At 43.2% G+C, this 278249-nt stretch overlaps 1 protein-coding gene across 1 annotated transcript; it reads right to left on the bottom strand.

Moving 5' to 3' along the window:
* Nucleotides 1–44788: 44788 nt before the first annotated feature.
* On the bottom strand, nt 44789–275869 carry Dgkg (diacylglycerol kinase gamma). The gene is made up of 26 exons (XM_048347002.1): nt 275696–275869; nt 234557–234869; nt 201487–201563; nt 186867–187032; nt 186018–186080; nt 183273–183443; nt 177730–177779; nt 174629–174703; nt 173796–173918; nt 168779–168896; nt 167786–167874; nt 164704–164820; nt 163507–163599; nt 162142–162201; nt 159643–159722; nt 158232–158306; nt 156080–156165; nt 151374–151463; nt 149970–150130; nt 141677–141741; nt 101846–101936; nt 76918–77095; nt 56592–56712; nt 53786–53846; nt 45634–45729; nt 44789–45306 (listed from the first exon to the last, which is right to left on the bottom strand). The coding sequence occupies exons 2-26, from the start codon at nt 234621–234623 to the stop codon at nt 45106–45108; spliced, it is 2574 nt and encodes an 857-aa protein (XP_048202959.1). The 5' UTR covers nt 234624–234869; nt 275696–275869; the 3' UTR covers nt 44789–45105.
* Nucleotides 275870–278249: the final 2380 nt, after the last annotated feature.

Here is a 278249-nt window from a genome sequence, read left to right as displayed (position 1 = left end):
CAGCCCTCAACCTTTTATTTCTTTCCTTATTCCCCAGGTAGCACTAAGCAGTGTTTGGTGGCTGGAGATCTACCCTAGTCCACTTGTGCCCCAGCTTCTTGCTGACATCTCATCTAGATCCAGGGCCCAGTTTAGCTGTTGTTTTTGTTGTTGTTGTTGTTATTATTGTTGTTGTTTTGCCAGTCCTGGGGCTTGAACTCTGAGCCTGTTCCTGGCTTCTTTTTGCTCAAGGCTAGCACTCTACCACTTGAGCCACAGCGCCACTTTGGGCTTTGTCTATATATGTGGTATGAAAGAATCAAACCCAGGGCCTCATGTATGCGAGGCAAGCACTATGCCATATCCCAGCCCCTAGTTTAGCTTTTAGATCTTTCTTCCCTAGCTTTGTCTACCACCATTGGCTGTCCTTCCCATATCTCACCCCATAGCCTTCTCTGACCTACCCTCCCCAGAAGACCTTATTCCTCAGTATGTCTCTCAGGTTTGGGCCCTCTAGATGTATGTGATAGCACATGGGCCACTAGTCCTCACCATGTAATCATACTTTAGAACTTTGGCTAGGGGACAACAGTTCAGGATGCTTCACAGAGGGTTGCTCTTCAGGGCTGGGCTTGATGCCTGGAGTGTGGATCTGGTGACCTCTGCATCAAGCCTAGGATCTCCACCTCACCTTGAGAAGCTGGAAATTTCTGGATTGAGTAGCAGCAGTGGCTAAATCAGGGACAGAGGAAGAATTCAGTGATAGGTTTGTTTGTTAAAGGGCCTCTTTATAGCCCAGGCTGACTTCAAACTTAGAATGTAGCCCTGGAACTCACAATCCTCCTACCTCTGCAACTCAAGTACTGATATTGTAGGCATTGTACTACCCCACTCAGCTTAGTAATAGTTTTCAATCAGAAGGTCTTCAGAGGTGGGAAAAGGGCTTGCCTAGCTTGTACATGGACCTACATTTAGTCTCCAGCATCACAAGACAAAAAGAGTCATCACAGATAGAAGATCATGTTTAGAGATTTATACTGGAGTGGTCCTATTCATCAATTAATTGTTTAGTTATCTAGGAAATATTTATTTTGTAGCAAATATTCAGCCAGACATTGTACTAACACCCTCACCACAGTTACTAGGATAAATTGGGGGTGGGGGGCGCTACTATGGTTTCATCTCAGGGCCTTGCCCTCTTCTTGGCTTTTTCATTCAAGGCTGGCACTCTATCACTAGAGCCATACCAGTACTTCCAGCTTTTGGCTGGCTAACTGGAGATAAGAGTGTATGGAATTTTTTTCTGCCCAGGCTAGGAAACTGAACCTCCTGAATAGCTAGGATTACAGGCTGGAGCCACCAGTGTCCAGCTTCCTGTACAAACTTAGTAACTGCAGTTTACTTTTTTAACATAGGACCTGCTCATGCTATATGCAATTCTCCACAGATTATCTTAATTCACTCCTCACAATAATGGTACTGAAGTGGTCAGTACTGTTCATATCTCAATTTTATACTTGAGACACAGAAAGATTCATTTGCTAATGATCACAGAGCTTGCATGTAGATTACTGAGCCTGGGTAAGAGCCAAGATGGTCATTCCCCAGAGCCCATGTGTGGGACACCTGGAATAAGAGAAAACAGCATCTGACTCCAGTGATAGGCAAAACTAGTTTAAGCCAGGTGTTGGCGACTCATGCCTGTAATACTAGTTACTCAGGAGGCTGAGATTTGAGGATCCAAGTTCAAAACCAGTTTAGGCAGAAAATCCAAGAAAGCCTTATCTCCTATTAATCAGCAAAAACCCAGAAGAGGAAGTGTGGCCCAAGTGGTAGACTGTCAGCCTTGAGCGGAAAAAGCTAAGGGACAGTGGCCAGATTCTGAGTTCAAGGCCCACTATAAATATAAAACATACCAAAAAAAAAAAAATCTAAGACACAGGAAACAGACTTTAAATCAGAATAGTATTAGGATATTGTTCCAACAAAAAACAATGCTATAGTTGATAATGGGTCTCCCATTCCAGGAGGCATTTATGTAGGGTTTTTGTTGTTTACTCGTTTTGTTCCAACTTTCAATGTCTGTGATTCTGGAAAGTTGAGCTATGTGTTGGGCCAGGTGGACCCTAGTCACTTTGTCTCTTGAAGAACACTTCTATATTTTTTGGATCCTAACTTAAAGTCCCTCCTTTGGTGCAACCACCTTGGTTTTACTGTAGGAAGAAAGGGATGGCCAAATGGACCCAGGATTGGGTCCTTCTTATGAAATGTTTACTAATGCCTTTTTTCCACAACTCTTCCTTCCTCTCTTCTGAAGACTTACGTCTCCCACTCCCATCCCCATCCCCAACTCCTCTAGTTATCTTTGCCTTTATAAAAGTTAAGAGCCAGTGTTTAAAAGTTCTTTGTGTAGTACACCAGAGTCTTTCCTCCTGAGAGCTGTATTTACATAGGAGGTTCTGTATAGCACGTGTTCTCATTATCATTCCTTCTCCTCCTGGAGAGAAACAGAATCGGAAAAGAAAACAAAAAGTGGGAGCTGCCTCTCTGGAACATTCATCTAGTGTCAAAGTAGCCTTTGTCCTCAGGCAGGAGCAAAACTCAATCATAATAAGAAAAGTAGACCCTTGTTCTTTACTCTTGGTTTACAAAGAAGGAGGATATGAAAGGAAAAAATGTCCTGCCCCTAAGCTGGATCTTATTGTCCTTTAGGGGACTAGTCTTAGAGTGTCCCCTAAAATGCCAAAGCAAGCAAAGGTTTAAAGCAGACCACATGCCTGGAGCTCAGCCTAGTGGTGGGAAACAGGGCTAATACCCTCATACTGGGGATGCACCCTTCTTAGAAATGCTAAGGTGTGTGGTCTTGTCTAGAAACTGAAGTTTGGGTACAAAGCCCCCAAGTTTCTTTTCCATTTTTTAAGAGGGTGGAAACTGAACCCAGCTTTGAGCACGCTATACATAGGCCCTACTAGAACCATGCTCCAGCCGTTTGAAACAATCTTCTGTGAACTTTACCCAAGTCTAGCTTCCAACTCAAGATCTCCTTCCTCTGTCTCCCACGTGGTTGGGATTATAGGAGTAAGCTATGGAACCTGGCTCCCATTCTGATATAATGTGGAGGAAGGGACTTTAGACACCGTCCCAAAGGTTCATGTGTTTTTCTTGTCTTCAGAGGAGAAAGAATTCAACCCTCCTTACTAGAACTCAGAAATAAATGTCCTAAAAACAGAGAGGAGTGAAGAATATCTTACACAAGTTTTGCACCAATTAATGTTTCTTTAAACAAATGGGGGCCATGTTGCCTCTTGGGAATAGTCATAGCTGACAGTTCCAGGGAACTTAATAGGAGCTAGACTGGGCCAAATGTTTCACATGTATGAACACACTGAATCCCAGCAGCTCTCTGAGGTCTGGGGGTGGGGGTGGGTGGCCATTATGATCACCTCCATTTTGCCCAAAGAAATATAGGCCAGAGAGGGCCACTAAATAGCTTAAGGTCACAAAGCTAGGACAAAGAAAAGAGAAAATGTACAGAGCAGGCTTCTCTTCAAGCCGGCAGTGGAGTCTCTGGCTGTGCCCACTGCTTCTCTTTTCCTGAAAATGGTGTGCACTTCATGACACACAGCAACACCCAAGGAGCCAGGCTTTGCAGCTATTAGCTCACTTAACTCTCCTAACAATCTGGTGGTGTCTGAATGGATGAGGACCAGTTTAGAAATTTGCCACAGGTTATACAGCCAGAAAGAACTGGAGCCAGATCTGAATGCAAATCCTAAACAGAGCCTTAGCTGTACTGTACTGTGACATTTCCCATTGTGGCAATCTCTCACTCTATCATCTTATCTTGTCTCATCTTGCCTTTGGGGCTCACTCTGGTTGTTTACCTGCTACTCCCAACACTAGTGTTTCCTTGGGAACTTGCTCTAGCAACTCCAGGCAAACTTCTGAATTTCTTTTTGTTGTTGTTGTTTTTTATTTTAGTTTTGTGCCTGTACTCAAGGCTTGGGCACTGTCCTTTCACTTTTTTGCTCAAAGTTGGTGTTCTACCACTTGAGCCACACCTCCACTTCTGGCTTTTTGCTGGTTAATTGGAGATAAGGGTCTCTTGGAGGTTTCTACCCAAGCTGGCTTCGGACCTCAAATCTTCCTGAGTAACTAGGATTACAGGCTTGGCAACAGGATCTTCACAGTATCTCAGTGATCCTGAAGTCTCCCAAACTCCCTGGAGCACAGTCTGGTAATAGATACAGTTGTCTGCTACAGGAGCCAATCATATCCCAGCATCCTACTGTACCTCTGAGGCCCAAAAAGAAGTAGGTGCCCCACATGAGGGACTCTCAGGCTACTGGGTACGGTGGGGGATGGGGACATACCTGATCTTTTGAGTTTTCTTACTTCCCAATGTTAGATTGTCAATCAGAACTGCTCTTTGCTTTAAGACCTCAACTTCTTCAGGCCCTCATATCTACCTTCAGTTTTGGCCTCTGATAGACTAGCACACCAGACAAGCTTAAATAAGCTTAGAGAGGCCTTGGGTGGGACTGAGAGCTGAAGAGCTGTCTCCAATGAGGAAGTAGAGAAATTTGAATATGTAGACTTGGCAAAATCTATTTTGACCCATGACAGTCCCTTTTTGTGCTTCCTTTTATGCAGTTGGTGGTGAGTTTCATATGATCTGGCAAGGGTTAACCCATGCTACAACCTCTTCTGACTTTACTCTCAATGCAGAAATACACTAACTCACAACTTGTATGCCTTGAAAAGCCTTATTTGGGGTATCTCCCCACAACCCCACTCAAAGAGCAGCTAAGGGGATTGGTGGAGCTGGGATGCAGCTTCTCTCCTGGGCCTGCTTCAGGAGAGCAGCTGGAGAGAGGGTAGAGGAAAGGCAGGTGGTTCTTTCAGCTCTTGGCTTGGTCTGTAAGTGCCCACCTCCGCTGAGGTTCTGCTGGGCCTGCCTGTGGAGGGGCTAAATTTATTTTAAGTTGGTCAACGGAAAGATTAATCATGGTCTACAGGTTCTTGAGCCCCTAGATAAAATGCTTCATGAATGGATTTGCTCACTTTACTTCACACAAGACATTCAGCCTGCCTGTTCCATCTAAGGAGCCACCACAGTTAGTTTTTTGTTTTTTTTTTTGTTTTTTGTTTTTTGTTTTTTTTGCCAGTCCTGGGCCTTGGACTCAGGGCCTGAGCACTGTCCCTGGATTCTTTTTTGCTCAAGGCTAGCATTCTGCCACTTGAGCCACAGCGCCACTTCTGGCCATTTTCTGTATATGTGGTGCTGGGGAATCGAACCGAGGACTTCATGTATATGAGGCAAGCACTCTTGCCACTAGGCCATATCCCCAGCCCCCACCACAGTTAGTTTTTAAAGGCAAGTAGACATTACCTTCCCTGCCTCCATCCTCATCGTTGTTCTTGCAAATAATCTGCCAGCCACTTGGCTCTGGGCATATCTGAAAACATCCACTTTTTCCCCTTCTCAAGAGTTGGATGTGCAGTGCATGCCTGTAATATGAACACTTGAGTAGCTGTGAAAGGAGCTAAGTTTAAGACCAGCCTAGACTATATAGCAAGACCCTGTCTCAAAAAAAAAAAATAAATAAACAAAAGGAGGAGGAGGAGGAGGAAAAAGTGGAAGAAATAGATGAGGAAAAGAAGCAGCAGCAACTGCCAAATAACACCTAAAGATGCAAACAGGAAGGTAGACACACGGGTGGCTCATGTCTACAATCTTAACTATTCAGGAGGCTGAAATCTGAGGATCACCATTCGAAGCCAGCCCAGCCAGAAAGACCTAAAGAGTTTTATCTCCAATTAACTAGCACAAAAGCCCCAAGTGGAGGTGTGGCTCAAGCAACAGAGCACCAGACTTGACCACAAAAGCCAAGCAGAGTGTGAGCCAATTTAAGACTCAAAACTGGCATGTATGCACGCACACACACACACACACACAGAGTAAACAAGATCCAAGATCCAATACTGGAACAGACTCACCTCTTGACACATGGAGATGTGTCTCCTTCCTATTTCATTCTTGCTGCAAGGCAGAGCACAGGTGCTCACAAAACTATTAGGAACCACAGTTTGACTCTATCTCTACACTCTCCCATTGCTGGATCAAGGAGATAAAAGGTCAGTATTGCACCCCTGGAGGGGTTTCAGCTTCATGTAAGGAGATGCTTAGGCGTCTCAATGTTGGCTATGAGTAGCTAGGATTGCAGGTATGAGCCACCAGTGCCTAGCAACACAAACTGGATTTTATTTATGCTATCTTTCAGTCCCCTTGTCCTTTCCATTCCCACTATAACACTATACCAGAAACACTATAGAATCCTGGAAGTCAAGCCAGTGAGAGCCTCTGGCTATGGCAGGTGAATGACCCTTCCCTTATTTCATCAGAGGAGGCTAGGCCATCACTTTCATAGGCCCTTCTTAAGGTAAGATGCATGGGAGTTTATAGAGCAGTAAATTTCATTTCCACTCGCATACACATTTGTTGAGTGGTTGGTGTCCTCAGTTTGGGGCTTGTCCCAGAAGAACAAAAGTCTCACAGGCAGCAGGAAAAGGACACAGGAACAAGTAGTTATTGTTCAGTGTCCACAGGTGTTGTAATAGACATGAGTAAATGGGTTCTGGGAGTACAAATGAAGGAAGGAGCAGTATTTCCTGTGAGGGTCAAGGAGGGTTCCAAAGAGAATTGACATTTGGGCCAGCCCTTGAGTGATTACTGAAGTTTTCTGTCTAGAGCAAAGTGGGAAGGACTTTTTCCTGAAAGGATAACAATGGGCACATGCACACACGCGCGCTCGCACACAGACACACACACAATTATATTATTCACACATCCATTTGGCCCATCGCACATATCCCTCCAATAGGAAGACTCTCAGATGACCATCTGAATCATCTAGCCCCAAACATATTACTTGGTACTTTGCAAGTGGTCACCAAATTTGATTTCTACTGAGCCTGATAAAGACAGCCACAAGCAGCCCTTTGTGGGCTTAGTTTCATACATGTCCTGCCCACAGAATGGGACAGGAAGGAGGCAATCTGTCATCTTGAGAACTCAGGAGATACATCCAGAGAAGCAGCAAGACACTGGCCCTGAGACACTGAATTAGGTTTGGGCCACATTTGTGATGTCATAGAACTAGGTGGGACCTCATCTCAGCCCTTGCCAATATGGAGGAATTTGTACTGCACCCAATTGTTCCCTTTCCCATGCCTGGAAGCCCAGCCTTGTTTGGGAAGAGAAGATCTGCTCTCCACTGACACATTCAACCCAAATCCATTGTCCCTGCCCCACACTGAGGCTAGGCCCAGTTGTAGAGCTTGAAAAAATTTTCCATTTCTTCCCTTGCTTGGAGTGATGCTGTGTGTGTGTGTGTGTGTGTGTGTGTGTGTGTGTGTGTGTGTGTGTGTGTGTGTGTTTTCCAGAGACTAAAAGTAGAATGTCTTCCTTTCTCCATGCTGGCTTGTTCCCCTAGGATGCTCCTAGGTCCCCTGGGATAGAATCCAGCATCTGGACATCAACTTCAGGCAGCCAGGAGAGATCAACCTTCTGCTTATCCATCGAGGAATTTCCTTCAAGTAGCATCGGACCAGGATAATTTCACATACCCTCTGACTTGAGCCACCTTTGACATCTTTCCACACTCCTGTTGTTTCTTGTTTCTTCATCTAATTGCTTTGTCTACTTATCTAGGTTTCAAGTGAACCTTCTCACTTAGGAATGTTTGTCTGGAACCTGGCGGAGGCTGACTTTGCTAGCTACAGGCCTGCTCTAACAGGGTCTGTCTGTATCTCAATAGACTATAAACCCTAAATATGGTCTTCCTCTTCCTCCCTATATATTAAACCACCTCCAATGACAAAGTGTGATTTTTTTTTCACCACAGGATCCATGTTTTAGCCATTCCAGCCCCCTGCCCCAGCATTCCTGATTAGAATGTGGGTAGCATTCATTTACAACCATGTGTACACCCTGTAAATGATAATTAGGTGATCCACATGGAAATGTGGTAATAGCTCACAGACTCAAATCTAGAAGCCCTTTCTGTATTCAAAGAACTTCAGTAGCTGAACTGCTTTCCTGCTTCATAGATTGACCACCCTCTCATCAAGCTACTAAATTATAACTGTGGATCTTTGTGGCAACTGGGGTGTGGTGAACACAGGATGAACTTGGAGCCAGAGCCCCACTTCATGTTATAATAAGTTAAATTATCAGAGAAGCCACATTATGAAGGATCAAATCTTGGAGTCTTTATTAGAACATTAGCAGTCTGCAGGCAGCCAATTGTTACAAAGATCTGCAGCCCACAAATACACTTAACATTAGGAAACAGTCCTGAGAGGAAAGAAAGAACAAAAACAATATCAACAAACCATTTCAGCTCCAATGGAGAGCTGACCTGGGATGCCATGATGACGGAGAAGAGCCTGGAGCCAGGACACAGGACATGAACATGGAAACACATAGCATGGTGTCATGGCACCAGTACTCCTCTGACCCTAAGTAGGGTCAGGGCAGGGGACAGGATCACAAGAAGCTCCCAGTCCCAGGCACTGGACTGACAGGTCCAGCAACCTATCAGCCAAGGGCCCACCCTGTCTCCAGGGATCCAGGTACTCCTATCACCTGAGGGAGCAGGGGCTTCACCTTTCCCTATTGATAAGCAAGGGCAGGACTTCCCCCGGGGCTAAACAACACAACGTATCCGAACAGTCCCCAAAGCAGGGCCCTCTGGGTCTATCCCCATTGAGCTATACATCTGCAATTCAAAGGATGGCTCCTCTTGCCTCTAGGCCTTGGAGCTGGGTCACGGCCCCAAATCTCCTGGCTGGGGAAACAAACCACCCCCAACACCTGGCCAGGCACTGGGATGGCTGTAAGAAATTATTTAGAGTCTGCCTTCTTTTTACAACATCTCAGCGCTATCACTAACTTCTTTTCTTGTGCCAGTCCTGGAGCTTGAACTCAGGGCCTGGGCACTGTCTCTGAGCCTTTTTTGCTCAAGGAGAGCAATCTACCACATGAGCCACAGCACCCTCTTCCTCTATCATTAACTTATTAGGGAAGTAGTAGTGGAGGACATTTTAATTTCTCCTCACATCAATTGCCTGTCTATAAAATCAGAAACAAGCGGGGCGCTGGTGACTCAGGTCTGTAATACTAGCTACTCAGGAGCCTGAGATCTGAGGATCCCAGTTTGAAGCCAATCCAATTAACCAGCCCCAAACCGGAGGTGGAGATGTGGCTCAAAATAGTAGAGCTAGTCTTGAGCAAAAAAGGCTTACCGGAGCTGGACATTGGTACCTGTAATCCTAGCTACTAAGGAGGCTGAGATTTGAGGATCGTGGTTCAAAGCTAGTCCAGGATGGGGCTTGGAATGTGTCTTAGTGGTACAGTGCTTGCCTAGTGCATCCATGAAGCCTTGAGTTCAATTCCTCAGTACCACATAAACAGAACCAGAAGTGTGGTTCAAGTGGTAGAGTGCTAGCCTTGAGCAAAAGAAGCTCAGGGACAGCACCTAGACCCTGTATTCAAGCCACAAGACTGGCAAAAAAAAAACTAACCCTGGCAGAAAAGTCCATAAGACTCCTACCTTCAATTAACCACCGAAAAACTGAAAGTGGAGCTGTGCCTCAAAGTAGTAGAGTGCTAGCCTTGAGCAAAAAAGCCCAGGAGCAGTGCCTAGGCTCTGAGTTCAAGCCCCATGATTGACCAAAAAAGCTTAAAGGACAGTCAGTGCTCTGGCCGCTTTAATTGAAGCCCCAATACTGGCAAGAATAAAGAAAGAAAGGCATATATAAACATAGGCATAAATATGCGCCAGTGTGTGACATGTTGGGGGAGGAGGGGAAGTTAGGTGTTTGATGCAAATATTTCTCAATTTCCTCAGGTATGTTGGCTTACAGCCAGCATCATTTTCTTATTTATTTATTTATTTATTTATTTATTTTGGCCAGTCCTGGGGCTTAGACTCAGGGCCTGAGCACTGTCCCTGGCTTCTTTTTTTTGCTCAAGGCTAGCACTCTGCCACTTGAGCCACAGCGCCACTTCTGGCCGTTTTCTATATATGTGGTGCTGGGGAATTGAACCCAGGGCCTCATGTATATGGGGCAAGCACTCTTGCCACTAGGCCATATCCCTAGCCCCTTTTCTTAGTAGAAGCCTATGATTTTTTAAAAAAAGATTATCATGAAGACATGTATTCCTGTTACATGAACCTAGGACAACTGAATTAACACAAAGCAGGAATTGGCTTATATGTGTGCCTATAAAACCTCAACAGTGAACATGTGTCTGTGAAATAAACAAGCTGTGCATTAGTCATAGTGGGCTGTCTCTGAGTGGGTTCATGAATATCCCCCAGGGAATTCTTCCTTCCCTTTGCTAGCTGTGGATTCCCACAAGAGATAGGACAAAAACAAATACTTAACATTAAGAAAATTGTATCTGTGAGCACCATTTGGACAAGGTTCCATTATTTTCGTTTAGTGAAAGAACAGTTCTGACCTGTGGACATTGTGAAGGCTGCCTTTGGGCCTTGTGCAGAGGGCTTGGGGAGGAGCTTGGGGAAGATCAGGAGGAGGAGCTAGGGAGGATCAGGCTGGGTGGATGTTGGGGGTTGGGGAGAATAGATGGGCTGGGGTGGGTGCAGTGGTGAGTAGGCAAGGAAAGGTGAGTATGGAGGGAGTTTGGTTGGTTGGTGTTCTGAAGAATATGGATCTGATTCTGCCACCAAGTGGGAGCTTTATTAAGTTCTAGATTGGGCGAGTGACAAGAGGCAAGGAGAAATCTGGGAAAGACAAAACCGAAAAGTGGGTTGGTGTACAACAAAGCAAAGCATAGAATACTGCGCATCCACAGGAGGGTGGGATCTGAGGATCAAAATTTGAAGGCAGCCTGAGCAAAGAAGACTTTTATCTCCAATTAACCAGCAAAAACCTGAAGCAGAGCTGTGGTTCAACTGGTAGAGCCACAGCCTTGAGTGAAAAATCTAAAGGACAGCACTGTGCTGGGCCTCAAGTTCAAGTCCCAGTGCGGAGCGCACCTGTGCGCTTGCATGCACGCACACACTCACGCACAGCAAAGTGAGACACAGAGAGGCCAGAAAGAGTGTTCTCTAATGCCTCCTTTATCCTGGCCCAAAACACCCAAAGGGAACGGGACAGGGTGTGCAAGATGGGAGAGGTCATCTGCAGGCTTCCAGCACTGGTGAATGAATCAGGCTAGCATATTCTCTTGCTGAAACTTTCTGCCCCAGCTAGCTGGCTCGGGGAGAGGAAGGAGAACAGAGTTGGAGATTCCTTCCATGAGTAATTCACTGAGCTCCACACAAAAGGTGGGGGGGCGGGGGGGGGGAGGAAGGAGGCTTCTATTTTCTTTCTCTGTCTCTGACTCCTGGCCCTACCTCCCATCAAGGACTTCTCCCAACAGTCCTTCTTCATCAGGACCAATCTGGAGTGGGAAGGATTGATTCAAGCCATCTTGAGCCAAAGCCCAAGTCGAAGTCTAATCCTGCAGAATGTTACATTTGTTATTTTAAAATACTTTTGGTACAGTACTTGTAAGGGAGTGGGATTAAAGTAAAAATTGTTCTTTGAACTGGCAGGCATGCCTAGTTAGAATGCTTGAAAAAATTTCTAGTTTATGGCCTCATCCCAGGCAGAGGTATTAGACATTTAATAATTTCACTTTTTAACCATTTCTCCAATATTACTTACAATCATTAAAAAAACAAAACTAGGGGGCTGGGGATATAGCCTAGTGGCAAGAGTGCCTGCCTCGGATACACGAGGCCCTGGGTTCGATTCCCCAGCACCACATATACAGAAAACGGCCAGAAGCAGCGCTGTGGCTCAAGTGGCAGAGTGCTAGCCTTGAGCGGGAAGAAGCCAGGGACAGTGCTCAGGCCCTGAGTTCAAGGCCCAGGACTGGCCAAAAAAAAAAAAAACTAGGGCTGGGGATATGGCCTAGTGGCAAGAAAGCTTGCCTCCTCGTATAAATGAGGCCCTGGGTTCAATTCCCCAGCACCACATATACAGAAAACGGCCAGAAGTGGCACTGTGGCTCAAGTGGCAGAGTGCTAGCCTTGAGCAAAAGGAAGCCAGGGACAGGACTGGCCAAAAAACAAAAAACAACAACAACAACAAAAAAAACTAAAGCAAAAGCACACACCACACACACATACATACACACACATTTCAAATCACAAAATCGTAATATACCCACTGTGTACAATTAGGAAAATAAACAAAAAGAAAAGATTAAAAACTAGCAAGCATCTATCATCCTCAGAATGAATGCCGTTAACATTTAAACATATTTCCTCCTTGTCTTTTTTTTGTGCTGTTTTACATAACGGATATATATATATATATATATATATATATATTACTTTGCATTCTGCCTTGCATTATATCACAGGCAGGCCTCCAAGGATTTAAACATTCTTTATAAGCTTCACTTTTAAGATTTGCCTAATATGCCTTCTATTGAATGTAGTATATTTTCTTAATTGTTCGTCTAGTGCTGTTTTTCCCAGTTGACTACGGTGGTGCACATCTTTGTGTTCATGTACACCCATAGGTTGATAAAGGCATAACTGCAGGAGGTCAGGCCAGACCCCAGTTACCTATTTAAGGTGTGGGTAAGTTTGTCCTGCCAGGCTAGCCAGGGCTGCCTCCAGATATTATCACTCTGGCTAGAGAAGGGATAGGACTTGACTAAGAATGTTGTAAAGTCATTAGAGAGGTATTGTAATTCCACTTTGTTACAGAGGAACTTAAGAGACAATCTACTTTGAAAGGAAACAGAACCTTTCAAAAAGGCTTTTGAATTTAGGAGGCTAGGGCAGTGTGGTTTACAAGTTAAATTACAGGACAGTTTAAAAAAAATAGGGCTGCTAGGAGGTTAGCAGTTAGTTTGAATAACAAAACTAGTGGGAATGTCAGTCTAAAATTCTATACAGGCAAGCTTCCTTAGGTGGAGCAGTTCCCAGAATAACAGAAGGAACTCGGAACTCAGCAAAAAAGAATTCCGAACCTAGCTGAACCATCTTGAGCAAATTGCTTGGCCTCTCTGACTTTCCTCTGCGTTTGCCTTATAAAATAAGGCAAATGGAAGCTGGGTATGGATGGGATACATGCCTGTAATCTCACACTGAGACAAAAGAATAATGATTTTTGAGGGCAGCCTGGGTTATTCATTTCAACACTTTTTTTTTTTTTTTTTTTTTTTTTGCCAGTTCTGGGGCTTGGACTCAGGGCTTGGGCACTGTGCCTTAGCTTCTTTTTGCTCAAGGCTACTAGCACTCTACTACTGGCTTTTTCTATATATGTGGTGCTGAGTAATCGTACCCAGGGCTTCATGTATGTGAGGCAAGAACTCTACCACTAGGTCATATTCCCAGCCCTCAATGCAAACATTTAAAACAAAAACTTAATAAAATGGGCCAAGTGTGGTGGTCCATGCCTGTGAACTCATTACTTATGAGATAGATTGGGAAGATTGTCTTTCAAGGCCAGCCTATGCCAAAAGAAAATAAAAAGGAAAAAGAAAGTTAGCAAGATCCGCATCTCAACCAACATTTGAGGCATGGTGGTTCACATCTATAAGCCTAGTTATGAGTAAGGCATAATTAGGTGGATCCTCGTCTGAGACTGGCTCCAGGCAAAAAGATGAGACTGTATCTCAGAAATAACTGAAGCAAAAAGAAGAGCTGCAATATGGTATCAGTGGTAAAATGTCGGCCAAGCAAGGATAAGGACCTGAGTTCAAACTCCAGGAGAGCCAAAACCCAAATACAATTTTTTTTAAAGGCAGATAGATGATGCCACGAAAATTTCCCACACAAATGGCACCTACAGTTGTGCCTAGAGGATAGTGGAGACTCATTCTTAACTGGAATAGGAGAGAGGCACATACCCCAATCTAGATAGAATCTCAGGTCTACAAGGATGAGTTCTGCATTCAATTTTCAAAATCCACTGCCAGGGTCTTTCCCTATCCCTCTTCAGACATGTAAGAGAAGCTTTAGTTTGCACTCACAGGCTTTCCATAAGTAGATGAACCCTGTGAATCCCCACCCCCACTCCCTACCCCCCCCCCCCCAAGAAGGGCCAAGCCTGGTTGAGAGAACCCAGGGACAATGTTTCCTCCTTCAGAAGCCTTAAAACCTGCAATCAACCCCAGGCTGCATTCCGAAACAAGTGTATCCAATGACAGCTTATTATAGAAGGTTCTGAACTTCTAAGAATTCCTTAGTAGGAAACAAACAAAGCAAAACAAACAAAAAACAAAAACAAAAAAACAAATCTCTTCCTAATTTTCTGAGCCAAGGAGTGTTTTTTTTTTTTCTCTTTCTTCCTGACTGGTGCAACCAGGATGAATGTTTAGACAGAGAGGCAGTGTGTGGTAAGGATGGACGGAATAGGGAGGAGACCTGGCTCCACCCACCCACAGCTCTGGGCACTGGCCTCCTCCCTTATTAGTTAAGCATGGACATTGAGTCCAGGCCTCTGGTGTGAGTGTGTATCTATCTGTGTGTCCTCAAATTGCAGCTTTGGTACTTTTGAGCTCCCAGAGCATAAGTGAAAAGAGGAGCCTGTGGTGTGTGGGGTTCTAACTTGAATCACTTACAAAGGTTCAAGGGAAAACTTGTCATGTAGCCTTCATTTGCCCTTCTCTCTGGACAGGAAAAAGCTCCATTTGTCGGGCCCCACTGCAGACAGACATTGTATTTTTGAAGTTCTTTGAAGTGCCGGGGAGATCTAGGAGATCTAAGCCTGAGGCTGAAGGCAGCTCTGTGTATCTTTGCAGCAGATTAGAGCATATTCACATTTTATTTGCTCACAGAACAAATATTTTCCTTGGAACTGACACTGAGGACACTGAGGGGTGGAGCAGGACCAGGCAGGACCTGCCACTGAATAGGAGCCCCCTGTCCCCCAAGACCACACAGGAGGTTTTTCCCCAGTCTTTCTCTCACTTGGTCCCCCTGTGGACACATGGATTAATGAATTGAGTTCATTTTTTTCACTTGGTAGTATTTATTGAAAGCTGGGCTCCAGTGGCTCATGCCTGTCATCCTAGCTACTTAGGAGGCTGAGTAAGGATCTCAGTTTGAAGCCAGACTGGGAAAAAAAGAAAACTAGAATCTTATCTCTAATTAATCAACCAAAAGCTGGAAGTGGCATAGTGGCTCAAGTAGTGTAGTGACAGTCTTGAGCAGAAAAAGCCAAAGGAGAGCTGAGTTCAAGTCCCAGTACCCCAATCCAAGAAAACCCCACAAAACACCCTCAACATTTATCAAGCCCTAAGCATAAATGAAGCACTGTGCAAGACCAAAATGAAAAAAAGAAAGTGCGCTGAGGGGCAGGCTCAGAATCAAATGACATAAGAGATGTTTGGTATTACTAAGTCTAATCAAAGTGACAGAGACGAGAGTCTCCAGAACTCAAGGAAAAAAAAAGTATTCTGTATGGATAATTATTGTTTAAATTAGCTGGGAGTGTGCCCAGGGGTAGCAAGTGTAGGGTGTGCTGTGTGTTCATTCCTCTGCATTCCTCTGTGAGTGTGTGAAATGTGCATGTAGAGACTACATGTTGTATGGAACGTGTGTTGTATGGTAGTTTCAGGGCTGTGTGGTATGTATGTTTGTGTGTGTGAATGCATGCATATGCTCACCTGTGTGTATGCTGGTTGTGATAGGAATAAGGTAGAGAGCTATTATTTTTTTGTGTGTGTACAGTACCGGGGTTTAAACTCAGGTCATGGGTGCTGTCCTTTAGCTTTTTTTTTTTTTTTAACTAAAGGCTGGCACTCTATCATTTGAGTCACACCTCCATTTCTGGCTTTTTAGTAGAGACAGAATCTCACAGACTTTACTGTCCAGACTGGTTTTGAACTATGATCTTCAGATCTTAACCACTTGTGGAGGAAGGATTCTAGGCATGATTCTCTGTCCCTCAGCTTAGTGGAGCTTTGTGTGTGTGTGCCAGTATTGGGACTTGAACTCAGAGCCTGGGAAGTGTCCTTGAACCTTTGGACTAAAGGCTAACACAATCACTTGAGCCACTGCTCTACTTCTGTTTTTTGGTAGTTAATTGGAGGTAAGAATTTCATGATCTTTCCTGCCAACGCTGTTTTTGAACCATCATCCTCAGACCTTAGCCCCTTGAGTAGCTAGGATTATAGGTGTGAGCTACTGGTGCCCAGACTTAGTGGAGCTTTTTAAAAGACACATCAAGGAAGGCTGAAGGTATAGTTCCAGTGGTAGAGGGCCTGTCTAGCAAGCACAAAGCCCTGAGTTCAGACCCTAGTACTGCTAACAAAAGGGAAAAAAATAAGTGAAATAATGCAGATGGTGGGAAGTAGCTTCCTTCCTCAATTTTGCTTTGTATTACTTTTCCCTTTCTAGAGAAAGCCAAAGCTGCCTCATGATTAAATCTTGGCCAGATAGGTATTATTTATTCCCATTTTACTAAGCAGGAAAAGGGAAACAATGTTTCTAGAAAGTTTCACAGGATACTGTACCTTGTCATATGAGCTCATGTCATCTTCAAAGCTTCCAGGAAGGAAAACATTATCATCTGCATTTTACAAATGCAGAAATGAAGGCTCAGGGAGGGGAAGGGGAAGTCAGCAATCCATTGGAATAACCTTGGCAGGGAGTTCCCCATTAGTTGTCATCCACTGAAACTCAACAAAGTCTGTTTGGCACAGAAGACCACTCTACCTTCATAATGCAGCCTCAAGATTAGGAGGCAGCACAGAGCATCTGACTTCCTTGTCAACTGTTCTTTCAAGACCGGTGTCTGTGTTAAGCACTGAGCTGGGGCTTGAGAACACACCAGATAACTTCATAGCTCCTGCTCTCCCAAGACTCCCAGTCACAAGCTCAACACAAAGCCCCAAGCAGGCCAATTACAGAGTAGCTTTACAAGTATTGTGATCACTTCTAGATGATCTCTGTCTTGTCTAATCATGGCCTCGGGCTGCAAGTGTGATGTGCATATGACACTGTGTGTGTAGGAGTGTGCGCACTTGCACACATGTGCGCACGCAAGCACATGTGCCCATCCTGTGGCTTGAACTCAGGTCCTAGACACTGTCCCTCAGCTTTTGTGTTCAAGGCTAGTGCTCTATCACTTTGAACCTTAGCTTCATTTCTGCGCCCCCCTCCCCCCAACTCCTACCTCCCGCCACCCCCTCAACCCCATTCCTGGGGCTTGAACTCCAGGCCTGTGCACTGTCCCTGAGCTTCCTTTGCTTAAGGCTAGTATTCTACCACTTGCTGGCTTTTTCTGTTGGTGTGGTACTGAGGAATCAAATCCAGGGCTTCATGCATGCTAGTCAAGCATTCTACCACTAAGCCACATTCCTAGCCCTATTTCTGACATTTTGATAGCTAACTAGAGATAAGAGTCTCATGGACTTTCCTGCCCAGGCTGGCTTTGAACTGTGATCCTCAGATCTCAGCCTCCTGAGTAGCTAGGATTACAGGAGTGAGCCACCAGCACCTGGCTCCTTGCTGCATTTTGAAGGTCTAGTACAAAACAATAATGTAAACTAACTCACAGATCATGTATTTTATTGACAACATACGGAAATGATATTTAGGATAGGTTGAGTTGTAAAGTATTTATTACAATTAATCTTGCTTGTCTATTTTTACTTTATGTATGATTAGAAGAAAATTGATACATATGGCACATGTTATATGTCTATTGCACAATACTGCTCCAGAAGAACCAAAATATGGGATGATATTTCCTGTGTTAGTACAATGATCAAAGAACATTTCTCCTGGAAGACACCCAGAGATGCTCAATAAGGAGGCATTTCTCTCCCTCTACATATCATTTAAGTGGCCTCTGTTAGTATAGGTATTTATTGAGGGACCCCCATCCTGACCTCTCATACTGTGGGGAAGGCATTAGGTGACAGGGCAGCAGAACGCTTGTCTAGTCACCTCAAAGACAACTTACTCTTCGGGTCCAATATCTTCACAGTTTGCTGTTATTCCCCCTGGCCCCAACCCCACCCCCCCTAAAAAAAAGAGAAAACAAGGGCTGACAATCCAATTTAATAAATATTGCTTATTGCCATTACCCTGAGGCACCTCAGCTTTTCCTTATTTTAGAAAAAAAAAGAAGTAATATTATATGTTTATATAATTATATGTGAAGTTTAACTTTCAGTGTTTTCATTGGGTTCAAAGGGTCGAGAGATCATTAGATTAATGACAAGGCCATTTGAGTCACGGAACTGGGGAAGGACTTGGGAATTGGCAGGATCCACTCGGATGCCCCCCTCCTTAGAAAATGAGGTTCCAGGGGCTGGGAATATGGCCTAGTGGCAAGAGTGCTTGCCTCGTATACATGAGGCCTTGGGTTCGATTCCTCAGCACCACATATACAGAAAATGGCCAGAAGTGGCGCTGTGGCTCAAGTGGCAGAGTGCTAGCCTTGAGCAAAAAAAGAAGCCAGGGACGGTGCTCAGGCCCTGAGTTCACGGCCTAGGACTGGCAAAAAAAAAAAAAAAAAAAAAAAAAAAAGAAAGAAAATGAGGTTCCAAGAGGCTAAAGACCTTGCCTAGTGTAGCAGATCCTGCAGAAGTGGACAATCCTAGAGCCTCATCCCCCCAACTCCCTATTCCACATGCATTTTACCATTGCACCCCACAGGCATACCATCACACCACACTGGCATTTCTTTTCTGAGCATCTTTCCTCCCTGCTACTCCCTCCCAATTGCTCTTCCTGTTTGGTGTTCATGTTCTTCTGCTGCCAGCTCTCTCTGATAGGAGTGTCTCTTTTGCCAATTAGAGATTAGAGTCTCATGGACTTTTCCTGCTTGAGCTGGCTTTGAACTGTAATCCTCAGATCTCAGCCTCCTGAGTAGCTAGGATTTGTAATCCTGGCATGAGCGACCAGCTCCTGGCTCCCTGATTGGTTGGAGAGTAGTTCCATTGAAAAGGCAACATGAGTGTTTGGAGAAATATTTGGAATCACAGATTCATCTTTAATCAACTCCACTAGGCTGTTGTGAGGAGCAAAAGGGAATATGGTCCTGAAAACAAAAACAAACAACAAAAAGTCCAAACTTTTGTGTTTGGAACATAGTTTGCTCCCAAACCTTTATCACTGGAGCATAGTTTGCTCTCAAAGTTTCTGGTTTTGGAAGCTTGGTCTGCAGTCTGGTGGTGAGTTGAGATTGTTGAACTTTAAGAGGTAGAGTCTAGTGGGAGGTGGCCAGTCATTGGGGCTGCTGACGTCAGAAGAGATTAAGGTGGTTCTTCCACAACCCTGGTTAGTTCCTGCAAGCATGAGTTGTTATGAAAGAGCCAATTTGACCTTTGAATCTCTCTTTGACACCTTGTCTTACCCCATGATCTCTTCATACATACTCCCACTAGTATAATGTTATCTGCCATGAGACTCTCACAGAAGCAATACCATTCTCTTGATCTTCCAAAACTGTGAGATAAATAAATCCCAGCCTCAGGAATTTTATCACAGCAATGCACAGTAGTTAGCTAAGAGATTTTTGTTAACTGTTGAGCTCAAGATGAACTAGCTCTAGAGGAGTATAATGGTTGCCAAAAAAAATTAAAAATAAAAAAGCTAGAGCAAGGGATATAGCTCCTGTATTGTCTGTCACTTCTTTCTTTTTTTTTTTTTTTTTTTTTGCCAGTCCTGGGCCTTGGACTCAGGGCCTGAGCACTATCCCTGGCTTCATTTTGCTCAAGGCTAACACTCTGCAACTTGAGCCACAGCACCATTTCTGGCTGTTTTCTATATATGTGGTGCTGGGGAATCGAACCCAGGGCTTCATGTATCCAAGGCAAGCACTCTTGCCACTAGGCCATATTTCCAGCCTCTTGTCTGTTATTTCTGAGGCACTGCCTCAGTGTGTTGAGTGTGTTCAGGCACTGTGTTCAGTTCTGGAAATTGCATTTTAAGAAGGACAAGTGAAAACTCTTGCTGTTTCAGAAAAGGTTGCAAGAAAAGCTTAGGGTTTGAGAGTCAAGACATAGAAGGGATGATTTAAAGATCTGGAGGATGTTTAGTTTGGAGGAAAGAAAATAAAGATTTATCTAGGATGAGGTCTGAAAGCTGTCCTGCTGAAGAAGAGGGGATTGATTCTCTGCTGCCAGTGACTAAGCCAGGGCACCATAGTGGGAGTTACAGGGAGGGAGGTTTGGGCATTTACTCTAAGGCTCAGACAACTGCTCTCCAGTGGACTTCGTGGGTAGGTGGGGAGCTGACCATCAGAGGCAGGCTTCAGGTGGAAGTGACCACCTATTGAACAAGGAGCTTTTTAGGGGATTCCTGCTGTCCATGAGAGGTTGGATCAAGTTTTCTCCCGGCTCCACTCCCTATAATTCAGGGACCACAATCATCTCTTCTGATCTCTCTGATCTTTCTGATTTGCTTCCCTCACCATTACTGGTACCTTTGTTGAATTTTTCTGCTTCCTCAATGAATGGCTTTAGGGTTGTAGATGCAGGAATATTTCCGTAATAATTGATAGTCTGCTTTAATGGAAAGTAGGAGGGAGGAACATTTAAAAACAAAGGTAGTTTTGTTACTTGGAAGGGCACTCAGTAACCTGTTAAGTGGGGGTGGGGGAGAGGCAGGAACATGGTCCTGAGTGTGAGAGAATCTTGTAAACACTATAGCAAATGAACAGGCATCATTTGTTCTTAGTTATAGTTTACAATGCAAACATAACTGCTAAAGGTCTTTTGTTCTTCAGTGAATCAACATTTTCCTTGTTTGTACAATTCTTTCATTAGCTATAGAGATTCAAGAAAATTCTTGTTGTAAGAATTCTCTCTCATGAACTATGTTCCAGAGTCCTAACTTAAGTCCTGTACTGATTTGGTTATATCACATTTTGTATAGGAGGTGTTGTCTTGATTTCTTGCCTTCAGAAAAAACATTTCTCTCTCTCTTTCCTTCTTTTTCCTTCCTTTCTTCCCTCCCTCCCTCCCTTCCTTTCTTCCTTCCTCTGCTTGAGTCACAGCCTCACTTCTGGCATTTTGCTGGTTAATTGGAGATAAGACTCTCATTGACTTTTCTGCCCAGTCTGACTTCAAACTTCTGATCCTCAGGTCTCAGCCTCCTTAAAGTCTAGGATTACAGGTATGAGCCTCTGGTGCCCTGCTTCAGAAAAGCCACTTTCTGGAGACTGTTTTTCAGACATTGTTAGTGTTACAGCTGGGAGAGTGAGGCTGCTTGAATCTCTGCAGCTGGAGTGGGAAGCTGAACTATTTCTAGTGTTCTCTTCTGTCCCGGAGTAGTAATTATGTATCTGGCTTGCAGTGCCCCACCTCAATCATCCCAACCATCATTTCAGAAACCTCCACCTAGGCACTGGAGCACAAAATAGAACTGGTCAGATGCAGGTGGAAGGAGGAGGGATGGAGAGGAATGAGTAACCTTTCAGTCAGTTTTCTTGAGGTCAAAGTCTTTGCCCAGTCTAAGAATGACAGCAGGGACATGGAGATGACTAAGGAGGATTTTAGGCCTGAGTTCCTAGCTTTGGGGGCTGGGTTGGTCAATTGTAGCAGCAAGAATCTGACAAGTGACTGAATGGCTCTGCAGAAGACTGGCCAATCAGGCCAAGTGGGGGAAGAGGAATGGATTGAAGGTGGGGGACAAAGGTAGCAGAAGCCCCCCAGGCAGCTACAGAGCATCCTTAGTCCTTCTCAGAGGCCCATGGGTTGAGCCCATATCTCCTTGTCTAGCTTTACCCTTGGGCCCTAGGCTCAGGACAGCCTCAGCCTGGAGATGAGTGGGTAGATTTGTTCTGAGATCAGCCAATTCAGAAAGAAATCCACAGCCTTGCTTCTTTTCTCTGTTTTGTTCTGTTTCAGCCTCTTGCCAGGTCTCTTCTGCCTCAGGGTGCCCTCTGTGGGCTTCTGGGGTCTGTGGTGGAATGCCTTGATTTGTGGTCTTGTCACAAATGGTGCCATGAGCCTCCAACTTCCTGGGTACAGGGTTCATCTGTAGCTCCAGTTTCCAAAGTATCAGATTTCGGAGTCCCACTCTTAATCAGTAGGCCCCACTTGAAGGAATCCTTCTTCCAATGGAAGAACAGGAATTTGAGAGTATGAGAGAACCAGAACTGGATCAATCTTATGTGATTTGTTAAACCAATGAGTCTTACTTATACACAATGGAATACTACATAGCGATTAGGAATGGTGAAATATTGTTGTTCACAGGGAGATGGTCAGAACTCGAACAAATAATGTTGAGCGAGACAAGCCTAGAACACAGAAAACAAAGGGGCATGATCTCCCTGATATATGACTGTTAACAAAGGGAGACGGAGAGACAGTAGAGACCAAGTCTGTGAATACTGTATATGTTCTTGATACATTGTATATTGTATATGTGTCTACCTGACCTAGACAAGGGATAGAAAAACAGGACGTAAGATATCACAAGAAATGTACACACTGCCCTACTATGTAACTGTACCCTTTTTGCACAACACCTTGTAAAAAAAAATCTATGTTCAATTAATAAACAAATAAAAAAAAAAAGAAAAAGCTGGGAAAAAAAAACAATGAGTCTTCTGTTTTATCATCTATCAAACACTCAACCCTGCACAGAGGAATTTTCAGATGTGAAGGCAAGGATATAAACAATATTTAGCTTCGGCTTATTTTCTAGGGCTTGAAGCTTCCTCTCCCTCTCTTCCAATACCAGGCAAGTGGCAACAGAGAATTTCAATTCCTCTTCCTGAAGATGTTACAGAAGACTATAGAGATGCACGTATATCCCCAGTGCTCTATGGCTGATCAGACAATCTCAACTGCTTAAGTAATGACCTGTAAAGAAACCACAAAGACATCAGGGGTTAGCTACCTATTGTCACTTTTACTTGTAGTTAACCACAAAGTCTGGACACACACTTATACAGTGCATTACAGAACAAGTCCACAGCCCTCTATGCAGCAGACAGGCAGGCTGGAGCAGGCAGCCACCCTTAGAGAACAGCATGAGTATGTAGGAGAGGGAGGGAAACAGGAGAGCTGAGGGAGAAGGACATGGACATTGGCATTGTGCTCATTAGTTGCCCACACAGTCTTGGTTGGTAGTGTGCATTTCTGGGCCCCGTTGAAATGTGTGTAGATTGGCAGCTTTTAATCTGTGCCCCGGTTTACTCTCAATCATGGAGATTTAGCCGACTTTTTTTTTTTTTTGCCAGTCCTGGGCCTTGGACTCAGGGCCTGAGCACTGTCCCTGGCTTCTTTTGGCTCAAGGCTAGCACTCAGCCACTTGAGACACAGCGCCACTTCTGGCCATTTTCTATATATGTGGTGCTTGGGAATCGAACCCAGGGGCTTCGTGTATACGAGGAAAGCACTCTTGCCACTAGGCCATATTCCCAGCCCCTTTAGCCGACTTTCTTAAGGGCAGCAGTATTTTTCCGTTGTGAGGATGGATTCTCTCCCATGTCAACTAGAAAGGGTAGGAGAGCTTTGTGACCCAGAGAGGAAATGTTTACATTTCAAGGTGTGTGTGTGTGTGTGTGTGTGTGTGTGTGTGTGTGTGTGTGTGTGTGTGTGATGTGCTCACAAAGCAGATGAGCAGAGGTTGAGGTGAAGAGCTTACTAAAGAGTCTAATCACCCTGAGGGAAAGAAAGTAGATTATTCTTGGTTGAGAGGGTAGAAGAGGCTGACCCTCCGGGTCAGTAGAGCTGGAAAAGCCTTTGGCTTCATGGCAGAACCTTGAGTACAAACAAGGACCCTGCTTTCTCTCCTATGGACATTTATTCCAGGTGAAGTTTTCTGGAACAAGACAGTCCCTTTGTTTGACAGGTGACAAAAAGAGAGGTCCAAGAGATCAAAGGACATGTCTTAAACTAGATGGACTAGGCCTGTAACTGACTTCCAGTTCCTCTCTTGCTCTTCAAAGCAGAGTGCAACTTTCATCCTCTCCTGCGATGTGGATTAGCTCCTTTCCTCAGCAGCCTCTGTGGCACTTGCCAGACTTCTCAAGACAAAAGTATCTTGCTTGTTTTCTGCAGGGAGAGAAAAGCATCCATCAGAGCCCTCATAGCAGGCTGAGAAGGTTACTTGCTAACAAAAAATGCTTCTTCTGAGATACCCACTGAGCATTGAGATTCAGCGGCACAGAGAAGCTAGAAACGGACTACGGACTCCTTCCCATTCCGTGGGAGAAAACAGCTGTGTTGTAAGCCGGGTCAGCAGCTTGCTGCGATGCCTCTTCTCTTCAGCTGAGTCACCTGCTTCTTGCCATCTGGAGAAGAAAGCAGCAAAATGCTACAAGTTTTCAAATCTGCCTTCTTGGGGGATGATCTACATGTTAGACCACACAGATTCTGTTAACACTGTACATTACCTTGCTAGGCTGTAATAAATCAGAAAGGGCAACATCTGGAGCATCAGGTGGGTGCACATCTGGCTTGTCCCTGATCCACAGGCCTAGGCTTTTAAGAGGAATTCTGTATGAACCAATGGGAGAGCCAAGCTTGGCTGACTACCATTTGTCATTCAACTGTAATGAACAAAACATCACATTACGCTGGCTACAAACGGTGTGAAGACTTGGACTGATGACAACTAAGGAAGGGCCTTTGACTGGGGAGAGTTAGAGAAATCTGTATCAGTGGGCTTTTCATCTTGAGCTACTGTGTTAGAAACTATGACTATAGTAGGGCTCTACTTGTGGGTTTTTATTTTATTATTGATTCCAAACCCACAGAATCTGTTTGCTTGTTTGTTTTTTTCTGGGCATAGGGATTGAACTCTGGGCTTGGGCTCTGTCCTTGAGCTTCTTTTGCTCAAGACTAGTGCTCTGCCACTTGAGCCACAGTGCCACTTCCAGCTTTTGAGTAGGTTATTGGAGATAAGTTTCACAGCCTTTCCTACTCAGACTTTGAATGGCTATCCTCAGATCTCAGCCTCCTGAGTAGCTAGGATTATAGGCCATGACTCATCAGCACCCAGCTGATTCTGTTGTTTTTACACTGAAACTAATATCCTTATGTCCTGAGATGTTCAGCTAATATGATATTATGGATTAGGCAGTTCTATATCCACAAAGGTGCTCTATGCCTCTGATGTGAGTCAGAGAAAGGGAAGAAAAGAATATTAGAACCGAACTGAGGGGTTTAGGTTAAACACTGAGGGTAAGTGTCTTTGGAAGTGAAAGCATAGGTATTGGCCATCCCAGAGGACCATGCGGAGATAAGCACAGACAGGAGAAGAAGGTTCATAAGGAGGTTTATTAGTGGGGCCATAGTTACCACGGGCCTTATCCAGTGGGCAGCTTCTTTCTCTGGGGGTAAAGGGGAAGTAGGTAGTGAGTAGGAGTGGCTCATTAGGTATGGGTGGATCTGGGGGCTAGTGGGAGGAGCTGAGGACCTGAGGCTAGGGAAATGCTAACATTGTCCCATTTGTTGTTTATTAATAACAGAAGAGGGGTACCAGGCTGGGAGTATGGACAGAGGTTGTTTCTTCTGGAGCTACTTCCTGCTGAAAAGGAGCGAAGTAGTTAGGGGTCCCTGATTCGTCATTTGGCCTGGTACCGTCCAGTTTGGTTGGTAAAAATCCTCATCGTTTCCACGATGGTTATCAGGGCCAATGGGTGTCATGGTCTCCTCTGGCTGCCTCCTGCAGCTTGGGCGCATCAAGGAGTCCCTGGGCCTGGGGTCTTCAGGGTCCAGATCTGCACTGGGCAGAACAGTGTAGTAAGAGGATGGCCTTGAACTGCAAGTTCCCAGGTGGCATCCTGGGTGAGGGATGTTATCCTTTTAAAAGAGACTTTTGAAAAGGTCAGGCAAAAGGCTGACAAGTTCACAGGACCAGTTAACACACCCTGGGCACAAGCCAGAAAAGTTCCATTTGGAACATAAACCCAATTGTGGCCCATTACCAGGAAGGAGGAATAACTGGACTGGGGGCAGGAAGGAAATGTTTAGGGATAGTGACCTGGTTGGGAGTAACCAGTCAGAGGCTGATATATATATATATATATATATATATATATATATACATATATATATACATACACATATGTATATATATAGCAAATATATATAATATAATAAATATATATATATATATATCTCAAGTAACAAAGGCAAGAATGCAAGTTTCCAGATGGAAAATGGACAGGTATGGCCATTAGGTGGGTAAACAACTATTCCTTTTGATCTCCTGGCTCTGATTAATTTTGAAAGGGCAAGTTTAAATTGACTCCATTTAAGATGAGACTTCCTCTCCTCTTACTCCTCTCCATGGTTCCTCGTTGTGAGGATTGACCTTGTCCTGGAGGTCTAGGTGCTCATTGCTTGGATAGCTGGTCCCAGTTGGCATTCACAGGGTTTGAACTCAAGGCCTGGGCACTGTCTCTGAGCATTTCTGCTCAAGGGTAGTGCTCTACCACTTGAGCCACGGTACGGCTTTCAGCATTTGGCTGGTTCTCTTGAGCCAGGCTTCCAGTCTGGCTCTTTGCTGATTAGTTGGGAGATGGAGTTTTAGAGGGATATTTTTTTCTGCCAGGGCTGGCTTTGAACAGCAATCCAAGGAGTCTTAGCCATAAAAGCCCTTTTTATTTCCAATTAAAGCAACAGGAGAACAATAGTAGAGCTTACCTGTAACTTGTTGAGAATTGACCAACAAGTGCTTGCCAGAGTTCTGATGTAACACTTAGAGAAAAGCAGACTGAATGAGATCCATGTGCCATCAAATCAAATCATATCATTTCACCTTACTGGCAGATGGAAGAGAACACAAATGAATTAACAATCAAGAGAGCAAAGGGTCAGGACAGTGTAAAAGTGCCAGCTTCAGCAGATCCGAAGTGGCTGTTTCTTCCATTCCGAATCAGCAGGCTTCATTAGTCAGGTGTGATGGAGGCAGGCAAGAGAGATGAGTTGGATCTGGGTGAAGCTGTCCTGCTGGGTTGCCTGCAAATTTCTACACAAGACTGGTTAAAGACATTTGAAATCTCCCAGTATTCCCTGGTTGCTTACTCTAAGTACTCTGGCTTTTATAGGCTGGTGCTCTATTGGTTTAAGCAGGGTGACAACTTTAAACAGATTTTAGAAGGCTTGGGCCTTTAACCATCTTCCTAGTCACAAAATCCACATGGAGCAAAGGCCAACCAAGTCTGCTCTCTGCAGCAGCCATCACAGTTTCTGAGACATGGAAAGGGAAGACACCAATGCTACCCCAATGCAACCCTGTGGCCACCAAACACAAATCTGATATTTTTAACCTTGGAGTAAGTCTTGGTTGCAACTCTTGTCATGATAGGCCTCCTATAAGCCCAACTCTAATCTGGGGGGGGGGGTTGGGGGGCGGTAGAGCCAGGGCATGAGCACTCTGGGCTTCACAGGACTCCTAGATTTTTTTTTTTTTTTGGGGCTAGTCCTGGGGCTTGGACTCAGGGCCTGAGCACTGTCCCTGGCTTCTTTTTGCTCAAGGCTAGCACTCTGCCTCTTGAGCTACAGCGCCACTTCTGGTCATTTTCTGTATATGTGGTGCTGGGGAATTGAACCCAGGGCCTATGTATATGAGGCAGGCACTCTTGCCACTAGGCCATATCCCCAGCCCCAGGACTCCTAGATTTTCTGAGCAGTTTTCCATGCAAGAGAGAGAGAATAAGGAATCACTAGTAGTGAAACCAGGCAGTTTGGGAGCAGACTGTGGAGGAAGCATCCTGTAGCCACGGTCTGCCACAGTCCACGCAGTTAACACACATGTCGACCTGCATCCTGTAAAGCAAAATATCAATCCTGAGTCAGGAAAATCGAGGTTAGCAGCCACTTAGTCTATACCAAAGAATTGTCATGAACAGATGTACACTTGACTTTTAGCACAGAGAATAACATAAAGAATAACACACTGGTTTTACATCATTGTATACCACATGCTGCATAGAACTTTTTGGAGTTTTTCTTAGACACATTTGCTTGCACCCAAACATGATCAGTTTGGGTTTAAAACCTGGGTTTTTTTCTTTTGGCTTGGAGTCTGGTCCACTGTGACTCCACCCACAGGCTGCAAAGGAAAGTTTAACAGAAGACCTAAAGTAAGTTAAAATAGTAGTCAAAAGCAAGTAATTTTGAAACCATGATGCCAGTTTTTACATGTTTTACCAACAGACAGACAGACAGGCAGACATACAGACAGTTGTGCACAAGCTTTGGGGTGCGCTTAGAATTTTTTTCTGTTAAATTGGCCATGTAAGTTTTCTGGAATTCCAGTGGCAAAATGATATTATTTTGCCCATATTTTAGAACCACATGGTCGGTTAGAAAACAAAAAACTTTTCCTAGGAAACAAAAATTTTCACAGATTATCTGGTGAGGAAATGAAGAAGCCACATTTTGAGAAACCAGTTTAGCATTTGAATTGCAAGGCACTTTTGAATTGCAAGGCCACAGTTACAGTTACACAGTTAACCTGAACTAGAGTGAGCCCCACCAGGGGAAATGCCCAATGACAGCAGCAAGAGAAGGGCACATTTCCCCATCTGCTGCTGTTTGGGCAGGAACAGGACCCATCTGTGAGCAGTTCAGGAAGGAGAAAAGGCACTTTACTTGCCAGGCCTCAGAGCTACCAGAATCAGAATAACTGAAAAGTAAGGGTATTGAAGGGAGAGAGCACAGGGCTTCTCTCTCTGAGTACTGAGAACTCAAGTCAGAGCCTTGTGCTCTTCCTTGGCTTTTCTGTTCAAGTCTAGCACTCTACCACTTGAGCCACACCTCCACGCCCAGCTTTTTGCAGACTCATTGAAGATAAGAGGCTCACAGATTTGTATGCCCAGGCTAGCTTTAGACTGAGATCCTTACATCTCATTCTCCTAAGTAGGTAGACTACAGACATGAGCTACACTGGGTTTCAGTTCACTAACCTCTTTTCTTTCCCCAGTTGCAGATGAACCAAATCTGGGCATAAAACCACACTTCTATCTTTGGAGTCATGTGAAATATCCACTGAATTAAGAGGTTGGCTTAGGGCTTTCCTTGTTTTTGTTAGCATTTCCCTAGCCTCAACTCCTCCCACTAGCCCCCAGATCCACCTATACCTAATGAGCCACTCCTACTCACTACCTAACTACTTTCCCCTTTACCCCCAGAGAGAAGCCACGACCTTGATAAGACGCAGACACCATGTAGCTCCCTCTCCTGTGGGAACTATGGCCCCACTAATAAACTTTCTTCTCCTGTCTGCGATTATCTCCGCATGGTCCTCTGGGATGGCTGGGACATATGCTTTCAGTTTTCTCTGTCTTTTCACTTTTGCTGAGGTTCCTGAGTATAGTTTCCAGATTATTTTTCTCCCTCAAGAAAATAGTCTGAAAGTGGACAGAACTGTGTGTGTGTGTGTGTGTGTGTGTGTGTGTGTGTGTGTGTGTGCACGCACACCAGTCCTGATGTTTGAACTCAGGACCTGCCTGGGCTCTGTCCCTGAGCTGTTTCACTCAAGGATAGCTCGCTACCATTTGAGCTAGCCTGGGCAAACTAGTCTGTAAGACTCTTACCTTTAACCACCAAAAAGCCAGAAATAGAGCTATGGCTTAAGTGGTAAAGTTAGTACTTTGAGAGAAAAAAAAGCTAAGGGACACAGCCCAGATCCTGAGTTCAAGCCTGAATACCAGCATTAAATAAATAGCCAGTATCTCACGGTGCCTTTGAACTCTATTTATCTCCCTATCTTCAAGTAGTTTCACAAAGAAGATTCAATTTGTAAGGTCCTCTCCCTGAGGGCTCCATGTAGATGCCCCCACCTCATTAAGTCTCCACACAGTTACCTGGGTAACCAGCAGACCTGGAGGCAGTTACCTCCCCTTTCCCTGATGTCACATCCTAATCTACCTGCCCACACCCCTTGCCCTTGCCCTAAATAAAGCAGGGCTGCGTGGGGGCCTCCCTCCTCTCTCTCTCTCTCCCTTCTCTCCGGCCATGGATCATCTCTGCCACAGGCCAGCAGTTCGGTAATAAATTTTCTCTTCTGCCTGAATACCGCGTGGCGTTCTCCTTTACCGGCTCCCTACTTTAAAAACCTAACATATATGGTGCCGTGACTCGGATAGGGCTTAAGCGTCAGGACAGGCGGAATTCCCCTCTATTTTTCTCCTTTTTCTGGGAGTATCCCCAGTCCTGACGGCCCTTTTTCCACGAACCGAACTGCTGCGAGACACCACGAGGCACTTTTCACTAATACCATTGCTGACCTCCAAATCCACATCCATACCACTTGTCTACCCTGGTGAGTGAAACTGCTGCTGCTCCGGTTCTCTGCTGCTCCGTCTGCCGCTTCTGCCGCTTCTGCCCGGTAAGCCCTCATCCACTCACCAGGCACCTCCCTCCCGTGCTTTTTGGGTTTTGCATCACAGTCACACCCAAGCTGGAAACTGCTAGCACACCTCTTGACTGTGCAATGGGGCCTGCTCGAAATACTCACACAGATAACAGTTTTTACCACTGCAATGGTAAATGGTTAGAAGTCACTTATATTCAGGCTCTCTCTTTCTCTTCCTTTTTCTCCCCCTCTCTCTCATCTTCCTGCTTACTTGCTTACTGTATAAAATTCCCAAGTCGTACCATCCTTGTGTGTCTTGCTCACAAAGCTGCCTCTTTTCACAGACCTCTGAAACTGAGGCTTGAGCACCAATGTGCTTTGTCAGCAAAGATATCTAAAAGTTCTTTTCTCTAGCATTGACCATGTGGTGGATATTGGGCTTCACAGGCATCACCTCAGGCGCCATTATGCCATGCCACGTGTTCTCTATTAGAGTGTTTGTGTCCTCCTGCCACCCCCCTCAACATGGCATCCCACTGGGGTTTATCAAAATATGGTTTCTCCATTTTATAATCTGAAAATTGTTGTTTGCTAGCAAAATTGTTTTTCTAACCGGCCACCTGGTTCTAAAATATTGGACAAAAAAAATGTCAATTATTATTGGAATTCCAAAAGAGTCTACTGCTGAAATTCATTTTTGCATGCTGTAAAGCCTATGTGGCACAGTGTGTATGTGTGTTCCATGTGTGTATGTATGTGTAAATGTCATTTGTTAGTATGTCCATATAGCTATATATATGTGGTAAACTCATCACATCTACTGAGTTTTGTCATTGCAGAATTCTGGCAAGTATTTGGTCAGTTCTTTTTTTTGCCAGTCCTGGGGCTTGGACTCAGGGCCTGAGCACTGTCCCTGGCTTCTTCTTGCTCAAGGCTAGCACTCTGCCACTTGAGCCACAGCGCCACTTCTGGCCATTTTCTATATATGTGGTGCTGGGGAATTGAACCCAGGGCCTCATGTATATGAGACAAGCACTCTTGCCACTAGGCCATATCCCCAGCCCCTTTGGTCAGTTCTTGACAAGGTACAGGTGAGCTCTAGTCCCCTTGGTCTCCTTGTTGTTTTAATTGGAAATAAAAAAGGGCTTTTGTGGCAAAGACTCCTGGGATTGCAGTTCGAAGCCAGCCAGGGCAGAAAATCTCTCTCAAACTCCATCTCCCAACTAACCAACGAAGAGCCAGGCTAGAAGCATTGTTGAAGAGACCAATCTCTAACCAGCCAAATGCTGGAAGTGGAGCTGTGGCTCAAGTGGTAGAGTACTAGCCTCGAGCAGAAGTGCTCAGGGACAGTGCCCAGGCCCTGAGTTCAAATCCTGTGAATGCCAATGGGGGCAAGCCATCCCAGCCAACAAGCACCTAGACCACTGGGACTCAGCAAGTTCCGGGAACAAGTATCATGGAGTGGAGTAAGAGGAAAATGATCGCATCCAAAATGGAGTCACTTTGTCTCCCCCTTTCAAAATTAATCAGAGCCAGGGGATCAAGAGATAGTAGCTTGTCCATCTAATGTCCATATCTGAATATAAGAACTAGCCAAGTCACCCAATTTTTAATTTTGTGCCCTAAGCCCTTCCTTTTGCCTTAATATGTGTTTGTCCATCCCCTGCCTCATGAGACTTCTTCCAGGCTTCATTCAAGAACTGGCATCTACCACCAAGGGACCCTGCTGCTCGCCTTCTCCAGGAGGGGCGTCACATCCTAATACACCTGGCCACCCCCCTTGCCCTAAATAAAGCAGGGCTGGGTGGGGGTTGCCCTCCTCTCTCTCTCTCTCTCTCTCTCTCTCTCTCTCTCTCTCTCTCTCTCCCTTCTCTCTCTCTCACTCCCTTCTCTCCCTTCTCTCCAGCCATGGATCATCTCGGCCACAGGCCAGCAGTTTGGTAATAAACTTTCTCTTCTGCCTGAATACCGCGTGGCGTTCTCCTTTACCGGCTACCTACTTTAAAAACCTAACACAATTCATGATCCCCTGCCTCAGCCTCCTAAGTGTTGGGATTACAGGCATGTACCACCATTCCTGGCTTAAACTTTGTATTTTGAATTTTTACTTTCCCCCCTTAGGAAGTTGTGGCTATTTAAATCACTAGGACATTGTATATTTTTCTGCCTGCCACAAAAGTTGGAATGTCCAGTTGTACAAATAGGCTCTTTTGTTCTGAGGAGGTAGAGAAAAGAAAATCACACCACCTAGTCAAGGCAAATATAAGTATGCAGAGACCCAGGCTGCCATCCATCTCTGGGAAGAGCTGCCAAGAGCTCTTATACAAGCTCCAGTGAGCTCATGTGTTTTCACACTCATCAGCAGATTCTGGGCTTCAGGGCCAGGGGTTAAGTAGAGGAGGGAAGAGGTTAGAAGAGTTGTGTTGTTCCAAAGAGAGAGTGCTTGGGGAAGAAAATATGTTCCTGGATTCAGGATGCTGAAAGTAACTTTCATCTCTGTGCCAGCCAGCATTGAATTAACATTCCTCGTAGTGTCAATGTCAGGAAAAGACAAGATGACAGTCTTACAAATGAAACGATGTAGGGGAGAGGACTAGAGGTGGGTGTGTTTAATGAGTCAAAGGTATGCAGATGTGCACTTGGAGCTTGGATAAGAACAATTTTTTTGCCTTGTGGAAAATCATTTGAGTGGGTGTCCAGTTAGGACCATTGTCCACAGGCTGGAAAACAGGCCATGGTAGGGGTATACTGAGTTTTCCAGAACTTTCTGTCACTCACTTTACCGTTTCCTTCCTTCCTTCCTTCCTTCCTTCCTTCCTTCCTTCCTTCCTTCCTTCCTTCCTTCCTTCCCTCCCTCCCTCCCTCCCTCCCTCCCTCCCTCCCTTCCTCCCTTCCTCCCTCCCTCCTCTCTCTCTCTCTTTCTCTCGTTGGTCATGGGGCTTGAACTCAGGGCCTGAATGCTGGCCCTGAGCTCTTTTGCTCAAGGCTAGAGCTCTACACTTTGAGCCACAGCTCCACTTCTAGTTTTCTGGGGGATCATTCGAGATGGGAGTCTCATGGACTTTCCTGCCCAGGCTGGCTTTGAATTGGGATCCTCAGATCTCAGCCTGCTGCATAGGTAGGATTACAGGCGTGAGCTACCAGCACCTGGCCTTTCTTTTCTTTTTTCCCCTTTGTCAGTACTGAGTTTTGGACTCAGAGTTTTGCTCGTGCTTGCTGGGCTTATTTATTTGGCTGGCCTCTACTATGCTGGGCCACACCTCCTGCCCTGCTTTCTGCTGGCAGTCTTGAAGATCAAGTCTAGTGGACTGTTCTGCCCTGCTTGATCTTGATCTTCCATCTCCAGACCTCAGAATCCCAACTAGCTAGGATTTTATAAGCATGGGCCATCTGGGGTACGAGGGCAGAGTGGGTCTTTCATATTTATATTTACCTTAACTGGACAATGGGATGGAGTCTAGTGGGCTTTTTTTTCTTTTTTTGGCCTAGACTGGTTTCAAACCACAGTCCTCCAGATCTTAGCCTCCTAAGTAGCTGGGATTACAGGCGTAAACCACTGATGTCCAGCCAACTGCTTTCCTTTCAGGTAACAGAATCACTGAGCCAATAGACCTCTGTAAACCAACTAACCAAATCACCTTGCCTACCATCCTGTCCAGGATACCTGCCGTGGGTCCTTCAGGATCCCAGTTGGATGATGTCTGCTTTCCTTTCACTTTTGCTATTAAGGATTTTCTCTTGTGTAAATGAGCTAGTGCTTTTCAACCAGGCTCCCCAGACAATCTCTTGGGAGTTGACACACTTCCAGTTCAGTTTTGGTCCCCAATGGAGGGGGAGGGGCTGTCTGTGCATCTCACAGCCCTTCTTCCCCTTCCGCCCACACCCATAGCTTCATAACTTCACATGTGGAGGAAATAACTGATACTGTTTTTATGGTGTGAATAAATAAGTCTGTAGAGATGATGTTCTGTTGTTTGACCGGTAAGTGATAATGTACCAATTTTCTCCATAACTAATACTTTAAACAGTTTTTCTTTCAGAAATAAGAACGTTTTCTTTTTCAGGTGGATTCCTAATTCCTTCAAGTGTTTTGTATTCTTTCTTTTTTTCTTTCTTTCTCTTTCTTTCTCTCTCTCTCTGCCTGTCTCTCCCTCCTTCCCTCCCCTCTTTCTCTCTCTCTTTCCTTTCTTTCTTTCTTTCTTTCTTTCTTTCTTCTTTCTTCTTTCTTCTTTCCCTTCCTTCCTTCCTTCCTTCCTTCCTTCCTTCCTTCCTTCCTTCCTTCCTTCTTTTCCTTCTTTCTTTCTTTCTTTCTTTCTTTCTTTCTTTCTTTCTTTCTTTCTTTCTTTCTTTCTTTCTTTCTTTCTTTCTTTCTTTCTTTCTTTCTTTCTTTCTTTCTGTGTGTGTGTTGGTACTGGGGTTTGAGGCTGAGGCCTGGGCACTGTCTCTTAGCTTTTCCATTCATGGCTGTCACTCTACCACTTGAACTTCACTTCCAGCTTTTTGCTGGTTCACTGGAGATAAAAGTGTCATGGGGGCTGGGATTATGGCCTACTGGCAAAGTGTTCGTCTCGTATACATGAAGCCCTGGGTTCGATTCCTCTGCACCACATATATAGAAAAAGCTAGAAATGGTGCTATGGCTCAAGTGGCAGAGTGCTATCCTTGAACAAAAAGAAGCCAGGGACAGTGCTCAGGCCCTGAGTTCAAGCCCTAGGACTGGCAAAACAACAACAACAACAACAACAACAAAAGTGTCATGGGCTTTCCTGTCCAGGCTGGCTTTGAACCTTGATCCTTAGATCTCAGCCTCCTGAATAGCTAGGATTACAGGCATGAGCCAATGGTACTTGGCTTACTTTAATGTCTTTTGAGAATGTAGTTAATATGCCATTTGTGTTTCCTTTTTCTAAATCAACCAAGAATGTTTTGAATACAGCTACGACTTTTGTTAGTTCTACTCAAAAACTTTCCTTAACAAGCCACTTGTGGCTTACATCTTTAAACCTAGCTACCACAGGAGGCTGCGACTTGGGTGACTGAGCTTCAAGTCAGCTAGAGCAGAAAAGTCCTGGATACTTCATCTGTAATTAACCAGCAAAAAGCCTGGCTGGAGGCATGGTTCAAGAGCTAAAGCACCAACCACAAGCAAGCAAGTTGAGTGAGGCCCCTGAGCTCAAATCTCCATACCTAGACAAATAACCAGCTCCTCATCCCCATACCCAGACAAACAAACAGCCCCCCTCCAATAAACACAACAAACTTTCTATTCATGAATGATACAGTGATGTCTTGATCGTTTTCCATGTGGGCAATAATTGGATTCTGTTAGTTGACCAAAAAAATGAAGCTCATGTGAGCCATGTCTTGAATCGTCCTCTGAAATGTAGGTGCTTCATGTAGCCTGTAATGCTTGAGAAAATATCCCTCTTGGTGATGTATGTTAACCATTTTGGTATTAGATATGGTAATACATAGAACTTACTTTAAAACATTTCAGTCACTTCTCAAAACAGGGAACAGATACAGCAAAATGTTAACAGTGGAAATCTAAGTGATGGGCACATGGCCCTTCTCTCTAGCAATTTTTAACATTTTCATAGAAAATGAAGTCATTCCCAGAGGCTCTAATTGCAGGAAGTATGGTTAAGTATGGGTCCTTTAGGAGGCAGACAGGGAGCTGGAGGAGGTGAGCATTACTGAATCCTCTTGGGTTTATTATCATTACCTTCAGGCGTGCCAGCAGCAGGGTATAGCAATAACAAACCCAGACAGCAGGTCAGTGATATCTTCTATTATCCACACCCTCATGCACCCCGGGCTCTATGAGTTAAAAAAAAAATTCTAGTGCTCTAGCCAAGTGTAGTGCCTCAATCTTGTAATCCTAGCTACTTGGGGGTAGAGATCGGGGACCAGAGTTTTGAGGCCAGCCAGAGGTTTATGCTCAGGGCTTGATACTCTTTCTTGGCTTTTTTGAGCTGGAGTTGACTTGAGATCCTTAGATCTTAGCCTCCTGAGTTGCTTAGGATTAGGAAAGAGAGCTAGGAGCACCTGGAAGCATAAAAGTTCTTGAGGCTCCATCTCACTCAATGGTTGGGCTCATTGGCATGCACTTGATATCTCTGCTATGGGAAAGTACTAGGGAAATACTTACCAGGCAAATATTCTCTTTCTTAAGTACCATTCCATTTTTGGTTAGTTATTGATACTAATTTTCCTTTATATATGATTAGGCTTATTAATTATTTCAAAACTCCTGTGCTGTTTCCTTATCAGGAAATGCAGACTTTCCAGAATCTGGTGGACAGATACATAATACTGAAAAATCTTAAAATTATTTTTCTTTTATACGATCAAAGGTAAAAAGAAATGAACGTTTTTATTCTTCCTAAGATTCTACTTTAAAAAGAATTCCATTATTTTTTGGAAAGCAAAGAAGGTATTTTTTGCATAATTTTAGAGTTAATCTTTATCCCAAATTATGATTCACCTAACATATTTTGCAAAGGACACTTTGATCTCCATTCTTCCACTTAGATACCAGTTACTAAATTCTGATGTTTGAAAGTGTGGCCTCATTTCTCCTGCCCTTGATCTTTACTATGCTTTCTGTGTTAATACTGTCTGAGTACATTTGTTGGTTGCTTTCTTCCTCATGTGTTCATTCTTGGCCTTCTCTTCTCTGAGTGGAATCTTAGGGTACAGGCCAACTGGTTTTGGGGGCCTGAGAACCTATGAGGATGGAAGAGAGGAAAAGGTACATGTGGGCTTCTGCTTCTGGATTTGTTCCTCTCCTGAGTGTCCTGCACCAAAACATGTGATCGACCCTTTCTTTTTTCTTTTTCTTCAGATCTATGAAAGGGAGGAGGAGAGTGTTCACTTTTTTATTTCATTTTATTATTATTATTATTTTTTGCCAGTTCTGGGGGCTTGGACTCAGGGCCGGTGCAGTTTCTTTTTGCTCAAGGCTAGCACTCTACCTCTTGAGCCGCAGCGCCACTTCTAGCTTTTTCTGTTTATGTGGTGTTGAGGAATTGAACCCAGGGCTTCATGCATGCTAGGCAAGCACTCTACCACCAAGCCACATTCCTGGCCCCGAGAGTGTTCACTTTGAAAAGGAAGTAAGTCATACACAAGGATTGGACTACAGGTAGTAAGTCCTTGTCATTATGATTGAAGCTCAAAGGTATCATTAGTGGTCCTACAGGAAGGGGCATGGCTTTGATAGGAGATGATAACAGATTAGAATCCTGGATCTGCCACTATGATACCTGCTGGTTCTCAATTTCCTCACCTGTCAAATGGGGAAGCAAGGATCTTCATAAAATTCTTGTGAAGTTGAAAAGTAGTAATAAGCCAGATCCTAGTGGCTCATCCCTAGCTACACTGGAGACTGAGGTCTGAGGATCATGGTTCAAAGCCAGACTGGGCAGGCAAATCTCCAGTTAACCAGCAAAAAGTGAGAAGTAGAGATGTGGTTCAGATGATAAAGCGCCAGCCTTGAGTAAAAAAGGTGAGGGAGATTGCAAGGCATTGAGTATAAGCCCAGTACTGGCACAAACAAATAATTTAACTACTTAATTGTAATTGGTATTTAGAAACAATTCCATTAATACCTGATATTTCTGTTTTACTACCGATTGGACTGTAAGCTTTCTTTATTTTACTTTTCTTCTGTCCTATTTTCTTTCTCATTTTTTTCTTTTAATTCTGGACTATATTGTTCATTTTCACCTTCCTGGACCAAATGAATCTTCTAAAAAGTCTAGTTCTCTATCTCTTTCTTTTTATCTCATGAATCTGTTATTATGCTGATCTTATTATGCTGATCTCTTGCTGTGTTATAGCTCTACTTCTAGGCTGCCTTTTTCCTCACTTTTTGTCAATTCAAGCCTGATCTTTAAGAAGTAGATTGCAAATATTTCTGCCATTCTGTACAAGTTGAATTTCATACTTTCTGAATCATGAAGCTGCCCTCCATATGACCTAGAAAGCCCTTTGATGATCCATATTTAGCTCTGTCCATCACCCAACAGATGTCTGGGTAAAGGCCCCCACGAGCTCCCTGTACATCCTGTGGTTTCAAGTTCCTGAGCTGTTGAAAAGCTTTTATCCCTCTGCCCCCTACCCATTCCAGGGTAGAAGGACAGACACTTTTTTCATTCATTTGTTCTTTTAACAAATATTTACACATTGCCTACTATATGCTTAATATTGAGGTAGATGTTGTTCACTTTGCTTAAAAAATCACATTTCCCAACCTGACTCCATTATTTCCTGATTCGTTCTCTGGAATCACAATTCACAATTAAATGGTCTTTTCTATCTTCAGTGTCTCCTGACCCCCTGGGAGACCTGGAATGGCAAATGCTTTGTTATAATGCACCTGCTGCTGTGTAGGCAAATTTTCAAGTTCATCATGGATCTAAGGGAATTTAGTTAGCAGGGCTATGCACCATCTTGCATCACAGATGTGATAGCAAGGGTAGACGGCCCAGCAAGTAGGTGATTTCCCAAACCCCTTGGTTTTTTGTATCTCTGGTTTCATTCAGAGGTACCCACAAGGAAAGATGATTCTCTGCTTTTTCGGCATTCTAGATCTTCCCATTAGAGAGCATCTCTTGGCATCTGCGAGGAAGTTTGCCATTCTGTTCTCCCATGGAACACAGATGGCCCAACCCACGCCTATCACTAATGAGGATCACATGCAGAGCCTCCTTGCTGGAGCTCTCATCCACAACACCAGCATGCCTTCCCCAGGCCTGGCTGGCCAGCGTTGGCCATGGCATGTAAGCCTGAGAAGACTGGTTGTTGTCCTTCCATTCCCAGAGTGGGACAAAACAAAATGTATTAGGTGCTAGGAATGGGTCCCACTCTGGTGAAACTCAAAGGCACTGAGGATTAAGGGATGGCTGCCAATTAGATAGCAGGAGAGAGATTTGGGGATCTATCCAATTGTCCATGGGCTATTGAGCTTAGATGTGTACAAGCACATATTCTTCAGTATGACATGATTAGATGGCCAGACAGAGATTAAACAAATAGGACATTGATGTGCCCATACCCTGTAAATTTACTTAGGATGCTAACAGCGTTGGTAACAATTAGATAAGAATGTTAAGGGCACTGAAATCTAGAAAAAGCATTGGTCTTATATGTGTCCAGTCCTGATTATACTACTTGCTATCCATGGGCAAGATACTTCATCTTTCTATGCACGAATTCTTTTATCTGTGAACTAAATACAATGCCCATGTCATAGGCTGCAATGAGTATTGAAATGGATATCACACAAAAATGCTTAGTAGCTAGTTATCCAGTAAGTAACCAGTTGAAATTTCCTTTTTTTGTCTCCTATTTTTTCTCTCCTTCTATTACAACACATTGAAACACACACTCAAATATGATAGAACATCAAGTTAAGCTAAAAGCAATGGCATCAAACTGGGCGTTAGAAGCTCACACTTGTAATTCTATCTTCTCAGGAGGCTGAGATCTGAGGCTAGCAGTTTGAAGCCAGTCTGGGCAGGAAAGTCTGTGAGACTCTTACCTCCAATTAATCATCAAAAAAACCAACAACACGGGGCTGGGGATATAGCCTAGTGGCAAGAGTGCCTGCCTCGGATATGCGAGGCCCTAGGTTCGATTCCCCAGCACCACATATACAGAAAAAACGGCCAGAAGCGGCGCTGTGGCTCACGTGGCAGAGTGCTAGCCTTGAGCGGAAAGAAGCCAGGGACAGTGCTCAGGCCCTGAGTCCAAGGCCCAGGACTGGCCAAAAAAAAAAAAAACAAAAAAAAAACACAAAAAAAACCCCCAACAACAACAACAAAAAAAGCAAAACAGAAGTGGAGCTGTGACTCAATCAGTAGAGAGCAAGCTTCGAGAGCAAAGAAAGGCTCAAGGACAGCACCTAGACCCTGATTTCAAGACCTAGTACTGGCACGCCCCTCCAAATAAATAAATAAATACCAATCCATTCTTCTCTCCTAATTTATTTAAAACTTTACTGATATTTAATGTGTTGAATAGTTTATTTTTCCTTGCTATTTCTTTTTCCCTGCTAATGAAAGCCTGATCCATGTATTGTTGGTGAGAACTTGTTTTTATCAGTTGTGGGGCTTGAACTTGAGTTCTCTGAGCACTTTTGCTCTAGGCTAGTGCTCTACCACTTGAAGCCATAGTGCCGCTTCTGGTTTTCTGGAGGCTAATTGGAGATACGAGTCTCACAGACTTTCCTTCCCCTGGCTGGCTTTGAACCATGATCCTCACAATCTCAGCCTCCTGAGTAGGATTACAGGCATGAGCCACCAGCACCTGGCTTGGTAAAAACTTTTGTGACAGGGGAAGACTTTTAAATGGCTGATATGGGTGCCAATAGAAATGCAGCATCTATTTTGGTCTTAACACTATGTGTTCCTTTAACCCTAAGAGATGCCAAAGAGAGATCACAGCCACCAGTAGCTTCCCTGGAGGGGCCAATAAGCCAGGTGGGTCCTGGTGTGTACTCATCTATTGTCAGTACCTATTGTTCCAGAAACCTCTGTTGCAGGCAGTTTTCATTATTTCAGAAAACGGGATCCTAAGAAGTGCTTTTGAAAAGAAACTACTATATCTATTAATTTAACAGTGATGTCTACAAAAAGAGTTTCAGTGGCCTTTGGGACAAGGCAGATCAATGCCTGCCCAACCAGATTCAGGCCTTTCCTTTAAAAGAAGGAGGATATTCATCCCTCCATAAGGTAGCCCTTCCCATATTATGTTTTACCTCTTGCTAACTGAAATCTATAGATGTGGTTCTGTTCTCTGGAGCAGTACAGATGAAGTCTTCTCCCTAGCAGCTGTCACGTTCCTTTAGCTTATTCATCCTCCTTATGATCATTCCTATTCTTTGCAAGGAATAAAGTCTAGATTTTCAGTTTGTGCTTGAAGATATGTAGCAAGGAACAATAAAAACATAGAGATTCTTAGAAGAGCATTGTAGTGCATACCTGTAGTATCAGTTAGTTGAGAGATTGAGGTAGGATGATCAATAGAGCCCTGGAGTTCAAGGTGAGCCTAGCAACAAAGCCAGTGCTTACCTCAAAAACAAATGGCTTAAAGATGGAGACTTTAGGGGATTAAAAACATATTTTTAGAGGATCATTGCTTACATGTCTTCATCTTCAATAAGAATAGTAACCAAAAATGGTGGTCTTAGGGTTTTCCCTGTGTGTGTGTGTGTGTATGCGTGTGCATGCATGCGCACACACATGTATGTTGGTACTAGGATTTAAATTCAGGGCTTCATGTTCTTGCTTATCTTTTCTGTTCATTTTCTGGCATTTTACCACTTGAGTCACACTTCTACTTCTGACTTTTTTGAGGTTTACTGGACATAAGAGTTTCTTAGACTTGTCTGCCTGGGCTGGCTTTGAACCTTGATCTTTATATCTCAGCCTCCTGAGTAGTTAGGATTACAGGCTTGATGCACTGACATCCAGCTCAAGGATAGTGAAATCTATAGATGTTCATAAAGGACTCTGTGATCCATTCCCATGAGTTCCCCAAGCATCTGTACACATTTCCTAGATAGGATCTAGCACTTGATCGCAGAATTCTTTTTCATGAAGCTTTTATGGCTACTAGTCTGTAGTGTCATGTTCTGGGAAGTTTTGGCTTCAGTCATAACTTGACATAATTTTGATAGTTTCTTGATTCTTATTGGATTCTAGAACTGGTGGCTGGGCAACACCGCCCTATTTCCTACCCTCCTTCCCTATCTGGCTCCCTTTAATGTTAGCAGGAAACCAATTCCCACCTCTTAGGAAGTATTGAGTTATAGGCCTGTGATTTAGGGAGCCTGGGAGTCTAGATCCTTCCCATTCCCAGGATTCTATTTTTATGGATCCTGATTGTGGCACAGTTGCATGGAAGGTATGGCCTAGCTGGGACAGGAGGTACCTGAGAATTGACGCCAAGAAGAGAAGGGGTTAGCTGATGCAATTATTTTTGGCAGGAGTTGGAACCAAAGCAGCAGGAGAGAGTAAGTTTTAAGACTCTCTAGAAAAGTAACTTCCTAGTTTGTCACTGAGGATGTGTAAAAAAGTGATTCGTGGGTCTCTATATTTATCATGATTACTCACAAATATGTAATTTACATAATATATACAGCACATTAATTACTATGTCACCTTATATAATGTGCATATGTACAATGTATATGCATGTTATGTAATGTTAGTCTGGAGGCTCTTCCAGGATCTGCCAAGTATTTCCTCATTTATTTGGCAATTTTAACCTATCTTTTTTTTTCTGACTGTGGGAAGAGCTATCTTGAGAAGAGTTGATCTCTAACCTGATCATAATCATTCTACAAAGCCTATCTCCACTGTCAACCCACTTGGGAGACCTCCCAAAGATCTAGCCACAATGAGATGCAACTCCTAGCCCATCACTCCAGGGAGAAGACAGAAGCACTGAAGATTTCCTGTTTTACTGTTTTTATTGGGGGGTGGGGTGGGGTGGTAGTAGGGTGGAAGTATGAAGGCAGGTAAGAACATGTCTGTAGCATGGTAAGAATCAGAATAAGACAGGAAATAAGGGGCTGGACTCTCTCCTGACTACCTAACTGTGAGGCTTCAAGAAGCCACAAAAACTTCATTATGCCTCATTCTCCTTGTTACAATTGAGATAATAATATCTTCCCTGCTAACCTCAGAGACTGCTTTGGGGGGAGGAAGGAGAGGTCACTATGATGAGGTACTCCACAATAAGAAACCACAGTCACGGTGTTTAGAAGATGATCTGCAAGGTAAAATTCAACAACACAAGACTTACTAAGGTTACCAAATGAGGAATGCAAGTCCACTGAAGTGTGTTACAGTTGGTGCCTCTGAGGATGATTGGCATGTCTCTCAAGCAACATTCATGTCTTGCTCCTTAGGGGAGAGCAGAGTGGAGCCAATCTCTGCACAGCCCCTCCTTTGGTAAGACTTTGAGTTTCTGCTCATCAGTTTCACTTGTTGATTAGGTTGTGTCCCAGTAGGCTTCATCTTGAGGGATCAGAACTGAAACACACTCAGAAAATGTCTGGAAATGTCTGAGAATCAGTGAGCCAAACTCAAAGCTACCTTAGTTTCAGAATCAAGTGGCTTCCAAGATGGTATCTGTCTTCATTCTGAAGCCTGTGTCTCATCACCAAGCTTATCATCTGGAAGGATATTCTTCAAATGGCCTGGGGCTCTCCTTACTCAGCAATTTGTACATTATATTGAGGCAAGATGGTCTTAAATCTCAGTACTAGATGTTATTGGATGATTTCTGTCTTCAGAGGTTGGTTCAATTTGTACATACATTCTTAATAGTCCCTTCCTGTCCAGCTCTTCTGGTCCTGCAAGGAGCTTCAAAGCAGCTTCGTGGAGCTATGTCAAGTGAAGCCGGGTTTCTTTTTGAGGAATCGGAGAGGACATGAACCAAAGAGCAAAGGCAAGTGCTGCTCTCTGCAATGAAACTCCACACAGAGTTGCCCTTGGGAAGAAGGGAAATGCTGGCACCAACTAATGAAGCCACTTGAGCACAGCTGAGGCCCCTCTGTTCTTGCTGGAAGCCCTCTGCAGATGGTACCTCAGTCCTTGTAGTGCTCCACTGAGGTCACCCTTGTCAGGGTGTTTCCAAACTAATAAACTCTGGTGACTATGATAAGGTGATGTAATGGAGTCCAAGCTGATGTTCTGTCTAGTTCTTCCAACCTCACATCAACTTCTCTCCAGTTCAGGCCAGAGAGAACTTCTGGAAGCATCCCAAGGTCCTTGTCTCATTTGTTCTCATCTCATTTGTGTGCATGCTGAATGTTCATTCTTTCTTGGTCATCAGGATATAAGTAGAATCACTATTCAGTAACCAGAAATGACTCGATTCCCAGATGTCTATGGAATATCTTGTTAGTGGCACCTACTGTCAAAGAATTGTCAAGGTATTATGGAGAATTTGCTTAGCTTTTCTGACCCTTTTTCCTTATCTGGAAAATGGGAGAGCGAATCCTATTCAGCGCATCTTTGTTGCTATAAGGACCCAGAATTAGTTCTCTTCATGATTCAGAACATTGTTCATTTCCCTTTAACTTTATGATAGGCTCAAGGAAATATGTCTTGATGATGAAATGATAGTATGGGGGAATAAGAACCTTTTTTTTTCTTTCCCACTTCCTGTTCCCATATTATACATGTTTACTTCCAATCAGGAAAAATCCAGCAGTAAATAAATACTTATATATTATATAAATATATATGTGACATATATACATATGCATGACCAACAAGAAGGTCCTTCAGGTCATACTCTGAGTGTGGGAGGTCCCACGAATCAGAGGGACTCACCCATATACTGTCTTCTGGTTTCCCCAGGGACTTTGCTGGGGAAGCAGGAAGTCCTCCTACCTTTTCTGACTTCTGGGATAGTCTGCCACTAGGGCTTGGAACTCAAATAGGAAACAAGTTTGGGCTCAGGGAAAAAAAAAGATGGGGGTGTGTATTTTTTAAAATAGTTTTTTTTCCCCTTTTTACACAATATTATAACATCAATTTGAAAAATAAATCTCAGTTTCTTCACTTTCACTCCCAGGTGTTCACAGTACTAAGAAAATAAATACCACACCTACGATGGGCTGCCCAGGCAGCTTTGGGGGTTCTTGGAGCCAGCTCTAAACAAACAGTTACCAGGAGAAGCTTCTGGAAACGAACAAGTGCCCACTGACAGCACGGAGACCAACACATGGAAACACAGCTTTCCACAGACTCTCTGTCTTCTCAGCAAGTTTGGGGAGAAGTTGTCACTTGAAGGACAATGAAGAAACCATCCTGTGTTTCCTGAGTCCTGCCAGGAATTCTGGACAGCCAGAGGTTGTTTTGTCTCTCTGTACAGAAGGACTTTTGTGCAAGCTTTCTGGAATGGAGTTCTGTCCCTTGACCACATCCGATTTCACTGTAGGTAGAAAACTTGCAGCTTGCTTCTCAAAAGGAACCTTGCAGGACTAGTGAAGAGAAAGGGAAATTTCTCCTTTCATCTGAGAGTCCCACAGAATGGCCTGTGGGGATGTGCAGGTTGCAACACAAGCTGACCACCCTGGTAGACTCTACATCCATTTAAAATGTTCCAAGGGCACTGGATCTCTAGGAGTGGTCACATTTTTGAAATAGGTAGACTGTATGGCATGGTGTACTTTTCTTTCAGAAGGGTGGCTTTGCTTCCACTGGTTAGAGAAGTGTGTGTGTGTGTGTGTGTGTGTGTGTGTGTGTGTGTGTACATACAGTTGCAGTCTTTTCTTTTTTTCTCTTGGTTAAGCTGGCATTTGACACACCTCTTTTGAACGGCTTTTCCTTCTCAGTGAAAAGAAGCTGCTTTTCTGGGGAGGTCCCATCATCATAGGTGCTTGGTTCTTGTGAGTAATTTTAATCTGAAAGCAAAGAGGTAGAAATAAATTAGTGGCAATGCAAATTCCAATCATGGAATGGAGAGTGAGTCCCAGGCAAGAAAGAAGGCCAGCTTGGGGTTGGAAGGAGCCCCATGTAGGACAACTGTCCTTGAATGGCTTTGAAATTGGCAACTTGACTCTGACTGGGCCTAGAGTTTGGCACTGCTGGAAGTAAGGGGCGGAAACACTGGGAAGAGACAGGTGTGAGCTTCCCACGTGGTGATCAGCTCGCACCTGTCTTATGTCTTTGCTATTCATAGACTATCAGAATGTTATAGTCAGAGGAGACCTGGGAACCTTCAAGTTCCGCCCCTTCGTCGAAAAGATAAGAAATAGGAGCTCCAGGCTCTGTGGGACTTAGATGAACCTGGGGGGGGGGGGGTTGGGGGTGGGAACAGCTAGAGCCTAGCCTTCAGATTCCCAGCCTCTACTCCTGCCCAAGCAGAGGACCCGTGTCAACCAGCTGACTTGGAGGGATCAGTCTGACTTCTGTCCAAGCAACATCCTGTGGCCAGCTACCAAGTGAGTGACTCCTTTAGGTGTTTCCTCTTTACTTAGCCTCCAGGAAGACCCTACTCTTTTTTTTTTTTTTTGCCTGTGGCTTGAACTCACGGCCTGGGCACTGTCCCTGAGTTTCTTTTGCTCAAGGATAGTGCTTCACCGCTTGAGCCACAGTGCCACTTCTGGCTTTTTCTGTGTATGTGGTACTGAGGAATCAAACCCAGAGCTTCATGCATGTAAGGCAAGCACTCTACCACTAAGCCAGATGCCCAGCCTGACTCTACTGTTTTTTAAAAGCATTAAAAAAAAAATTAGGGTTTTGCTGGGCAACTGTGGTTCATGCCTATAATCCTAGCTATTCAGGAAGCTGAGATTTGTAGATCATAGTTCAAAGCCAGCCCAGGCAGGAAACTCTGAGACTCTTATCAACAATTATCCTCCCCCCCCCCACCCCCGCCCCCAAGCTGGAGGTGGAGCTGTGGCTGAAGTAATAGAGTGTTAGCCTTCTGTGAAAAAGCTAAGAGACAGTTCTTAGGTCCTGAGTTCAAGCCCCAGGACTCAAACAAAAAAAATAAGTTTTAAAAAGTACTTTCTTTTGTAAAGTCAGTAAGTAACAGACACTGATTCTCATTTTTGCCTTTCTTCTGAACCTTAGCCTTATAATATGGCCTCAAAATGCTTAATCCCTATTTGAATGTGTCCTTGTGACATTGCAAGCTTTGTCATCTCCTGTAAGAGTTCATCAACATTTACCATGAATGATTAATCCATGGTCAGAGTGGACAGATGTTGTAGAAATAGGAAGCACTTAGGATACAAAGACCTGGGTGTGGGTCCCCAAAGATTTGAGTGTGGGCCTAGCATTTCCACTCTTTTTCCCCCCCTTTGGTGTCAGTACTAGGGCTTGAATTCAGGGCCCCCAACTCTACTTGGCTTTTTCACTCAAGGCTGGCACTCTATTTGAGCCAACATCCAACTTTTTGCTGTTTAATTGGAGATAGGATTCTCATGGACTTTTCTGGCTTAGAGCCATGATCCTCAGACCTCAGCCTCCTGAGTAGCTAGGGTTACAGGTATGAGCTACCTATACCCAGTAGACTTCTGATCTTTGCTGTGAAACTTTACCAATCATTTAACCTTTAGCGACAGTGCTTGATGAATGGTAAAAGGAGAGTATTAATGTTTGTCCCATTTTTTTCCCCACAAAAATCATATGATAGGCTATCAGTGAAAGCCCATCTTCTCTACTTGAAAAGAGGGAAATGGATGTCAAACAGAATCTAGGAACTCATAGATCTATGAACTCAATCTTACAGATGTTACCATAGTATTGGAAGTCACAGGATGAATACAGAATACTTAAGAGAGATAATCCATCAACAAGTTTCAGTTAATGGGGGATGAATCAAGCGGCACCATAAAGGAGCTTGGTAAAGAAATGAGAAGAGTGTAATGGGAGAAACTGGAAGACTTAATATCTGAATGAGTCAAAGGACAGTGTGATGGTGGACAGAGAGAGGAGAGGGACTATGGAAAGAGAAGCCGTCTGTGTATGGGCAGGCTGAGCAGGGGCCAAAGGATGAGATGGATAGATATGGTGTGGCAGTTTGTTGGTGCAGGGCTTTAAAGGAGAAATGACAAGATGGGTTCATTTGAGGTAATGAGGAACTGTGAAAGATAGTTCAAGGTGGATCCTGGTAGTTCATGCCTGAAATCCAAACTACTCAGGAAGCTGAGATCTGAGGATAAGGGTTCAAAGCCAGCCTGGGCAGGAAAGTCCATGAGATTCTTTTTTTTTTTTTTTTTTTGGCCAGTCCTGGGCTTTGGACTCAGGGCCTGAGCACTGTCCCTGGCTTCTTCCCGCTCAAGGCTAGCACTCCGCCACTTGAGCCACAGCGCCGCTTCTGGCCGTTTTCTGTATATGTGGTGCTGGGGAATTGAACCTAGGGCCTCGTGTATCCGAGGCAGGCACTCTTGCCACTAGGCTATATCCCCAGCCCGAGATTCTTTTTTTTAAGATAAAGAGGAATTTTTTATTGTGCAGAGATTGAATTTATTTTTTATTTATTTATTGTCAAAGTGATGTGTCATGAGATTCTTATCTCCAATAAATCACCAAAAAGCCAGAAATGGAGCTATGGCTCAAGTTGTAAAACACCAATCTTGAGTGAAAAAGGTAAGAGAAAACATCAAAGATTGGGTTCATAGCCCAGTACCAGAAAACACACAAAAAAAGATGAAAGGGGCTGGGAATATGGCCTAGTGGCAAGAGTACTTGCCTAGTATACATGCAGCCCTAGGTTTGATTCCTCAGCACCACATATATAGAAAAGGCCAGAAGTGGTGCTGTGGCTCAAGTTAGCAGAGTGCTAGCCTTGAGTAAAAAGAAGCCAGGGACAGTGCTCAGGCCCTGAGTACAAGCCCCAGGACTGGCAAAAAAAAAAAAAAAAAAAAAGATGAAAAATAATATGAGAAAGGGATAGAGGCTGATTACTCTTACCATCAAACTGAGAATTGATCCCAAATGAATCTGTACCAACAAAAATGATTAACAGTAGCATTTATCTTTCACTAGTTTCCATGAACCTATCACCATTTACTATCTCTAGTAGAAGTCCTTTTGTCTTGTCATTTCTTCCCCAATTTCTCATTTACTTGTCTCAACAGTATGGAAGCTGCTTGTTCTATTTCTTTGCATTTTCATTTTCTTATAAGGAGTCATCCCTATAAAATATCCATAAAATGTTAATTTTTTAAATTAATATGACTTGTGTCAGTTTAACTCTTGGGACCATCCAGAGATCCTAGGAGAATAGAGAAACAAAATTTCCTCCCTTACAGGTTGATATAAACACTAAATATATCACATGAAAAAATGGGCTTGGAAGAAATTATTCAACAGCTGTTGTCAGAGTGAGCTGGTTTGGGAATGTTTGGCTAAGGGGATAAAAGCGTAAGGCAGGTTCACATTTATATGACTTCAGAAAACAGAAAATAATGGAATCAGAAGACATTGTACACAATATGCATAGCCTGGTGATGGATGCTGAAAATGATCCTCATGTTAGCTTCCTCCAGCCTGGAGATCCTGAAAGCAAGTGTGTCTTTATGTTTTATGGTAGTCGCCAGAGGAACAAACCAAGAATTCATCAAATACCATTTTGTGTTGTCTTACTATGGTATTATGTTTGCTCTACAATTCATGGACATGGACTCCAATCATGCTTTCTTGGGATGTAGCATTTAGTATTCACAGATGGTAGTATAACCAAAATCAGTGGCTTATGCCTGTAATCCTAGCTACTCAGGAGGCTGAGATCATCTAGAAGGCTCTTTTCTCCAGTTAGTAAGCAAAAAGCTCCAAGGGGTATAGTACCAGCTTTGAGCAGAAAAGGCCAAGCAAGAATGGGAGGCCCTGAGTTCAAGCCCAGTATACATACACACACACACACACACACACACACACACACACACACGCACGCACAATGATAGAGATGTGTGGCCCATTCTTTTGATATCAGTCTTCACTGAAATCTTATTCTCTGAGCCAGTACCCTGCTGGCAGAACATGCTGGTAAGAATCTACGGATGAACATAGCCGAAGGAAAGAGTGTGGCTGGCATTGTAGAGGGCTATGTTGGGATAGGCGAACACTGCCTATTCCTTGCTCATGGAGCTCCATTACTTTTAGATGATAGAGGACCCTTGTTTCTCTTTTCTCTGCCTCTAGATGAGCATGTGGTTAGTGACTCCAAGGCAAAGAGGAGGAAATGAAACTCAAATCCCTCTGAATTTGGTTTCTCAGCAGTTTTGACAAAGGTCTTTGATAGAGTGAGAACTTGGAACTCCTGGGTGAGATGATATTTTGGGTCATGTTTGTGGACTCTATGACTACAAATAACACAGAGGTATGATATCATATCCTCATTTTAAGGCAAGGAAGTTTTGGTCCCTTGCTCTCAAATTAGAAAAGGCTAATGGGTAGATTACTTAAGATTCCATTTGAGGGGGAGCTCCAGAGGCTCACACCTGTAATCCTAGCTACTCAGGAGGCTGAGGATCAAAGTTCAAAGACTGCCTAGGCTGACACATCTGAAAGACTTATCTTAACTAGCAAGAAGCTAGAAGTTAAACTCCAGTACCTATTCTCTTTTTGTCTCTCTTTTCCTTGCGTGCGCGTTCTCTCACACACACTAAGAGCTGTTAGAATAAAACACGTCAAAATTGTTAGGCTATGGCATCTGTTTCTATTTTATAAAATAGAAACTTATTATCTTTGTCTATTTGATGGCATAGTTTCCCTAAATATTTATTTCCTGATAGTATACAATAACCCAGCAGTAAGGTCATCTGTTTTAAGCTCATTTTGTATGTCATTTCTTTGAAAGCATTTTCCATATCATTAAATGGTAACCAAGATTTTCCTTCATTCTCTTAAGATGTTCAGGCTTATTAAAGATGATTATACACATTATCTTATAATTAAATAAAGACGTTGTCACATCTGTATTTAGATTTTGTTACGTTTATTGTGTTTTTCCATCTTAATATCCTTCATATCTGTTTTTCTCTTCTAAGAATTAGATTTTCATCTGAATGCAGTAGTTCAAGCAATGCAGTAGTTCAAGCCTATAATCCTAGACAGGCATGTGGAGATTGAGAATCATGATTGAGGCCAGCCAGGCCATAAAAGTCCAATGGCCCTTTATCTTAACCAGCGGCTAGTCTGTCTTCCCAAACTTAGGGGGAAGTATGATGGCTGAGCACAGTAGTGCATACCTGACATCTCAGTGATAAAAGTAGGCACATATAGGAGGACTGCAGTCCTGGCCAGCTGAAGTATAAAGCAATATTCTATCTTGAAAATAATACAAAAAGAGACTGGTAAAATGTCTCAAGTGGTAGAGAGCCTGCTTAAAAGTGTGAGGTCCTGAGTTCAAACTCTAGTTTGAGCTAATTAATGTTCCCCCTCAAACAAAATTCTCAAACAAAATTATATTTCATTTGCTTAGCTATTTAATCTTCTAATAATTTCTTGTTTTATTGCTTTTGGAAAAGGAATATGACCTTTAAGATTTCTGCTTCTGGATTTCATAGGGAGTTTTTATTTTTGTAAACTATTTTAGCCAATCCTCAATGAATTGAAAAAAGAAGATACTGTCAGAAAAAAGAAGAAAAAAAAAGAAAAAAGACTGTCAGACAAGAAAGGAAGCTTCACCAGAAAACAACACATGTTGGGACCTTGATCTTGGGTTCCAGCTTCCACAATGGTGAGAAAATACATTTCTATTGTTTAAAGCACCATTCTGTGGTATTATTCTATTATCGTAGTCCAAGTAGACTAATATATCTCTACGCACGGGTTTGTGTACTTCATATCATAAAATCCTTGGATCACATTTTTTTGTATTGCAGGAGAGTGAAGTGGAGATGGAGGAAGTATTTGATTATTTTGAAAGCCAGTGCTTGGTAAATAAATATCTAAAGGCTTTGTGTTTGGATATTGCTGAACCAGGTGGGGAAGAACTGAATTTCTCCCTGTTCTAAGTCTTTTGAATACAGGAAGTTTTCCTCAACTCAGCTCCATCAAGGTGATAAGTACTAGGAATTCTCTCTATCTTCCCTAGTTCTAGCAAAGTGGAATCCTATTACCAGATTTTTGGTGCTGGTACTAGGGTTTAAACTCAGGACCTCAAATTTTAGCTTGGCTTTCCCCCTCAATGCTGACACTCTATTACTAGAGCCACACCTCTAGTTCTGTCTTTTTGATAGTTAACTGGAGACAAGAAGGTCTCAGGTTTATCTGCCTGAACTAGCTTCCAATTGTGATTCTCTGATCTCAGCCTCCAGAGTAACTAGGATCATGAGTGAACCACCCGCGCCCGTCTCTATTACTAGTTTGTGTTATAGTGTTTTTCTTCTTATTTGCATGTGTGCCAGTACTGACATTTGAACTCAGGACCTGGGGGCTGTCTCTTAGCTTTTTTGCTCAAGTCTGGCACTTGACTACTTGAACCATGACCCTACTCAGGGTTTTAAAGAGTCTCATAGACTTTTCCTATCTGGGCTAGCTTCAAACTGAAACCCTCAGATTTTAGCCTCCTGAGCAGCTAGGATTATGAGTGTGAGCCACCAGGGTCAGCGTACTTTTTCCTTAACATTCATAAAACTGAGATCAGAATTTGCAGAGAGGGCTGGGGATATGGCCTAGTGGCAAAGAGTGCTTGCCTCGTATACATGAAGCCCTGAGTTCAATTCCCCAGCACCACATATACAGAAAATGGCCAGAAGTGGCGCTGTGGCTCAAGTGGCAGAGTGCTAGCCTTGAGCAAAAAAAAAAAAAAAAAAAAAAAGAAGCCAGGAACAGTGCTCAGGCCTGAGTCCAAAGCCCTAGGACTGGCAAAAAAAAAAAAAAAAAAAAAAAAAAGAATTTGCAGAGAAAATTTCCAATTGACCATAAGAGTTGACACTATTTCTCCTCAGCAGGCTCATTTGAAAAGCTTCTCTCTATTAAAAGACAACTTGATGTGTTCTGAAAGGCTCAAAAGAACAGATTATTAAGGTGTCTAAACAGGAAAGAAGCTCTGAAACACAACCTTTGACTCTCATGAGTTTTGCATATTTCTGATATCATGTAAGTATATAATATCCTAATAGAGGTCCTGAAAACCAGGAAAGTGTCTCCTCTTGTTCAAAGAGTTCTTAGTTAGGTTTCTTTTCTTTTCTTTTTTTTCTTTCTTCACTTCCCTTCCTCCTTCCCTCTCTCCCTCCCTCCCTCTCTCCCTCCCTACCTCCCTCCTCCCTCCCTCCCACCCTCCTCCCTCCCTCCCTCTCTCCCTTTCTTTCTTTTTTTCTTTCCAGGTTTTACTAGGGAGCCTGGGCTCCCTAGTAATCCAGGCTGGTCTCAAACTTATAATCTCCTGCCTTAGCCTCCCAACCATTGGGACTGCAGGCATAGCCACCATATTCAGCTGTTCCTGGTTGTTTTTTAACTAAGGAAGAAGGAGGCCTGTCTCCTTTATTAGTCCTAAGTGGAACTAACATGGTTATGCCAAGTTATGCCCCCACCCCCCATTTTTTTTCAGTCTCTTATGTTTTAGCCATGAGTTATTCTACAACCATTACACTGAGGGCACCATGCTGGGTGCTGGGTACTGGGTGATAATGCCTTAAACAAAACTGTGGGTGACCATTTCTGTGTCTTCAGGTACATCCTCAAATCTGTGAGCGCCCCTCATAGGGGTGCTTGTTGGGGGAAGCTCTATGGGAGAGTGCAGAGTTAGTTTACATAGAAGAAGTAATCACTGGACTTGCTCACTAACAGAACAATCTACTTTCTGATGGAGTGTGGTCCCTGCCCACTGGAATGGTTTAAGCTGAGGCTGTTAAGCAACCATGGATGAAGTTTCAGAATGAAGTGGAAGAGGAACTGTGCTAGATGATCTTCCAAAATACCCACAATTCAAATCAAGCCAGTGCCTGGAAAGTGTAAAAGGTTAAGTGTGTCCTCCCCATCTCCAAAACTGGCATAACTCACCATGCAACGTGGCTGCATCCAAGGCTCCCCGTCCACTTGCATCGGCAGCAGCTTGTTCGTCCTGGAACCATCCCAAAACAAGAGAACACAGTGAGTTTCTTCCATTATCCTTCTTACCAAAGATACAGAAGTGGGGGAGCCCTTGCTTGCACACCTAAGGAGTGGCTCCCTAGGACTCTCCTGAGAAATTTGCTAAGAACTGAATGCTGGGCCTACCTCAGGGACTGGATTTGGCATATCTGAGGCCACGCCCTGCATTTTAATAAACATGACAAGGTGATTCTGTGGCCTGAGTCCTTAGCCCTCACTCTGAGAAACACTATTGTGGGGAGAGCTTTTGTGGGAAAAAGCCACAGTAATCTGGGAAACAAGCATGACAGCACGGGAGCTGAGCAGACCTCCTCAGTCCGGTGGGCACTAGTCCGTGCCCAGAGCTCTCCTCTGGATGGGAAAGGCCTAGTCTTTGTGTTGAGTGAGCATCACATCATACCAATGAGGTAATGTCTCCAAGCTGTCCACAGTGCAGCTCAGGTCTGAATGAAGCCAACCTTGCCTTGCACTCAGTCCTGAGCAACAGTATACTCAGAATCACACAGAACATGCACCTGGCTTCACTGGGAAAGGGGACCTCTGGGAATAGTATCACCCAAAGTAGGAAGAGAGGGAGGAGAAAGTGTTACTCTCTTGTTTGAGACAAGGCTTCTCTGGTATGTAGCTTCTTGGAAGGAGAGAGAAAAGAACTCCCTTCCATAGCCCTCTGGCCTTGAGAGAAAAGGCAGCCTTTTGGGGCTTAGGTGGATAGAATGGGGAAATGTCACTGTTCACTGGCCAGGAAGCCCTCCCCTCAGTTTGGCATCTACCTTGTTTTTCATATTACAAAATGAGAGGGGAAAGTTGTGTCTTGACATGATGAGTCTTTAACATAGCCTGAGGATAGTTAATAACAGAAACAATAAATCTAATGATGAAAAATATGAAGAATCAGAGGAAAAGAGGCCTTTTAATGTCAAGGGAAATGCCTGGGAGAATGAGACTCCTGGCTCACCCCTCTGTTTCTGTCTGGAAGTAGAGCTACCAAATAGGAAGGAAAAGTTTCCCCCCTTCTACATAGCTTTTTCAGATTCCTTAGGGATCAGGATACTATGTCCTCTATGGCCCCACATAAGTGTGGCCTCAATGTGCTTACACACAGGCCTTACTCAGTGTTGAGGCCTGGAGAGCAGGGGGATTAATCCTGGAAAACAGGTACCTCACCATAACAACAGTTCAGAGAGGAAGGGGAGCTTGGGTTTGGAGAATAGAAAAGACAAAGAAGACAAATCAGGGACCAAAGACAGAGCATAAAGGAACAGACATTCAGCTAAGAGACATGGGGAAGTCATCTCTGGGGGCTTTTCTGAGGGATGAGGGTTAGATCAACAAAGTTCCCTCAAATGTTCTTTTTTCCTTCCTTGTCAGTCCTGGGGCTTGAACTCAGGGACTAGGCACTGCTCCTAAGTTTCTGTGCTCAAGCACTATACTACTTTTATTGTTGGTGGTGGTCATGAGGCTTGAACTCGGGGCCTGGGCACTGTCCCTGAGCAATTTTTTGCTCAAGGCTAACACTCTACCACTTTAAACCACAGCTCCACTTTCGGTTTTCTGGTGGTTAATTAGAAATAAGTGTTTCATAGATTTTCCTGCCTGGGCTGGCTTGGAATTGGGATCCTCAGATCTCAGTCTCCTGAGTCGCTAGGATTACAGACACGAGCCAATAGTACCCAGCTCAAATGTGCTCTTGATGACACTTGCTTAAAGGGTTCTGGAAGAAAAGGATTCTGTGGATAAATACCTTTGGGAAATCCTATACGCTGAGACCCAGAGTCCCAAGTCATAATAATAGAATTGATCTATAATAAGTGAGTTGAAAAGGAAAAAGAACAAAGATTTCTGAATTAAATTAATTAATGAGAATTCAAATAAAAAAACAGAAGCAACTGAAACGAGAGGCACCTTCCTACTAGAGCTTATGTTTTCCAGACCTTCAGTTGCTGGCTAGGTGGTCTACATCTTGAAAAGCTGTCACCTTCTTGGTTCATGCAACAGTCTTACTGATGTTGATGGTTTAACATACAGTGGAATATAGGAAATACTATTTCCAAGGCTACTATCTAAGTCAGCAGAGTAGAGAACCTATTTTTTTTTAATTTTTACCTTTTTTTTGTCGGAGTGTACCCTTTGGCATACATATAACAGTTACAAAGATAAAAAACAAATCACTGGACCTCTTGTTCTCTGGATTTCATAGTCTTATATTCTGTTTTGAGAATGTCACCAGATGATGATGATGGTGATGATGATGATGATGATGATGATGATGATCAGTCATGGAGCTTGAACTCTGGGACAGAACATTGTCCCTAAGCTTTTCAACACAAGGCTAGTGTTCTAGCACTTTGAGCCACAGCACCACTTCCAGTTTTCTGGTGGTTAGCTGGAGATAAGAGTCTCACGGACTTTCCTGCCTGGGTTGGCTTTGAACCACAATCCTCAGATCTCAGTCTCCTGAGTAGCTAGGATTACAGGCATGAGCTACTGGTGCCGGGCTCACCATATTATTTTAAGGACACAATGAACTGGCAGTGCCTTTGGTGCCTTTGGGTGGTTGTATTGTATTCGGTTTGGGAAATGATCTACAAGGATGTTCTTTACAAATGTTACCAAATTTCTATCCCCTGCTTTCCCTACTCTGAACTCTAAAGATTGCTTCCTAGTTGTTTCAGCAGGTGGGGAGACTCAGAGGCTGCTGGGTCATGGGGAAGCATACCTGATGGTGACAGAGGAACACTGGGCCAACCTCCTTCCTGCACTCTTCAGGCCTGTGTAGATCTGCCCCATCTCCATGGCTCCCTCCAGTCCCACCACTTCAAGGAGCTGATCACTGAGGTCTGCAGAGAAGACAGTGGAAGAAGCAGATGTACATCTGTTGCTCAGGCTGCTTCTGGCTAGAAGGTTTGGCCCCTACATGGCCAACCGGGTTCTGTCTCCATCTCACCATCTCCCACTAAATGGCTTTTGCAAACTCACTCTGAATACAGAATTTCCCCAAAGGTCAAGAGATATACCTTTTAATAAGTAGAATTTCAGGGGCTGGGAATATGGCATAGTGGCAAGAGTGCTTGCTCCTATACATGAAGCCTTGGGTTCGATTCCCCAGCACCACATATATAGAAAACAGCCAGAAGTGGTGCTGTGGCTCAAGTGGCAGAGTGCTAGCCTTGAGCATAAAGAAGCCAGGGGCAGTGCTCAGGCCCTGAGTCCAAGGCCCAGGACTGGCAAAAAAAAAAGTAGAATTTCAATTGCAGTGAAAAATTCAGTAGAATCAGATCATTCATATGCATCCAATGAATAGGCTGACCTATCAAGAAACCTCATGAAGGGGCTGGGGATATAGCCTAGTGGCAAGAGTGCCTGCCTCGGATACACGAGGCCCTGGGTTCGATTCCCCAGCACCACATATACAGAAAACGGCCAGAAGCGGCGCTGTGGCTCAAGTGGCAGAGTGCTAGCCTTGAGCGGGAAGAAGCCAGGGACAGTGCTCAGGCCCTGAGTCCAAGGCCCAGGACTGGCCAAAAAAAAAAAAGAAACCTCATGAAGTACAGTGACATTAATCCAAACCACTGGAACTAGAATAGAAAGAAATGTTGAGAAAGGCCATGATATACACTTCTCTCAATGTCTGAACAATATGTTGTTTCTACTGATGATGACTGATGCTTAATTACCCTCAAGTTTGGCCTGTGGTAAACTACTGCTGAGCCACTCTCCTTGGACATCCTTGGAAAGTCAGTGACCTTTGCCAGGGAAAAGACTATTTCACCTACAACAGATTATTGTGGGCTCACATGAGAAAAGAAGAGAAAGAAAGTATGAGTCTCGGCCCCATAGCCCCTCAGGATCAATGGCCACCCATGGTGGCAGTTGCTTTTGATTCAGAACCTGGAAGAGGTCCATTTTGTGAGTTGCTGAGGCTTTGATTTTTGCCTCCCAATTTCCCTTGTGAAGGCAAAGGCAGGGTTAATATTTGATGTTGAGCTGAGACTTACTTTACATTGCAACTTTTATGTATTTCAAATGGAAGCAAAATAAAAAGGCAGGGTTTGAAAAAGCTTCAGTTGCTTAGCCTTACCAGGACAAGAGTACCTTTCTTCACAGGTCATGGCTAGTCACTAGTATCCTATTAATAGCTACCAATTAGAAAACGGTGTCCATATTGTTTGTTTAACAGATGGCTTCTATCCTCTAAAGAGCCTCCCAGTACAGTGTAACATTGTTTGTTAAGATTGGTGAGGAAGTATTTAGATTTCTCTTTGTTCTTCTGTTTAGAAGACTTCCTGTGCTTAAAAAACAGTTTCTCAGTGGATGTTATTTCTTTTCCTTCCTTCCTTTTTTTTTTTTTTTTTTTTTTTTTTTTTTTTGCCAGTCCTGCTAAGGGCTAGCACTCTACCACTTGAGCCACAGCACCACTTCAGGCCTTTTCTGTTTATGTTTATGTGGTACTGAGGAATTGAACCCAAGGATTCATGCATGCTAGGCTGCTTAAGCACTCTACCACTAAGCCACATTCCCAGTCCTCAATGGATGTTATTTCCAATGAAGGGTTGAACAAAGCATTGGACTAGTCACAAGTGTGTCAACATCAAAGGGTCTAAACTCCTGGCAATCACTGATGGACATCAGCGGCCAACAGACAATGGTAGACTTTCTTGGGACAAGCTCAAGTTCCCCCCTTCTACATCCACTGCCACTCTGTTCTCTGTCTTAAGTACTGTTTTTTGCACATTTGTGAAAAGGTACCGTTTCCTTAAACTCTACACTTATTTGGACTCAGGACAAGAAGCCATAAAAGGGTAATGTTTGTTTAGGAGAATGCTCCAGGCTCTCTGAAGGAGTTTGGAGCTAATAAACAAGGAATGTTTAAACCTCTAGTCACTTAATTAGTTCCTTTCTTACCAAAGGGGCTAAATAACTAGTCTTAGCTTATTGTGCTAGTCTAATGGTGTCTATGAAAACAACAGCCGTCTATGGATATGGGTGGGGGTGAAAAGAGCAAAGGAAGGAGGAACAGAAGGATGAAAAGGCAGAGGGGGAGGAGGAGGAGGAGGAAGGAGGGGAAGAAAGGTGAATAGGAGGAAGGGGAGGGATAAGGGAGGAGAGAAAGGAGTGCCTCTAAGGGGTGTGGAGGAGGAGTTTATTTGGGGCAGGAGAGAGGAAGAGAAAAGAAAGGCAGAACTTTTTAGAAGTTTCTTTACAAACATTTTATAAGACAGATGCCTCATAAAATGTTGCTCTTTGTACCAACCTTTGCTATCTGACTGTGCTGCACTAGTTCAATGTTTTCCCTCTTTGAAACATTCCCTGGTAACAAAATGTTCTAAGAAGCAGAGAACTTAATAGACTCAAGTGTTTCAGCTTTACAATGTATTGGTCTCTTAACAAATTTTCTCAGTTGAATGGCTTTAAAGTTGTTATCACTTCCCACACATTACCTTGCTTCCTGGCTCCAGAAGAGAAATAATGAAGGCTGATCTCATCAGTAGAAGTGGGTGGGTGGGGGCAGGAGCTTACATTGTGGGATTGAGAAGATATAAGTAGGGGAAGGGGCAAGGATCTTGCTAGCCTTTTACCATTCTGCCTTTGACTTTGTACTTTCAATCTTCCCTTGTCTAAAGAGGAAAGATAAGTGGAGGCTGTCACTGCTCTTTTTACCATAATCTAGCAGATCTTCCTTTTAACTACTGACAATACCTACTAAGAACTCGTTAAAGAAACTCACTTAATGCTGGTTAGTTTACATCAAGTATGTGTGATACTGCAAAACAGCTTATGGCAGTACTGTGTGTGTATGTGTGTGTGTGTGTGTGCACGCGCATGCATGCGCACGCCCGCCAGTACTGGGATTTGAACACAGGGCCTAGGCACTTAGCTTTTTTTGCTCAAGGCTGACACTTTACCACTTAAGTCACAGCTCATTTCCAGATTTTTGCTGGTTAATTGACAGAATCATAGACTTTCCTGCTTGGGTTGGATTTGAACCGTCATCCTCAAATCTCAGCCTCCTGAGTAGCTAGGATTACAGGTGTGATCTACTATTGCCTGGCTAAAATTAACTATTCTTAAAGGACTTGTAGAAAAAAGAAACAGATTTAGGTATAGAAAATGCTTTAATTGGACCATGGGATCAAGGAAGCCTGAGTGGTGACTCTGATTGGGCAAGTTAGAGAAATAGGCATCACACATATTCAAGCAAGGTAGTAAAGGATGAATATCAAGATAGTTTTCTGGGTTGAGAAGAAGAAAGGTAGGAGAACCAAGGCATAGGGATAGTTTTGTGTGGGGTGGACATGCACAGGATGGAAAACAAAACAGCCAGGTGCCAATGGCTCATGACTATAATCTTAGACACTCAGGAGGGCTGAGATCTAAGCATTGCAGTTCAAAGCCAGCACAGGCAAGAAGGTCCATAAAACTCTTAATCTCCAGTTAATCAGCAAAAAGCCACAGTAAAACTGTAGCTTAGTGGTAGCCTTGAGAAAAAAAGCTCAGGGACAGAGTTCAGGCCCTCAGGACCTGCCTTAGGACCAACACACACACACACACACACACACACACACACACACACACACACACACACACACACCACTACCACAACCACCACCACCAAAAATGAATTTAGCAATAAACCTACCTGGCAATTTCATTGGGAAATACAAAAAATATTTTTCCCTAAGGAGAATTATTGTCCAGGGACACCTTTTGGCTAGAGCTAAAGAAAGAGGGTAGCTGGGGTAGGCACAAGATTATGCATCCACAGAGCTAGGCCATTCAGCATTATTCCATGGTGGCAAGGCTTTGTGTCATACTTTGTAGTTAGGAAACACTTAATAGATGCTCTCCAGGAAAGAAAAGATAAAGCATGAGGAACTAAAAAAGGAGAACATGGAAGGAAAGATGAAATGGCTCGGTCAATGCTATCTATTCCCTTTGACTCAGCTTCCAGGATGCAACTTTATCAATGTAAATATGATCACATCACCCCCAGTCTCTAAATCCTCAGTGGTATCAAGCTCACCACCAAATGATGGCCAAGAAAACCCACAATGTATTTTCTTTTACACTGATGCTATAAAGCAGGAGACAAGTTTCTTTTTCTGGAAAGAATCTGGCCCTTTTGCAGTGAATCTGAAATATTTCTACTATTTGACCCATCACTTTGTGTGTGTGTGTGTGTGTGTGTGTGTGTGTGTGTGTGTGTGTGTGTGTGATGTGCCAGAACTCAGGGCCCATGCACTGTTCTTAGGCTTTTAATTTTTTCCTCAAAGCTAGTGCTCTACCACTTGAACCACACCTCCACTTCTGATTATTATTATTTCACTGGTTAATTAGAGATGAGTCTCAAGGAATTTCCTGCCCAGGACGGCTTTGAACTGCGATTGGCTACCTCTGCATCCTGAGTGGCTAGGATTTCTTAGGATTATTATGAGATAATTGATCAGAAACATGCAGATACATGCATTATGACATTATGTCTAATAATGAACCCCTCGCTTCCATTTGTATGAGAAAGCTTAAATAAATGGTATTGTATACATGTGATGGAGTATTTTTTTTGCTATCATTAAAATATTTGCAGAGTTTCAGTAACACTAAACACATTCATGTCATAATGTTAAGTGTGAAAGCTTTTACTTACATAGCATGCTTTCAGCTAGGTAAGAATATGCCTGGAGGAAAAGAACAAATCCCAGCCAAATCCTAATAGCAGTGAGTTCTGGGTAATTAAGTTAAAGGTAATGGTTATTTTCTTCATTATGCTTTTCTAGGTGGTCCAGCATTCTTTCAATATGCATTAATGTTATAACTTAAAAGTCCTTTAAAAAAACCCAATTGCTCTTCATAGCAATAAAGGTCAACTTTAAGAAGTTACTGTGCCTATAGTTTGATTTAGATACACTATTCCTCCAAGTAGGTTTGATCAGAGAGAGAGCAAGGAGAGTGAAACTATTGATTGTGGATGGGAGACGGTTGCAAGGACTGAATCACAGGGGCTGGGATATAAAGAGGAAGGAGATGAAGGCCTGGGTGATCAAGGAGAAGGCAAGTAAGAGACTTAGGAGCTCCAGAATGGAAGTTCTAAGAGAAGTAAAGAAATGGTGCCAGGAGCAGGGCTCAGCAATGACAGATTCCTGTGGTCTCCATAGTGGTTAGCTGAGGTGGATGGTGCCAAGGATTCTGGTAGAGGAGGTATGAAGCTAAACCAGTGGTCCTAAAACTTTTTCATGTTTTAGATGTAGCTGGCTGGCTCTCTGCCACTTGAGCCACACCTCCACATCTGGATTTTTGGTAGTTAATTGGAGATAAAAGTCTCATGCACATTTTTAAAACATGGTCTGCCTTCAAATAGGAATCTTTAGATCTCAGCCTCTTGAGTAGCTAGGATTCCAGAGGTAAGCCACCAAGTCCAACTTACTTAGGAGCTTTTAAAAGCAGTAATACCCAGGTGGCACACTATGGCAGATGAATTAGCTAGGCATCAGATTTATTTTAAGGATTATTTATGTGATTTCAAATTGCAGCATGGTTAGGAATCATTGGGCTAAATTACTGGCTACCATCTGTTGGTGGTTCTCAGAGCTTGATCTTGGACCACCAGCTTCAACATCACCAGAGAACTTGTTAGAAATGCAAATTACTGGGCCCTACCCCAGACCTGCTGAATCAGTCACTCTAGGGGTTGAGCCCAGAAGATATGTTCTAACAAGCCCTTTGGAAGGTTCTAACACACTTCCAAGTTTGAGAACTTCAGCCTAAGGCAATAAAACTGCGCATGATGTATGCAGGAGTGAAAAGAAAAAAAAAAGCAAGTTACTTCCTGACTGCTTTGATCTGGAGCATCCTCAGCTGAAAATTAGGAATAGTAATAATGAATCTCATAACTACTCCAAGTGTGGTTTTGGGATTTGAATGTCAGAGCTGTATATAAAAGTGCCTGGCAGGGAATGGGCATTTAAGATAGATTTGTTTCAAGCTGGGCATTGGTGGCTCATACCTGTAATCCTAACTACTTAGGGGTGCCGAGATCTGTAGAATCACAGTTATATGCTAGCCTGGACAGAAAAAATTTGCTAACTCCACCTCTAAAATAACCAGCATAAAGCAGGGCTGGTAGTGTGGCTCAAGTGGTAGAATGCCAGCCAAGCAAGCACAGGCTCTAAGTTCAAACCTCAGTATCACAAAAAAAAGATTAAAAATATATGAAGTAAATTTATTTATACATGAACAACATGTGTGTGTGTGTGTTTGTGTGTGTGTGTGTGTGTGTGTGTGTGTGTGTATGCTGACTAGGTATATAACCAGCTCAGGCTATTTTTGAACTATCCTGAGTAGATAGGACCACAGGCATTAGCCAATTGTGCTTGGCTAAAAATATTTACTTAGATCTTCAAGTTCCTCAGTTTCCCAGCTCCATGTAGAAGCTAGAAATTAAGTAGCTCTAGATTAAGTGGGCATCCCACTCTGTCAGAGAATTCTACCTTTAATACCTTCCCTGACTTCCACTTCCCTTCCACTCTTTTTTTTTTTTTTTAATCTCAACAGCCTCATTTTGTTTTTGCTTCTTTGGTTCTCTGCATGGTTGGGAGGAGAGACCAGAACTCAGCACTGACAGGTAAATAACCGGCACAACAGATGCACCCAGGGGATGCATCTGACCTGTTCACTGCTCTCTTCAGGCCATGTGGTAGCTCTGGGAGACAAAAGGACAATGCCAAGTCCAAGATCAAGGTTACAGCAGGGTTGGCTTCCTCCGAGACCCCTGTTTGGGCTGCAGATGACCACTGTCTTCATATGGACACGACCCTGTGTACATCTGCATCTCACTCTTTCTCTCTCCCTTTCTCTCCCTCTTTTTCTCTCTGCCTAAGTTCCATATTCTCTGTGTGTGTGCCAGTCCTGAGTCTTGAACTCAAGGTTTGGGCATTATGACGGAACTTTTGCACTCAAGGCTTTTGTTCTACCACTTGAGCCCCAACTCTACTTCCAGATTTTGTTTGTTTGTTTGTTTGTCAGTCCCAGGGCTTGGACTCAGGGCCTGAGCACTGTCCCTGGCTTCTTTTTGTTCAAGGCTAGCACTCTATCATTTGCGCCATAGTGCCACTTCTGCCTTTTTCTGTTTATGGGTGCTGAGGAATCGAACCCAGGGCTTCACGCATGCAAGGCAAGCACTCTACCACTAAGACATATTCCCAACCCCTACTTCCATTTTTTTTTTTGTAGTTAATTGGAGATAAGAGTCTCATAGGTTTGCCTTTCTGGGCAGGCTTCAAATTGCAATCCACAGATCTCAGCCTCCTGAGCCATCTCAGTAACAGGTGACCCACTGGTACCCAGTACATGTCATATTCTTATTAGGTCACCATTCATATTGCCTTGTGGTCTACCTTCACAGCCTTCTTTTCACTTAGTCATTTCTTTAAAGGCTCTGCCTCCACATACAGTCACAAGTAGATCCTAAGGTTTACAACTTCAACATAAATTTAGAGGGTCTCTCAATTCAGCCCCTACAAGGAATAATAGTAAAAGCTGCCAGACATCAGTGGCTCATGCCTGTAATCCTAACTACTAAGGCCTGAGATCTATGGATTATGGTTCAAAGCCATCCTGGGAAGAAAAGTCTGTGAAACTCATCTCCAATTCATCACCAAAAAGCTGGAAGTGGTGCTATGACTCAAGTGGTAGAGCACCAGCCTTGAGCAAAAAAAGCTAAGGGAAAGTACCCAGGTCTTGAGTTCAAGCCCCAGTACCAGCACAGAATAAATAAATAAAATACAGTAAATGTACTTTACTAGGTATTTTCAGAACAAAAGACATAAAGAATATGAAGTGCTCTGTGAACAGCAATATCCCTTATCAGTGTGCTAGTAAGAAACTATTAGATGCTGGAGGTTCATGATACCTCATTCTGAGGAAAGAAAGGACTCACCACAGCTCTGCTCTGCAGTGGGCCAGGTTAGTCCATACAGTCTAGACAGGTGAGTGGTAGCTGGCAGGCCTCCTTGCAGACTGGGTTGCCAAGGTTGGGGGAGGCATCGCCTCAGGCTGTGCTCCCGCCTCCAAATTCCCATGGAGATGTGCCATGTGCCCTTGATGGCTCAGACGCCCACCCGATGCCCAACAAAGCTGGACACTGATCAGATCATCTCAGCGCCCACTGGGACGGGTTGTGTAGCTAGAAGGCTGCTAAGAGCTTCAAAGCAAGCTTAGAAGCACTGAAGCCTGAAGAAGCCTAGCATGGGGACACGAAAAGAACTAGGACCACTGGGGTTCCTAGGGCACAAAGGGGTGAGGAGTGAAGGGAGGAGGTACAAAAGGAAGAAAAGGATGGAGAGAAGGAGGAAAGGTGAAAGGAAGGGAAGGAGGAAAGAAGGAAGGGAGGGAGAGAGGGAGGGAGGGAGGAAGGGAAGAAGAAAGGAAGGAAGGAAAGAAAGAAGGAAGGAAGAAAGGAAGGAAGGAAAGAAGGAAGGAAGGAAGGACAGAAGGAAGGAAGGAAAGAAGGAAGGAAGGACAGCTCTAACAGGCAAAACTGGATTGCCATCTCCATATTCCTACCTGGCCTTCAAGGCACCTCAACTATAACCCAGGAAAGACAGACAACAAAGACTTTGTTGTTAATCCTAACTCACTAACTCAGTCTCCAGCATTGGCTGAGGCCTCTGTAGGTAACTATCCAGGCATGAAAGCTCCTTCCTCAGTGTTCCTCAAATCAGCACAAATATGCACCCTGCAACAGGTTGTAACCCAGACAGCTTAAGCTTGGACAGACTTAAGTCTGAACCCTATTGCTGGGCAGAGGTACCTAACTTCTCTGCCCTCTCTCTGGAAACAGATAATACCTCACTGGCAGAGGCCTTGTGAGTATAGAAAGGAGGCCAGCGTGCCCTGAACACTGAAGTCCTGAACTGTTACTGGTACTGTGATTTTTGTTGCCTTAGAAAGGGATGCCCCCGGATGTTCTAGCTTTGCTACATGGTTAGCACTTGGCCTTCTGTAGCTGGAGATTAATGTAACTCAGAGAAGGCAAAGGAGGAGAGGATGAAGACAGTGAGGGGAGGGGCTAAGGAGAAAGGGGAGGGTACAAGGAAGAGAAGTAGAGATGCCTTAGAGGAAGCACTGCCGCTGAGATTTTTAGGGTGACTACCTCCTCACTACTTCTCCTGGCAAGTAAATCATCCTAAAGCAGGCAGGCAGGGGATTCAGTTTTATTTGAAAACCATTTTTTTTTTTTTTTTTTTTTACTGTCTGTCTGTTGAGAAGGGGCGTGGGGGGAGAATCCAGGCAACCTTGTCCTGCACCTGGAATCCAGGGATGTTTAGCGCACCTCCAAGGCCTGCTGAGCCCCTGACACACTGGCTTGAAGGTTTCTTGTACTTTCAGGTCTATAGAGTGGCTAGTGGGCACAAGGACTCTGGATAAGACCTTGTAGCCAAGGGCTATTGTGTTCTGGTGGGGTGGCAAGGAGGACGGTACCAGGCCTCCAGGGAAGGAACACATCGGCCCCAAGGGCCAGAGCTGGAATGCTGGTCTGCTCTGGCTCTGTGTAATGTGGCCTTGGGAACTCACTAGACCAGGCCTAGAACTTCTATTTATTTCCAATCTGTGCAGCAACTCTGTTAGAAACTACTATCTCAATAACAAATAAATACCATAGCAAGCCAGATGCTGGTGGCTCACACCTGCAATCTTAGCTACTCGGAAGGCTGAGATTTGAGGATCACAATCTGAAGATCACAATTCGAAGCCAGCTGAGCAGGAAAATCCATAAGACTCTTATTTCCAACCAACCAGCAAAAACCTATAAGTGGAGCTGTGGCTAAAGTAGTAGAGTGTCAGCCTTGAGCAAAAAACCTAAGGAACATCTCCCAGGCCCTGAGTTCAAGCCCTATTAAGGCACATAAGTAAATATATAACTAAGCAAAACAAAAAACACAGAAACTATGATCTGCACATTAAAAAAAAAAAAAAACAACAAGCTAGGTGCTGGTGGTTCACACTTGTAATCCTGTGCAGGAGGCTGGGATCTGAGGATTGTGGTTCAAAGACAGCTTGGGGAGCAATCTTATCTCCAGTTAACTAGCAAGAAAGCTTGCGGAAAAGGTGTTGCTCAAGTGCTCGAGTATCAGCTTTAAATGAAAAAGTATCAATTCTGGCACACACACAAAACAACAACAAACAAGCAAAGAAAGAGCCAAAGCCAAGAGCAAAAACCTGGAGGCTCAGAGAAGTTAGGAAACTTACCTAATATCACATAACTTTCATATGGCAAAGCTAGGTTTCCAGCCAAGGTCTATGTGACTCAAAGAATAAACTGATCTAAAGGACTGGACAAACACCTTGGGGTGATAAGGTGTCTCAAGACAGGGAGGTGAAGTTGGAGCACAGCATAGCTCTTTTGTACTCCTTTTAGGAAAGCCTTCCTGGCTCATGGTGATACTGAGGTGACTTTGTAGTTCAAGCCTGACTTACATAACTCAGGCAGAACTTACATAATGTCTATTGTAGAGATCTCCACTGACCAAACTAATTACAACTCAAAGGAATTCAAAGGGCACCACTGGTCCCCAGGAAGATAAGGGGGTTCATGACACCAAGGGAATTTTCTGGTTGACACAAGAGCAACCGGAAATGGTGAGACTGGGAAAGCTACTTTAGTATATGTAGAAAGAATTCTAGAGTTGAAATACTAGGACAAAGGCTCTAGTTACACACTGATCCACCAATTAACGTGGCCTTGGACAGGTTAATTAACCTCCCTGGGACTCATTATTCTAATCTCTAAACTTGTTTTTCAGAGGTTGCTATGGTTTCAATATTTTCCCCCTCCAAAAATTTAATTGCTATTATTGTAATAGCACTAATAGGTAGAGTCAAATGGGAAGTGTTTAGGCCATGATGACTCCATCCTTATGAATGAACTAATGCTGTTCTGGGGGGCACAGTTATTTCAGAGATGTGTTAATTTCAAAAGAGGGAACTTTAGCCTCTTTCCTGTGTGTTCTGTTTTTACCATAATGCCTTCTGCCAGGTCATGGCACAGCAAGGAGGCCCTTACCAGATGTGGTCCTTTAATGTTGGATTTTTACATTCCCTGAACTGTGGGAAATAAATTCCTTTTCTTTAGAAGATATCAGGTCTGGTATTTTGTTATAGAAGCCAAAATTAAACTAAGATAGGGATGGCATGAGGAATTAAATGAGATAACTATCAAAAAAATATTTTTGGCCAGTCCTGGGGCTTGGACTAGGGGCCTGAGCACTGTCCCTGGCTTCTTTTTGCTCAAGGCTAGCACTCTACCACTTGAGCCATAGTGCCACTTTCAGCTTTTTCTGTTTATGTGGAAACCCAGGGCTTCATACTTGCAAGGCAAGCAATCTACCACTAAGCCACATTCCCAGCCCTCAAATATTTGTTAACATTTAGTATTAACTTCACGTAGATCCTCAGCAAATGTTGGGTGAATTGACCTGAACATGGGAAGAGATCTGAGTTGGCTGTGTGATGGAGGTAGAAAGAGCCACAGGTCTCTGCTTAGAACATCCATTCTGCCAACAGAAGCTTTTGGTAATGGAGAGTGGCCAGGATGTGGAGGTGGGCAGAAAGCTGTTTGTTTATGAAAGAAACAGGGCACTTGCTGCGTAGTTTGTGGGGGAAAATCATCCATGTAGCAGGATATCTTCTTGCTCTTCCTTCCACTTCCTGTTGGCTTCTGTCCATTCTTTCTTTGGGGCCACTGGTTCCCAAATCAACATCTTAGAATTGTAAGCCTGCGTTTTGCATTAGCCTCTTTACAGGCTTCCTTGTGGCTGGATCCTCTCCCTTTCTTCTAAAACAGCCTGTGACTCAGCTCTCATTATTGCAAAGATTATGCACAAACTCCATGACATATTACTCAAGAGTCTCTATCTTCTCCATCTTCCCTGTTGCTACTTCCGTGTACTAGTTCTGCCTCCTTCTCCCGGCCCCCAGCCCTCCTCCGCCTTGGTTCCCTTCTCTCACTCACTGTCTCTTCTAATCCTTTCCAGATCCAAGTACTAGCACGTACACTCTACATCATTCATTCATTCAGGCATTGGTATTTTTTGATCATCTACTCGATACATAGCATAGTGCAGGGAAGCTACAATCAAATTTGGACGGAGGGACACTCTTTTTCTTGCCTTCCAAGCTCTGTGATGCTCATTGACTGCTACTCCTTAGTTCTTGGCTACCTACAAGTGTTATGACTGTTAGGTTCTTCCTGAGACCCATCCCACAGCAAAACACATGCTGGCAACAAGTTTCTGATGCACTACTTGAGTAAGGGACTATATTGTATTGTGCTGTAGTCTCCACAGCCCCTGAAGCTAAGCTTAAGTACTTGAAAGCAGGTAGGAGTATAATGTCATGTGTTAATTGTGTGATACTAAGGTTTAGTGTCTTCCAACATAAAATGGATGTATGTAAATATGTAAGTCTTGTCAGCTAAGTAGGTACTTGATAAATCATAGTTCAGCACATATTTGATGGTTGATTAAGAAGATTAAATGTTGCTATGTATTGATTTTTATTCTGGTACTGAGACTTGAACTCAGACTTCTTGGTGCTGTCCTTCAGCCTTTCCTCTTAAGCCTGGCATTCTAGTACTTGAACCACAGCTTACTTCTGCCATTTTGATGATTAACTGGAGATAAGGGTATCAGAACTTGTTTGTACTGACTTTCAACCTCCACCCTTAGATCTCAGCCTCCTGAGTAGCTAGGATTATGGATTATAAGCCACCAGTGGCCTTTTATTGAATGTGTTTGTCCTCCTAAATTCATATATTAAAATATGGAAATATATAGAGGTATATATAATGAGATAATCATATATATGTATATATATATTTGAAAGATGATAATTGGGACATAAGGATGGAGTGTTTGTGTTTTTTGCCAGCCTTGGGGTTGAACTCAGGGCCTGAGCACTGTCTCTGGCTTCTTTTTTCTCAAGGCTAGCACTCTACCTCTTGAGCCACAGCACCACTTCTGGATTTTTCTTTTTACGTGGTGTTGAGGAATCGAACTAGGGCTTCATGTATGCTAGGCAAGCAAGCACTCTACCACTTTGCCATGTTCCCAGCCCGGAGGGGGTAGACTTTTGTGAAAGAAATTCATGCCCTTCTAAGAAGATAAGTGAAAGAGACTTCTTTCCTTGTAAGGAGGCAGTAACAAGTATTCACCTATAAATCAGGCCCTCATCAGGAATCAAGTCACATGGCACCTAGATCTTGGACTTAGCCTTCAAAACTTCAAGAAATAAACTTCTATTCGGACAGCCAAAACTGGCTAAGACAAATGCTTCTCAAGTGTAACACCCATGTTCACAATATGCAGAGCTGCTGCCAGCATGGCAGTTTGATGTCAGATTTGTTTCAGGAGCTACTCCATTTTAAAAGCCTAAGAGGTGCTGCCAAGGAACCAGAGCCTGGTTTGGGAACCAAGATGGGGCAAAAAGAAGAGGGAAAAACTAAGGTGTCTGTCTAGTCCTTTCAAAGAGCCCAGTCTAGACACTGCTTCTGCCTGCGGGAAGTGAGAGTGTTCTTGTTCTATTTTGAACAGCAGATCTCTGGAGGCAGGAATGAAGCTGGAGTTTTACTCCAGCCTGAACCTGTGTGAGCAAGTTTCCCTCTGCAGATGTTGAACAGCCTCCCAAGGCACATTTCCATTGCCTCTGCCACTCTAGGTCTGGGAGACTGGACTCAGCTGGACTCAGAGTCCTCTCCATTTGGAAGGCAGCTGAGGAAGAAGGACCAATTGCTCCTCTCATGTTTCCAGTGATTTTGAGTTGGAGCAGTACCAGCCAGAGTGGGGAGGCTGAGGTTGGGTTTGGGTGGAATCTCTGACATGTGTAGGAAGAATTCCATGTTTGGAATACTAAAACTTGGGCTCTAGGCCCAGATCTACCGAGTGACCTGGGATAGGTCAACTAACTTCCCTGGACTTCATTCTTTTGATCTATGAAGTTTCTTCCTGGCATTCCTAGGGGTGTAGCCAGGTCACCAGTACTGTGCTGCTTGTAAGTCAAATGACTCTGCAAACACGGAAAGATTTTGTGGAACTGTGGTTCTGCTTTAGTAGGCCTGGGGTGGGCCTGACACCCTGACCATATCTGGGCTCTTGGTATTGTGACCATGTGAGGGTTTTGCACAGGGAGTGGCCAGCCATGGCTCAAGGGGCAAATCCAGCTGGCTGTTTATTCTTTTTTTTTTTTTTTTTGGCTGTTTATTCTTGTCAATAAAATTTTCCTGAGTCGGGTGCTAGTGGCTATAATTCTAACTACTCAGGCAGAGATCTGACGATTATGATTCTAAGCCAGCCAGAGCAAGAAAGTCTGTGACGTTGATCTCCAATTAACCAGTAAAAAGCCAAAAGTACAGCTGTGACTCAAGTGGTAGAGCACCAGCCTTGAGTGAAAAAGCTAAGGAACAGCCCCCAGGCCCTAAATTCAAGTCCCAGTGCTGGTACTCACATAAATAGTTTTATTGAAACACAGATCCATGTATTCATTGATGAACTTTCAAGGGCTGCTATCAAGTTGAGTGAACAGAGCTGAGAAGTTGCATCTGAGATGGTGGCACACCAAGCCTAGTTATTATAGTAGTTAATTATGTAGCTCTTTGCAGGACAAAAAGTTTACTGATCTTGAGAAGATTCTAGAAGACTGAGGACTGGGTTTGGCCAAGGACATGCAGCCTGCCTTGTTGATTCTCTCTTATTATCTAAATTTCCAAGAGGCCAGTGATTCTGAGATTTCAATACTATATAGAAAACATCACAGTTTCTATAGAGACAGGCATCTGGCAACCTCCCTGGGTGGTCTTTATTTGAAAGCTGCAGAAACATCTCTGGCCACACCCTGCTGAGTCCAGGAGGGCAACTCTTACTAGGAACCATGAAAGGACTATGGGAATCGACCACAGCTACTGCCTGGTAGAGCATTTGGAAATGGAGAGAGACATGGAGGTGGAAAGTGAGAGGATTGGAATCAGATCTCCTGAGCTCCAACACAGCCTGATGCTGCCCAAGGTGCCTTGGGATATGACATGCTAGCAACATTCACACAAATTCTATTTTGCTGAGAAACCAAGTCAAAACAATTCCCTAAGGCACCATTCCATGTGCCCTGATTCTGGGGTGCTTTTGGTCCACCAGTATTCAGAAGCTCTTTTGAGATCTCAGAGACTCTGCCAGACACAAGGATACAGGAGACACTATAAGCTGGAAACCTGTGGTTTATGCCTGTAAGCTACTCAGGAGGCTGAGATATGAGAATCAGGTTTGAAGCCAACCCCCAGGTAGACAATTCTGAGAGACTGTTATCTCCAATTAGCCAGTAAAAAAGCCAGAAGTGGAGGTGTGGCTCAAGTGATAGAACACTAGCTTTGAGTGGAAAAAGGTAAGGAAGAGCACAAAGCTACTGAGTTAAAGCCCCAATAGTGGCAGAAAAAAAAGGAGAAGGAGGAGAAAGAGAAGGAGGAAGAGAAAGAGTAAGAAGAGGAGGAGGAGGAGGAGGAGGAGGAGGAGGAGGAGGAGGAGGAGGAGGAGGAGGAGGAGGAGGAGGAGGAGGAGGAGGAGGACGACGACGACGACGACGACAGAGAAGCTTGTAGTCTGCTGAGAGAGACATGTAAATAAATTATTATAGGAGAGTTCTGCCAGGCAGCTGTGGGGAAATGCATGACTTCTGGGTATTTGGCTTGGGTAACAGGTGAGACATTAACAAGACAGAGAACATGTGGCTGTTGGGGAGGCAGTGGGTTTTAGGAGAGGGGGAGAATGTGTATAGAGGGGAAGATAATGACTAGTTTGGAGCATGTTGACTGCAGTGTGGGCTGCTTGATGGACTGACTGACAAAGCTGTGTTGTCCTATAAAAAGCAAAGTCTCTCTGTAGGTTTACAAACACTTAATAGGTATGGCATATATGTGGCCATGGTTACTTCCCAGCATTAAGGGGAGTCTCAGTGTGCACAGCCTAGACTCCTGAAGAGTTTTTAGGGGTCATTTGACTTGTTCTGTCAATAGGAGAGACCTGGGCCAGAGATAACTTTGTTAAATGTACACATTTTGAGGGACATTAAAATTTTTCTCTTACCTCCAAGAACTAGTGGCTGATTATGGCTCACAGTGATGGCTAGATGGCCATTGAATGAGACAATTGGGAATAGCCTTAGACAGCTCCTGAATCCATGAGGCCACATTCTATTATGTTTTTATACAAATGAAAAGAGCCAGGTGCTGGTGGCTCACACCTGCAATCCTAGTTAACAGGCTGTGTTGTGAGGACTGAGGTTTGAAGCCAGCTCAGGCAGAAAAGTCATGAGAGTCTTAACTCCAATTAACCAAATGGCTGAAGTGAAGCTGTGGTAGAGCACTAGCTTTGAGTGAAGAAGTCAGGCAAGAGCTTGAAACACTGAGTTCAAGCTCCAGGACTGGTCCATGCGCATGCATGCATGCACATACTTGTTTGAGTTTATAGGATGGCTCAAGTACGTTGACATCTATCATCCTCAGAATGAGTGAAGTACTGTTATGCTTATTTTATAAATGAGGAAGTGGGACTGAGGGAAGTAGGACAATTTCCCAAGGTTTATAAAACTAGAAAGCTTATGCCGAAATTTAAGCTCAGGTTATCCAATTACAAGTCTGGTGGTTTTCTCTGTGACTCTTATTACTTTCTATCAGCCAATGCTTTTATGGAACTCATTCATGCTAGCAGAACTTTTTCTTCCTTCCTTTTTTCCTTTCTTTCTCTCCATCCCTCCCTCCCTTCCTCCCTCCTTCCTCTCCCTGTCTTCTTCCTCCTTGTCTTCTTTCTCCCTCCCTCCTTCTCTCCCTTCATTTCCCTCCCTCTCTCCCTCCCTTCCTTCCCCTTTCTCCCTCTCTCCCTTCCTCTATCACTCCCCTCTCTTTTGTGCAGTAAGGATTGAACCCCAGGTCCAGAGTGTGCTAGGCTAGCATTCTGCCGCAGGACCATGTTTCTAACCCTTCAGCTTTTTTTCTTGCTTGTTTTCCCAGAACAATTGATCTACCATGAGAAATTTGACATCAAGCAACCCCTTCTATTGCCTTTTCTCCTTTCACTTCCCATGATAAAACTTCTGTCCCACATTCTTTCCTGACTCCTCCCATTCCTTCAGCCCCATTGAAAACCCCAAAAGTAAAAAACAAACAAACAAAAACCCTCAACAAATGATGCACCTGCAAAGAAGGCACCCTGTGGCCTTAGTCACAAGCCTGTAAATCCTGACACAAAACACAGAAAGGAAAAGGATTTGCATACAATGCAACAGGAGTCCACATAGACCAAAAGAAAACTACCTTTCAATATTATGGGGCTGTAAGGAGACTCAGAATATGATTGCCAGCCATTCTACTCTAGGTGGGGAAAACCGAGAGTCAAGATGGTGAAAGGATGCACCCAAGGTCATACACTAGTGAGAGGCACAGAGTGCACTGGAACCCAGTTCTCCTGACTGTCACATCAATGCTTTGCCTCATCCTTTCCCTTTACCAGCTGACTCTCCATGAGATCATCTTTCAAGTAATTCTCCAAGTTGCTGTCCACAAAACCCAGATGCCCCACTCCCTTCCTTGGCCTGTGCTTTGATCAGCTTATGTCCTCATCTGAAGAACAGGAAGTGGCTTCATTTTTAGCTCTGACAGCATGTTCTAGGGATGGTAAAGGGGGATTTGGGGCAGAGAGTTCCTGTACATGATGGTCAAGGGCATCCACAAAGACTTCATACGTGCTCGAAGAAGAGGAAGATAGAGCAGCAGACATTTAAGGGGATGGGGAAGGGTGAACTTGAGTTCTAACCAGAGGCATGACCTCAACAAAAGCTTCCTGAAAGCCTCAGGAAGATTCTAATCTACTCATTCCTTTCTCTGTTCCAAAGGGGCTGGATCCCAGGGTTGGGGCTGAGGTAGGAACACCAGGATGGGATAATTTGCTGGAGCTTTTACACCCTTCCTACTTCCCCTCATCCCCGGCTAGCACCCACATCTTTCCTTGCCAAGGGAGGAAGGAAGAATGCATCATTCGGTTTAATAATTAATACAAATGGAAAAGTTTACTCTGTGAATCAAAGGGGCCTTAAGAGGAAAACAGAGATATAAAAATTCCTGAGTCCTCTCTCAATGGATGGAGGAGTAAAGGATGCTTCTTGTTGACCTTGCCCAAGCATGGAACAACCTGATTGAGTATAAGAAAAGATAGCTACAAAACAAAGTGTGGCACCCTTCTCTGAAGGGTGGGGTCACATCCCACCTCAGGACATTAAGAACACACCCTTGCTGGGAAGAGGCTGTAGGCATTTCTCTGTCTCTATCAGTGGTTCTCACAAGTGACAGGCCCTCTAGTCATCCAGGGAAGCTCATTGGAAATCTAAAATTTCCAAGAAATTTATTTGGTAGATCAGTTGGGGTCCAGGAATCTCCTTTTTCAAAAAGCAGGCCTTGTCTAAGAATCAGTGATCTAGCTGGGCACCAGTGGCCCACTCCTATAATCCTTGGTACTTGAAGGGCAAAGATCTGAGGATTGTGGTTTGAAGCTAGCCTAAGCAGACAAATTCGAGAGATTCTTTTCTCTAGTTCATCAGCAAAACTCTGTAAGTGGGAATATGGTTCAAATGGTAGAGTAACACTCATCAAAAAATAAAAAATAAAAAACAAACAAAACAACCAACCAAAAAAACAAAAACAAACCAACCAAAAACTAAATGAGAGCACGAGGCCCCTGAGTTTGAGTCCTAATTGCACACACACACACACACACACACACACACACACACACGAACCAATGATGTGGTTCAACCCCATTAATGCAGCTAGCAATGCTTTTACATAAAGTGCTGGTTTCATAGCAAAAAAAAAAAAAAAGGTATTAAAAAATAAGTGGAGCTGGGTGCCAGTGGCTCATGCCTATAGTCCTAACTGCTCAGGAGGCTGAGATCTGAAGAAAGGAGTTCACAGCCAGCCTAGGCCAGAAAGTCTATGAGACTCTTATCTCCAGTTAGCCACTAAAAAAAAAAAAAAAAAAAAAAAAAAAAAAGCCAGAGATGGAGCTGTGACTCAAGAGGTAGAGTACTATCCTTGAGCAAAAGAAGCTCAGGGAAAGCACATAGGCCCTGAGTTCAAGCCTCAGGACCAGCAAAGAAAACAGAAACCAAAACCAAACAAAGTTGGAAGCGGGGTCCTGGTGGCTCACACCTGCAATCCTACCTTTTGAAAGGTAGAGCTAACCTACTTCTTATGGGCTGGATGTGAGATGACAAGAGGGGTTGAGGATGGTGCTGATGTTTGATGAGTCCTGGGAAGGTTGGAGTTACCATCAGTTGGGATGGAGAAGCATGAGAGGGACAATAGGAGTTTATCGTGGACAAGAATTTGTGATGTCTGTTACACAAACTAGAGGAAATAAGTCACATGAGCCTGGGGTTCAGGGGATGCTTGAAATAGAATTAGAGGTACCATGGGTACACACGGCATTTAAATATTCTCACTGCTGGAGAAGAACATGGTGTATAGGTAGAAGAAAGAAGAGGGTCAAGTACTGTTCCTGGGACCTTCCAGCATTAAGGGATGTGAGGGCAAAGAGACTGAGGGGTGAGCAGGTAAGCGGGAAACTGGGAGTGAGGAGAGTCATGGAATTTGAGTGGACAATGTTGTCAAGAGGAGGAGTGATGAGTGGGATCCATTGCTGCTGCAGGTGCATCAGGCTAATGGACTCCTGGATGTAGACACTAGAAGACACCTGTAACCCTGACAGAAGCAGCATTTGACACCTCACATTATAAAGCCCTAGTATGATTTCTTATTATCTTTTAGAATTCCTTTGTCAGTCTTGCCATCTCCATTAGACCGGAACCTTTGAAACACCAGAGACTATGAGTCAGCCTATTCCCAGAACACCAGGTGCTTGACAAGCTGGCAGGAGCTTGCTGTAGGCCGTGATGAGGTTCTGCAAGCACACCGTACCACTGGGCACCTAGCACAATGTTCCTCATGCCTAGCTTACCTTGGACGCAGAATTTCAGTTCCTTGGGGTCTGTGATGCTCTTCCTGCTTTCCCGGATCACAGCTCTGTTCTTCTTGGTCTCTCCCCAGAGATTGGTGCCTCCGTACATGCTGGGAATGTTGAGAATGGCAATGCCTTCCAGGAAGATGTTGCTCAGGTCTACCTCAACCCCATCACACTGGGGAAGAGAGGAAAGCCAGCTGTTAGTGTCTTCAGTGGACTGCAACCCAAGATGGTGATGATGATGATGATGATATGTGTGTGTATTTGATAGGTCCTTAGCCACCACCTTGCCACTATCAGGTTTAATGCTTTGACCAGCACAGTAAAATGAAGCCATGTAATGCTGCTGGGGAAGACAGCACATGGCTTGCATAGGTCTAGAAATGCGCTCAGGATGGTCCCCACACCAATTGCTTAACTGTGTCCATTCACTCCAATCTTGTTAGCATCCATTCTGCCCCTTTCTATTCACTCCAAGGATTTATGGAAGCACTGACTCCAGAACCTAAAAACATAGAAATTCTCCACAAGTGGCAGAAAGATTTCAATGTATTCACTCTGACTTTATCCCTCCTGTGCAAAACATATGCTTGTAATTGGTAGCTGGGTTCTGGTGGCTCATACCTATAATCCTAGCTACTCAGGAGGCTGACATCAGAGGATTACAGTCTGAAGCCAAACTGATCAGGAAAGATTGTGAGACTCTAATAACCAGCAAAAAAAAAAAAAAAAAAAAAAAAAAGCTGGAAGTGGAGCTGTCACTCATCTGGTAGAGTGCTTGAGTGAAAAGCTAAGGGACAGTATCCCAGGCACTGAGTACAAGCACCAGTACTCCCCCCACTCCCACTCCCCCCCCCAACCAAATTTTAAGATTTGGAGAGATTTCAGAATTTGATTTTCTCTTATATCTGGATTCTAAGTGCAATTTTGGCATACGTGCTTGCTGATGTAGCAGAGTTTCCTTCCCTAATTTCTATCACCCACAATATCCATCAGGTACTAAGGCCAGAAAACTTGAATTTGTATGTCTTTCCTAGCACTCTAGTCAACCTGCTTTGGCATAAGGTCAAACATATTGATAACAAGACAGCAAGAAATATATTATCTCTGAATCTTATTCCTCAGGATTGTGGGTAATTTAATTAATTTATAGAGGAACAAATTGGACCCAGTGTGATGAGCTACATTATTTAAGACTGCACAGTTGGTAAATAAGATAGTAGGGATACAAACTTGGGGAAACTGATTACAAAATCCACACTCCTTATCTTGCTTATTGTGAGAAAGAAAAAAAATCAAAAGCATGTAATACCCAGATGCTGTTGGCTGACAGCTATGCAGGAGCCTGAAAGCTGAGGATCCTGGTTTGATGCCAGCCAATGCAGAAAGGTCTGTGATATTCTTATCTTCATTCAATTAACCAGGAAAAAGCCAGAAGTGGAACTGTGATTCAAGTGGTAGGAGCACCAGCCTTGAGTAAAAAGCTCTAGGTCCTGAGGGTAAGCCCTAGTGCTTTTTTCTCTCTCTGTCACACACACACACACACACACACACACACACACACACACACACACACACACAGTCTACTTCCCATGAGGCTATCTTTTGCTATGCATTACATGTCTCTACGTAACTCAGAGACTTAATTGTATTAAATCTCTATGTGAGTATTAAGACGTTGGGCTCAATTAGGATTAGATGAGATCACCAGGGTAGGACCAGGATTGCACCCATAGCTTTACAAAAAAGGAGATGAGAAACCCATCAGGTAATAGCCTGTCTTTCTTCAGGCTCCTCAGTGAACTCCTACCAAAGGCCCTCATCAGATAAAGCTCCTCAGCTGTGGGCCTCTGGAATTAGATTCTATTCTAGAATCTTGCCAGGGATTGGAATGAAGCACATCAGTGTGTGGCTTCCACATACATTTTTTGAAAACTGGAGTGTCATTTGTTCATTTGCCTCTCATTGGCTAGTTCATATTGTGTCTTCTAGATTTGTCTAAATGGCCCCTGAATGGCACCTAGAGGTTTGTATAGAACTTGGGCTCAAACTTATATATAGTTTGCAAGATCAGTCAATCCTCTATTGGTCTACTTTAGACACAATATTCACCTTTAGCATTTGTTCTTCCATTTTTAATTTAGGACTACTACTTTGAAAAAGAGCAAATCTCTTCTAGAGTGACAAAGTCCTGCTGAACTATCTTTTCCATGTTTCCTTTCTGTTGCTTTGTTTACTTTGCTATGACTCAAACATCATCTACCTTCTCCTACCCCTTCAGTCCATCTGAAGTCAGGCTCATAGATTGGAGTTGCTTTTGTGTGGTGATACCTAGGCTTTTGCTTTCTTTGCCCATTTGTGGATAGTCCTCTTAAAGCTTAGCTGACTTGTTGCCATCACAGAGACTTAACAAAATGCAAACACTTTTCTCTTTCCTTCTCAGTGTGATTAATGACTTGTTAAAGGTCTCTTTTCTTTCTCCCTTCCCTTCCCTCCCCTCCTCTTCCTTTCCCTTCCCCTCCCCCTCCCCTCTCTTCCTCCCTTCCTCCCCCTCTTCTTTCCTTCCTTCCTTCCTTCCTTCCTTCCTTCCTTCCTTCCTTCCTTCCTTCCTTCCTTCCTTCCTTCCTTCCTTCCTCCCTCCCTCCCTCCCTCCCTTCTCTCTCTTTTTTTCCTTCCTTTCTTCTTTTTTGTGCCCATACCAGGTCTTGTACTCAGTGCCATGACACTTTCCCATAACTTTTTCACTCAAGGCTAGCACTCTACCACTTGAGCCACAGCTTCATTTTCAACTTTTGCTGAGAGTTTCGTGGACTTGTCTGCCTAGGCTGGCTTTGGACCGTGCTCCTTGGATCTCAGACACTTGAGTAGCTAGGATTACAGGTGTGAGTTACCGGAGCCTGGCTTAGAAATTTCTTTTGGAATGTCTGCTACTCTTGCATCTTTCCTAGGCAATTCTTAGAATTCAGGGTAGCATTTACTTCTCTTTTTTCCCCATACTCTGCAATGAGCTTTTGTCTTTTTTTCCCTTCCTTCCTCCTAGACCAGATGGTCATTTCCACTCTTGGTTTTAGTTAAATCCATAACACTTCAGTATTGTTTGGTAAAAAACAGCCTCTCCTGGGGCTGGCAGTTCCCCCCGCCCCCATGCCAGTACTGGGGCTTGAACTTAGGGATCTTATGCTCTTATTTGGCTTTTTCTGCTAAAGGTTGAGCCACTGGAACCATACTGCCACTTCCCACATTTTATTGGTTAATTAAAGTCTTAGATCTAGTCTACCTGGGCTCAGAATCTTCAGATCTCATCCTCTGGAGTGGCTAGGATTACAGGTGTGAGCCAACTGTACTGGGCTCAGCCCTCTCCCTTCTAAGGAGTTATAATATTCACAGTTCCTGCTTAGCAAGGCTTCCTTGGGCAGGGGACTGTCCTTTTATCCACATCATCCTGATGATGAGAGAGCTACCATTGCTGTCCCCATAAATGAGTCTTTTAGGGTATAGATGCTTGCCACTGTACAGGTCACAGAGCTAGGGTGCTAACTCAGGCATCACATGCCAGATCCTTCCCTGGAGATAAGTCAGGAAGGCAAATCAGGGCTTTCATGGATGCTAGATTTACAGTAAAATTTAACTCCCAGCTGTTGTTTGAATAATTGAAATCTCTCATGACTGCCCTATCTTGTGAGTGCTCAGAGCAGGGCCTGGCACATCAGTGTTGAACATTAGTATTATTATACCTGTTCTCTGTGCCAGTTTTGTAAAAACAACAAATGAACAATCATCACTACCAAGGAATGACATGAGCACCCTCCTTGGAAAAGAATATTCCACAAAACCACTTTTCTTCCCTACTTGCAGATTTAAGTGTACCCTGTCCCCTCCATTTCTAGCCCAAACCAGCTGGGATTGTTAGCTATTAACCTGATAAACTGTTAACCCTTCCTTGGAAAAACAACCTTCACTCTGCTTCTGATGAACTGGCCCCTCCCCCTATCTTCTCCTTGGGTCCTATGTAGCTGAGGTAGAGTTGAAGAGGTGGCAGGAACACTGGGGTCCATTTGATACCCTTGGAAAACACCTATTTGAAGAGCCAAAGGCCACATGGTACCTTGGGAAGAACATGTCTAGGGGTGGAGATAGATATAGGAGTTTCAATCTTGACTCACACTGGACAGCTGTGTGATTCTAGGTTGGTTTGTTAACCACTCTGAATTTTAATTTGTCATCAGCAAAATAGGGATGGAGAGGAATCCATGGGTCTCTGGAAGGCAATAGCAATCCCTAACCGCCTGCATTATGAATGGTTTCCCCAACCCCCTTGTCAAGAAGCCTCTTCCGGGAATCACCACCTAGACTCCCAGGCTGTATTTTAATGGGCTAAGCTGTTGACCGTCTTGTGGTGCACACTTGCAGGCCCATCTCTAACTTCTTGATCTAGTGATCATACACTGATTTTCTTTAGAACCCCAGATCTGGGGAAAGGTAGAAGAAGCCAAACAGAGAGTGGAAAACAGTGGCCTAAATGGAACACAGGCCCCATGGGTTCTTGAGCTAAATCTTTCAACTGCTCCATGAACTGCTCCTGGCCCCCTCCCCCAGTTCTCCCCCTTTCCTGTGGCTCCTGGGGATAAAGCAATGAGGACAGGGGTCCCAGGGGGCATCACTAGTCATCCTAATTCAGGACTGGGCTAGCAGACTCCCCAGTGCTCAGCAGAGCCCAGGTATTTATTTATGTCTGGTGTGCATAGTGAAACAGAGAGCAATGTCCCCAGCTGCCAGCATAAACGCCATGCTGTTGGTGTGTGCCCTCGGTCAGGTGCTCGGGAGCATTTGGTACAAGGTGGGAGTGGGGTGCATCAAGGCCAGCCTGGCTCCATCAGGAATGTACCGGAAGGGTACATCAGACAGCACTGGGACCTGACCCAGGAGGTGCCCCAAGCCCCACTGAGCAAGTTCCCAGCCTTCCAAAGTGCCCCTCTCCCTACCCCATGGTGAAGACAATAACTCCAGTTCTGGCTTCTTGCTTGCTGAGCCAAGGCATGGCTATTTTGGTGGTGTGCCAGCCCCTAGGTAACCAGAGTCTAGGTTAGGAGGCCAAAGCCTATTTTTGTGCAAATGAAATTTACTGGGTCTTTATTCATCTCCTTTCTCCATCCTTGGTGTCTTGAATTCCCTACCATCTCCTAATTCTGGGTAGAACTTGGACTCACCCATTTCTCTGTCCTCCTGAAAGGCACAGAGAATCGAGGGGGTGAGGGAAGGAGGGCACCTGCCTGCTGTGGTGACCTGAAAAGATGGGAGGCGGAGGCCTCTACCTTTCAGTGTGTTGTTATTTCTGTAGGTTCTCTGAGGAGATTCCACTATTTATTCCATGACCTATTTCAGTTTTTAGCAACTAGGAAGTCCTTCCCTTTTCTAACTTTAATTCATCCTGTCATGAGTAGGCTGATCACTTCTCCTTAGACGCAGGTTATTTTGCTTTGTAGCTCCACCGCTGGGCTTTGTCTGCCCTCTGCAAGGATGGGGGGGGGGGGACACCTTGGAGATGGAACCCAGGCCTCAAGGGGTCTGAGGACTTCTAGCGCAAATAGTTTGCTTTCTTGGATGCCCTGACACTGTGTTAGCCTCATTAATTTCACCCATCTTGTGTGATTTTTAAAAAAAAAATCTTTCCTTTTTATCCATTTTCCTGCCCACCCTCCAACCCTTCCTCAGCAATCAGCAACTCAGAGCTAATCTTGCTTCATCCTAGCTTTGTTCCACATCCACAATGAACTATTTTATAGGAAATTCTGACTTTATATCATTTTGTCCATAAATACTGTGGATCTTTAAGTGATAATAACTTTATAAACTACCCTAATATTATAAACACTCTTAAAGTATGATAATAATTCCTTAATTTTCTAAACAATATCCTTTTTTTCTAACTGGCTTGTTTGAAAGATTTACACATTGCATGTAATTGATATACATCTCTTGAAGTTTCTTTTTTCTTTAAGTATGTCAAGATGGTTTCTGAAATTCTATTCACAAGCTTTTGAACATTTCAGGTTTGTATTTATTTTGATCTATCTATTGCCTATACTTGTTTTCCTTCCTTCCTTCCTTCCTTCCTTCCTTCCTTCCTTCCTTCCTTCCTTCCTTCCTTCCTTTCTTTCTTTCTTTCTTTCTTTCTTTCTTTCTTTCTTTCTTTCTTTCTTTCTTTCTTTCTTTCTTTCTTTCTTTCTTTCTTTCTTTCTTTCTTTCTTTTTTTGTTGTTGTTTTGGTTTTTGCCAGTCCTGGGCTTGGACTCAGGGCCTGAGCACTGTCCCTGGCTTCTTCTTGCTCAAGGCTAGTACTCTGCCCTTGAGACACAGCGCCACTTCTGGCCGTTTTCTATATATGTGGTGCTGGGGAATCAAACCCAGGGCTTCATGTATACGAGGCAAGCATCCTTGCCACTAGGCCATATTCCCAGCCCCATACTTGTTTTTCTTAAAAGGCAAATTTATCTTGTATTTAAGAAATGAATGAACTCAGGCTGGGCACCAGTGGCTCATGCCTGTAATCCTAGCTACTCAAAGGCTGAGATCTGAGAATTAGGATTCAAAGCCAGCCCAGGCAGGAAAAGTCCATGAGATTCTTCTCTCCAATTAATCAGCAAAAAACTGGAAGTGGAGTTGTGGTTCAAGTGGCAGAGCACTAGCCTTGAGCACAAAAGCTCAGGACAACACCCAGGCCCTGAGTTCAAGCCTTAGGACAGGCATAGAATAAAATAAAATAAATGCTCAAAAGATTTAAAAGTTTGAGAAGGTATATGATGTCAAGGTTCACTATAGAGTTACAGTTAGTTCTGGCCATCACCACAGTCTCTATTTTGTGTGGAATGGCTGGCCCTCTTTCCTGCTTCCAGTCCTTGTCTCTCTGTGTTCTGCCAGTACTCATCAGGCCCACAAAGCTAGCACACATCAGAGAACAACAACAATTACACAAATGCCTGAGCTACCTACCATCCATTTTCCAGCTGTGACAGCCACGTGATCAGAGGAACTCTGTGCATTAAAAACCATTCCTAGAGTCAAATTCAGCAAGCCTTGCCAGGCAACAAGGGTGAATTCAGAGAATTCAGATTCAAAGTAATCATCAGTTGGGCTGGAGACCCTGGATTTCTAACATGCTTCCCCATGATCCAAGTGCTGCTGATTGCTCCATTACACTGTTAAGAGTGAGGCATTTCTCAGATTCTGGATTTTGCAGACTACAGCTCTGAGGTGCTTAAAAAAATTCCTGGTCTTTTTCACTCAATTAAATTTTGGAATTTGGTCAGTTGTGGGGCTTGAACTCAGGGTCGGGCGCTGTCTCTGAGCTTTTCTGCTCAAGGCTAGTGCTCTACCACTTTGAGTCACAGCTTTACTTTGGTTTTCTCATGGCTAATTGGAGGTAAAAGTCTCACATACTTTCCTGGTGGGACTGACTTTGGATCCTCAGATTGCAGCCTTCTGATTAGCTAAAATTACAGGCATGAGCCATCAGCTCCCAGCTTCAGTTAGATCTTTTAGACTAGAGCCTTGATAAGATTCTTGCTTTTGGCAAGAATACTTCCTAAGATAATGAAATTCTTGAGCCATCTCATCAGGAGGTACATATTCTGGTACATATTCCTTCCTTCCTTCCATCTTTCCTTTCTTCCTTCCATCTTTCCTTTCTTCCTCTCTCCATCTTTCCCTTCCCTTCCCTCCTTCCCTTTCCTTCCCCCCTTCCCTTCCCTTCCCTCCTTCCCATCCCTTCCCTTCTTCCCTCCTTCCCTCTTTCCCTCCCTTCCTTCCCTCCCTCCCTTCCTCTCTCTTTCTTGTGTGTCTCTTTTTTCTTCCTTCCTTTCTTTTAGATATTCAGCCTCATCTGTAGGTTCAGATATTGCCAGCTTAAATCTCCCATGATGCTTTTTTTTGTGCCAGTCCTAGGCCTTGAACTCAGGGCCTGGGTGCTGTCTCTAAGCATTTGCTCTCAAGGCTAGCACTCTACCACTTGAACCACAGCTATATTTCTGTCTTTTGGGGTTAGTTAATTGGAGTTAAGAGTTTCATGGACTTTCCTGCCCAGACTGGCTTTGAACCATGATCCTCAGATGTCAGTCTCCTGAGTAGCTAGGATTACAGGTGCCAGTGCCACTGACTCCATGAAACTTATTATCAGCCAGTGATGACCCTTGCCATGACACATTATGACAGTCCCCTAATATAAGTTGCATTGGGGACATTGTAGCACCCTCTCTGTACCTCCCTTCCAATTTTTTCATGCTCCATGAATTCTTTATCTGCTCTCCAAAAAGAATTTTCCCTCTCCCTCACCTACCGCCTTAATCTGTATTCTCATGGGAAGACCTAAAAGATGTTGAAGGCCCCCTCCAAAGGCTTCATATTACAGTTACAAAAGAGAGACTAAAATGGTTGAGGGCATAGCCCAAGGTTACATAGCTAATGAGACTCAGCTGACCTGGAATTAGATCTGTGGTCTTTTGGATTGACAACTAACAAGTCCTAAATTCAGAGAGAGGAATTATAGTCACTGGCTGAGGGCCACAGTCCAGAGTCTCAACATGGTAAAGCCAGATGGAGCCTAGGATCACTCCAATGTCTGAAATGAGAATGATGAAGCCTGAAGTTGAGAAGTTACCTTCTCAGAGGTTACCCCAATCTCAAGGAAGAGCTAGGTCCCTACAAGGACTCCAGAGGGAGCAGAGGTGATGACAGTAGGGAAACAGAGGCAGAAGAACCATATGGTTTGGTGTTCTGTAGAACCGGTGAGGGAAGGTGGTATCTAATGTTCCATTTGTAAGGAAATGGAAGGACTTGGAAAAAGTCATACTAAGTGAAGTGAGCCAGACCCAAAGAAACATGGACTCTATGGTCTCCCTTATTGGGAATAATTAGTACAGGTTTAGGCAAGTCATAGCAGAGCATCACAAGGCCCAATAGCTATACCCTTATGAACACATAAGATGATGTTAAGTGAAATGAACTCCATGTTATGGAAACAATTGTTATATCACATTTGTAACTACTTTCAATGTCCTATGTGTATCTGTAGCTTCTATTATTATTATTATTATTATTTTTTTTTTTTTTTGGTAGTCCTGGGGCTTGGTCTCAGGGCCTGAGCACTGTCCCTGGCTTCTTCTTGCTCAAGGCTAGCACTCTGCCACTTGAGCCACAGCGCCACTTCTGGCCATTTTCTGCATATGTGGTGCTGGGGAATTGAACCCAGGGCCTCATGTATACGAGGCAAGCACTCTTGCCACTAGGCCATATCCCCAGCCCCTGTAGCTTCTATTATTGATGATGTTCTTGCATCACATTCCTGTGGTTGTACCTACACTATCTCTGTATCTTATCTGAGTATATTGGTAACCGTGTTTACTGGTATTGGAAGTAGGAAATTCAAAGGGAATACCAAATTTGAGAGACACAGGGTAAAAAAAGAGAAACAACTACAAAAGCAATACGTGCAAAACTGTTTGGTGTAAGTGAACTGAACACCTCCGGGGGGGGGGGGAAGGAAAAGGGGGGGGGGGAGGAAGGGGGATATGAGGGACAAGGTAACAAACAGTACAAGAAATGTATCCAATGCCTAACGTATGAAACTGTAACCTCTCTGTACATCAGTTTGATAATAAAAATTTGAAAAAAAAATAAAATAAAAGGGTAAAGTGATTTGGAAAGGGTTTCCCCGGTTGTTTGAGGCACTGCAGATACTCCATTCATATTCATGGGATGAACTAAGGCACTGAAAGAATAGGAAGTTGAGGGTGACTACCATGAGAAGTAGAGGAAGTGACACTGAGGGAGACACTGTTCTGAGGGTCCTTTCCTGGGGTCCTTTCCTTTCCTAGTGAGTGAGAGAACTGGGTGAGGCTGTTGCACTCTGGTGGAGAAAAGAGGCAAAATGCTGGTCTTTGTCTAGAGAAAACAAGGAGGGGGTGAAGAAGAGGGGAACCATATGCTGATACATTTGAACAAGGGTTCTGATGACTTGAGAGGGAGGAAGGAGAGACAGGTGGTGAGCTGAGCCTTAATGCCTGAGCCTCATGTCAGAGCTTGTAGAGAGGTGGGTGACAGATACCTGTCCCATGCTCTATTCTTTCATCTGTTTTATAAGAGAGCAGGACATTGACAGGTATGAGGTAAAGAGACATTACCAGTAAACTGCTCTATGCAACCTCGGGGGCCTATAGGGCTGAGGAAAGGATGGGGGTAGTGCCCTGTTCTAATGGGAATATCTCTGCTGGGAGGAAGTACTCTCTAAATTGGTTTGGCGGGCTGTCAGACTGTGGTAAGGCTAGTCTCTGTAGGATCTCTCTGGTTTGGAAAGAGGAGAAAAGCTGAGGAAGATGGCTCTTTCATGCCTAGTAAATCTCAAGCCCTCCTTCTGGAAATCAGCTCTTCAGTGTGGTTGTTCCCAATGCGTAGCTAGAAAGTGATCTTCCTTCCTCTTCTCTGAACTTTCATTGGTTTGTTTTCTCCTTGTATATGAGATAAATATTGACCTAAGTGTCATCCCAGTAGATTTTAGAATTAATAGATGGTGGGGACTATATCTTACCCAGCTCTGTGTTTTCCATAGATTCTGGCATGCTTTACCCATATCACATGTCCAAAGTATGTGCACTGAAAAACGAGTGTGTGGAAAAAAAAATTCCTAAAATGGAAACCAAGATGTTCCATGAAGAAACCTGATAAAATTTCCGTTCTTCCAAATGAATTTCCTTAGACTCTCAAGATTAATATGATGAACCAAAAAAAAAAAAAAAGAACCAAAACAACAACAACAACAACAACAAAAATATGATGAACCAATGAAGTCACTGCATGTCCAGGATAGGGAGAGATATAAAAGATAGCCCAAGTTTGCGTGACGTGGTCTTTTTTTTTTTTTGGCCAGTCCTGTGGCTTGGACTCAGGGCTTGAGCACTGTCCCTGGCTTCTTTTTGCTCAGGGCTAGCACTCTGCCACTTGAGCCACAGCGCCACTTCTGGCCGTTTTCTGTATATGTGGTTCTGGGGAATTGAACCCAGGGCCTCATGTATAGGAGGCAAGCACTCTTGCCACTAGGCCATATTCCCAACCCATGACATGGTCTTTTGATCATAGCTAAAGGATATCCATACCCTGGTAACAAGAACAGGGCATGGAAGACACAGCTCATAAGGGGCAGAAGAGAGAGCATTCATTTCATCCATCAAGAATAACAAGAGCCAAGTGCTGGTGGTTTGCTTCCCCTGTCATCCTTCTATGTAAGAGGTTGAGATCTGAAGATCAAGATAAAAACCTGGCCCTGGCAGAAATATCCATAACACTCTTATCTCCAATTAATCAGCAGAAAGTTGGAGGTGGCAGAGTACCAGTCCTGAGTGAAAAGTCAAGGAGGAATGTGAGGCCATGAGTTCAGTCCCAGTCCCAGCATAAAGAGAGAAAAAGAATAATAAGAGATGACTTATTCCCTGCTGGGCCTGAGGGAGGGCACAGCAGTGGTACAGGATCCCTATCCTTGAAGCACTTACTGTTTTAGGCAACATTGTTCTGCTAAATGCCCAACTCAAGAACAAAACAAAAACCAACTACTAAAAGAAGCAAACCCCCTGATCATTATGTTCTATGCTGTAAGTATTCCCACAACAGCCAATTTCAAGGTACCAAAGGTCATCATGGAAAGGAGAGTTGAGAAGAGACACACCAGTAAGCAGTTTGACTCTAGCTCACCCTTGGCTAAAGATATCAAGACTGAAAAGGAGGTAGGTATCGTCCTGTCTGCAGGTTCCTACAGCCAGAAGAGGGGAATTTACTGAGAGTGGAAAAGAGAAATTTTCTGAGAGTTTCCTAGAGAGGAACTAGAGAGAATGCTTTTGGTGTTAATAAATGGGTATGTAAGCTGGGTCCGTGGCTCATGCCTGTAATCCTAGCCACTCAAGTGGCTAAGATCTGAGGAACACGTTTCAAAGCCAGCCTAGGCAGGAAGGTCCATGAGAGTCTTATCTCCAACAAACCAGTGGAAAAGCTGGAAGTAGGTCTGTGGCTCAAGTGATAAAGCACCAGTATTAAGTGAAAAAGTGAAGGGACAGCACCCAGGTTTTGCATTCGAGTTCTAATGCCAGCACAAAACAAAACAACATGGTATGTGTTGTGAGGGAAGAAAAGATGCTATGCTGACGTGCTAATGAGGGGTGACGCCATTATTGAAAAGACAGTTTAGTAATTCTTACATACAATTAGTGGCCTAGCATGCAGGAAAATCTTTCAGGACAATGGCTTGCTGGGCATTCAGACTGCTTTATATCCATCTAGAAACAAATGTCTAGTGTGGGCAGTTAGATAATAATAGTAATGTCCTCATATGTAATATAATAATACATATCATTTTTTGAGTCGCTGTTATGAACATGCCACTGTATATTTTATTTCTAATCTTTTAACCCTGCAATGTCAGTATTTGGGTGTTTATTTATTTATTTTTTTCAGGAGAGGAAACATTGTCTGAGAGGAAATTGAAGAAGAACCTTCTTTTCCCATTGTATGGTAGTTCATGGTGTCATCGTCCTTCAGGATTCCTAAATGAGCTGCCAGTAGTAAAATCAACTTGCCAGTCCCAATGTAGAGTGCATGCCTAATGCCTGTTAATTGTGTGCTTTGTTATTGGTGCCATCATAATTTGGAACATTCTAGATACAAGGAATGCAGTTGTTAATTCAAAGGAAAACATTAAAAAAAAGTAGATTATCAAGAGCAGAGTAATCAGGCTAGTCCTGGGTCTGTAAATGGAGATACAGCTCAGAGTAGATTAAGAAGAGGTTAATGGGAGACAATGTAGGTCGTACCCCTTTAGTCCTGTGAAGAACCTCCATGTGGAGGAATGAGACAGCATATTTTATGTGATCCTCAAGGATGGAGATATGCCCTATGGGATATTGGGAATTTCTGCACCCCACAAATGCTGTGCACCTATTTTGTTCCAAGTGTTGTGCTGAGTGCCAACCAGAGCAGCAGATGGCGAGGAATGTCACACACGATTCTTGTTCCTCGTCAGGAAGAACTTTCTGCCAGCCACGGCTATCCAGCAATGCACACTTTTCTTGAGAAGTAGTCAGCTTCTCACCCTTGGGGTATTCAGATGATTAGAATGTGCTAGAATGCATCTTTTGTTGAGTGTAAATTGAACTAAATCCTCTTCCAGTTCAGAGGTTCTAAGTTCAGAATTTGCTTTGGCAAGCAAGACAGTGCTGTGTTAAAAAAAAAAAAGAGAGAGAGAGAGGTGCCATCATGACATCCCTCTCCCTGGTCCTGTTGTGCCCAGTTTGTCCTACCCAGCTGAATTCTGGGTAGCACAAATCTGTGACAGCAAGCTGTGGTGGGGAACAGTTTGCCTGAACGGTGGCTGCCATCTGTGACAGGAATGATGGAGTTCTAGCAGGTTTGTGTGGGCTCCAGGAATGTAGTGGGGAAGCCATGTCTACACAACCTGCTGTAGAATATCCCATGGGCTGAAAATGTTTTCTTCCTCTTTAGCCCTCTTCTGTTGCTGTGCCAGGCCAGCACAATGGTGCCTTTGAGAGGGGCAGCTGGAAGGGGGTGTTGGCAGGAAGGCTGGAAGTAGAACTTTGCAGCTGGGAGTGTAAGGGGGCCCAAGTTCATTTCCAGGAGTGAGCCTGCACTGGGTGCCAGTTTCCAAAACAAAACTGCTGTTTCTCAGAGCTCACTGTGGTGGTAGTGGTGGTGGTAGGTTGCCTCAGAGTTGGATAGAGGGCAAAGCTGTTTCCTATCCACCACTCTCTCCCAGCTTAGGAAAATCCTGCTGTGTTAAGGCATTCTTTCTCTGGATATAGATTAATAGGATTTTCTGTCTGTCTGGGGGGGCTGAAGCCAACCTAAGCTGGATGGGGTATTTGGAGAAACCCACGTCTTCTACAGACAGAGCAGGGTTGGTAGTCTAAAGGGATTGGCAGGGCTAAGGGCAAGCAGGTTCTTGGGATAGAGACCCCTTCATGTGCCCTGTAGGTCACTTCCTCACATTCCAGCTGCCTGGTACCCTCATTGACATATGGGCTCTGCCCACACTCTGTCTTAACTCTGTACAGTGGGAAAGAGGTGGGAGAAACTTGGCATTTCCTGTCCTGGTTCACAGTTGTCCCAGACCCTCTGCTACCTTCAAGAGCTCAGAGTGGGGCTGCAGCATAGGAGGCCTTCCTACCCTGCAGGGTAAGAAGGCTGTAGGCTCTGCTACCCTCTCTCTCTCTGTGTGTGACAAATGGAGAGATAGGTCCCCTTTATTCCAGCTGCTTCTAACAAAAAGGTGTGACTTGAGGCCATCAAGTGGTAATTTCTATTAATGTTCCCAGTAAATATGGGCTTTTCACAGATGGGTTCCATTTTATCATCAACAAATCACTACCGAGGAATTATTTCATTTCTGACTCTGTGCTAGGCCTGGGAATATAGTATACATAATAAAGTCCTTGTTCCAGAATGCTGACTGCCTAATACATATGCCAAGTCCTGAAGGGCAGCTCCTCTGTCAATTGAACAGACAGAAGAGTTAAATGGAAAGCAGAGATGTCTTCTACTGGGATGATTGGGCATTGAGAGGGATATGTAGAATGGAGTGATGGTCCTGTCATTGAAAGTCATCTGATCTGGGAGTACTTCCTTCCTTCCTTCATTCCTTCCTTCCTTCCTTCCTTCCTTCCTTCCTTCCTTCCTTCCTTCCTTCCTTCTTTCCTCCTTCCTTCCCTCCTTCCGTCCCTCCCTCCCTTCCTTCCTTCCCTCCCTCTCTCTCTTTGTCTTTCTTTTGTGTATATGGGGGGTGGGGGAGAGAAAGAGTATGTGTGTGTGTATGTACCACTACTGAATCTTTTTTTTTTTTTTTTTTGGCCAGTCCTGGGCCTTGGACTCAGGGCCTAAGCACTGTCCCTGGCTTCTTCCCGCTCAAGGCTAGCACTCTGCCACTTGAGCCACAGCGCCGCTTCTGGCCGTTTTCTGTATATGTGGTGCTGGGGAATCGAACCTAGTGCCTCGTGTATCTGAGGCAGGCACTCTTGCCACTAGGCTATATCCCCAGCCCCCACTACTGAATCTTGAACTCAGGGCCTTGCACTTTTTTTTTTAACCACTCCAGGCTGGTGTTCTACCATTTGAGCCAGATCTCCACTTCTGGCTTTTTTGTTCATTAACTGGAGATAAAGAATCTCAAGAATTTGACTGCTCTGGCTGGCTCCAAACAACAATCCTCAGATTTCAGCCTCCTAAGTAGCTCAGATTACAGGTGTGAGCCTGTCTGTATTTACTGAGTTTTCAGAAACTCAATTTCTTTTAGAAACAATGAAAGTCATTCCTCCCTTTGGTACGCACCATGCGAGCTGTTACAAGGATTGGACTAAACAATATGAAAGTGCCAGAATTTGTTAATCCTTACAGACCTGAGATATAACATGCATATGTAAACAAGGTTATTTATGCAATCCCTTACTGGATTCTGTGACCCTCCTTAAAGAGTCAGGTGGTTTGTTGTTGTTGTTGTTGTTTGTTTTTTCCAGTCCTGAATTCAGAGTCTGGACACTGTCCTGAGCTTCTTTTGCTCAAGGCTAGCACTCTACTACTTGAGCCACAGTACCTCTTCCAGATTTTTCTGTGTATGTGATACTGAGGAATCGAACCCAGGGCTTCATGCATGCTAAGCAAGCAGTCTTTCACTGAGCCACATTCCCGGCCCAAGAGTCAGGTCTTTGTGTTTCTAATTCCTCTCTTAATGGATAGTAGGGGCAACAACTCTACAATCTTACATACTCATTCAAAAAATGGATCTATCCACTACAGCCAGCAAGACAACCTGTTTAACTCATTTGTAGAGGAAACAAAGAATTGGAGTATTTCTCCTCCCTGAGGCTCCCCCAATGGGTGACAAAGATCATGAATTCTTTTCAATATCCTAGGAGAACTAAGAAAACGAAAATCTTTCCTGTTGACAGGGTCTCATAGTTCATTATTACTTAAAAGATGTGTTTGTTTGCTAGACATTATTTGGGGAGGGTTATTCTTTTACCAAGGGACCTTGGTGTCCTAACAGCTATAAGCCCTCTGGGGCAGAGGTTAGCTGAGAGAATCTTCTAGAAACTCATTGGAGGAGAAGGTTGTAACCTAGCATGTGAGTCATATGATAACCATCCTCAGTCCTCTGAGGTTTCCTGGGGCTGATCTATCAAGCATTCTGCATATCACCCAACTACTGTGAGAAAATGCAGGCCTCAGACTTAAGCTTTAAAAGTCATTCCAAAGTCCTTAGAATACACAAAGTATGGATCAACAAGAATCTAAAGACAAAAGAAAATCAAAGCCATTCAAAAAGAACAAAAGAAATAGGAAAGAATAGAAAAATAAATGCATATAGATGAATAGAGTCTTAAAGTGAACTACGGGTGTGCATTTGTAGGAAATAAAAAGAGGGTCATTTAAGAGAGAGAAGTTATGTGTAAGAATTGCAAACAAACAATGGGATTTTATAAGGGAAAATGGACAGAAACAATTTTCTCCTTAGTTAGCAGAACAATTCTCAGTCCATGAGGAAACTTGTAGTCAGTACACACTTGAAAGGAGTAGAGAGACGTGATGTCAATATTGTGTTTTTTTGGCTTGAAATCAGGGTCAAGGTACTCTCTTCGTTCTTTTGCTTAAAGCTGGAGCTCTATCACATTAGATATATCACAATGAGATACAGCTCCACTTCTGGCTTTTTTTTTTTTTTTTTTTTTTGGTTCCTTGGTGATAAAAGTGTCAGAATTAGCTGTGTGGGCTGGCTTGGAACTATGATCCTCAAATCTCAGCTTCCTAAGTAGCTAGGATTACAGCATTAGCCATCATCATCCACTCAGCAACTGTGTTTAAGAATGGATGACAATTTAAAAAAAAAAAAAAAGAATGGATGACAACTTAAGAGTCACGGAGGTCCTCAGGAAGCTTGCGGTTACAGAAATAGGGCCAATATCATTCTGAGACTGAATCAAGGTCCACATGATGGTGGTGGTGCTCGGCCCACCTTGGTGATACTGTGGGATCCTTTCCTTCACTGCTCCTTTCTCTTTGTGAAGCTGTTCTCCGGTGCATTTGGATGACTTGCAAAAGCAGGAGAAGAGGCCAACGAACATTTTAGGAGGGAACATGGAGAAGAAGCCGAGGTAGGCATTTCTGGAGTGATGAGAAGAGGTCGATGGGCAGGAGGAAGAAATTGATGTGGCAAGGGCTGCACTCTACTGTGTCAAGTGAGGACAATGCTGGGACACATGGCCTGTTGGACTTGATCAGAAAACAGTAGAGATTCGAAGAAGGATCTTTCTTCAAAGACTGCCCTAGCCTTTCTTTTGACTCTAGGGTTTGATGTGGAATTATTTTCTTGTCTCCATTTTATCCATGTGGCTGGCTGAGCAGAATGGTCAATTCTTACCGTCCTTATACTGACTCTGAAAGGCTCTACTCACCCAAGCTAAGAAACGCCTTATCATACCAGAATCTGAGGTTTAAGGAGCTCCTCCCCTTCTGTATATGTAGCTCTTCAGGTAGATGCCATGGCAGAACAGGAAATGACCTCTTAGAACTTGAGAACCATGGGCTTCCCCCCCCCCCCCTTTCTATCTCCCATGGCTTGGTGAACTTGGTCAAGCTACTTAACCTGTAAAGTCTTTGGTTTCTCTCTTCTGAAAAATAATAGTAAAGATGTGTGTGGGGTGTGTGTGAATAATATTGAAATACATTATGTCTGTGTAAGAAGATGGCATAATGAGACCCACTAAAATCTGTTGAAAATAGAGAAGAAGGGAACAGGAAGAGTAATAGAGGAAGTTAATCTGATTAAAGTCCAATATATGCATGTATGGATAGTGAAAATCTTTATGCAATTAATATATACCAATTGTAAAGGAAAATAGCACTGAACTAGACTGGAGTAGTTAAAGGTATCTCACAATCTTAAAGTAGTCTGACTTAGCATTTATAAAATTTCTTTATATATACATGGCTATACTAATGTAATTTTCAGAATTCAGGATCCTTACAGGTGAGACCCAGATTCAGCATTAGCATTTTCCCTGGTATATTGTCTTCTTTGTTTTGTTTTGTTTTGCTTTGCTTTTTTGCCAGTCCTGGGGCTTGAACTCAAGGCCTGAGCACTGTCCCTGGCTTCTTTTTGCTCAAGGCTAGCACCCTACCACTTGAGCCACTGTGCCACGCACCCCCACTTGAGCCACCGCGCCACTTCTGGCTTTTTCTAGATATGCGGTGCTGAGGAATCGAACCCAGGGCTTCGTGTATATGAGGTGAGCACTTTACCACTAGGCCATATTCCCAGCTCCTATTGTCTTTTTAAATTAAAAATTGTGGAGTAAAACAATACTAGCCATGTTAAAGTATGTAATACAGAGGCATTTAGTATATTCACTTACAATGTCTTTTTCAGGTGTTAAAATAAGCCATTTGTGTTTGTTGCATTTTGTTGTAACAAAAAAGTCTGTATTGCTGTTCTACCCAAAATGTGGACTCAGTACAGGATGCTCACCTAGTCTAGGTCGGGAGGTACCAGCTGGGTTGGACAGTCCAACATGCATTTTTTCCCTCCCCCTCTTTTTTTTTTTTTTTTAAAACCAGTCCTGGGGCTTGGACTCAGGGCCTGAGCACTGTTCCTGGCTTCTTTTTGCTCAAGAAAGAGTGCACTCTATCACTTGAGTCACAGTACTATTTCCGGCTTTTTTTCCCTGTTTATGTGGTGCTGAGGAATTGAACCCAGAGCTTCATGCATGCTAGGCAAGCACTCTACCACTAAGCCACATTCCCGGCCTCCTCTCTCTCTCTCTTTTTTTTTTTTCTTGTGCCAGTACTGGGGCTTAAATTCAGGGCTTTGAGCTCTCACTTGGCTTTTTCACTGACTTGAGCCATACCTCCAGTTCCCAACATGCATTTCAACTCTTCAGTATGCTTTACCATCAGCAGGTCTGAGAATTCCCACTTTTTCTCTTCCTCATCAACAGTTAGTGGGGCATTCAGAGAATGAGAGAACAGTTATTTAGGTGGAGTATGGTGTGGTATACCTCTAATCCCAGCCCAAAAGGGGCTGACAGAAATATTTCAAGCTTAAATCCAGCTGCATAGTTAGATCTTGTCTCAGTTCTATCCTCTTCTCACCATAATGAACCAGCTTTATCAATATCAGAAGAAAAAGAGCTCAGAACACAACAGTGAGTGGAAAAGGCAGGTTGCAGAACATGAAGGGAGGGAGGGGGCCTCAATGTTATCTGTAATATTTTATTTCCTTGATTGAAATATGCTTGAAGGAAATGTGACACAGTACTGATCCACCGATTCTGAGTGAGGGAAAAATGGGAGTTTGATATACCGTTTTTACTTATTTATTTTTCTGGTGCTAGTATTGGGGCTGGAATTCAGGGCCTGGATACTGTCCCTTTGCTTTTTCACTCAATGCTGATGCTCTACCACTTGAACCACACCTCCACTTCCAGCTTTTTGGTGGTTAACTGAAGATAAGAGTTTCACTGACATTTCTGTCTGGGCTGGATCTCAGCCTCCTGATTAAGTAGCTAGGATTATAAGCTTGGGCCATCAGCAGCCAGTTCATTTTCTGTATTTCTTTTTAAAGTCCTCAATGAAAACGAGTAGACATGTGGAAGTGTAGCTCAGCGGTAGAGCACCTGCATAACAATCGTGAGGCCCTGAGTTAAAATCCCAGTATCTCCCTTTGCCCCCACCCCCAAAAGGGTGTGTGTGTGCTACTGGTATATAGAAACATGTAACAGATACAGAATTTTTTAAACCAGTTTCACCCATACTAATGTTCCTATTAGTAGAGCTGGCTAGCTTTCTCTTGTGATCATTATTTTTTAAATTAAATTAAATATCAAGGCATTAGAGGAGTTTTATTAACTAGTCAGTAAAATGAAATATTTCCACAGAATGAAAAATGAGTGCTCGAGTTGAAGCCTGCCTGGTTTGCTCCGCCTAACTATGGTCACACCTAAAACCCTTTATAAGGCTATTCTGGGCCTGGTATGGGGGAGGTGACTCACTTGTCAGTTCCTCCCTCCCTGTTTATTCAGGTGAAATCAGGTTAGAATAAATATAAAGGGCTATGGGGGAAGCAAACCTTAAGAAGATGCCTCAGACAAGGTGTAGTTGCTTAGGGTAGGGTGTGGTGACAAGCTGTTTCTTTCTTTTTTTTTTTTTTAATTAAAATTTTGTGCCTATACTGGAGCTTGAACTCAAAGCCAGGGTGTTCTTCTTTAGCTTTTACACTCAAGGCTGATGTACTACCATTTGAGCCAAACTTCCACTTCCAGCTTTTTAGTGGTTAACTGGAGATAAGATTCTCACTGATACCTCTGTCATGGCTGTCTTTGAAGCATGATCCTTAGTTCTCAACTTCCTGAGTAGTTAGGATTACAGGTGTGAGCTACCGGTGCTTGGCACAAAGTACTTCTTCACGAGAGGCAAACCAAAGCACTGGATATCCTGGTTCCAGGCATAGACCAAATGTTCACAGGCCTTCTGTATTCTCACAGAGAAAGTACATTTGCAATGTATTTTCTATGCTCAAATCTCAAGCCTGCTTTTTATCTGAAATGACTGAGTAATCAAAGGGCAGAGTGGCACTCTGGGCACTCACCACTGCCTATTAACTCTTGGGTTTTGGGGGACCCTAACCTGGCCCACCTGCTCCAATGTGATGGGTCTCAAGTGAGCTTCTTTCTTTGTTAGCCTATTCCTTGCTCTGGAAAGATGATTAAAACCCCTTCCACTTAGGGTGGCTTTGCAGATTCTGTGGGACACTTAACACAACTTCCAGATAACTAACAATAAACAAAAAGCCCTGGAACACTTCAACAGTGCCCTTGGGACAGAAAGACCACCCCACTTCCTCCATTTCATAGATAAAAAGTACTGAAGCGCAGATGTATATTTCAGCAGTGTAAAACAAGGCTAACTCTACAACTTGTGAGTATCAGTTGGGGCTTCTCACTGTGCAGTGCTGGCCAAGTGTGTGTAAGTGAGCAATAAGTCTGGGGTTACCGCCTCCTCTGTCTGAGTCACTGGGCCTCCCTTAAAGACAGTCCAGAGTGATCTGGCTCTAGCTTCCTTAGCACTCATGAAGGGAAGTGAGTTCTCTATTAACCAGTGCTTATCTGTTCTGTCAATTATATCCTCTTGTCACCTGGGCCAGGAGCTTTATTTTAGAGATGAGGCCAGTCTCCTATTGCTTTCCAATCAGCTACTACCCTTACAGAGAATCTATAAGCCATATGAATAATAACCTTTAATGGAAAAAAAATAGCCTTTAATGGAGAACTCCCTAGCAAAATCACATTTGAACTTTGTCTCACCATCCAACCAACTTTTTTTTTTTTTTTGGCCAGTCCTGGGGCTTGGACTCAGGGCCTGAGCACTGTCCCTGGCTTCTTCTTGCTCAAGGCTAGCACTCTGCCACTTGAGCCACAGCGACACTTCTGGCCATTTTCTGTATATGTGGTGCTGGGGAATCGAACCCAGGGCCTCATGTATACGAGGCAAGCACTCTTGCCACTAGGCCATATCCCCAGGCCCCCAACCAACTTTTTACTAATGACCAAACAAATAGACTTTACTACCTGTTCCCTGAGATCATTATAATTGTGTCCCTTTTCAGCTGTAGTTTCCTCATTCATAACATGAGGCCTTGTATGTTCTATGGGTTGAGGTACAATGTGAGGCTGTGTATTCCTCTCTGATTGTCTTCCTACAGAATCTCTCATTCCTTCCTGGAATGGAAGTAGAACTATGCCTTCTGACCATCTTTGCTCAGCATTTCTCAGCAGAATAGCATGGTTGCCAGAACCCAAAGAAAATCATATGTCCCATTGACCATAAAGGAGGGAGAAGCATTTATTAGGTTTTAACACTTACAGGTAAATCTCTGCTTACTGAGGTTCAATCTAAACTAGGATCTTTTCTTCCCAGTTTCCAGCAATGAGGTCTTGGTCAAGTTACTAAATATACCAGACTCATTTAAAGAAAATGTGATAAATACTTGTTTCTTTGGGTCATTTTAGCAAATGAGAACATGTTGTGGGTACAGTTAAAACATGCCCCTAACTTTCTTTCTTTCTTTTTTTTTTTTGCTGGTCCTGCTAGCTCAAGGCGAGCATCCCACCATTAGAACTATAGCACCACTTTGGGTTTTCTAGTGGTTAACTGAAGATAAAAGTCTTGAGGATTTTACTGCCCAGGCTGGCTTTGAACCCAATCTTCAGATCTCAGCCTCCTGAGTAGCTAATATTACAGGTGTGAGCCACACAGTGCCTGGCTTGCACCTAACTTTTCTTTTCCTTCTATTTATCATTCTAACTCTCTATGCCTTAACTTGCCTTTCCATAAAGAAGGAATAAAGTTCTTGGCCTATTAAGTTTCTAGGGCTGTTGTGTAACTTGGAATGAAGGTTGTGGCAGGTCTTTGAAATCAATGAAATGTAGACAGAAAGCATGGTTGGGGTATTGTCAGGCTAGCTGACCTGGAGCTAGTGAATCCTGTGCTGGTCATTGCAGGCCCAGGCTGTGTGTTCAGCAGCCACATTTAGACAATCACTTAACATGGCATCTCTTACTTGCTCCTCCCAAGGCTACTGGTGTTCTCACATCTACCTGTAATACTTTGCAATGTCCTTAACATCTGCCACTCACCTTCCTTGTCTATCTCCCATAATGCCCCTCTGGCCAGGTCACACAGGGCCATCCACACACATTAGACACAACAATGGTGCCTGCCCCAATCCTACATACAGGCTGTCAGAAGCCACAGTCACATGATACCTTCACCCCCACTTTCTCAGCTTACACTCATGAATAAATACTAAAAGGCTTATTATAGGGAGATAAGGAAAACAGGAAGTGTTTCTGAAAGCTCTCAATAACCCATAGCATGAACAACCCCACCCCCTTCAGAGGCTACCAGTGTTTTTTTGCCACTAGGCCACCAGCCCCCTCAGTGACTGAGGAAGTCCTGCTGTGCTTTGGACCCAGAGGGGCCATGGGGCATGGCCAGCTTAGAGTCAGAAGGGTGGAACATAGAGGCAGGGGAGCCAAGCTGCTGTATTCTGGGCACCATGTCAAAGCCAGCTGCAGGGAGAACAAGCAGTTGCTGTGTGCCTGCAGCTGGCCGTGGTTAGGCCAAGGCTGTCCCTCACTCATGGTATATTTAAAGAGATCCCACCAGATGATGGTGCCAAGGGGAAAATGCTAACAAATCTCTGCTAGCCACAGTTCGTTCCTCTGCCAAGGTGTTCCTCCTTCAGCCACAGCTTCCAGACAGAATATTTATGTGTAAACAGAGGAGGGCTGGCTCCTCAGCCTCACTCAGGTGTAGATGGTCTCAGCCATCTACTGCTAGAGGAGACAGGCTCCCAAGTCTCTGTGCCCTTTAGAGAAGCTGGCCAATGGACTGGGGATTAGCCAAGGATCGGTGTCTCCCACCCTGGTGTCTATAACCCAGCAACCAAAGGGGTGAGCCTAACTGATGAGTCAAACAGAGCTTTGCAGAACCTCTGGCTTTGTGTTTTGTTTGTGAAAAGTTCTTGCTAGGCAAGGGCCAGTGCAAAGCCTCTCTCCTGGGCGTGACAGGGCTTTCTCATCTTGCCTCAGGGCTAACCCTCTTCTCTCAAAGGGGTGTCCAGAACCCACTAGACTGCTTAAGGAAGCTTCCAGACCAGGCTTGGGGTAGGGTGGGTGGGAGGTGCTGGCAGGAGGAACTAATGTTAGCAGGAATTCTCTGTCTCCTTCATGTGTTTTTCTGAAGTGGAAATCAGACTTCAGGCCTGAACCCCATGAGAAGGTGAGGTTAGAAGCTAAGAACTCAGCTTAGCCTGAGGTCCTGCAGAGTGAAGACAGATAGTTCTGCTTGGGAACTTGGGCTATCAGGTGGCCAGAGAGAGAGGGATGCTTACAGCAGTCGGTGAGAGGCTCTCAGGAGAGCCATCCTACCCTGGAAGAAAGCAGGGCAGAGATCTTGAAGCAGACAGACAGCTTATCAACCGGAGAAGGGGCCCTAGGGGCAAAATAGTTGGAGGCAGGCTGCTACAAGTGCTGGAAGCTTTAGGAAAACACAGTACACCAACAGGATCTGTTGGGGCCCAGTTCAAAATGAAAATGCAGGAAGGCTCTTGGTTAAAAAAATGATCAAGGTGAAGATGTGACAATGAAATCTCTATTCTCCATGACTGATAAAAGCCAATGAAAAGATGATCAAGAATTTCAGGATGACAAACTCTTCTGAGCCCACAGAGCTTTGTGATGGTACAGACTGCATATGCAGGCAGCTGTCCCAGAATACCTATAAGCCAGATCCTTGAGGTGGGTGAGTGAGGGATGCCTGGTCAAACTCTCAACCCCCAAATTCTCCATGGCCACTAGTTTCAAGTCTCTTACGTGGCCTCTAACACTGTTGCTACTCCATGATCAGCCTTCTCCCTGGACAGTAATTGTCTTTGCCTCTTTGAGTAAGTAACAGTAATGGTATGTTGGGAGGACAGCTAAAGAGCAGAGTGGACTATGGCTGTATGGGTTCCAGAGTCCCCAAAGATTCTTTGGCCAGGCCAAGAAAGACAGGTCCATCAATTGGAGTCCTAAGAGTGAGGTTATTGAAAGTGTCTGGGGACAAGATGAAGATATGACAAATAGGCTACACTCTAGTAGATTGCTACTTAATGAACCAAGAGATTATATCCTGAGGGCTGTGTGTGTGTGTGTGTGTGTGTGTGTGTGTGAGAGAGAGAGAGAGAGAGAGAGAGAGAGACAGAGAGAGAGACAGAGAGAGAGAGAGAGAGAGAGAGAGAAGTAGAAACAATGTTCAGGAAGCTTTCTCCCCACATGGGAGCTTACCTCTAGTTCTATGTGGTCATGGAGTTTCTTGCAGGTAGCTGCAAAGGTCTCTGAGGTGCCAAATTCAAAGTACCATAGCTTGTTCTTCATCCTGGACCATGAAACAGAGAGATAACTCAATATGCAGTACTTGAAATGGTTACATACAAAAAGCTTTTGGTCTAAGAGGCCCAACCATTTGGCATTCCCTAATCTTACATTTTTAGCATTTGGTAATCAGATGATTGAGAAAGAAAGAGTCCTACCAATTTCATTTTTTTCTAGGAACCTAGAAAATTTGTTCATTTCTTAGACATCATGGGAACTCTGATTGACTGTTAAGTATGCTCTGAACAATTCTAGTCTGAGTAGGAGAAAGACCTGCTTCCCTCTAGAGGTGTTCCAAGGAAAGAGTTCTATGGAATACCAACTAGAGGTCACAAATGACAGCATGCTCTGGTCACTGTCCTTTCTACTATAAATGCAAAAGACTTTAGTCAGAGGAGGCCTCTTTTGGGTAGACTGGTATAGGAAAGGGAGGTCATATAGCTTTTTGAGACATAAGGGGTATGCAGTTTTAAGACTAGAAGGAAACCCACATGAACACAGCCAAAATCTGTGATGCTTTGTCTATTCTTTCACAGGGGAAGAAGAATGAGAGAATTCTGACTTTGCAGGCAAGTCAGAAAGAGAGGGGAAAATGTGAATTGTTTGGAAACAATAAACAATAACCCTCCCCCCATTGTACTTGCTTAGACTATGACAGTCCTTCATTTAAGAATAGATCTTGTCCTGTTTGTTTCATGGTAGAAGCTCACTATTTTGAGTTAAGAAATCTCAGCATTTTCTTTGGGAGAGAACCATCCATGGGGTCCCTATGTAGCTTGGGGCTCAACAAAGTCAGATGGTATGCCTGAAACTTGGTGGTTGTGATCAGATGGTCTCCCCAGGAAGTGTTCCTGAAGGTATTTCATTCCTTCCATCCCAACTGTCACCCCATTACCAGGGGCTGGCTAAGTGAGGGGACACCTGTCCAGTTTACAGGCTGGCAGATTTTTGCTAAGGAAGGATTAAACAAAATCACATTCTTATTGGCACTCAGGAAAGAGGAAGCCACCTTAAATGTTACTAATCCTCTGTCTTCAGTGTTGTGGCCTAGCAGGGAAAGGACATTCTTCAAAGAGAGGACAGCTCTGATTTCTTCCTGGTGTTCCTTCGGCCACAGCAGATGACTCATCAGAATAACAGACATTTTCTCTGTATCATTCTAACACTCTATCTAGAATAGGAAGTGGAGACTGCATTCTTGCATGGTGTAAGATTTCTAATCTCTAGTTGGAAAGTAGCCTTTCTGATTCTTCATTTGTGAAAATAAATGATAAATGATGAAGGAAATTAGAGTAAGCAAGGCGTAGGGAACTATGTTTCATGGACAAAAGTTAAATGAACCGGGGCTACTTGAAGTACACCAAAGCCTCTCACCCAGGGTGTCCCGGCACAGAAGTTCCTGAGACACAGATCTCCTGTCTTCAGGATGGCAGATGGTCTCTATGGCTGAGCCCCAATGCCATAGCACAAGTTCTCACTGTATTCCCAGTATGTCAATCAAATAAGTCTTTCCATTTTCTAGGGATGCTATGGTGAAAAAAAGAAAAGGGGGAAGCATCGTTCTAGATGAGTGGCTCTCTACACTGAAGTGTGCATCTATAAATCACCCGATATTTTGTTACTGTTCAGATTCTGATTTAGTAGTTCAGGGTTGGAGCCCCCATCCCTCATTTCCTAACATACTCTTGCTGCTGCTACTGGCCATAGGGATCTGGAGAGTCCCCATGTAATTGTCAAGTGATTCTAGTAGAGAGAATCACTGGGGAATGTGAATCCGAGGCTGCTTCCAGGGCTTCGATCTGTAAAGGAAACGTTGCTCTAATCCTAGTGCCGTGAAAGCTGTGGAGGGACTGAACTGGTTAAACCTGATGGACAGAGAAAGTTCCTCAGGGGAATAGAGTGATCATCAATCAGTGCCTTTCACTAGGCAAGTATGGCAAGAGACCAAGTAAGGGGGGGGGGGGGAACACACAACACAGGTAGTCACAAACACTAAGGTCAAGCACTCCTTTCCAGCATCAAGAGATCTCTGTAGCCAGGAGAGGCCCAGTGTGGTTCCATTTTCAAGTGTCACTGCTGGTCTGAATCATGATTTTGGAGTTATTGCCAGGAGATTAACAGTTTTAATAAAAAAATTTCCAGAAGCCACAGTTATTTTCTTTCATAAGTGGCTCTTTTGATGATTTAATAAGGTTAAAGGTCATTGAAGAAAGATGGAGAGGATTAAGTGGACTACTTAGGCACTTGCCAAAGGGCAAACTGTTTAATCATTGTGTGTATGTGGGAGGAGGGCCCTTGAATTCAGGCCTTGGGCATTGCCTCTGAGCTTTTTGCTCTAGGCTGGTACTCTACCATTTGAGCCATTGTTAATTCCTGCTTTCTTTGGTGGTTAACTGGAGAGTGGAGTCCCACAGACTTTTCTGCTTAAGCAGGCTTCCAACCCTGATCTTCAGATCTCAGCCTTCTGAGTAACTAGGATTACAGGCATGAGCCTCTGGTGGAGCTGGGAAGTGGTGGGGCCCTGCACTGTTTAAGCCTTTAAAGCCTCAGTTTCCTCATCAGTAAAACAGAGATAAAAGATGTGCCTTAAAGGGTAGTTGAGAAGAATAAATGAGATGATAGCAAAGCATCTGACAGGATGCTTGGTGATCATCAAGACTGCTAGCCATGCAGAATTAGCAATTATTATTTCAGTGTCTTTTGGATTACATAGCAAGGCAAGAATGACAACTTGGTTGTATAGCTGTAGACACTACATATTTATCTTTTTCTGGGCTAAAAAATATGTGGTCATATTTGGTAAATCATGTGTTTTGATGTTTGGCCAAAAATATGTTCCCCACATGTCTAATTTAATAGATTTTTTTCCCCCAGAGTCACGCAACACACCCTATTCCTGGGTTAATTATCTTGATTTGTCACATGATTGATCAAAGATGTGATTGCATATATCCTTTGAGAAACTGCACGTTTGATGTGAAACAAAGTATTAATGCAACAAACATCCATTGTGCTAGGCAGGGACTAGAGGGGGTGTGCTATATACCACAAAGGAGAAAATGCAGCATGCCATGAGTCAGTCACCTGGAAAGGAAGCAGAACATTTAGTGGTGGGCTAAACACTGAAGGACTAGACGAGGAGGAACATCCAGTATTCAGTGGGGTCAAGGGCAGTTAGCGCAAGCATCCTGGGAAGATGGTGACTCTAGTTTTGAGTTCAGAAGGAGATACTGGGAAAACAGACAAGGTGAAGTACATGCATTTCAGGCAGAAGCAGAAATCCAGGTATTTCACCTGTGCGGCGATTTATCTATTTTATGCTTCCCAGTGTAGTGGGGATGGCATGTGTTTGCCACTGTGCTGAACATTTTCTGTTGAATGCAGTCTCATAGTTTTTTCTGCCCAGACTTGCCTGGAATGATGATCCTCCTCATCTCAGATTCTCCTATAGCTGGGATGACAGTCATGCATCACCACTTCTAGGTAGCTATTGATTAAGTAGGGATGTCATGCACATGGTCTGAGCTGGTCTCGAGCCATAATCTTCCTGATCTCAGCCTCCCACACAGCAAGGATTACAGGTGTGAGTCACTGGTGCCCAGCTGTTTCAGCTACTTTACCTTCAGCCTTTGCTGGGGACTCTTCTCTGATCGTAGCACTGGCGTTCTGCATGTTTCATCTTTTGTTCTACAAGACATGGCATTTGGAAGTTGGGAGGCCAGAGTTCAGGCTTGGCTTTGCTACCTACTGACTGGCAGATCATTTAGGTTGTGTGATTCTTCCTTTCTTCTTATACAAAGCAGAAATATTGTTCTGTATCCAACACAGTTGTGAGGCTTATTTGGAACACCAAGCAGGTGTTTAATACATAGCAAGTGCTTAATAACTGTCTTTCCTTGTTGCTAGGAGATAGGATTGCTGGAAAACTCCTTTCCTTTTTCCCCAGTGGCCTCAGAGTTAAGGGCAGGAACAGTGTAAGGATCTATCCTATGTGGCCAATGATTTTGTTTTTGTTGTTGAGAGAATAAAAGCAATAAGGTTTTAATGACTGTTGGAATTCTTTTTCTTCATGGCTCTTCTTGCATTTTCTTTGGCCACTATTTATTTCTTCCCATAATCACCTTTCAGCTGGAGATGACTAATCCTTAACCAGTTGTCCTCAGGCTGGTTTCTAGGCCTATGAAACTGCCAGATGCCTAGTCAGGTTCTAATCTACCCAGGTGAGCCCATTCTTGTGACCAAAGACCCTATTCCTGGCTCCAAAGGAAGCCATGAAGAGGAGTAACAATGAATAGTTGTGGCACCATGGATTGACTCTATTTCTGGGTTGTCTTAATTTTCCCTTGGTTTATAAGAAAATAACATCAATTGCACACTAGTTAGAAGAGTCTTTTCATTTGACAGATGAGGGGAAAAATGAGACTAATTAAAAATGTTCTTTTATGTTTGTCAGCAATTCAGGGCTGGAATCAATCATCCTCCTCAAAGCTATGAATAGACTGTTTTCAAGGATGCCCATAAGTAAAACCCATCTAGCTGCTGGCCATTTATTTACACCACCAGTAGAAGCAATGGCTATTTTGCTCCTTCCACCACCCCAAGCTCCTGGTGGTCCTTTTCTGAGAATCAAGGAAGTTTTAAGGGCAATGTTTTGGTTTTTTTTGAAGTCATCAAAAGTCAGAACATGAAAACATTTCTTTGGGCTTAGAAGTCTATACAGAAAACACTTACAGTTGTATCTAGAAATAGAAGGCCTTGAAGTGAAGGTATTCCTTTTTGTGGTTTGGACTTTGATAGTCAGGTTCCCTGAGTTGCTTATGACGTAAATAGCTAGCTGGGCCTTCTGTGTCCATCAGCAGTAGGGTTTGGAGGCTGAGTGTAAGATGTTAGCCAGAAAATGGTGTGCTGTGTTGATTTGTGAGGGAAGCATGGTGGAGTGGAAGCCCTGCTGGAGCAGCAGTCAGTAGGCCTGCCTTCCAGTTGTCAGTCGGATCAGTAGGTGCTCCCACTGGAGGCACTCAGAACCAGGGCCTCAATTCCCTCAGCTTACCACAGAGGACGTGGACTGATTGCTAAGGTTTCTTCATACTCCCTGAGTGGCTGCGTAATGCCATGCAGGACTCGGTCGGGGAGTAGGGGGACCTGTGTATGCCATAACTAGTGCCGTGTAGGAATATGGGTGCAAGTATCCCCAGAGTGGCTATTTTTGAAAGAGAATCCAGAAATATGTATTTCATGGGAAAAAAAATCTTTTGACTATTTGTGCTGGCAACAAATTCAACTTTTTGAAGATATTATATAGACACAAAGCCTACACATTTAGAAAAACCAAATTTACCTAACAGGTCATCTTGTAATACATATATTACATATGTAATATGTAATATTATATATTACATATATATGTATACATATATTCATTTTATTTATTTATTTATTTGGCCAGTCCTGGGCCTTGGACTCAGGGCCTGAGCACTGTCCCTGGCTTCTTTTTTGCTCAAGGCTAGCACTCTGCCACTGAGCCATAGCGCCACTTCTGGCCGTTTTCTATATATGTGGTGCTAGGGAATCGAACCCAGGGCCTCATGTATACGAGGCATGCACTCTTACCACTAGGCCATATTCCCAGCCCTGTATACATATATTCATAAGGCTTAGTTAATGAAAAGGTAAATGAATTGGAATCTTGCATTTTGGATTTTCTAGGTTATGGGTAGCTTTGGGTTTATCTGCACTAATATTTTACTATTGGAAAAAATAGACTAGAACCAGATAAAATTGTTTCTTGTTGGTCTTGGGGCTTGTACTCAGGGTCTGAGCACTATCCCTGACTTCTTTTTGCTCAAGGCTAGCACTCTACCACTTGAGCCACAGTGCCACTTCCAGCTTTTTCTGTTTATGTGATGCTGAGAAATTGAACCCAGGGCTTCATGCATGCTAGGCAAGCACTCTACCAGCCCTAGAACCAGGTTATTAAGGTAAGATAATGTAATGATAAATGTTAGCAGTGGTACTGAGAATGCCTGTTTACATTCTACATAATTTGAATCCCAAATGTCTTCATAAATTTAGCAATGTTGTGAACTGAAGTTTACATCAAAAGCTTTAAAGAAAAAAAAAAGCAAGTGGGCTTATTTGTAAATCCAGGATATCAAATCCTGGAAGGGGCCATGACTGTCACTTCACAGGTGCTGCAGAGGCCATCTGTGCCATTGCACATGCAGCTGCCCTGGCCCATCACAGGCTTATCACCACATCTAATCCACACTGCATGCTGTCCCCAGGTCTCATTGCTTACAGAATGGATGCCTGGTGACCCTTGGGCACAGAGTTGTGCATGGAATCATCTTTTCCAGGAGGCTAGAGTGGCTCCTTTGCTTCAAGGGAAAGTGAACACCCAGCAATCAGGAAGGAGGTTTTTATAAATAGCTGTTTTTGTATACTTGAATGAGACTCTTGTGCCTGCTGCTCCTGCCAACAGATTTGTGTTGGCTCAGTGTATTTCAGCTTCAAGGAGCAAGGTATTCCCTGGCTTTATTCCATACTTGGGACAAGACTGGTGTTCATGGCACTCAGAAAAGCTAGGGTGATGAATAATGAGAAGACTGGAAGCCAGACACCACTAGGGAGTGGGCCAAAACACGGTATATGGTGGAGGGGGGAGGTGGCTCAAGAAAAGGGTGGAGTTCAAGAGAGATCCTGAAGGAGAAAGGTTGAAAATGAAGTCTTAAATTTGCTTAGGATGCGTCTTATTGTACAATTATGGAATCCTTTCAATAGCTTAGGAAGACACTTCCTAAGTCATTTTCATGTGTGAAAAATTACCTATAAAACCACAGATAACAGATTGCATTTAAGTGGTTTTTGGAATTCAGAGATTCCCAGCCAGGGGATGATACATTTCAAGGAGCCTTCCACAGTAGAAATGCAGTCTGTGGAGATGGCGCTGCCACAGTAAGGAGGTACCCCAACTTGCTCTAACTGAATAGCGAGCTGGGAACTCCAGCACCTAACACCCCATCAAGAACCCAGCAAACCCAACAATGAGAAGCAACAGAGAAACACAGGAAACAAAAAAAAAAAAACAAACAAAAAAAGAAGAGCCTATAACCTACACAGAGCCGGAAAAATCTCTGGGGTACCCCCCCACCTGCCGACCCTGGCCCCAACAGGGCCAGGCTGGGAAAGGGAACCCAGCGCCAGCAAGCGGGGCCACAGACCTTCAGCCACCAGAGAAGCAACAGCCGAAAAGTCACACCAGGAGTTCCACGGAGCACAGACTGACTGAGACAGACGGCGGCGCGGGACCCAGTGGTTGGGAACTGGGCGGCGCAGACAGGGAGTGCTGGGACCGCCACCACCAAACGACCAATCGCCACACCCCGGCACCGAGCCCCGAAAAGCCCACAGCAACGCCGGACAGACACACAATCCAGGACCAGTAAGTTCCCCATTGCCCCCCCCCCCCACAAACGGGAGGGAGACCAACCCTAGCAGAGACCCAAAACCTACAAAGAAGCTAGACCTCCCTCCCTACCCCGAGGGAACAAAGGAGCCACGCCAAGGCATCCCCCCCAAACCCCCAGCAGAGGAGTCAGAACCTGGCCGAACTGGCCACGCCCCCTCCCCAGCAGTGGCCCGGGGACTGGTAGGCATTGGAAGCCCCACCAGAGGTGCCTGGTCCTGGTGGTCTTTTTGAACAACAACCACAGACTCGCGGGTGTACAATACCAGCCCAGCAGGGACATCTGGGTCTGATCACACGCCTCCCTCACAGCGGAGGTGCAGAGTCTGTGGGTACCAACCCGCGCCCGGACACTTGATCCTACCGGGGCCCACCCATACCGCCCCCCACAGCAAACTCACGAACTCTCCAACAACTCGGGTCAACACGCCCCCAAAGGAAGCACTAGAGTACACACGCACGTGACCCTCGGAGGGCCAGCGTGGGCCAGCATGCTAGTCCTCCAGCAGGAGGATCGTCTGCCCAACCCCCTGCGGGAGCACACAAGCAGGCAAGCTGCAACACCCGCCACACAGGCGGGCAGGGCCCCCCAGCGGCAGCACCCGCAGTAGGCGCACTCCACAGAGGGGGGCAAGCCGCCTCTCAGCGGCAATTCTCAATCTGAGAGGTGAGCTCCTCTGACCAAGGTACCCAATGGAAAAAAGAACCGAAGAAGAGAAAAGCCTCCATGCCACACTGAATCAGCGACCAGCAAACCCCCACTAGGGGCACGCTAGGGTCAGCACAACACAGCGGCAGGACACTATCCTGCAAAAAAAGACACAGAACCTACCCACCACCAAGTGCAGTGAGGGTGACCACCTCGGCAACAACCAAGATGGGCACGCTCACCCACTGGGCAGTAAGGTTCAACAGCCAAACTCAAACCCAGAGCCAGGACACAAACAAGTCTCCCACTGATGGACCAGCGGGAACCAGCACAAAGCCAAACCAGGGAAGCCACCCTCAGATCTCCATATGCGCAAATCACAAAGAAATATAACAAATTTCATCAAAGGGCAAGCCAACTCGCCAGCTCCAAAAAGCAGCATGACTGAAGAGGAGATGGAAAATAAAAAAACAACTCAGGCTATGTTACCAGAAATGATGGAAAGCCTCAGAAATGAAATCAGAAAACAATTCCAGGAGATCAGAGTGGAAGTCTCGAAGGACATCCAGGAAGCCAAGAAAGAAATGGAAGCAAAAATGGATACAATGCAAACCTCCATCAAAGAAGACCTTAACATCCTGAGAAGTGAAATGCATGAAAAAATAGATCTAAAATACAACTATTTAAAGGAAGAAATTTCCACGAGCAGAGCTGATCTGGCAACCATAAATAGCTCTCTGACATCCATAAACTCCGCACTTGAATCCACAGCACAAAGAATTGACCATATGGAAGCCAGAATCTCTCTTGGACGATGATGCAGCCGATAAGAACCAGAAAATTACCACATTCCAAGAAAGAGTAAAGCTCCAGGGCAGACTAATCCAGGAGCTAGTGGACAAAGACAAGAGATATAATCTGCACATAATTGGAATAGAAGAAGGAGCCAAATACCAGAGCAGAGGGCTTCAAAATATTTTCAATAAAGTGATTGCAGAAAGCTTCCCCAATCTCACAAGGGACCCCGTCCAGGTAACTGAAGCCTATAAGACACCTGGCAGACCTGATCCTAGAAAAGCCACGCAAAGGCACATAATATTCAAGACTTCAGATCTCAAGAATAAAGAGCAAATTTTGAATGCAGCCAAAATGAAGAAAGAGCTATATTACAATGGGAAGAGGATCCGAATAACAGTAGACCTCTCCACACAAACCTACCATGCGTGAAGAGAATGGAAGAACACCATTCAATCCTACAAGCCAACAATTGTCAAAATATAAATAAAATATCCAGCGAAGCTGGAGTTCATATTCGAGGAGAAAACCAGATCTTTCCATAGCAAAGAGGATCTAAAGGAGTATGTGAATAAAAAACCAGCCCTACAGCAAATTCTAAGAGGGGACTCCCACCCAACAGAAACCGTACAGGACACACAGACAGAAACAGAAAGAAACTACAATAGCCAGAGCCCAACAGAAAGAGCAGCTCACTAAAGACAAGAAAAAAAAAAGAGGAAAAACAGGCCAAGAAGAAAATGGAAGGAGAAAAAACACTCTTATCCTTGATCTCTTTGAATATAAACGGTATAAACTCTCCGATAAAGAGGAGCAGACTAGCAGAATGGATCCCCAAACAAAAAGTTGCCATCTGTTGTCTACAAGAGACCCACCTTACAGCAAGGGACAAAAACATGCTCTGAAGGAGCCTGTTAAAAGGATGGAGCAAGATCTTCCAAGCAAAAGCACCTGCCAAAATGGCAGGAGTAGCCATCCTGATCTCAGACAAGCTGGACTTCTCATGAAAATCAACTCAAAAAGACAAAGAAGGTCACTACATTTTATACAAGGAAAAATCCAGAATCAAGACATCATGGTGATAAATGTATACTCACCAAACAAAAGAGGCCCTACATATGTCAAGCAAATTCTCACAGAACTACAGGACAAGATAGACCCAAACACAATCACAGTGGGTGACTTTAATACCCCACTCTCTCCAAGAGACAGATCCAACACCCAGAGGATTAGCAGGGGAGCTGAGGACCTAAGTAACACCATTTCACAAATGGATCTGACAGATTTATACAGAATCTTCCACCCTACAGAGACCCAATACACCTTCTTCTCAGCAGCCCATGGATCATACTCCAAAATAGACCATGTCATAGCCCACACAAAGAACCTCAGCAAATACAAAAGTATTGACGTCATCCCATGTATTATATCTGACCACAGTGGAATAAAGGTAACCCTCAATAACAACGGGTACCACAGAAGCTATACACATTCTTGGAGGCTAAACCCCACACTGTTATCCAACACTTGGGCCACAGACCAAATTAAAGATGAAATTAACAAATTCATAAGCCACAATGACAATGAAAATACATCACAAAGAAACCTATGGGACACAGCTAAGGCAGTACTGAGGGGCAAGATCATCACCCTCAGCACTCACATTAAAAGAATAGAAACAGAGCAGGTGAATAACCTCACGATGAAACTAAAACAACTGGAGAAACAAGAAATGATCGAATCTAAAATGACTAGGAGGAGAGAGAGATCACAAAGATTAAAGAAGAGATAAATCTGATTGAAAATAGAAAGACCATTCAACAAATAAGACTAAAAGCTGGTTCTTTGAGAAAATAAATAAAATTGACAGACCCCTCACAAGACTTACAAAAAAAAGAAGAGAAGAGACTCATATACGTAAAATCAGCAACTCCACCAGAAAAATAACAAGTACACACGATATTCAAACAATCATAAGGAACTATTTCCAGAACCTCTACTCACTAAAAAACAATAATTTTACAGAAATGGATCAATTCTTAGAGAAGTATAAACTGCCCAAACTGAACCAAGAAGAAATAAATCAACTAAATAAACCAATAACTTACAGCGAGATACAGGGGGTAATCAAGAACCTCCCAACAAAGAAAAGCCCAGGCCCAGATGGATTCACCAACGAATTCTATAAAACCTTTAGTAAGGAGCTAATACCAATACTTCTCAAACTCTTCCATGAAATAGAAACAGAGGGAGAAATCCCAAACTCATTCTATGAAGCTAATATCATACTCATCCCCAAACCAGGCAAAGACCCAACAAAAAAAGAGAACTACAGACCAATATCACTAATGAACACAGACGCAAAACTCCTCAATAAAATATTAGCTAACAGGATCCAGAAACTGATCAAGAAAATTATACATCATGACCAAGTAGGCTTCATCCCACAGTCACAAGGATGGTTCAACATCTGTAAATCAATCAATGTAATTCACCACATCAACAGAACTAAAATCAAGAATCACATTGTTATCTCAGTCGATGCCCAAAAAGCCTTTGACAAAATACAACATCCATACTTATTAAAAGCTCTGGAGAGAACAGGAATAGATGGAACATTCCTCAAAACAATAAAAGCCATATAAAACAGAACAACTGCTAATATCATATTAAATGGAGAGAAACTAAAATCATTCCCCCTAACTCAGGAACAAGACAAGGATGGCCACTCTCCCCACTTCTTTTCAACATAGTGCTGGAATCCCTAGCCATAGCAATAAGGCAAGAGGAGGACATCAAAGGGATCCACATCGGCAAGGAAGAAATCAAGCTATCCCTATTCGCAAACGACATGATGTTATGTCTGAAGGACCCCAAAAAACTCAGTTCCCACACTCCTACGTCTAATAAACCATTTTGGCAAAGTAGCAGGATACAAAATCAATGCACAAAAGTCAGCAGCTTTTCTGTACACCAGCAATGTACAAGCAGAAAAGGAAATTATGGAAACAATTCCATTTACAGTAGCCAAAAAAAAATAAAGTACCTAGGGATCAACCTAACCAAGGACTTGACGGACCTATTTAATGAGAACTATAAAAATCGAATAAGGGAAGTCAAAGAAGACACAAGGAGATGGAAAGACCTCCCATGCTCATGGGTAGGTAGAACCAATATAGTGAAAATGGCCATATTGCCCAAATTGTTATGCAAATTCAATGCAATCCCTATCAAAATCCCAGTCACATTCTTCACTGAAATAGAGAAAGCAATCCATAATTTCGTATGGAACAGTAAAAGACCTAGAATAGCCAAAGCAATTCTAGGCAAAAAAAGCAGTGCAGGAGGTATCACAATACCGGACTTCAAGCTCTACTATAGGGCCATCATAACAAAAACAGCCTGGTATTGGTATAAAAACAGACCGGAAGACCAATGGATTAGAATTGAGGATCCAGAAATAAAACCGCACACTTACAGTCAGCTGATATTCGACAAAGGAGCTAAAGACATACAATGAAATAAACATAGCCTCCTCAACTCTTGGTGCTGGGAGAACTGGGCAGCCATATGCAGAAAACTCAAAGTAGACCCAAGCTATCACCATGCTCCAAGCTCAACTCAAAATGGATCAAGGACCTCAATATCAGACCTGAATCCTTGAAACTACTGAAGGACAGAGTAGGAAAGATGCTAGAACTTATAGGCACAGGAAGGAACTTCCTGAATAGAGTCCCAGGGGCACAACAAATAGAGGAGAGACTTGACAAATGGGACTACTACAAAATAAAAAGTTTCTGCACAGCTAAGGACTTAGCCACCAAAATAGAAAGACAGCCAACGATATGGGAAAGGATCTTTACCAGCACAGCAACAGACAAAGGCCTAATATCTGTCATCTATAGAGAACTAAAAAATCTAAGCCCCTCCAAGCCCAGTAAACCAATTAGGAAATGGGCAAAGGAGCTAAAGAGAGACTTCACAAGAGAAGAGATAAAAATGGCAAAGAAGCATATGAGGAAATGTTCAATATCCCTGGTAGTAAAGGAAATGCAAATAAAAACAACCCTGAGATACCACCTCTCTCCAGTTAGAATGGCCTATACTCTGAACTCAGGCAACAACAAATGCTGGAGGGGTTGCGGGGAAAGAGGAACCCTTCTCCATTGTTGGTGGGAGTGCAAATTAGTACAACTACTTTGGAGAACAGTATGGAGGTTTCTCAAAAAGCTCAATATAGACCTACCCTATGACCCAGACATTCCACTCCTAGGCATCTATCCTGAACAGAAGGTCCCAAGATATCAAAAAAACATTTGCACTTCCATGTTTATCGCGGCACAATTCACAATAGCCAAAATATGGAATCAACCCAGATGCCCCTCCATGTTGGGGATTATTATGGCCTTGGGAAGGCTGCCCTTCTGCCAGCTTTGGGACAATGGAAGTCCCTCCCACCTTCTGGCCTCCACCCCTTGGGAGGTGAACACGTGGGTGCCACCATGATGGGGTTGTCCCACCCACAAAGGGAAGTTTCGTGATGTCACTTGATGAACGTGATCCCTAGCCTATGACTGGCCCTTTGGCCAGCCCCCTTTCTTTCCCGCCATTACTTCTATATAAGTGCCTTTCCATATTAAAGTCTTTGAGATGCTTCCCACCACCGCAGCGTGTCCCTGATGCCTTCCTTTTCGCCTCCGCCCTTGGTAACATGTGAGGGGACTGGGGGGCGGGGAGGCTTCAGCAACCTTTCCTCAACTTAGCGCTTGCCCACGTGAGCACGCCTTTGGCCTTCCGCTGGCGGAGGGCCAGGCTGAGTGCTCTTTCATAGAGTTTGTGGTTACCATTCTCCCCGTGGAGTGAGAAAGGGGTTGTCCAGACCCCAACACCTCCACAGATGAATGGATCAAAAATATATGGTACATATACACAATGGAATACTACATAGTGATTAGGAATGGTGAAATATTGGTATTTGCAGGGAAATGGTCAGAACTTGAACAAATAATGTTGAGTGAGACAAGCCTAGAACACAGAAAACAAAGGGGCATGATCTCCCTGATATATGACTGTTAAGAAGGGGTGACGGAGAGACAGTAGAGACCAAGTCTGTGAAACCAAAAACTGCTTGTCAAATGGTATTTCCCACAGGATTGGGGCAGCGACCAAACATTATGTAACTAAAACCAAACAACTAACATATAAAGGTAAAAAATTGACCTCTCAGTGGAATACAGTAGCTCAAACGCTAAGTATGTACGTTCAAATAAGACTATTGTTGACATACTGTCTATTTTAGACATTACATTTAAAGCCCTAGGCAAATTTTCTTGGGTATAGGCCACACGGCTACTGTATATGTTCTTGGTATATTGTGTATTATGTATATGTCTACCTGACCTAGGGAAGGGAAAGAAAAACAGGGTGTAAGATATGACAAGAAATGTACACACTGCCCTACTATGTAACTGTACCCTTTTTGCACAACTCCTTGTCAAAAAATTTGTGTTTAATTAATAAATAAATCACACAAAAAAAGTTAGGGTGACGGGGAGACAGTAGAGACCAGGTCTGTGAAACCAAAAACCTCTTGTCAAATGGTATTTCCCAGAGGTTTGGGTCAGCGACCCAACATTATGCAACTATAACCAAACAACTACTCAACATATAAAGGTCAAAAATTGACCTCTCAGTGGATCACAATAGCTCAAAAGCTATATATGTACATTCAAATAAGACTATTGTTAAAAAAAAAAAAGACTATTGTTGACATACTGTCTATTTTAGACATTACATTTAAAGACCTAGGCGAATTTTCTTTGGCGTAGACCACGTGTCTACTGTATATGTTCTTGGTACATTGTGTGTTGTATATATGTCTACCTGACCTAGGGAAGGGAAAAAAAAACACGGTGTAAGATAGCACAAGAAATGTACATACTGCCCTACTATGTAACTGTACCCCTTTTGCACAACACCTTGTCAAAATTTTTTTGTTTAATAAATAAATAAATTAAAACAAAAACAAAAACAAACAACAAAAAAAGAGATAGAATAGGGATGAGTTGGGATCGGAAAGGGGAGAATGATGAAAGGGTGATTGGTCAAGATGAATTGTATGTATAAACAAATTTGATGAATGATAACCCCTTTGTATAACTTGAAATAATAAAAACATAATTTTAAAAAAGAGAAAAAAAAAGAAATGCAGTCTGTGAGTTGCTGTCAACATTTCTTAAGCTACAATAGTCTTTAATGAAGACCACATATGCTAAAGAGCAGGTTAAAAAATGTGAAATTGTTCAAATCTAGACTGGACAGAAAAGTCAGGGACACTCTTCTCTCCAATTATGGAGCAAAAATCCAGAAGTGGAGTTGTGGCTCAAGTGATAGAATGCCAGACAAATGAAAATGCTAAGGGACAGTGGAATTAATTACATTGCTACTGATTGATAACTAGAGATACTGAGGGAATGGCAAATAAACACTGAGTAATAAAGAGTGGGAAAATGAATTTCTTTGTAAAACAACATTATGATTGGCAGAAATCTTATTCCATAAGGCCTCCATGGGAGGTGTTGGGGGGTGAACTAATGTAATACTGGTAGTAAAAGGTTACATATAGAATTACTATTTCATATCTCATGACACACACTAGCAAACATAGATCAGCCCTTGATGCTGCCACTGGGAGCTATGAGCTGGAATGTAAATACCAGCTCTGACTTCTAATCCATATTCTTTACTGCTTCACTTCTTCTGGATCCCACTGCTGTGCTACAGAGGCACTGCAAAGAAATGCAGTGGTCAAAGTCATAAGAATTAGTGACTTAGCTCTTCACTGGTGGCTCCTGCCTATAATCCGACCTATTCAGGAAGCCGAGATCTGAGGATCACAGTTCAAAGCCAGCCTGGGCAGGAAAGTCTGTGAGACTCCTATCTCCAATTAACTACAGAAAGCCAAAAGTGGAGCTGTGGCTCAAAGTGGTAGAGCACTAGCCTTGAGCAAAAGAAGCTCAGGGATAGTGCCCAGGCCTTGAGTTTAAGCTCCACAATCAACAACAACAACAACAAAAGAATAAATGACTCAAAACTGGGTCATTCTCATTTATGCTTTGTATCTGGGTTTGTCCATATCTACTATTCAGATCTGGGGCATGGTCTTGAGATCCCAGTTCAAGATTGATTGGCTCTGGCTGCTTGAGACCATCATCAGAGAGTGGTCTAGACCTTTACCAATTGTTCTTTCATCTCTACTCTTGGTGCAAAGTAACAATAAAGAAATCCACAAACTCATAGGATTTTCTCCATACTAAGGTTAAATTGGGGCTCTAGCCATAAAGTAGTGCCTCTTTTCTTCCCTGAAAGACATATTTTGTTCCTTTGGACTATGGACACATTCTCCTTTGATAGGCTTTCCTGAATTCTGTCTGGAATCTCTTGTCAGTATCTCCTCCAAAAGGCAGAATTCCAAGCACGATAAAGCCTGCCAAAGTCTGAAATCAGATCCTCCCGCAGTGCAGTACATAGGGGCCTGTGCTCTTTAGCGGTGCATGTGGGTGTCTCTGGGGCTCATGATCTACAATCACCCAACATGTTACCAGATGCTGCCTGTCTGACAACACACAGTCTCCTCAAAGTCCCCGAAGTACAACCAGAGAGCTGCTCAGTAATGTGAATGCCAGCACTTTCATTTGGTGACGGGCCCTCAGGTGGCACCTGGGAAGTAGGTGAGGCAGAGTGCCATCTTGTCGAGGGTTTCTTGTTAGGAGACCCTGAATTTCCAGCAGAGTTTGTCAGACAATATCTGTCCTTGCCAGCAGAAAACAGTTCCCTTCCCTCATCTAAACAAAACGAAACAACAACAAAGAAACAGCCATCAACAAAACAAAACAAAACTTCACAACGTTTGCCTGATTCTTAGCAATATTTTCTCCCTTTGAAGAATAACACAGTGACTTGTGGAAAGAAGATCACCTTCAGGCTGATTTGGCTACAGCATTCATCACGGAGTGTTGGGCTCTGGCTATACCTTTAAGGGGCAGTCCTGAGAGGCTGCCCCCTCTCCCGCCTTGGGGCTGGGTGACTATTATCCACTCCTACCTTTTCCCCGGGTCAGGAACTGGAAGGGCGGCCCAAACCAGCCCCGCCTCCCCTCTCCGAGCACATGGATATCATAATGGCACCAAGTAGAGCCCAAGGGGGCGGTCCTGTGAGCTGTGATCTCCGCCTCTGGGGGAAGTTCCATGACATCACTGTGATGGATAGACCAGATTAGCCTATCACTAGTGACTCCAGATCCCTCCCCTTCCTGCCGCCATTACTGTCATATAAATCCCTCTCCTGAGTAAACCTGTGGAATTCCGAGAAGTCTTCCCGGAGAAAGCCCGCCTATCCTGCATCCTCATTCTTAGCGTGTGAGGGGGGGAGGGGCGTCTTGCGGCCACACACACCCAAGGCTTGCAGGTAGCCCTCACTCCAGCTTTGTCACCTGCAGGATGGGCGGCTTATTCGAGGGTGAAAGGGGACTACATAGGAGGTAATAAGGCCCTACAACGGAGCAAAGCCAAGCACTGAATAGAAAGAAGTCCCCCCTGTAGGACAAGGGCGACAGGCAGGGTGGGGGTTGTGTTCCTAAGGTTGTATAGTAATTGCTTAGCTGTGTTCTCCAGTGTTCACACATTCATCAGCCCAAGAAGCTTGAATCTGAAGGCAAGAGGGAACAGTTAAGACATAGGTAGGCAAGGGCTATTTATTAGAACATAAGCCTTGACGGCCAAAGAAGGTGGTTGCTTGACTGGTTCCTCCTGCTTAGGAAGGCCGCTTTTTGGCTCCTGACCAACCAGGGCTAAAAACAGAACTGTCTAGTGGGAATGAGGCAAAACCTTGAACACCAATCCACATGTCACACTACTGTTACTGCCAAGGTGAGTCCCCAGGAATGCCAACAGAGCTCTGCCTTCCCTCTCCAGCCCAACCTGCCCCCAGCTCCTGGGAATAATCTCAGTTCCCACTTCTCACGCATTTCCTGTATGCCTGAATCCTACTAGCTGGTTCATGCACCCAAGGGTCCTCTTATTTGATCCTTATAGATGTGAAGACTGTTCTTAGGCAGATGCAAAGCCAGACAGGAATGATTTCATGGAGTCAGGCCATGTGGGATGACTGTGTCTGCTCTCCTCCCTCTCGCCACCAGCCTTTCTGGATGTGATGGTGATAGATCAAGTTACCAGCGTTCTTTGCTTAAGCCACTTGTTTGCCACTCTGAGCACATTTCCCTGTAGAAACAATATTATATTGAAGTTGATGTCTCAACTAACCACAAAGGCCAATTAACCCACTTGGTACCCAAAGTATGTTGTCTAGTGTTGGTGACAGATTGGTGAAGCTGAAGTTTGGGTTAGAAGTCAGAAAGACTTGAGTTCAAGCTGTAGTTCAAACATTTTCTTGCTATCTGGTTTTAGGCAAATCATTGAGTCTCTTAATTACCTCATCTTTGAATTGGGTTAGTATTATCTAGCTTCAGTGGATGATGGTTAATATTACTTGAGAATATGTATGTATCTGTGTCCATGTGTTTTGTATTCAAATATAACCAAACTAGAACTTTATTCCCATGTATAGAACTGGCTTTGAGGCCTCTTGGGTTCCAATTTCAGCTTGAACTATAAGTAGTACATATTTTTCCTGCCGAGTTTGGATTGAGGATCATGGCTTTCTTTAGTTTTTTTCATAAAGAAAGGAGGCTTTTCTACCCTAGGGCTTCTGGTGGTAGCCCCAGGCCAGAATTTTTATTAGGATCAGGCCAGAGATGCGAGAGGCTGGAAGGGTGAGAGGAAGCACACACTTCGCTAAGCATCAAATTTCTTTCTTTCCCTATCACAGGCTTCTCCTCCTAAGTTTCAACAAGTTAGATACCTCCTGGCCAGATTAGGTCCAGAAAAAACTTTCTACTACCTCTCACTCAAGTCTTGACACTGTCAGCAAGATAAGTAAAACATTAATTAGAAGCCAGGTACTGTTAGCTTACACCTGTAACCTTTCTACCCTGGAGGCCAAGATCTGAGAATCTCAGTTCAAAGCAAGCCTGGGCAGAAAAGTTTCTGAGAGGGCTGGGAAGGTGGCTTAACAGTAGAGTGCTTGCTTGCCTTGCATTCATGAAGAGTCCTCAGTACCATATAAACTGAAAAAGCTAGAAGTGGTACCATGGCTCAAGTAGTAGATTGTGACCTTGAGCAAAAAGAAGTCAGGGACAGTGCTCAGGCCCTGAGTTCAAGCCCCAGGACTGGCAAAAACGAACACAACAAAAAACAAAATGAAAAACAGTTCCTGAGACTCTTACTCCAAAAGCCAGAAGTGGAGCTATGGCTTCAAGTGGTGGAGCATTAGCCTTGAGTGAAAAATCAAAGGGAGAGTGCAAGATCTGGAATTCAAGCCCCAGTACCAGCACACACCAAAATAATCATTAGATGGGACAGGTGCCTGGGTAAATGTATACCCCTCTTCCTATTCCATGTCCCTCCGGTGCCATGCAAAAAAGCTTCAAGAGCAAAACGTCACCCAGAGCTTGGGCTGCCTGAGAAGCCTGAAGTATACACTGCCAGCAAAAACCTTTTTATTTCATCCTTCTAAAAAATTTCTGCCATATGTTCTGTGCTTTGCTTCCATTCTGACGTTTGCAACTTCTTATAGTTGAGCATGCATTCTTAACACCTATCTTGGTGGCCATGATTTCTGTGAGCCTGTCATCCCTTGTCAATGCCTAGTACTGTTCTGTGGCTTTGTGCTCTACTCCATTGCTACCTGCTGTCTCTAGGCCAAGCTGATGCCCTAAGGAACAGAACTGGTTCAATTTGCCCCTCTCACTGTGCAGTTGGCAGAAGAGTTAACTGTAGACGTGGCCCCAATGTTCCTCCCTGCCAATTCCTTGGGAGATCTGCTTGGCACTATCCTCTGCCATGCCTCTTATTTCTAGCTCACACCTGCTACCCCTCTGTGGGCTGTGGCTTTAGAGTTTCATTCTATACTTTATCCCCTTTCAATCTCATTTTAAAGCTCTCCTGTGTAGCCTACAAGTCTCTGGCCAAAACAAATCCCCTTTGGCTTATGAGACAAGCTCCTAATTCCTGGCCAGGGCCCTCTCTTTCCAGAATCTAAATGCCTGGTCCAGAAGAGCCGTTTTTCAGATTAGCTGTGTTCTTCCCACATGCCCATTTCTTGTAAAATCCTTTTATTCTGCTTTTGCCTGTTTTCAGTAGGCTAGCATCTATGTTAATGTCTTTTTAATATTGTATAAAAAGAAATATGTAGTTTTTTATATCTTTGTTGGTTGTGGGGCTTGAACTCAGGGCCTGGGTGCTGTCCCTGGACGTTGGGTCTAGCACTCTACCACTTTGAGCCACAGTGCCACTTCTGGTTTTCTGGTGATTCATTGGATATAAGAGTCACATGGGTTCTCCTGCCTGGGCTGTCTTGAACTGCAATCCTCAGATCTCAGTCTCCTGAGTAGCTAGCATTACAAGAGTGAGCCACAGGTGCCCAGCAAGAAATATTTTCAACTGAGTGTTTCCCAAGTGTGTTTCAGACTGGTTCCAACCTCCCCCCCCCCATCTTCTAGTCACTTTCCTGTCACCATCCTGTGGCATATATGCTAACCAACATGATCACTGTGCCACCTGTGGAAAGAAGATGGCTTGGGTCACTTTAGACTCATCTTCAGTTGAATCTCATGATGAACATTTAGGTGTCTTGTTCTCTGCCTCCAGAAGGCCTGTATCGATCCTCATATATACAACTACTAGATACAGCCTCATGCTTTCATTCTCCCAAGCAAGCACTGAGCATTTTCTCTTCATTTCCATGTTATATCGAATGCTTAATCAGACTCTGACTTCATGTTTTCTTTGACTTCCTGAGTTCCATTTCTACTTTTCTTTTTGTATTGGAACTGGGGCTTGAACTCAGGTCCTCACACTCTCACTTGACTTTTCTACTCAAGGCTGGCACTCTACCACTTGAACCATACCTCCACTTCTGGTCTATAGACTTTTCTGTCAGGGCTGGTTTTGAGCCATGATCCTCAGATATCAGTCTCCTGAATAGTTAGAATCACAAGCATGAGCCACAGGTTCTTAAACTGAGTCCCATTACATTTTGAATCACATCTTTCCTTCCTTCCTTCCTTCCTTCCTTCCTTCCTTCCTTCCTTCCTTCCTTCCTTCCTTCCTCCCTCCCTCCCTCCCTCCCTCCCTCCCTCCCTCCCTTCCTTCCTTCCTTCCTTCTCTTCCTCTTCCCTCCCTCTCCTCTCCCTCTCTTTCTTCCATTCCCCTCCTTTCCCCTCCTTCCCTCCCTTCCTCCCTCCCTTCTTCCCTCCCTCCTTCCCTCCCTCCCTCCCTCCCTCCCTCCCTTCCTTCCTTCCCCCCTCTCTCTTTCTTTCTTTCTTTTTTTCTCTTTCTTTCTTTCTCTGGTCCTGGGGCTGGAACTCTAGGCCTGGCCTGGGCACTGTTGCTGAGTTTCTTTGGCTCAAGGCTAGCACTCCACCACTTGAGCCACAGCTCTACTTCTGTGCCATCCCCCACCCCCAACCTGCAATAGCTTATTGGAGATAAGCATCTCACAGACTTTCCTGTCTGGGCTAGCTTCAAACCACAATCCTCAAATCTCAGTCTCCTGAGTAGCTAGGATTATAGGTATGACCACCTGTACCTGGCCTGAATCATGTTTTCTGACATCTGAGAATCTTTGTCAAGGCAAATACATTAATTCCTTGAGTTCTCCTGAGGCCTGTTTATTTTCTTCTTTGGAAGGAGTCAGCTTACATTGATAATACCAATAATTGTGGGCACAGTTAAACAAAATAAAAATTGGCTTTAATCACATCCTTACATTCATAATTCCTGCATATCAATGTAACAACTTGGTGGTCCAATGATCTCATAGGCCTGGGAATGTGTTTGTCCAGTAGCTTTAAAAATTGGGAAATTATTTATAATATACAACTATATGTATATAACTATAGTTATATATATACATATAATTATATCTATCTATTTATAAATCTATCCACCTATAGTGTAGCATATAGTTATATACCACACACTTTGAGCCCATCTTCTCTTGAGAAACTATATCTATTAATACCTGATTTCTAGTCTGACAACAACTGGCTGGAGTTGAACACTGGCTGTTCCCTTCCCACACTCTTTCATGCTCCCCTGAGCTACAGTTTCCACCAGCCCTGAAGCCTCATGGCCATATGCTTCCCTTGTTTATATTAACTACCTGGTCTCTATGGGCCTGGGCATTACAAAGAAACCTTTGTAGTTTCTTCCTGGAAATTGTCTTGGAAACTGCCTCAGAAGTGTCTCTCTGGGCTGGGAATATGGCCTAGTGGCAAGAGTGCTTGCCTTGTATACATGAAGCCCTGGGTTCAATTCCCAAGCACCACATACATAGAAAACAACCAGAAGTGGTGCTGTGGGTCATGTGGTAGAGTGCTAGCCTTGAGCAAAAAGAAGCTAGGGACAGTGCTCAGGCCCTGAGTCCAAGCCCCAGGACTGGCAAAAAAAAAAAAAAAAAAAGAAAAAAGAAAAAAAAAGTGTCTCTCTCACTTCCTTCCCGGTTTGCTTTATCCCATCTGAGGAACTGGCACCTTTGTTGTTGAGTCCTAACACATGTCTGACTTCAAGGGCTGACTCAAGCTCTTGGGTGTTTGCAAGGACCTAACACAGAAATAAAATATACACGTCTACTTCTAGGAAAAATACTTGTTGTTCTGTGTTTATAACAGGGGCAAACACAGTAGGCTATCATTCTATTATCCCAAATACTAAGTAACAAATTTATCTTTTAAGTGCCGGACAAATAATTTAAGTTCACATTTACCTTTCTTTTGAATTTTCCACTTTGCACACACAATGATTACTATGAATTTTAATAACACACTATCAAGTTAATTATTAAGAGACAAATGAGTAGGCTATCAAGTCCTTTAAATCTTTACTTCTCATCCATCAATATGTTGCTAATTATCTCCTTTATTTTTCAGATTTACCAGTTAGATGGGGGTAGGGGAAGAAAAAAGATAAGTAAAATCATGAACTAGGTTATCAGCTCAATTTCAAAAGTCTCCTGTTATATTCTCTATACCCCTAACCTTGTGCATGTTTGCAGAAACCCTGGGTATAAGCCATCTCTATCCCTCTTCCCCACCCAAATTCAGAAACAAGGTAAAAGCAGAAGAGGAAAGGGAAACCAGACAAATTGGCATGCTCTGTGCTGACAGCTCCAATAAAAGCTTCATTAAGATGAATGCTCTGAGATTTTAATTTATCTAGGAGCCTCTCACTGGCTCTTACCCTAGGGTCACCCAAAGCTGGGGATTACCAACACACTTTCAGCTTCTTGAGTTCAAAGGCAATGTAGGGTGCTTGGCTTGATTGGCACTTTGGAATGGCCTCTAAAAAGGTCTACTCTTAAGATTAAAGGGACTCTTCATTCAGTAGAATAGAAGACATCTTGTTGTTAGGCAGTGAGGAATTTCAACCTAAGTGTAGGTTCAATAAATATGAATATCCAGCAAATTACATAAGCCCTTGGCACTTCAGTAACTTGAAGGGATAGAATACATTCTTGGAACCAAGAGAGCCCTTCTTTCATTGAAGAGCATGAAAAGATTGTGAAAATGTTCTCTTAGTAAAATGTGAAGTGGTAGGACCCCTTTCCCTCAACATCAAAATTTAAACACTCATGCAACCTTCAAAGTACAAAAATCTACAGATCTTCAAAGTTGAGGTTCGAGGACCCTCCACAGAAGGGGTTTATGGAGTGGTTTATAGGGAAGATAGTTAAAATCTAAAGTCCTGTTCAAAGCCGAGATTCCCTGACTTATTATTAAAGATAATAACAACAGCATCATGCATCTGAATGACAGATTCTACAGTGTTTGGAGATTATATAGATGTATCTACATAATCATCTATTTATTATCTATCTATCATCTATTGACATCTAGCCTCTATATCAGCATCTTCTACTTGCAAATTCTTACAGCAATCCATTGCATTAGATTAAAACTGGTAAAAATTCAAGTTTATTTTTTTTTCTGTTCCAATTTTCCTACATACTTTGTGGGATAGTTGTAGGTTTCACTTATACACTGGAAAACCAAGAACCAGAGAGGTGATTGCCTTCCCAATGGTATAATGGTAAATGAGAGATGGGGTGAGGGCTGAAACACAGCTTTTAGGATGTGAAATGTAAGGAAAATCAGGCATTTGTATTTACATTTCGCAGCATGGCTACACAGCATGCCATAACAGTTAGCTATAAAGCCCAGGGTTTCTTGAGAAATAATTTAGTTCTTCCACTAAAAGAATTCCTAACTATCCTGATAAGTTTAGTGAAATGCTGCTTTAAAACCCACCTTTGGTGGGCTGGGGATATGGCCTAGTGGCAAGAGTGCTTGCCTCATAGACATGAAATGAAGCCCTGGGCTCAACTCCCCAGCACCACATACAGAGAAAACGGCCAGAAGTGGTGCTGTGGCTAAAGTGGCTAAAGTGGCATAGTGCTATCCATGAGCAAAAAGAAGCCAGGGACAGTGCTCAGGACCTGAGTCCAAGCCCCAGGACTGGCAAAGCAAAAACAAAAACAAAACTTTCCTTTGGTTAAAAATGAATGCATTAGGGCTGGGGATATGGCCTAGTGGCAAGAGTGCCTGCCTCATATACATGAGGCCCTGGGTTCGATTCCCCAGCACCACATATACAGAAAATGGCCAGAAGTGGCGCTGTGGCTCAAGTGGCAGAGTGCTTGCCTTGAGCAAAATGAAGCCAGGGACAGTGCTCAGGCCCTGAGTTCAAGGTGCAGAACTGGCAAAAAAAAAAAAAAAAGAATGCATTAAAAATGTATTTAGAGCTGAGCACCAGTGGCTTAGAGGTCTGTAGTTCCAAGCCAGCCAGAAAGGAAAGTCCTCAAGACTCCATGTCTAAAATAACCAGCAGGGCTGGGGATACGGCCTAGTGGCAAGAGTGCTTGCCTCGTATACATGAAGCCCTGGGTTTGATAGAAAACGGCCAGAAGTGGCGCTGTGGCTCAAGTGGCAGAGTGCTAGCCTTGAGCAAAAAGAGGCCAGGGACAGTGCTCAGGCCCTGAGTCCAAGGCCCAGGACTGGCAAAAAAAACCAAAAAAAAAAAAAACCCAGCAAAAAAGGCTGGGTTGGGGGTGTGGCTCAAGCAACAGGCCACCAGATGAATGAATATAAGGCCCTGAGTTCAATCCTTCATACAAAAAAGAGTTCAAATTAGTCATTTGATTTTTTTTTGAGAATTTCTATAACTCTTTCACCTTATTTTTCAATTTCCTTATAATACAATTTTTAATTACAAACATTTTAAAGAAAATATTAGAGGATGAATACAGTATTTCCATTCATTTTAAATATAAAGATGGACTTTATTCTATCATAAAAAATTCACTTGTGTACATGGGTAATAATTTCCCAAGGTTCTAATGAGTAAAGGACAATAGAATGCTAATGAGTTCTGACATTCTGTTCTTCTTGAGAGCTTAAACCAAAGAAGCACACAAACCACATGTCATGTTAAATTAAGTTTAAAAGCCACCAAAATTGACTTGTTCCTGAGAATATCTGAAATTGTAATGGTAAGTTAGAGAGAATGACATGGATTTTGTTGTTGTTTTCCAATATAAATTTCTACTTCCTTAGCCAAAGAGCATGCTTTAAAGTTCAAGGATGGGAAGAGAGTTTTGTTAGTGCAATTTTCAAAACCCTCACATGAACGAATGCTCCACATTAGCAGAGCTGGGTGACCTCATCTCTCTCCTGACACCCCTCTTCTTTGTTTCCCATGGGGAGTCCCCTCTTTCTCTCTCTCTTCACCTGATCTAATACTCTGCATCATTTGACACTTCAATGAGACCTCAGTGTTTCTGTTTGTCTGAAACCTTCTGCCGTGGAAACTTTGAAAGTCATCTTTCCCCTAACTGTACCCTCACCCACTTTTGGGTTGATGTACAAACTCCTGTCAGATGAGGAAACTCATCTTGCTGTAGCTGCCTCCCCCTGCCTTTCCACTTCCCTTGAAAGCTCTTCTTTTCTGCTCCTGTCCAGTGTCCTCTCATACATGTGTCCTTTGTCCAGGCTGCTTCCCAACTCCTTGCTTGCCTGGGTTCCTTCTCTGGTTGGTGAAGACCCATTTCTCTCTCAAAAGCTACCTTCTTTATGAGGCCTTACTCCACTTTGTAGTAGGTCCTTCTGCAACATTGTCATGGTTTGTATCTGCTGGTTCAAACAAAGTTTGTGGCTCAAGCCTGTAATCCTAGATACTCAAGAAGCTGAGACCTAAGGATTGTGGTTTGAAGCATCTAGGCAGACAAATCTGACACTCATATCTCCAATTAACCAGCAAAAAGCCAGAAGTGGAGAAGTGGATCAAGTGGTAGAGCTCCAGCCTTGAGCAAAAAAGCTAAGAGTGAGAAGGCCTGAATTCAAACCTCAGTACTGGGCCCAAAACAAACAAACACCCAACAAAACTCACTCTATTATGTAATTTTTTCTTTTTGTGTGTGAAGACTTGGGAGAAGGTTGGTGTGGGTTGAATTGTGTTCCTTAGGAGAGGGAAAATGCATTGAAGTCCTAAATCTCCTTATTTGTGAATGAGATCTTATGTAATCAAGAGATATAGTTTAGATACATTTGTGTTATCCTAGAGTAAAGTGTATCTAATCCAACCACAGGTCTTTCATGAAGAGGGAAATTTTGGATGCAATACAGGAAAAACTCCTGTAAAAATGGCAGGTTTGGCTGAAATAGATCCAAGCCAAGGACCATCTGCAACCAGTAGAAGGAGAGAGGCATGAGTACATTTTTAAGCCTACATTTGCTAGCTTTAGACATCTTGACCTCCAAGGCTGTGAGGAAATAAAATCCTGTTATTTGGGGCCACCTTATTGTGGTGATTTGTGACCAGAGCCCTAGGATGTTGATGTGGTTGGCATGACTTCTGTGTGGGGGTACAAACTGAGGAGTTCCTGAAAAGAAAGGGCTGTGGTGATCTCCCTTTTTTCTTAGCCCCAATATAATGTTAGCTAACACAAAGTGGAAGCTGAAAGCATTTTGCCTGACTGACGACACAAACTCAGTTATAACTCCTCTAGTTGAAGTATAGTGAGTTCCAGACAGGCACAGACTGTTCTCTGAGGGAAAGCTTATGAATGAGCTGGAGAGGTAATAAGATAGTACACAAAGAATAATGAATTATAGAAGTAAAAAAGGACAAATTGAATGGAGGAAAAAAATCTGTGAAAAATCTTGTAGATGAATTCTAAGAGGAAGTTAAACATTGATGTGGCGACCAGGGCTGCTGCTGATTAGGGAGTGAATACTCAGAATATCCTGGGCAGCACTTTGAAAAGATAGCGTTGAGGCCCCAGGAAACGATGATACACTTGACAAGCAGTTAAGGGCACAAGGGCATCTGTGTGGGGAAAGAATGAAATGGAGTGCATCACTGAGGATCTTATATAAAAGCAAGGGAACTTAAGTTCTGAAAAAGGGACATGGATGGTGGCATTGGTATAGGGAAGGAAGCCATGATGGGATGGTGAGAGCCAGAAGAAGGTGGTTTGTATACTCTGGAGGCTGAGATCTGGGGATCATACTTCAAAGCCAGACTGGGCAGAAAAAACTGTGAGACGCTTATCTCCAATTAAGTAGCAAAAAGCCTTGATTGAAAAATCTAAAGCAGAGTACCCTGGTCCTGAGTTCAAGCCCCAGTACCAAAACACACACACACACACACACACACACACATACTCACACACACACACGATAGGGTGAGGGTGGCTATGGAAATCCTGAGGATGGAACATTTAGGGACAAATGGAAGCTGAGTTGCATAGTAGGGGGCAAAAGACTCTTGCCCCTGGTGTGGGCCTAGTGTGTGACAGGCATACCATTGGGTTCAGAGAAGATAATATGTTTGGCATTTGAAGCTTTCTGTTTGGGAAACTTTCATAAGTGATTCCACAATTTCTCTCAAGAATTTATTTCAGCCTGTAATGTTCTCTAAGCCTAAAGATTCCTCTTCTCATCCAAAATAGCACTACTCCTCCCCATCCTTTTCTCAGCTGAGATGGAGAGTCAGGGGTATAGTCATTATTTCATCCTCTGAATCTTTCACTGGACACATACATTCAATAGGTTCTTGATTTCTCTACAGAAAAATAAGTTTTATTTATTTATGGTTTTCACATGGTTCCTTTGACTCTGTGCCTTCTTCTCTAGTTTCTTTCTGTCATGGGACACCAAGCTGGGCACATGGAAAGATGGAAGTATGGCAGAGTACATGGAAATTGTAGAGTCACACAGGCCTAGGTTTGAACAGGAGCTTCCTTATGAACTAGTGTGCAAGATGCGTGGTGTGTAAGATGCATTTTTCCCAGTCTTCTCATCTGTAAAATGGATCAACAATATTTACCTTATACTTGAGGTTGTATCAAGTGCTGTATGTAAGAAATGGAAGGTTGTCAATAGATGATGGCCACTATTTTGGTATGGTTGGAGGAGGATATTGGGTATATCACCTTTCCAAACAACCATTCTCCTTGTCACTCATGCCACAGAGCTCAGATAGCAGCCCTTACTGTCTCTGATGATCAAGAAGAACAGAAAATGGCCCTGCTGAGATACAGAAAAATCATGTACAGGTCCTGGAATTGAGCTGATGAGCCCTAATTTATTCTGCACAAAAACAGAGCTGTAAAACATATCATATAACTATTTCAGTTGCAAAGGGAGTTGAATAATGTCTTTGAAATTCTCATATTGACTAAATAAAATCATTGGGATCTTTTTTCCTTTGTTTGTCAGTCCTGGGGCTTGAACACTCAGAGAAGGGGTTAGAAAGCTTGAGCCTTTTTTTTTTTTCTTTTTTTCAAATTTTTATTATCAAACTGAGGTACAGAGAGGTTACAGTTTCATATGTTAGGCATTGGATACATTTCTTGTACTGTTTGTTACTTTGTCCCTCATACCCCCCTCCCTCCTCCCCCCCCTCCCCCGCCCCCCCCCCCAGGTGTTCAGTTCACTTACACCAAACAGTTTTGCAAAGCTTGAGCCTTTTATTTTGGGTGCTTAATTGGAGATAAGAATCTCATGGACTTTCTTGCCTAGGCTGGCTTTAAACCTCAGTCCTCAGATCTCAGCCTTCTGAATAGTTAGGATTATTTATAAGCAAGTGCTGCCAGTTCCCAGCTGTTGGGATTTTTAAGGGGAAAAGGAACTAATCAAACTCCTGCTACAGTGGGAGTTTGCAGCTGCTTTCTATCATTTTTCTTTCATAACTGGTAAAGGTTTTGGTAATAATGTTTAATGCTACTGTAATTGTATAATAAGGTTTTAAGGAGAATATACAATATAGTTTCCCTCACATGGTACAGTGGAAGTGCTGAAAGAAGATATGTTATGATGCAGACAGACATTTTGTTTTATGGGGATCAGGGTACCATATATTTTATTCCTTTTCAGTATTTTTTTTTTCAGTAGTGGGGCTTGAACTCAGGATGTTACTCTTGCTAGGCAAGTCCTTTACCACTGAAGCCATGCTCCTAGTCTGATGATTCTTTTTCTTTCAATAAACTTGAATGACTTGTTAAAAAATAACAATATAACTAATATTCTAAACTATTTATAATGATACTATAATATACTATGTAATAACACTGTTTGATGTATTATTAAAGTATTTACTAAAATACATGGATATTTTGGTTATAAAAACTTCTAATCAAGATAAATAAAAAGAATGCCTGGCAGTGGTGACTCTTGCCTGTAATCTCAGCTACTCAAGAGGCTGAGAGCTGAGGATCATGGTTTAAAGCTAACCTGGGCAGCAAAGTCTATGAGACATTTTATCTTCAATGAACTTCAAAAAAGCTGAAAGTAGAGATGTGGCTCAAGTGGTAGAGTGCCAGCTTTGAGTAAAAAAGCCAAGTGAGAGAGCAAGATACTGAGTTCAAGCCCCAGTACACACACACACACACACACACACACACACACACACACACACACACAAATGGAAAAAGAAAGCATGACTTACTCTACCACTAGTAGATATTTATCTTGTCTATCTTAAAGAATCACCAAATCTTAAGAGTTTTAAAGGCTCCTGAGTCATCTAATATGACTATTATCTACTGTGAGATGTCTTTGTAATAAAAGAATATTAATAACAATAATAATAGCTACCATTGATGTGCCAGTTTCTAATAAGCACTTTAAATGCATAGTTTTGTAGAATCTTCAAAAGAAACCTATGAGCTAACAGACTTTCAGGAGGCTGAATAATGTCCTGAAGATGTCCATGTGCTAATGCTTAGAAACTGAATAGATGAGATTATGTGGCAAAGAGGACTCAGAGTTGGAGATGGGATTTAAATTGTTAGTCTGCTGATTTAAGATGGGAAGAGTATCCAGGGTTATCTGCGTGGGACCAATGTAATCACAGAGTCCTTAGAAATGAAAGGGGAAGGCAAAAGAAAGATCATCAGAGAAATGTAACTAGAAAAAGACTAGTTAAGGCTGATTTTAAAGATGGAAGGAGTCCAGACAAGAACCTGTGGTTCATACCTTTAATTCTAGCTACTAAGGAGGCTGAGATCTGATCATCACAGTTCAGAGCCAGCCAGGCAGAAAAATCTGAGGGATTCCATCTGTAATTAACCAGCAAAATGCTAAACTGAAGGTATGACTCAAGAAGTAGAATACCAGCTGAGCAAATATAAGGCTCTGAATTCAAACCCCAACACAGGGAAAAAAGAACACTTTATTTTTTCAAATTTGAAGTCAATAATCACTACTTCCCATACCTTCTTTTCTTTGGGTAAAAGAGTGCAGCTTCAGCCTTTTGTGTTAGGACATGGTTGAAAGTTCCAGTAGTATCTTGACCTTTCCCTTCTGGAAAGTATCCGGACTGTCAACACCCACTAAAGACCCAGCCAATTCCCACCTTACTTTGAGTTTGTGTACTTTGATTTTTTTTCCCCACAAGGTTATCATTTTAACCTTAACCTTCTGAACTTGGTTACATACTACATCTTGAGTTCTTTGATAGAAATGCTTCTAGAAACAAAGCAATCAAATGCTGATAACTTTTGGATTGTTTGATGAATGTATTGAAAACAGCTAGCTTTCCAGTTCCTTCTGATATTATCACAGGCTCTTTCCACTCTTTGTTGACAGGGATACTATCTTCCTATTTCTAGCTGAAAGGGACTAGAAGAAAAGTCCTGTTAAGCTGCAATAAAGAACTATTCTGACAGGGTGCTAGTAGCTCATACCTGTAATCCTAGGTACTCAGGGGGCTGAGATCTGAGGACTGCAGTTTGAAGCCAGCTAGGGCAGGAAAGTCTGTGAGACTCTTATCTCCAAGTAACCAGCAAAAGCCAGAAGTAAAGCTGTGGCACAAGTGGTAGAGCTCCAAGCTTGAGTGAAAAAGCCAAGGGATACTGCCCAGGTCCTGAGTTCAGGCCCCAGTACTGACACATTAAAAACAGAAAACTAAACAAAAAAAGAACCACATACACAAAAACCCAATTCTGGCGAAGTGGCACGTAACATCTCTGTAGGGCTTCCTGAGGCCATGGACTGCTCCTAAGTATTCTGAGAGGTTGAACTGACTGGAGTTACACAGACTTGCAAGCCAGGAGGAAACTGAAGGCCATGCCAGAAGCCAATGTGATTTCATCAGATTATTTAAACTATTATGAATGTTAGGGCAGAGAGAGCTACACACAAATAGTAACAGTAGCCTCCCCAAATCTTTGATCATCATAGCTTGAAAAGATCCTGTGGCTGCTCTCTTGTTTATGCAAATAATCAAGGGTTGACTGTAAACAAATAATTCAGCCAAAAAAAAACACAACAACAAAAAACCCCAACAACCTTGAACTTTTGCAATTGCATAATGATGAGTGCCTGGTGAAAAGCACATGAGCTCATATTTCATTCACTTCATTCTCTGACTCTCTCAAAGAGAGTGCAAGAGTGGGGAAATTTCACACACACACACACACACACACACACACACACACACACACACACACTACTGGTTCTGAGGCTTGAACTCAAGGCCTGGGCACTGTCCCTTAGTTTTTTGTCCAAGTCTGGCACTTTACCACTGGGGCCAAGCTCCACCTTTAGTTTTTTTGTGTGTGATTAAATGGAGATAAGAGCCTCACAGATTTTCTTTCTTTAAAAATTAAAAAAAAATTACTTATTTCTTGTCAAAGTGATGTAAAGAGGGGTTATAGTTTCATACGTTAGAACATGGGTACATTTCTTGCACTAGTTGTTACTTCCTCCTTCATTCCCCCCTCTCTCTTCCCCTTTTCCCTCTCCCCCCACAAGTTGTTCAGTTGGTTTACACCAAATGGTTTTACAAGGATTGCTTTTCGAGTCGTTTGTCTCTATCCTTTGTCTCTCGATTTTGATATTCCCTTTCACTTCCCTAGTTCTAATATCAGTATATACAGTATCCAGGGTACTCAGATGAGACACAGTGATAGCACAGGGATAACCACAGGAAGGGGATACAAGAGAATCATCAACAAAAGAAGCTACGGTTTTACATGGCATGTTGAAAGTAATTACAACAGTGATATAACACTCGTTTCCATAACATGGAGTTCATTTCACTTAGCATCATCTTATGTGTTCATAAGGGCATAGCTATTGGGCTTTTGTGATCCTCTGCTGTGACTAGCCTAAACCTGTGCTAATTATTCCCTATGAGGGAAACCATAGAGTCCATGTTTCTTTGGGTCTGGCTCACTTCACTTAGTATAATTTTTTCCAAGTCTTTCCATTTCCTTATGAATGGGCAATGTCATTCTTTCTGATAGAGGCACAAAATTCCACTGTGTATATGTACTACATTTTCCTGATCCATTCATCTATTGAGGGGCATCTGGGTTGGTTCCATAGTTTAGCTATGACAAATTGTGCTGCAAGGAACATTCTTGTCCTGGACAGCTACAATACTCAGATCTCAGTCTTCTGAGTAGCTGAGATTACAGACATAAGCCACCAGAGCCTGGCTGACAATCTTTTTTTAAAGCCTAAACATTTAAGCCTCTCTGTCAGAACTCGCTTGAACACAAAGCATAAGGTTTACGTTTCCTTCAGGATACGTTTCCTTAGGATAATAATGAAAACAGAAAATGCCACAATCATCTTCACTTAGTGGTTTTCCAAATCTCAAACATTTGAAAAAAATAGTTTGGCTTATTTGGGGATACACATACACACACACACACACACACACACACACACACACACACACACACACACACTTGCATAGCTGGATAACTAGTATAGTATTTTTTTGTGGGGAGGGGTGCTGAGTACTGAAAGAAGAGAAGTAAAGCCCAACTTAGAGCACAGAAGGAAAACACTCACTATGAAAACTTTTACTCTTGCCATTACTGTTACTGCTATTGAACCTTTGGGCTTTGGGAAAGTCAAACATCTGGGCTGTACTATTGGGCTACTTCCCAGAGCTCCTGGAAAGAATGACTTCCAATGGCTTCATTGTCAGATAACAGTATCTTATGTAAATGGTGATATACTGTAAGCTGGGGCTGCAGAACACACCATTTTGGCACTGAAGACAAGAGGCCCTTTCACTGTTTAGAGTGGTGTGTCTGAAGTTAGCTAGTTTCTGTTGGACCTTTCCCCCGAAATCTTCTGTGTTTAGGTAAGGGTAGGGGTGAGCAGAGGTGGGTGATCAGGCATCAGTCACATCTCCATCATCTCACTGCCCAGGCAACCTGCCCACCCAGCAGCTGTGTCCTGTATGGTTGCAGCTAGCCAGCAGTAAGTACTCACAAAACCCATGGCATCTGTCCTGTCCCCTCTCTACTCACTGCCATTCTGCTCCATGATGCCTGGCCTCCATCCAGCTTTTAGCTTTTGGACTTCAGTCCACTGCTATTCAGGTCCAAACCCCTGTCTCATGCAGCCAGGCGAAAGAATTTCCTCCACAGTTCTAGTCCTAGAAAACCCAGCCCAATTCAACCCTGGCTGACTGGCACCATCATCCCATCCTCCAAGAAAGACTTGACCAGCTTTGCTGAATCACAGCTGGTGACTTCCAAGTTTTGGTTGTCCTCTAACTTTCCAGTTTAATGGCCCAGATGATAGAATCAAGATCTTGTAAGAACTGAATCCCATTTGTCACTCTATTGAAACAGACTGGGTTTCAATGTTTAATCGGTGATCAAAAGCAATGTTTCCCTTATGTTTGCTATTCAATGTTATTTAGCAACCAATGTCTGTTGAGAACCTACTTGGTGCCATGAACTTAATGTTTTACTTCACGACACGAGAATAACAACCTTGTAAAATTTTCAAGGGAGGAAGCAAAGGATTAAAAAGATTAACTCTTCTCCAAGGTCAAACAGCAAGTAAGTGATGGAGCCAAACTTTGATGCCAGCTTGGGATATACCCTGATGCCTTCTGCTATAAATATCTATGAAGCAATTAGTTTTTTGCAAGATGTATCGCCAATCTGCCAAGGACTCAAGCTACATTAGGGTTTCTGGGGAACCCCTCATCAACTACTTTATAAGCCTGGCTCCCAGAAAGTGAACACTCCAGAGCCTGCACATTACTCAAGGGCTCTGGGGAAAAGTGGTCAGTTTTTGGCAGGAATGAAGCACTGTTTCGGTGTCTTTAAAGGGTTGACAGGAAATAACTTGCTTCATTCTCAAGTGCTGAGGGCCATGCTCAAGTGAATGACACTCAACAAGTTTGGAATGACACATTCCCCAAGTGCTCTGAGTTTCTGATGAACATTACAAACCTCCCCAGCCTCACTCCCCTTCCTAGCTGCTCTGTGACATTGGGATTCCATAGCTTGTAGGGATAGATTCCATATACATCAAACTCTTCAGCGATAATCTGGAATGTCACAGAGGGCTGGCTCTGGGAGACTGGTGAGAGCCTTGTCTCCTCTGTTAGTATAAACCACTGCTCCTCCGACAGACATAAACCCTTCCCCTCCCTAGCTGGAACTGCCATTGTTTCATTTCTCTGCTTCTCCACTTTCATGCCTGGGCAGATGTGCCTTAAAAAAACTCAATCCTCTCTGGGCTGGGCAGTGGTGGCTCATGCCTGTAATCCTAGCTAGTCAGGAGGCTGAGATCAGAAGATCATGGTTTGAAGCCAACCCCAGGAGGAAAGTCCTTGAGAGTCTTACCTCCAGTTAACCACCTAGAAGTGGAGCTGTGACTCAAGCTGTGGTAGAATACTAACTTTGAGCAGAACAGCTCAGGGACAGCACCCAGGCCCTGAGTTCAAGTCTCAGGACTGGCATAAAAAATTAAAATATTAATCCTCTCTTTTGCTAGTTTGTAAGTTAGATCTGTATGGTCACTCTGGTCCTTGTTCTTAAGGGCTTTGGACTTAGTTTAATGCTTTGCCATTGACTTCAACATTTTTAATAGTTTTTGAACAAGGGGTTATGCATTTAAATTTTTCTCTGGGCCACACAAATCATATAACCAGTCTTGCTGCTGCAACTGTTTCTTCTTCCTCCTCCTCCTCTTTTTTTTTTTTAAATTTGTTCATTTGTTTTGTTTTGTTTGGGTGGGATTGGGGATTAACTCAGGGCCTCAGCAAGTACTCTACCACTTGAACCACACCCCCAATCCTTGCTTCTTGTGATGGACATTGACATAAGAAGACATGCCATATGAGACATAGATGAGTTTTGTGACTTATGATCCATTTTTTTCTGAACTCAGCAAGCATTTTCCCCACAGAGACCATTCACAAAAGTCATTAAGCCCACGATGGCTCCCTACTCAGATTCCTCATCTGTAAAATGAGGACCACAGCACTTATTCTTGCATGTTATAACCAAGATTGACAGGGATCATGTATCAAGTATGTATTGGAGGGCCTGGCGTATACTAGATGTTTACCCAATGAGCCCTGGGAGAGACAGCAGGTGTTGCAAACATACAAGCTGAGGTAGGTCAGAAACCAAATCAGCCTCACTGCTTAAAAGATAGTCTCTGACCTCAGTGAGGTGACTTATTTTTTCCCAGCCTCAGTTCCTTATCTGTAACACAAGAATACCAATATTTACCTTGTACGTTGATATTGTGATTTAAATAATTTAATAGATTTAAAAAAAACAACCTTGTTTGCTACCTGGTATTTAGTAGGAGCTCAATAATGAATAATAGTTGTTAGCATGGCACCCTTAGCTTTATTTTGGTTTTTATATTCAAAAGCAATTCATTTATGATGTCTGGGACACTAGCTACTTCAGAGGCTGAAAATGGGAGGACTGCAGCAAACTTTTCTTGCAGAAAAAGTTTACCAGACCCCATCTCAACCAGTGGTTGGGAATTGTGGTGTGAGCCCCTCATCCTAGCTTCATAGGAAGTTGAGCTTGGGAAGAGCGTAGCTCTAGGCCAGCCCCAGGCAGAAAAGTCTGTGAGACTCCATCTCAACAGAAGAAGTTGTATATAGTGTCACGTGCCTGTCACCCCATCTACACTAGGAAGGCTAAAGTAGGCAGATACCAGTCTAGACATGTACCTAGAAAGAAAGCAAGACCCTATCTTAAAATAACCTGTGTAAAAAGGGGCTAGAGGCATGTCTCAACAGTAGAGCATCTGTCTAGCAAGTATAAGGCCCCGAGTGCAAGTGCCAGCATCTTCCCAAATGTTCCTATAATACTGTACAACTTCCTACATACTCAATGAATTACTAAATGTAACTTCCTTGCATACTAAGATAATTTTTTAAAAAAAATTTTTAAGGATTATTTTTACTTCTTTGCTAGACTATGAATTTCTCGAAGGCAGGAACCATGTCTCACCCTTCTTTAGAACACTTAAGATCATGTTAGAATCTCAGTTGATACTCTCTCTTCTAATATACTGACAATGAAATGATGACTTTCACAATATTATTAATCCAAGAGTTAGTAATCAGCCTATCTGGGAATTAATAATGAGTCGATCAATGTGTAGGCAGAAGAAGGGTCCCAAAATAGCTCAAGCCACATTGGCTACCTTTGTGGGTCTGGTTCTCACCCTGTTCTCAAAGCTGTTCCACCAGGAAATAACTTATTTTGGGTAACTAAATGCTTTACCAGGCAGCAACCTGTGGCAGAATCTACTGAAGCCCCAAGGGGTGGGGGGGGGGTGGTTGAAATTTTTTTTTTAGGTCTAGTTTTAAGGTGTTCTCAGAACCTCTGAGATGCTTGGACCTTGGGTTAAGAAGTCTTACTAGAATAGCCCAGAAAATGGATTCGGCAGTGTAAGAGATTTATTTTCTAAGTTCTAACCTTGACTAACTATACTCCCTTGCTGAAAACAAAACAAACAGAACAATTACAACTCCCTATATTTAACCTCAAGGTTATATCCCTGAGCATTGTCCCGGGCAGTAAGGCTAAAAACTTCTAGCCAAGCAGTTACTATTCCTCTGTGGGGAACCTAAGTTCAGCTGTGTAAAACCAAACCTTGTTTGATAATATTGTTTACATTTCCAAATCCTGGGTATCAAGCTTTCTTCCTATCCTTTGTGGCCTTTCCTAAGTTTAGCTGTTGGTGTAATGAGGTAACCATGGCAACAGCCACCTGCCTATTTAAAACCATCTCCAATGCTAAATAAGGAAGTCTGGAAAAATGGCTACTTGCCTGCCTCTCAGTGGGCAAATTGAGCACCTCTGAGTATTTTGGACATGGACAAGCAGGCAGGATAGAAGTGGCATAGATAGAAAGTTATTGGTAGGAAGGGCTTGGTAATCTTGTGAAGTATTCCTCTATGTCTTCCCTTCTTAGGTAAGCACATGTATATACATCCAAGTTCAGGTGCCTGACATTCTAGGTGACCTGAACTCCAAAAAGTGAGGCCTGAGTCTGATCTACAAGTGGACTCAGGGGAGTCATACAGACCACAGTGAAGCCATTCATACTTTGCACTGAAATAATCATGTGGATAATTGATGATTGTTCTATGCATGTCATATGTTGACCTGTCTATTGATTTGGGGGATATGGAGAAATTTCTTCCTCCCTCTGATTCCTTGTTCTTTACAAAGTACAAAGATTTGGATTCTTTTCCATGCCAAGAGACTAGAAGACAGACATACTGAGTGGTTCACTTTTCCCCAAGATATTATGGTCTCACTTTATTTTTTTCCATATCTTTCTGTACATTGAGTTTCTTCTCATTGGGTTGTCTTTGTCTTTTTGCCAACCTGGAAATGACATTCTTGTTTTTTTTGCTGGATGGAGCACATCTGTAATCCATGACAAGTTCTAGGCTGCTAGCTTGATGTCACTTCAGGTAGCCTCTGTTCACATAATTTTACACAGGCTGTCATGCACATCTACTTCCAGGCATTTCCACCAGTGGGCTTGAGTGCCCTACCCTTGTCTCTCAACCCTCTAGAGAATAGTGTCTAGTGCATATGTTTTCAAATGAATGAATAAATAAGAAGCAGGCACAGATTTTATAAGCATAGGTCATCTCCACAAGCACATGTGCATGTGTGTAAATGGAAACCTTAGAAGTCTAGAATGGGCCCAAAAGGAGACTTTTTAAAAAGTAAAAGGACAGAAAGAAGAATGAATGGAATTATAAGTAGTGCTATAGCTGTTAGAGGCTGGAGATTCACACAGGAATGCTGTGTAGTGAGTGTGTGGGCTCTTTGTGGAGAGAGCAAGAAGGGACGTGCTGTGAGAGAAAGCATACCCTAATAAAGTTAGTTCAGCTTCTAGCACTCTCTATTACTCTTCCTGAGGTTGTTCAGCTTCTGATCCTTAACAAGACTGTCTTCTTCTTGGTTAACCTCCCACTCTATGGGTTGGAGCAGAGGAAGAAAGAAAATGGCTACCCTCTGGGAGATCTAGGTCCTACATGAATGTCTTCAGACAACACTCTCACCTCTACCTCTGTGGGCTAAATCAAGTCAAATCTCTTCCAGTTCAAAGATCAAACCCCAACTACTACCCACACTCCTCACCTGCCTCAGGTTGGGAGTGGGATCCAGTGGTCAAACAGAAATAGTATAACAAAGAGGAAATAGAAAGGAAAGAAGAGAGAAAGGAGGAAGGAGGACGAAAGGAAATTGACCATCCTAGTAGCTTCTTGTCAGTCACAATTCAGTTCCAGTAAATTCCCTCTGGCTTTCAAGAAGGGTTTCATTTCATTTTCAAATAACCTGTTTTTCTCTTTCTTTTCATTTTTGGCTAGACTGCCCAGCTGAGGCCGGGCCTGGGTGGTATCAGGCCTCCTGCCTGTGCCAAGGCCTCTCTGATGCTGCCCTCTGCTGTCTGCCCTCCAGCCCTCCTGGCCCAAGCCTCGTAACTGCCACAGCTCTATCTTGAGGTCAAGAGCCACTGACTCCTTTCTACCCTCCCAGTTCATCTCTAGAAGAAAGGCCTGGGTTGGGCTGGGGGTGAATCATGGAGGGAAGCAGCTGAGCCCCAGAAGGGGATTCCACTGAGCTAGCAGCAGGCTCCTTGCCACCCACAGGAGGACTCACTGCCCTCTCTCACTACCAAATCCCTCCTGTACACAGATCCTCTGGCAGGGGACAGGCAGCCGGGCTATGGCAGGTTTCTGACTTTTTTTTTTTTTGAAATGGAAACCCTCCTTCCGGCAATGTGGCAGGAAAGCAAAGTCCCAGGGTGGCCGGGGCCAAGAACATTTCTGTGGGAGCAGGTGAGGTCTGGCTGGCTGCTCCGCGTGGGGCTGACACAGCGGGCATGCAGCCCTCTTACCTGCTGTTGAACTTTTCAGGATGTTTCTCTCTCATCATGTGGAATCTGTGTGCAATGGAAGCATCCTGAAAGCAAAAGAGAAGAGAGCAGAGGACCTGATTAGTGGTTGTGGCCAGGCAGGGTAGACAGGAGGGACACCTCTAGAGGAGGGACTCCTCTAGACTGAGTCTCCAGGTCCCAGAGGAGGCTCCAGGCCATAGCCCTGGGCTCTGAGCTGAACATTACCTCTAAGTCAAGAAACTGGTGCCTGCTCCGGTTGTCTACAGAGCCATGGCTGCCATCACCACATCCCAGGCTGCCCAGGGAGAAGCATATAGTTCAGGGAAGGTGGTGGGGAGGGAGGGAGCCCCCTCCCTTGGAGGGGAATAGAGTCTCTGAGCAGGTAAACAGCAATAGCCTGTGTATGGATATGAGACAGGATATGAATCTTTGAAAATGTCTTACTGGGTTATGCTTATTAAAATCATTTTTATTTCAGAATATCTGACTTCCAAGAAGTTGCAGAATAGAGTTCCTACCTTCCTTTCACCTAGCTTCCCTCAATGACCATATCTTACACAGCTGTAGTATATTGTCAAAAGTCAGAAGGCTGATGATGGCAGATGCTATTATATATTAACTCTTACCCTTAGCAGTAGAAATAACTAGTGACATTGGATAGCATCCCTAGTAGATTATTTAAAACATATTAAATACTTCTGCTTCTTGATCATTCCATGCAAGCCTGCTTCCAAGGTTAATAGTCTCAAAACATATCCACAGATGCTTTGCTGTCCTCTTATTGACACTTCCTTGATTGTACCATTGGCCATTTGCTCCTCGGACCTCATTGTGAGGATAGATGACTCTTATGACACCACATTTCCAGCATTCCATCCTTTGGCCTGAACTCTCCAGCTCCACAACCAACTCTGAGCTTCAAACCTAAAATTAAATCCACTCTTCCTCCTCAAGCCTGCTCTTCTACCATTTGTAATGGTCACAGTTTTCCAACGGAAGAATTTGTACCACTCCCTTGTTACATAGGCCCTGTGCTAGCAGGTCAGGCACAGGTGCTGGGGGTCAGATAGCAGGCTAATTGGGTTGGAGATGACCTAGAAACAAGGGAGTTGATTCGGATTTGTTTCAGGAACAACAATAAAAAATATAGAAACCCATTTGTGGGAATATGTGGCTAAAAAATACCCAGAATTTTATACAGCATTTTTTTTTCAGCTAATGATAGTCTATTTCTTTTTTTTTGAGTGGTACATTTGTTGTTTTACTGTTAATTTGACACATCTGAACCAAAGCATTCACAATACTTGATATACTTTGAAGAGAATCATATAGTTTTAGATATAACCACAGAACAATTAAAACTACATAAGGCCTTAAAATATATCCACAGTGTGTATTATGTCAATATTCATTCATTACAAATTAAGATAGTCTATTTCTTGATAAGGAAAACTTTTCAAAAGATTATTTCAGAATGCTGATTGGAAAAAAAAAAATCTTCTCATGACAGACTCAAAGCTAGCCTGTGAAGAAAAGTCCTTGAAACTTTTCTCAGATTAACCAGCAAAAAAGCCAGAAGCAATAGTATGGTTCAAGTGGTAGAGTGCCAGCTTTGAGTGAAGAAGCTAAAAGAGAGCATGAGGCCCTGAATTTAAGCCCCAGTACTGCCATGCACAAGTGCGCGCACATGTTATATGCAGGCACACACACACACGGAGATGTAGTGTAGGGAAGAAGCATGTACTCTGTGTAGTGGAGTTGTACTTGGTAGAGGTGACCCTGGGCAGCAGCTACCATTTGAAATTTGGGAAAGCAAGTCAAGGAAGTAGGCCTACCTTATGGCTGGCAAATACCATTGGGTGAAATAATGTCATGGGAGTTTTAACAACTAAACATCAGCTACTAATCTATTTTTTATTTTTAAGACACAGGGAGAGCTAAAGGTGTGGAAGAAGTTTCCTGCACACTCAGTAAGTGTTCCCTCTCACTCCACCTCTGCACCTACATGGCCTGCACCTTCTCTAGATAGCAGCACTTCCAGCTCCCAGACTGTGCCCCACCCCTTCTCTTTCAGCAAATCTGAGTGAACAGGCTCAATAAGATTCATGTGACATGTATTAAATGCTTCTCTACAATTGAAGAACATATTCTATCTACTTGTGTTCCTCTGAAACACTAGTTTGCTTCTATCAGACATGGCATGGTTTGTATTTCCCCATCCTCCCAACTCCACAGCACAGTACTGCTGTGGTTGTTCCTTTGTTTCCATTCTTTGTGATATGGGCAGAAATACCTCTCTCTGTAGAATCTGTCTGTCCTTGTTTTTCCTACCACTAGGTTTCCCAAGGCTTCTTTTTCTATTCATTTAGCATGTAGCTCCTGATTTGATTAGGTGAAATGTGATCCCATGGCAAATACACACAATAGCAATGGAGAGCTGAGCTCTCACTGAAAAGGCAGCAATGGCAAAGACTCTGACTATGTTTGTCTACCTGGGGATCGAAAAGAATCAAGATTCTTCCTTCTCTTCAGAGTCTCTGTGTACAAACCTCAACATATTTATAATCAGTAGTGATTCCATTTGAAATTTAGAAACCAGAGCTATAATCAGTTCAGGTCCGTTTGTGGGCAATGATTACAGCAAAAAGACACTTCTGAAGTGGTGCAAAGTGCAGACTTAGGGGAAACCATGGTGGCGGCTCTGAACCAAAACTGCAAGCGCATGGTTGGATGAAAGATTTTGGGTCCTTTTCAAATACAAGCCACGGCTGTCACTTGGACTTTGAGATATTAGAATTTCTAGGGCAGTGCTGTCCAGTAGAGTTATGGTACATGCCACATCTATAACTTACAAGTTTTTGGTAGACACATAAAAAAAATAAAAACAAACAGATCCAATGATGATGATGATAATGTTGATCATGGGGCTTGTCTGGGCCTTGTCCGGGCCTTGTCCCAGAACTTTTTTGTTGGTGGTGTTGTTTGCCAGTCTTGGGGCTTTACCTTAGGGCCTGAGCACTGTCCTTGAGCTTCTTTTGCTCAAGGCTAGCATTCTACCACTTGAGCCACAGCGCCACTTATGGCTTTTTCTGTGTATGTGGTACTGAGGACTCAAGATCAGGGCTTCATGCATGCTAGACAAGCAATCTACCACTAAGCCACACTCCTAGCCCCTCCTAGAGCTTCCCCCCCCACAAGACTAGCAATCTACCACTTTGAGCCACAGCTCCACTTCCCATTTTGGGGCAGTTAATTGGAGATAAGAGTCTCATGGACTTTCCCACCTTGGCTGGCTTCAAGCTGCAATTGTCAGATCTCAGCTACTTGAGTAGCTAGGATTACAGGCATGAGTCATCACTGCCTGGCTATTAATTTTAATAAAATATTTTAATTGGCATAATATGTTTCAAGTATTATCATCTCAATGTGCAATCAATATAAACATTTAGGCATTTTATTTTCTTCACACTATGTATTTTTTGGAATTTGATGTATATTACACCCCCAGCACACACACACCTAATGTAGAAAGTCTATTTCAAGTGCTCAACAGCCACATGTAGTGGTCCTTTTCAGAAAGGAGAAAATAAGACAGATGATTGAAATTTGCTTATTGTTGATAACCAGGGGGGAAAAAGGGCAGACTTCTTGCTTGAATCACTCCTCAGTGGAGTTCAGTGTCTTACAACCTACACAGGGGATAGATAGAACTCTATGTGGATAGAATCCACAATTCTGCAGACAGGCGATGTGGACACAGGAGAAGGCTTGCCATGTGGACACAAGGCTGGTGAACTCAAACAACAATCTGTAAGATAGAAAATGGTACCCAGGCTAGTGTGACAGTGTGGCCTTTCCTTGGCGTCCCCGGGCTCCCCTTGGCATCTAAAATAGATTTCATTGAATGGGGGATTAGCTGTTCACTCATCCCATTAAGGCTCAGTGAAAGCAGAGCCTGTTCAGAGGTACACATTCTCCAGGAATTATTCTGTAGTCCCAAACTTCCTGTCACTGATACCTGGCCATCCTGACATTTCTTTTCATCTAAAAATAGGGAGCAGAGAGGAAGAAGCCAGAGAAGTCAGAGGAAGTGATGTCACGCATGACTATGCTTCAAAGCTCTTGACAGTGGATATTCTCAGTGAGAAGGCATGATCGGGCTGAGTATCTTAAGTCTTCACAGCTGGGAAGCTGGCACATGGATGGGGACGTGGTGGCAGTTAGACCATAGTCACTCCCTGGATAGCCTAGGATGGTTTGTCTTGTTTAACTTTCTATTGATTGAATAGGTTCTGTTGGCACCAAGGGAATTAAGTGAACTCATCAGGACAAATTCTGGTCCAGATCATGTGGGGGCATCATAGAGGTGGCCACTACTGTGGTCTGTATAAATTCCAGGTAACAGCTACTTCGTGTCAATGAAGGCATCCCAAGTTCTTCAGGAAGTGGCCAAGACGTTGCAGAGATCTCTTTGCTAAAGAAATCTGACTTTATTTAATCATTGTAAGGAGGTAGAACTGGGTGGGTTTACACACCTATGTCCTCTCTTACAAAGGTGAGGAAGTCAAACAGGGAGCAAGACCTTCTGCAAATGTCAGCCCCAGACTCGGGCAGGGTTGCCATTTTGGTGACTTGTTTTCTCAAGGTTTTCTTTCCACCTTTTAAAGAGCAAGCATACAACACCTGCAAACATTTTATTGAGAGAAAGCTAAGGGCACACCAATGAGATAAAAACAGTCCTAGTTTCTCACTCATCTGCAATATCATATTAAACATGTACAAGCTAAGGGTGGATGAAAAGAAAAGCAGGAGAAGGATATTGTAAAGTTCTTCACAGTTTGAAAAGTGACTAGATTGTAATATTTTAAGTCAGCTTGATATAGATAAAGAACACTCATGATTCCTGGCCACGGAAGACAGTGGGGAATATTTTTATGTATTTCCTTGGGGAACTATTAGCTGGCCATCTCTTTCCTTTCTTTTCTTCCAGTGCAAGAATGAATTGGAACCATGATTTTTAGCTCTTGGATTTGATATCCAGCTATCTAATTGAGGGGCAGTTGTTTATTACTTTCTGGTCTCTCCATCAAATACTGAAATGGTAAAAGTCTCATGAAGGGCACTCCATAGAGACAGACAGGTGTTGGGAATTTTTATCACTTTTATCAGGCAGAGCTGAGTGTACTAAGTAAGACAGGGAAGGTTGGTGCTAAAGTTTCTGAAAGAAACCCCAGTTGTGACCTGTCACCTGGGCACTCCTGCGCAGGCTAATCAGTTTTGCTACTCTGCGGTTCCTGGCTGCTTACAGGCCTACTTCTCCATTTCTTTCTAGCTCCTTTCACTTTCATTTATTCCAGTTCTTATTTCTGTGTCTAAAGAGCCACTTTCTATGGCCATATTTCTTCTTTGCTCTAATGAACTGTGTCAATGGAAGCATCCCAGGTTCTTCAGAAAAGGCAAAGAGAAGGCAAAAAAATGGATGATGGATGCCTATGTTCAAGAGTTCCCTGAGCAGCTGGTCCTCAGTCACATCTGATTGGTAGTCCTTTGGAGGATGTGGTCAGAACTGTCTGCATCAGAATGATCTTAAAAATTCAAATTCCACCAGGTGCTAGAGGCTCATGCTCATAATCTTAGCTACTCAGGAGGCTGAGATCTGAGGAGCACAGTTTGAAGCTAGCCCAATCAGGAAAAGTCCATGAGATTCTTATCTCCCATCAACCACCAAAATGCCAGAAGTGGATCTGTGGTAGAGTGTGATGGAGTGCCAGCCTTGCAAGAAAAAAGCTAAAGGACAGGGCTGGGAATATGGCCTAGTGGCAAGAGTGCTCATCTTGTATACATGAAGCCCTAGGTTCCATTCCTCAGTACCACGTATATAGAAAATGGCCGGAAGTGGAGCTGTGGCTGAAGTGGCAGAGTGCTAGCCTTGAGCAAAAAAAAAAAAAAAAAAAAAAAAAAAAAAAAAAAAAAAAGAAGCCAGGGACAGTGCTCAGGCCCTGAGTTCAAGGCCAAGCACTGGCAAGAAAAAATAACAAACCTAAAGGACAATGCACAGGCCCTGAGTTTAAATGCTAGTACTGGTACATGTGTGCGCACACACACACATACACACACACACACACACACACACACACACACACACACACACACTGCAAATTTCCAGAACCCGTCTAGATCTCCTGAGTCAGAATGTGAATCAGAATGTGATGAGGGGGTGGCATTTCCATTTCTGATAAGGAGTGTTGGTGAGCCATCACATACTATATTTTGAAGCCTCCCACCTGGTTGTTTTCAGCAGTGTGATGATAGAGGGGGCTGTGGAGAGGCCACAGATCAGTCAGTTCACCAAGTCAACACCAAGGATTCCAGCCCTCATCAGGACTCCTTCAGTTGATCTCCCATCCAAGTACTAACCAGGCCCGACCCTGCTTAGCTTCCGAGATCAGACGAGATCAGGCACGTTCAGGGTGGTATGGCCATAGACCCTTCAGTAGATCTCTAAGCTTCAGTTCCTTCTTTCAAAACACAAATGCATGCTGATGACATCTACCAATACGGGCACTGGGCCTGGGTGTTATATGTCTTTGCTCAGTGCTGAGTTATATACTTTGGTTAGTACAGGAAAAAAGACATGAAGTTTGGTAACATAGCTGATGAAGCCCATGCTCCAGGTGTCCCCTGAGCACTCAGGCATCAGTGACTTCTGATTGACTGGAGGCGAAGATGCAGCACTCTTGCTGGGGAAAGGGAAGCTAGTGAAGAGTCCCAAGAGAGGAAGGTCCTACAGCAAGAAGAGGGAGGGTTTGCCTCCGTCACTGGAGACACACCCAGAGGAGAGTTTGGGAAACATGGATGATGTGCCCTCCCTCTACGGAGGCTGAAGATCTGAGAGGATAAACCAGCTCAGGACAGAGAAACCAGAAAACTTGTTCAAAGTCTATCCCCTTCTTACACTCAGACCTGACTGGGAATGCCTCTCTTCTGTTTCAGCCATAGAACAAGAACACATGTAAGGCAAATCCCTTAGTCTGAATCACTATTCACTCCCTCACAATGTAGAGATTATAAATGCCTTCAATGTAGTCAGAAGTAGTTTAAAAAAACCTAGAAATATAGTAATTTTTCAAACTTCCTGTATGATTCTTATGCAGATATAAGGAATGACTCCTTCTTCTCCCCTACCTCCCTCTCTTCCTCCCTCCCTCCTTCTCTTCTTCCCTCCTTTTCTTCCTCTCTTAGCCACCACCATTCTCCAAGGAGGCACAGGTGAGGATGGTCCACTGGTACAAGTGTCCCAACACCTGGGGAAGCAGAGATCCATGTGCACCGTCTTGTGGTGGGAAGTAGACAGCAAGGATCCTGCCTCCAAGGTAAGAGCCAAGCTTTTCCTGTCCTTGTTCTACCTGTATGAATCTCCAGGTTTCTGTAAAATGAGGACGACGGGGATAGTGTTATGTGTAGGACTGCTGTGAGGACTAGAATATATAAAACCTCCCACAGTGGAGAACACACGGTAAGTACTCAATACATGTGAGGCTCTTTGTGGCACCACTTTCCCAAACCCAGATTGATTTATGGCCACGATTGATACCTTCACTCATCCCGTTTCCATCAGCCTGGAAAGCAGAATCTATTCAGTCCTTTTGGGACCAGAAGCTGAGTTTACTGAGATAAACTGAGCTACATTAGCTAGGGTAGGATGTTGTGTGAACACAGCTTTGTCCTTGTGCTGTGTGTGTGTGTGTGTGTGTGTGTGTGAACTGGTATGTTGGGGAGTAGTGAGTCAGACACATTAAACCATTCCTCCAATCTAATACAGCTCCCCAGAGGTGAATGAAGCACTTTGATTATGTGGTAGGGGCTAAGAGGAGGAGAGAAAGCAGGGAGAAAGAAATTAGGAGTGCTAAGCCCCTGTGTGGAGGATGGAGCTTGGGGGTAGAGCCTTTACTTGCCTAGCATTTGCAAGGCCCTGGGTAGGTTTCTTCAATCACAAGTATGGAAAAACATATGAATCAGTTCTTCCTTGATTATTTCTTGGTTTTGTTTTTCTTTTAATGCTTTAAATTGTACAAGGGTAAATATCATTCGAAGCATTTCCAGTATTTTCTTGTGTTAGTTAAAATTGTAGCAGGATGAATTTCCTCCATGATCAAGAGGTAAAAGAGGTTGTACAATTAGAGTGGCCACATTCATGCCAGATTCAGGGATGCTCAGAGCCAAGTCAGGGCCGGGGGCAGGTAGGATGATGATGGATACTCGAGCACACAAGGGCCACCATTGACCAACTCACCACGCCAATGGAGAAGTAGTTGTTCATGATGCTATATGGGACTTGGTCCCCATTCTCCACTTCTTCTCTGGGGATCACTTCCAGATACCAGCGGTCCAGCATCACCAAGGGGCTCTGCTCGATGTCCTTCAGGATTTTTGTCAAGCTTCCTCCTTCATAACCTATGAAGGATGACATTGCATTTGTCACAAGAACAAAAAGGCTGTGTCATGACAGGCTGGGGAATCTGTGGCTAGAGAATCTGTAGTAGGTCTCTGGACTGGAGACACAGGCTCCCTGAGAAGGGGAGGATAATAGGGGTGAGTAGGAAGAGGCTGGGGATGATTGGAAGCCTGATAGTAGGCGAGTGGGTGCTAAAGGTGGGCAGGCCTGTCGAGCTAAAGCAGGCCCCATACAATTGATGAGTTGAATATCTGGTTAGCTGTGTATGGGATATAACCCTAATAGTCCAGAAAAGAGTATGGTAAGCCAAATATTAAGATGGCTCCTACGGCTGGCTCCTGTTCCTTGCTCCTGCTCTCCAAGATAGAACTAATTCTCTTAACAATGATACTGCTCAGCTTGGTCTTGAATCACTACTCATTGAATCGATCAGCCATCTGGAGCTCCGGCCCCTCTTCTGCTTGCCAGATGGATCTATCTCCTCTGTGCCGAGCTGAACCTTACTCTCTGATGCACACCCAGTGATGCTCAGCTGCTGCCATTTCCAAAGCTCTCCTTAGCTTCTGCCCCTTACTATAAGATAATTACCACTTTAGGGGAATTTCAGAAAGAAAGCTCAAGGCTCTGGGGACCTGGAATCTTCTAGATGCCCCTAGCAGTTGGCAGTGTGACAGTTCAGTCTGTATTCCAAATCCTAGTTCACATCATAAATTTAAGGGAGGTGGAATTTCATACTAAAACCACCTAAGTGAACTTCTATTGGATGAGCACTGGGGAGGGAACAAACAAGTCTTGGTCTTTTCTCTAAAGTTGACTATGTTCTATAGTGGGGAGACAGGCTCTAAGCTAATGGTTTCTGGAGAATGGTAAACATGGGGAGGGGTGAGCATAGGGCTCCTGGAGCCCAGAAGAAGGGTCATGGATTATTTATGAATACCATTGAGGATTTCTCCAGAACAGTATACATAAAGTAGGTAAGTTCTAGTTCTGTGTAAGTGGCTCATGTCTGTAATTCTAGATACTCAGGAGGCTGAGATCTGAGGATCATAGTTCAAAGCTAGTAGAGCCTTGAGCAAAAAAGCTAAGGATAATACCCAGACACTGAGCTCTAGTACTGGTGTGTGCATGTGTGCATGGAGTCCCGCCCCCCCCCCCGCTCACGTGTAAATAAGTGCACTTTGTAGACTATCCCTGTAAATTATTATACCAGTCCCAGGGAAGGGCAGTAGCAGGCGGGCTCACCTCCTCCCCAGCGAAGACATCGGGCAAGGTCATTTCCTGTTCCAAGAGGCAGGACAGCCACTGGTGGATGCTTTGCGAAGTTGGCTTTATCTGCAACCCACAGAACCATATGGCATGGGATTACAGCATCTTCGAGTTATTTTGTAATTCCTGATCTGTTGCTCAAACCTCTACAGTGCATTCTTTGTTTGAATACCCCCATAATGGAGAGTATCTATTCCATCTGCAGTGGATTAACCACTGTGAACTGTGCCAGCTTAGTCAGTTTCTATTTCATAGTGAGCGAAATCTGTCTCCCTGTAACTTGCACCTGTTTATCCAAATATCCTTCTAATTCTGCTCTTCAGGGTGGCAGCACACATCTCATAAACATAAGTTTGCATGGGTTTTAACCCTTAGTGATAACGAACATATGGTTCATTTATCTCTTAAAACAACTCTGCAAATTATGATCCTTCTGCTTGTATATGAAGAAATGGAGAGCTGGGAACTGGTGGCTCATGCTTGTAATCCTAGCTGCTCAGAAAGCTGAGCCCTGAGGATTGCAGTTTGAAGCCAACCCTGGGCAGGAAAGTCTGTGAGACACTTTATCTCCAATTAACCACCAAAAAGCTGCAAGTGGAGCTGTGGCTCAAGTGGTGAAGCATTAGTCTTGAGCAAAAAGGTTAATGGAGAACAACTCAGTCCCCAAGACCAGTACGGGGGTGGGGTGGGGGGAGATGAGGATTCATCAAAGAAAGCAATTTCAGAACCAGAATTCAAACCCAGATCTCTATGGTGCCAAGTCCATTTTCCTCCTCTTCTTAGGGGCTTTGCAGTTGTAAAGATTAGTTTAAAAAAAGTGGACCTAAGACATTAGAGAATACTGGGACATTTGGAAATCTGAAAATGTTCATGTAAACCCATTAAGATTTAAAAGGTTAAAGTCAGGGGCTCATAGATCAGGTCTGTAATGCTAGCTACTCAGGAGGCTGAGCTTCAGGTCTGTCTGGAGTTGGCTCAGGCACATAAATCTGAGAGACTCTTATTTTCAATTAATGATCAAAAAGCTGGAAATGGAGCTGTGGTTCAAGAGGTAGGGTGTCAGCTTTGAGCAAAAACAGCTAAGCAAGAATGCAAGACCCCAAGTTTAAGCTTCAGTTCTATGAGTACAATAAATAAACAAACAACATGTAAAAAACAAACAAAAAGATTTCCATCTCAAAATGTCAAAAGATAACACTGTGAAAAAGTGAGCAATGCCTCCAGAGGTTATTTGGTACACACAGACCCAGTTTCCATTTCTACCGCTTTCCAGAATGGCAAGTACACAGATTCCTACTCTTCATTCGCTGAGAGTTGTAGGAGTTATGGCAGAGAGGCATCAGGGTAAGCGCAGCAGAGCCTATTTTCATCTGGCTACAAGCCTGCAGCCCCATAGTGGCTGGGCAGGGAAGGCTGAAGAGGGGCATGCTGGCACTTGTTGTGTCCTGAGCCCATGGGGCCTCTGGATGTAAGCAAGGTGACTGGGCTACAGGAGTTGCAGGAATCAGTAGGTGAGACTCAAGCCAAGGTTACCAAAGGCAAAATAGGCACTTACAGGTCCTTCTAGTTGTCTGACCTGTGCCTGAAATGGCTGAGCTCAGGCAAGCTGAGGGCTGAGATTACCACTGGAAGGGTTGAGGTGGAAAATGAAGCAAGGCTGGATTCTCTTACTGTTCCCAGCTCATGTGATTCAATGTTAAAATTCCCCATCTTTGCACATGCTTTTCTTGTTGCTGGAAGGCTCTTGTTTTCTTATGCCTGTCCCTTCTGAGGTCCCTACAGCAGCAGGCCAACCATCCTCACAGGGGTGAACCCAGGAACCTGTATGTTATGCTGAGCATTGCCTCTTCCTCACGCTCATGCACTCACATACCACTTCGTCTGTGCTGTTCCCTAAATAGAATTCCAAAGCAGTCTCCTGTCTCTACCCGCATGGCCGCACCTGAGTGTAGGTTTGATTCCTTCCTACTGGCATTGGGGTCACAGTCTCCTCTAATCTTTTGCACTAGTTCTACTTCCCTGTGTGTTCTGCATGTTTCCACATAAACAGCAATCAATCCCTGGGCCACAGCCCATCATGGAATCATGTTCCTCAACCTCCATGGCTTGCTTTAGTAGACACACAGGTCCAGGATCCCGGCTCTGCTTTCCCCATGCCTGACCCTCCACTCCATATGCCAACCATCCACAAGGTTTCTAGCCCTCTAAATCACAGAGGTCTTTGCTGCTCAGCTTCGAAGCTGCCTCTAGGAAGGCTCCCCTGGTTGCTCCAGTCTGGACCTAGTGCATTCCCCAGTGTTTCCTTAGCACCAGGGGCCTCGCCATACTCTCCTCTAATCATCAAGGTGTTTGTTCTATGACCCAGCTGTTACTTCCTGGGGGCCTGTACCTCATTCATCACGCCATCTTCACACATATTAATGAAGGCCTGTGACATGCCAGAAGCTGTGTCAGATACACAGCCCTCGAGGATGAACAAAAAAAAAGTCCTGGGCTCAGACTCTGAGGTTTCCTACAAGGGGGAGACGATCTTGAGAGATCTCATGGGCAGAAGGCATAACTCCATATTCCAATCAGAAAGGAAAGGAGCATAGTCCTATAACAGAGGGTTCAAGGCTAGCAGGGGTGTAGGGGTTGCCCCCAGAGGCAGGTCCCCTTCAGCTGAGATCTGAGTAAAGGCGGGAAGTGGTGGAGAGGGATGCAGGGTGATGGACCAGCGTGGACAGGGCCCTTAGGTGGGGAGGCATACAGTGTGCTCCAGGGTTGGAGAGCAGGTTGGACTGGCAGGAGTCCTGCAGGATACAGATGAAATAATGGTGTGTGTGTGGGGGGAGGGGGGGGACAGATGATGCCTGGAGCACCCAGGGCCTTGCAGATCATTTGGAGGGCTTTTGTCTCTAGAGTAAGAGTAATGGAGGCCAGATGCCTGGGGCTCACACTTGTAATCCTAGCTACTCAAGAGGCCAAGTTATGAGGATCATGATTTGAAGCCAATCCAGGTAGAAAAGTCTATGAAACTGTTATCTCCAATCAGCCAGCCAAAAGCCAGAAGTAGCAGTGTGGGTCAAGTGAGAGAACACTAGTCCTGACTGAAAAAGCTAAGGAAGAACATGAGGTCCTGAGTTTAAGTTCCAATATTCACACACACACACACGCACACACACATACACACACGGTCATGAGTGAATATCACAAACCTACCAACATTCACGATAGAGCACTGTGGTTGTGATGTCAGAGAAGGGACCGTGGAAGATGATGGAGACCATGAACAAGGGCTTAAGTATTTGTTGAGGGACTGAAGGAATGTGGTATGTAGTTAATCCTTCCCTTGTCTTTTGTCATGGAGAAAAGCCCTAAGCTTTCTTCCATGTTACACAATCTTCTCTCTGGAGCAGCTTCTGTCACCTGTGTCTGTGCAGATGAATTCTGGCAAATTCCCCCCCCCCCCCCCCAGCCTGCTTTCTCTCTCATGAAGGAGAGCAGACTCTGTGCCCCGTCGATCTTACAGCCACCACCCTCTGTGGATCAGCCTTTCTCTCCCCCACTCCCAGAGGACTCCGCCCTCCTCCCACCAACAACTCCAGTCTAGCTGACAGCAGAGCAGGGGCGGCTGCTCAGCAGGCCCGTGTCCATGGAAACCAAAGCACCCGACGGGGAGCAGCCAGTGGCAGGTGCACCTTCTCCCCCCTTGCAGTCTCAGAGGCCTGGCCTCTGCCTGGCTCTAGGTCTAAGCCTGGCTCATCTCTGACTCCTCTCATCTCCCATATCCAAGCTGTCACCAAACCCTGTAGGCTCCATCTCCAGCTACCTCTCACCACTTCCCATTTCTACTTGAATTGAACCCAGGGCTTCATGTTTACAAGGCAAGCACTCTTGCCACTAGGCCATATTCCCAGCCCCTGGCCGGGATTTTTGCCATCTGGCTCACTGCAGCATTTCTAGTGCCTAGAGGAGGGCTTGGCCCATAATGGTGCATGGGCAGTGTTTGTGAGATGAATGGCAGAAACTTGCAGCAGCCTACAGCTTAGAATCTGCTCTAACTTCCATACCTGCTTTACCAGTACACCAGCTGGCTGCTGTGATCCCCTAAAATTCCACATCGCAGTGTTTATCTGGGTTGTGCAGGGTTAGATCAGGATCAGGACTATGCTCTCATTCCAGAAGTTCACAGCCAGTCTCCCCCCTTTCAGGGGGTGCTGTGTGTCAAGGCCCCTTGGATCTAGGAAGGTCTAGACAAGAATTCAGGTGCCCAGAGTCCCACCCCGGACCCATCCCCCCACTGCTGTTTTGATCTAGGTGTGTAGACAAAGCCTGAACTCATCTGTTGTTTCCAGTGTGTTCTCTAGACTCAGGTTCTGGTGAACTTTCCTGGGCTCCACCTCGATGCTTTCCTGTCTAGTCATCATTTACCACTAGCCTCTGCCTGGAGTTCTGCTATCAGATCTAACCTGTCCATGACAGGTGTGCTTGTGAGGCAAGGCCTGACACTAAATTATCATGTCCAAATTCATAGGAATCTTTCTTTACATTTGTATCCAAAGCAGATAGGGAGTCAAGCATGAATCCAAAGGTGGATACAAAGATGATAACGATATGCTCCATTTCTTTTACTGCCTTCTGCTGACTCTAAATATATTTAATATAAACAACCAGGAAAGGCTTTCCCAACCCATTCTTACCAATGCAATCCAAAATCCAGCCAATGGTCCCATCTCCTCCGCAGGCAAGAACACGGAAGTCTGGGGTATCATGGAAAAAGTTCAGTCTGTGAAGGAGAAGAAAGGCCCCGGTGGCCTTGTCACAGGTTGTGGATGACACTGGGTACTTGTTGAGCCAGCGTCTCCCTGTGCTCTGGAATAGGTTAAGACTTTGATTGTTTGGGGGACTGAAAGAGTCACTTGACACCCTGAAACCAGATGTCACTACGTCACTTTGTACTGCCCTTGACTATGGAGCAGATTCCAAGGAGCCATTCTCCTATGAGGAGAATCTGACTCAACACCCAACACAAATAGAAAAGAGTTATCTAGAAGTTCTCTATTGTTCAGTCAGATGAATGCACAATTTGTGCATTTTGACACAAAATAAATAACCCATCCTTTTTAGGATGCAGACTTCATCCCCACTACCTCCCTTTAAGTGAGAAATACTGAATTAGTGGGACTTCAGCTCTTTTGTGGGCCCAGACCTAAGTGGACAGTGAGCTGCTTTCATTGGGGGTGCTAACCCTTTACAGCAAGGCTTTCAACCTGGGGACCATTAACTTCCAACCATCTGTGGATAGAATTCAAAAGCTTGAAGTAAAAAAAACAAACAAACCATATATATATATATATATATATATATATATATATATATATATTTGTGTGGTCTCTAAGTGCTAATTGAAAATTTGTATTTCTTTCAATTATGAACCTAGACAACAAACCAGGGAGGCATTAACACTGTCTGTAGCTTTTTGGCAACTCAAAACCATAAGTAATAATGTAGTAATTAATAAACATGATATAGTAAATGCATATTTAACATATAATTTTAAGGTCTTGTTAATGTATGCTAATGCACTAGCAATGCATAGGTCATCCTAATATTGGTCTAAGAAGACCCTTGGGGCTGGCTCTGAGCCAGGGAGGTGCATGGAAGCAAATCACCATTCCTTCTCTTCCACTCCCTTGTAGAACTCTGAGTGAATTCAGAATGGAGGCTCCCTGCAGATACTTAGCTTTTCCAGTTAGAGATGGGCCCCCTACTGGTGGCTCCTGAATGCTTTTGAAAGTAGGCCTTAGCTAGGTAAAAACAACTTATGATTTGTAATTCAAGTTCAAGACTGAATTCAGGTACTAAAATACCCTAGAAAAGAGTCGGCCAATAAGGCGACTTGCTGTTCCTGTGCAAGGCAGCGCTACCAAGCAGTGGTAGTCACAGTGACCATGATGGCAATTGCCCCAGTCTAAGTGGGGTTTGTTTTGAAGTAAGTTTTGTCGGAGTCATGGCAGGTAGACTGAATCTGCACTCGTGTCTTTCTCCTTTTAACTGGGTCTTGTATTGCCACTGCCATAAATAACTTGTTTGTGTCAGACTATCAAAGTAAGGAAGAGATTCCATTTTTAGAATCTTTTCTCAAGCCCCCAGGAGGAGTCTCACCTCAGAGTTCACCCTAGAACAGCCAGGGTAGGAGGTTAGGAAAGCCCAGTGCAGCATGAGCTAACAGCCAGGCAGAGAGTGGCCAGCAGATGGCACGAGAGTACCAGCTCTGATGCTAACTTTCTGGTCTTTCCATTGGGTGGCATGCAGGATCTCTGATGACATGGATGGGCTCATCATGTCAGCCACACAGGGACCAGCTACTCCCACCAGTCAAATCACAATGGGACTTTATCTCTCACTGCTAGGAGAATATCACAAACCAGTAGCAGGAAGAGAGAGGCTAAGAAATTGGAAAATACCATAATAGAATGCACAGCAGAACAGTGGAACTGTTTGGTGAGTGCAGTAAGAACAGTATTTCTTCTCAGTGTCAAACCAGGAAGGTACCAGCTAACAGACCTCACAAATCACTAATAATATTTCATCAGCCAGCCTTTCTTGTCAATCAAATGCATGGTGGAGGCACTTTTCCCTTCTTACAAAAGCAACATTGTTTCCAGTGGCAAGGTGTAGGGGGCCATTTCTTAAACAGTGTAAGGGGTGGGTTCTGAGTACTCTAGGCTTAATGGGAAGATTGGAGGAGGGATGAGTTGAGAGGGATTACAAAGATGACAAGGGGAGATTTCTTCACTAGGGACAGAAGGAGGTGGGGAGGTGTCACTAGGAAAGATTGTTGTCTCATACCCTGGAGTAGGACCCCCATTGTCCAGATTGAAAACTTGCTTGGGGTTGAGCAGGTAGTGGAATTTCCGAAGAATTCTATGGGGAAAACAAAAGGCATGGGGAAGGAGGGAATAAGGGAGGGAAATGGGGGAGGAGAGAGAGAGAGAGAGAGACAGAGAGACAGAGAGACAGAGAGAGAGAGGGAGAGGGAGAGAGAGAGAGATTACATAATGGCAAAATGGCAAACAATTCTGGACCCTAACACCAGTGGTATTGAGAATTTATTTAAATTTGAGAGGAAATGGCTGATATTCCAGGGCTAGCTAGCATCTCCTCATCCTCACTTCTTGGCTCTAAGGTCATCCTGTGATCTAAGACTTTAGGCCCCACCCCAGGAACATCACCTCTAGTAGAGGACAGGGAAGAGAAACCCAGAGAACAGAAATGCCATTCTGAGGGTATTCTGCCATGGAGACCTCCTCCCCATGTATTCTGTATGGTCTGGCAGTGTGGGTCTGCTTTTATGGGCTGTCTAGAGCTATAAAGGAACATCTGGGGAGAGGACTCTCATCCAGGGACATTCCAGAGGGTGGGGCTGGGAGGGCTGAGGAGCAGTAACCACATCAGGGGGTGAATTTTGGGCTCCAGGAGGGATTAAGCCAGCTCAGGAGGGATGCCAGAACTTGGATTAGGGTGGAGTTCTTGGTTTACCTTTGACTCCTCCTCTTCCCCTCCTCTTCCTTCTCCTCCCTCCTCCTCCCTCCTCCTCCCTCCTCCTTCCTCCTCCTCCCTCCTCCTCCTCCTCCTCCTCCTCCTCCTCCTCCTCCTCCTCCTCCTCCTCCTCCTCCTCCTCCCTGTTCCTCCTCCTCCTTCTCTCCTCCCCTCTCCCTCCTCTTCCTACCTGGATTCCAGATTGCTGTGTGGTCTGCTCATTACCCCTAGTCTGAACAGGCATGGGAGGAAGAACAGGCTTTGGTTGTTCTCTCTCTCTCTCTCTCTCTCTCTCTCTCTCTCTCTCTCTCTCTCTCTCTCATCCCACTTTTGTTTAGCAGACCTGGCACTTCCTTCTCTAGTGAGGTAGGGGCCATGCCTTCTAAGGGATGGGGAAAGGCCAGGAGGTCCAAATCAGATGTGTCCTTCTATGTGCCTCAAACCAAGATATACCTCGGAGAGCGAGAGGGAACAGCCATCCCAGAATTCAATCTGACCCTGGGAGCCTTAGCAGAGATTTCTCTGACAGACCCTGGGCCAAGTGCCTGATGGATTCTAATCCTCAGAGTAACTTCATGAGAGGAGATAGTATTATTCATGCCACATAGGGGGAAATGGAGGCACAGGGCATTCAGTCACTTGGACAGTTAGTGGTGGTTTTGGCTGTGAGCCTGTAGTCTCCCTGACAGCACTCTGTTGGGGGCAAGGGAAGAAAACATACCTTTCTCCTTGTCTTCCTCCACTCTTGGGGTTCACCAAGACCAGCAAGGGGTGGGTACCCGGGGTAGGGATGATCTTATACTTAAAAGGTAAAAGAAAAGGCAATTAGATCTGCTTTGTCCACCAGGGGTGAGTGAGGACTGATATTGAGAGAGCTTCGGAGAGGTGGATGGAAAGCAGGCCCAGGCATGGAGGAGAGGTGGTCGGGGAGGGAGGCCTTTGTCCACTGGCTGAGTTTTCTGAGGGGCTTTCAGGAGGGTTAATGGCAATGAGGGTTTGGATCAGGGATGGGGTGATGACACTGTAGCTTCAAGTCATTCAACAATGGTGTGGCATTGTGCCCACAACACAAGATCAAATTTTGTGAGGGACACAACTGAATATAACTCAGAAGCTATGACCATCTGGTCATCCACATAAATAAAATAACACTCCTGGAGCCAACAATTACTTCTACCCTGGCATTTTTCAAAGCGACATTTCCAGATCCACTTTTTATCCTGAGCTCCGGACCCTCATATCTCACTGTCTAGTGAGTGCCTTCCATTCATGTTCAGCATCAGCACCCAGTCACCATGCCCAGTCTGACTCATCCTCTAAAACAGCTCCTCTCTCCAGGTTCCTGTTTTCACCAAAGGCACTGCTAGCCTCTTGCCCTGGTGACTCCTTCTCTGGGATGTCTCTTTATCTCTAGCAGGTGGAGTCTGTATGCTGACCCCACATAGGTCCTTCCCAGACACTATGCTAAGCATTCTGCTCCTTCTCAGATATGTCTAATGACACCTGTTTCCCAGAAAATAAAATCCTAATTTCTGAACCTTCTCCAGGCCTTCTCAGTATAACCCTTTTCTACTGCTACCTAATAATTTCTCCCAGATCTCAATCACAGTTCAGCCAAGCCTGGCTGGAATCTTCCAGTGAGTGTGTGTCTTTAAGTCTCTCTCATGTATCTGTTTAAACTGGTTTCTTCTCCTATTCCATACTTGGAAATGCTTAATTCTTCACTTTAAAAGCCAGAAACAACTCATCCTTATGGCCCAATTATAAAGCCATCTTGTGGAGGAACTTTCCTTTGTTCATTATAACTGAAACAGAGGCACTTGAAACAGTTTCTTTATTTGAGTTTGTTTTTCTGTTTTCACTTTTTTTTGGTAAGTGTCTGCAAGCACCAAGTGGATTCGAAAGGCTTCAGGAGGAGGTGGGAGTTATAACCTTCCTACCACAGGTCTCATGCTGCCAGACACAGGGGTAGGCTCTTAGAATCCACTCCTATAGCTTCTGATACAGAGATACAATTCTGCTCTGTATTCAGTATCTATTGCCGTCATTGCTAGATCTCAAACTACAAATCCAGCAAACACAGCATATAATTTGTTGAAAACAGTAACATTGTTTGTCATTTTTACAGGTTTATTTTGGTGGCACTGAGGTTTGAACTAGAGTCCTCTACAACTTGAACCATTCCTCTAGCTCTTTATGCTGTGGTTATTTCTGAGATAGGCTCTTGACTTTTTCCCTGGGCTGGCCTAGACATCCATCCTCCTATTTATGATTTTCACTATAGGTGGGATGATGAATGTGTGTCCATCTATTGGTTGTGGTTTTTCTGAATTATTCTCATCTGCTTGTGTGAAGCTCTTATAGATGGGAGCACAATGTTCAAAATCTCCAACAGCTTGTATAGCATGGACTCTGCTCAGTCAGACTGACTCAACCCAACCAGATGGTGTGTGTGTGTGTGTGTGTGTGTGTGTGTGTGTGTGTGTGTGTGTGTGTGCCATGTGACTTGCTGCCTTTCTAGGTATCTTTCTACTGCAGTGCCTTATCATTGTTCTATTTCAGTGTCCAAAACACTCAATCTACACACTCCCATTTGAACGCCCAGCGTCTGAGGGGTGCAGCAGTGCCATGAATATTAGGCCCCCTTTTAAACAAGGAAGCTTAGGCTCTGAGGCTGAGGAGAAAGTCCCAGTTTCCCACTTTCTTTTCTAGTACTTTTTGCTGTCTTTTCTGCATCTCTTCGAACTTCAGGCAAGGTACAAAGGGCAGATGCTCATCGAGGACCTTGAGGGAAAATGAGTTCTTAAATACACATTTGAGGGTGAAAAACTTTGGGATCTGGGTAGCATTATTTGGCATCGGATGTTCTGGAGTCAGCTGGGCAATCCTGGAAAACCTGCTGTCTGCTTTTATGCCACACTTTTGTTATTGTTTAGGAGGTCTGCACATTGAGGTTTTATGTAACTCGCTCTTAAAGAGGTGATACAGCCAATTAGACCAGCAATGGATCAGCCAATCTCCCTTCTCACCACTTGCTTACAGTGTGGAGGTCAAAGGTAACTCCAGAGGCCAGGAATAAAGTGTCCTCCTGTGTGACAGAATGGATCAGATGAGAAAGCCAACGTTGAGATACATTTCTTTAGAGCCTGAGCCCTGTCCTCCCCGCCACAGCCTTGGACCCACTTAGAACAAGTGGTTGGATGTGAAGATTACCAGATACCTGCATGACAAGTTCAGTCTTGGCTGCCATGCTGCCTTCAGACTTCCCACCTTGCCTATCCTGTGAGAAGAGAAAAGAAAAGCATATTTTGAATGGAAAAAAACCCGATATATGAAAAACAAATGAGCAGAGAGCTAGAACATGGTGAGGAACGTTCCAAAGTGAGACTGGGGAATCTCAGAAAAGGAACACACCCTTTCAGGTTTCTCTAGGACTTTCAAGGTCCTTTCCTTACTTGCTCTGACAATAACCTTGAGACATGGGTAGATAACAGCTGAGGGTGGGGTATACGAATATTAAAATATTAAGTGGTAATCTAGCTTGTTGATTGAGAAGCAAAGGTTTTGTTGTTGTTTTTCTGGTCCTGAGGGTTGAATGCAGGGCATGTGGTTGGTTAATAGACAGACTCTCTTTTACTTGAACCATGCCTCCAGCCCTTTTTGTTTCAGTTATTTTGCAGAAAGGGTCTTGTGTTTTTACCTGGGTGAGCCTTAGACTGCTATCCTCCTACTTATGACCTCTCAATTACTAGGACCACAGATGCACACCACCGTGGCCAGCTTATTGGTTGGAATAGGGCCTCAATAACTTTTTAAATTGTGGACTGGACTTAAATGAGGCTCTTCCTGATCTCTGCTTCCTGAATATCTGGGATGTAGGTGTGGAGCACAGGCCTAGCTGAGAAACAAAGTCTCTTATACTTCTCTGATAATATATTGTTTTTAAATTAAATTTTATTGGCAAGGTGATGTACAGAGGGGGTACAGTTACATAATAAAGTAATGAATAGATTTCTTGTCTTATTTGTTATACCCTCCCTCATTTTTCTTTCCCTTCCCTAGTTCAGGTAAGCATATATACAATATCCAGTGTGCCAAAATCATATACAGTGACCAGAGGGGGTATGAATGCTTTTTCTTGATGGGCCACATGGGACTGCTACCTAAAGTTGCATCCTAAGAGTTCCCTTTCATAGTCTGGCTGGTGCAGTGCTGATCTTTTTCAGCTCATAACAAGCACAACTCCTCAGAAGTGGCGGGATGGCTGCTGGGTACCTGTACTTCTAGCTACTCAGGAAGCTGAGGTCTCAGGATTATGGTTTAAAGCCAAACAGGGCAGGAAAGTCCATGAGGCTTGTCTGCAATTAATCACCCCAAAAGCTGCAAGTGGAGATGTGGTTCAACTGGTAGAGTGCCAGTGTTGGACAAAGAAGCTAAGGGACAGTTCCCAGGCCCTGAGTTCAAGCCTCAGCACTGGCATGCATGTGTTGGGAAAGCCCTCTGACAGCTGTGAAGGTCTGAATGCCACTTAAATCTGAGCCCCAAACCTGGACAAGCTCAAGCTCTGGGTTGGGAGAGCACTTACCCGGGTGACAGGGCATATGGCGGTGGGCAGCAAAATATGGTCTCTGAGTTCTCCACCATCACACAATGTTGATAATTCACATTTGCGGTGGAACTGGAGGGACAAATGGAGAAGAGAATGAGTGGAAGTGACCAAAAAGACATCAAGGAGGAGAGTCCGGAGGATTACTGGGAGGCAAGCTGTCTAAGACCCCCCACATCCTGATGCATGGCTGGTTTTGGCAGGATCACCGGGTGTGTGTATGCGGGTGTGTGCTGAGGAGTATCATGTCTGCCATGCACAGAAAGAGGAGAAAAAGAGCTGCCTATGGCTACTGGAGCAATGTAGTCATGAGCGGGCCTGGGGTCCTTCCAAAATATCCCTGGATTTTTGCTCCTCAATTTAGATACTGGAAGGAAGGTGATCTCAGTGGACAAACCTTTTTTGAGGGCACTATTGGGCTTTGAACTTTGGACTTCATGCTCGTTTAGGTGGGGGTGCTCTAATCACTTGAGCCATATCTCCAGCCCTCAATGAATAAACATGTTCACTATGGGAGGCTGGAAGGAAAGCCCAGGACTCAGCCTCTGCACTTGCGGACTTCTGCAGACTGATGTGGGGAAGCCCACTCTTTGTGGCTGATCCCTGCTCAGGGTGCCTTGAAGTGGCTTTGGCATGTAGAATTGACAGCTCACTGCCTGCCAATCATGCTCCTGGTGCCCAGAGGGGCTGCGTACTCTGGCATCCATTGTGGTTGGTGGAAGGCACAGGCCTCTGGGCCAACAAGGGGGATTACTGTAGGTATGTACCTTCAAGGCAAGCACCCAGATTCCTCTGAGACCTTAAGGAGCAGGCATTCAAGTATCTACTTCCTCTTCCACTGTCAGTAGTCCTCATTCTAGGATACCCAGGTAAAGGGAGTTCATGGCCTAGGCTGCTGTGTCTAGCTGCCTGGCCCTGTAAGCAGGGGGCTAGCCAGCTTTGTTATAAGCAATCTTCTTTCTTCTGGTTCTGAGGTGCTCCGTCCCTGGGCGGCTCGGTGATTCATGGGAGCATTGTTAGAATTGGAGGCACTGAATGGGGATGCTGGGGCTCTCCGAGCCTTCTAGCCCTGGCTCTGCTCTTGCCCTTTGGTGGGATGTCCACTGGTCCCAGGCTCCAAGCTTAAACAAGACCCACACTGAAAAGAAGCAGAGCCACCCCTGGGTACCAACCCACCGTCATCCGGCACCACACGCAGTGCCGCGCGGTGACACTCTGGTAGCACTTGATACTTTTGTGGCATCGGTCACACTTGACAGAAGAGTTCCCTTCCACCCATGCGTGCTGCATCACCTGTGGGAGGGAAGGGAAGGATACCAGGGAAGGCAGCAGAACCACACCCCTGGGCCCAGGGCTGGAGAAGGGACTAGGAGGCGTACAGGAGTGACAAGGCCAGAGGAGACTGTTTCCTATCTTGTGGATGCTCAGTTCCTCTCTGCCTGACTACCTAGTGCTGGTCATAAGTCAAAACTCAGTTTTCCTGCTTTGAACTGCTTGTTCACCATGCAGGCAAATATCAAGCAACATCTCTGTCTTGTCTTGAAGAAGTCCATGCACAGTGATGGGCTCACGTGGGCCCTCTTCTGGGAGGCACCATGGTGCAAAGGACCATGGGAGGGCTGGAGGCCACAAATGCAGCCTGCTGGAGTCACTGATCTGACACTGGGTGTGTGTCTTTTGGCCAATTCCTAGACACCTCAGAATTGCAGGTCCCTCACCTATTGAAATTGGGAGGATAAGTCTCATCTCTGGAATTGCTGGGAAGATGCAATATTCTAGATGGGCATCTAGAATAGTCCCCTTTGGAGGTATAGCATCTAGAATACCCCTTCTATGGCAGCTCCCTTCCCTCTCCTCAACCTTACATCAGAACTATGATTTTTTTTTTCTAGAAGTATTACCTCCCCCCTCCAAATATATTAGACTCTGTAGGGATGGGATGGGATGGGATGCATTGTTTGTATGACCTAATCTGCAGGTTGTTATAAAGGTTGAAAGCATTCTAGAAGTTAGATTAATATGTCCAAAGAAGCCCAGCACTGGTGTGGTGCAGGCCTGCAATCCTAGCTACTCAACAGGCCGATACCTGAGGATTGAGGTTCAAAGCCATTCTGGGCAGCAACCACTCTGAGTCTCTGATTTAGAATTAGCCACCAAAAAAAAAAAAAAAAAAGAAAAGCCAGAGTGGCTCAAGCCAGAGCTTGAGTGGCTCAAGTGGTTAGAGAGCCAGCATTCAGCAGAAAAGCTAGTGGACAGTGCCTAAGCCCCAAGTTCAAGTCCCAGTACCAGAAGGAAAGAGTCAAAAATTAGCAATGATCCTATGGGTGCCTTTGCCATCGGTTTCTTGGACAGTTGGTTGTTTCTGCTTGCTGGCCAGGAATGCCACCAGGGCAGGCACACGGGGGGTGTACAAATGTCGCTGAAGCGACAGCAACTGACCTTCTGCCTGCAACCCTGTGCACTCTTCCTGGGGTCCCACAGAACTTCTCAGAAACTTCCACCCAGGGATCCTGAACTGAAGGAAGAAGTGAAAGTGGGCTTTGCGAGGAGGAATATGGGATGCAGCCTGAAATGCCCAACTGAAAACACATGAAATATTTCTGTGATACTATCCATGTTGCTATTAAATAAAAGTTCAAAATCCCTTAGCAATTAAATTACTAATACCTCCCACTCTGAGATGACTTTGGTAAAAAAAAAAAAAAGAAAAGAAAAAATTACTGCTCCAAAAGAGGTGTTAGTAGCTTCTCACCTTCTTCCCTGCACCAGGAATGGTATGAAGAACTCAGTTTGGTTTATTCATTTGTCATCTACATGGTCACATTGAATCCACTCTGAGATTATTATGATTATTATTTCAGGGGTGGGAGGGAGTTGAGAGGCAAGTGACTGGCTCCCAGTTTCCAAGGCTGATTAGTGACCAAATGGGGCTCCATCCCCAGGTCTTCTGACTCCAAGTTCAGAGTTGTCTCCCTAGCACCACAATGCCTTCTCCAACTCTGGAGGATCAGAAGAGATAGCGAAGGGGTTGGGTCACCCCTGCAGGCTCAGGAGATTCTGGGTGTGCCTTGCTGGCCCCTGACTCTGTTCTGCATGATAGGTGGCCAGGCTGAAGGCAAGGGCTTGAGCCCAGGAGGCATACCTGGTCCTGGCAGAAGGCATGAGCATGGAGGGGGTGTGTATGGCAGTGGAGGAAGAGGAGGACCGGCCATGCGGTATGTATGGGGCATGCACAGAAGTCCCTCGAGGGGTCTTATCTTTCAGGGTGTCTTCTGTGGGAGGGCGGGACACAACCTCTGCCTGCTAAACACCTCCTAATCCTCTTCCCTCTGCAGTAAGGCAGAGCTGCCCTTCCCCTAATTTTAAGGACACTATTTCTTTTTGTTGGTGCCTCAAAGACTGGCCTGGCCCCGGGGATGCTCAGCCTAAGATGCAGCTGAGATCAAATCACAGTGCCGAGTTTAGGCCCATGCACTGGGGCCCTCACTGCGGCCCTACCTTCAGCTTAGCAAGATTTTTTTTTCCTCCTTTGATTTCTCTCTTATACCATGCTTGAAACAACTCACATAGCTAGCAAACACAGTCATCTCTACAGAGTTGAAGCTCATCAGTGGTCCTTAACTGCCCAGAAAACGTCTTTGTAATTCAGCCACCATTTGCAGGCCCAGATCTCACAATGTTCAGAGCACACCTCCAGTCTGATCTCTTTAAGTGTCTTCTGGATGAGCTACCACAAACTAAGTGCGGGTCCCAGAATAAACCACACTTGCACACTCCAGCACACCAGGCTCCTGTCCTCCTCGCCAAGACTCCGATTTGAGGTCAACACGCAACTCAGATGCCATGTTCTCTGTAAAACGTTCCCTGGTTTTGCTTCCAGGCATCAAGGGCCTGATCATGCAGCCTTGTGATGACACATGCCTTACTACTTTGCACTTTGCTTACACAACTCTTACTACTTTGCACTTTGCTTACACAACTCTATCTCCTGATTGAACTCCTAGTGCTTGAACAGAGTAGGGACCATCTTGTATAACCCGTGTAGCACCTCTAGCACAGGGCCTGGCACATGGTGAACACCAGGGAGAGGATGGATGGATGGATGGATGGATGGATGAAAGGGATGGTTTGGGGGTGATCCTTGAAGCAGAGAGGGGACTGGAGGAAACTTCCAGAGCCTCTTCCCACGAGGGGTCCAGGGTGATGGACATGTCCCGAATGCAGCATGCAATAGAACAAGGCAAGAGGTGTCACCCACCTCACCGCTCCTCCTGGCTTTCGAGTGTGTCTTCACACACCCAGGGATGTTTTTGGATACACAGCGTTGGTGGACAGTGTATTTGCAGTCTGAGGGGAAAAAAAGAAAGAAAAGCCAAAACAATAAGTGACTCCTAGGGAAAGCTTTGCCTCTGCCCCAGGACACCAGGCCTGTGAGTGGCAAGGAACAGCTGGGGCTACCTTTGCCTTGCTGAGCAAGAACTCAGCAATTCCCAGTGCTCCTCGAGCACAGCCCCTCCAGTGATTATCTCTCTCCTCTCTGGGCCTCCACCTCCACCTTGTCACACCTGCTTCCTCTGTAGACAGGGAGTATAGCCAGACACAGTCTCCCAAAAATCAAGTGTGAGGTGGTCTCCTGCTCTCTATTCCAGAGCCTCCATCTTGGAACAAGAGAGTGGACAGAAAGCTGGGGCCTCTGGGGGTGATGTAATTGGAAAGCCTGATGACTAGCCTTGCCATAGCATCTTGGGTAAATGGATTTACTTCTCTGGGTGTCAGTTTCCTGGTGTGTGGCAGCATTCAGTGAGGTATTTGTGTGAAGCCTTGTGTGCTGGATCTGAGGAGCTACTCCACACATGATGCCAGTATTCCACAGTAACTTGTTGCCACTGTGATGATGTGAAGTGCAAGGAATTGTGCAACAAGCCTGGAATTTATTAGGAATGAAACAAGGAGAACCAAACAAAGCTGCTGCTTGCTATCAGCAGACAGTGCACCTGGCTCTACTAAGCCCACCTTGATGGCCCCAATGGCAGATGTGTGTTAGAGAAAACATGTGAGGGGCCTGGATCACATGGAGGGGCCCCTGTTGTAGTACTTCAGCCTCTGGTGGGTTCCAACCTCGTGTTCACAACCTGAGTTTGGAGGAGGTCAGCAGGTCTGTGTACTCTGAGCACACAGTGCCTGGGAGAAGGGCAGGCTCTGTGTGTGTGTGTGTGTGTGTGTGTGTGTGTGTGTGTGTGTGTTTACTCACAGATGCAGCACAAGCCTTGCTTCCGAACTCCCATGAGCATGATGTGGCAGAAATTGCAGTAGGTTGGCTTCTTGAAATGCTTCAGAGTCCAGGCATGCCGCCCATCACCCTTGGAGCCCTGTAGGGGTCAGAGGAGGGGAGTCCTTGAGCGGTAGCCCTCAGGTAGAGGAAGCCAGAGGCTGTCTCGTGTATGTTCTTTTTGCCTAACTTAAGTTCTCTTTCATAGTTTCAGATGTTATTTACTTTTTAATTGTTTGAGATATAAATAAAAAATTCTTTCTGTGTGTTTTCTTTTTTATTTACTTATTTTATTAGCTATACGTAGTTGTACAAAGAAGTTTCAAAAAAATCAGTTTATAAGTACACCGTGTCTTGATCAGTGTCACCTATTCTATCTCTGTGTATTTTCTAAAATTAGTGAATATCAAAATCAAAATTAATGACTGTCAAATTAGGAAATACCTGAATGAGAAACCAAGTGCCAGTGGCTCACATCTGTAATCCTAGCCGAGGAGGCTGAGAACTGAGGATCATGAGCTGAAGCCAGCCAGGCAGGAAAGTCTAGGAGACCCTTACCTCCAACGAACTACTGAGAAGCTGGAAGTGGAGCTATGGCTCAAGTGGTAGAGTGCTAGCTTTGAGGAAAAAAAAGACACAGAATGACAACAACAAAAACAACCAAACCAGGGATAGCACTAGCCCTGAGTTCAAGCCCCAGGATGCCACGCCCCCCCCCCCAAACCACAACTCCAACAAACAAACAAAATGAGATGTCTGAATGAAGGGATAAAGTAGTCCCTCTATACCTGGATGACAAAAGTAAAAATTGTATATATACCTACCCACCAACCAATCAACCAACCAACCTTGCTACCTACCTTACCTTACCTACTTACCTACCTACCATCTAACAATCTATTTTAATCACACCTTTCTATGTGAAGCTCCTTTAAATGAATCAAAAAGTCTCTCTTCTTGGATTCTACCATCAAGTGTATATTTTTTATTTTATTCCTTTTTTTGTGCTGATGCTGGGGATCGAACTCAAGACCTCATGCTTGGCTTTTTCTTTTCTTTTTTGCTTCTGGCTGGCACTGTACCATTTGAAACATAACTCCATTCTGACATTTCTTTCCCCTGGCTAATTAGAGATAAGAGCCTCTTGGATTTGTCTCCCAGGGATTAACTTCAAACTCTGAGCCTCAGATCTTAGCCTTCTAAGTAGCTAGGATTATAGACATGAACCCCTGGAACCTGGCTAAGAAATATTTTTTAAAGGGAAACGAGCTTCTTTTGCACTCTGTCAGATGTCTAACCCATCATTAATTAAGATAATGAAAATCTGGAAAATATTTTAAGGCCTATAAATCATTAAAAGGATAGTTATATGCTTAATGATAGGTGGCAATCAAAAAAGATATTTATAGAATTATCTAGTGATACTAGAATGTGCTCAATGAAGTAATTAAAATCCAAATTTAATGATATATTGATGATGCTAGTTTTTTTTTTTTGCCAGTCCTGGGCCTTGAACTCAGGGCCTGAGCACTGTCCCTGGCTTCTTTTTGCTCAAGGCTAGCACTCTGCCACCTGAGCCACAGCACCACTTCTGGCCATTTTCTGTATATGTGGTGCTGGGGAATTGAACCCAGGGTCTCATGTATATGAGCCAAGCACTCTTGCTGCTAGGCCATATCCCCAGCCCCTGATGATGCCAGTTTTTTATAATAAGATCTTTAATGGGAAGAAATTTCATTAACCAGCCAACTGAGGTTAACTATAGCTGGTAGCAGCATACATTTATTGTACTCCTTAAAATTCTACTTTCTTCTATATTTTCTAAATTTTCTCTGGTACACATAGACTAATGCTATGATCAAGAACATATAGTTAGGCAAAATAATGCACTTCTTAGTCAGGTGTTGGTGGCTTAGACCTGTAACCCTAGCTACTCAGGAGGCTGAGATCCCAGGTTCAGGGTTTGAAGTCAGTCTAGGCAGAAAAGTCTGTGAGAGTCTTATCTCCAATTAACCAATAAAAAGTCAGAAGTGGAGGTGTGCTGCAAGTACTAGAATCCCAGCCTTGAATGAAAATCCAAGTGAGAGTTCAAGGCCTTGAGTTCAAGCCCCAGAACTAGCACACACACACACACACACACACACACACACACACACACACACACACACACACACACACTGCCCACTTCCCACCCCAAATCCTGTTGTTTTCAAATCTAAGGGTTTTCACTTTTGTAAATAACTTCCCAAAGTCATCAAAAGATGACTGGATCCTTTTTTCTCAAACATCTACCTTAGGAATTTATTATAAAAAAGAAACAAAAGAATGCAAGTACAGCAAAGAATCCACTTCTAGATATATGGCAAATTAAAGCTTCTATTGTTTCTCTTCTGTACCAGACATTGAGAGACACAAAAACAACCAGAGTATGTATTTCTAAGTGAGGTAGAAGATGTATCCCTACTCCTCCACAGATGAGAAACACAGAATTTGTGTGACTAGAACATGACCACAAGGGAGATTAGACCACAAGGGATTAGTGAGGTGGGGGCAGGGTGGCTGGCTTCACCCCATGCTTCTTTATGATCCTCCCCTTCCTCTACAGTCATGATTTTCCTTCATAGGCAGAAGGGAAATTAGAGCCTTAGCAGACCTAGCAGCTTCATGTAGCTGAAAGGACTTTCATTTCATCTGAAAACTCCTTGTGAGCTAAGATAGTCAGCTACTATTCTACAGACTCTTGAGAAGCAAATGGACCATAAAGGACTAAAATAACCATTTCTGCTTGAGTTCTAGCGCCATCATGTGGTATTTTATTTCTGCACAAGGTGGAATAACTTCCTTACCCACATGGGATTTTTTTTTGAGTGTGTGTTTTTTTATTTTATTTTATTTTTTTTATTTGCCAGTCCTGAGGCCTTGGACTCAGGGCTTGAGCACTGTGTCCCTGGATTCTTTCTGCTCAAGGCTAGCACTCTGCCACTTGAGCCACAGCACCACTTCTGGCCATTTTCTGTATATGTGGTGCTGGGGAATTGAACCCAGGGCTTCATGTATGGGAGGCAAGCACTCTTGCCACTAGGCCATATTCCCAGCCCCTATAGTGGTATTTTATTTATTTTATTTTATTTTTGGCCAGTTCTGGGGCTTGGACTCAGGGCCTGAGCACTGTCCCTGGCTTCTTTTTGCTCAAGGCTAGCACTCTGCCACTTGAGCCACAGCGCCACTTCTGGCTGTTTTCTATATATGTGGTGCTGGGGAATTGAACCCAGGGCTTCATGTGTACGAGATAGGCACTCTTTGCCACTAGGCCATGCCCCCAGCCCCATTTAAAAAATTTTTTTTTAATTTTATTTTTATTTATTTTGCCAGTCCTGGGGCTTGGACTCAGGGCCTGAGCACTGTCCCTGGCTTCTTTTTGCTCAAGGCTAGCACTCTGCCACTTGAGCCACAGCACCACTTCTGGCCGTTTTCTGTATATGTGGTGCTAGGGAATTGAACCCAGAGCTTCATGTATGGGAGGCAAGCACTCTTGCCACTAGGCCACATTCCCAGCGCCACCCGCCCCCCCTCCACGGGATTTGATGCAGCTGATAATTTCTCCAGGAGACAGATCATTTGTGTGTGTTCTATTTAGAGAGACCCAGATTTCTCAGTGGTCATAGCAGATTTAGAAAAAGCCTATCAAACAGTAGGATGTGAAAGTCATTGATGGAAGCTTTCTGTAAAACCTCAAATATTACATGTTTAAAAACTTAATACAGGGCTGGGGATATGGCCTAGTGGCAAGAGCGCTTGCCTCGTATACTTGAAGCCCTGGGTTTAATTCCCCAGCACCACATATACAGAAAATGGCCAGAAGTGGCGCTGTGACTCAAGTGGCAGAGTGCTAGCCTTGAGCAAAAAGAAGCCAGGGACAGTGCTCAGGCCCTGAGTCCAAGGCCCAGGACTGGCAAAAAAGCAAAAAACAAAAACAAAAAAAACTTAATACACATGTGAAATTAATGCTATATATAAATTGCTGGTCCTGGAGCTTCAGATTGGGCCTAGATGCTGTCTTTGAGCTATCTGTGGTTTGAGGATCACAAGTTCAAAGCCAGCCTGGGCAGGAAAGACCATGAGACTCTTATATCCAACTAACCAGCAAAAAGCCAGGAGTGGAACTGTGGATCAAGTGGTAGAGTGCTAACCTTGAGCAAAAAAGCTCAAGGACAGTGCCTAGGCCCTAAGTTCAAGTCCCAAGACTGGTACAAATAAATAAATAGACCAAAAATAACAACAAAAATCCCTACCCTATCTAGTTGTTTTTATTGTTAAGTAAGAGACCATCACAAATCCCCATCAGTATTTTCCCTTCTTTTCTCTTCCTTTTCCTCCCTCCAGTCCCTACTTCTTTTAGAATTTTAAAATGTAGTTGTTGAAGAGGTAGGATATTTCCTTGAAGTTCTTTTGGCCCTTGGCCTGATTGTGTATAAGATTCTTGCAAACAAATATTGAATCTGTGTCCCCTAGTAGCATGTGTTCACACATTCACATATACATATATATGTATATGCATGTACACATACACATATGTGGATTGCATGCTGTTCCTGAGCTTTTTTTGATCAAGGGTAGTGATCTACCACTTAAGCCACATCTACACTCTCTGGCTTTTTTGGTGGTTAATTAGAGATAAGAACCTCATGACCTTTCTTGGCTGGGCTGGCTTTGAACTATGATCATTAGTTCCCAGTCTCCTGAGTAGCTAGGATTACAGGCATTGTCACTGGTGTCTGGCCATAGAGCAATATTTTTAACCTAGTAATAATCTAGAAAATGTGTGTCAAATGAATGAATAAATATATTCTGGACATTAACAGGTAAAGAGGGTAGAAAGAGAGGAGTGTGAGCCACCCCATGTGCATTGTGGAAACAGGGGTAGAAGCTGCAGATTTTAACACGGATTCCAATGATCCTGAATGACCAGGGAGCTTTGAATTGCAGCTAATCGACTCACAGATTCATCCATCCCCAGAAGGACCAGCAATGGGATGGTGGTCATTCCTCCATGGACCCATTCTTGTAGTGACACAAAGCCATCTTGGTCGTAGTCCATCCCTTGCAACATCTCCTTCAATATCTGTAGAATCCAACAATAACAAATGTCCAGTTTTAGGTCAATGTTTCTACTTCTATTCTTCCCTGTCTTTCTCTTTGATCTTGCATTATTTGTTTTCTCTTGTCTCCATTCCCATTCTTATTCAGAATGAGGTAGAGCTGGGAGGGACCAGACTAGTAGTGAGGGGACCAGGGCTCTTCATGTGGCTTTGCCCTGATCTGACTCTGTGGCCTTAGGCGAGTGACCTCAAATTTCTGGGTTCTAGGTTGTATACCTGTGAAAATGGAAATAAAAATGGCTACATTTGGAGAATTGTAAAGAGGATTAGAGAAAAAATACATACTATAACTCATGTATATGACAATAATGGAAATACATATTTATAAATATATACTTCTATTGTAATCATATAAATATGTATTACCTGATACAGAAGATCTCAGAAAATACAGTTTCTGTTGTTATTAATATGTGGTGGTTCAGAGAAAGCTCTAAAATTACTTTTGACCTTAGATTCTTTAATCTTTGCTTGGGTAGAAGTGTAATCTCTATTATGTCTATGACTTTTGCTGTTGCAATGTGTGTACTGTCTGTCAGAGAAGTAGGAGATTGAGGTTCAGGGCGGCAATGAAGACAAGTCCAGGAGCACCTGTGCAGAAATATTTGCATTCAAACTCTGAATATGACTTCCCCCTCCTGGGAGTTTTCAACCCATGCTTACAGAAACTCACAGGCCTTAGCTCTGTGGGATCCCACTCCAGGTATCGCGCAATATGCAGCATTTGGTTGACAATGCAATCCATCTCCTGGAAAACATCAGGAGAGAAAATATTAAGAGAGACAACTAAAAATGCATTATCAGGAGTAAAACTCAAAAACCAAACCCAGTGGTAGACTTGAGCAGGGCAGGTCTTAAGAAGCCTGTATAATGCGCTGGCACTTCCTGAGGACCTCACTATGTGTTTCTGACTTGGTCACAAAGCCTGGTGGATGGGTGAGCCAGAGATGTGTGGAAAGCTTGTTGAACAATGGCCTCCTCCTGGGCATGCCTTACTTCTACTGTTGCGTTCTTGGAAGACACGGGAAGCCCTCCTGGTTTCTCCTTTGTGATTGGACAAATAGTTACAAGCCAAAGGAAGTCTCAATTCCCTCTTCCTGCCTCTAGTTGTTCCTCCTCCTCTTCTTCCTCCTCCTTCTTTTCCTTTTCCTCCTTTACCTTCTTGAGCCCGTACTGGGGCACAAAAACTCAGGACCTCACACTCTCACTTGTCTTTTTTCAGTCAAGGTTGGTGTTCTACCACTTGAGCCACACTTCCACACTTGCTTGAGCCACACTTGCCTGGACTGTCTTCGAAGTGTGATCCTCAGATTTCAGCCTCCTTTACTCCAAGAGTAAAACTCAAAACCAAACCCATTACAAGACTCCATGGAATTTTTATTTTCATTTTTTTTGCAGCTGCATTTACAGACTTGCTAGGATTACAGGTGTAAGCTTCTCCCCCACCTTTCTTATCACTCCTCATCCCCACAGTTTTAGCAACTTGAGATCTACCTAACCTCTGTGGTTAATATCAATTGGATAGAGGGTTGCTGTGCTGGTCCTTGTTTAGATGCTATGACCTGCATTTTGTTTGGGGTTTCCTTTTCCCTTTGTACTGTAATCTAGCCTTGTGTCTAGAACTCTGTGACCAGTAACTTATAAGGGATATATGTTTGTCTAAAGAATGAGCGAGTCTTTTGGTATCAAGGCCAAGCTCTCAATAGAGCCTCATGGGTACAAGTGAAAATGAATCAGTACACAGAGGGACCCACTGAAATATACTTAGCTGAGAAAGTATTAGGGATTAAAGTTAGCAACTCATGCATCAGCTAAACTGTTAAGATTGCTCTGGGCAGACTCTTGAGTAGAATTGTTGCCTGTACTAGCTGGAAATACTGAGTAAAGCAAGCAAAGGAAGTGTCAACAGGGATTCAATAAACAGCATTTCACCTAATATTCCATAGAAGAATGGCAGGATGGGGCAGTAGGTGAGTACAGGGAAGTGGGAAGGCATATGAAATTCTGGTGGAAAAGAGTTTGTGAATTGACTTGAATTCATGGTTCAATTAGAAAATGTGATTCAGGAACCAAGAATTAGGCTCAGTTGTGGACAATGTAAGTAGAAGTGTAATGGGGAGATTTCAGAAAGAACTGGTTCTCAGTGTCTACCCTGATAAGACCACATTGGGACATTTAAAACAAGTCATGGCAGTGCATATGTGGTGATACATTTTAAGAAGGGCATAGCCAAAGCAGAGGTTATTCAGAGTGGGCATTTTAAGAGTGTCTTATGAGAAACACCGGAGAGTATGGCCATTTCGGTTTGAGAGCATCTATCCTGTCATTGTGTAGATGTTTTGCTCAGTTGCAGAGGGCAGCAGGAAGCAGGGGGTAATGAAGAGGGAGGGTGTGAAGGGCTTCAGCTTTGTTTTGATTTCCCTCCTGGATGGGACAGAAGAAGGAGAGAGCAGCAGGTATTCTGCTATCTGGTAGACAGAGATCCCTTGTGGGCAGGAAAGGAAGCCTGGTGCAACAGTTGTCTCAATCCTGGAAGGGAATTGGGGACCTTACTTCATGGGAGAATTCATTCAAAAAAAGCCAAGTTTATCAGCCAGGAAATTCCAGGGGGAAAGGAGTTGAATTTTGTTTCTCTTTGGAGAGCCACTTTTGCTCACCAGTGTTACCTCCAAATAGGGCCAGCACTTAGCCACTTCCTACACAAGATGTCTATCCTGTGCAAGGTCACTGTCATTTCATGCTTTGATCATTTCAATCAGCAGTAATTGTGCCGCTTATAAACCTTCTTGCTACAGTACAATACTTTATGGACTGTAAAGCCATGCCTTGATTGGTTCAGCAGTACCCTAACTGGTATCTCTCAACACAGCAGCTACAGCGCTTCAGTTAAGACCCGAGTCCACCATGCCACTCCTTAGCTCACATCTTTATCCCTGTGTCCCCCAAGGAAAAGACTAACGCTTTCAAACACCTGTAAAGCCAGATTTGTTTGGCAACATCCCCAATTCATATTCCTCCTCCCCCTCCCATCCATAATATCGGTGGTCTTTTCTGTTATTTTCTCCCTCTAATGTCATCTGTTCAATCATTCTGTTCCCTATTTTCCTTCCTTCCTCCATTCTAAATCAGCCACACACACTGTACTACTCTGTTCATGAGCTCTGACTCCAGCATTACCAGCCTTAGGGCTTGAGCTCAGCACTCCTCTTTCTCTTACTCTTTTCTATTCTTCTTCTAACTCTGGGTCCTTCCCTATCCCTGCACTTTCCTGAAGAGATGAGACAAGTTTTAGCTTTCTCGGGTACAATGGGATGAGGTAATATGCTCAGAGCAGACAGAACTCGACTTGTACGGTGGAATCCTGGGGTGGGAGAGGAAGCCATGAGAGATGCCAAATCCAACAGTAGTCACCTCCCTCTTGCCCTCTCGCCCTTGACTTCTGGTCCCTCTAAACTCTTCTTGTTGGCCACTGGGCTCCAAGAGACAATTTCAGACAGGCCTCTAAATGGGGAAGTAAAATTAGATGAAATACTAACACAATTATTATCCCGAGATTTTATGATTCTGACATCTGGAATGAAAAAGCAACGTGTAAAGCATGCTATCTGCAAGGCTGGTTCTTTGGAGTAGGAGATGGGGGACTCTCAGATTTGTTTGGGGAACACTGCAATTCCTACAAAGATATGGCTGAACATTTCCAGATTCTTCCCTGACTTGCTTCCTGCTCCCTAGCCTTTCTGAGATCCTGGAGGGACATTTAGAGTGAGAACTTACCGCTTGGTCCAGGAGTCCATTCTCATCTGAATCATAGAGACGAAACATAACTGCAAGAGAAACAGACAGGCTTGCCGTGTCCTCCAGGAGCAATGGATGGGCAGAGGTTTTGGTGGTATCAAGACTTTCCACCTGATCTGGCCAAGGCTGGGCAAAGGCAATTGCACTAGCTTAGCCTCCCAAAGAGTCTGATTTCTTTATGGATGAGTGGGACAATGGGATGAAGAGATCAAACTATCTGGCTTCCTCACCCATGTAAGTATAGTCACTCTGTGACTCATGCCATCCCAGATCTGGTGCAAGTCCCTGGAAAACATGCGCATTTCTCTACATTACCAGCAGAGGGCAGAGCAAATGTCCAGCTGGTGGGTGGACAAAGGCACCAGGCTGCATAGTGTGTGGTGTTAGGCAGATTTACACCCTGGTGTGCTCTATCACTTCTGGGCAGTCAACAAATTCTCTCACTTCTTTAGGCTCAAATAATATCTGTAAAGTGGAGATGATAGTCATTTCTTCTAGGGTTATCATAAGGGATTAATCTGTCACCGATATACAAAATTGACTATACAGAGGCACTCAACAGATGTTACTTGTTTTTATTTTCTTTTAGGAATGAATATTTACATGTATAGCATTTCATATGCACTGAATATTGTTGTATGTTCTCTATCATTATTACTTCACCCTCAGTAATTGTAGGGATAATGCTACAGCAAAAAAAAAACACAAAAAAACAAAAACAGAGAGAGCGAGAGCGAGAACAAGAACGAGTGTGTGTGTGCGTGTGCGCAAATGCGCGTGTTGGGGATTATTAAACTCAGGGCCTTACACTTATTAGGCAGGTGCTCTTTCTTGAGCCATACTTCTGGCCCCTTTCTGTGTTGCTTGGTTGGTTACTTTTAGGTAGGGTCTCATTTTATGCCAATACTGGCTTAGGCTGGGGTCCTTCTATTTGTGTTTTTCCGTGTCACTGAGGAGGACAGACATGTATCACTGTGCCCAGCCACTATACTTTTCCTATGGCTCAGATAACAGGGTATACTACCATACTTAGACATTAGTTGAAATAGGGTATTGGAAAGCTTCTATGTCTAGATTGATTTCAAACCACCATCTTCATGATCTCTGCCTCTTGAGCAGCTAGGATTCCAGAATTGAAGCACTTCACCTGGCTGAAGGCAATTTCATAGAATATTTTTAGCATCCATGTTTCAACATGAAATTAGCTGTGGAAATCTCCATTTATGCATGTATTGAGGCTCAAAGAGTTTTGGATTTTAGGGATTTGGAATTTTTCAGATTCAGGATGCTCAACCTTTGTATCCCTCCTCCCCCCTCCCCCCCAAAAACACCAAACACATCAATGTCTATTTGAAAACATCATCAATCATGTTATTATCTGCGGGAAGTTGATGTAGATTAAGGAAGATTTGGAGAAAAATTTGGACTCGAGAGCAAATGTTCATTTATAGGACCTGGAAACCTACATTTCATTCACCTGAAAGGTAGAGACAGGATCTCTGTGGTCTGTGAGGGAAGCAGAGCACATGCTCTCTCATTTAAGGCCTTCATGCCCGCTTCCTCTGAGAAGCATCTCACATTGGCCCTGCCCGGGTGAGACCCCTTAGGTGTCTTGACACATGTCCTGGTCACACTAAGTTGCCACTGTGTCATCATTTCCCTCTATATGGTTCACTGTCTCTGCATTTTATTTGTTTATTTTTATCATGGTGCAAACGCTTTTGGAGTGAGAACTCTTTAAAAGTATGGCCACGGGCTAGGCTCTGGTAGCTCATGCATGTAATCTTAGCTATTCAGGAGGCTGGGATATGAGGATCATGGTTTGAAGCTAGCCTGAGCAGAAACATCCACAAGACTCTTACCTCCAACAAACCATCCAAAAGCTGGAAGTGGAGCTCAAGTGGTAGAATGCCAGCCTTGAGTGAAGAAAGCCAAGCAAGAGCACAAGTCCTGGGTTCAAGTCCCAGTACCAACACACACACACACACACACACACACACACACACACGAGCGTGCGTAGGGTCATGGGCTTCCCTTCCTTTGTGACTCCTCAGCATGTCTTGGTAAGAATGTCTTGGGCAAGTGCCCTCATAAAGAAGGACAGGCCTTCTTGCTACCTTTGTCCCAGGCCTCTGGGCTGACATGACTGTCTACCACTGACCCCTCTCTAATCCTGCTGTGCATGAATAATAGAATAATAGAATGAATAATAGAGCTAAGTCTACTATCCACTGTGCCTGTCTTCCTACTCTCCTGTGCTTTTTGCAGGTATGAAATGAGAATAGCACATCATCCTTCAAAGAGTATGGTGTGGTTAAAATGGTAAGATGCATTTCAAGTGCTTTTGCAAATACAAGATATTCAGTGCTGAGAGTTAATCTTGCATTTCGAGTAAGTAGACTTTTAGGTTTTATTTTCTAAAAGACATAAGCTTTTTAAAAAAATGTATAGCTAGCTTAACCTCTCTCTCTCTCTCTCTCTCTCTCTCTCTCTCTCTCTCTCTCTCTCTCTCTCTTGTGTGTGTTTGCCAGTTGTGGGGATTAAATTCAGGGCCTGTCCCTGAGCTTTTTTGCTCTAGGCTAGTGCTCTATTATCTGAACCACAGCTCCAGTTCTGGCTTTCTTTGAACTGTGATCCTCAGATCTCAGCCTCCTCAGCAACTAGGATTATAGGCATGAGCCACTGCACTTGGCGCTTAGCTTGCTTTTAATTACTAAAATAAAGAAAGTATTGAATTGAGGGAATCCAATTAAAAAAATTAAAAAATGAAAACTTGGCAGAATAAATGATCAAATTTCTGCAGTGAAAAATTGCAAGGGAACAATACAATAACCAATAGTAATTCATGAATTTTCCTTGGACTCTGATTCAACTAACCAATTGAAAATCCATAAGATAGTTTGGCAGTCACTACTGGCGCACAGTTATAACACTAGCTACTCAGGAGGCTGAACTTTGGTGATCTTTGTTCAAAGCCAGCCCAGGCAGAAAAATCTGTGCTATTCTTATTCCAGTTAACCACCAAAAGGCTGGAAGTGGAGCTGTGGCTCTAGTGGTAGAGAGTTAGCCTTGAGGGAAAAAGCTAAATGACAGTACCCAGTTCCTGAGTTCAAACCCCAGTGCCAGGTATATACAAAACACACTGGGCCCTGGGCTCATCACTGTTGAAGCTGGACAATGAGTGCTATGCTACAGATGTACTTCATACCCTCTTGTCTATCTCTGAAAGTTTCTATGATAAAACTTTTGTATTTTTCTTTGCATTGTCACTTTAAGACAGTCTGAGAATAACTAACATGAAGAAAATCTACCATTCTTCTTGCCAGTTATTAACAACGACAATGCCCTCAAACTCAAAACCCAGCTGAGTGTCGGAAATAATTTGACACTGCACTTTTAACAGGAGCCAGAAGAAAGCAGAATTTTGTTACATTTGCTGCCAAATTATAGCTTCAGATTTGGAGTTGTTAACACCTCAGGCCTGTAAGGGAGATTTTTCAGCTCAGTTAATGAGCAAACGTGTTTGTTTTGGATTTGGCAGTTGACCTCTGGCAGACTGCCCGTGCTTATGTGTAAGTTGTGTTGACTGTCTTATTAGTAACTAGAATGTTGGCTTTTGCTGGTTTGGTATGTTTTCACTTATTGTCTATTCAAATCCTCAAGAGCAGCAAGTAGGTTCTATATTTTGTAACAAGGTCCTAACATCTGTTATTATAAAAAGCATATCTGTATAGCAAAATAATCCCTTAGCCGAGTCCTTTGCAAGATTACAGGGTATTTTTGCTTAAGCTCTTACTCTCTTTGTAAAGTTGCATTTATTTATTTATTTGCCACGCCTAAGGCCTGAACTCAGGGCCTAGGCACTATCCCTAAGCTTCTTTTGTTCAAGGGTAGTATTCTACCACTTGAGCCATGGCACCACTTTTGGCTTTTTCTGTTTATGTGGTGCTGAGGAATCAAACTCAGGGCTTCATGCATGCTAGGCAAGTACTGTACCATTAAGCCACATTCCCAGCCCTAAAATTGCTTTTGTAACCAACTTTGTAGCACCATGAAGCACAGTTCAACTCTCAAAATTAACTAGCATTCTTTCTCTAGAGGTCCAAGAGCTTGGATGTGGGAGGTGAGAGGAAAATGGAGGAATGAAAATAAGCCATATCAGGACAGAGATGGATGAAAATTCAAGGGGGAAACAAATCACCATAGCCAAAGAGTTGTCTTGTTGCCAGGCATAGCATCACATGGTTGTGATCCTAGCTACACAGGAAGGTTGAGGCCCAAGGCCGGCCCAGGCAAAAACTGGAAACCCTATTGGAAAAATAACTAATACAAAAAAGGGGGGTGGGCTGGAGGGGCATGGCTTAGGTGGTAAAGTACCTGCTGAGCAAGTATGAGGCCCTGGCTCAAACTCCAGTACTACACGCATGCATGTGCACACATAGACTCACACACAAATATCAAAAAATGGTTACCTGTTCACAGGTGTTCAGTATCTTTCCTTTGAAAAGTTATGGTTTATTTTTTGTCTTTCGTGGGGCTTGAACTCCTAGGCACTGTCCCTGATCTCTTTTGCTCAAGGCTAGTGCTGTACAACTTTTGAGCCACCACTCCATGTCTAGTTTTCTGGGGGGGGGGTTAATTAGAGAGAAGAGATTTGCAGACTTTCCTTTCTGGGCTGTCTTCGAGCTGCAATCCTCACATCTCAGCTTCCTGAGTAGCTAAGATTACAGGTGTGAGCTACCAGCCCCTGGTGAGAAAAGTTATCCTAAGTAGGAGGCAGTGGCCTTGTGATTGGAAATTTTCAGAAAGTGCCACCAGCCAAGCATAGTACTCTTGCCCCTTTGATGAGAAGCTCTCCCTTTTCCAAATTCTGATTCAATGTCAAGAACATTCCACCCTATACACAACTGGCATTATGTCTTAGGGAGGAGTCAAAGAAATTTCTTTTTTTTTTTAAATTTCAATTCTGGTTTTATTGAAGTTATTTCTGAATATTACATTTCATCCTTAGGTTTCCCTTTATGATTTTGCTGTAGCATTCAAAAATCCTGTGTTCATTGACCAAATCTGTCCTAACGAATGAAAGCACCAGTGTCAATCCGACTAAACTCTTGTATGGTATGAAAGGAAATCAGTAAAAGATTTGGCAAACCCAAGTATTAAAACCCCAAATTCTTCTCGTTAGTGAAGCAAAGCTTCCTTACAAATTGTCTGCAAATACAAGTTTGTGTTTGATGAAGATAATGAGGAACAGAAACAAATTTTCTTGTTTCTTAGTCTAAAAATGTTGGGTGCAGTTGGGTGCTGGTCGCTCCCACCTGTAATCCTAGCTACTTAGGAGGCTGAGATCTGAGGACAGCAGTTCAAAGCCAGTCCAGGAAGTGGCAGAAAAATCTCCCTCAAAGGAGCAGAATCCATACCCATGATCCCAGCTCCATCTCTAGTAGGGTAAGAAATGATTGACAGGACTCTGTATCCTTCTTTAGGAAACAGCTCTAGTCTCAGATGGGGCAAGCACTTACATTCTAGTTTATCTTGAGGTCTTCCGCTCTCCAGCAGGGACAGGTAACACACGACATCCTTCAAGTACACTATAGGAGACTCTGAGCCTGGGGACTGAGCAACAGGAGTTCCCAGGGGGCTTGCGGTCACTTGATCTTTGGCTGTCACTTGCTTCTGGGCCATGTTTGTATCTGTGATGGGCAAAAGGAGGGCATCCAAAGACAGGCAAGGTAAAGGCTAGGCACTCCAGTCTCTATTTTGCATGTGTGCCTGATCTGAGCCACTCTCTCCTGCAGCCACTTTTCAATCACCTTGGGTTCCAAGGAGGACAAAACTTACCACCAACAATATGTTCATAAAGAGGAATGGAGGAAGCTGTTTCAGAGAAAGAGAACAGCCAAAAGTTCAGGTGGATCAGCTGCTTCACTACCATGACTTGTTTTTGTCTCTCCAATGGGCACAGAAATAACAAACTTCTAGCAACTTCTCTGGAACCTCAGAAAATAAGAACTAAAATAGGTCCATACTGGGAAAAAGCTAAGGGACAGCACTCAGTCTGAGTTCAGTCTCCAATGCCAGCACTGAAAAGAAAAGAGCATGAACTCAAATGACAAGAACCCTGACCCACAAAACATGGCAGGGACCTGACATGAGAGTTTCTTCAAGTGGAATCTAGATGTGGTTCTAATCTGTTCTCCACCCAGAGCCAGAAAGGAAACTAGAAGGATTGCAGGGTTTTCAGTGTTTAAGTGAATCACTGGTGAGATTTAAAACAATTCACTGTGGATGGAAAACAGAACATTAAGCTATAATATCTTACTATCAGACATGTATACATACATATAGCTATGTATATGTACATATATATACATACACACATATGAAAAATATAATAAAACTGCAGTTCCTTATCTTCTGAGCACATCCCAATAGCCCAATTTTAACTTCATGTATTTATAAATATTTTAACAAAATAAATTATGTCCAGTAAATAATGTGTGACTTTCTGAGACTTTCTTTAGCTTCAAGAGAAACCTGGAGAGTCCATGAGTAACCTTCCATGAGAGCAGGATGCCGGCAGACACCTCCAGAGGCTGAGGGTGCACACTGCAGGAGATCTTGGCAAATATTACTAAGAATAAAGTGTACTTCTGGAGAGGTAGGGGCTTAATAATGATTGACTGTTTACTTTGTGCCAGGTATTGTTCTAAGCATTTACACATCTAACTCACCTTAACTTTCATAACAACACTTTTCCATTGGGACACCAAGGCACCAAGACATTATTCAAGCATGCCCACAGTTACAGACCTGGTAGTGTTGAGAGTTAGAAATCACCTAGGAACCTAGGCAGTCTGTATGTTCTTTTGCTTGATCTGATTTTTGGTGGTCAGTGACCAGAAAATTTGTATTAGTCATGAGAACAGAAGTCAAGGATGGCAACTTTTCCTGGTCTTTTTATTTTTATTTTTTGGTGCTGGTCCTGGAGCTTGAACTTGTGTTCTAGATACTGCCCCTGAGCTTATATGCTCAAAGCTACTGCTCTACCACTGAGCCACAGCTCCACTTCTGGCTTTTTGAAGGTTAATTGGAGATAAGCGTCTCATGAATTTTCCTGCCTGGGTTGGCTTTGAACTGCAATCCTCAGATCTCAGGATTACAGGAATGAACCACTGGTACTCAGCTTTCTCTAGACGTCTTCTCCTTCTCCTTCTCCTTCTTCTTCTCCTTCTTCTTCTTCTTCTTGCCAGTCTTGGGGCTTGGACTCAGGGCCTGAGCACTGTTTGTGGCTTCTTTTTGATCAAGGCTAGCACTCTACCACTTGAGCCATAGCACACTTCCAGCTTTCTCTGTTTAAGTGGTGCTGAGGAATAGAGCCCAGGGCTTCATGCATGCTAGGCAAGCACTCTACCACTAAGCCACATTCCCAGCCCTTTCCCAGACTTCTTAAGAGCTGCTGGCCTTGGGCCGTGGGCCTGTCACCAGCACAAGGAAATCATTTCCCATTTATAAACCAGTCAGGGTGATTCCCCATCTGCCTTAGCACAAGAGTGGGCCTAAGGACAGCAGGCACTACAGAAGTCTGCAAGAGGGCAGCCTTGGTGAACTCACCAGGAACTAACCAAAATGGCACATTGCCATGGACACAAACCACTTCTTCATCTTTCTGCATAGGAAACAGAGCTGAGACTTTGTGGTTGGACCAGTCTGAATTAAATCCTTGCTCCACAAGGTGTACCAGTAGTCCCTAACCAGTAGACCCCACAAACCACAGTTTCACATGTGGTATGACTGTGGTTAAAGGAATATATAACAAACAGGTACCAGGCAAATAGATCTTCAACAACAATTTTAGCTGGCTTCTCCTTGCTAACTTACTTAGCAACTCCCCATTCTGTTCAGAATGCTCTATGCATTTGTTGTTGGAAGTCAACCAGGGCATGCTCTTATAAACTTGTGCCTTCTCTAGCCATTCACTAGAAGTCATCACTACTACATACACTACAGTACATGCATGCATGCATGTGCACGCACACACACACACATACAAACACACACACACACACATACACACACACTCCTTCTTCTGAGAAAACTTTTTCCCTTTGGTAAAAGGTAAATGGAAAACTGTCCCAAATCTTGACATACTGTGTTTCAGGGCAAGTAGAGAAAGAACTTTATTTAACATTAGACTCCCACAATTATTCCCCTCAGGATGAGGCATTCCCCAGTCCTCCTCTAAATCACATATTCCAAAGACTTACCAGTATCAGGGGCACAGGCCTCATCTGCTTTGGCAGCATTATCCACATTTTGTACACTAGAATCTTGGAAATAAAAAGATAATTTAAATTTCAGTATATGCCCCAGTCTCTTAAAGGGGTAGGTGGGGGCCCTTCCCAGGCAATGTGGTTCACATAAGCTGTGTTTGTGGATCAGGGTTACTTGTCATCTGAATTCATATTCTTTCTTCTCTTTTCATGATGTTTTCAGGCTAGAACTCAGGGACTGAGTGCTATGATTTTGCTCGATATTGGAACTCTACCATTTGAGCAACAGCTCCACTCCAAGCTTTTTAGTGCTTAACTGGAGATTAAGAGACTCATGGACTTTCTGCCAGGGTTGGCTTTGAACTGTGATCCTCAGATCTCAGACCCCTGACTAGCTAGAATTACAGGCATGAGCTGCAGGATTGGGCTCATGATCTATGATCAGGCCTGACTGACTCCCCTTTCATACCTGAGCTCCTGGAGGATTGAACTTCCACTTCAGGTCAGTGCCCAGCTAGTTGCCTAGTTGCAGACTGGACACATGCTGCATGTGCTCTGCCAGTAGACCAAAGTCCTTGCTAAAGGCTTTCTTTCCTTGATACATGGAAATGTGTGTCCTGTATTGCCCACATCTACTCTCCGATCCTGAGTGGCAGGGGTTATCTCCTTGCTTATTGGACATGGGTTTCTATGAAGTCATATAAAGAAAAGAGTCTCCGTTCCTTGGACCCCATTCCCTCCCCATAGGAAAGTTCCTATACTGAGGGGATTCAGTCCTGGCCTGTGGCACAAGGCCAGAGCTATTCTAGTTCCTCCCTTCTTGATGAAGTCTAGTCCATGTACCTGAGCTGTTTAGCACACTGCAGCTGGCTCTTTCCTTTGAGTGGTCAGGAGTCTCCTGTCTGGGCTTCTGGCTGAAGGCCAGGAAGAGGTTTGTGCTCAGTGGCTGAGGAAGGTCCACTTCCAGGTAGGCCCTCATGAACAGCTTGAAGACATCATAGCTGATTGGCTGAGAGGAACAAAGAGAGGGAAGTTGGTGGAGGAAATTGAAGGGCTAGAGAGGGAGGAGGAGAAGGAAGGGGAGGCAAGGAGATGGCAAGTGAGATAAATGGAGATGAATGAGTTGGTTGGGCAGGAAGGAAAAGGCCCGGATGGGCAGATAAGGCAGGGAGGCAGGTAGGTGAAATGTAAAGCAGAGAAAACATGGGTGATTGCACTTCAGGATTCAGGGCTCACAGAACCAGAGAGGGGCTTTTGTAGAAGGTAGGACATAGTCTAATTCGCATAAAAAGGGGGTGGGGATGGTGAGTGAGCCCTGGAAAGGAGGGCTTTATCTGCCCAGGCCCATGTGAGTGGAGGGATGTGGCCATAAAGAACAAGGACAAGATCAGTGCCTTGGAATCCCAGTTAAGATGCACAGAGACCTGACTTGGTAGCTCACACCTGCAGTCCTCGCTACACTGGAGGCTGAGATCTGAGGACTGAGATTCAAAACCAGTCCAAGAAGGACAGTCTATTAGACACTTATCTTGTATTAACCATCAAAAAGTCAGAAATGGAAGTGTTGCTCAAGTGGTAGAGCACCAGCCTTGAGTAAAACAAAGTGAAAGCACGAGGCTCTGAGCTCAAGCTCCAGTACTGGCACTGAAAAGAAAATATGAACAGGTATCCAAGGGAAAACATATGGAAAGAAATGGTTCTTCTGTGATGTGTTTTCCTCCCCTCTTGTGCCAGAAGAGATGTGATTCTGCATATTCAGGTCTCAGGAAATAGATCTAGAAAAGGACAGGCTCCATTTTTTATTATCTTCATTCCTGTGATTTTTTTTCTAGGCGAATTACAGCATGATGAGGGATTTTCTTTCTCTCCGTGTGTGAGAGAGGTGGCTAACTGCTTTTCATAACATGTCCTTGTGAAGGTTTTAGGTGCTAGAAGAGCAGGAAGCCAAGGACAGAAGGTAGAACCAAGAGATATGCCAGCAGCTAGGCCTTCTCCCTGATGTGTCTCCAAGTTCCGCCTGGCTTCTGTTCCTAGGTGGGAGCAATCATGCCAGAAAGAGCATTCAGCAAAGATTCAACAACAACAACAACAACAACTACCACCACAACAGTGTGCCATGAGTCATCACTGGCTTGTAGTTCCATAGCATCAGATCTTCATCAAATCGGCAGATGCTCCTGGCAATCATTTGAGGAAGCACTGTGCCAAGATCTCCAGTGCTGGCCTCTGTGAATAACAGCCATGGGAATGAAATCCCTCTTTGGAAGTTTACTTGGGCCTCCGCCAACCATCAAAATGTTGACAGCATTTGCTCCTTTGCTTGTTCTGGAAGGTCTGCAAATCTTCCCACAGTGAGGAGCTGACTTTCACGTGTATAATCAAGTGTGGCTTGCAGATTTTGGCCTTAAAATCCAATGATCCCTATCTGGTCAGAAAGCAGAACCCTTAAGATCCCACAAAACAATTTCTGCTTAGGATAAGGCTGGGCTTTCCTATAGAGATTTCCATTGCAGTGTGGGTGAAACATGAGTTAAACAGGGTTCTTCCTCAGATCAAGGGAGCTCTTAACAAATGATGGGTTCATGTTTATTGTGACACTTTTTCCTCTTTCTGTCCCTTTTCTGGCCAGGTTTCCCTGTCTCTATTTCATACTCTTTCTCCCCCTCACCACCTCTAGTCTCATCAACTCAAAATGTCCCTTCCTCATGCAAGCATCTCTCTTTTCTCAGTAAACAAAAGCAATTGTTTTTTTCTCCCTCTTCTTTTCCAGGTGTAATACACCCACTCTGGTTCTTGCTTCTACCCTGGCTGCCTTTGACTGTGTGTCTTCCACCATTTGCATGTCTTCTACCTGAAAAATGGATCCAGATCCACTATTTCAAAAGAATCACTATTTATTAAGACAAGTCCATCCTTTTCCCTTTCCCTTTCAAATTTCTCCAAACAGACAATACTAGCCTTCTCACTTCCTTAATCATTCAGACTGGGTTTCAACCTTTTACGTCTGACTCTGCTCTTTTGCAAGTCACAAATCCACTTGTCTCTTCTTAGACTTGCTCCTCTTTTGTTTCCTCATAGCATTCCTCTCTTCTTGAATCTCTTAGTTTTCGTAGAGTCCCATTTTGTTTACCTTCATTTTCTACTCTGATCTGACTGAATATTTACTAATTGCATCATTATTTGTTAATTGATTTCAAAGATCTGTTTTGTATTTTTTCGTATTATTTCATTTAACAAGTCTGGCTTTATTTATTTTATAAGTCTGCTTTTAAATTGTAGTTTTGAGTTAAAAAGTATGCTGTTAATCTTTCTTGGTTAGCATCAAATTGAAAACTATTCGAACAAAATATTTCTGGAAAACAGATTGTATTAAATGATTTAACCAAAAAATTAAAGTTTAAATAAAGCCTGACATAGTGCCATGAAAAAAAAAAAGCCATAAGTCATTGAATAAGGTCATGTGGGATTCAGTAGATTTGTGATTGCTCTCAGATCTACATTTGTTGACCCTCAGTTTCTTCTTCAGAAAACTCCAAGTACTGGGCTAGATGATATCTAGTTCTAAACTTCTATTAGTATCTTTTCCTAAACCAGCCCCTCTTCCTGACTTTTCCATTTCTGCTAATGCCAAGGTCTACAGTTCAGACTCAGCTTTGACCTGTCAGTGGCCTGAGACTAGTCTTGTTGTTCTGTTCATTGTTCCTCTGCAGAGTCTGTCACATCCGGGCCTTTGTTACATCCATTGCTTCTGCTGTCATCCCCATGGTTCCAGCCTTCTATTTCATGCATCTTACCAATGCCATCACAATACCCGCACAAGGTGTCCTTGTTCCTCTCCTCCATCTCCTAACCACCATCTGTTGGTCCTCCCATTCCATCTGTCTTATGCATCCTTGCCAGGTTGATTTCCCAAGACACAACTCAGAAAAGATAATTCCTCCACTCAAAAACTTTCCATGGCTTCTAATTGCCCATTGAGCAGTTGAGATTAGTTGATTCACTACTATGCTCTTCTACTATGCACCATAAAATATATGCCAAAGGGAAATGAGATGAGATAAAAATGAATATAGAAAGAATGCTTAATATATAATGTTCCTAAAGTCCAATGGCTTGTCCTGTATACTGTCAGAGAACTCAGGAATTGATAGTCTCCTGGTGAATCCCTACACTTGTAGCTACTTCAAGCTCCCAGTGCATTCTGCTATTCTCTCTTGTTATTCTCTATGTGCAGTTATGTACTCCTGCACCCTGGTGTCTGTGTGCTTCTTTAACAAAGCCTCTGTGTACTTCATTCCACAGGGACCACTTTTTCTCTACCTGTGAAAATTCTAGCAATATTTTAAGGCCTAATCCAGATACTATGTCCTCCAGGAAGCCTGATGAAATCTCTTGTATTTGAGGTTTTTTAATTTGTGCCTTGGGGCCTTTCTTGCTAAATAAACTCGTATGCATCACTATGTATTAATATATAGTTATTTGTGATATACCCTAAATTTGGAGCTCCTGGAAGATAGCAAGAATGGTATCTCATTCCAATACCTTTACCTACATGTAAGGACAAGATCTCTGGAATATAAGGACCCTATTTGTTGATGGTTTCTCCATTGATGCCCAGTACTGAACCTAGTATTTAGGAAACTTAGATAGATAGATGATGGATAGAGACATGATAGATATATAGATGGATAGATACTAAACAGATCTCACAATAGTTTATGATAGCCAGGGGCAGCACAAGCCCTCTCTTGAAGTATGTCAAATAGGAACCCACTGCTACTACTACAACTTATTTCAAGAGAGCATACAAACTTTCACCCAGGTCCAGAAAGAAGGAGACCTAGCTCGAGAGCTTACCATATATCTTCAACATAGTGAAACGGGGAACTATTACTGTCAATTGAAAAAAAATAAAAAACAACCCTATAGCTTTTATTGTCACTTGATAATAACATAAATTTATCAGAATTGCACAGAAACCTCTCAACTACAGGGCTCATTAAACAATACGAACAGATTATTTTTCCCTATATTCCCAGCAAGGAACACATAAAAAAAAACAAACCTATATAGGATTTGTAATAATGTCTTACTTCACTGATCATTTCTAGTTGGAGACACTTTGTAGGAGAGTAATATTATTTCTTTGTTAGCATGATCCAACCCAGTTGTTTTCCTGACTTTCAGACTAAATTTCGATCCATCATCTAACACAAGGTTCATGCACTCCTCAAAACCAATAGTACAGCCTTCTCTCCACAACTTCACCAAAAGAGCAACACCTGAATTCAAGATCTATTTTGGAAGGATCTGAAGAGGAGGCTTATTGAATGCATCATTACTTTCTGCATTGTATACTGTAGTGAGCTCTTACATGGAGGACACATTCAGCACACCACCCTAGAAGGCAACTTCATCTTTAAAAATAAAATAAAACAAATTCTGATAACATAACTAATGTACTCAAGGACACAAAACAGGTAGCAGAGCCTGAATTTGTACTGAACCCTGTGTAGGTCCAGGCTTATGGTACCATCAAGCCACTTGCCTCTTCAGCTCTGCTATTCTCTGCCCCTGATATGTTCTCCAGAGGATCAGTTGGTGCAGCCGGGGGCCAGGGAGATCCTGTTCATCATGGCCAGATACTGCGCCACTATGCTGCCAACCTATTCCTGCCCTAGCTTTCCTATCAATCTTCCCTTTCCTTCTGCTAACTCCTTTCTACGTTGAGACATTTTAGCAGCAGGAAGTCATCAAGCTCAAGAGAAATTAAACCTTTGTTGTTTCCCCAACCTTGTGCCATGACATTACACCTACTAGAAGTCAAGCACACCATGTGACAGAATGAAATTAAAGTGACAAAGCTCCCCTGGGCAGCAGCAGTGCCAAGCAGACAATGAAGTTGGGGCCAGCCCTGATCATGAGGCGAGGGCGGCTATGTGCTCATAACAGACAAGCTGCTCCCTACTTGTGAAAGCTCCCTTGGCCCTTCACACCCATGGTGGCCCTCACCCAATTGTTCTCCTCCTACATGCCAGCCTCTGAGAGCAGACAGGCTGATTATCAGCCCCCGCTAGCCTTTATTCCTATGTTTTTGGAGTTGGGGGTGGGAGGTGTGGAGTAGTGGGTTCTGTGCTGGCTCCGACATCTTCTCTGCATGGCTTCTCCTCAGGAATGTTCTTTGAAGTGGTGCATTCTCATTCTCCCCCTGGTTTCATTCTCCTTCAGTGATTGGTGCATGTTATCCATAGCCCCTGCCCCTCTCAGGTGTGCTGTGAGAATACAGGTTCTGTTGATTCAGTCCTGTGTCCAGCAGAGATGTTGACTCAGGTTTGATGAATGGATGATACTGTGAATAAGGAAATGGCTAGCTTCTTCATAAGGTAGTCCTGCAGCTAGATTCCACAAAAGGACAAAGGAACAAGGGAAAGAAGTAAAAAATATTCTGGAGTGAGGATAAAAAGGGAGTTTTAATGGATATCATTTTAGAGGGTTCTGTAACACGTTTGATGCTTTGCAAATATTCTCTCCAATTCATTCATCTACAAACTTCAAAGTTTTTCTGTTTTGCGATCTGCAGTGCACAGATGAGGGAAGTGAGGCTCAACAAAATGAACTGTCAATCAAGCTACAGGGCAGAGGACAGACTCTTATCTGAGACCATATGACTCTAGAGGTGGGGTTCTCATGCTTCACTCTGTCAGTAGGAGGTTCCAGAAGGCAGAAGAGAGCTCTGCCTTCCTCCCTCCCTTCCTTTCTTCCTTACAGTATTTTGCTATGTGGTCCAGGCTGACTTTAAACTTGTAATCTTCCTATGTCCGTGTCCTATGTGCGGGGATTACACACATATCCTACTACACTGAGCTACTTTTTTATCTTTATATTTTGTAAAGTGCCCAGTACAGTATCTGAATTCCCGAGAAATGTTAGATGTATTGAACTTGAAAACAGGGAGAGGTTATGTATTCATTTATTTATTCAACAATGATTTATCCAACTATTTATTTATACTCTTCTGGGTACTAGAGACAGTGATCAAAAACTGGTGGGATAAAGTGGGCAAGCTGCCCCCTCAGCAGCAACACCCACTCTGATAGGCGCACTCCGCACAGGTGGACAGGGCAACCCCTCAACAGCAACACCTGCTCTGACAGGAGCACTCCTCACAGGTGGGCAAGCCGCCTCTCAGTGGCAATTCTCAATCTGAGAGGTGAGCTCTTTTGGCCATGGCACCTAGTGGGAAAAGAATCAAAGAAGAGAAAAGTCTCCACACCACGCTGAATAAGTGACCCCTCCTGTTGGGGATTATTATGGCCTGGGAAAGTCTGCCCTTCCACCAGCCTTGGGACAATAGAAGTCCCTCCCACCTTCTGGCCTCCACCCCTTGGGAGGTGAACACGTGCGTGCCACCATGATGGGGTTGTCCCGCCCACAAAGGGAAGTTTCGTGATGTCACTTGATGGACATGCTCCCTAGCCTATGACTGACCCTTTGGCCAGCCCCCTTTCTTTCCCGCCATTACTTCTATATAAGTGCCCTTCCATATTAAAGTCTTTGAGACGCTTTTCACCACCGCAGCGTGTCCCTGATGCCTTCCTTTTCGCCTCCGCCCTCGGTAACATGTGGGGGGACTGGGGGGAGGGGAAGCTTCAGCAACCCGTCCTCAACTTAGCGTTTGCCCATGTGAGCACGCCTTTGGCCATCCGCTGGCGGAGGGCCAGGCTGAGTGCTCTTTCATAGAGTTTGTGGTTACCATTCTCCCCGTGGGGGGAGAAAGGGGGTGTCCAGAACCCCAACACCCTCCCCCCATCAGGGACACACTACACAGCGGCAGAGCACAGTCCTGCCGAGTAAGACACAGAACCTACCCACCCCCAAGTGCAGGGAGGGTGACTGCCTCGGCAACAACTGAGACGGTCACACTCACCCATTGGGCAGTAAGGTTCAACAGCCAAACTCAAACCCGGAGCCAGGACACAAACAAGTCTCCACTGACGGACCAGCAGGAACCAGCACAAAGCCAAGCCAAGGTCACCACCTACAGATCTCCAAATGGGCAAATCACAAAGAAATATTACAAATTTCATGAAAGGTCAAGCCAACTCGCCAGCTCCAAAGAGTAGAACGACTGAAGAGGAGATGGAGAATAAAAAAAAACAAATGAGTATAAGATAGAAGAAATGATCGAAAGCCTCAGGACTGAATTCAGAAAACAGATACAGGAGCTTAGAATGGAAGTCTCGAAAAATCTACAGGAAATCAAGAAACAAATGGAAGCAAAAATGGATACAGTGCACTTCTCCATTAAAGAAGACCTTAACATCCTGAGAAATGAGATGCATGAAAAAATAGACTCAAAATGCAACTCTTTAAAAAAAGAATTCACTACGATGAGAGCTGATCTGGCAATCATAAACAGCTCACTGTCATCCACATCACAAAGAATTGATCATATAGAATCCAGAATCTCTCTTTTGGATGATGATGAGGCTGATAAGGACCAGAAAATTACCACACTCCAAGAAACGGTTAAACTCCAGGGCAGACTAATCCAGGAGCTAGTGGACAAAGACAAGAGATATAATCTACGCATAATTGGAATAGAAGAAGGAGCCAAATACCAGAGCAGAGGGCTACAACATATTTTCAATAGAGTTATTGCAGAAAACTTCCCCAATCTCACAAGGGATGTCACCCAAGTAACTGAAGCCTATAAGGACGCCTGGCAGACCAGACCCTAGAAAATCCTTGCCCAGGCACATAATAATCAAGACCTCAGATCTCAAGAATAAAGAGCAAATTTTTAATGCAGCCAAAACGAAGAAAGAGCTATATTACAATGGAAAAAGGATGCGATTCACAGCAGACCTCTCCACACAAACCTACAATGCACGAAGAGTGTGGAAGAACACAATCCAAGTCCTCCAGGCCAACAATTGCCAACCCAGAATTAGATATCCAGCAAAACTAGAATTCATCTTCGAGGGAAAAACCAGATCTTTCCATAGCAAAGAGGATCTAAAAGAGTATGTGAATAAAAAACCAGCCTTACAGTGAGAGGGGAACCCCACACAACAGAAAACGAATAGGACCCTCACACAGAAACAGAAAGAAACTACAATAGCCAGAGCCCAACAGAAAGATCAGCTCAATAAAGACAAGAAAAAAAAAAAAAGGAGAGGAAAACCAGCCTAACAGGAAAATGGAAGGGAAAAAAACACTTTTATCCATGATCTCTTTGAATATAAGTGGCATAAACTCTCCGATAAAGAGGAGCAGACTGACAGAGTGGATCCGTAAACAAAAAGTTGCCATCTGTTGTCTTCAAGAGACCTACCTTACAGCAAAGGACAAAAACAGGCTCCGAATAAAAGGATGGAGCAAGATCTTCCAAGCAAACGCACCTACCAAAACGGCAGGAGTAGCCATCCTGATTTCAGACAAGCTGGACTTCTCATTAAAATCAACTAAAAAAGACAAAGAAGGTCAGTACATTTTAATACAAGGAAAAATCCAGAATCAAGACATCACGGTGAAGATTTTATACTCACCAAACAAAAGAGGCCCTACATATGTCAAGCAAATTCTCACAGAACTAAAGAACAAGATAGACTCAAACACAATCATAGTGGGTGACTTTAATATCCCACTCTCCAAGAGACAGATCCAACACCCAGAGGATTAGCAGGGGAGCTGAAGATCTAAGTAACACCATTTCCCAAGTGGATCTGATAGATCTGTACAGAGTCTTTCACCCTACAGAGACCCAATACACCTTCTACTCAGCAACCCATGGAACATACTCCAAAATAGATCATGTCATAGCCCACACAAAGAACCTCAGCAAATACAAAAGTATTGATGTCATCCCATGTATTATATCTGACCACAGTGGAATCAAGGTAACCCTCAAAACAAAGGATACCACAGAGGTTATACAAATACTTGGAGACTAAAACCCTCACTGTTATCTAACACTTGGGTCACAGACCAAATTAAGGATGAAATTAATGAATTCATAAGCCACAACAACAATGAAAATATATCACAAGGAAACCTATGGGATACAGCTAAGGCAGTGCTGAGGGGCAAGATCACTGCCCTCAGCACTCACATTAAAAGAATGGAAGCAGAGCAGGTGAATAACCTCAGGATGAAATGAAAACATCTGGAGAAACAAGAAATAATCGAATCTAAAATGACTAGGAGGAGAGAAAGATCACAAAGATTAAAGAAGAGATAAATCTGATTGAAAATAGAAAGACCATTCAACAAATAAATAAAACTAAAAGCTGGTTCTTTGAGGAAATAAATAAAATTGACAGACTCCTTGAAAGACTTACAAAAAAAAAGAAGAGAAGGGACTCATATCCGTAAAATCAGGATAAATTACACTGGAAAAATTACAACAAATACACACGATATTCAAACAATCATAAGGAACTTTCCAGAATCTCTACTCACTAAAAAACAATAATTTTACAGAAATGGATCAATTCTTAGAGAAGTATAAACTTCCCAAACTGAATCAAGAAGAAATAAATCAACTAAACAAACCAATAACTTACAGCGAGATACAGGGGGTAATCAAGAACCTCCCAACAAAGAAAAGCCCAGGCTCAGATGGATTCACCAACGAATTCTATAAAACCTTTAGTGAGGAGCTAATGCCAATACTCCTCAAACTCTTCCGCGAAATAGAAATAGAGGGAGAAATCCCAAACTCATTCTATGAAGCTAATATTATACTCATCCCCAAACCAGGCAAAGACCCAACAAAAAAAGAGAACTACAGACCAATATCACTAATGAACACAGACGCAAAGCTCCTCAATAAAATATTAGCTAACAGGATCCAGAAACTGATCAAGAAAATTATACATCATGACCAAGTAGGCTTCATCCCACAGACACAAGGATGGTTCAACATCCGTAAATCAATCAATGTAATTCACCACATCAACAGAACTAAAATAAAAAATCACATTGTAATTTCAGTCGATGCCCAAAAAGCCTTTGACAAAATACAACATCCATACTTATTAAAAGCTCTGGAGAGAACAGGAATAGATGGAACATTCCTCAAAACAATAAAAGCCATATACAACAGACCAACTGCTAATATCGTATTAAATGGAGAGAAGCTAAAATAATTCCCCCTAACTCAGGAACAAGACAAGGATGGCCACTCTCCCCACTTCTTTTCAACATAGTGCTGGAATCCCTAGCCATAGCAATAAGGCAAGAGGAGGACATCAAAGGGATTCACATCGGCAAAGGAGAAATCAAACTATCCCTATTTGCAGATGACATGATCTTATATCTGAAGGACCTAAAAAACTCAGTTCCCACACTCCTACACCTAATAAACCATTTTGGCAAAGTAGCAGGATACAAAATCAATCCACAAAAATCAGCAGCTTTTCTGTACACGTGCAATGTACATGCAGAAAAGGAAATTATGGAAATAATACCATTTACAATAAAAAAGAATAAATTACTTAGGGATCAACCTAACCAAAGACGTGAAGGACCTATTTAATGAGAACTATAAAAATCTAAAAAGGGAAATCAAAGAGGACACAAGGAGATGGAAAGACCTCCCATGCTCATGGGTAGGCAGAATCAATATAGTGAAAATGGCCATATTGCCCAAATTGTTATACAAAGTCAATGCAATCCCCATCAAGATCCCAGCTACAATCTTCACTGAAATAGAGAAAGCAACCCATAAATTCATATAGAACAGCAAAAGACCTAGAATAGCCAAAGCAATTCTAGGCAAAAAAAGCAGTGCAGGAGGTATCACAATACCAGACTTCAAGCTCTACTATAGAGTCATCATAACAAAAACAGCCTGGTATTGGTATAAAAACAGACCTGAAGACCAATGGAATAGAATTGAAGACCCAGAAATAAAGCCACATTCTTACAGTCAGCTGATATTCGACAAAGGAGCTAAAGACATACAATGGAATAAACATAGCCTCTTCAACTACTGGTGCTGGGAAAACTGGGCAGCCATATGCAGAAAACTCAAAAGTAGACCCTAGCCTATCACCATGCACCAAGATCAACTCAAAATGGATCAAGGACCTCAACAACAGACCTGAATCTTTGAAACTACTGAAGGACAGAGTAGGAAAGATGCTAGAACTTATAGGCACAGGAAGGAACTTCCTGAATAGAGTCCCAGGGGCACAACAAATAGGGAAGAGACTTGACAAATAGGACTACTACAAAATAAAAAGTTTCTGCACAGCTAAAGACATAGCCACCAAACTAGAAAGACAGCCAACCATATGGGAAAGTATCTTATTAGCACAGCAACAGAAGGCCTAATATCCGTCATCTACAGAGAACTAAAAAAACTAAGCCCCTCCAAGCCCAATAAACCTATTAGGAAATGGGCAAAGCAGCTAAAGAGAGACTTCACAAGAGAAGAGATAAAAATGGCAAAGAAACATATGAGGAAATGTTCAACATCCCTGTCAGTAAAGGAAATGCAAATAAAAACAACCCTGAGATACCACCTCACTCCAGTTAGAATGGCCTATACTCTGAACTCAGGCAACAACAAACGCTGGAGGGGGTGTGGGGAAAGAGGAACCCTTCTCCATTGTTGGTGGGAGTGAAAATTAGTACAACCACTTTGGAGAACAGTATGGAGGTTCCTCAAAAAGCTCAGCATAGACCTACCCTATGACCCAGCCATACCACTCCTAGGCATCTATCCTGAACAACAAGCCTCAAGATATCAAAAAGACATCTGCAATTCCATGTTTATAACTGCACAATTCACAATAGCCAAACTATGGAAACGACCCAGATGCCCCTCCACAGATGAATGGATCCAAAAAATATGGTACCTATATACAATGGAATATTACATAGCGATTAGAAATGATGAAATATTGTTATTCATAGGGAAATGGTCAGAACTTGAACAAATAATGTTGAGCGAGACAAGCCTAGAACACAGAAAACAAAGGGGCATGATCTCCTTGATATATGACTGTTAAGGTGGGGGGAGGGGGAGACAGTAGAGACCAAGTCTGTGAAACAAAAGCTTCTTGTCAAATGGTATTTCCCACAGGTTTGGGTCCGTGAACCTACATTATATAACTAAAACCAAACAACTACTCAACATATAAAGGTCAAAAATAGATCTCTCAGTGGATCACAAAAGCTCAAAAGCTATGTATGTATGTTTCATATAAGACAAGGTTAAGCAAACTCTATGGTTGACATTACATTTAAAGTCATAGGTGAATTTCCTTTGGCGTAGGCCATGTGGCTACTGTATATGTTTTTGGTACAATGTGTATTGTATATATGTCTACCTGATCTAGGGAAGGGAAAGAAAAACAAGGTGTAAGATATCACAAGAAATGTACACACTGCCCTATTATGTAACTGTACCCCTTTTGCACAACACCATGTCAAAAAAATTTTTTTTAATTAATAAAGAAAAAAAACGTATACTGCTGCTTTTATTTTGTCATGTTTTGCTCACAAATCTTCAAATTTCTCTCTTGTCCCCAGGATATTGTATATACCATTTAATGTACAGGCCCGATAAAGTAAAATACACTCTTTATTACCAACATGTTTTGTTTTGAAATAAATTCCGATTTTCCACCTTTACCCAACTTACTAAAAAAAAACAACTGGTGGGATAGACAGTTAGTTAAATAATGTACATGACTTGAGAGATGGCAAGAACAGGAAGCAGAGCAGTGGGATAGGAAGTGTTAGAAAGAGGGCTTCAAATTTTGAATGAAGAAGATGCCTATCACTGGTTTGTGCCTGGGCTAGAAGGAGGCAAAGGAATAAAAACTGTGAACAAAATGGCGAGAAACATTCTAAGAAGAGGCAAAGGCAAATGTATGGTGCTGAGGTTATGGCAACATTGGCTAGTTTGACAGCATCAAGGAGACTAATAGGACTGAGAAGGAAGGGAGACAAAAGCACAAAAAGATCTTAGAGAGTAGGGTAAGGTAGAGATTTCAGTGACCTTACCTTTCAGTGAGGAGTAGGGGATCCATGGAAGACTGTACAGAAGAGTAGTAACCAGGTCTGAAATAGTTTTGGCAGATTTCTCAGGATGTTGTGAAGAATAGATGTTAAGGAAGGAGGCATGGGACACAGAAACTGTTGCAATAATCTGAGTGAAGTATGGAGATGACTAAGGTGAAGATGGTAGCAGGGCAGGCGGGGAGATGTTGCTAGATTGTGGATATGTTTGGAAGTGGAAGTGGCAGAGTTTTCTTAGGAAGTGGATGTGGGATGATGATTCCATAGTTTTAGGTTAATGCCTAGGAGAGTGTTTTTACCACTGACTGAAATGGGAGAAACTTCTATTTTATATGGGAAGATCAAGGACATCAGTTTACTTTTTGGCAAGGTTGAGATTCCTATTTGTTTATTTGCTTATTTACTTTTTACCAGTATTGGAGATTGAACTCAGGCTCAGGAGCTCTTCCTTAGCTTTTTCACTCAACACTAGATCTCTAATACTTGATCCACACCTCAAGTTTGACTTTTTGCTGGTTAATTGGAGACTAGAGTCTCACATACTTTCCTGCCTAAGCTGTTTTTATTTCTCAGATCTTAGCCTCCCAAGTAGCTGTAATTATAGGCATGAGCCATGGTGCCTGGTTCCTATTTGACTTCAAAGGGAAAGGTCAAGTGGAAGACTGGAAGAAAAACAAGCAGAATGCAGTGTCCTGAACTAAAATGAAGAAAATGGAGGAAAAATTAACCAACTGCATCCAATGCCATTGAGAAAACTGCTCTTTGATTTCACCAGGGGAAGTAGTGACTAGCTTGACAAATGGTTTTAGTGTAGGAATATAATTCTGTACTGATTACTGAATTTGCAAGAAAGCAGGAGGAAGAGAACTTGGAAATGATGTGGGCAGACAAACCTTTTGCCTGATGAGAACATCGTTGGAGGGTGGTGGTGAACTAGAAGAATGTTGTTTTTTTTCATGTGTTAATGGGAAAATCGTGTATATATATATTAATATTGATATGAAAACCAGAGAGGCAGAGGAAGTAGAAATAGAGAGTAAAGGGCTGGGAGAGATGCCTTGTTAAATCCCAAAGAGGCTGAAGTTAGTGAGCAAGAGAAGTTAGCCTTAGATCAGCACAGGGAAGGCTCCCCTCAGTTACAGAAGACAAGGTACTGGTAACTGGGTACATAGGTAAAGGAGCTTTCTTCAGAACTTTCCTGATTCCATGTTCTCAGAGGAGGAGAGTGAGAGACTTGGGCAGCGAAGGAGTGGAAGGACTTGGGAAACGTATGATGCAAGACAATACTGATGGTTTGCTTGGCTCAGGAGAACACATATTAGGGATCAAGTTCTTCCAGTCCACCTAAGACTCCAGGGAGGAAACAAACTGTGGAAAGACTATAACACTGGCTTTTTTTTTAAAGGCTTGAGTGAAATGTTTTTACCTCATGTGGGTTGTATTGTTTGAGGCTCCCACCCTCATTAAATTCAGCCAAGACATCCTTTATCTTCTTAGAGGAATCTGGAGAGACACAATTCACATGAGAAACACTGGTGAGCAACTAGTGACAGTTGGGCAGATAAATTTCTTTTTTTTTTTCTCTAACCATTCTGCTCAAGGTCCCTTATTCCCAGGACTATATGGAGACATGCTTTATTTGCCTTTCTGCCTTCTATTTCTTTTTTCTCTCTTTTCTTTCAACATGTACTCTCTTGCCATCAGATTTTTTTACATTTATTTTTATTGTACAGGGGATGTACAGAGGGGTTACAGTTACATATGTAAGGTAGTACATTTCTTGTCAAACTTCTTACCCCTTCCCTCATTTTTCTTTGTTTTTTTTTTTTTTTTTTGGCCAGTCCTGGGTCTTGGACTCAGGGCCTGAGCACTGTCCCTGGCTTCTTCCCGCTCAGGGCTAGCACTCCGCCACTTGAGCCACAGCGCCGCTTCTGGCCGTTTTCTGTATATGTGGTGCTGGGGAACCGAACCTAGGGCCTCGTGTATCCGAGGCAGGCACTCTTGCCACTAGGCTATATCCCCAGCCCCTCATTTTTCTTCTAGTTTCCCTCACCCCCAGTCCCCTCCCCTCAAGCTGCACAGTTCATTTCCAACATATTGTCTTGTGAGTATCACTGTAGCATTGGTTCACTCGTTGTCTTTTGTCTCACCAGTTTGTTGTTACCCTCCCTAATTAAGATAAATGTATATACAATACCCAGGGTACCAAAATCAAATACAGTAACAGCAGGGGGTAAACCGTAGGGGAAATATTATTTTTGAAAACACAAATCTGATCCTTGCTCAGCAGATTTCATTTCTTTCCCAGCATAAGGTCTAACCCCTTCATATTAGCTTGGACTCAGCTTTTGGTCATCTGACCCATATTAATCCCTTTTCTCCATTTCCCTTACTTTTCAAATCACACTTTCTGAAATCTCCAAATACACTGTAAACTCTTTCATGGTGTTTCTTCTCTGTGTTGCAGACCATATCAGTTTTCAAGATCTGATTTACAGGTCAATTCCCAAAGTCTTCCTTTTCACCAGAATGAGTTAACTTTTCTTCCCATGCATTCACACAGTTTGTACAGAACTCTGTAGCATTATTATTTATCAATTTATCTATCATACTTATCTCTTACCAATTTTACCTTGTGAGTTGTAACTGGCTGGTGAGTATATCACACCAATATCTGAGATAAAAAATAATGTTCAGAAAGGAAATATATTGATGAGTGTATAATCATCTGAATAGAAACGTTAATACATTTAGAAATCTGTTAATTGTACATAGTGGTATCAAGGCTAATGAGGCTCTGTCCGTGGTGCTGAAACATTGCTGCACACCATAGCTAGGAGGTTCTTCTAATCAGGGGATTCTGATGGTTCTGCCCCCCTTTTTGGTTGATTTTTATTTTCTATCTTGATGGAGTAAATTGAGCTATTCATTCGAACACAAAAACAGAGCCTCAATTATGTCTCATAATTGGCTTCACTGTTATAATAGTCATAAGACAGTCCCATCATATTTGTGATAGCCAAAACTTCTTCTGGGGAGGTCTTCTTGGCGTCCATGCATTCCCTCTATGTTCCCTCTCTGTTGCACTGACATTCAGGGGGGAGAATAAATCAATCAGAGAATTAAGGAAGTATAATTGTTTAGAGAGTCCTGATTTCTACTAAAAATACAGAAACTACTGAAGACAGTAGTGGCTTCATCTCTGGGGAGTTTCATAAGGGAATTGGGAATCAATAACTGTCATGAGAAATACATCATGAGTGCATCCTGGGTAGTTATCAGACATCAAAGAAAATCAGGGTTTCTATGACCAGTGCTTCCCCTGTCTGAAAATCTTGTGGATAATTAAGAACCCCTCAAGCTCCATTATTGCTGCTATTTAAACATCTTAGCAAAGGGCAATGTCATTAAAAGCCACACTGTGTTCCTTTTGTTCAAGCTCTTTGTACAGAGGGTTATAGTCTTGTGGGCTTAGGTAAAATGTACTCATAGCTGGGCTGTCCTCCATGGTTTCGCTGACGGGGATCCTATCTAGAAGAAATTATAATTATTGCAGGAATGAGGCATATTGAAATACCACAGTGCTGCTGAAATACTGAAAGTGCTGCTGTTGCCTAAAAATGGAAATTTCTTTCTGAAACTCAAAACAGATGTTGAAAATCTAATAGCTCTGCGAGATCCAAGCAGCAGATGCCAACAATTTGGGTTGCTTCCATTCAGTACAAAAAGCACTATGGAGGCTGAGAGGCTGCAAAGTACTGTAAATGTGCTGGTGGAGGAGATGAACTATGGGAATACAAACTATTCCTAATTGAAGATAAGACGTATTGATGAGGAGTGTCATAAACTCTCCCCTACCAACCCATGCAAATTTGATAATAATTTCTACTTAAATTAATAAGCAGAAGTTCAGAAACATTAGATGAGTTGAAGGATTTTTTTTTTTGCCAGTCCTTGGGTTTGAACTCAGGGCCTAAGCACTATTCCTGGCTTCTTTTGCTCAAGGCTAGTACTCTATCACTTGAGCCACAGTGCCACTTCTGGCCTTCTCTATATGTGTGGTACTGAGGAATCAAACCCAGGGCTTCATGTTTGCCAGGCAAGCACTCTACCACTAGGCCACATTCCCAGCCCCGAGCTGCAGGATTTTAACCCAGGTCTAGTCTGACTCAAAGTCCCATGTCTTTTACCTTAATCAGTATTCATAATTACTTCCCAAATAGTTGTTCACAGGCGAAAATTATAATCATTGCTGTAGCAATGACATGAAGGTCAGTGAAACATAAATGAGTAAGAGGTAAAATTAAGATGACAATAGGGTTGGGCCTCCTCATATTTTTGTATTAAGAAGAAGATACCAAGAGTAAGACTGGAGCAAGATAATGACCAACTAACAGTTTTTGGAATCTTTCTTTATAGACACATTTAATTGAACAGTTATTCTCATGCCAAATTTCCTCCAGAAGATCTAAGGACATCAAGACTGTGCACAGTAAGTTTGATTGTGTCAGCATCTCAAAAACGGTGGTCAGATACTGACAGGCACAGCTCAATAGATGTGGGTATGAGGGCTGGGGATATGGCCTAGTGGCAAGAGAGCTTGCCTCGTATACATGAGGCCCTGGGTTCGATTCCCCAGCACCACATATACAGAAAACAGCCAGAAGTGGCGCTGTGGCTCAAGTGGCAGAGTACTAGCCTTGAGCAAAAGGAAGCCAGGGACAGTGCTCAGGCCCTGAGTCCAAGGCCCAGGACTGGCCAAAACAAAACAAAAAAAAAATAGATGTGGGTATGAAACAGCTTGAGTGGGCACAGACAGAGTCCAGAGTTGAGAGATGGTGGGAGGAAGCCTGGTGAGTACAGATCTCTAGGCTAGAATGAGTGGCTCTGCTGCAGGACCTGCCCACCCATAAGGCCAAACCTATCACACACAGAAACCTCCTGCAAGTCAGAAGATAGAAAATGGACAACCAGCTCAGCCTTGCCACTAGATTCAGGTATGGCTTGGAAATCTCAACCTATAATCAGGCAGTGTAATTGTGGAGAAAGTCATCACACCCAGAGCCCAGGAATGCAGTCTTGGTCTGAGCTTGCAATCAAATGGCACCGGTTGGCAAGCATGCCTGGGAGACAAGGAGAATGCTACAAGTCAAGTGGGGATGTCTGGTATATGGGAGGTTAGGAGATCATACCCATGGGACCAGGACAAATGTACATACAGAGTCTTAAATCTACTTAAATGTACTGGAATCTGAGCTTAAGGCAGTAAGTGGCCACTCTTCCACAGAGCTAAATTTACAAATCAGTGTCTACCTACTGGTCTAATTAGTTCAGACATAAATAAAACAAAACAAAATGAAACAGACCTGCTCTGTAGAAGACATATAGCCACTGCCCTTCTTAACCATTAAGAAAATCTTGTCTGTTTTTTTTTTTTGTTCAATCCTGCTACTTGAACTCAGTGCCTTGTCCCTGAGCCTCTTTGTGCTCAAGGCTAGCTTAAGCTGCAGTGACACTTCTGGCCTTTTCTGAATAGTTTATTGGAGATAAGAGTCTCACAGACTTTTCTGCCTGAGCTGGCTTTTCTTCGAATGGTGATCTTCAGATCTCAGCCTTCTGAGTAGTGTTTTTGTCTTTTTATTTTTGCTGGTCCTGGAGCTTGAACTCAGGACCTGGGCTCTATCTCTGAGCCTCTCTCTGCTCAAGGCTAGCACTGTACCACTTGAGCCATAGAGCCACTTCCTGCTTTTTCTCTTTATTTGGTACTGAGGAATTGAACCCAGGGCTTCATGTATGCTAGGCCACATTCCCAGCCATGTTTTTTTTTTTTTTTTTTTTTTTTTTGTCTTTTTGAGGTTGTTTATTATTGTCATTCGTTATTTGTTTTGGTATTTATGGACTCTTTCCTTCTTTCCTTCCTTCCTTCCTTCCCTTCCTTCTTCCCTCCCTCCCTCCCTTCTTTCCTTCTTTCTTTTGGTTCTCTTTCTACTTCCTTTTTTTTTTTTTTTCAGTCATGTATATGTGAGCCGCAGTAGCCATCTTTTTTTATTTTTGTTCTTCCTTTTTGTTGGTCCTGGGGTTTGAACTCAGGGCCTGGATCCTGTCCCTACCATTTTGGGCCACACTTTTATTTCTAGTTTTTCCAGTGGTTAATTGGGCCTAAGAGTCTCTAAGAAACTTTCCTGACCAGGCTGGATTTGAATCAGTGATCCTCAGGTCTCTGCCTCCTGAATACAGCTAGAAATACAGCATTCCTTTTTTTTTTTTTTTTTTGTCAGTTGTGGGGCTTAAGCTGAGGGCCTGGGCTCTGTCTTTGAGCCACTTTGTGTTCAAGGCTAGTGCTCTACCACTTGAGCCACAGTGCTACTTCTGGTTTTAGAGTGGTTAATTGGAGATAAGAGTATCATGGGGACTTTTCTGCCTGGGGTGGTTTTGAAATGAAACCCTCAGATCTTAGCCTCCTGAGTAGCTAGGATTACAGGTGTTAGCCACTGATGCCCGGCTACAGCTATCTTTTAATATTCAGATTTAACCATATCTTCTCCTTCCTTCCCCCATTTCTACTTTCTTCTTATTTACAAGTAGAATATTTTTCTTAGTTTCCTTTCTATTATGCTATCTCTAACCCTTCATTGTTGTCATTATTTCTAGTAGATTATTCTATCATCAGATCACTTTTACATCTTTTTCCTTTCTTTTCCACTATATCTTTTAACTAGATATTTTCTATCTATATCCTTCTTTATTATTACTATCGTCTATTTACTTGAGCTAACTCCCCTTCCATCTTTATCAATCATTTTTATTATTAACCATCTCTTACTATGAATAGTTTAGCACTCACAAGCATATTCTACCTAATGGGATTTTATTCCAAAGACCTAATCATCAAACCAACCAACCAAAAGCAGTGCTAAAAGGAAAGTTTATAGCTATAAGTGCTGCCTACATTAAAAAGAAAACCAGAGATATAAAAAATAAATAATGATGCATCTCAAGCTCTTCCAAAAAAAAAAAAAAGAACAAATCAAACCCCAAATTAGTAAGTGGGACAAAATAATAAACTAGGGTATAAATTAATGTAATGGAGACTAAATAAACAATAGAAAAGATCAGTGAAAGAAAAAGTTAGGTCTTTAAGAGAATAAACAAGATAAACCCTAAGTCAAACTAACAAGAAGAAGGAAAGACCTAAATTAGTGCATTAAAAGATAAAAATGGGGATAACACAACAAATATCAATGAAATTTAGACAAACTTTAGGGAATACTTTGAGAATCTATTCTTATAAGTTGGAAAATCTAAAAGAAATTTATACATTTTCCATGCATTTTCCCAAACTGAATCTAGAGTATATAAACCATTTAAATAGATCTATAAAAAGCAATGAGATTGAAGCACTAATAAAGAGTGTCCCCCCCCCGCCCCTAAAAAAAAGCCCAGAACTAGAGGAATTCTACTGTTGTGCCAAGTCGCAAGACCACCCCCAAGAAGACCACCGAGATTCAGACACTCCGAAATGCAAAAGCAAGGCAAGGCTTTATTTAACGAGCTGCCAACTTGGGCCTCGTCCTACCCACTGACACAGCGGAGGTTAGGAGGAAGCCCCGAGCTGTGATTACACAGGGCTTATAAAGGCAAAAAACAAGGTTACAACAATCAGCTGTGCAAGCAAGATTAGAACACAGGTACAAATCTGATTGGCTCAGGGTTCGATTCTAAAATGGAGTTCACGTGGTGGGGCCTGACTTCAAAGTCTGGCACCTTACTACCTGGACTTTAAAGAACTAATAACAATGCTCACTAAAACAGAAAAGTAAGCTGGCACCCGTGGCTCAGGCCTGTAATCCTAGTTACTCAGGAGGCTGAAATCTGATGATTGTGGCTTAAAGCCTAGATGGGCATGAAAGTCTACGAGACTCTTATCTCCAATTATACCCCTCCCCCACCCCCCCCACAAAAAAATGGAAGTGGAGCTGTAGTTCAAGTGGTAGAGTGCTAGCTTTGAGCAAAAAAGCTCATGGACAGCCTTCAGGTCCTGAGTTTAAGCTGCAGGATGAGCACAAAAGAAAAAAAAAAGAACATAAAAGGAAAAGATGAAAAGAAAGGTAAGCACTGGGAACTTGTGGCTCACACCTAAAACTCTAGCTACCCTGGAGACTGAGATTAGAGGACTGTGGTTTGATCCCAGCCTATGCGGAAAAATCCATGAGATTTCATCTCCAAAATAACCACCAAACAACTGGGCTTGAAGTGTGTCTCAGCTGACAGCCATGAGTGAACAATCCAAGCAAGAGCCCATAGCCCTGGATTTAAGTTCTAGTATTGTCACAAGATAAAAAGAGAAAGGTAAAGAATGATGATAAACTCATTTTATGAAGCAGTATTACTCTGTTACCAAACTAGATTTAAAAAAGAAGTTTGTAGATTACCTTGATGGACATAGATATAGAAATTCTTTCACCACTCTCATTCAATATGGTACTAGACTTCCTAGCCAGAACAATAAAGTAGAAGAAATAAAAAGTATTAAAATAGGAAATAATGAAGTAAAGTTATCCCTACTTCCAGATGATATGATCCTATACTTAACAAACTACAGATTGCACTGAAAAAATGTTGAAATTTGATGTATAGCTTTGAAATGTAGCCAGACATAATGTCAATACTCAAATACCAGTAGTTTTTCTTATTTTCCAATAACGAACAAGTTGTGAAAGAAATCAGGAAAACAATTCCATTCACAAAAGCCACAAAAACAATAAAATAAAGGCATGGGCATTAACTTAAGTAAGGAAGCAAAAGACCTCTACAACAAAGACTATAAAACCTTCAGAATTGAATAGGTGGCTCTCAAAAGAAGAAGTACAAATGGCCAGCAAGTGGATGAAGAAATGTTCAACATCCTTAATTATAAAGAAAATGTAATTTGAAACAACACTGAGATTCTGAGATTCCAACCCCTATGTCAGAGTGATATCTATCAACAAACAACAAATACTGGCAAGGTATGGGATAAAAGGATGAGGTGAGAATATAAGCTAATGTAATCATTATGGGAATCAGTATAAAGACTTCTCAAAACAGTAAAAGTAGACCTTATGACCCTGCTATAACACTCTTGGCCATATATCCACAAGGGTATAAAATCAACAGATAAGGGACACAAACACACTCATGTTCATCACAGCATTATTCACAATAAACAAGCTGTCTTAGGTTGTCAATTAATGTATATCTGATGAGTAGATAAAGAAAATATAGTGAATAGTGTATATTACTCACTATACTATTACTCACTATTACTATATGTAAAAAGACTGAAATTAGGTCATTTGCAGGAAAATGGATGGAACTGGAGATCATCAGGCTGAATGACACGAACTAAGCTCAAAAAAGCAAACTATCACATTTTTTGTTCATATGCAGAATCTAAATCTAAAATGGTGGTGATAGTGATTATAACAATAACAACAATAATAATAACAACAAATAGGACAGGAGCACAAAAGAGGGGCTTTCTGGAATGGGGAACAATCAGGAAGAGGGAGGAGATACATAAACATATCATAGATAGATAGCATAATGAAAACCATTAAATGCTGTTTAAAAAATGGAGCAAAGAAAAGGTAGTTTATCAGAGGGGTAATTCTGATCAAGTACTGAGGTGCCAGACTTTGAAGTCAGGCCCCATTTTACCACGTGAACCCCATTTTAGAATCGAACCCTGAGCCAATCAGCTTTGTACCTGTGTCCTAATCTTGCTTGCTTGAACACCTGATTGTTGTAACCTTGTTCTTTGCCTTTATAAGCCCTCTGTAATCGCAGCTCGGGGCTCCCTCCTAACCTCCGCTGTGTCGGTGGGTAGGACGAGGCCCGAGTTGCAGCTGGCTTAAATAAAGCCTTGCCTTGCTTTTGCATTTCGGAGTGTCTGAGTCTTGGTGGCCTTCTTGGTGGTGGTCTTGCGACTTGGCACAACAGTACATATATGTATCTATGGAAACATCATATGTATCTATGGAAGTTCCTTTGTATAATTAATGTTTGCCAACAAAAATGTAGAAAATGTTTTATTTTATTTATTTATTTATTTTTTGCTTTGCTTGTCCTGGGGCTTGAACTCAGTGCCTGAGCACTGTCCCTGACTTCTTTTGCTCAAGGCTAGCACTCTACCACTTGAGCCACAGCACCAGTTCTAGCTTTTTCTGCTTATATGGTGCTGAGGAATTGAACCCAGGGCTTCAGGTATAAAATGTTTTAAGAAAAGGCGAAGATATCATCTGAGCCATGGCTTGGAGTGATGAAAGCTTGAAAAATATGGAATGAAGCAGAAGGATGATCTCAGAAGGGACAGAGTGAGGAATATGAGGAAAGTGGTGCTTGAAAGGTATGGGAGGTAAGGGGGTGGGGGTAGATGAATAAAGAGAGAAAGCAGGGGCAGGGGGTGGCGAAAGCAGTCATAATACCCAATGTATAGCCTATGAAACTAGTAAAATCGAAGGGAGAGGTTGGGTTGGGAGGGATGTAGGAGAATGATGAAAGAGGTGATATCAATCAATCAGTTTACAAACTGAATTTGGGACAGTACCTTTTTGTACAACTACTTAAGGATAATAAAAATATAATTTAAAAAGGTAAAAAGAAATGGATAATGTACATGCTTTGAATTCTGTATCTCACTGCATTTACTGTCTTTAAAATATTTACTGTCTTTAATATATTTTAATGTAATATTATGGAAAAACCTGTCTTATCTCTACACAAAATTATTAAAAAATGACACAATATTTAAAAAACGGGGACAGAGCCAGTAAAGATTCAGGGATGGGCCCCACAGAATATTCAGATAATGAACCTGAATAGTTTGAGTCCAGATTTGTGGGGACCTAGAGCAATGAATGGAGGTCACTAAATTGAATTTATAAAGTTATAAAGTAAATTCAAATTATGCAGTGAAATTACATAAGTAGTTTTCTTTAGTAAATTCTGTTCTGGAAGTAAAATGAAAGCAATTAAAAATTAAACTAGAGTTTAGTTCACACCACAGATATATTTGATTATTTAGGGGAAAAACCCTGTAGTTTAGTGCTTCTTTTTTTTTTTTTTTTGGCCAGTCCTGGGTTTGGACTCAGGGCCTGAGCACTGTCCCTGGCTTGTTTTTGCTCAAGGCTAGCACTCTGCCACTTGAGCCACAGCGCCACTTCTGGCCATTTTCTGTATATGTGGTTCTGGGGAATTGAACCTAGGACCTCCTGTATACGAGGCGAGCACTCTTGCCACTAGGCCATATCCCCAGCCCTTAGTGCTTCTTTTAGTGAGAGGTTTTCAGCTCAGCCAATGTGGCCATGTTTTTAAAATACAAATCTGACAAATGGACATCATGGTATGGTGTCTGTAAGAGCAGTAGAAGTCTATGTTTGACCAAGAACCAAGGGAGTAATTTTTAACAAAATTTATTTTCTTTTGATAAATCATTGTATTTTAAAGATTCCATAGTTTACCTAGCAGAAATCTTAAAATGCTGTAACTTTATTTTCAAAATTCTGCTTTGTAGTTCAATAGAATATGTATCTACAAATATATATTATATATTCATATGTAGCAGAGGTTTTAAGAAAAAAAGTAAAGAAGACACTGACTGCATCTGATTAGTACCCTAAAATTGAATTTAAAACAATCCAAAAATTTTCTGACTTAAAAAAAAAATTGTGCTCGTCCTGGGGCTTGAACTCAGGGCCTGGGCAAGGTCCTGAGCCTTTTTGCCCAAGGCCAGTGTTCTGTCACTTGAGTCACAGCTCTGTTTCCAGTGTGTATGTGTGTGTGTGTGTGTATGTGTGTGTCTGTGTGTATACATGCATGCACTGCACATGTGTTTAACTGTAGATAAGAGCCCTGCCCAGGTCAGCTTTGAACCTTGGCTCTCAGATCTCAGCTTTCTGAGTAGCTAAGATTACAGGCATGAACCGCTGTCACTGCCTGCTAACTAATTTTTTATGAAGGATATTCATCATCCATATTTCCTTCCATTTGTTCTATAGGCTTCTTACAAGTTCTTAGCACCAACACCTTTTTAGAAAAGGAAATAGCCTAATTCTCAAGTTTGAGAACTCTCACATCTGAGGCACATTGCCTTCTCCTTTGAAGTCCCTGGTACTTCATGGGAGCTTTCTTCTCAGGTTCTTTCTGGGCTGGGGTTGTGTTTCTGGGAGGAGTGAGTGAGTTCCATGCATGCCCAATCTACCTCAGCGAACACTGCTCCTATTTCCTTGAAAATGAATGGCTTCTTTGGAACATTCCTTGTGACCTGTCAGCTCCATCTATGGGTACAGTGACAAAACATCCATTGTCAAAGCCTGTATCATAACTCCACCACCAGACTCACAGGGTCTTGACTTCCATTTCTAAGCTAACAAAATATGTCATGTCCACAGCTCTTTATGGAATGTGTATTATATGTGAAACATTGTCCTAGTACTAGCTTTGATATTTCATTTAAATTCCCACAACTATCTTCTAATGTAATAATAAGAAATAATTAAATCTTTTCTGAGAAGGAGAAATAATTAGCCTTATGTTAGAGAGGAGAAAACTGAGGTTCATAGAACTTGAAGCTATCCCTTCATAGGCACACAGTGAATGAATGAATCCTTCCTATTTTTAACAAATATAAATAACACAACCATGAGTCACTGGATACATGGATACTGATAAGTCACTGTATAAGACTCTTCCTCTATGATTCCCTTTTAAACCTGGCTACAGGATAGAACAGCCGGGAAACTCTATGCACACCAAAACCAAGGCTTCTTCACAGAATCAATAGATCAGCATTTGACTAGGACACTTGGGATATCTGATATTATAAAACTTCCTGGGGGACTCAAATGGATAGTCAGGATGGGGGTCAACTGTTCTGGGATATGATTTTATCCTTGTAAGTGATGGCTGCCTTAAGACACAGCAGGTGGGGGCAGGAGAATGGGACACCCGGATGGAGAGAGGAAGGGTGGGTGAATACAGTCATTATATTCAGTGTTCACACGTGGAAATAAAAACAAGCAATTGAGGGGGGTGTGAGTGAGGTTGAGAAAGATGGGGGAGAACAATGGAAGGAGTGATATTGATCAAACTGATTTTCTGAATTGAAACCCCTTTGCACAACTCAAAGGTAATAACAAAACAAACAAATGAACTTGGATAACTATTACAGCATAAAAAGGTATCACACCATACAAATCTAAAATCACTAGGGAAGCAGAGAGGTAACTCAAATGATAGAGCACCAGTCTTGAGTGAAAAAGCTAAGTGTGCCAAGGCCCTGAGTTCAAGCCCCAGTACCACCACCAGAATGAACAAATAAATGAAGAAATGAATAAACTTGCTATATATGACAGCTATTTTCCATTGTTTAGTTGGACAACACCAAAGAACTTGACTTAACAGGTCAATTATTCAGCTGATTTGTAAACTGGGATATATTTTGTATAAACTCAGACTGGCTGGACTATCAACAAGTAGATCTACCCCTAACTAGGTGTCTAGATGATGCTTCTCTGTGAGCAAGGTGATTAGTACTAGCAATTGCCTGAGAACTTTTCAACCCCACGTTGTCTTTTTATGCTTTATATACCAAGAACTCTGGGACCCAAAACACTTGTTCCCAGTGTTCAAGAAAGCGCAAAGCCTTTATAAGGAGAAGAATTGGCTCTGTTCACAGTTACCTTTTCTGTCACTCTGGTATGTGACAGGGATGTCCTCGTGTGAACAAGTCAGACTCTTGTGTTGCCAGCTGCGCTGTGTGGATCAGAGCTCAAACTTTTATAGTTCGTCTTAGGTAAGAACACTGAGTATTTGGGCACTGGACTATTAAACTGTGAAACTTTGAAATAACCATAAATGAAAATTTCCAGGATGAATCTGAAAATCCATATATGAGAGTGAAATTCAAAGGTATATAACTTCATTTCTCTGAGTTCTCCATAAGCTTAATTTTTGTGCTGGTTCGAGGGCTTGAACTCAAGTTTTGGATGCTGTTCCTTAGCTTTTTTTGCATTCTACCACTTGAGCCACAGGTCTTCTTTTGGGTTTTGGGGTGATTAATTGAGGATAAAAGTCTTGAAGGCTTTCCTGCCTGTTCTGTTTTTGAACTGTGATCCTCAGATCTCAGCCTCCTGAGTAGCTAAGGATTATTGGCATGAATCACTGGTGCCAGACAAGGTGGGGTGTGTGTGTGTGTGCGCATGTGTGCATACACTAGTTGTATTGGGGCTTAACTTAGGGCCTTGTGCTCCCATTTAGCATTTTTGCTTTTCAGAGCTAGTGTAGGGAGCCAACAGTGAAGTTCATCCTGACTTCTGGTTATACTCTCAAGGACGTGCAAGGACATGGCTTAGTTGATATAGGGAACCAACAGCAAAGCCATCCAGACCTCTGGCTATGTTATCTCAAGGACGTGCAAGGACAGGGCTTACTTCAAGGACAGCACTAATCTGGAGATGTTTTATTATGTCCACAAGAGTCTGTTTTACGTAAACCATTTAACCTTATCTTATTTTACTGCCTCTTGTTATTTACCAACTTCAGGGCCTTCCTGTTTTCTTAAACCTTAGTTAATCCTATGTCATTCCCTGGTTCCTAAACTGTATATAAGCTGGAAGTTAAGAATAAATGGGGCTGCAGTCTTGAGCCATAGTCTTGAGCTGCAGGCCCCCGAACCCCATCTTTTGTCTTTTGTCTTTTAACTCTTGTCTTGTATCTTTTTCTTTAATCCTCGCCTCCTCAATCAGGTTTCCCTTTCGCTGCCGGCTGGCCCTGGCAAGCTAGCACGTTATTGCTTGACCATGTCTCTAGCTTCAGTTTTGTGCTAACTAATTGGAGATAAGAGTCTCAATGATTTGTCTGCCCTGGGTGGCTTTAAACTGCAATCCTAAAAATCTCAGCCTCCTGAGAAGCCAGGAGTATAGGCTGGGTTTAGAATTCTTTATTTTGAATAAAATCCTAGATTATACCAATTCCAGTATCCATAGACCTCAGCTGGAGCAAGACCCAAGCAGTTTCACTTGTCATAACTCAGAAATGACCATGAGGCTGGGTCCAGGAGGACATATTCCAGAAATTGGGAAGACCGTAAGTGACTTTTAACCCAAGAGTAGCAGTAGTGTGGAGATATCGAGAAAACAGGGACAGGGGTCCGGGGAGGGGGTGGTGGTGGAAAGTTGGCACATAAACAAAATGCCAAGTGTAGATTTTCCTTCTTCAGATGAAAGTTGGGCTGTATGAATAAACTTCCTAATTATTCCAAGGGCTCAAGAGGTAAGTGAGATGCACAAATACCAGATCTAACTTCCTTCCTTCTTATCCTTTCTCTCTTTCCTCCCTCCTTCCCTCCCTCCTTTTCTTCCCCCATTCTTTCTTGCCTTTCTTTCTTTCTTTCTTTCTTTCTTTCTTTCTTTCTTTCTTTCTTCCTTCCTTCCTTCCTTCCTTCCTTCCTTCCTTCCTTCCTTCCTTCCTTCCTTCCTTCCTTCCTTCCTTCCTTCCTTCTTCTTTCTTTCTTTCTTTCTTTCTTTCTTTCTTTCTTTCTTTCTTTCTTTCTTTCTTTCTTTCTTTCTTTTTCTGAGGTGCCAGACTTTGAAGTCAGGCCCCACCACGTGAACCCCATTTTAGAATCAAACCCTGAGCCAATCAGATTTGTACCTGTGTTCTAATCTTGCCTGCACAGCTGATTGTTGTAACCTTGTTCTTTGCCTTTGTAAGCCCTGTGTAATCACAGCTCGGGGCTCCCTCCTAACCTCCGCTGTGTAGGTGGGTAGGACAAGGCCCGAGTTAGCAGCTCGTTAAATAAAGCCTTGCCTTGCTTTTGCATTTCAGAGTGTCTGAATCTCGGTGGTCTTCTTGGGGGTGGTCTTGCAACTTGGCACAACATTTGGGGGCTCGTCCGGGATAGTCCCAGAGACCCCAAGATCCCAGACTCCGAAGGTAAGAAAACAGTGCTGTTCATTTGTCTTGTCCTGTAATTTGTCTGTTTGTCTGTTTTGCTATTGCTTATACTTGTAGGGCGCGAGTCAGTTTGATTTTTGGCTGGAACTGACCAGGAGGGCCTCCTAAACGAGACTCAACCCGCCCACCTTGTACTCGGGTCCACTCCTTCTTGCAGGAGGTTGTAGGCCAACTCGGGTCCATTCCTTCTGCACCCTTGTAGGAGGTTGTGGGCCAACTCGGGTCCATTCCTTCTGCACCCTTGTAGGAGGTTGTGGGCCAGCTTGGGAGATCTCCAACTTGTAGCTTTTCTTCTTCTCAGGCCTGTGTGTTTTCCTCCTTTTGTATTAATTGTTTGTTTTCTGTAGCCTTTTGGACTGAACATCTGATCAGAGCTATGGGTAACGTTCTATCTTGAGGACCTCCATCTAGCCCCCTAGACTTGATCCTAGCTCACTGGAGGGAGGTTAAGGAGATAGCTCAGAACCAAGGTGTGGCCCTTAAGAAGGAAAAGTGGATCACCCTGTGCAAGTCAGAATGGTCCACCTTTGAGGAAATTGAGGGAGCTTTAACATAGGTAAGATCAGGACTTTGCAACGCCTAATCTACACCCCTCGTTCGGGCCATCCAGAGAAATTGTACTCACCTGTCCTCCAGGGAGGAAGCACGGAGGAGGAAATGTTTCCCGCTCCATACTCCCCACCCCAGTTAACTCTACAAGAGGAGGACTCTGAGGAAAATGTTTCAGCTGTGCCCTCCGCTCTGGAGGGTCCTGCCCAGTCAACTCACCGGCGCCGACAGCCCAGGACACGGACGCATCAGCCCCAAGTCCAAGTCCTGACCCGCAGCCGCCAACGGGGTGGACGTAGGGCCAGCCCAAGCCACCCACAGGTGGCAGGGAGTGACCTCACCATGCCGCGCTGTCATCTCTGTGTTGTTTGTAAGTCTAACAGTCTCTTTTTTGTCAAACCTGCATAGCTCATTGGTAAGATGTACAGGCGATGGTTCACAATCAGAGTGTGAGTGTCCACAGAAAGAACTCTAGGGGGATCCCCCACCCAGCCTTCTTAAGCAGAAAATTGTTTGGTGCGCTACAATGTTTTACTAAGACTAAAAATGTTTTACTAAAACTATCAAGCCCTGGAAAATGAGGCTGGAGAATGCTAAAATCATTTGTTAAAGGTTTTTGTCTTAAAATGTACGGCCGATGCTTATTCAGCACGTTTTAAGATCTTTTGAAAATGTATGTGTGTGTGCATGTGTGAGTGTGAACATGTTCAAGACTGCAGTATGATGCAAAACTAAGTTTAAATTCAAAGGTCTTCATGCCATGCAGTAACTGGGACTGAAGAAAAAAAAAAAAAAGAGGCTCCTTTGAAACAAGCAGCCCGTAAGCAAAGGGCGGCACCTGGTTTCAGATTGCCTGTGAGCTTCAGTTTTTCCGATGCAGATAAAAGCTCAAGTGTTGTGTTAGTGTTAAAAAGGCTTTGGAAATCAAGAATACATTTCTAGATAAGAAATTTGGAAGTAAAATTGTCCTAAATAATTATTGCAAAGTGAGAAAAGGAGAATTATGGCTACCAAAATGTTTAATTGCCATTCCAGCTTCTTTGTAGGTTTTTTTTGTAACAGTTTCCAGCAGGCCCACAGAGAAGCACAGGTGATTCCTACAAGTTTGTCAAGATCTAATACTGACCCTTAATAAGTTCCAGGTAAGAGAGCATGCTTAAAAACTACTTCTGTGTGGACGACCTTGTTGCTTATAATTGGAGTAAAGTGGCCCCTTATAAGACTCATTGATCTGAATCTGCGGTTTGAAGCCAGCCCGGGCAAAGAAAGGTCCCTGTGAGAGACTTGTCTCTAATCAGCCAGCAGAGTGCTGGGAACAGAGTGGTGTGGAGCTCAAAAGTGGTACGGTGCTAGTCTTGAGCTGGAGAGCTGAGGGACAGCACTCAGGCCCTGAGTCCAAGTCGAAAGTCACTCTTCCTGGGACAAAAGTGATGGAGCATCCAGAGGCAGTAAGCCACTGCTTGGATGGCAGAGATGGTGTCAGATCCTAGAGTCACTACTGTTGGCCTTTCAAAAGTTAAAGCCGGGAAGTCCTAGAAGAATAGTTCATAAGCATACCTTTCCAATGCCCATGTCTGTCTACTGGGCAGGAATTTGCCAGTCATCTGTGATAGTGGTTAGTAAGGGTAAGTTTGTCAAATGAGAGGATAGATTAAAATCTCACCCCCCGCATTTACTCAAAGCCCTGACTGGCAGTGAGAATTTTAAGCTCATACATCTGTTTAGTAAAGAAAGCTTGTAGACCTGAGATTGTGTCCTTATTGAGATCTGTTAAAGGCCTGCAAAGGTATATTGTTAAAAATTGCAAGACCTGTCAGCTTGCCAATGCCCCCTATCAACAGATTACTAAAGGAGCTCGCCTCTGTGGGAATAGGCCAGGTGTGTATTGGGAAGTAGATTTCACAGAAATTACAAATATTTGCTAGTTTTTGTAGACAGCTTTTCAGGATGGGTTGAAGTCTATCCAACAAAGCATGAGACTGTGAATGTAGTGGCTAAGAAGATCCTGAAAGAAATCCTACCCAGGAGACTGAACTCCTTAGAACCACGGTGGAAGGGACCCTAGACGGCATCACCACTTGGGTTCATTGCTTCCACGCCAGGCCAGCTGACCCCTTTGCCCTGGATGACAACTACCGTGATGGAACATGGGAGGTCTCCAAGCACCCAACTCAGCTGCTTTGCCTTCGCCTCAAGACTGAGACTAAGGTTATAGGTTCCTGGCTAGGTAAGGTCTACGCCCCTGAGTCAGCCTGAAGAAGTTACAGAAGATGGATGATCTTCACCCATCAGTCCCCCTTTAAAATCAAGGGACCAGAGTTGTTTTTGGGAAGATGAGGCAGGATAAACTAGAGGCATGCAAAACAGAGGTACAGAGACTATTCTTGTAAGAAATGGTGACAGGCCCTTTGGTTACTACATTGGGCCCTACTGGCCCATGCCTTACCTCTATATCATCCCCTAGACAAGCAAGCCATTGAAATGGACAGAATGGAGCCATGATTGGCTCCCAAGGTACCAAAAAGAAAAAGGGGGAAATGAGGTGCCAGACTTTGAAGTCAGGCCACACCACGTGAACCCCATTTTAGAATCGAACCCTGAGCCAATCAGATTTGTACCTGTGTTCTAATCTTGCTTGCACAGCTGATTGTTGTAACCTTGTTCTTTGCCTTTATAAGCCCTGTGTAATCACAGCTCGGGGCTCCCTCCTAACCTCCGCTGTGTCGGTGGGTAGGACGAGGCCCGAGTTGGCAGCTCGTTAAATAAAGCCTTGCCTTGCTTTTGCATTTCGGAGTGTCTGAATCTCGGTGGTCTTCTTGGGGGTGGTCTTGCAACTTGGCACAACATCTCTTTTTCTCTCTCTCTCTCCCTCTCTCTCTCTTCAACTCAGGGCTAAGGCACTGTCACTTAGCTTTTTTTGCTCAAGGTTGGTGCTCTACTACTTGAGCTACAGCTCAGCTTTTTGCTGGTTAATAAGAGGCAAGAGTCTCATAAGCTTTTGTGCCTGGGCTGGCTTGAAACGCAGTTCTTCAGATATCAGCCTCAGATCATATCCCCAGCTCAGATAATGTTGTCTGAAGGTCCTAGAAGAGGGAAGGTGATGTGAAAATGGAGGTTCCAGGGCCAGGAGTCTTATAACTAAAGGCCCACATCTTCATCTAGAAGCAGGATTACAGGTGTGAGCCACCAGTGCCCCATAAGAAAGTTTTATATTGAAGTAAAAGGAATTTTGGTTGATGTAAGAAAACCTTTTCTAAGACAGCAAAGTTTTCTTATGAGAAAAAGTGATCTGAATGACTGGTATGCCTGTTTGTGGTAGTAGACTTTGTACTGCTGGTACAAATTTGTACTAGCAAAATTTCCTACTTTCTTTTCCTCTAAATAATTTGGTCTCATCAGTCCTATCTCCAGGGAAGGTGGAGAAATAGAGCAGGCAACCTGTTCCATATTGTGAGCAAAAGTGTGAGTCCTGAGACTAGCAGTATCATTTCTTCCTGGAGCTTGTTAGAAATGCACAATCTCAAGGTGGGTGCTGGGGGCTCATGCCTGTAATCCTAGCTATTCGGGAGACTGAGATCTAAAGATTGCCATTGAAAGCCTGTCCAAGAAGATACAGCCATAAGATTCTTATCTCCAATTAACCAACAGCAAAAAAAGATAAAGTGGTAGAGTCCCAGCCTTGAGCATAAAATACCAGGCAAGAGTGAGAGGCGCCGAGTTCAAGCCCTAATCCCAGGACAGAAAAATAAAACATAGTCTCAGCATATCTGTAGTCTTACTGACTTAAAACCTTCACTTAAACAAGCTTCCAGAGGATTCACATGTACTTTACACTCTGAAAGCCATTGCTCCATGGAAATTTCTCCTTATCCAGAGATTCTGTGACTCCATGTGGGCAGAATCCTAGTCATCACTGAGGGAAAAGAAGGCCAGCTATGTTGAAGGAGATGCAGATGAGAAAGAGTTATGGTTCTCCCTTCTAAGATGAGACTCTCTAGATGAAGTGAATGGGGCCAGGACTGCATGGGCATTTGCTTAGGTGGCACTCTGCTGGTTAATCTAAACAATAAAGTTCTATGGTCCTGCAAATCTGCTGTAAACCTCTGTGCCTGCCTGACCTACTAGTACTGATAGGTTGGAATTTTGAACTGTACCCATCCCTTAAAGTGAAAAACTTTGCCTTCATCTGATTTTTGCACAGTATATTTCCTAATCACACACATGCTATTTTATTCTCTAAATTTACTTTTTTGCTTTATTATAATTTAATTGTTATATCTATCTATCATCTATCTATCTTCTATCCATCCATCTGCCTACCTACCAAGCTACAGTTGAAGGTTGAGTTCTGATGGGAATTTTGACAGCTTCTCTTGCATTAAAATAAATGGAACATCTAGTAGAATCAAGAGACTTTGGTTCTAATTCCTGTGTTACCATAGGCCTTCCGTGTGGCCTTAGGCTTCTGACTTCAGTGTTCTAATTTGTAAAATAGGTAGAAATTAGAAGTAATGATGGCTAAGATCTATTCCAGCTTTATAAGTTCTTTACAATCTACACAAACACTAGCTAATGTAGGAAGCATTAGTCAGTTAAAAATCAAATTGATACTCTGTAAGTTTTGTTTTCTTTTCTGAACAAAACCAGTAGTTTATGTCATTGATAAATTAGGGAACTTTTAAAGAAATAATAATCAACTGGGTAAGCCAGTGGCTCTCACCTGTAGACCTAGCTATTCAGGAGGCTGAGAGCTGAGGCTTGCAGTTCAAAGCCATCCCTGGCAGGAAAGTCTGCAAGCCTCTTACCACAGATTAACCACACGCAAAAAAGTCAGAATTGGAGATGTGGCTTAAGTGGCTAATTTTGAGCAAGAAGGTTCAGAGACAGTGCCCAGACCCCGAGTTCAAGCCCTAAGTTGAGCACACGTGCACGTGCGAGCACACACACACACACGCACACACACACTTCTCTTCCAAGCAAATGTCAGAATTATTGGGAGGAAGCTTATTGAGTGGCAGCCCCATTGTGCATATGCTCTCTTTAGTACAAAAGAAACCAAGCATTAGATGAGCTGATGAATGTATGTGAATCAATCAGACAACTTATACTGTCACCTCTCCTATGATGTCTCAGCCAATTCTTGGCCTACAGGTCCAGGGGAAGAACATTCAGTCACTCTCAAGCCAATTTTGCTCTTCCTTCAATGAGTTTGACCACTGGAGATAACTGTTTGCCATACTTTTTGTTGTTGTTGTTTTGTAAAACTGGGGTTTGAACTCAGGACTTCTCACTTACTAGTGGATGCTTTACTGCTTAAACCATACCTCCAGCCCCTTTGTTGCATTGGGTGTATTTGTGATGAGGTCTTATGCTTTGCCCAGGCTGGCCTGGACCACAAAGCTCCTATTTATGCTTCTTGACACAGTTGAAATGACAGACATGAGCCACCATGCCCAGCTTTTTCTGTTGAGGAGTCTCATGAACTTCCCACTGCTAGCTCAAATTGTGCACAGCCTCAAGTTGTGATACTGTTGATATTAGCCTCCCAGCAGGTGTAAGCCATCACACCTGTATATCATACTTTTAACTGAAGTCTTCCTGTGACTCCTCCCATTAGTTGTAGGGCTAACCTCTTGAAGCATTCAAAACTGATTTAACATCTCTTTCCCACAGTAATACTTTACTATCTTAATACAATAGGAAATCCTTCACTTTTCCCTTCCCTTCTCCTGTAAATCAGCACATTCCTCCATAATCAGGTTGTGAAGCCCCTCATTATGCCACTGGCATTGGTTTTTTTTTTTTTTTTGCCATTCCTGGAGCTTGAACTCAGGGCCTGAGCACTGTTCCTGGCTTCTTTTTGCTCAAAGCTAGCACTCTGCAACTTGAGCCACAGTGCCACTTCTGGCCTTTTCTACATATGTGGTGCTGAGGAATCGAACCCAGGGCTTCATGTATACGAGGCAAGCACTCCTGCCACTAGGCCATATTTCCAGCCCGCCAGTGGTATTTCTTAGATAAGTTCTGGTTTATCCACATCCAATCTACAAACCTCAGAGCCCAGAAATCAATTAATTCACTCTACTAGAGAGGTCTGGTAGGGATAGGATAGGAAGCAGACATCATCTGGCCCAATCAGACACAATGAGTCTGTGAGGAGCCTGAGACCATTACGGGTGTTAGGAAATTTTGGAGGATTGTGATCACTGTTTTGGTTAAGTGAATATTGGATTGCACAGATGGCATGGTGGTCCAGAAAGATGGCATCTGTCTATCCTTTCAGTCCATCTTCCACCTCATTGGATCAGAATCAGATCTGGGATTGTTTTGATCTATGAAATATGGAAGGCATTCTTTTCTTGGACTTCTGAGCTCAGGGATTTAAAAGGCCTGATGGATGCTGCTTTTAGGTTCTTGGAACCCTGAGTGACGATGTAAGAAATCCAGGTTACCTAGTGGAAAGAATGGCCACATGGAGATGCCCTGAACAAGGAGGAAGCTCTAGAGAATTCCATGGAGAAACCTAAGGTACTATTCTGTGATGGCCTAGTGCTCCACTGTTTAAGGTTCATCACCTGCAGCTCCAGCCATGTAGAACTGAGGCTGGTGAGGCCCACTATGTTCAGGCTAGGTTCTCGACCCATGGAAGCATGGGTAAAGCCAAAATGGCTGTTGTTAAACCTGTATATTTTGATGTAGCCATGGGCTAACTGAAGTACATTGTTAGGATGAAGAATATAGCAAAGAAGCATAACAGGTATACTTCCAAATTTGTTTGACATATATGTGTGTACACCTGTATATATATGTCTGCTTTGTTGTCTATTTATCCTTACATTTATACACAAACATGCTAGCAGTGGTTGTTACTGGGAAATGAGATTATAGGGTTTATATCTCATCTTTCTATTTTTCAAAATTTTTACCATTTTTATTTTATAATAGAGGATTCTGAATGTATCAGTGCTTTGTGGTGTGTGTGTGTGTGTGTGTGTGTGTGTGTGTGTGTGTGTGTGTGTGTGTGTGCCTGTACTGGGTCTTAAACTAGGCCTAGAGTTCTTCCTTTGCTTTTTCACTCAAGGGTGGTGGTCTACTATGTGAGCCACAGCTTCACTTCTGGCATTTTGATGGTTAACTGGAGATGAGTCATACAGACCTTCTTCTCTTGGCTGGCTTTGAACCCAAATTCTCAGATCCCAGCCTCCTGAGTATCTAGGACTACAAGTGTGTGCCCAGCTTGCATTAGTTCCCCTATCTCCTCTCCTCCCGTTAGCTCTTTGGACATTTTATGTTGTTGATTTAAATTAAGCTTACTGAGAACTACAGATGTTATGTGTATGATCACATGTATATATTTAAAATAAATATATGAATCTCAAGAGCAGTTTTAGGTGGCTTCTCTCTGCTCCAGAATGCCACTGAAGAATGTTCAGATTTATGTAACATAAATGGAATAGCAAAGGGACTTCTACTTGACGAACCCAGTGGAGAAAGTTCTCTGTTCTCAGGCTGTACACTTCATTATTTCGCTATTGTAAATCTTCTGTTTATATGGCTATGGAAGAGTGGTTGCCATGGCAATGCAATCCCACTGAATACCAGAATGCATCTAAAATTGGTGGATGTGACTTTTTCAGGGTTTCCTCTGAGGATTAATCATTTTCCAAGAATTTTTTTCCCACCTCCTGTTTGAACGACATTACCAGAGCATTTTGTCTCATCCTAAGACTGGGATACTGTGAGGAAGGGGAAGAGTGCAAAGATGATGGCTGAAAAGCCAAATTATCAAGAATCCTTTCCCACTAAACTTCCTCTAGTGCTTTGCACATCCAGAGCCCCTCCTGGCCTCCACCCCCTTCCATCCAAGGCTCATTCTTTTACTTAAATACCTATTTATTTTGAGACAAAATATCACTATGAAGCCCAGGCTGGCTTCATACTTGTGATCATCTTGTTTCAGCCTTCCTAATGCTGTGATTACAGAAGTGTGTCACCACATCTGGCTCTATCCTAGACACCTCTGGTGCCTTTCTTGTTTCATTTATATCTTCTGATTCCTTCTCCATCCCTCGCCCCCATCTAAAGGCACACCCTTAGCTGAATTCTCCATTTTCTTCTTTCTTCGAACATTCTAGTTCTCTAAAGTGATATCATTCCTCTTTTACAGTTGTTTTTATGCATGGTTCCCAAGTCAGCTGTAGTCTAACACCTCATTCCCATTCACACCCACCACAGACTGGGTAGCTTACTCAGAAAGCAGAATCCTCAAGATGGGGTCTTGTTTGGCTTCTAAGTCTTCCTCCATCTCCTCCTACTCCTTGCCCCCAAATGTGCCCCAAACTCTCAGCCTGGACCTAAAAGCAATATATGCACCAGCAAAAACCTCTGGTGGTCTGGGCCACACATCTGCCTCTACCATGGGGTCCTCACTTCCATCCCTGGTTTTACTATATTATTGTTTATGGGCAGTCTCTTTCCCATAAGTTGTGAGCCCCTTGAGAATAGGAACTGTGTCTTTACTGGCACATGCTTCAGTTCATTCTCCAGTAGCATGCATTCTACTGTTCACCACTGATTCAGTCTCTGGGATAACTTCAATACCTTTCTTTTGGTTCTGTAAATTCTGATGGTTTTTCCAGCACAGTTTCTCACAAATTAGCCTTCACTCACCTTACTCACCATGCTGCCATCTGCATCATCCTCATCTCGTCCTCTGCTCAGACTAGATTTCACCCGGAGGACCCTGCCTGACTCCCTGACCTGGAATCTAGCTGATCCCAGACACTGCACACAGCTTCCTGAGTCACATCTCATCACCTAGGTCCAAGCCCCACGCCTTGTCATGAAGGACCGTGGCTTCCGGGTAGCCCTGTCTCTCCTACATCCCATTCCCCATTCTCCTGCTTCTGTTCTTCATCCAGATAAGAACTCTGCTTACCACTTCCTACATATCCTCTCCCTCTGGGCCTCATCTGCCTTTACCTGGGCTAGGGTTTCAGTTATGCTCCAATTCATATGTCCAAACCCCTAGCACCCCAGGATGTGACCCTACCTAGGGCTCTTGCCCATGTGATTAGTCAAGATGAGATCATTCCCATCCAATAAGACCAGACTCTTAAAGAGAGAGAAACCTGGTGAACACAGACATCCACTCACCCACCTCCACTGCCCCCCATACAGACAAACATGGGAAGAGACTTGGTCCTTCCTTTCTTCCTTCAGAGGGAGCCAAGGTACCGACTCCTTGATTTTGGACTTCTAAACTCCTGACAATGTGGATATAATAAATTCTTGTTGTTCAATACAACTGTTGTGAAATACAACTGAAGTGCCAGACTTTCAAGTCAGGCCCCACTTTATCACGTGAACCCCACCTTACCATGTGAACCCCACTTTACCATGTGAACCTGAGATAAGCAGGCCCTGTGAGCAGACCCAGGACAAGCCTATTAGGGCCCAGTTGGTCTAGAACTCTAACCACTGGGAATGCTTAACTCTGATCACCCCTAGAATGCCTCGAACCCTGAGCCAATCAGATTTGTACCTGTGTCCTAATCTTGCTTGCTTGAACACTTGATTGTTGTAACTTTGTTTTTTGCCTTTATAAGCCCTGTGGAATAGTAGCTCGGGGCTTCCTCCTAACCTCCGCTGTGTCAGTGGGTAGGACGTGGCCCGAGTTGCAGCTCGCTTAAATAAAGCCTTGCCTTGCTTTTGCATTTCGTAATGTCTGAGTCTCGGTGGCCTTCTTGGTGGTCATCTCGCCACTTGGCAGAACATTTGGGGGCTCGTCCAGGATAGCCCCAGAGCCCCCCCCCCCCCCCCCCCGAGACCCCAGACCCCGAAGCCTTTTGGACTAAACATCTGATCAGAGCTATGGGTAACGTTCTATCTTGGGGATCTCCATCTAGCCCCCTAGATTTGACTCTAGCTCACTGGAGGGAGATCAAGGAGATAGCTCAGAACCGAGGTGTGGCCCTTAAGGAGGAAAAATGGATTACCCTGTGCAAGTCAGAATGGCCCACCCTTGAGAGAGCTAATTGGCCACCTGAGGGGAGCTTTGACATAATTAAGATCAGTACTTTACAAAGCCTAATCGAAGCCCCTCATTCAGGCTATATAGACCAGATTCCTTATATAGACACCTGGAGGGAACTAGTTGACAGGGACACTCCAGCTTGGGTTTGGCCTTTCTTACCGACTCCCTCCTCCACTCCTTCCCCTACCCCAATATTCACTCAAAAGGCACGGGGTGACAAGAGAGAAACTTAGAGGGGAAAGAAGAAATTATATCCACCTGTCCTCCAGGGAGGAAGCACGGAGGAGGAAATGCTTCCCCCTCCATACTCCCCACCCTAGTTAACTCTCCAAGAGGAGGACTCTGAGGAAGATGTTTCAGCTGTGCCCTCTGCCCCAGAGAGCCCCACTCAATCAACTCGCCGGCACTGAAGAATTAGGTCTCTTCATAATTCTGTTGCCCTTCCCCTACTCCCTATAAGTCCTGTGGATGCATATGGTCGACAACAATTCCAATACTGGCCATATGCTACTAGTGATCTTTACAATTGGCATGCCCAAAATGCCCCCTTTTCTGAGAAACCTCAGGACTTAATTTGCTTGTTTGAAACTATACTTTTCACTCACCAGCCCACTTGGGATGATTGTAGCCAGCTTTTACAGGTCCTTTTCACCACTGAGGAGAGAGGTCATATCCAAGAAGCGGCCCGGAGACTTATCCCTGGCACCAACGGAATGCCCATCACGAATCCTGCCTTGATTGATACCTATTTTCCTGAGACCTGACCAGCATGGGACTACAATACAGGTGAAAGTAGGGAGCAACTCCTTGTCTATCGCCAGGCTCTGCTGGCAGGTCTCAAGGTGGCGGCTCGCCGACCTACTAATATGGCCAAAGTTTATGATATTAGGCAGGGAAAAAGTGAAAGTCCAGCAGCATACCTTGAGTGGCTTGTGGAAGCTTTTAGTCAATACACCCTGTATGATCTTGAGACCCAGGAATCTGCTCAGATGATTATGTTTGCCTACGTAAATCAAGCTGCACCGGACATAAAGCGAGAGTTGCAGCCTCTAGACAGGCTCGGTGAAAAATCTATTAGGGATCTAGTAGCAGTGGCGGAAAAGGTTTATAATAAGAGAGAAATAGGAGAACAAAGACAGGAAAGGAAGGACAAAGAACGTGGAATCGAGCAAGAAAAGAGGAACAGAGTTGAGGAAAGGAGTTTGGCTAGAATTTTGGAGCAACAATGCAAGGACCTCAGGGAAATCCTGACCTCTATGCAGGCAGGAAACTTTAGACAGTTTGCCTCTCCAAGTAAGGAGCAGGAGCCCAAACCCCAATCAAGAGTGGGGAAGAGGGGCTGGGAATATGGCCTAGTGGCAAGAGTGCTTGCCTCATATACATAAGGCCCTGGGTTTAATTCCCCAGCACCACATATACAGAAAATGGCCAGAAGTGTCGCTGTGGCTCAAGTGGCAGAGTGCTAGCCTTGAGCAAAAAGAAGCCAGGGACAGTGCTCAGGCCCTGAGTCCAAGCCCCAGGACTGGCTAAAAAAAAAAAAAAAAAAAAGAGTGGGGAAGAAGCAATGTGCTTATTGCAAGGAGGAGGGGCATTGGGTCAAAAACTGCCCAGAGCTAGCCAAGAAAAAGGAGGAAAAACATAAAGTAGGATCAAGAGTGTTGTCAACCTTAGAGATGGCTGAGGACAGTGACTGAGGGAGTTGGGGCTCAGATCCCCTCCCTGAGACCAGGATAACACTAAAAGTGGAGGGGAATCCAGTCATGTTCATGGTAGATACAGGAGCAGAAAATTCAGTATTACTAGCCCTGAGAGGGCCGATGTCCACTAAAACAACATTGGTCCAAGGTGCGACGGGCACTGAACCCTACTACTCGAAGAACAGTGGACTTGGGAGCGCGCCAGGTAATCCACTCGTTTTTAGTCATCCCTGACTGCCTCTATCCATTGCTTGGACGTGATCTCTTAACAAAAATGAAAGCTCAGATAGAGTTCACAGGCTGTGGGGGCTTCTGTGACGAACTCAAGAGAAAAGCCTGTTAGTATACTAATAACTAGCAAGTTAGAAGAGGAGTATAGGCTATACCAGCATTTCAAGCCTGAGTCTCTGGAAAATAAGTGGCTACGGGCGTTTCCCCAAGCATGGGCAGAAACTGGGGGAATGGGACTGGCAAAACATCGTCCTCCAATCTTTGTGGAACTCAAAACTGGGGCCGACCCAGTAAGAGTTTGCCAGTACCCTATGTCACTAGAAGCAAAGAAGCGGATCACTCCTCACATTAGAAAATTGTTAGATTTAGGAGTTCTGAAGCCCATCCAGTCAGCCTGGAATACTCCACTGTTGCCTGAAAAAAAAGCCTAATTCTAATGATTACAGACCAGTGCAAGACTTGAGAGAAGTTAACAAGAGAGTAATGGACATTCATCCAACAGTCCCAAACCCATATACCCTGCTGAGCTCCCTGTCACCGAGCCATGTGTGGTATACTGTGTTGGATCTAAAGGATGCTTTCTTTAGCCTGCCTTAGCCCCACAGAGCCAAAGCGACTTTGCATTTACTTGGCATGATCCTGAAATTGGGATAAGCAGTCAATTGACCTGGACCAGGTGGCCTCAAGGATTCAAGAATTCGCCTACCATCTTTGATGAGGCGTTACATGAAGACCTGAGTGAGTACCACTCCCAAAATACTGGAATAAGTCTATTGCAATAGGTAGATGATTTGTTAATAGCCGCTCCAGACAAAAATAGCTGTCTAAAGGGAACAGCTAGGCTCTTAAAGACTCTTGGCAATTTGGGCTATAGGGCCTCCACTAAAAAGGCACAAATTTGTAAACCTGAAGTCACCTATCTGGGCTTCATATTAAAAGAGGGCAAGCGTTGGCTGTCAGATGCACGTAAAGAGACTGTGCTAAAAATCCCTGTGCCTAAGTTAGCCAGACAAGTCAGAGAGTTCCTGGGAACAGCGGGCTTTTGCCAGCTGTGGATACCTGGGTTCGCTGAGATGGCCAACCCTCTATATGAAGCCACCAAAAACCTCCCAGAATTTCATTGGACTGAGCAGATGCAAAAAGCCTTTGAGGCAATCAAGAGAAGCCTGCTAGAAGCCCCAGCCTTAGGCCTACCTGACGTGAATAAACCATTCACATTGTTCGTGGCTGAAAAGAAAGGAATAGCAAAAGGAGTGCTCACCCAGCCAATTGGGCCCTGGAGACAGCTGGTCGCCTACTTGTCAAAGAAATTGGATCCTGTCATCGCTGGGTGGCCTCCGTGCTTAAGAATAATAGCTGAAGGGAGCTGGGGATATGGCCTAGTGGCAAGAGTGCTTGCCTCGTATACATGAGGCCCTGGGTTCAATTCCCCAGCACCACATATACAGAAAATGGCCAGAAGTGTCGCTGTGGCTCAAGTGGCAGAGTGCTAGCCTTGAGCAAAAAGAAGCCAGGGACAGTGCTCAGGCCCTGAGTCCAAGCCCAGGACTGGCCAAAAAAAAAAAAAAAAAAAAAAAAAGAATAATAGCTGAAGTAGCCCTCTTGGTAAAAGATGCAGATAAGTTGACTCTGGGACAGAACCTGACTGTGGCCAATCCACACACTCTAGAGGGGGTGCTAAAACAACCGCCTGACTGATGGATGAGCAATGCCCGCATGGTCCATTACCAAACCTTGTTACTTAACCCGGCACGTATCAGCTTCTGTGTACCTACAGCATTAAACCCAGCAACTCTGCTGCCGGATCTGGATCTGGAAGCGCCACTGCATGATTGTGAGCAGATCCTGGCCCAAACACATAGCCTCTGGCCAGACTTGCTGGATTTACCGCTATCACATGCCGAGCACACCTGGTTCACCGATGGCAGCAGCTTCATTTGGGATGGAAAAAGGTATGCAGGTGCGGCGGTTACTACGAACACTGAGATAGTGTGGGCAGAGGCACTCCCTCAGGGAACTTCTGCACAAAGAGCAGAACTAGTGGCACTAACAAAAGCCTTACAGATGGGAAAAGGAAAGAGACTAAATATCTATATGGACAGCCAGTACGCTTTTGCCACAGTACAAATCCATGGAGCCATCTACCAAGAGAAGGGGCTACTGACAGCCGAAGGAAAGGCCATTAGAAACAGGCAGGAGATTTTAAGCCTCATCCAGGCCCTATGGGAACCAGCAGAGATTGCCATTATGCACTGTCTGGTCATCAAAAGGGAGTTGATTCGGTGACTAGAGGGAATAATCTGGTCGACCAGGCAGCTAAGGAAGCAGCCCTCCAGCCCAGAGCAGAAGTATTGACTCTAGTAGACCCAGGGCCATGAGCTTTGCCTCCTGTACCCCAGTATTCCCAAGAAGACTTGGAGTGGATAAAGAAAATTCCCATGGTCCACAAAACCCTGGACAGAGAAGGAAACAATGACTGGCGGAAAACTGGTGAAGGGAAACTTATCTTGCCACAAGGGCTGGGTAAGGGTATCCTTAAAAGAATCCACCGAGCTTCTCACATGGGAACCCGAAGAATGCAGGACTTGCTCTGATACTCCAAAGTGAAAATTAGACAAGAAAATCAACTTATTGAAGATATTGTTAAAAATTGCAAGGCCTGTCAGCTTACCAATGCCCCCAATCAACAAAGCATGACTAAAGGAGCTCGCCTCCGTGGGGATAGGCCAGGTGTGTATTGGGAAGTAGATTTCACAGAAATTAAACCTGGAAAATTTGGATACAAATATTTGCTTGTTTTTGTAGACACCTTTTCAGGATGGGTGGAAGCCTATCCAACAAAGCATGAGACTGCGAATGTAGTGGCTAACAAGATTCTGGAAGAAATCCTACCCAGGTATGGCTTCCCATCCACCATTGGGTCGGACAATGGACTGGCTTTCATCTCAAAAGTAAGTCAGGGAATAGCCGTTGCACTGGGGACGGATTGGAAATTGCATTGTGCTTATAGACCCCAGAGTTCAGGACAGGTAGAGAGAATGAATCGGACTCTAAAAGAGACCTTAACTAAATTGGCCTTAGAGACTGGTGCAGACTGGGTGTCACTCCTTCCTTTTGCTCTGCTTAGAGTAAGAAATTCTCCCTATCAGCTTGGCTTTACTCCTTTTGAAATAATGTATGGGTACCCCCCGCCCATTATCCCTAACCTTCAGACTGAATTGCTTGCTGATTTGGATGATGCTGAATTTTTGTGTAAACTTGATTATTTGCAGCTCGTGCACAAAAAAATGTGGCCCCAACTTAAGGCATTATATGATTCTGCTTCTGTCCCTACCCCCCATTTATTCAGACCAGGGGATTGGGTGTTCGTCTGGAGGCATAACCCCAAATCCTTAGAACCACAGTGGAAGGGCCCCTACATGGTGCTACTGACTACTCCCACCGCCCTTAAGGTAGATGGCATTGCCACTTGGGTCCATTGCTCCCATGCCAGGCCAGCTGACCCTTTTGCCCTGGACGATGACTACCATGGTGGGTGGGAGGTCTCCAAGCACCCGACTCAGCCACTTTGTCTTCGCCTCAAGAAAAGAAAGTTAGACTGAATATTGTTATAATTTTCTTTTTGCCTTCTTTCCTTGCTACCTAGGCTAATGTTGATGTTATTTTGGCAGCTCACTCCAAAGTGAGGTGACCCCTTATTTTAGGTAGTTTTGGGCTTGCTCAGGAAACAGGTATAGCCACCCGACCCTTAGAGCACAGGTGAGAAGTTTAAGTATTATTTTGTTGCTTACATTTGGATACTAAACACCATACAACTAATGGTAAGTCTGTATAGCTGAAAGTTAATTTTCAGTTTGCAGTAATCCTGCAGTCCCTTGGTAAGGTTATAGGTTCCTGGCTAGGAAAGGTCAACGCCCCTGAGTCATCCTGAAGAAGTTACAGAAGATGGATAATCTTCACCCATCAGCCCCCCTTTAAAACCGAGGGACCAGAGTTATTTTCGGATACTACTTTGGGCCCTACTGGCCCATGCCTTACCTCTATATCATCCCCTAGACATGCAAGCCATAAAATGGACAGAATGGAGCCATGATTGGCCCCCAAGGTACCAAAAAGAAAAAGGGGGAAATGAAGTGCCAGACTTTGAAGTCAGGCCCCATTTTACCACGTGAACCCCACCTTACCACGTGAACCTCACTTTACCATGTGAACCTGAGATAAGCAGGCCCTGTGAGCAGACCCAGGACAAGCCCATTAGGGCCCAGTTGGTCTAGAACTCTAACCCCTGGGAATGCTTAACTTTGACCACCCCTAGAATGCCTCGACCCCTGAGCCAATCAGATTTGTACCTGTGTTCTAATCTTGCTTGCTTGAACACTTGATTGTTGTAACTTTGTTTTTTGCCTTTATAAGCCCTGTGGAATCGTAGCTCAGGGCTTCCTCCTAACCTCCGCTGTGTCAGTGGGTAGGATGTGGCCCGAGTTGCAGCTCACTTAAATAAAGCTTTGCCTTGCTTTTGCATTTCGTAATGTCTGAGTCTTGGTGGCCTTCTTGGTGGTCGTCTCACCACTTGGCAGAACACAACCCCTTCATGGATTCCTTTCTCCTGGCCTTCAATTCCCTTTTCTTTTAGGTGCTGTTTGCCAGAACTATGGAAGCAGATTCTTGTTGCCTTAGCTGGTCATTGCCTGGGTCATTACTGCCTAACAAGGTTCTGATCCCTCTAGGCCCTTTCCTTGTGCTTATTTTGTATTCCTGATTGAGTTTGGCACTTTGCTGTCCCATAGAGCAAGCTGAGTTAAACTGAGTTAAACTGAGTTACCTTGTGGTGTGATTCCTTGCTCCCAGTCAATATATTACAGAGTTTCTCCAAACCAATTGAGGTTAGACAAGAGAGTGGGAGCCTCAGAGTGTGGGAGACAGACAGACCTGTATCTGTATTGACTTTGGGTAGCATGGGAAGTCATTGGGTGTTAAGCTGAATGGGACCATGGAGTAAGACTTGTAGCCCACCCTTGTACAGAAGAGGATGGTAGAGGTTCAGGGGTGGCAGAGAGCACTAGCCCTTGGGCTGGGTCCCCTGATTCTTAGATAAGAGCTATAGACAAGGGCTAATTGCCTAGCAAATATAGAAGGGTATCCCAACATGTGATTGAGAGCTGAGCAGGATTGGTCAATATGTCACAGGCCTTGTGATTTATAATCACTAGTACAGTTAATGAGAAGGGAGGGTTGTTGATTAGGTTCAACAAGACCAAAGTGTTTGAAGATAGATAATGTCAGGGTATAAGAAAAGATGGCCACTCTGCATGTGCAGACAGTGGTTGAGCAGATTCCGACTAAAGATAGTCAGGACTAGGGGTGGCCTGTGTGTGTGTGTCCTTGTGTGAGTGTAGTCTCTCATCTGTTGTAACCTGATGCACTTTAATGGTTCCCAGGCACAATGAATGGGAAGCTAAGAGCCCAAGCAAAAGCCTGGACTTTTCCAGGACAACATCAGAGAGATGCCTGCACATAGTAGAACTCAGTCTTTCAGATAAGAAGGCTTGGGACCCAAATGCCAATAGTATATTAAAGTCAGAGTAGTATGGTAACCATGTAGCCCTTCCAAGTTATGCTATGAAGAAGCTTACTTGATTTGAAAAAATACGGGATATTATGCAAGGTGGGAAGTACAGGCTTAGAAAAATAGGACCACACAGAATCAACTATGTAAAGCAATATGTTTCCAAATAGTAACAAAGTTTACTGATAAACTTATTCTATTTTTCTCATGTGTAGTCTAAATTCTATAGTGAGCATGTATTACTTATAGAGCTTAAAGGTAACTGTATCTTTGTATTCAAGACCATGTCAAGACCTTAATTCTGCATTTGTAAGGATCTATAACAGAATCTGTCATTCCATGTGGCATTGCAGTGATTCTATTGCTCTGCTCTGTAGCTGAGAGGAAATCCCATCTGGCTTTGGTAAAAGCATCTACTTACATTCTGAGTACTTCTGGAGTTGATCAAATTCTTCAGAAGTGAGAGAGACCCATTGTTCTTCACTCATTTTTAAGCTGACTATGAGGCTGTTGAGGCCAAGGATGGAGTTTGGTTCAGAAGGGTGAAGCGGAGGCTCAGCTCAGAGCCTGGCTCATTGAAGGTGCACAATGGATGAGTAGTTGAGGAGATGTTTGGGGACTCAAGCGTCTGTGGCAGCAGTAGGCACGTTTTGTCAGCTGAGAAAGATGGCTGCTATTCGTCAGGCAACATATTCCTGCTGTAGTTGAGGTGACTCCCCAAATCCTGGCTGTCCCTGGGTGAAAGCAGAAAAGCCATTTTTTAAATGAGAGTGTTAGTCTGAAAAAATCCCCAAAAGGTCTCAACTGAAAGACCCACAGAGGGCAATGGCCCAGTGGTTCTGCGAGAGTTCCCTTGTGGGAGATTTGAAAAGAGCATAGAGACCAGAACAGCACTATCAGTGGCAAAGTGGCCTGAGATTAGGTGGGCCATAACTTCCTACCTCATGGATGGTACTTTATCACTTGAGTTGCACCTCCAGTTCTACCTTTTGCTGATTAACTGGAAATAGAGTCTCTCAGACTTTTCTGCCCCCACTGTCTTCAAACTGTCTTCCAGATATCAGCCTGGAGCTAGGATTATAGGCATTAGTCACCAGTGCCTGGCTGGCGGGCCATACTTCCATACTCGGGGGAAAGTTTAGATGTCTCCCGTAGGCAGCAGTATTAGGGCAACTTTAACGGAACATAATGAAAATACCTTGACTGTTAGATGCTTTGTGAGTAATTACAGGAACAGAAGCCTATGTAGGGGTATTTGAAAGGTAAGCCATTCTCTGCTTGCCTGACTTCTAAATTCCACTATTATGGCTGTTCAACTTCCTTTGGTGGACCATTTTGGAAATCCAAATAATCTCCAAAATGACTACCATCTAGTGACAGGAACAGTTCTCTGTCCTCTCTGAGCTGTTAAAAGGAGGTTAGAGGAAATGTCTGCCAGCCTCAGAACAGACAGCCCAGGCAGACAGATCCCTTTGATCCTTTTCTAAAGTGAAGCATTTCATTAGATCCATTTTGTGAGTAACCGAATCAATGTAGTGAGTCAGGATTAAAATACCTGTGCCAGAATATGATAGAATGAAAAAGAGTTGAAAACATTAGGATACATTTACCATAATAAAGTTTTGTTTCATGAGACTTTTCTCATGTTACATGCAATGTGTATACTGATCATAAAGAGAAATAGTATTTCTTATTCTGGGTTTGAGGTTAAGGAAAAGCTCCAAAACACTTTGACATAATAGGAGTTGAAATAAGGACTGACTTCACTGTTACAGAAGCAACTCAGGTTCAGTAATACAAGCATCCACCCAGGGGACCCTCTATATGGCAGGTGTGGGGAGCTTGAAGCATGTGAGCCACACAGGGTGGGGGTCCCAGTGGGAGGTCTATATGGAGAGTTCTCTGGTTGTGTGTGTAGCTTTTGCTGCTCTGGACCCAGACCTGGAGGGCTAAATGAAAGCAGAGGAAAGAAATGAGGGGAGCAGAGAGGTTCTAGCTCTGAAAGGAAGGACAGTAAGTGAGAGGATGTGGGCAAGGGATGAGGTCTCTGCAGCTCAGGATCATGCAAGTCTAATCTCTGTCTTCAATCCACCAGCAGACTACAGTCTGCTTTCCTGACAATATAATTCTTCAGTGCTTTCAGTTAACCAGCAAAAAGCAGGACTGGAGGTGTGACTCAAGTGCTAGAGTACCATCCATGAGGTAGAAAGCTTTGGCCCACCTATTCTCAGGTACCTAATATTGTTAACAACACCAGTTCCAACTTCCAACAGATACCTTTTGTTATGCCAAGTCACGAAACGACCACCAAGAAGACCATTGAGACTCAGACATTCCGAAATGCAAAAGCAAGGCAAGGCTTAATTCAAGCGGGCTGCGGCCCGGGCCTTGTCCTACCCACCGACACAGCAGAGGTTAGGAGGAAGCCCTGAGCTGCGATTGCACAGGGCTTATAAAGGCAAAAAACAAAGTTACAGCAATCAGGTGTTCAAGCAAGACAAAAAACAAAGTTACAGCAATCAGGTATTCAAGCAAGACAAAAAACAAAGTTACAGCAATCAGGTGTTCAAGCAAGCAAGATTAGGACACGGGTACAAATCTGATTGGCTCAGGGCTTGAGGCATTCTGGGGGCGGTTAGAGTTCTTGACCGGCTGGGCCCTAATAAGCTTGCCCTGGGTTTGCTTATAGTTTAAACAGACAACAAAACGGGGGCTGCCTGAAAATGGGGTTTACTTTAACTCTTCATTCCTCCCTTCATCTTTCAGTTCTCTTTTCTCCATGTCTCCATTCTCCTTCCCTTGACATTTTCATGGCAGAAAACTTCTACCTTGAACCAAGATTTTTTTTTTTTAATGAAGTATGTGTGCCAGTACTGGGACTTGAATTTGGGGTCCTGGCATTATCCTTCAGCTTTTTTGCTTAGGACTGGTACTCTACCATTTAAGCTATAGCCTCACTTCTGGCTTTTTGATGGGTAACTGGCAAAAAGGGTCTTTCCTTAGGGTGCTCTATCCCCTCTGTCATAATAGCACATTCCTAAACTCAACCCTGACTGTCTCCGTCTAGTTTTTTTCCAACAGCTTTGTGCTGGTGTCTGTGCCATAGGTTTTTCTCTCTTCCTCTTGGTCTGCTCTGCAAATTGCCAACCAGATCACATCTCTCCTGGCAATATAATTCTTCAGTGCTTTCTGTAGCCTACAGAATGAGATACAATCTTTGCATGATGCACAAAGCTTTTTATGATCTAATCCCTGATGATCAATTCAGATGAAAAGCAAGGAATGTTCTTTTGAAGCATTTTCCATAATACTGAGGAATTCAACATCATAACTGTTATTACCATTGCTGCTGCTATCATTTAGTGGACACTCATTTGACACTATGCTTTATTCTTTATGTATATTATCTAATTTAGTCCTCATAAAAACATGTGCATTAAGTGTAGTCATGCCCACATAAGCACATTTTGGTCAATAACACACTGCAGAAACAACGGTGGTCTCATAAAGTCACAGTGGAGCTAGAAAATTCCTGTGATTTAGTGATGATCTAGGTTTCATAATACCATCGTTCAACACATCACTCATGTGTTTGTATAGGTGCTGAGGTTAAACAAACCTATTGCACTGCTGGTTGTATGAAAACATTACATGTAATTATGAACAGTACATAATATTTCACAATGATAATAACCCATTATGTCACTGATTTGTATACTTACTATGGTTTTTATCATTATTTTAGAGTGTTCTCTTTGTGTGTGTATGTGCCGTTCCTGGGACTTGAATGCAAGGCCTAAGTGCCATTTCTTTGCTTCTTTCCTTCAAGAGTGATGCTTTATTAGTTGATTGACAGCTTTCCTTCTGGATTTTGATAAAAGTCTTAAGACACTTTCCTGCCTGGGCTTGCTTTCAACTACAATCCTCAGATCTCAGCCTCCACATAGCTAGGATGACAGGTCCAGGGCCACTAGTTCCTGGCTCCTTCCCTCCTCACCTTCTCTTTGTTCTGGTCCTGGGATTTGAACTCAGGACCTGGGTGCTGTCCCTGAACTTTTTTTGCTTAAGGCTAGCACTCTGCCATTTGAGCTCCATTTCTAGCTTTTTGGTAGTTAATGTGAGGTAAGTATCTTGACTTTTCTGCCTGTGCAAGCTTTGAACTTTGATTCCTTAGATGTCAGCCTCCTGAGTAGCTAGGATTACAGGCATGAGCCACTGTCATTAGGTCACACTCTGACTTTTCTGTTCACATGTGGTATTGTACCACTTGAACCATGCCATCACTCCCAGCATTTGTCTGGCTATTTGGAGATAACAGTTTCACAGATTTGTCTGTGTGGGCTGGCTTTGAACTTCAATCCTCAGATCTCAACCTCCTGAATAGTTAGGATTATAATCATGAGTCACCAGTTCTGGGCCCTAATACATTTTAAGAAGCTTTATTACTGTCATAGAACATTTACAAATGTTAACCATAGGGTAGACCCTGAAGAAATTCTCCACAAATAGTAAGAATCAATGTCATAAAGACTTTATTCTTTGACTACCTTGTAAGGAAAGTAAAAAGTTATTAAACAGATATCTGTTAAGTATATGCTGTGTGTGTGCCAGATGTTTTAGGTGTTTAGTATTCAGTCACAAAACAAAAAATGAGTTGTGACCTGCATGGAATTGAGCCAGAGGTAAAGGAAGCAGAGAGTCATGCTTACATGCCGTAGTGAGGATGACTCACCAAAAAACTCTTGCCTGAGTTATCACTGCAATTGAAAATTTCAGACTGCAGAATTCCTTTTATATTTACTAGCTAGAATTCTACTGCAAGGCTCTGTTATTTATTTATATCTGCATATATTATCATACATAGATTTATTCATGGCTATATATTATATATTCACTATGAATGCTACATATATTTACTATTTAGATTGACATAAATAGTACAAGGTACATGCAAATAATTTTTTGCAGATAGTAAATAATTATAAATATAAGTGGATATTAAATTAACTTGTAAAATTTAAAATTATATTAATGGATAGCTATTCAGTGAGTGACAGTATTGTACTATTTATATATTATATAGCAATCTACTATTTTTATCTGGGTTCTCAAATTGTCCCAGATTTCAACAGTAAAAGCTTATTTGAAGCAGTTCTTAGGGTTTTTACAAAATTAATTTTATTCATTTATTTTGCTGGTACTGAGATTTCAGTTCAGGGTCTTGTGTTTGTTTGGCTTGCTTGCTTAGCTAGGGCTCTACCACTTGAGCCATGCCTTTGGCCTGGCTTTTTGCTGGTTATTTTGGAGATGAAGTCTCACAAACTTTTCTGCCCAGTTAGCTTCAAACCATGGTCCTCTAATCTCAGCTTCTAGAGTAACATTGCATTCCAGAGACTAATGACAGATGTAAAACACTTATGTTCAGCTGGTTTTGTTTTTTTTTTAAACATATTCCCTTCATTCTTTGGGCACCTCTTTATTTCTTGGCACTGCAAAGTATTTCAGGTTCATCCTGACCTTGTCATCCCTAGTTCTAAAATTAGTCTTCTCTCCATGGAGCCCTGATTCCTTTTAGTGGAGAGTGATATTTGAAAGCAAGGATTGGGCCTTAGGTATGCTCACGGCTCTGGGGCTTTGTCATTGCTTCTAAGTCCTACCAAGGGCAGAGCTAGGAAATTTAAGCACATATACACAAACACACTTCACATCTGTCTTTCCAGCTGTCTGTCACACTGTGTTCTACTTGTACCTCCAGCACTAACTGGAAACCCACAGTGTCCATTTTAGATTTTCCTTTGTTCCATATTTTCTCTTCTCCAAAAATTTTTGTTTTCATTATCTACAATATACTTATTTGCTGAAATCCACAGAGAGTACTTTCAGAATTGCTGGGCTACACTGATGTGAAAACAGAGTTCATGATTGGTTTACCATTCTTTTGTTTTCAGCCAACACATTCTCCTCCCAATATTCTTTTCCAAAGCTGCTGAGATCAGCTTTCCCACAGCTCTACACTTCTCTTTCACTTTAGGGTGTTTCTTCCATTGTTGCGGATTCCTCTTCAGTATAGTTCTAAAAGTTAAACTATATAAAAAGTGGACACACACAAGAATGGCTTTTCCCATTCCTTTTCTTTGGTTCCCATCCTTCTCTTTTATGTCTGAACATTTCTATTTATCCCACCTGGCTTTCTTCATACACAAAGCGTAGATACATGAATGTCTTCTTTCCCCATTTTTTTCTTTCACAAAAGGCAGCACATGATAGATTATTGTTTGCATTTTTTTTTTGAGTGCTGGTACTAAGGCTGAACTGACGGTCACACACTCTTGCTTGTCTTTTTTGATTAGAGCTGACACTCTATTACTTGAGCCACACCTCCTCTTTCAGCTTTTTGCTGGTTAATTGGACAGAGAATTTCATGGACTTTTCTGCCCAGACTGGCCTTGAATTATAATTCTCAGATCTCAGCCTCCTGATCAGGTATGAGCCACTAGTGCCTGACTTGTAAATTGTTTTTTGCAATTAACAATATAGCCTATAAATTTCTCCATATCTATCCACAGAGCTATTCTTCACTTAGAACCAATATGACTGACACTTTCTTGCTTAAAACCCTTTTTGACTTCCTGCCTTGGCTCCTCAGATACTTCTAGAAGTTCCTTTACCATGGTAACAACTCACTTCCCCATTCTCACCTCAATTAGCTTTTGCCCCATACATTCCACTTTGCAGCCAGATTAACCTTCTATTTCTAGCATTAACAAAATGCCTAGTACATGGGAAGACCTCATAGACCTGAGCTAGGAAACTGACCAAATATGCTGTGCCTTCAATCTACCTGGAATTCCCTTCCCTACTTCCTGCAAATAAGCCATTACTCATTCAACTAGTTCTGGATAAAAGGGCCACTTCTGGATCCTTTCAGATCTCTTTGAGCAAATGTATCTACTTTCCCAACTGTGTTCCAATATTTCTGTGTTGTGGTACCTGATGGTTCTATGAGACCCAAAAAGCTAATTACCACCCAAGCTGATATGAGGAGAATAAGCAGGAAATTATGAAGCTGAAGTAGACACAGAGGTCTAGAAGCTTCCTAGAAGAACCTATGCCCCTGCTGAGAGGAGGTAATGAAGCAAAACTGTGTGTTATAGTAATTTGAAAATATTCATATTGAGAGAGAGAGAGAGGAAGAGAGAGAGAGAGAGAGAGGGAAAGTAAGTCTTACTGGGCCTTGAACTCAGGGTCTTGATCTCTTTCTTGCTAGGCTTTTTCTGCTCAAGGCTGGTACCCTACCACTTGAGCCACAACTCCACTTCTGGCTTTTTGCTGGTTAATTAGAGAAATGATCTTACACACTTTTCTGCCTAGGCTGGTTTGAACCTTGATCCTCAGTTCTCAGCTTCCTGAGTAGCTAAGATTACAGACATGAGCCACTAGCCCTGGACTAATACTGATATATTTGTATCACAATTTTTCTGATATAGCTCAGAGCTCTGCTTCAAAGTGGAAGAGGCCACACTTTTTAAAATTTCCATCAGGAAGAACAGGGGCCTGAACACTGCTTAACTCTCCAGATGGATCCCACATGAAGGCCCACCTCTGACTTCTGCCCTTTGGTACAGATAACAGCGAAAACACACAGAAGGCTGTGCTGGCTCACACCAGTCAGCATTCCTCTTTCAGCACCAACCCAATCACTCCCCTCTCAGAGGCTCTTTTCAGTGTAAACAATCTTCTTATTACCACCCCGAGCATCTTTCCTGACAGAACAAAATTTAATAGGGTTTTCTAAATAAAACTCAGATTGGATATTGTCTGACTTGGATGGGAGAGGAGTATTTTATGTCACTGAAGCTATGCCACTCTGAGCAATTGCTTCAGCTCCCTGGGCCTCAGTTTCCTTGTCTATAAAATGAGGGGGTAGAAATAATGGTTTCAAACACATTTTCTAGCTCTGCAATTTCATATACTGGATCAAACTCTATTTGTTCTATACAGATGTCAGCATGGAAATCACGAGTCAGAAGGAGACGACAAATTCAATGAGGATTGAATTGCACCCCAGGTCTCTATTCATTCGAATGAATCAGCCATACCCAATTATCCAGGAACAAACACCTCTTCATCTCCTCTTTGCTCTCCTAAAAACATTAGTTCATGAATATGACATCAGATTGGGAGAACTTATTTATATGCATCTGAAGATTTATAACAAAGCCGTAATGAGTCCAATTTTTATAAGGGAAATGGCTGGAAGCTACAAAAGATAAGAGCTTTCTCTCTCCCTGTATTTGAGACGAGTCAAATCCTGACGATTGCCCCTTCACTGGCTCTTATTCCTGCTAATTCTTCTTCAACCTTGTGACTCCTACATGGTTCATGGAGTTCAGTTCAAGTATCTCTTACTCTACGAACTCCTCTTAATTTCCTAGACTGGGCTGAAAACAATTTTCTGTGTGTTCAATAACAATTTAGACTTTTCTGCATTATGACACTAAGTACACTGCATGGAATAGTTAACGCTCTGCTTTACAAGACTGAATTTCTTCAGGGCTCTAGCTCTAGCTGCAACATCTTGGCCACTAGGAAAGTAGATCTCATCTATTTTTTTTCCCACTGAGATCATTTGCCTGGAATAAAACCATACGGTCTACATGTTCTTATAGAGAAAGAACTGATCATAAAGAAGAGAAACAGAAGACATGAGTTGCTGACAATAGTATTTGGTATCCACATTGTCATATTGAAATACTGTCCTATAAACTTATAGACTATCAAAGTTATAAACTATATCTTCTCCAATCACTCTATTATATATGTTTATATATAAGTGATAATTACAATCACTTTATTATGCTTATCGTGATACTGTGCTGCAGGCACTTATTGATAACATGTTAGTAGTATGTTACTTGATTTCATCAATGAGTTGTCACTATTGTCATTGTCTGTTTATTAATGGTCCCCCACCATTCCTGATACTTTGGAATCTTTTTAGTCCCTTTTCTCATGTGCCTGTAACTTACCTTTAGCCACATTAAAGCAGAAGAAGCAACACTGTCTGCTAAAGTCTGGCAACTTTGATTTATTATGTTCTTGGGAATACCAAACTGCCTTGTAAGAAGCTTAGCTGCTTTGCTGGACAGACTACCCAGGGACCACATGGATGGAGGAAAGCTTCATATTACATGGAGAAGAAACTGAGCAATTCAGCTGATGACAAGACCTGAAATCCCAGATTTATGAGACCCTAGTGAAACCATTCCTGCCATCACTCATCCATCCAAGTCATCCTATGCTATGTGTGACACTACACATGTAAGCCAGAAGCCAGAAGCCATCTTGATGTTTATAGAATCGGTAAGCGTATTGTGGAGTAGAGATAACCTATTCTTGCTCCGCCTCGCCTGAATTTCCAGTGCACACAATCTTGAAGGATAAAAACACTATGGCTGAGCCACCAAGTTTTAGAGTAATTAGCTATGTGGTCATAGATTACTTATACAACTGTATAGGTACTTTGGGGGTAGAAATTACAGATGTATTTGTTTATCAACATGATATATGTTATTTGTGCTTGAAATGCAATTTGTTCATCTCTTTAAAATCTACTAATGGGAAAATGATGGGCTAAAAATATCTTGGATGAAAATCTATTACTGTATGCTGTAAGGTTAACCAAATATACTCTACAGACTCATAGGATAATGATGAAGTCAAATAAGCTGTAGTTTTTTAATTACAAAAAAAGTATAGCAGTAGATGAAAAATCACAACCAAATCAAAACAAGACTGATACTGCAATAATAGTGTGACCTTCCTCCAAGTCATAGGGTTTTCACCATCTGCTTGAGCCTTTAGAGACATCCTGAATTCACAGATAACTGAAGTAGAACCCTCAGGGAACTTGGTAATGAGATAATTTGAGTTTATGAATAGTAAATATGAGTAGTATCTAATAACTCAGCAGATTACCAACACAGTCTTTAAATATGAAAATAAAGCCTTGGAATTACATGTTAGTTACCCATAAGAATTCAGGAAGCAGATTCATTTGAGGAACATTTTGTATCCATTTGTGGTCTCAGAGTGAGGGTGAGAATCACAAGCATGTCTGGCTGAACTGAGTTGCCCAGGTGTGGGTCCAGTGACTGGGGAAGGTTGGTACCTCAGAGCAGATATTATGCTTGTAGGGAAAGGTGAGAACGCTAGTCCTCACCTTTGTCATACACAGTGGGGCTGCCTTTGTCACACAGTGTTTGTCTGAGGAGTGTGGATAGCTGAGGGTCATCATAGCCTGAGAAAGAGTCATTAATGCATCTATTTGTTCATCTACTAAACAAATCATTGTAACAACAAGACATAATAGTAGCAACCTCCTGTGTAGACCAGAATCCATCTGCTGTTTCCCTCACTTCATCTGTAACAGGCACCAAGCGCTGTGAGGAAGGTTATTTTTGTGCCATTACAAGGGCTTGAATTCCGGGCCTAGTGCTCTTGCTCAGCTTTTTTTTTTTTTTTTTCTCAAGGCTGGTGCTCTACCACTTGAACAACTTGTTGCTTTTTGTTGATTAATTGGAGATAAGAGTCTCTTGAATTTGTCCACCTGAGATTACTTTGAATATAGATATTCAGATACCAGTCTCTTGAGTAGCTAGGATTACAGTTCTGAGCTAATAGCATCTGTCCAGAAAGGTATTTTTATAGATTTTTTTCTATAGTTTAGAAGTTCTCTCACTAGTAAGTGACAGGACTCTGGTATTGAAGCCAAGTCCTTTTAGTTCCATGGTACATGGTCTTTCCTCTATTGCAACAACTCTGTGTAAGTTAGTGTTGAATACTAAGAACCTGGCCCTTTGCAAGTGCTGATACCCTCAATGAGTCATGCTTCCCTCCAATGGGAGCAAAGCCAAAGGCAAAAACCACAGCATGTCCCCTGGAGGACATTATAAGTAGAGAGGAAAAGAAAAAGTTACTGCCCATGAATACAGAATGAAAAATGCAAAACATGCTAGAGATTTGGAGGTCAGAGAGAAGACCAACAAAATCTTCTGAAACCTGGGAGCATATTCATTCAGCTTTGCTCCTAGGGGTGCTGCCATGGAGATGTTAAAGAGGGCTTGTACATAGACAGCAACAGAAAAGTCTGATTCTGGATTACAGTTGAGGGGCTAAGAAGAAAGGATCATGAGAGGAGACCTGAAATGTCTTCCCCAGACTTGTACTCAGTGTCAGAGGAAACTTTTGCCAGATGGTCCATCCCAAGTCTAGCCTTGGAGATCAGAATTCAGATCCTGGCTCTACTACACACAAATGTGTGGTGTGAAATAGTTTGTTCTCCATCTCTAAATGGGCATAATAACATTAATACGTGCTTTATAAGATTGTTATGAGGTTTATTTATATAACATTTATGAGTCATAGCAAGTTGAAATACTTTGTTTCAGTGGTGCCTAAAGTTGTGGTACCCATACAAGCAACAATAACATTATCTGGAAATAGGTCATAAAAGGAAATTCTTGGAAACCACCAAATATCTATGGAAATTCAGGATGACCTAGCAATATGCAGGTTTGTTGTAACCACTGCTTGCTGTTAATATAAGGGCCAGGGATAAGAGGAGAGACTTGGAGTACCTGGAGCTATCCCTTCTTCTTCGGGGGCCCTCAGGCAGACAGATTCTCCATCACTCATGTCAACCCTGTTTTTCTGATGCAGGAAAATCTTACAGAGAAGCCAGGGCTCCAAGACTGCCAGAAACTGTCATTCTGCCACATTTCAAAATTTCTCATGTTATGACTTACATTCCCTGCAGAATTTTTTATTTCTTTCCATCTACATCTATTTTTCATGCTTGTGACATGTTGTGCCCAATATGTCATCTAGGGAGGGCAAAGAGTGAGTAATACACATTTCTTTCCATAAAGTGAATGGACAAAAAGTAGAAACAAAAACCTTCCAAGAAAGCAAGAAAATGCCCACTTTTCATCCCCACATCAGAATCAGAACTTTCATGGTCGTGAAGCATGAGAGTGGCACTTGGGCAGGTTCAGGACACCAGGAGGTATGGGGGTAGTTGGGTATTGTGTGTGTGTGTGTGTGTGTGTGTGTGTGTGTGTGTGTAGTAATAATCACAACCAAAGCACATCAGAGAGGCAGTATTCAATTTTGGAACAGTATGTGAAGCCACACTGAATGAGCTTTGTGGGGCAGGAGGAACTTGTGGTCAGCTGGACCATCACCATTTCCACTTCTTGAACCTCCTGAATTCTCCTTTTCAGCTTCCATCTCCCTCTCCATTTCTCATTTTCTAATTTCCTTTTCCTTTCTTCTTCTTTCTTTGAATCATAACAATACAAACAACAGCAATCATCTATTGAGTCTACTGGCTCCACATATATGTACTCTTCAAAATAATATTTCTAGGCAAGTATTATTGTACCACTGTACATAAGACCAGACTCCTTACAGATCACCAAGCCTTTATTCAAACCCAAATCAGCCTAAATATAAAACTCAAATCCTCCTAGTATATGTATTGGCCTCAGGAAGGTTATTAATACCATCCTTAGGTTACAAACTCCCTAAGAATGTATTTTCTGGCTCACTCCAGGAACGTAAGATTTAGATACTTCTTTCTTTATCCACAACCTTGTAACGGATAACCATGCAATAATAATTCAGCACCATGGACAATAGTATGCAGGGTGCTAACCATTCCACTCCTAACCCACACAATATTTCTGGATGGCTCCCTTTGGGTACACCCGGAATCTAATTTGAAAAATAACATAATAGCTAACTTTTACTGTGTGACAATTGGCATTAATTACTGTTTCTTGTTGACTCCACGTAGATACCATGTGAGAAACAGGTACTGTGTTCATTTTAAAGATAAGGAAACTGAGGGACAAGGGCTAAGTCACTTACCTAAGGTCATAGAACTATTATCTTGTTGGATCTAAAATTAAAGTCCAGGTGATTTGATTCGGAATTGTTCATTATGGAATTATTTTTAGATATACATACAAAATGCATTTAACCTGCATTGAAGGCCCTTCACATTGCTTAGTTTTTTGGCTACTATTAATAATTGTCAACAATTTAATAAGTACAATAACATCTTTACTGTTGTTGCTACCTAATGAACTATAACTTAAATAAATATAAAAACAAATGTCGTTCCCCAAAGATAGATGGCACTAATACTGTATGATAAGAGCTAAGAGTTGGTTCTAACACTCTGGAAGGAAAATGGAATTTCTGCTGGGAGAAAGCTTAAATATTATTGACTTCACTCTCTACAAATTCATCCAGCTACTGAATATAGAACGGATTATATCCAAGGGCTCCAGGCCACACTACAGCACCCTCACTGGTTTGCATGGGAAATAAATTTGCTCCCCTATGCCCTACCCACCAGGTTCCAACCCTGTCCATCTGTGGTTTCTGAAAGGAGAGTCATGAGCCATCTGGGAAATGTTTTCAATTTGATGCTTTATTAACATGACAATATTTAAAAGTATGATGAATGTATTTGTATTCCTTAATGACTATCTTCTGCTATGTGATTCTGGAATATTGCCATGGGCATGCCTCCTTTACCTTGTGTCATGTAGCAGCAACATTAGCAACAAAACAGAAACCATAACTATAAATACAAAAGATTTTGTTAATGGATGAGAGAATTCTATATCCAACATTTCGGCAAGTTGAAAACCTAAATGAAATGGAAAAAAATTTGAGGAAATAGAAACTATCAACAACAATGTTCATCGCAGCACAATTTGTCATAGCGAGAATCTGGAACCAACCCAGATGCCCCTCAGTAGACGAATGGATCAGGAAAATGTCGTACATATACACAATGGAATTTTATGCCTCTATCAGAAAGAATGACATTGTCCCATTTGTAAGGAAATGGAAGGACTTGGAAAAAGTTATACTAAGTGAAGTGAGCCAGACCCAAAGAAACATGGACTCTATGGTCTTCCTTATTGGGAATAATTAGTACAGGTTTAGGCAAGTCATAGCAGAGCATCACAAGGCCCAATAGCTATACCCTTATGAACACATAAGATGATGCTAAGTGAAATGAACTCCATGTTATGGAAACAATTGTTCTATCACAGTTGTAACTACTTTCAACGTCCCATGTGTATATGTAGCTTCTATTATTGATGATGTTCTTGTATCACCTTCCTGTGGTTGTACCTACACTATCTCTGTAATCTTATCTGAGTATATTGGAAATCGTGTATACTGGTATTTGATGCAGGAAATTGAAAGAGAATACCAAATTTGACAGACACAGGGTAAAAAAAGACAAACAACTACAAAAGCAATACTTGCAAAACTGTTTGGTGTAAGTGAACTGAACACCTGGGGTGGGGGAAGGGAAAGGGGGAGGAGGGAGGGGGGTATGAGGGGCAAGGTAACAAACAGTACAAGAAATGTTTCCAATGCCTAATGTATGAAACTGTAACCTCTCTGTACATCAGTTTGATAATAAAAATTTGAAAAAAAGAAAGAAACTATCAAAAGTGACTCAAGAGCTGGGAGCTGGAGGCTCACTCCTGTAATCCTAGCTACTCAGGAGGCTGAGACCTGAGGATCAAGGTTCGAAGCTAGCCTGGGTAGGAAAGTCTGTAAGATTCCTATTTCCAATTAACCACCAGAAAACTGGAAGTTGTGTTGTTGCTCAAAGTGTTAGAGTGCTAGCCTTGAGCAAAAGAGCTCAAGGCCAGTGTCCAGGCCCCCTCTTCAAGCCCCATGACTGATGAAAAAAGAAAGGAAGGAAGGAAGGAAGGAAGGAAGGAAGGAAGGAAGGAAGGGTGATGCAAGAGATAGAAAAGTCCAACTAGCCCTGTAAAAAGAGATAAGACTGAACCAATATTCAAAGAAATACTTGTCCCCGGTTCAGAGCAAGTTCTAGTAACTATCAAGGAACAAATAATATCTTCTTAAATGAAGTGTACCAGACTGAGACAATTAAGTTAACTTACATTTATTTTATGTGGCCAGATTTGCTGGTTACAAAATCTAAATGAAGAAAATACAAACAAAAACAAATTAAAGACCACCTTCAGGTGTTAAATTAAGCAAAACCCTACACAGAGTAGTAAAATTCTGTCTAATATCAAAAGAACAATGCCTGGATTCTCATTCCAGGGAAGTAAAGATGAGTCAACATTGTCAAATCTATCAATACATTGTACTAAAAAATACAATGCTACATGACTCTTTCAATACATTTAGAAAAAATTTCAGTATTCAAATATGGTGGAAAATCAAACAAAAACCTAAGCACATTAGAAGATAAACGAAACCTCCTTTTTGTGTGTATGTCAGTACCGGGGCTTTACATCCTTTCACTCTTACTTGTTTTTTTTGCTCAAGGCTGGTGCTCTACCACTTGAGCCACACCCTTGCTTCCATAAATGAAGTAACTTTTATTCATAGTGGTTATGCACCAAAACTCACAACAAATGCTATGCAACATAGAAAAATACTAGAGATATTACCATTAAAATCAAGAGCAAGAAAAGGATGAATTTATAATCTTTATTATCCAAGTCTACTAGAGAAGCTAGCCAATGCCAATACATAAGAAGAAATTTGCTGTGCAGAATCTGAAATGGAACAAATGAAAATGTCACAAATTTTCAGGGCTCTAATAGCACACCTACAAAAATCAATCAATATATAAATTATTATTAAAGGATATCAGCAAAATGACTGATACAAACCAGTATTTAAAAATGAAATTCATGGGCTGGGAATATGGCTTATAGTGGTAGTGTGCTTGCCTAGCATGCATGAAACCCTGGGTTCGATTCCTCAGTACCACATAAACAGAAAAAGCCAGAAGTGGCACTATGGCACTATCCTTGAGCAAAAGAAGCTCAGGGACAGTGGCCAGGTCCTGAGTTTAGGACTAGCAACAACAACAACAACAACAAAACAAAAAAAAAAAAGAAAGAAAGAAATTTGCTGCATGCCAGTGGGTCATAATTATAATCCTAACTATTCAGGAGGCTGAGATCTGAGGATTTTTCTTTTGTGGTTTGAAGCTAGCCCATGTAGGAAAGTCCATGAGACTCTTATCTCCAACCAAAAGCCTAGTTGTGGAACTATCTTGCAAGTGATTAGAGTGCTGAGTCTTGAGCAAAAAAGCTCAGGGCTGGTACTCAGGCCATAAATTCAAGCCCTAGGATCAACACAAAAAGAAAAGAAAAGAAGAAAGAAAGAATGAATGAAAGAATGAAAGAAAGGAAGGAAAGAAGGAAAGAAGAAAGGAAAGAAAGAATGAAAGGAAAAGAAATTGGCCTTCCTACACACCAGAAATGGTCAATTAGGAAATTTAGTATGATTAAACAAAAGATATATTTCAAACTTTTAATGAAAGGTAGAATATGCCCTGGAATAACTCTAATAAGACATGCTGAAGCCATTATAGATAAATCTATAAAAAAAATTATAGGACATAAGGAGAAGCCCTAAATTATGGAGAAAAATCTTATTCAAACATGAGAAAGTTCTCTTTAGGTATAGTACTTGGGAAAGTTAAAGACCTTAATCTAAGCCTTAGTTTCCTCATGTAAAATAATAATCAAATGTCTTTTATGGTTTTTTTGTGACTCTGGAAACAATGAAGGTATAGTCCAGGTGGTGGATCATACCTGTAATCACATGGTCCAAGACCATTGGCCAAAGGTTATCTAGACTCCATTATCAACAAACAAGATGGGCATAGTGGCTCACTCCTATAATCTCAGCTATTCAGGAGGCATAGGTAGGACTATCACAGTTTGAGCCAAGTCCCAGAAAAAATGTACAGTGCTGAAAAATAATCTAAAAGCAAAAGAGCAAAAAGTATTAGAGGTGTGGCTCAAGTGGTAGAGTGCTTGCTTACTAAGCTCCAAGTCCTGAATTAAAACCTCAGTAACAAAAAGAAAGATAAAAATATAACTAGTAAAAATAACTGGCATTAAAAAATCCCCCAAACTATTAATGGTAAAATATTTTTATATAACTGTATAAAAGGAAAATCTGAAAGATGCATGCAGAATATAATATTTGCTTCTGAGGCATACACAGAGATTAGAGGTTATAGTTTCATTAACTACAAAGTTTAAATTCTTTTATTAAAAGAGAATGTAGTAATGCATTACATGCTTTAATGAAGTTTTACAAAGTTAGAGGGAATTTCTTGTTTCCAACATCTTTTTTTTCTGGTCCAGCCCCAATCAATTTCTCAGCATTCACCCATATCAGTTAGAGATCACCTGAAACTAGACAGCCAAGCAGACATTGTATAGAGCATAGATCTGTAAGTATTACATATGAACCTGTGTATTGTGTGTAGGGCCCATGGTATGCATAACACACATAATTTGTTTGAACTTTATGAGTATTATTTTTGTATAGGTGAACTTGAATATTTAAGAACTAGGCATGAGAGGAAGGAACTTCCTGAATATAGTCCCAGGGGCACAACAAATAGGGGAAAGACTCGAAAAATGGGACTACTACAAATTAAAAAGTTTCTGCACAGCTAAGGACATAGCCACCAAAATAGAAAGACAGCCAACGATATGGGAAAGGATATTTACCAGCACAGCAACAGACAAAGGCCTGATATCAGTCATCTACAGAGAACTCAAAAAACTAAGCCCCTCCAAGCCCAATAAACCTATTAGGAAATGGGCAAAGGAGCTAAAGAGAGACTTCACAAGAGAAGATATAAAAATGGCAAAGAAACACATGAGGAAATGCTCAACATCCCTGCTAGTAAAGGAAATGCAAATACAAACAACCCTGAGATACCACCTCACCCCAGTTAGAATGGCCTATACTCTGAACTCAGGCAACAACAAATGCTGGAGGGGTTGTGGGGAAAGAGGAACCCTTCTCCATTGTTGGTGGGAGTGCAAATTAGTACAACCACTTTGGAGAACAGTATGGAGGTTTCTCAAAAAGCTCAGCATAGACCTACCCTATGACCCAGCCATACCACTCCTAGGCATCTATCCTAAACAGAAAACCCCAAGATATCAAAAAGACATTTGTACTTCCGTGTTTATTGCTGCACAATTCACAATAGCCAAAATATGGAAACAACCCAGATGCCCCTCCACAGACGAATGGATCAAAAAAATATGGTACTTATACACAATGGAATACTACATAGCGATTAGGAATGGTGAAATATTGTTATTTGCAGGGAAATGGTCAGAACTCGAACAAATAATGTTGAGCGAGACAAGCCTAGAACACAGAAAACAAAGGGGCATGATCTCCCTGATATATGACTGCTAACAAAGGGAGACGGAGAGACAGTAGAGACCAAGTCTGTGAAACAAAAACTGCTTGTCAAATAGTATTCCCCACAGGATTGGGGCAGCGACCCAACAGTATGTAACTAAAACCAAACAATTACTCAACATATAAAGGTCAAAAATTGACCTCTCAGGGGAATACAATAGCTCAAAAGCTAGGTATGTACATTCATATAAGACTACTGTCGACATATGGTCTAATATCGACATTACATTTCAAGCCCTAGGCGAACTTTTTTGGGCGTGGCCACGTGGCTACTGTATATGTTCTTGATACATTGTATATTGTATATATGTCTACCTGACCTAGAGAAGAGATAGAAAAACAGGACGTAAGATATCACAAGAAATGTACACACTGCCCTACTATGTAACTGTACCCTTTTTGCACAACACCTTGTCAAAAAATTTGTGTTCAATTAATAAACAAATAAAAATAAAAGAAGTAGGCATGAACACATGCTATAGTTAAAGAAATGGATTGCCTGTGTCTGTGGTTCTTCTGGGCCAGAATTGTCATTTTATGAATCATAGAAGACTTTTTCATATGTAAAATTCGGTTTCATCTTCCACGGAGCCTATCTGTCCCTATTAAATTATAATGTTTAAGAAGAAATTATGCCTGTATGTTTTACTAAGCTCTTAATCTGTGCACAACACCCTGCTCAAATCTATGGAGATGTCAAGGTCAACCCTTGGTGAACTGATGGCCCACTGGAGATACTGAATTAGTGTCAACCCTTGGTGAACTGATGGCCTACTGGAGATACTAAACAGCTTCGATAGAAGCTGCTGGACCGGCTTTAGTACTGTGATATGGCTGTGATACTTGGCTGTGACGGCAGAGAGAAGTGAGCTCAGCAGGAGATGACATTGCTGTGCTTGATTGAGAAGAAAGGGCAGAAAAGACTCAAGTTTCCGAACTGTATTTGTGTGTGTGTGTGTGTGTGTGTGTGTGTGTGTGTGTGTGTGTGTGTGTGTGTATCAATATTGAGGCTTGAATTCACGGCTTGGGTGTTATCCCTTAGCAATTGAGCTACACCTCTACTTCTAGCTTTTTGGTGGTTAATTGAAGGTAAGGGTTTCATGGACTTTCTAGCTTGGGCTGCTTTTAAAATGCCATCCTTAGATCTCAGCCTCCTGAGTAGCTAGAATTAAAGGTGTAAGCCACTGGCATCTAGCTTCCTAAGTATATCTTAAATGCTTACACTAGAGATAGGAACTGCTGAGGTCAAATTTCTACTACTAATTTAAAAAGAACTTCTTCATGCTATGATATACCTTCTTGCATTTTTTCCAATTAAAAATGAAACTATAGCTAATGTATTCCTCAGTTAAAACGAATCAGGAGTGCATGATTTCACATCTCAAATGAATGTGCCCAGTTTATTGAAGTTGTGTCTGCTCCGGAATGGGTGCTACATCCAGAAGTCTTTAAATGGGATCCTGAGATACACAAGACTTCATCCCAACTGTTCCTTTCAAACTGTTTCCTGTTTTCTGATATGGAGAACAATGTGCCAACCGTATGCTCCACTGGTATCTGTCAGGAAACAGAAGGGTACAAACCAGCAAACAAAAAGCCAGGGGAATCTCATCCATTGTGTTTCTAGACTGTGGTCCCCCGCAGGCTACTTATTCTTACTTAATCTCTTGAGCCCAAGGTTCTTCATCTAGAAAATGGGGTAGTAATATCAATCACCTTACACAGTGGGATTAAATATAACAAATAATAGCACAGCGCTTGGCACAAAGGGCTCAGAGGATGCTAATTACCTTCTCTTTTTATCAGACACAGGTAAATATATCAAGATACCCTGAGACCAGGTGCCAGTGGCTCATGCCTGTAATCCTAGCTACTCAGGAGGCTGAGATCTGAGGACTGCTGTTCTAAGGTAGCCTTGGCAGGAAAGTCCCCGTTAGACTCTTATCTCCAATTAACCACTCAAAAACCAGAAGTGGTACTGTGGCTCAAGAGGTAAAGTGCTTGCCTTGTGCATAGAGAGGTTCAGGGACAGCGCCCAGGCCTTAATTTCAAGCCCCTCCCACCCAAGAAAAGAATTTACTTATGTTCTGAAGATCCTCATGTAATGAAGAAGGAATGGATTCTGAAGTGAAAAATTAAGAAAAGTGAAAAAAGAAAGAAAGAAAGAAAAGTGATAGTCTCTAGCACCAGTTCTAAAAAATGGAAGAGAAAAAATTTTCTCTTTCACTCATTCAAGCAATTAATTAACAAAACAGAAAATAGTAAATGTTGTGTCAATATCTGCTTGCAAGGTTCAAAGTGGGGGCCAGAGTAGGACATGGGAGGTTTGAGAGATGAACAGAGTTAGTCCTTTGGCTGAAATGTACTAAATAAATTACAATGCAATCAGAAGGACTGGCCCCCTGAGTGAATCGCTTTGAACCAGGAAAAAATAGCCAATAGAAACCAGCCCTTTACAAAAAGAAGAAGAAAGAAAAAAGTCATTTATTCGATAGAGACTGACATTGTTTTGATCAGAGTATGAAATTACTTGTTGGCTAGAGTTGGTTCAGAAAGGCACCCTGTTGCTGGTGGACTTACCTGCATTTGCTAGGTCTGACTTTTAAACATAAGTAGATCTATTCTCAAACTTCTCTTCCTCCCACCTCTCTCCCACTACAGCTAAACAACTAAGTCTTTCAATGGAAATGTCATTCTGCATATCCGCTGGGCTAGATACATTGGTTTCATTTACCTTTGGTCTCCTTCCTTCCGCCCTAAATCTCAATACCAAGTCTGAAACCAGTTCATCCAGTTTTATTTCATATTATTTCTCAGCTTTGTTCTTTTCTTTCCATTTCATTCCTGTGACAACACCTGTAATTTCTGGGTGACATTTACTGCCTAACTGGCCCCCAGCATCTGTGTCTACTGCCTCCTTCTGTTTCAGTTTGCTCTGTATAGAATCCATTTACAGAAATCCCTAGTTGTCAATTAATTTTTTTTCAGTTCAAGAAATAAATTGACTCTCAGTTTGTGTCTATTTCCTTTTCCGATAATTCAAAGTCCTTCATCTTCTAGTCTCATTCAATCTTCCACTAGTTCTGGGCAAGAAAATTCTGGACTAAAAGATAAGATTCTTATCCACTTGTTTTGCTTGCAGTTGGGGCTCTGGCATAAGTAGGGGGCAAATAGATGGGTACCTGTAGGAGCTCACCTCTGTAATACTAGCTACTTACAAGGGTCAGATCTGAAGATCATGGTTTCAAGGTAGACTGGGCAGGAAAGTCCTTGAGACTCTAATATCCAGTTAACTAACAAAAAAGCCAAAAGTGGAGCTGTAGCCCAAGTAGTAGAGGGACAGCCTTGAGCAAAAAACTAAGGGTCAACGCCCAGGCCCTGAGTTCAAGTCTTAGCACCAGTACACACACACACACACACACACACACACACACACACACACACACACACACCCACCCCAGAGAAAAGCAGGGGTGAGGGGTGGGGGTGGTAAATGGTAGATTTTTTGGCTATGAACTACCACTTGCTGACAGAGTTACTCCATGTCTGGTTATGAAGGACTTAACATCTCATAGGCTCAGAGACAGGTATGTTGACCAAGAAGAAGATCTTAGTGCTGGAGTATACTAGGAGTCTAATCTACCCATTGTTAGGAATCGATTCTACCCATTGTGTGAAACTTCTGGTGAAATAATCATAAGATGAGAGGTGCCTGGGAACATACTCAACACATAGCAAGTCTAGGTAATTGCCAAGTCGGTGGGAAACTATTCATGATGGGTCTACACAGCAACATAGATTTGGACCAAAAACTGGTTTGTGATGAGAATTAACGAACCTAACAATGGAGCCCCTGGGCTATCTCATGAACAAGTAGAAATGGGAAGGGAACACCTGTGGTATCACTGTGGTGGTGTTCTACAAGCGACTAGACCACAAAGAGGAAAAGGAGGGGACACTCCTCACCAAAACCGATGTGGGACTAGGGAAGTAAGAGCTGTGAAAGTGGACTGGCTAAACACTTTCAAGCAGTCTACTGCTAGAAGTAGCTCACTGGACACATCTTTTCTAGTTACAGAAATGTAACTCCTCCCACCATCAGTCTGACCAGCAGAAAGCCCCTGTTTGGTGAAGCAACATTTCAGAGGGGGAAGCAACTCCAACTGAGAGATGGCGATTGTCAAGGAGAAGCCTGGCTGGAATAAAACAAAATCAGACCTCTAGATTTAGACAGATATATTTAAAAAGCGATAGGTTTTGTTGTGCTTTATGATGGCTTTGATTGTGTGAGCATTTGGAAGGCAATCAGAGACTTGCATTCTCTAAGAGACATTCTGGTGAGACATTTAAAAAATTCCAGTAGCAAAGCAAAAGAACTGGACCTTTAAAAATTGTCCAAGGAGCTAGCCTGTGGGTTCATTTGAAAATGGTAACAACAACAACAGCAACAAAAAACTATCAAAGACAAATACCTAAGTACTACATAGGAAGACGGCATAAACTTTAGCATAAAATTATTTAATAAAAATAGTTTAAAGTACCCAGCCCAGAGTTGAAGCCCTAGGAGACACACACACACACACACACTTTAATGATTTGAAATTATTAGATGACAAACACTACTGTAGGCTAAGTAAAAAAAAAAATGGGAAGAGTTTCGGGAAGTGGGCCTCTTAGAGCAAAGAGTGGCTTTGTGTGATCTTGGAGATGAAGAGAATGGAAAGAGTTACAGTGGAGGCTATGGAGTCATTTTTACTGACCTTTGAAAAATTTTAGAGAACAATAAAAAGCCAAGGGCTAGCAATAAGCAAATCTGATGTTAATTTTACTATCAAGAAATATAAGATTATAGGTTGTGAGAACTTTAAAAAGTGTGAACATGATAGTAATCCAACAATTCAAACCATACTTGTGTATTATTTTAAAATAAAAATCAACATGTAATTTTACCACCCAAATATAGGCCACAACTAACAATTTGCTGTAAATTCTTTTTAGAATTTTCCTATAGGTGATATTTGATAGACACAGAGAGAGGAAGAAAGATAGATGGATAGATGGATAGACAGATGGATAGATAGATAGATGCCATTGTTGGGTACTATTAAACATTCTTCTAAGTGGGGCACAGATGGCTTATGTCTGTAATTCTAGTTACTCAGGAGGCTGAGCTCTAAGGATTGAGGTTCAAAGACAGCCCATGTAGAAAAGTTCCTAAGACTCTTCTCAACAATTAGCCACCCAAAACCCTGAAGTGGAACTGTGGCTCAAATGGTATAGTGCTAGCCTTGAGCAAAAAAGCCAAGTGAGAGCAAAGGCCCTGAGTTCAAGCCCCAGTAATCACACACACACACACACACACACACACACACACACACACACACACACACACTATGTAGTTTTCCATGGTTGTACAGTGTTATATGAATAATCCATAAATCCTTTCCATTCTCATTTTCTTGGCATTTTGCTTTTTTTTTTTTTTGCCAGTCCTGGGCCTTGGACTCAGGGCCTGAGCACTGTCCCTGGCTTCTTCCCCCTCAAGGCTAGCACTCTGCCACTTGAGCCACAGCGCCGCTTCTGGCAGTTTTCTGTATATGTGGTGCTGGGGAATCGAACCTAGGGCCTCGTGTATCCGAGGCAGGCACTCTTGCCACTAGGCTATATCCCCAGCCCAGGCATTTTGCTTTTTATTTTTGTACATTACTTTTAGGGATGTCTATGGTAAACAACATTGTTGTTTATTTCTGAAGCTCATTTCTAATGGTTAGACGCTGTAGCCTCTACTATTTTTGCTTTGAGGAAGTAGCTGAGGTTTTATTTGTAACCACATACAGAATTAATTTTTGTAAATGTTCTTTGAACACTGGAAAACTCATTTTATTCTCAGATATTTGGGGTATTATGCAACATAGATTCTTTTTCAGTAGTATTAAACATATTATGTGATTCCTATATTTACCTATCTGTTGACTGTTTACTTGGTTAGATGAAAGCTTAGGAATGGCATTTTGAAATCTTCTGCCATGCTATGTTTCTGTCCATTTGGGTTGTACTATTAATTGGCCCATTCATTTCCAGGAGAGTTATATCTTCTCTATGATTGAGGCTTTTCATTTATATAAGCCAGCCCTTAATACCTTACTTAATGCTATTTGTCTTGAATTTCACTGTCAATGATTTCTGCTTTAGTTTTTGTTACATTTTCCCACTATGCCTTAGCCATTTATATTCAGGTTTGTTTGTTTGTTTGTTTGTTTTGGTTTTTGTTGTTGGTTTTGTTTTTTGCCAGTCCTGGGGCCAGTCCTGGGGCATCTACTCGGGGCCTGAGCACTGTCCCTGGCTTCTTTTTGCTCAAGGCTAGCACTCTGCCACTTGAGCCACAGGGCCACTTCTGGCCTTTTTGTATAGGTGTGGTGCTGAGGAATCCAACCCAGGGCTTCACGTATATGAGGCAAGCACTCTTGCCACTAGGCCATATTCCCAGCCCCTACTTTCAGTTTTTGTACTTTCTTTGTTTCTTTTATTCTGTGTGGGTACCAGGGCTTGAACTCAAAGCCTTGTACTCCTGCTTGGCTTGTCTGCTCACGGCTATCATGATAGCACTTGAACCACACTTTCAGTCTAGTATTTTTGCTGGTTGATTGGAAATGGAGTCTTGTGGACTTTTCTGTTAAGGCTGGCTTTGAACCCCAATCCTCAGACCTCAGTCTTTTGAGTAGGATTTTAGTGAGAGTGGCTAGGCCTGGCACACTGCTTTGTTTTAGGGATGTCTATGATAAACAAACAACCTATGGCTGAATTTTAGATTTTGATCCAATATGAAGCATTCATTTATGCTAATAGTTGTGTTTGGTGTCATTTTTCTGTCTATTATTATTATTAATTATTACTTCCTTACTGTCTTTATTTCCTTTTTATTTTGCCAGTCCTGAGGCTTGAACTCAGGCTCTGTCTCTGAGCTTCTTTGTGCCAAGGCTAGCACTCTACCACTTGAGCCACAGTGACATTTCTGGCTTTTTCTAAGTAGTTTATTGGAGATAAGAGTCTCACATACTTTTTGCCTGAGCTGGCAGACTCTGGAGTAACTAGGACTACAGGCATGAACTACTGGTGCCTATCTTCTTTATTTTATTTAAATATATAAAGTATGTTTTCTTAGATCCCTTGATTTGGAAGATGAATTACAGAAAAAAGAAATTCTAAAACTATTATTGTATAAATTCAAGTGTCAAGAATGAAATGACTTTCCCATAATTGAACCATGGAATTAAGACCATTTTATTTTCATTGCCCCATCCCTCTCTACTGACACAGGCTACACTAGCCTTGCTGGGCTTTAGATTTGTTCATTTTGTTGTTATTCAGGCACTTGTGGCTCACCCCTATCATCTGAGATACTCAGAAAAATCCATTTGAGGCCAGCCTACGCAGAAAGGTTGATGAAACCTCTTTTTATTACATAGTGAGTCCCAATTGCATATACGTGCATATCATCCTAGCTTTGTGAGAGGCCAAAATTAGGAGAAAAGTTCACAAGACTTGGTGAAGTCTTGTCAACAGAAAGAAGCTATTTTTGCTGAGAAACAAACTTGGTATGATGGCATATGTGTGCTATCTCAGTTATGACAGGAGCCTAAATAGATGCATTACTGTCTAGGTGCTTGCCTGGATGGGAAGTGAGACCCTTTCTCAAAATAGTGAGAGCAAAAGGGGCTGGAGGTATGTGGCTCGGTAATGGGGCATCTTCCTAGCAAGTATGGATCTCTGAGTTCCAGCTTTGTTACTGCAATATCTATCTATCTATCTATCTATCTATCTATCTATCTATCTATCTATCTATCTATCTATCTCATCCATCCATATATTCATCTATATCTGTCCATCTATCATCTATGTATGTATATATGTATCTGTCTATCTAAAATTTTAGAGGTTGGAGATGTAGCTCTGTGGTGGGATGCTTACTTGGCATGTGCAAAGCCCTGGATCAGATGCTTAGCACTGAGTACTTGCTTATTAAGTCCAGATAGTGGATTTAAATTCTGCAATTGTGTCTTGGTTTCCTTACTACCATTCCATGTTTCATTTATCTCTTAAATACTTTGCTTCATTACCATTACAGCCTGTTCTTGTTTCCTTCTTGACCCCTTAGGAAGATTCCACGTTTTTAAGTGTTCTTTGAGGTCCAGATGGAGAAGTCATTTTCATGCTACCTGCTATTCTTCTCTCACTTTGATTTTCCTCAGTTCCTAGGCTGTACTCCTTACTCATTCATAAAGGATAGTATGTCCTATAGGCTTGGTCCTTGCTGGATTAAAAAAATCTACAAGTGTGCCTTTACTGAATTTTAAATCAAGAGTAGTGTATGGACAGGTTCACATCCCAGACCTATACTGAGTTTTAAGAATATATTATCCTGGAGTAATTATACTTCCATTTTACTTTCCTCTTCTACTGATAAGAATAGGTCAAAATTTTTTCCTATCATGGGATCGAAATATCTCAGTGTGTGTGTGTGTGTGTGTGTGTGTGTGTGTGTGTGTGTGTGTGTGTGTGTGTGTTTGTGTAGGGCTTAAATTCAAAGCCTGGGTTCTGTCCTTGTTCTTCTTTTGCTCAAGGCTAGCAGTCTACTGCTCCAGCCACAGCTCCATTTTTGGCTTTTTTTTTTTTTTTTTTTTGGCAGTTTTAGTGGAGATAAGAGTTTCACAGACTTTCCTGCCTGGGCTGGCTTTGAACAATAATCCTTAGATCTCAGCCTCTGAGTATTTAGGATTACAGATATGAGCCATTGGCACATGATCAGCATTTTTTTGTTTTCTTTTTCTTTTTAAAAAATACTGATTTATTGTCAAAGTGATGTACAGAGAGGTTACAGTTTCATATGTTAGGCGATTGGTACATTTCTTGTACTATTTGTTTCCTCCTCCCTCATCCCCCCTCCCCCTTTCCCTCCCCCTGCCATGAGTTGTTCAGTTGGTTTACATCAAATGTTTTTTGCAAGTATTGCTTTTAGAGTCATTTGTCTTTTTATCCATTGTCTCTCGATTTTGATATTCCCTTTCACTTTCCTAGTTCTAATACCAGTATATACAGTATCCAGGGTACTCAGATGAGATACAGTGATAGCGCAGGGACAAGTATAGGAAGGGGATTCAAGAGGATCATCAACAAAAGAAGCTATGGTTTCACATGGCATGTTGAAAATAATTACAACAGTGATATAACACTCATTTCCATAACATGTATTCATTTCACTTAACATCATCTTATGTGTTCATAAGGGCATAGCTCTTGGCCTCTTATGTGATCAAAACTTTTTGGGGTGTGTGTGTCTTGAACTTAGGGCCTGCATAGTGTCCCTTAGCTTTTTTCCTCAAGGCTTGAGCCATACCTCCATTCCTGGCTTTTGGCTAGTTAGTTGGAGATAGAAGTCTCATGGACTTCCTGGTCCAGCTGGCCTTGAACTACCATATTCAGCATATTCAGGTTTCAGCCTCCCCAGTAGCTAGGATTACAGTAGAGGACCACAGGTGCCCCACTTTTTCCACAGCATTTAATAGTTATATACACTTAAAAAATATAAAGTGTCACATGTGTCTATTCTCTTAGGTTTCTTATATCCTTAAAATCTTTAAATATTTATTTATCTTGTCACTTGTTTCAAATTGTTTGAAGTGGATTGAAGTAGATTAAAGTATGACAAAGTCTTCCTCTTCAATTGTGTTTTGACAGTTTTACTTGGTGTATTTTAATTATTCAGAATAAAATATCCATTAATGATATATCTTCTACTTAAGTATATCTTTTAGTCACATTTAATATTTTCTGTATTAAATTATACTTTCATATTGAGATCACTTTGCTTTCATTTGCTGTGTTTTCCTGGTGAATCTATGCCCTTCCTCTGTCCTCTGTCCCATTTTTGTATAAAATAGCACATATTTAGCATTTTTTTTCTGCTGGATCTATAGTTCTTTGTTTCTTAATAGAAATGATTAAACTCTCACACTTACTGTGATAGCTAATATGTTTGCCCTCACTTCTATCTTATTTTAAATGTTCTATTTTTAGATTTCTTTGCAATTCTTAGTTGTAATGGTTCAATTCTTCCTCCTACTTTTGAATTTAAACATGACACTTCTAGTTTCATACTCATCTGTTCTCTTTGTTTAAAATGTGTTCATATCAACATTTCTTCATGTCAACAATAAAAAATTATTACATGCTTCCCCAGTACAATATAAGAAATACATTAATTCTACTATTTTTTTAGTAACCTAAATGTTTAAAATGGATTTTTAACTGATATATAAAACATAAAATTGCATGTATTAATGAGGTGCTATGTAAGGTTTCAATATGCATATACATTGTACAATGTTTTATCAGGTTAAACATTTATTTCAAGTATTTAACATTTCTTTCTGGTCAGAGTTTTCAAAATTGTTTCTTATAGCCTTTATGAACAGTACATTATTTTATTAAATCTCTCTTTCTCTCTCTCTCTCTCTCATCTACATGGATCCTACTGAAAAAGAGCACATTAGAAGTTCTTATTCTCCTCTAACTATGAGTTAATAATGATGAATCAACCTTTCTCACACTCTCTTCCCGCCTCTCCCCAATCTGGGGTAATCACTTGTGCTGTGTGTGTGTGTGTGTGTGTGTGTGTGTGTGCGCGCACACACACACACAGCATACACATGCCAGTACTGGGGCTTGAACTCAGGGCCTTGAGCTCTTGATCAGCATTTTTTTCTATCCATACCTTATGCTCAATTACATGGGCTATGACTTTACTTCTGTCTTTTTGCTGATTAATTGGAGATAAGAGTCTGATTGGTATGTTTGACCAGACTGGCTTCAAACTGTGCTCTTCAGATTTCAGCCTCCCAAATAGCTAGGATTACAGGTATGAGACCCCATGCTCAGTTAATCACTTGTACTTTGATGCCTGTGAGTTCTGTGCATTCCACAGCTGAGTGAGATCATGGGGGTTTCTGTACCTGGCTTCTTCCATATGTCACAATGATCTCCAGTGCCCTCACTATCCACATTGTTACAAATAACAGAATTTAAATTGAATTTTTAGAATCAGATTATTATAACTAAATGTATTATTTATCTTCTTTGTTAAGAGTAATTTTGACAGTTGCATTGCCTTATGATCAGATTAATAACATGAAAATATTAAATCCATATTTGAGCTGTTTCACTATTCATCATGTATATTTACTTATTTCTATTTTAATTGTTTTTATTCTTTTTTGCCAGTCCTGGGCCTTGGACTCAAGGCCTGAGCACTGTCCCTGGCTTCTTCCCACTCAAGGCTAGCACTCTGCCACTTGAGCCACAGCGCCGCTTCTGGCCGTTTTCTGTATATGTGATGCTGGGGAATCGAACCTAGGGCCTCGTGTATCCGAGGCAGGCACTCTTGCCAGTAGGCTATATCCCCAGCCCTATTTTAATTGTTTTTGAGACTATGTGTCTCAAAAAATAATTTTGTGACTATGGCTGGCCTTGAACTCACTGTGTTGACTGGGAAAATCTCATTCCTGTAATCCTATTTCCACTTTCCCATGCTGGAATCAGGGGAGTACCAGCACATCTGGCTAACATCTTTGCTCTCTTTTCTGATACTGGGGACTGAGCCCTGGGTCTCACACATGCTAAACAAGCCCTACCACTTGAGGGATACCTCTAATCATTAAAAAAAAAATTGTTTCTGAGATAGGGTCTTACTATCTTTTTCAGAAGTTAGCTTCTTTTCTCAGCACAGATTTTCAGTAGTTTAGTTTATAGATGTTGTTTTTCTTTACATATTTCCAAATACGGAATTCTAGATTATAATCTTATTATATCAAAATTCTGTAGTGATATCTCAACTTCCTTCTGACACAGTGATGCAGAAAGACTGACACTGCTTATTTTTTCTTTGAAAAGAAAAGATGATATTTTTTCTGATATCACACCAATATTTTTTTACTCATCATTAAGAACTTTCACTAAAAGTATACTTAAAACTTACCCTGTTACCCCATACAATTTGAAACTAAAATCAAGGAAATGTTTCTATACTTTTTTTTTTAAGTGACTAGAATTAATTTTTTTTTTTTTTTTTTGGCCAGTCCTGGGGCTTGGACTCAGGGCCTGAGCACTGTCCCTGGCTTCTTTTTGCTCAAGGCTAGCAATCTGCCACTTGAGCTACAGCGCCACTTCTGGCCATTTTCTGGATATGTGGTGGTGGGGAATTGAACCCAGGGCCTCATGTGTACGAGGCAAGCACACTTGCTACTAGGCCATATCCCCAGACCTAGAATTAATTTTTAATGACTTGGATTGTGTTGTAGTCAGGGTCCTTAATTTATGGCTTCTGAATACATAAGAGGCTGGCTTATGATTCTAATAAAGAAGTAATTCTGAATATTATTCATCACCAAGTATAATGGTTGATCTTCTTTATTTCCTTGACTACATTGAGAAACACCCAGAAAACTGGTACTGAGAAGTGGGATTTTGCTGTGTCTGTACTGCCCATCCGGTATGGAGAAAAGGCCAAAGGAGGAACTTGATGGGCAGTTGTGAGGGCAGGGGCTATCCTACCAACAGGCTTGCTCACAGGGTTTTGATGGAGATAGGACTGTTGGAATTGCTCTTCACTGTGACAAGGAGTTTGCTTTTTTTTTTTTTTGGACAGTTTTAGGCTTGAGCTCTGTCTGGGTGCCATCCCTGAGCTTTTATTCTTAAGGCTAGCTCTTGACTACTTTGAGCTACAACTCCACTTCCAGTTTTCTAGTAGTTAATTGGAGATAAGAGTCTCATGAACTTTTCTGCCTAGGCTGGCTTTGAATCACAATCCTCCGATTTCAGCCTTCTGAGTAGCTAGGATTACAGGTGTGAGCTACCAGCACTCAGCTTGCATTCATTTTGCCCACACCCTGAGACTTGGTGTTGGCTAAATCTAAAGGTAATAGATTAATCTGGTGGAGGAAATGTTAAGGCATGACCTGAGTCCCACTGACTACCTTTAGCCAGGTTTACAGTGAGAATCTCATTTAGGAAGAGAATCTTGAAGCACTCTGCTTTCCCTGGGCCAGGAAACGAGTTCCCTGTGCTCAGCTCTTAAGGCACTCCACTACTTGCCATAGTTTTAGTGGGATAGGCCCCATGGCAGCCTGTGCTGGTGGCACACCCCAGCACCATCTGTGATTGGTATGCCATCACAGGGGTTGTGGATGCTCCCCTGAGGTTTCATATGAGCACCTTCGAGGCTGGACAATCTGGCTGTGAGGTCTGTACAGAGCCTGACAGAAGCAGCAAGCTGAAGCAGTGGTGGTCAGACATTGGACCTGGGAATGGGAAACAGTGAGCAAAGGCGAAGGCCACAGATCCAGGCACCAGAGTGGCTCTGTGGGCTGCATCCAGCAGGGTCATGCTGGGGTGGCCCCAGGCCAGGATCTCATCCACTGACCCAGATGCTGTAGGATTAACTCACAGGGTCCACTTTGGCATGGGGATGTTGTGATTTTGGTGAGGTTCACACAGTTTGCCTTGGGACTCTTGAATGCAAATGTCCACATTGCAAAATAAACATGAACCTTTGGGGGCCAGGAGCAGATACTGTAATGCTATAGTTAATTTTTTCCCCTGGTCCTGGGGCTTGCACTCAGGGATTGAGCGCTCTTTCTGAGCTTTGTGTGCTCTATACTTTTTTTTTTTTTTTTACAACTTATCTTCCATTCCTTCTTTTCCTTTCATGAACAATTTTATATTTTTATATTTAGTATATTGATTGCAGCATACTTTTTGATCACTATTCCATTTCTTCATGTGTAATGATTTACACTTATTTTTAATTTTCCAGATTTTTCTAGTGTTCCTCCTTCCATTGTATAACTTTAATTCTTCAAAATCGTTCATCTACCCAACTACATCTCCAACTGGCTCTCTCATTGACATCTCAAATTTAATGTGCCATTATCTGAGCTCATTACCTGACCCTACTCTGTTCCTGTTCCTTGGTTTTCTTGGTGGATAAAGTCACCATTCTCATTCTCTCTTGCTGGCAGCCAGTGGCTCACTTTTGCAATTATACCAACTCAGGAGGCTGAGATCTGAGGATTGCAGTTTGAAGCCAGCCTGGGAAGACAAATCCAAGAGATTCATCTCCAACTAACCAGCAAAAATCTGGAAGAGGAGGAAGTGGTAGAGTACTGCCTTAAGTGAAAAAGCTAAGCAAGAGACCCTGAGTTCAATCCTCAGTATTGGTACCAGAGGGGGAAAAAAAAGGTCACTGCCCTCCTAGGTCCACAGAGAAGGAGACTGGAGGGCTACCGTTGGTTTCTCTGCCCTGTTCACTCTCTTCACAGCCTTAGTTACTAGTTCCCCCCTGTTCTGTTCCACCCTCTGTTGGTACTACCATCTATTCAGCCTTCATATTACCTCAATGCTGTCCCACTCCAAAAAACTCCCCTGGGCATCTCTGCTTCCTGTCTTCTCTCCTCCCAACAGCACAGCTAAGAGATTGCTCTAGTGTTAAAACCTGACCCTATCAGTCCCCATTCTACTCTCTCAAAAAACAAAAACAAAAAAGCTACACTCTTTAATGTGACAGATAAGGCCCTCCTTGGACCAACTTCTGCCCATGTTTCCATGCTCTTCTCCATCACTTTCCTACCCATGACTTTTGTTCCAGCATCACAGAACTGTAGACAAGAAGAAATTGCTCCAAACCTTTTCTTACACCATTGCCCCACTAGACTGTGGACTTGCTTCCCAGCCCTTCACTTCTGGTTCAAGTTCAACTCCAAGGAGTATTGCTTGACCTCCTTGGTCCAGTAACATTACTGGAAAAGGACCCACTCTTGACTCCCATCTAAAGATAATGCTGCCTCACATCATTTTCTGACTCTGTTCTATCTAGTTGCCGGAAATCCATGTGGTCCTTCCCAGAAATGAATCCTATGACTAGCACAGAGAAGGCATTCAACATATATTTGTTTGTTTGATACTGGTTTCCTGATAGTGAGTCTCCAGGACAGCAGTGTCGTGATTTAAATGGCACTGTGGATCTGGGAGAGTGTGAGCTTGCAGGAATAGTAGGACCTTCTCTAGCTATAGGAAGATACAGTGATGGGCTTCCTAATAGCTGAGAAAGATCCCTTTGTGATCAGCTAAAGTCTGCTGGGCATGCTGGCATGAACAAAGAAAAGAGACTGGACTTCTACCAGTGGTTGTCCTGGGGTCAGGTTCTGGGGGTCATGGACATCTTTGTTGATGAGGTGGAGGATGGCATAGGAGGCGGCGAATGTGAACACTCACTTTGTGTGGCTCTCCAGGAGTCTGAAAAGAGCAACTCTCACCCTCTGAGGGATGAAGAGAGTTTTCTCTCTTAAAACTACTCTAACTGGAGGTAAGGGATACTAAGGCAGCTGGAGAGCTCTATGGATTATTGCCCCCCAAAAAGGGTAGAGAAATGCAGAGGGGAAGGAAAACATTTATTTTAAGCATTTCAGTATCTAAGGATCAAAATGTTCCTGCTGATCTCTCTCTCTCTCTCTCTCTCTCTCTCTCTCTCTCTCTCTCTCTCTCTGTGTGTGTGTGTGTGTGTGTGTGTGTGTGTGTGTGTGTCCTGGTACTGAATTTAGGGCCTGGGCTCTGTCCTGTTTTTGCTCAAGGATATAGCTCTACCACTTGAGTCACAGTTTCACTTCCAGCTTTATGACGGTTAATTGGAGCTAAGACTCTCAAAGACTTTCCTGCTCAGTCTGGCTTCAAACTGTGATCTTTGGGGCTGGGGATATAGCCTAGTGGCAAGAGTGCCTGCCTCGGATACACGAGGCCCTGGGTTCGATTCCCCAGCACCACATATACAGAAAACGGCCAGAAGCGGCGCTGTGGCTCAAGTGGCAGAGTGCTAGCCTTGAGCGGGAAGAAGCCAGGGACAGTGCTCAGGCCCTGAGTCCAAGGCCCAGGACTGGCCAAAAAAAAAAAAAAAAAAAAACTGTGATCTTTGGATCTCAGTCTCCTGAGTAGCTAGGATTACAGGCATGAATCACTGGCACCTGTCTCCTGCTGTCCTATTTGACTTTTAATCTTTACTCTGTCTGGAATATTTAAAGCAAAGAAGCCACCATCACCATCACTAACACTGTAAATATTACCTCTTGGAATTCCCTACCAGAGTAGCTCTCAGGAAAGTGAAGATTCCTTCCTGTATAGACAATGCTGCTTATGCCTTAAGAGAGAAGATTCCCCCTCCATTGCCCATGCCAACCAGAGTGAGGAGCAAAAACTCTTAAGATTTTGTTGGGCAGGCAAGTCTTGAGTTATCAGCTGTTGGTGGCCACTGCATATTTCTCTATCATTCCTTTTTCTTGTCATAGGCAAGGTGTCTCAGACTCCTTTGGTGAAATGGGGCTTGTAACAATGTATTGCCTGTCTCATGCGCTCATGAGTGTAATCAAGAGAGATCACAGATGTAAATACATTGTTTTCTAAGGATGGTACATATGTAAAGGAAGTTTATTCTTATCTTTTCAACAACAACAACAACAAATTCTTTTACTTGAGCTTATTCTTTCTGTGCTTGTGTCTTGCTTCAGAAATCTTTTTTGGCTCCATTTTGTACAAGGCCCTGAGTTTGAACCCCAAGACCACCAAAAAGAAAATTTGAAAAAGCACTGATCAAAGAATAGGGAGATCCTGGTTCCTATCTCTTCTGTGTATTCTAGACAAGGCTCACTCCTTTTGAATGAAGTGTTTCTGCTCTTCTTTTTGGGGGGGAGTCTGTGGGGTACAGGTTATCAATCTGTTGCCCAGGCTGGCCTAAAACTTGCTATCCTCCTGCTTCATTTAGGATGACAGACATGTGCTTCCGAGTTTAGCACCGGTTTCTTGTTTTTCAAGATGAAGTTTTAGAAGCAGATGCTCTGTTGGCTCTTTCCCTGATCACTATTTCTATGATGTTAGAAAAACTTAGCTGTGCCCCCCATGCACATCTCTTACCCCAGCTGAATATGAGAAGTTTCTCAGGGCACTAGGGCAACACATGTAATTGAAAACACTAAACCATAGGATTTACCCCATCTGGAATCATAAAGCAAGAAAGCCACCCTCACCCTCACCATTGCCATTGCATGACCATCACCACTATTCCCATCATCACTATCATCACTGTCATCACTATTAATCACTATCACCACCACTATAATCACTACCATAACCACCATTGTCACTATCATCACCACCATTAACCACCATCACCACTATCATCACCATCATTGTAATTGCTACATATCACCATTACTACCATCACTACCATCACCACCAAGGTCACTATCACTACCACTATCACCACCACCATAACCACCATCACTACTGTAACCACCATTGCTACTATCATAACCATCACCACCATTGATTGCCACTATGGTTACCTTTACCTTTGTGGCAAATACATGTCATTTTTTTAAATGGTAAAATAATTGGTAAAAAGAAATTGCCTTAGGGATTGATGGCAATCCCAGGAGCCATTCTGAGATAGGATACTCAATGAGCTTTTAAAAATGAAGTGGTGACCTCTAGGAACCAGTATGGTATCACTGAAAGTACTTAATATCAGCCCAATAGAACTGCTTCTTTGATAAGGTTATTGGCCAGAAGATTAAGGAAATATCAGTGATAGAAAGCCTGAGTTTTACCAAGACCTCTGATAAGACTCGTCTAATGATCTTTTTTAAAAGATAGAGAAATATGGACTGAATGAATAAATTTCCTAAAGAAGGGCTACTTAGTTGTTGAATTGATATTAGTATTAATATATCTTTATGGAACATATAATGAAATGCCTCAGAATAATTTTCATTGACAGTGTAGGTAACATCATATTCATTTGGAGATGGCTGGAAACTAGCTGGAAGGGACAGTAGAAATACCAGGTAACAGTGTGGTTAGAAGGATCTGGGCAAAAGCTGGGTAAGAAGTCTAAAAGACAAAATAAGGAATAAATGCAAAGGCTCTATATTTGTGTCCTAGGTATCTTCTGTACAAGCACAGGATGGATGTGAAGGGAAGGCTAAGTTTAATAGAGGGTTGTATTATTTCACTTGATAATAGGCTCAGTGGTACAGATTCTTAATTAGAATTTAGAGGGCTTAAAAACAGGAAACGTAGAATGAAGGATCTGATCATCTAATTCTTCTTGGTTGCCAATTAGATGTCATTTGAAAGCTTTCATTTTATTCTTTAAACATAAAAAATTAGAGAAAACTGGGACAAAGTGACAGTGACAGTAGGGCACTGTAGCAAATGGTTATGGTCAGGGTGAGTCAGTGGAAGGGGTTCTGGCCAAGCCAGTATTCCTCTTGGGAACTGGTGCCAGGACTGCCCACAGGGAAACACAAAGAGGAGTAAGCTAGCTGCCTTGCTCTTTAAGGGTTTGGTCCTCTGATCAGACCACATTATAAGTGGGTTGCTTTCACCCTGTCAGCCCCATTCAGGGACAAATCCTCTGGAGCATCTGAGCATAATCCTGCACTCTCAAAATGCTGTCTACTTTCCTGAACAATACCAATTATTTCCCTCAGAAGACCTTGAAAAGTACTCTTTCTCTGACTTCCTGGAAAGCCAAGACAGTGGCAATTTATGATAACATCACCATGTATGCTAATTGCTGAGAGGATTGAAGCAAAAGACCTTGGACAGGAGGCTTAAAGTTGTATGGATCTACTTCTACCAATCTCTCAAACACAGACCAGTTTCTTTCCATAAAATGGGGTTAATATCAGGCTTGTAGTGGCATGAATACTAAGTGAGACAAATCATATCCAAATATAGCACAATGTAGGACATGTAGCTGTGTGCCTGATAAATGTCACAATCAATACTACTGACATTCACCATCATCATCTCTCTTTTCTTTCTCTTCTCATCCTTTGGGCCAGGAACTGTGTAGGATTCAGCAGAAAACAGGATAGACATAGAAAGACCTTTCCTTGTGCCAGACTTTCACTCTAATCAACATAGCTCAATTAAACTTTGTGCAATGAAATATTATATATGCACATTCTCTAACATGGCAGGTAGAAACCACATGTGGCATTTAAGCAGGATAAATGTGACCAGTGTGACTGAGGAACTAAAATTTTATATTTCTTTCATTTTAGATAATTAAATGAACATAGAAAATGGACAGTACCACACCGGATAAGCTGTAGGTACATTTCTGAGACTAACCTACCTGAGGAGACTAAAGATACACTGAAAGATAAATGCTACCCAGTATAGCACCTGGAAAATTCTTATTTGCTCACTCATCACATTTATTAGTCACCTATGCAGTGACACAGTTTTAGGTGCTGGGAATATGAGGATGAAATAGACATGGTGTCTTCTCTTACGGCCCTAACAGCTTAGTGGTGTGTGTGCAAATAAGTGACTTTGCTATACTGAGATAAGTAACAGCACAGGGGCTATGGTACAGCTGAGAGGTCTATCCCCAATAAGCATGGGGTGGTCTTCCCAGAAAGTCATACCAAGATTTTAACTGAGTCTTGCAAAAGTAGATCTTAGAATGGGACTTAATTGATATCTATGACCCACAACAGATTATACGACTACATTGTAATCTCAATGCTGGTGGCAGAGCTGGTGATAAGGCACACATATGCAATTTATTTTCTCTTAAAATCAGTCTTTTGTGTGTTGTTAGGAGACATGGAATGCCATATTGTCTAACATTATAATCTCCCTTCTGTTTGCCACATTTTCTTCCATGTTTTGTGTTGATATACACATACTGTGTTGTGTTGATGTTTGTTTTTGTGATGATATACACAACCTTATTTTTGAATTATTAGTAGTTATTAGCCTTGAGTATTTTTGTTGTTGTTATTGGTCATGGGGCTTGAACTCTGGGCCTGGGCACTGTCCCTGAGCTTTTCAGCTCCAGGCTAGTGCTCTGCCACTTGAGCCACAGCCCTACTTCTGGTTTTCTGCTGGTTAATTGGAGATAAGACTCTCACAGACTTTCTTGCCCAGGCTGGCTTTGAACTGTGATCCTCAGATCTCAGCCTCCTGAATAGGTAGGATTAGAGGCATGAGACACGGATGCACAGCTTTCAACCTTGAGTATTTTTATTTGTTTGGTTTGAAAAATCTTGTAAGATGACATCAACTCCTCCTAAGATTTGGTTGTGGACTTCTGATACTTGATATCAGAATTCACTGAATATGGTCAGCATGTGAAGAAGCTATTACTGATGGGTCGAATCTGGCTCAACCCAGATTCAAACCCAACCTGAATGTGATTATGATGATGAATCATATGAATATGATGAAATGGGATGCTAAACATATACACACGTGCACTCGTAAACATACACCATATATATTGCACAGTAGTGTGGTATGCTTCATGTGAATATATGGTGTTTAGCAAAATAAGTCTGCTCACATAAAATCTACTCACATGAAAATCATCATAGCTGTAGGGTTTCCATAATAACATTTGACTGGACAAAGTAGAGTAATATGTGTGATTCCTTCTCCCATGAGGCCAGGGGATGTTCATGTGGTACATGGTCATGTGAAACTCTGGATAACTGAACCCCTGAGGATGACCTGCTTTGACTATGGCAGAGTTGGACTCTGGTGAATAGTACCCTATATTGCTGGAGTCCTTTTACAAAGTAGTTTCTTACACATTTCCAAGAGTCCTCAAATCATGCCCACTGACCCAGTGATTCTACTTCTGGGAATCTAGCCAAAGGAAGTGACTGGAAAAGTATGCAGTAAAGACTTTGCCCAGAATTCTTTGTAGTTGCTAACTTAAGTGACTTAACAGTGTAATAATATATAGCCAGGAAAATGATGTTCATGAAGGACCTTTACTACCATACCACTTAAGAAATAAAAGCAGAGAAGCAATAGCTACAGAGGCTAAACAGCCACACTCTGTAGTCTCACAGCCTGTGTGAATTCTGGCTCTGCCACTTACTAGCTGTGAGCCTTGGAACAAGTCACCTGAATTCTGCAATCCCAGAAAAAAAAAATGGGGTTGATAATAATAACACCTTTCTCAGGGGGACCTCTGAGGACTAAATGACAAAATGAATATAAAATGCTTAGCATCATTAAAAGTACATTTATTAGGTTACCTATAAATGTCAGCCCCCTATGGACGGTATGATTTCAAGGCATAAAAATAGATGGAAAGAAATGTGCTGATGTATTAACAGTGTGGGGTCTGGGTGGTGTTTCTTTAAACACTTTTCCACTCCCCAATTTCTAGCAATAGATGTGAATTACTCTTTACACTGATAGAGTATATCATGATGTTGTAGTGCAATATTTTTAAAAAGAATTTTTACCACAATGAAACAGCACTTCCCTTTCTTCTTCCCCTTCCCCTGGCAAAGGGAGGGGCTGGGACCAGCTCTTGGCCAGGGCCTCTGGGAATGACTGAGGGGGGGGGGGTGGCTCTTGACACCTGTGGATGTCCTTGTAGGGAGTTGGGTGGATCAAAGGAAGTTGGAATAGACCATCCCAGGAGATGCTCCCATTTCTGAGAATCTACCTTTCAAGCTGCTCTGTTACTTAACATTTTCTCCCCATGTCTTGGTTGATCGGTACCAAACACTACATCAAAATGTAAGGTGAGAAATGCACATTTGTTTTCCCAGCCCCAGCCCCCTTCTAGAAAATCATAATAATGTGTATGATGCTGGACCTAAACGGAAAAGTCTTAGGAGAGCAACAGGAAGTGAGCTTAGTTGCAGCTGCTTTATTTAATGAGTATTTATATTCGAAGTGGACTTTCTGACAAATATAGCCCTTTCTAACATAACAAACAGCGCCATGCCTTCCCAAGAGGGACACATCCTTGGAATGAGAAGGGCATGGAGCCTAAAAGCGTGTGTGAATGCGTGTGTGCCCTCAGGGTCCTGACCAAACCTTGACCTTTGCAACCTGTGATCAAATGTCCTCCATTGACAATGAGCAAGTAATTGGCTTTAAGAGCTGTATTTTGTATGCAGAGAACCCCGGACACCAAATAACAAAGTCGAGGCCTCCATCGGACCAGAGAGGTAGTAGTTTCCGTTCCTGACCATGTCTGGAGGTGACCGCTGAACACCCCCAGATTCGTGGTGCGTCTCCCCAGACCCTTTAATAAAAGCAAGACAAACAGCTCTCTCAAGCTCTCCTCCCCAAGGCGGGGTCATCGTGTGCTAATGACCACCAGGGAGACACCCGCGCAGCTCCAGCCCGGGTGCCCGCGGGTTCCCAGGGCCTCCGCGCGCCACTGCGGCGCAATCACAAATCATCTGGGCTGCAGTGGACCCCCCGGCCGCCGGGGGAAGGGGTGTCTCTGCCACCCTAGGGTTCTCAGCCAGATCGTCTCCATCTGGGAGCGCCTCCTCCCTGCTGTCCCGTGCTTTCACGGCAGGGTGGAGGCGGTGCAACACAATCACCTGTAGGGCTTTGGGCAACTCCACAGCCCCCTCCCCAAATTCTCATTCACTGGTCCAGGGGAGGAGGAGGACTCTCAGGTGAGGTGAACAGGTGGAGCTTTCGAAAGCCCCACAGGTGATTCTAGATGCGCATCGTTCAAAGACACAAACACAGGGTCACATCTGGTGACTTAATGGGGACAGCTTTAGATTCTCTTCCTGACCCTCCATTCTTTGATTTGCTGAAGCTGCTACGTTCTCTTTAAATCCACCACCCCAGAGGCTTTGGGCTTGGAGTGTCCCAAAGTCTTCGAACCCCACGGGACTGTTGAAGGCTTTGGTAGCCCAGCATGAGGAATCGCGTCCCCGGCTCCTCACAGCCCTTGTGCTCCTTGGAGCCTGAGCTGGATACCAAGGAGCCAGGATACATGAGGGAAGAAATCTGGACCAGCTGTTTTTAGCAAACTGTCTGCACCAAGGCCGCTTTTCGCCCGTACAGATTTGGGGTGTGTTTATTTGGGGGGGGGGGTGCTCCTAATTGAAGAGGGAGCCAGCCGGCGCTCCATCCTGTACCTCTGGCCGTGCCCACACCCCTCTAGTGGAGCATCCTCCCCTGCAAGGTTTTGTGGCGTGGGGGCACCGTCCCTCTGCAGAGCTCATCTGCAGCCCCCTTCCCGGCAGCGGGACCGACTCTGGCTTTGCCCTCGCTTCCCAAGTTGCTGCACCCCACGTTCCCAGAGCCAGAGACCCCTCTGTCGCGCCAGAAGCCGCCTTACCTCTCCATGCAACACTTGGTTCCGCGTTTCCCCGGGGGAGCTTCTTCCTCGCCGCGTATTCCCTTACTTGGGAGGAAAGAGGAACCGAGAGACGGAAAGGGGACCAGAGCTGGCGTTGGGGCGTCCTCCCGCCCTCGCAGCCCTCCGGGGAGGGGGATGGCAACCCGAGTGCGCGCCGTGCAGATCTGGCAGCCCGCCTGGGGGAAGTGGGTGGCAGCTCCGGGGTCTTCTGCCTCTGCCGCGGGGTGGGGGTGGGGGGCGCCGCTCCAAAGCACTTTCTCTCTACCGCCTGCCAGCGACTACGGCACTGCGGTTCTGCACCCTGTCCCTCACCGCCTGGCAAGTCCAGCTGCCACTCTCACTGCGGAGCCCGCCCCCGCCACACACCCGCGCGCGCGCACAGACACGCGCCTCACACGCGCGCACACACGCACACACGCATACACACACACACGAATGCGCATCTGTTCAGGGGGAAACGATGCCCTTTGCGCGCGGGTCATCAATCAGGCTTCTTCCAGGCAGGGATTTGGTTTGGGAGGAGAGGTTAGAAAATTGGAGAGGATGTAGCCATGCTGGGTGCCAGAAGTCCGCTGACCTGGCCACGGAGGACAACTTTGTAACGAATAAATTCTCCATGGGGTGTTTACTTTTCTCAACTTAGACATGCAGGGGTCTAGACTATCTAAATATCCCAACCAAATCGGAGAAAAAATATTTATATTTAAAAATCAACAAGTTATATTGCCCAGGAGCATGGGCACGTTAGTATCTGAATCATTGGGGACATCTTGGACAACCCTTACCCCGGTGGCAGTAAATTGGTGACTGTTTCTTCATGCTATGTGGGTAAGGACACACACAGCAAGCCAGAGCTAGGGTCTAAAGGATGGATGAAGTCTCAGGACTGACTGAGAATTGTAAATTCCCTCCTTTGTTTTTAGATGACCTTGAACAGTTTTCCTTCAATTAAAAAATAAAAACCATAGAAAAGAAAAGAATGGATCTGGGAATGAGAAGTTAGGAGACAGGCACCACGATTGGCCAAGGCACCCCGACTTGTTACTTCTTCTCTTTCCATGACGTGCATGCCTGCGTGGGGGCCATGGTCGTAGGGATGCTATTTCAGGCACGTCACACCAGCAGGATGACTTCTGTCCATTTCACACCACATTTAGAGTCACCAGGAGTTTAGACTCTCATCTGTAAAATATGTGGAATTTACCAGTTTCCACAGCTGAGAATTCTTTTCCGCCAGCGGGCAAGGAAGGTCCCTGAGCCAGGACTGCAGCCAAGAAAAGCTTTCTGTAGAGCGCAGAGTGCAGAGGCGAGGAGGGGTCCTGGATGTTTGGCCACTTGGAGAAGAAGCTGCAAACAGGAATGGCAAATAGCCTTGAGGCCCCTGGTAGTCAGTCTTCATACAGGGCCATCTGCAGGCAGGCTGATGGGATGGATGGAACACTAAGGCCCATGGTTCCCCAAGGTTTCACATGGTAGATGAGCTGGATCAGAAGCCTCTAGTTACTTTCCCCTGACTCCAGTTCTGGGGCCTGCTTTGAAAGAAAGGGGAATGAAGACACAGAAAAGGCTTAGAATTGTTTTTATCCTATCCTAGGTGGAGGCAAACCTGAGAACAACCTTACTGTATACATCTCTTCTTTTGCGCAGCATTTTCCATGGAGAGAAACACCTGTATATAAGCCTCAGGATAAACATTCTGCCCCTGGTCATTCCTGATTCATTTTAAAGAAGGTTTATTTGACTGAGTATTACAATGAACAGAGGGATGCGTGATAGCAAATACGAGTCAGGACTAAATCATTAAGTCAGTCTGCCTATTAGAACAGGAAGAAATGAGTTTGAAGGGACAAATAGGGGAGAAAGACAAAGTCAGAGTGTGGAAACTCAACTGGGAACATGCTGGGGAGGAATAATGAGAGAAATCCAGGGTAGGGATGCTAAGTATGGATTTGGTGAGTGAGAAAATTTTATTGTAAGGTAGCCTATGAAAGTACTCATTCCTAAAAAATGACTCATCTGTAAAGTTAATATTGCTCAATAATTTGTAAATGGATAGATTTTCTTGGGGGGACTTGGAGCAGTGCTAAATTAAGCATCTGGGTTGATGCAGATGAGTACACAGGAGTCTGTGTGGACAGGGGCCAAATGACAGCTGACTACTGGATTCCTTGCTGGTAACACACGGGAGAAGAATTAATAAGTGTCCTTAATGCAAGGTGAAAGAGGGATGTGGGTAGCAGGAAACCCCAAGGGCAGTTAGTCTGATTGGTGCAGTGTGCAAGAAGTGGACTTGGGGGTTAGATCTGAAAGGGGAATGGGGTCTCACCCAATGATCAGTGGGAAAGGCACTCCAGATGGAAAGAAGGCAAAGGCCAAGAAGTATAACAATTCATGGTGAGTTCTGGACCTTCTCATTAGAAAATAATTGGGATATTGTGGTACAAGGCCTCCAAATGCCCTGCTAGGAGTCTAGAAAGGAACGGCTACAGGTATTATTTTATTTTGTTTGTTTGTTTTGTCTGTTTTCAACAAG

The sequence above is a fragment of the Perognathus longimembris genome, chromosome 5 (assembly GCF_023159225.1).
Source record: "Perognathus longimembris pacificus isolate PPM17 chromosome 5, ASM2315922v1, whole genome shotgun sequence".
Taxonomy (NCBI): Eukaryota; Metazoa; Chordata; class Mammalia; order Rodentia; family Heteromyidae; genus Perognathus; species Perognathus longimembris.
The sequence above is the reverse complement of the archived record's forward strand: the minus strand, read 5'-3'. Positions and strand labels throughout refer to the sequence as shown.

Excerpts from the sequence above, each read along its gene's own strand:
- Dgkg (XM_048347002.1), bottom strand. The coding sequence starts at position 234,623 with ATGAGTGAAGAACAATGGGTCTCTCTCACTTCTGAAGAATTTGATCAA. Across the intron at positions 163,600-164,703 it reads GCGTGTGGTGCCGGATGACG|TTCCACCGCAAATGTGAATT; the intron begins GTGGGTTGGTAC and ends TTGTCCCTCCAG. Across the intron at positions 159,723-162,141 it reads AGACTGAACTTGTCATGCAG|TATAAGATCATCCCTACCCC; the intron begins GTATCTGGTAAT and ends TTACCTTTTAAG.